The sequence below is a fragment of the Aricia agestis genome, chromosome 4, assembly GCF_905147365.1.
Source record: "Aricia agestis chromosome 4, ilAriAges1.1, whole genome shotgun sequence".
Taxonomy (NCBI): domain Eukaryota; kingdom Metazoa; phylum Arthropoda; class Insecta; order Lepidoptera; family Lycaenidae; genus Aricia; species Aricia agestis.
The window spans coordinates 7290715-7544560 of NC_056409.1; the positions used below are offsets into that span (position 1 = coordinate 7290715).

The 253846-nt window shown below is 36.8% G+C and overlaps 10 protein-coding genes, 3 long non-coding RNA genes and 1 other non-coding gene across 23 annotated transcripts; 6 read left to right on the plus strand and 8 right to left on the minus strand.

Annotated features, from left to right (window-relative positions):
* Nucleotides 1-309: 309 nt before the first annotated feature.
* Nucleotides 310-7883, minus strand: LOC121726389 (LARGE xylosyl- and glucuronyltransferase 2-like). Its single transcript, XM_042113734.1, has 13 exons — nucleotides 7863-7883; nucleotides 7368-7683; nucleotides 6871-7069; nucleotides 6452-6666; nucleotides 5928-6254; nucleotides 5648-5800; nucleotides 5026-5203; nucleotides 4463-4593; nucleotides 3767-3922; nucleotides 3047-3223; nucleotides 2237-2329; nucleotides 1535-1665; nucleotides 310-1062 (listed from the first exon to the last, which is right to left on the minus strand). Exons 2-13 carry the CDS (start codon nucleotides 7584-7586, stop codon nucleotides 978-980), a joined length of 2064 nt encoding a protein of 687 aa, XP_041969668.1. The 5' UTR covers nucleotides 7587-7683; nucleotides 7863-7883; the 3' UTR covers nucleotides 310-977.
* A 4126-nt stretch (nucleotides 7884-12009) lies between these two features.
* Nucleotides 12010-31787, minus strand: LOC121725830 (protein mesh). 3 transcript variants are annotated; one of them, XM_042112943.1, is made up of 22 exons: nucleotides 31346-31787; nucleotides 25933-26171; nucleotides 23893-24099; nucleotides 23376-23534; nucleotides 22213-22350; nucleotides 21663-21831; nucleotides 20698-20955; nucleotides 19857-20196; nucleotides 19382-19663; nucleotides 19039-19171; nucleotides 18845-18939; nucleotides 18575-18693; nucleotides 18006-18157; nucleotides 17608-17716; nucleotides 17277-17413; nucleotides 16654-16783; nucleotides 16086-16348; nucleotides 15034-15138; nucleotides 14730-14838; nucleotides 13742-14626; nucleotides 12829-12985; nucleotides 12010-12364 (listed from the first exon to the last, which is right to left on the minus strand). In XM_042112943.1, exons 1-22 carry the CDS (start codon nucleotides 31671-31673, stop codon nucleotides 12133-12135), a joined length of 4746 nt encoding a protein of 1581 aa, XP_041968877.1. In that variant the 5' UTR covers nucleotides 31674-31787; the 3' UTR covers nucleotides 12010-12132. The 3 variants fall into 3 exon arrangements, with proteins under 3 accessions (XP_041968877.1, XP_041968876.1, XP_041968875.1); XM_042112942.1 differs by lacking the exon at nucleotides 13742-14626 and having other exon boundaries at nucleotides 12011-12364; XM_042112941.1 differs by lacking the exons at nucleotides 12010-12364; nucleotides 12829-12985 and having other exon boundaries at nucleotides 13416-14626.
* An 11736-nt stretch (nucleotides 31788-43523) lies between these two features.
* LOC121725832 lies at nucleotides 43524-44641 on the minus strand. Its single transcript, XR_006035446.1, has 3 exons — nucleotides 44419-44641; nucleotides 43992-44060; nucleotides 43524-43614 (listed from the first exon to the last, which is right to left on the minus strand). It is a non-coding gene; the product is annotated as an uncharacterized LOC121725832 (long non-coding RNA).
* A 323-nt stretch (nucleotides 44642-44964) lies between these two features.
* LOC121725831 lies at nucleotides 44965-47125 on the plus strand. The gene is made up of 3 exons (XR_006035445.1): nucleotides 44965-45343; nucleotides 46557-46631; nucleotides 47011-47125. It is a non-coding gene; the product is annotated as an uncharacterized LOC121725831 (long non-coding RNA).
* A 3797-nt stretch (nucleotides 47126-50922) lies between these two features.
* LOC121726703 lies at nucleotides 50923-139052 on the minus strand. 4 transcript variants are annotated; one of them, XR_006035567.1, is made up of 18 exons: nucleotides 138700-139052; nucleotides 96112-96247; nucleotides 94867-95044; nucleotides 92334-92720; nucleotides 91856-91977; nucleotides 80413-80682; nucleotides 79383-79699; nucleotides 76868-78433; nucleotides 76502-76709; nucleotides 76086-76226; nucleotides 73342-73498; nucleotides 72768-72909; nucleotides 72439-72558; nucleotides 71692-71887; nucleotides 70877-71011; nucleotides 70024-70212; nucleotides 66976-68854; nucleotides 50923-50934 (listed from the first exon to the last, which is right to left on the minus strand). XR_006035567.1 is itself a non-coding variant. In XM_042114193.1 (17 exons), the coding sequence occupies exons 1-17, from the start codon at nucleotides 138887-138889 to the stop codon at nucleotides 68737-68739; spliced, it is 4572 nt and encodes a 1523-aa protein (XP_041970127.1). In that variant the 5' UTR covers nucleotides 138890-139052; the 3' UTR covers nucleotides 66807-68736. The 4 variants fall into 4 exon arrangements, 1 of the variants encoding a protein (XP_041970127.1); XR_006035569.1 differs by lacking the exon at nucleotides 76086-76226; XR_006035568.1 differs by lacking the exon at nucleotides 76086-76226 and having other exon boundaries at nucleotides 73342-73501.
* On the plus strand, nucleotides 61564-65535 carry LOC121726704. The gene is made up of 3 exons (XR_006035570.1): nucleotides 61564-61680; nucleotides 63913-63996; nucleotides 65147-65535. It is a non-coding gene; the product is annotated as an uncharacterized LOC121726704 (long non-coding RNA).
* An 839-nt stretch (nucleotides 139053-139891) lies between the features above and the next one.
* LOC121726466 (RIB43A-like with coiled-coils protein 1) lies at nucleotides 139892-153826 on the plus strand. The gene is made up of 9 exons (XM_042113856.1): nucleotides 139892-140055; nucleotides 141981-142121; nucleotides 142869-143023; nucleotides 143569-143704; nucleotides 149056-149144; nucleotides 149554-149709; nucleotides 153073-153160; nucleotides 153323-153429; nucleotides 153683-153826. Exons 1-9 carry the CDS (start codon nucleotides 139933-139935, stop codon nucleotides 153822-153824), a joined length of 1137 nt encoding a protein of 378 aa, XP_041969790.1. The 5' UTR covers nucleotides 139892-139932; the 3' UTR covers nucleotides 153825-153826.
* A 2376-nt stretch (nucleotides 153827-156202) lies between these two features.
* Nucleotides 156203-175982, minus strand: LOC121726465 (histone deacetylase 11). Its single transcript, XM_042113855.1, has 9 exons — nucleotides 175851-175982; nucleotides 174803-174856; nucleotides 174603-174726; nucleotides 174409-174519; nucleotides 174175-174266; nucleotides 159976-160180; nucleotides 159235-159401; nucleotides 158168-158276; nucleotides 156203-156715 (listed from the first exon to the last, which is right to left on the minus strand). The coding sequence occupies exons 2-9, from the start codon at nucleotides 174808-174810 to the stop codon at nucleotides 156533-156535; spliced, it is 999 nt and encodes a 332-aa protein (XP_041969789.1). The 5' UTR covers nucleotides 174811-174856; nucleotides 175851-175982; the 3' UTR covers nucleotides 156203-156532.
* Nucleotides 175983-181306: 5324 nt separating this feature from the next.
* Nucleotides 181307-195449, plus strand: LOC121726303 (paramyosin-like). The gene is made up of 10 exons (XM_042113598.1): nucleotides 181307-181527; nucleotides 181727-181903; nucleotides 182673-182780; nucleotides 184038-184367; nucleotides 184557-184819; nucleotides 185093-185216; nucleotides 188025-188173; nucleotides 188438-188536; nucleotides 189081-189155; nucleotides 195295-195449. The coding sequence occupies exons 1-10, from the start codon at nucleotides 181468-181470 to the stop codon at nucleotides 195425-195427; spliced, it is 1518 nt and encodes a 505-aa protein (XP_041969532.1). The 5' UTR covers nucleotides 181307-181467; the 3' UTR covers nucleotides 195428-195449.
* A 318-nt stretch (nucleotides 195450-195767) lies between these two features.
* On the minus strand, nucleotides 195768-197125 carry LOC121726305 (vacuolar-sorting protein SNF8). Its single transcript, XM_042113600.1, has 4 exons — nucleotides 196695-197125; nucleotides 196411-196612; nucleotides 196174-196320; nucleotides 195768-195997 (listed from the first exon to the last, which is right to left on the minus strand). The coding sequence occupies exons 1-4, from the start codon at nucleotides 196960-196962 to the stop codon at nucleotides 195856-195858; spliced, it is 759 nt and encodes a 252-aa protein (XP_041969534.1). The 5' UTR covers nucleotides 196963-197125; the 3' UTR covers nucleotides 195768-195855.
* Nucleotides 197126-197177: 52 nt separating this feature from the next.
* On the plus strand, nucleotides 197178-207318 carry LOC121726304. Its single transcript, XM_042113599.1, has 2 exons — nucleotides 197178-198042; nucleotides 206683-207318. The coding sequence occupies exons 1-2, from the start codon at nucleotides 197689-197691 to the stop codon at nucleotides 207121-207123; spliced, it is 795 nt and encodes a 264-aa protein (XP_041969533.1). The 5' UTR covers nucleotides 197178-197688; the 3' UTR covers nucleotides 207124-207318.
* A 9983-nt stretch (nucleotides 207319-217301) lies between these two features.
* Trnar-ucu lies at nucleotides 217302-217374 on the minus strand. Its single transcript has one exon. It is a non-coding gene; the product is annotated as a tRNA-Arg (tRNA).
* Nucleotides 217375-221820: 4446 nt separating this feature from the next.
* On the plus strand, nucleotides 221821-231626 carry LOC121725924 (early endosome antigen 1-like). 4 transcript variants are annotated; one of them, XM_042113108.1, is made up of 14 exons: nucleotides 221821-221838; nucleotides 223235-223329; nucleotides 223416-223566; nucleotides 223690-223812; nucleotides 223932-224059; nucleotides 224171-224263; nucleotides 225933-226055; nucleotides 226595-226756; nucleotides 227250-227681; nucleotides 227774-227899; nucleotides 228070-228161; nucleotides 228746-228832; nucleotides 229682-229875; nucleotides 229979-231626. In XM_042113108.1, the coding sequence occupies exons 1-14, from the start codon at nucleotides 221826-221828 to the stop codon at nucleotides 231325-231327; spliced, it is 3168 nt and encodes a 1055-aa protein (XP_041969042.1). In that variant the 5' UTR covers nucleotides 221821-221825; the 3' UTR covers nucleotides 231328-231626. The 4 variants fall into 4 exon arrangements, with proteins under 4 accessions (XP_041969042.1, XP_041969039.1, XP_041969040.1 ...); XM_042113105.1 differs by lacking the exon at nucleotides 221821-221838 and adding an exon at nucleotides 222315-222509; XM_042113106.1 differs by lacking the exons at nucleotides 221821-221838; nucleotides 228746-228832 and adding an exon at nucleotides 222315-222509.
* Nucleotides 231627-232460: 834 nt separating this feature from the next.
* LOC121725925 (ankyrin repeat and LEM domain-containing protein 2 homolog) lies at nucleotides 232461-248623 on the minus strand. 2 transcript variants are annotated; one of them, XM_042113110.1, is made up of 14 exons: nucleotides 248449-248623; nucleotides 248119-248368; nucleotides 246178-246330; nucleotides 245799-245959; nucleotides 243972-244112; nucleotides 242181-242354; nucleotides 240700-240846; nucleotides 238576-238742; nucleotides 236723-237738; nucleotides 236071-236189; nucleotides 234941-235065; nucleotides 233464-233595; nucleotides 233036-233258; nucleotides 232461-232615 (listed from the first exon to the last, which is right to left on the minus strand). In XM_042113110.1, exons 2-14 carry the CDS (start codon nucleotides 248354-248356, stop codon nucleotides 232523-232525), a joined length of 2889 nt encoding a protein of 962 aa, XP_041969044.1. In that variant the 5' UTR covers nucleotides 248357-248368; nucleotides 248449-248623; the 3' UTR covers nucleotides 232461-232522. The 2 variants fall into 2 exon arrangements, with proteins under 2 accessions (XP_041969044.1, XP_041969045.1); XM_042113111.1 differs by having other exon boundaries at nucleotides 248119-248391.
* Between the last annotated feature and the right edge of the window lie 5223 nt (nucleotides 248624-253846).

The following is a 253846-nucleotide window of genomic DNA, read 5'->3' on the forward strand; positions in this document are numbered from 1 at the left end:
AGAACAACAACTCATGAAACTCTATAGGGAACATGCACAACGAAGGTGCTGCGAACTGGTGTTCCCAAAGTACAAAAATTGATTATTAAATTAAAAAGTGGCAACATCGTAGTGTCATCCCTTTCAAATCAATCTAAGAAAAAAAGGAATGACACTACGATGTTGCCACTTTTTAATTTCGTCACTTTCTTGACGCACTATACTTCAAATGTATAACCTATAGTTTATGCACGTTCCCTAAAGTAGGCAAGGTATCTTACTTTAATATGTACGTATTTATTTTCCTTGTACTTTCATGATTTTTTTTTAACTCAATCAGGAACCCTAGACTCTAGAGAGATGTCGAGAATTCTTTTTAGATTAGGGGAATCACATTACAGTTAAAATTAATCTTGCAACTTTACAACTGACCAACTTATGATCCAAAGGGGCACCAAAAGCGCGGGACACCATGATATTTTTAGCGATTATTTTAAAATTGGAAACAAGTTACAACTAGCGTACTAATTTTAATGGTACCAGATAACAACAACAACGTCAATTTAAATATTATGATACGTTATTCTTACACCGAAAACAAAGTCTTTAGAGTGCGAGATCAAATTTCTTAAATTTTGACTTAACCTAAAATTATCATAGTTAAATGGGGCCAATTTTTTGAGAACCAAGTAGGCCGTGGAAATTTAAAACGTAGCTTTTTAAGTTATTTTTCCAGTTACTCCATTGACATAAAAATTACCACCACGAATTATTTTTTATAAAAAAAAATCGAAAAGGTACCATGTTAAAAAAATTCAAGTATTTTTTTTTCTTATAAAATGTTAGGTGCCTGTACAATATTTACTTAAAAACAACACTTCTCGTTTAGGTATAAATATCGTCATGCAACAACAATATTTGATATACCAGACAAAGAATACGTTTGGATACAACAGTCAATGCAATGTTTTATCACAAAATATATGAATCATACATAACTACGTCTTTGGGTGGTCGTCCATAGTCACGTTGTATTTCTTCTTCAAGTCGTCGATGAATTCTTGTTTCAATAACGCCAAGCAACTGCAAAAAATATTGAATGGTATATCATAATATCTAGACACATTAACTAATTTATTGATTTGATAAAGGGAAATATTAATGATGAAAAATTCGAAAATAAAATTTATTTCGATACACGTCATGCAATTCGCAAATCGCAGCTTTGGTGTTGATGATGGACCTAAAGTTTATAATATTGCGTCCTACCATCTACCACGGAGAGGCTCTTAGAGCCGGTACACATATTGCGCGCGCTTAAAACGCCGAATGTGTACCGGGCCTTAGCCTAATTTTTGCAATGATCAGATGCAGTGTCATTATCCGATAAGTCAAAGATGACGATGACCAAGAAAAAATATAATTAAAGGAAGATGTCGAAAAAGTCGAAGAAGATGAAGAAAAAGGTGAAGAAGAAGATGAATAAAAAGGTGAAGATGAACATGAAGAAGAAGATGGCGAAGAGGAAGATATTTATGATGGTAGCGGTACTCACATGCGGTATCTGGGGTCGGCGCGGAAGGCGGTGATGTCGCGCGAGGGCGCGTGCGGCGTATGCAGCACGAACGCGCCCGGCAGCACCGCCAGCCGCCAGCCCTGCGCGCGCAGCTCCACGCTGTGAGACACCTGAGACAGAGGTATACGGACGGTGATAAGTGCGAGCGAGACAGCGTGAGCGAGAGTGTCTCTGAGTCGACAAAACGAACTTTATTATCACAAGTATTATATTATAGGGCATATGCGCAACGAAAGTGCTACTAACTGGCGTCGGTGCCTTCTGTTGGGGCCGGGACACAAAAACACGATAGGACGTCGTGTCGTGTTTTTGTGCCCCGGTCCTTAAGGCCCCTTTGCGTTATACCATAATAAGTGATAAACATGAATGCAAAGCTATGTTTGTATGGAACATCGACGTCGATCGTGTTTAATCATAGACAAATATGCCACTGTAAATGTTCGTAATCGTTTGCATCGCTCTATCATGGGCCATTGGCCAACGTGGAAAAGCCATAAGTTTTTTGACGATTGACATCATAATTAACTATTACGTCCTGCTATCTATAGAAAGCAGGTGAACCGCAGCCTAATTTATATAATCGAATCTAAATATAATTCAACTCTTTATCTCAATTAAATACAAAAGTGCAGTTTACAATTGCATTCTCAAGTTATGACCAAGTAGAAAACAAAGACCAACCTTATTCCAGCCAAATCCGGAAAATCTCTCGTCGTATTTGGGCACGGAGCGGTGCACTACCAAATACGGCTCATAATCCGACTGCCATTCGACCTGAAACATCAAAAATTGCAATGACCATGCTTGCACGAGATCTAAGGGAAAGAAAGGAAGTCTGATATAATTTGTTTGCCAAGTTTGTAAACGCCCGAGGCGTTGGAGAAAGCATCTATCACGAGTTGTAGTTTCGTGCTGTCTTTAAGGACGGTAAAAAAAGAAAGGGAAATGCTTGGTACAGAATATAGTATATAGGCGGCCTATAATTATAGGCCGCGCAATATTTTTTGATCGCTCTACTAAGGAGAGGGAAGGCTTGTAACATGTCTTTGAGTCGGGCGTAACTGATAATGAACTGTTACTTAGTGCCTATCCAGATGAAGCGTTTTACGCGTGAAGTCCATACGCGCGTTTCAATTTCTATTGTAGCCAGATACCGCGTTTTACGCGCGTTTTTACGCTACCACGCTCTACTATCACGCTCCAATCAAATACGTCCATTCGCAACGGACGCGCGCGTAGTTCTGGGCGCTGCAATGGCACCCAAGTATCTCGACTCGCGTCGCTCGCGCGTTTTACGGGCGAGTCGAGAGTCCCGCTCATTGCAAGCGTTTTACGCGCGAGTAAGAAAACGCGCGTAGGCATCTGGACGCGATATATGTTATAGCTCTAGTATCTCGGGTACGCGCGTAAAACGCCTCATCTGGACAGGCTCTTAGACAAGTTAGAATTACATGTCATACTATATCATGGTAAAAGTGATAAGTAAGTTACCTCATACGGCGCAGTGGCAGTAGCCCATCTCGTGTAATTAGTGGGGCGGTGTCCGCGCGGCCACTCCCGCGCACGGAACGGCGCGACGTCGCTCTTCAGTCGCGCGACTAACTCCGCTTTAATGCGTGGCGGCTGTGCGCGGTACCGTTGCGTCTCAAACGCCGCTACCACTAGGCACTGAAAAAAAACCGCTAAGTAGAAATTCGAGCAAAAGAACCAAGTTAGATCGAAGCCACGTTGTGAGGCTACATTATAGAATATAGTGTGTTGCTTCGTCAGAATGGAATAATGCACGTAAAAGACGGTGAGAGCGCAGCGTATTATTCATCCTTCAATCTCTTATTTAACTTAAATAAATAAATATTATCTTGTTGGACGTTCCGCCAAAGTAATGCTTACAAAGGCAAAGGGCACCTATGTGGCGTATGATGCATAAAATCATAACATAATACGTGCGTAAAACTTCGTTTTTCGTATCTGTGTAAATAGTGTAGACCGAGAACATAATAATACCACAATATACTATCAGAGAAGTTGATTCCTATGCAAATCGGGGACCCGCGTAGTTTGGTCGCGTTATGTCAAACACAGCTGACAGATCACAATTAACATTGAATTGACATATTCGACCAAATAACGTTGGTCTGTCAATCGCATAGGAATCAACTTCCTCGATGGTACATTATATGTAATTTAATTATTAATAGTCCTAGAGCTCACCTTCTTCTGCGGATAAGGGTTAATAAGTTTGATAGCGGTCCGCAGATGCTCATAAAGGCCAACCATGGGCACAAAGTCAGCGTCCATCAGGAACACGTACGGCGTGTTCACATTCTCCAGCGCCACGTTACGGAGGTAGTTCACTGGGTAGTGCACCTGTAAAAAAAGTTGACATCTTCTTCTAACATGTAAAATTCTCGTGTCACAATGTTTGTGCGCGAACTAACTCCTCCAAAACGGCGCTCAACTGTTTTTAATAGAATTTTGTACGTACCATCGAGGAAATTGATTCCTAGGCAGTTGATAGAGCAACGTCATTTGGTCGGATCATGTCATTTCAATGTTAATAATTGTAAAACCTGTTGGCTAAATTTGACGTAACGCGACCAAACTACGTAGATCCCACATCTGCCTAGGAATCAACTTCTCTGATAGTACATTCGTTAGGCCTGACAATAGGTTTTTAGATACTTTTTATATTGATACTAGAAATAATTTATATGGCAAAACAACGTTTGCCGGGTCAGCTAGTAATAATATATATTTTTTAATTTTGACATGTTTTGTTTTGTCCTTGTCTCTCGAGCAACTTTTCTATCGTGTCAGATAAGGAGACGTTAAAAAATTTGCTTGACAAAAAGGCAAAACATTACATCAAAATAAGTGACTGGGATTACCAATTGTCAACAAACTTACCGCATCGTGTTTAAATACTAAATGATATCCAACATTCTTTCTGGCGCTAAGAGTTGTAGACCAATCTTGTATAAAACTTTCCAATTTCGTTACTTCACAGTCTGACAGATATATAGCAGCACTCAATGGACCTAAAATACGTAATAACTAATCAGTCTATAGCAAAATACAATCGTTCTCACTAACAAGACAATGCTATACTAAGCTTTGGACACTACTAACTAGTACTACTAACTAGCAAATATAATATGCTATGCAATATACAAATATGCCTTTAAAACCCTTATGAAACATGCGTCTTTGCTTTCTTAAGGCTTTCATAGCACTGACCTTACTCTAATATCTACGAATAATAAAAACTAAGGAATCGTAACTCCCATACTATTACTGTTTTAAATTTGGTTCCTTTTGATCTGTCATGTAACTAGTACCGCTCAAGGTCACCTAAATGTATTGAAATATGTACCTAAGGTACACTTTTTTGACAAGTATTATGTAGCATGTTTTTTGACGGAGTTACTTTTCCTTAGCTTTTATTATTCATAGTTTAATATCAAACTTACCATCCCAATATTTGACTAAGCGTTCTAGAAACTGCATTCTATCCATAGAGAGCTGTAGGACTAGAGTCACATCAAAGCTGTCGATATTAACGTAGTTATAGTCCATATAGTACAAGTGTGTGCGCAGTTTAACGCGTTGAGCCGCTCTAAAGCTTATGCAGAGGTCTGAATAATTCATCTGGAAATAAATTTTTTTTTTTATTTTTTGCCATTCGCTACAGGTTTAAAAGGGTTAAATGGGATCTGTCTTTGATTCATACTTGGCAGTTGGCAAAGTTGTGAGGTAAACAGAATATACAGTTTAGACATATTTTTTTGTAAGACATAGGTTACACATTCAAGCTTGCATCAGTTCAGTCCATCACTGATCTGACAGATCCAGACTGACGGACAAATGATTGTGTAACCGTTTGATTGATGGACGGATTATTTTTTTATTATGTACTTTCCGGTCATCACACTGGCGTCAGTCTCAGACTGATGGACTGAACTGATGCCAGATTGACTGTGTAACCATGCTCTAAGAGTTATCTTCTCTATAGTTCCTCGATATGTTTTGGTACTTATGAGTACCAAAACATTACGAGGAATGGTTTTTGTGAGAAAATCACTTTAAACTAACCTTGTAGGTAACAATTTCAGTCTTGGAACACCTATGAAGTTTCTCTCTCAAGAGGTTTCCATCAAAATTAACATAAGACAGGTGTATGTTTTTAAAAAAGTCAGCATCCCTGATTCTTATGTTGTATTTATTTGGCGAGTTCCAATGCACTATCTAAAAAAAAAGTTTATCTAAGTTCGATTATTGTGTTATGGACACATAATTTCACACACAGAAGAAGAGACTGGAGTGTGGAGACCTAAATACATATTATACTTAAAAGAATTATTTATGTTTTTACCTTAACATTTTTAACATCTTCTCCATAACAATTTTTGGCTAAGGTTAATGTAGACATCTGAACATTATATTGGCAGCTCATGTTATAAACAATTTGTGGATTATTTTTAATAATGGCGTTGATGACGTCTTGGTCAGCTAGGGAAGTCTGTTTAAGAGTTCTCAAGTTGTCCTCAACAGTTTCATACCATAATGTTCTCCAGTCAACTTTGCTTCGCATTTTATTCAGATCTAGTAACATAACACCCGTGTTATAGCCTCGACCCAACGCTGGCCATCGGCCTGTCGAGTAGTACCAGTTACTCATGTTCTCCACTAAACCTAAATACTGAAATAGAGTTTGGTTTAAAGTTAATTGTTTATTAGAACTCAAATCAAAGTTTCAATAAATATTTATAAATAGATGTACAATACAATAATATAATACAATACAAAAACACTTTATTGCACACCAAAAAATACAAAATAAAAACAATTTTACATAAAACAACAATGTATAAATTTTGTATAATTATCTTTGTTTACCTGTTCACTAGACATATTTCTAAACAAATGCCACAGCTCGGCAATATCACAGAGGAATGTCAAATCTGAGTCTAAAACTATGACTTGACTTAAAGATGGGGGCAAGATTTTCGGAAACAATAGCTTAACAAGTCCATAGACACCAGAATAGTGGCTATTTGGTATCCAACGCACTTCCGACAGGCTTCTTTGTGCATCATAACAAGTATATTTAACTGAAAAAGAAAATTAAATGATTGATTATTTAAACAAAACTGTTGTTATTTTTTAAGGAATACCCTTGTATCTTATTTAATTATTTTATGTTACTTTACAAAAAATTATGTGCACAATGCAATGCACATAATAGGACAAAAGGATGTGAGAAAAATATTCATATAGAAGTAGACGTAAGAAATAAGAAAATGAAATAATCTTACCATCAGGCAAATCCCATGTATCAAACAGCTTATTTATAGTGTGTTGCGATGGGGCATCCACTATGAAGTGAAAGTGTATGGGGTTTTGTCTGTGATGCAATATAGACTTTAACATGGGGGTTATTAGTCTCATACATTTGCCCATACACACCAGTGACACATGTACAGTCTCACACAAGGTGCCTACAGAATCAGGGATCTGCAAATTGAGTGTTTTATATGAAATTGTGTTTTAATGATTAATTCTTCGATCGTGGATTCTTGGAAATCTATTGTTATTCTATTGTGTCTCGCTCACCGGTGAGCTTATGGGGCTTGACGGGTTAGTTGTATTTTGATACAACTAACAAAGAAAATTGAAATGGTTGAGATAATATATTTTATGTTTTATGATGGTGTCTAAAAATTAAACTAAAATTGTATGGCTTTGGTAAAACTCCCCAATATTTAAAAAAAAACTTTTTCTATAATTGATTGTTGTCTAAGAGGAACCTTACCTCTGGTATTTGATAGCCATTTTCAGTAGCTGGAGCCTCATGATGCAAATTGATTGAGAGCTGTTTTTTAAACACTAGATTCTCAGTTTCCAATACATTTATTCTTGATATTAGCCACCAATAATATACAACAGAGACTGCCACCCATATACCCAGGGGTACCCCTAGCCAGGGTCGAAAAAATAGGCAGTTAAAGACATTTTTGAGTGATATATTCATTGTTAATTCTTCATATCAACATTACATTGCATCTCTTCTGTAGAGGCTTTATTCTTATACTTAAGTTGAGTCTTATGTGTCGTTCATCTCAAGGTTCCTGTTATATCAAAAATATACATGAGAATATTAAATATTATGAAGAAATTATAAAAAGAAATAAATATGAAAGCAAGTTTATGATTATGCTATTATTTAATAATTATTAACTAAAACAATTTTATACTCTGCAATTTCGCGATAAATACTATTATAAATTACACATAGTTATTTACTTACTCTTTAAAGGGACATTTTATTCAATAATTTAAATTGTAATTAATTAAAAATCTTTCATGATCTTTCACAATTATTTTGACAGCTGTTTGTTTTTGCATCCCCTTCTTTTTATATCATTTTTTTCACCTGTCTATAAATGGCAAAGACTTTGAATGCAATGTGTAAAGAGGCCCATTCACGGTAGGACTGCATGGCAGTCCTGCCGTCCTACCGTGAATGGGCCCTTTAAAACTACACGAGCAAGCAGGGTTGCCAGATTGTGGGTTTTTTTTGCAATTCTGGGGAAAATTTTGACTCTAGGCGAAAATTTGGGGAAACAGTATCTTTGGGGAAATGTTTCGGGAAAATAAATACACTATGGGGATTTTTTGGGGTTAGCACTTCTAAAAATCATAACAAACAAATGAAACCAACGTGCTTTTCATTCGATTACCATCCTGGCAAATTTATTGTTTGTTTGTTTTGGTTTGTTTGGTCGAGTGCGTAAAAGGCCTGACAGACGTACGAACTTAAATTACGCGGGCTTTAAGTTCTCGAACTTACTCGGCTCGCGTCGGTGACACACGAAAATCGCTCACACTGGATTACCATGCCCCCAGGCTCGCGGCTCGCGGCTCTTTGTTGACACACAGGCGATTAAGGCTGGTATAAATAGTCAGTACTCAAAATGCATCTCGGTCTCAAGACACGGTTCAGGCTCTGTGATTGGTTTGCTGTCAAAATTTGGACCAAGTCACAGAGCCGAACCGAGTCTTGGGACCATATTATCTATATACCAGCCTAACTCCTAAGATCGTCGAGCCATAGTCCGCGTACTTACACGCACGTCTGTCACCCCCTTAAAAAAATTGTCTCTTTCGTCGAGCGAGCAACCATGTGTTGTGTATCTGTTTAACTGTCGAGTGATTGAAACTATTAAATTGAATAAAAGTAGTTTAAATTTTATATTCGTTTTTTTCTGTAACAAAGCGATTGGGGATTTTTTTTTTGAAAACGTATCATTTTGGGGAAATATAAATATCAGTTTGGGGGAAAACGTAAAATTACATCTGGCAACCCTACGAGCACGAGCTCTTGACTATGCAATAAAAAACTTGTAAATAAGTTATAATAACATTTATTAGAAAAATATGAATTTGAATACGTGTACAGCGTATTTTATTTTAAAGTAAGTACCAGATTTTAATATTATAGGGGTCGTTGTTTGCATTATATTTGGCAACTTTTTTAGAATCTCTAAGGGCTAAGCTGCCCCTCTTTGCCCCCCCTTGGCGACGCCTTTGGCTAGGATTCTACATAGGAGACTAATTAGAAGCTTCTTATTCCACTTGTCCTAACTTAGTGACTAAATCAGTTGTTATTTTGGTCAGACATCTTCTTGGCTCCAGCGGGGCTAAAATGGTCGCTTTGAAGAATCACATTATGAATCATGTTATGATTCATTCTTTTAAAATCGCAAAATGCAACTCTGCTTGCAATTCATATCGTCATAATTCGTACTAATTTGACATTTGTCAGTTTGACAGTTTTGACAATTCATTTGCTGAATTGATTGAGAGGAATTGCTAAATGTGACCATTTTAGCCCCGCTGTTCTATCAAAGCAACAAAAAATTGGTCTTTCTCATAGGCTTAGCTGTTGGCTCAATGAAAATAAAAATAAATATAAGGCGAAAAAGATGGTTGAAATAATTTTTGCTCCACGTAAAATTATAAATTATGACCTTTCTGCGGGGCTAAAATGGTCGGTTTGAAGAATCATGATATGAATCATAATATTATGATTCTTTTTTCTAAAATCGCAAAATGCAACTCTGCTTGCAATTCATTTCTGTATTTTTGTACTGATTTGACATTTGTCAGTTAGACAGTTTTGACAATCCATTTGCTGAATTGATTGAGAGGAATTGCTAAATGTGACCATTTTAGCCCCGCAGAACTACTTGGAACCAGCAGACTTAAGAAATTACCTACGAATGGATTCCAGATCTTATAACATAATATAAATTGACTTTAATACAGATTTAGTAGTTCCCACTACAGATAAAAGGTTGAAACCATGTTGAAACCATCTGGCAACACTGATTTAGTCAGCTAGAACTTAGAAGCCACATTTTTTCCGATTTAGGATCCTAGCTAGGATCCTAGCTTTCTAAATGTTATTCCACTTGACTAAATTTTTTAGGATCTTATCTAGGACTTCCTAAATAGGACAAGTGGAATAAGCGCTTTATGGAAAGTCAATTACTTTTTACAATTTTTTGCCATCAGATTCTGGTAGACCTATTTAATACAGACAATAATTACAAACATAATATTATTATGTCCAAGGACGAATATAATAAGTAATAAATATTAATTAGTTTTTATTATTCGTAGATATTAATGCATTATATCTAAGTTAATCTATATTATTAAATTGTTCCTACGTTTCAATTAACACATGCTAGATGGCGCTTTATTATACCGCCCTTTTCGACAAAATAAAATAAAATAAATCAGGCTAGCTAGGTACTAATTTAATTCTGCTACAGTTATTTTTAAAATAATAAATGAGTTTAATAATACGTGAGAGAAGCGTACATTTTCCTGGGATGAAAAGAGGTATAAAAGACTGATACCTGTTTTCACCAACGGTCTCCTAACGCTAAGTGTTCCCTAGCGATCTTTGCGGGTCAAATATCTCAAACAAACACATTAAAAAAAAAGTAATGTTTTGCAAAAGTTCTTACGCCCTAAGGGGGGTATTACATTATCATTTATATTGGATCATTTCTATGATCATTTGATCATATCTGCATATTACATTATCATATTTCATTGATCCTATTTTACGTCATATTTGGTTTCAATAGCCAATGGAGAGCGCTAACGCTGACAGGTATTGACGTCAGGGTTACTAGATCTCAGAGAATTCGATTTGTCAAAAGACATCGTCATTTTTAATATGGCTTGTTTTTTGTTATTTCAGCAAGATTATCCAAGTATATAATTAGAAAAATAATTACATTACATTATTTGAAACATTAACGAACAAGAAACTAAAATCTCTTTTTTATATTAAATAACTGGCAGCACCTATTTCTATGACCGTCTCAGCAAATGTCAAAAATCTATGATCAAGGAAGAAATGAATCATATGTCTTTAATACATTATCCAATATCATTGACTCAATGATCTCGGATCCAATATATTATATGATAATCTAATATCCCCCTAAAGACGAACGTGACACACAAAAATTCGTGAAATCTTGAAGGATATGTACCCTTAATGGCCGCTAGGGGACCACTTAGCGTTAGGAGGCGGTTGGTGAAAACAGGCATGACACGCATATTTTTGACAAACGTTTATTATTTTTACCTTAATTTGTTGCTTATCAGCTGTTATTAACTTATCACTTATCAGTAAGTATCTCTATGTATAGACCCCTAAAGGTACTTACTTCTAAACAACATACTCATTTCCTACTGAAGATCACTGAGGACATAAAGGATAAGGCTAAACGGAACTTGTCGGGAAGTGCCGTTCGTCTGTAAGAAACCCTAAGCTATATGTAAATGATTTAAAAGTATGACTACTAACGAGGTACCGGTTCATATCGTAAAACTTCGCTAAAGCTAGGTAGGTAGGTAATCGGAGAACTTAACTAGCTAACTAATTAAGTATTAAGTAATGAGACAGCGAAAATAAAAGGCATGTTTTCTATTATTTTATTATATTTCCAGTACATTTTTTAATTTAACTTTCGTAAGATGTTAATTGTCATGTATCTTTAAATACAAAAATAGCAGAAAACTAATTATAATATTATTAAAAAATATAAATTATCAATTATGTGTAAAATGCTTATCTGGTGGGATAAATTATTCAGAAAATATACAAAATATAATTTAATTTTTGTGAAAGGACCTGGCCTCTATAAATTTTCTAATTTAAATCAGTACAGCAGCCTATTAAAACTCTTGTTTTTCATTCCTGTTTTCATCCTGTATGTAAGCAAAGAATTCTATTTAGGTAAACTTCAATAGAAGTCTTTGTATGTAAGTATAACAATTTTCAAATATCGGTTAAAGTTATAAAATATTACTTAATATTATTATTCATTATCAACGCGAACTTTATTATTTTCAAACAAAAAATATCTAAAAATTTTTAATTACAAAAATACATCCCTTTAAATTAATATTGTACCAATGCAGCCACTTACATTTACACGCTAACCTACAATATTATATTATGCTACTAATCTAGAAATAAGTAGACATGTTTAATTAATTTCTGTTTCTCCCGACCACGGTCTGGCTTGGTCCTCCCCCTGTGCGTTGGGGTAGGGCTGGTATGGGTAGTTGTTGTCGTCGTTGTTACTCTCAGGTTCTATGTCGACGACTTTGACAGGTTCCGTGGGCTCCGGACTGTCCTCCGTCACGTCTTTCTTGTAGGGAATGGACTCGTCATCTGAATTAATCTTCAACGATTCATCTGGATCTATCGGTCGGCTCCTGAAAGCAAAAGTTTAAGAGGCGTCAGTGTTTCTGTATCTATTTGATCTTTCGTACTAGTAGGCAAGCCTTGGTTTGACTAGAAAACAGGTTGTTACAGAATCCATTATTAACCTTGGTTAATAATGGATTCTGTAACAACTGACCATAGTCAGTTGTTACCGGCCGGATTAAATTTTTTATCAGTATAGGCTACTCTAATTTTGCCGCCCCTATTTACGAACTCTGCCGCTATCCTAGGACGCCATAGAACGTTGCCGCTCATAGGCCATGGCCATACTGCCTATACATAAATCGATAGCCGGACTATGGACGATATTGTAGAGATTCAAGAGGAATGTCAATGAACAAAAATATATATTCGCGTTAGATACTATATAGCCCTAACTAATAATGTGATCCACAAATCAGGCTCTTAGTCTTGCTACTGTATTGGTTAACCGTTAAGTTCCATTTTAACTCACTTGATAGTCAAGAAGTCGTTCTCCTCTTTCTCCTCCTCCTTCTTCCTTTTCAGGATTCGCCAGCCGATGCAGATGAGCACGATGACGATGGGCATCATCACGGCACTTATTATGCCCCATGTCGCGCCGAGAGTACGACTCGAGTACTCTTGCTTCCCTGTAATTTGTATTAATTTTTAAATGTGAATGAACCTCTGAAATTGGTAACTATTTTCAAAATGTATAAAAACTTGTAAAACGCTCCTTAATATTTAATTAAGATACCTAGGTGATTTATCGTAACAAGATTATTTGATGAAAAATCGTGTCACCAAAATTAACGATAAGATTGTAATCTAGCGCTTATCATTCTAGAGCAAATAAGATATTACTAACCTGTTTGGCCATGGTATGACCCATATTCGTGTGTACACAGGGAGATAAGAAAGCAAGTAATAACAGAATTGAAACATCACATTTACGAGAAAATTTCTATTCCGCGGATCGCGCTAGCTCTATTTCTTGCTTTCCTATTTCCAAACCAGAAACGAGTCAGGGGAAGTTATTCTACCATTACGGAACAGAAATTTCCTCTCTTTGTGAATCCATTGAACATATTAATACTTTATTTTTCATAATTTAAGTACATAAACTTCTCTTAGTATAAACTATATAAACAAAACAACAACGGGAAACGTCTAATAAATACAAATACACTAACATGTGCAAAAATCTTTTACTGTGCTACACACGAACACGACAGCCCCAGTCTCCTTAAATTGTCATATTTCGGGCAGTGGGAATTCTTACTCTAATTATGATCAGTGGGATAAGTTAACACTATAGAATAATACAGGCTACACCATCGTAGATTTACTACTGAAGGTCGGCATCTCTGTAGCGGGCGGATCTATGAGAGTTTCTACAGATTTGCCTCTCTGAGGAGGGAGAGTGAATGTTTTTATCTCCGTCGGCGGAGCACTCTTCGGCGGCTCCGGAAGGCCGGTCGTGTAGGCACTCCTCGGCCCGAGGTCGGACGTGGGGCTTGTGGGAGGCGAATATATCTCGGAGTACGTGGGGGAATACTGGGACGGTATCGGGCTGTACTGGCCTCCGGAGTACCTTTGGGAGTAGGGATCCTCGGATCCGTCTTTGGTGGAATAGCCGGAGTCGCTGGGCATCGCGTGTCGCCCGGTTTGTCGCGGTCGCCCCATGTACTTGATATCGTTCGTGGGGCGGGTGAGAGTCGAGTCGCGGTTGGACTCGGTGTCCGAGGGAGACGTGAGGGATAGGAGGTCCTCCTCGGAGAGGTCCCACGGCTTCTCTGGAAACTCTACATCGGGGGCGTTAGGGAGGGGTTCGTTAGTACGGTAGGTTTTGTCGTAGGCCCGTTTTTTCTTCGCCTTGTCGGATTTACTCGAGTCACTTTTGTTGGAATCGGTGTAGCCTATTCCGGAGCTTTCGCCGTCTAGCGGCTCGGTGGGGAGAGGTGGGGCTGCGCGTGTTACGGTGGGTTTGATGGGGGTTTCCTCCGTGGGGGTGTCGGGTAGCTTGGGCTTAACGTCCGAGTCCTGACTACGTATCGTGGACGATTTAATAGTGTCCGTTATGTTTCCCATCGATGTGGATCTTAGATTTAACCGCGACGCTGACTTGGACCGGGGCAGGTCTTGGAAGCGGAACACCTCCTTGCCCTCCGACTTAGGTTTGTGCCAGCACCAGAACCATAGCAGGCAAATGAGGAGACCTAATGGTAGAATAACCGCCAATATGACGCCCCAAGTTAAGAATAGGGCTCGTTGCGAATACTCCTGGTTACCTGTTTACGAAAAGGGTTCGTTTTAATTTTGGCTCTACATTCAAGACAAATTATCTTGAGTTAAATTTTTTTGGGTGTAGATAGACTAAGACGGGTGACTCACGTAAACATTCGGTGTATCCGTAGTCGGGCAAGTTCCACCTGCCGTTGTCCTCACACACTCGTCGCTTGTCTCCAATCAGGATGAAATCTTGATTACACTCAAAGTTAACCTACACGATATAAAAACAACTTCAATAATTATATAGTTCCGTCGTACTATTTTAGAAACCATCATGAATGATTGATGTTCCTTAAGTTATCGTTGGGAAGTAAAACGGATATATCACTACATAATGATATTGTATGTTACTTTTAAATTAGCTTCTATAAATCACTACCGGCACAATACAAAACATAGCACTTACCCTGGTTCCAGGAGTGAAGAAGAAGTTACTCTTTCGTCCAAATCGCGGAGTCTCCAAAATGCCACAACTGATGATACGACGCGCGTTTTGCTCTTTGATATTCGTCTAAACAATGAAATAAATTTTTAATAAGTAATATATATTATTACTCACTACACGTATACTATGGTTATGTGACTAATTTAGTCGAAAATAATTCGCGATGACCACAAAAGTACGTTTTCCCATGCAGTTTGTTGGCGTACTGCAGTATGAACGGTTTTAACTTTGAAGCCTTGAATGATTCACTATATATAATTATGTTAACAATGGACATCATAACATACTTGAAATGTCCTTTGAGACACGCGAGATATAAAATATTATATTCTTAAGTAAATAAACCAATTATCATTGCAGACGTAAAAAAATTGCAAAGCGGTCAAGCGTTTTAGTTATTGGTATTACTTATGTCGATGAAAATCAAAGGAACAGAAAAATATTTACATTACATAATTTATATAATAAAAACGAGGTAGATAAGAGCAAACCAATGAACTTTGGAAAAACTAATTAGGCGGTACGAAGTTGACAAAGTTTACTTACCTACCAATTTATTACTTTTTCAAGACACATATTACAGTGCAAATCACATTACATACTACCTAGCAAGAATATAAATTCTATGGGCTCAATGAATCATGCGCATAGCGAGAACTTAATGAAGTCTTTTATAAATTAACATACAATAACGTCATTTCCCACGTTTAAATACCTCTATGTCATCAGATTTCCACTTTAAAACAACATTTAATACAGCATCATATTTAATTTGAAGGTTGTGACCTACTCCTTTCTTTAATATATTGTAGTAAATCACACCATGCCATTAATGTAATAACTACACTATTAGGTAGAGTAAATTTTAGTAGAGCGCCTAAATCCGTAGACGCAAAAGATTTAAAGAAATTAATATAAATGTACAGCTGTTTCACTTAATATCCATTGCAAATAACGGGTCCTAGGCGATAAAACTTTACCTATATTATTATAGAGAGCTAAAAAATACTTACAATAGACGCCAGATAATTCTTGGTGAACTCCGCCATATCTCGGTTTAGGGTCATTCCATAATCGTATCGGCACTGGTACGAGTCCTGACAGATCTCTATCGCTCTCGCCACGTCCTGGGATCGGTTCGCTGGTAAGAAGTCAGCCGGTTCTCGTATGAAGTTCGGCACGAATTGGTTGTCGTTGTAGTAGGCTGCTGTTCGACCGTATTCTCTTACGAAGAGCGCGACCCCTATGTCCTTTTGCTCCCGATCCGTGAGTTGCCCTGAAAATGGTGGTTTAGTGTAAGCATTTTCGACGATGTTAAGATGTTGCTCGCAACTTCGTCACGCCTTAATTTATTCATAGCTATAATATAATATTTTTCTAGGAAAAAGGCTATTCTATGTCAATACACAGTAGTACAGGCTTAATCGAAAAGAAGTAGATAGACATAGTAGACACAATTAAATCTCGTCTGCACTTAAGTCCTAAAACCTATATTTAACCATTTTATAGTCTTTATTTTGTTACAGTCATGTTAAAAGATACAAATTTATTTGGAGAAAACCGAATAGCTCTGTTACTTACAATGTTGTGCAAAATCTCTATGTGTAGATTGGAAGTTGTTGAGGTCGACCGGTACCACGATGCCGTCGGGTCGAGTGAAGTCGTCGTTTATGTCCAGGGACCAGTTGCCGAATAACCCTCGAGTTTGGTTCTAAAAGGTTAGACGTAAAATGTAGAGCAAGAGTAAAATACATAATTCATAGGAAGTTTAGTAAATAACAAGAGAATCTAGAATCTAGAATATCTAGAGAGGGATCTATATTTTTGGGAGTTTTTAGCCCGAGTAAGAAAAATCATCAATCTTCAATCTAGGGAGTCCTAAAAATTAGAAAACGTTTCCCAATATTGCCCAATTAGAATGTCACACGTGTGACTTTAGGGGAGGGAGCCAGGCGATGGGGCCTGGCTCCCTGATTGTTTATCTCCAAACCAACTAGAAACAGACTACATTATAGCCACGATTAAACTTAATACCTTTTTTTTTCGAAAGGGTCTAAGCTACTGGTCTGGTTAAGACCATTTAACCAGACCAGTAGCTTAGACCCTTTCGAAAAAAAAACGTTTTGGGCACCGATGTAATAAAATTTTTTGGTACAATGTTAGGTGCGTCTACCACGTTATTAAAACGATATGCTCATGCTCACCATATAGTTCCATGGTAAATAAACTCTAGCAGTCATGAATCCTTTGTTTTCCACCACCTCGACTCCAGCTCCGGATGAGAACATGATCACTATCTCTGACTGGTTCAGGATATACATAGGCTGGTAGACTGTCACACCTACAACAAATATATAAGCGTTTAGTCCACCTATTACTACTTATTATATAAAATAGTACAACACGGAGGAATATAAATTGGCACCTGTAAAAACAGATTTTTAGAACGTGGTGCCTAGTTAACTTATAGTGACTGATATAATAATTATTATGACTTGATAATAATATGTAGCTCTGTCAATTCAATCCACGTACCTGGGAAGTATTGGACCCTCAGAGCCGATCTGTCAAAGTATACCCTCTTGTTGTCAGCGAATACGTCGAGATGGTACCTCCATTGTGCATGTTGAGGTCTCAGGCGGACCTAGTCGAAAAATAAATGAAATTATGGATACGAGATGAAACATTTTTCTTCAGTAACAATTTACTGTGCATGAAAGCTTAACCACGGCTTCTATAGAAGCTCCCATAAAAATAATAATTCCAATGGGAGCTTCAAATAATATTGTGGCCTGGGCCATGGCCTCTCATGGTTATCTCATTGCAAAGTCAAAGCGCTATTTCACGCCAGTTTTCTTAAAGACCCCCAGACCGGATCAAATCCAGATTTGATCCGGTTGAGTCTCCCGATTATAAATGTTCCGTGGATTTACCTCGATAGCAACGGAGTTGTTGGATGCGGCAACGATGGAGGTGAGGTGAGTGGCGTTGACGCGGCCGTAGATGTTGTTGGGCACCTGCTCGAACCGACCCTGAACGTCCAGCTTCAGCTGCGGGTGGTCCACGCGAACCAGCACGTACTCACCTGGAACATTGAGTAGTTAAATCAGCATATACTTTTGGAATATTTTGTACTTAAATCAGCAAATACCTTATGGTATAAGGGACAATGGAGGCCCCATTGTCCCTCATGCCGAATTGCATTTGCATGCACATTGGGCCATGATGGAAATTCTACACATTCGGCTATGTTGAACATTGTATCTCTCCGCAAAGATTGTAATGACAATCATAGTAATAAACTTCATTCGAAATAGCCTGATATTGTCCATCGTGAATGTCGCCACGGCGTGGAGGTTATAGTAGGGAAAGATTTAAAAGATGAAACATACAAACAAACCAACTGCGAATTCTAATCACCAAGTGATTGGAAGTCATAGGTGTTTTTATAAACTTTCTAAAACACACTATTTGAAATACCAAACTTAAAATGCATTCTTACCTTTGCCGTTAAACGTGTATTGGAGATCATCGAAGGTAATGATGTGAGGATCACCGAAAATGCCCGCAACGCCAGGGGACTGATACGCCACACAATCTTGGGACGGACGGCGTTCGAATCTGTAAAATGGTGCAACATTATAGTTTATGGCTTAGGATTCAGACCTGTCGGAAAATAATATAAGTATTATCTCTATTTTAGTGTTTTTGCAGGGTAGAAATAAGTAATAACTCTTCTACTATGTACATTACTTTATTCGTATTTATTTACCTGAAAGTTTCACAGCCAACCGCTTGCTCCTCTTGCCACATGCAGCACTGATAGAAGGGAATCATATCGTGGAACCAATGAGACAATGATGGCACCTGAAAAAAGAATTTGCATTATTTTGAAGTAAAAAAATATAAATCAGAGACAAAATAGCAGAACTTTTAAAAGGACTTATAATGTGTTGAAATATCTACCTTATTAGCCTCGTTATAAGGTGTGAATCCGAAGTCGTGTGATCGGTGTGGTCTTGAACCCCACATCTGATCGTAGGACAGCATCAGGAAGCCGTTCTTATCGTAGCAACACTGCTGGCCTGAACCCTCCGCACTGAAATTAGTGAATGGCTCAATGTGATTGTCATTTTCATTCAGCTAGGCCCAATGCCCAATGTACGATTCTATAATAATACCTAATATAGAACGCTTAACTAATCCCTAATTCTCGAGTACTCTTCAAAGTTCTTAGTTCAGTACTTAAAAAAAATCCTTTACTAGATAGAAATTACAAGGGACTTTTTAATAGTATAACTTAACATACCTTGGTCCTCCGCTCTTCACGCAATGGATGCCGCCCCAGTGGTATCTGCACGTGGGATTGATGTCTTTATCACAGTCCAGGTCGGGCATGAACCTGCCCTTGTCCAACAACGCGTGTTCCAGAGTACAAGGGCACACGGGGACTTGCGCTGCGAAATTCTTGAGGAAACGGTCGGTACGGAGCCAGTTGTTGCACATGGAGTTCGGCCATCTCTGCCCGTGTAGTCTCTCCCATTGTGGGGCGAAGTACCAGGCGAGGGGAATCGGTCGACTCCATAGCACTCTGAAAATGTTGGTATAATCAGGTATGGTTTTAAGCCTTTGGGGACTTTCGCTTTGTTATTTTTGTGAGAATTAGGGGACAAACGGGCAATTAATAGTATCTAGGGTTGCCAACGAAAGACAGTAGGTAATTATATCTAATATCTTTTTCCTTACACCGAAGGAGAATTTGCGTCGTTGGTAAAAATACTTACGGTGATATAGGTACACCGTTATGCACAACGGGCGTCGTCAAGTTGATCTGAAGGAATCCAAACTGCATGTCAACGTGCATGAAGTTTTCCCTGTTCCTGAAGTTCTGGGGGTTGATGATGTACTCCCCAGTGTTCGCAACCCCCACTTCGATGACGTCTATGTACTCCAGCTGCGGACGGATGGTGACTTCCTTGTAGCCCCACAGGCTGATCTGCAGCTGGACGTTGAGGTTGCTGGTCAGGTTAAACCTGTCCCAGGTGATCTTCACTTCGGGTGGATATCTCTCATGGATTGCGTTGTCGGAGAAGAATATCTTTTCGGTAGCCATTGCAGGTGTTTCTGTAAATATAAGATTACTATTTTGAAGTTCGTGAGGATGGTTCTTAGGATATATTTTACGAAGTATTGACTATGTTTATTTAGTATTGTAGACAATAATTACAAGTATTTGATAAATTCAGCTTTTTTGGAAGTTGTCTCGTATAGCAAGCCTTCCGGGGGCCAGCTGTATCAACTTTTTTGGGTAGTTTTGTTACTTTCACATAAATACTTTCAACCGGTTAGGTTAGGTTTTCCTAAGAGTTCCCTAACATGGTGGAAGTCCGGTCCCTTGTGAGGTAGACCGGCCGGTCGTGGAGGGAGTCCTGTGTTACAGAGATCCAGGACATCCCTCCGTATACGGCTGAAGGCAACCTCAGGTGGTTTTAGTGAGTAAGAGTCCCACATACCCCCGGGGTGCTTCAGCTAACTGAGGCACATACCCAACCCGGGGCACCCATGATGGGTTTCCCCTGTGCATCAAAAAAAAAAAAAAGAAAAAGGTTAGGTTAGGTTACTTACCTACAAAGAACTTGCCCTTCCACTTGTAAGGTTCGTTGTTGATGGCGATCTCGAACCGCGCGTAACCGTTGTGCCAGAACCGCGGTTGGACGCACACCGCGCGGTTGACGTCAATCACGGCGCCCACTACGGACTCCGTGTCGAACCGGCAGGTGATCCGGTCGTCCGGCTTAAAGCACGGGCCGGTTATGTTGACGACCGTCCCGCCGAGCATGTTGCCGCTCTCCGGCGCGAACATTAGAGGAAGGTTAGCTCCATCTGTGATGCGTTAAGTTTCAATATAGTAAAGCAGCTACAATAAAAAGTATGACACGAAAAAACTACGTTTGTAAAAAAACCGTGTCTATAATAATATAAGTTTTGTGCCTCGTCTATCTTTTTGACTACAACTTATTTACTTTATTCGTAAATCTATAAAACACTTTAGTCAATAACCTTAAATAAATTAATTAAAAAAAACTTGTGCTGTAACATTTTATTAACTTTTGTAGTCCTTATTTTACTGAACAAAAATTCGTAGACCTCGTAGCATTTCGTAGCCGCGTAGCATTTTCGTAGCAAGTTTGAAACTTTCAGAATATATACTTTTACATTTTTGGTATATTTTTAGGTTTCTATGTTCATAGCTCTTTATTCTAGTAATATTAGATCAATTCAATAGTCTCAGAAGTATCCAAGTAAAAATAACTTATTAAGTTAATAAAATATCTAAACGTAACAAAATCCATACTAATATAATAAATGATTAAATGTATCGGTCTGTTTGTTACCTCTTCATGTTTAAACCGCTGATCCGATTTTGCTGAAATTTTGTATAGAGATAATTAAAGTCCCGGGAATAGCATAGGATATTTTTTATCCCGGAAAAATGTACGGTTCCCGCGCGATAAACTAAGTTCTGCTCAACGGCGTTGCGGGTATCTAGTATGTCATATAATTACATAAAATTTCTCAGGCAATCTTACCGATATCCTTGTTGCAGGTGCCCATGAGTATTTTCTCGTCGATCCTGAATATGTGTCGTCCGGGGAAGCCGTTGGCCCAGCCCCGGCCGGTGAGGTCGCGCAACACCGAGGCCTGCGAGTACGGCTTGTACTCGTAGCTCTGTGTGCCGTTACCCGCGTTGAAGCCGATCTGTTGAACACACATTGACTATTTAGGACATTTCTTGAGTTGTTTCGGAGCTCGATTAAAAAAAAAATATCTGGAAAATTTACAGATTTTATCTCAGAATCACAAAAGCATTTAAAAGTTTACCTAGTGAGCAGGCATGGCTATTTATTGTAGGTATATCTAATGTTTAGGAACAATCAAAAGATAAAAATGCTTACGCAAATTACTAATTGCCTAGCCCGTATCTGTGCTTTTTTTGCAGATTCATCGACCAACCTCATTAAAATTGGATTATTAGTTAAATTCCACTACGATGAAACATATATATTACATTTAATACTATCAAAAGCATCGTTGTAGTCATCTAAAAAGGTATTCATTTAGTCAGTATTGGGTACTTACATAAGCGGGTACCCCGCCCTCGCCTGTAGTAGTATCACCGCCCGCTTCGGTGTGCGAGCTCCAATTGATCTCTAAGTAGTTGAAGATGGCGTACGTGAACACCTCGTCCGTCGCCAACACCATTTGGAACGTGTTCGTCTGTAATAATTAAAGTAATTATTATTGTCTTCTGCGCTGGAGATGTAGAGCTACTCGAAGAGGTATGGCAAACTAGATGACGCCCGCAACTCCGTTGCGCCAATATTTGTAGTGCATTTTTTCGCGATAAAAACTATCCTATGTCCTTTCCCGGGACTCAAAGTATCCCTGTGCCAAATTTCAGCGGCGTGAAGCAGCGCTTGCGCTGTGTTTCGCCGAGTGAGTGAGTTTACCGGAGGCCCAATCCCCTACCCCATTCCCTTTCCTACCCTCCCCTATTCCCTTCCCTTCCCTACCTTCCCCTACCCTATTCCCTCTTAAAAGGCCGGCAACGCACTTGCGCGACGGAAGTTGCTTTCCATCAGGTGACCCGTTTGCTCGTTTGCCCCCTTATTTCATTTAAAAAAAAAAAACTCAATTTATTGTTTGAGATCTCAGAGTAAACTATATTTAAACTGATAAAAATTAAAAACCTATTTCAATACAATTTCAATACAATTTTCAGGCTTCAAGACTCAAGCTTACAATTAACATCAAACCTTTCTTTTCTTCGCCGTAATCGGCAGACTACTATGGTAGTCGTCTAGACAGCAAGAACTGTGAATCTTATATCTTATACTAGGTTTGAAATTTGTGCCTTTTTTGTTCATTGTTATAGCGCAGTCACGCACGTGAGGCATGCCAGCGACGCATGCGCTCTGACCGTATCCAAAAATTTCGCTTTGTTCTTTTTTTTGGAATTTCTTATGACCAAAATAATAAGCCGCACATATTCCACCCAGTAAAATGTTCTCGTCGCACATGTTACAATAATCTGACAGACACTGCGGCTGAACAAAAATGACAATGTTGGCGTTGCGGTCGTTGACGCATTCAATTATTGAATGCACCAGAACGAAAGTTCAATGAGAGAAGATGACGAAAATTGAAGATGAAAGTGCATAGTGTGGACATAGCTAATGTCCCAGATGACGAAAGTTGATGATGAAAGTGCATAGTGTGGACATGGCTAATAGGGCACTTACCATATAGAGCGAGTTGTCGATACCGCCGGCGAAGGACATGTTTTTCCACGTGACGGTGATGGCGTGCTTGGGGAAGAAGCTCTCGGAGCCGATCACGCCCTCCCTGATGTCCCACGTGATGCGCTCGCGCATCTCCACGCCCAGTTGGTCCGTGCGAGTCTGTGAAGTTAGTTACAGTTTGAAAACAATAACACATAGTTTAAAAAGAAATACGCTTTTTTATTTTAACAAAATATTATTGCATTGTCATTAACTCTTAATACGTATGCAAAGTTTCAAATTTATTAAACTACTGAAAATAGGTAAAAATCATGCTCAAAGGTTCCGCTACATACATAAAAGCCCAAGCTAATCAAAGCGTGCTAAAAATTGGTTTAAAAAGAAAATTTGCTGATCTCCTTTCCTTTTTCAACCCGTTTAGGCAGTAATGTACACGTAAATATGCACAATGTAATGAAACTGAAATTCAGTTGTAATCCCTATATTGCTATACTGTGATATAGTAGTCCAGTCGCACCTGCAAGTCTCTATCCATTCTGAAGTACACTCCCGGCCGGCGTTGATCCGGATCCTCCGGCCTCACTCGACCGATCCGGCACTTGCTGAAGAATATGCCGATGAAGGAGGGATCGTTGACACTGGGCCAGTCCCGCACGGGGAACGACAGGGGGTACGTGTAGTGGTCCGGCGGGTCGCTAAAGTATAAGTAGCCGTTCATGGATAGCTGGAAAATATAGAAAATAGGTTTCTAGTTAAGTAGGAATCCATAATTATTATTATTGTTGTACTTTCTGCATCATAAATTAGAGGAGCTCTGAGAAAGGACGTAGGCTCTTGCGCAACATGTGCCAACTTTTACGGGAAAATGGTAACTTTTTCAACAGAAATTGTAGCAAATGTATCCTTCTATTCCCAGTCGGAAAAGTAATTAATTTCGATAAAAGATAGTCAAAATTGTTGAAAGACAATTTTCCTGCTACGAGTGCTACGGCGCTGCTACGAAAATACTTAGTTTAACTTTTTTCTGAAATAAGAAGTTCTAGGCATTTACTTTACTTTTCTAGAGTTTCTTTAGAACACATAATATTATAAAAGATTACAAGTAACATCATGATCTATTATATAATAGTAACTAGCGACCCGCCCCGGCTTCGCACGGTTATAAAATAAATTATGGCCTAGGTCACTGAAAAAATGCTTAAAATCGATTCAGTAGTTTGATTTTAAATAATTTATATTCATTACTACCCGTGGCCCGCATTGGTCGGTACTGCTGCAAAAGCTACTTACGTCCCGCAATTTTTAAATCTGTAATATCTTCGAAAATATTCATTTAAAATTAAAATCGTAATAATTATGCTGTAAAGGGCCATAATCAATAATGTATTTAAAGTATTTAATTGAATAAGCATTATTGCCGTATTGGTTAAAATCGCTTCGAAAATTAGCCATTATTTGAAGTTAAAAGTAAATGACAAAAAATATGTTATTGTGGGATATATCCATAAGAGATATACTTATACGTGGGAGAGCCATGCTTCGGCACGAATGGGCCGGCTCGACCAGAGAAATACCACATTCTCACAGAAAACCGGCGTGAAACAGCGCTTACGCTGTGTTTCGCCGAGTGAGTTTACCGGAGGCCTAATCCCCTACCCTATTCCCTTCCCTACCCTCCCCTATTCCCTTCCCTTCCCTTCCCATCCCTGCCCTACCCTATTACCCTATTCCCTCTTTAAAGGCCGGTAACGCACGTGCAGCTCTTCTGATGCTGCGAGTGTCCATGGGCGATGGAAGTTGCTTTCCATCAGGTGACCCGTTTGCTCGTTTGGCCCCTTATTTCATAAAAAAATAATACCATCGCGGAGTTTTCTGTAGACCTTTTTAAATGTGTACAATGCGCATCCCTGCATTGGTACTTGTACTATTATCTATTCTGTGGCATTGGTAGCGCCCACTTCGAAACGGGCGTAAATCGCAATATTTTAATTTCGCCATAACTTCTAAACCAAACGTCCAATTTTAATCATTCAAAAAGCAAATATAATCTACATAAACTGTACTTAGTGATGAAATTATTTATTTTGATAAGGATTATAAGCATGAGTAAAATAAATGCGTTTAAATGTAGTACAAAAAAAAATCAAGATTTTTTGAGTTTGAGTTTTTTATCTTTTATAGATTAGGCAGCGTATGCAAAATAAGTAAATTTTCTGGTTGTTTCCGAAAAACTGAAATATCTTACGGAACCCTATATTCTCCCAAATAAAAAAAAGCCTATGTTACTCGTAAATAATGTAGCTTTCGAATGGTGAAAGAATTTTTAAAATTGGTCCTGTAGTTTTTGAGCCCATTCATTACAATTAAACAAACAAACAAACAAACAAAGTTTACCTCTTTATAATATTAGTATAGAAGTATAGATTAACAACACTGAATACGAAGATTCAGACGATGCATACACAATTACACACATCTAAGTATGTGATTCACATGATTTGTATGTTATCTTATTACGATCTCTAAAATATATTTTTTATACTTAAATCACACTCACCCTTGTATAATTGAACCTGAATCCAAAGAAGGGCAGTTGGAAGTTGAAGTTCTTGTGTATCTGCGGCGTGGAGGTGTGGATGTTGAACTGGTAGTCCCCGTTGTTGTCGTCTCCCCCCTGGTCGTAGAACCAATAGAGGAAGTTCCCCCGGATCTGCTGAAGGCGCTGCTGCGTGATGATGTACGGCTGACCATTGTTCTGGTACGTGGTTGATGGCAGAACCCGCCCGTCTATGTGAGCTGGAATTTGAAGGTGTGATTTAATTTGTGTGTGTAGATGACCTTTGGGTTTTTTGTTTTGATGATGGTTACTCTTTTAAAGCTTCTTCTTCTAACTCTTTATAAGCAGGTACTACTAGTATAGTATTTTTAAAAGTAGTTAGGAGAAGAAGGGCTAGGCTGGAATATACCTTTGTGTAAGCTACATTTTTATTCGGAAATAGTATGGTTTGATTCGTAAGCTACGTGCTGCTTTATTTTTTATTATTGAAAAATTTAAAAGCTACGGGAAACCTGAATGTTAGAATTTGAGGGGACCAAAAGTACAGTCTGACGCTTAGAACAGTATAACATTGAAGTGTTTCTAGAAGTATAGTAGATAACAAATTACTTGTATCCTAGAAAACTCTTAGCAAAACTTTTTGCGTGACGAATTGATACAATAGTGGTCTAAATCATAAAAGACAGTAGCAAAACTTCTTATTAATTATAATGAAAATATTTGTATGAAATCGTGATCTATCTCATATTTTAGACCAAACGCAGGGTGCAATTAAATCTTCCTGCCAATTTTTTTCCAGGGCTTAGGTTTCATTAGTAGAGTCCATTTAACCAAAAAAAATTGGGTGTTATTTTTTTTTCAATGACATATTTTATCCCATTTAAAATCCTTGCAGAACAGTCACTCGCGGCGCGGGGGAATGAGAGGGGGTGACGCGGGATGAGGCGCGCGCGCGGGGGCACGTCATGCGCGGCCGACGCATCGTGTCCATTAATTATTGTAATGTCTTTTAGGATAACTTGCGGAAGGTTTTATACGTGGGAGAGCCATGCTTCGGCACGAATGGGCCGGCTCGACCGGATAAATACCACGTTCTTACAGAAAACCGGCGTGAAACAGCGCTTGCGCTGTGTTTCGCCGAGTGAGTTTTTTTTTTTTTTTTTTATTATTATTATAAAATTGGGACCGTCTATAGACTGTTCGTCCATATCCTTTTTTTGTTATTTTATTATTTAGATTTTTCGCACCAAGGATAATTGAAATAATATTATGAATTTTAATTAATTGTGGTCCATCACGCCATGGACATTTTTTTTTTTTATGGGTATATTTAATAGAATAGAGTATAATATGTTATACATATAATAAATAAATATATACATTTATTGTTTTATACATTGCATAATAATAATATTAATTTTTTGAACGGTGAGGTCCCAGTCGGTGTGGCGGCCAGTAGATCCGACATTTTCCGATTTCCTTAGATTTTATGCTGCTCCACCCTTTGCCTTTAGATGTTGTGACATTGGCTTGGTGGAGAGGGGTCACTCAAGCTGGGTGGAGTTTCTAGGTTGTTAAAAAGATATCGTCCTGTGTCGAATCTACCCGCCATGTGGCTTAGGACTTTATCGTTCCTGTCTTTTATAGCCATTTTTATATTATAATCTTTTATGTGTTCGGTTGACACCTCCGTGGCTCTTTTTATGAAGCTTGCCACAGCGTCTCCATCAGTGTCAGTGTAATAGACACAGGTGTTAGTGTGCCGGGATATAGCTACAACTGCATGAGGAACGCTGTCATGGATTGCCAGCTTTCGGGACTTGGTCTGTATGATGATCACCGAAGGACTCGTTAATCCCTGAGCTTCATGGATTGTGAGGACGCGAGAGTCCGTTCCCGATCCATAGCCTGTATTAGTGAGGGCTGCTTTCTCCTCTTGTGTGTGGACAAGATACAGGGTATTTAGATCGGTTTTAGGTATTCTCGCTCCTGTATACTTCATTAGCTTTAGGGACCGCACAATTTCCTTCGATGAATAGATGTTATTATAGACCATGTTTAAGGCGTATGCCACATCCATAGGTTCCATCGCCGAGTGAGTTAGTTAACCGGAGGCCCAATCCCCTAACCCCTACCCTATTCCCTTCCCTACCCTCAACTATTCCCTTCCCTTCCCTTCCCTACCCTCCCCTATTACCCTATTCCCTCTTAAAAGGTCGGCAACGCACTTGCAGCTCTTCTGATGCTGCGAGTGTCCATGGGCGATGGAAGTTGCTCATCAGTAGTCCATCAGGTGACCCGTTTGCTCGTTTGCCCCCTTATTTCATAAAAAAAAGGTATTTCTCAAGATTTTAGTACTGAGTGACTATAAAAGAAAAAATACGTGTATTATATATTTTTAACATGGATCAATATATTAAAATTTGGCAGGAAGGTTTAATTGCACCCTGTATATTAACATACACGGTTGTTTAGCTACAGTTCGGAATAATTGTAAATTGTTATATTTAGCATAAGGTACGATGGGATTGACATCGTCAATAAAAATTAAAAAAAATACACGGTTGTAATAAGTTATTTGTTTTATATTAAATCCATATTTCGTAGAACAAAGGGGCACTTGGCTGACATCACCAGAGCTTATCCACCTGATAGATACGCTATCAGTTATTAGAACTGTCGATATTTGTATTTGTTGGATATCGTACGCTTGTTTTACCGATATTAAATGCATTGATTAGTATAAAATGATATTACTTAACAGTCTCACTCTTCACAAGTATAGGAAATTGCAACAGTTTACTTCTCACATCCTATAAGGCTGTCAGAAATGGCATGATAATAATTATGTAATATCAGAATAGGCCAAATAACACTGTGCAAATGTGCGTGGAGGCCAAAGGGAAGATCTTCCGACTGAGCGAGGTGTTATGCTCGGTCAAGCAGGAGCCCACGTGATATATTTCAGCTGTCGTATATATACCGACGTGCTCAGAAAACTTCGATAGCGTGATGCAGGAATGTTAGGCGAATTGTGGGTACCGCCACAACACTATACAATCATGGTTTTAAATGTCGAAACGTACTCTTATTCAAAAAATTGTAGTAAATACATTTTTATATAAGACATTTTATGAGCTAAGCATAGGGATCAGTAGGTATTAGTAGGTATAACTAACAAAACATTGAAATAATTGTGTTATATCTATGTAATAGTTAAGGATATGAATTTTAAAAGTGGTTTCTTCCTATTCACGCAGACATTCAAGCCAACATTATATTATGCAGAACTAAATCTAGCTAAAGGTACATGACTAATGACTAACATAAAATTATTACATTTAAACAGTTACGCTGGGCCACTCCTTACCTTATACTACGACCAAGATAAATACGTCACTTGCATCAAACTAATTACATTAGGTACTTCAAGGCAACTTAAACGAGGTGGGTTATACTTATATCACTATGATTCCAATTATAAAAGATAAGGGCCTCGTACTTTATCAGGTTCGATAAACAAAATGTACCTCTGCCTACCTTGTGTTGAAATTTACAGCAGTTAAAATAAGAATGATTTCATCAAGTTTGTTGTAGGATAATTTTTTGGGTCACCCTCGCATATTTCACTAAGCGCCGAGATAACACTGTACCGAATCTTATAACAGTGAGCAAGCTCTAATAAGGTTTTTGAGTATGTATGTTTTGTAACAAATTACAAATCAATTTTTTCGAAAGATTGTGGACACTGCGATTTGTTATAAATAGGTAATGAAATGGACAAATTAGTTAAGTTGGTTGTTTATTAGGTACGTTATTGATTGTACTGCAGCCTGTACTTGGTGGAAATTCATATTTTCCTTTAATACAACTTTGTTAGAAATTCATAGCTGATATTAATTAGTAATGGAATTGTGCTAAAACTAGCATTAAGTAAAAAAACTTAGTCGATGTTTTTTTTCTAAAACGTGTTTCTTAAAAGGCTTATACTTATTTATTATTTGTGTAATAATAAATATTCATATTAAATGTTATGTATGTATAGCAAATATTTTGATAGTAGTAATAATGTCAATAGCAATTGTGTTATCATTGTGTAATGTGTGTGCAGTGATTCACCTGGTTCATCTCTGACTCATATTATAACATAACCTGTCCGTTTTCCGCTAAAGTTTACGATGATCCCAAGAAGTAATAAGAAAAGTGTCTAAATTCTAAGATAACCCCTACGTGAAGTAAGAAGTTCAATTTATGTTAAGTTATAAATAATCGGCCAAGTGTCGGACTCGCGCGCGAACTGTCCTGTACCATTGTAGAGCAAAATCAGGCCAAAAATTGTGTTTTTTGTATGGGAGCCCCCTTTATTTTTTATTTTATTTTAATATTATGATTAAATATTAAAGTACACATATAACTAAGGACTTTGAGAAAAAATCAAGTACCTACCTGTTGTCATTATCGATATAGAGCAAAAAGCTCGTTTTTACCCTTTGGGTACGGAACCCTAAAAATGAGGTCAACACTGTGTTTAACACATATCACAAATGCTAAAAGTAGAGCTATGCATTGCTTCGTGTTTGTCTGTCAATATGTAAGATTATAAAAGTAAGAGTGGATCTTCTAAACATAATCTACTAAAGATTTAAATAGCGTTAGTTAACGGTTATTGGTGTATTATAATATTATGATTTTAATGACATCGGAAGGTGAAGTGTACAAAAGCACGTGCTAGCTTATTAAATTGCAACTTCCTTTAAAACGTTTGACCCTCAAAACACTCGTTTAGGAAGGGCAAAATGTATCAAACTAAATTTAAAAACTATAACTTTAATTTGCAGAGTCTACTTTGCAAAAACACTACAGTGGAAGATTGTACCCAAATATATGAAATGGAAAATCATTACTACTTATATTTTAACTTGGTCGTAGTCGGATAAAAAGAAATCATCACCTCTGAACTGTGCAGTGGCAGATATGAAAGTGGAACGTGACATGACATTTGTGTATCTGTTATCGGAAGCAAAGTGTTAAAATAACGTTAATGGCTTCTGTGACTTTCAAAACTGAATTAGTACATTCATTTTTTTAATGATGACTGATGGGTATTTACCAGCTTCAAAGGATTTTAAACACATAAACTCTAATACAACCATCGATACCTAATGATATTGAAAGAACCAAAAAACCTACCATTAGCTTAGTAGGATACTAAATCAAAATCGGTTCATCAGATATATATACAACAAACATGCAATTTCATAGAGAAGTTACACAAGTATACATCCTTTTTTGGCAACGGGTAAAATGCTGGTTAACGCAGATTCTCTATGTAGATTTTCCACAACATTCATCGCATTATTTTCTAGTTTGAACCTGAAGTTGAGATTTAAAAACAGAAGAAATAGTATCTTACCATATTCAGTATTAGTAACGGATGTGGTGCTTATGAGCACCTGGCGCTCATTCTGGACGTCCCCCGCGTTGAAATCCACCGCCTCCAGGTTGGTCGGCGTATCACCCGATAACGCATCATCTAGAACCTGGTACTTCCCACTCTTCACAACCAACGTCTCCGTCTCTGGGACTACCTCTACAGGAGCATTATCGATCTCGTCCTCTCTGACGTCATCCGGCTTCGGCGTCTCACTGATTATACTCTCAACGTCCTCCACTACATACTCCTGTCCTATAACACTACCTACGACTAATAATAGTAACACTAGTTTAACTTTGACACCCATCTCTTGTGACGTTGATCACATTATTTTCAGTCCTCTGATCCCGTTATCGCACTGATAATTTCTGCGGCGTGAGGTGCTCCAGTATTGTAGTCAGAGACTGAGCCGCGAGTACATTGTGTGCTCAATAACAGGTCGTTATCTACAGTAAATATGATAAGATAGCAAATAGGAGCGAGGTGTGCCAAATTCTTTGTCCACGTCGCCCTGCGCCCTGTACGTTACTAATTAATTTTGGCCACGATTAATAAACGGTGAATAGCTTACAATGGGTATATAATTCCTCTGATGGTAATTAATATGCTATAAGTTCAATAAAACTATAGGTTGCTTTAAGTCACACGCAGTTTTGGACATCCCGGCAAAACCGGAAGGGGGGTTTGGCGTATAATGTATATATGCACAATAGTCAATAAGTATATACTATATAGGTACGTATGAAGGATGACTCGATGGTGATATATACCAATAACGACCTGTCTGGTCAATGATCTACGAATGGCCGTACTATGCGCGTATCGGCAACGCTCTCCCCGCCCGCCCAAACAGACCTAAAATGAATCACTGCCCTCCACCTTTTATTTTTGCGTGGCATCTCCTTAAAATTTTTCGGATAACAGTAAAGGGTAACTGAAAAAAAAATTCGCTTGGTTCGTCTTGGCGTGGGCATTACCGTGCCTCAGATTTGTGCCTTAGATATAACATGACGGCGAATTTGTACCTTTGCCAACCTATCTTTTAGTTAGTTATTTAAAATAATAAAGGGCTAAAATGCTAGGTTCAGAACTTACTACAGCGGTGTTATCATTCTCATATCTTTGATAACAATTGTTTCATGATAATCGTGTCCGATTCCAGCATATTTCAATGATAGCAGCAGTCATTTTATTAGTTTTCCGAAAATAGACTATATTGTCAAGATGATAATGACGGAAATTGTTTGCTCTTGGGAAATTCGTAGTAATTTTTCTTCAATGACTAATAATGTTTATAGTTGTAGTGACAATATCCGGTAGACTACTTTAACATTAATCACGTTTCTGAGAAAATTTCATAGCATGAATACCTAAGACTAGTAGTAGCTGGTATGTACTATCAGAGAAGTTGATTCCTAGCCAGAAGAAAATGCCCGAGTTAACCCGGGTTTGAATACACAGTCTGTGAAGCCTGACCGGCCTTTGACCACGATCTTTTTCGCACGTTCTTGCGCCAATACCGTTTTGTGGTCAATCCCCAGATCTTTAGCTACATCGTAACTACTAGTGCCAATCTTGCTCCACTTTTTCAAAAATGGCATCAGTTTTGTCCGTAACAGGGCGACCAGAGCGACGTGCATCTTTGATATCAAAATTTCCAGATTAAAAATGCTTAAACCAAATTTGCGCTACTCTCACAGATGCTGCATTGATAAACATCACATTTTTTTGCGTCTTGTGTTGCATTTTTACTTTTTTTTGAGATAAAATTTTAAAATGTATCGAATTTCTTCATTAGAATCACTCATTTTAACAATAAGAAAAACAAATGAAAATCTTACATTTACCTAATTTGAATTTGGAATTGTAATATTAAGGGAGATCGCAAGGAGATCGCAGACGGCACACTTTTTGTGTGATCGAGTCTGCGGCGGTACACAGTACAGTCGGCATGGCGATGGCGCGGCAATGCAGACTGTATGTTCGCCGCACACTCGATCACACAAAAAGTGTGCCGTCTGCGATCTCCCTAAAACTTCTTAATGATACCAAATTTTTTTTTACCAAATTTGATACCAAAGAAATTAAAACGTGGCAACATCGTAGTGTCATCCCTTTCAAATCAATCTAAGAAAAAAGGGATGACACTACGATATTGCCACTTTTTAATTTCTTCACCTTAGATGAATGATTGGTCTCGAGCGTGCGCGCGCGCGATACCAATCATTTATCTAAGTTCTTCACTTTCTTGACGGACTATACAATTATTGGTATAGCCCAAGAGATTTTATGACAAGTTCATACATATTATATTAATGCGAAAAGACTTTCTCCCCAACCTTTTATTTTTAAATGTTACTTTAATTAAGTCAATGGATATCAATAATAATATAAATAATATAATAATATCTATGGACGCTTCACACCACGTCAGTCTGGCCCCGTGCTAAGTACCTAAAGGACTTGTGTTACGGGTACCAAACAACGGAAATATATTTAATACTTTTATACTATACATATATTTAAGATTTTTATTATATCATACACATATTTAATATACATCCAGACCCGGGAACATTGAATACTTTTTGTTCCGTCGGCGGGATTCGAACCCGCGACCCCCGGCTTGAGCTACCGACGCGCTCACCACTGAGCCACAGAGGTCGTCAATGGCGAATACATGAATGCAAAAAATATATATATTAGAGTTACCAACCGGCTTCCTAAAATGGTTTCTTTGGTAGATATTTATTTGTTGCTTAAATATTTTGCACATCTATACTATTTAATATTATAATTCTGCAGAGTTTATTTGTTTGTTTGTTTGAACGCACTAATCTCAGGAACTACTGGTCCGATTTAAAAAATTCTTTCATTGTTGGATAGCCCATTGATCGAGGAAGGCTATAGGCTATATTTTATCACGCTAAAACAAATAGGAGCGAAGAAATATAGGAAAATGTGGAAAAAACGGGGGAAATTATATGAAAGGGCTTATTTGAACGCGCTAATCTCAGGAACTACTGGTCCAATTTGAAAAATTCTTTCAGAGTTAGATAGCCCATTAATTGAGGAAGGTTATGGGCTATATTTTATTAAGCTAAGACTAATACTAGCGAATATTTTGAGGAAAATGTGGAAAAAACGGGGGAAATAATATGAAAGGGCTTATTTGAACGCGCTAATCTCAGAAACTACTAGTCCGATTTGAAAAACTCTTTCAGTGTTAGATAGCCTATTTATCGAAAAAGGCTTTAGACTATATTTTATCTCGCTAAGACTAATAGGAGCTAAGAAATAGAGGAAAATGTGGAAAAAACGTGGGAAATTATATGAAAGGGCTTATTTGAACGCGCTAATCTCAGGAACTACTGGTCCGATTTGAAAAAAATTTTCAGTGTTAGATAGCCCATTTATCAAGGAAGGCTATAGGCCATATTTTATTACGCTAAGACTAATAAGAGCAAAGAAATAGAGGGAAAATGTGGAAAAAACGGAGTGAAATTATTTGAAATTGCTTATTATCTTAATAACTACTGGAGCAATTTTTATGTTATTTGGCAAACATGAAGAATAGACCACGTGAAGGGACAAAGGCTATTTTTTGCGGAAAAATGTACGGTTGCGTGAAATTCCTAAACTACGCAAGCAAAGCCGCGCGGAACATCTATATACAGGGTGTAACAAAAATAAGTGAGAATACTTTAGGGTATAAATATTTACGAAAAATTTTTTGCACTTTTGTATGGGCAAGGGCCCGAGCGTCACGAGTTTCCCCATACAAAAGTGAAAATTTTTTTTGGTCTTTCAGCGCTGCTACTTTCACAGTAAACTCTCTATAATGAAGACATACACACCCTAAAGTATTATAACTTATTTTTGTTACACCTTGTATAATAAAATCGTAGGAAAGTCAATTCTGTACATTGAATATTTTTGTACAATAAATAATACTTCCGATGTGATCTACTATGCTAACGCGGACGAAGTCGCCGGCAACAGCTAGTAATTAAAATAAAGTTTTATAAGTTTAGGTATTTCTGAGTCGAAAGGAGCCATCTGCCATGCATATTATATAAGGCTGTGTTTAACAAAAAAAGTGAGTATACTTTAGGGTGTGTAATCTGTGTATGTGTACCTTATAATATAGAGTTCACTATGAAAGTAGCACTACTGAAAGTATAACTTTTTACTTCAATGTTGCTATGAAAAATCATGAATATATTATACCTACATGCCCATACAAAAAATACAAAAAAATGTTACATTTACAGTTAACTAGTTAGAAAGACATACGAGTACATACCCTAAAGTACTTACTTGTTTTGTTATATCCTGTATATTTCGTCATCAGTACATTTCCTTGTACTTTATTTCAAGTAACTATTATGCAATTTGTACCATTTCAGATGACGCCGCGTTAAAGTAAAAAACCGTGTTGGATATGTTTAAAGTGAATGCTTAAACCAATCTATCAGCGTTGCCAGATTTGATTTGTGCCAAGTCGGGACTTTGGAACTTTTTGAGTGAAAAAGCGGGATTCTTCAGTCAAAAGCGGGACAAAGTAAAAAAGGTATAATCAAAAGTTTTTTAAATCTTTATCTTTTTCTTTGTATTAAAATAACGTTTACGTGACAATAGATTGCTTAAGTACCCAAAGAAAATCCACCCCTCTACCTCCCACACTTCTTCATTACGCAGTACGCACCTTTCTTTCTCAGCACGCTGCACGTACGTTCGGACTTTCCCCGAAAAGCGGGACTGAGCCTGCGGGACATTTAATTTTGATGAAAAAATCGGGACGTCCCTCCAAAATCGGGACGTCTGGCAACGCTGCAATCTATGTACAAATTTTGGAAGCTCAAATCAATCTCCTTTCTTGGAAATATAGGAATCCCTTGTTTTTACACTGGTCTTTTTGATTGATTATTCTGTGTTATAAAAGTTGACCAATCGTGTTATGCTATGGGTAATTCAAAGACAAAGACATGATGAATACTGACAATGAACTTTAATTTCTTAGCTTTAGTCATTGCTATAGAAAAATCGATATCGCTACAGCCAAATTATCAAGGCGTCGCCTTATAAAGGAGATATTGGTTATTGAATTGTATTTGTCGCTATTTTAATTATTAATTACGTAAATTGAATTATTCATTACTTAAATGTACTAATAGATGCAGTTTTATGCTATTAATGTATAGGTAGTAAACCTTGATTAAAAGTTTTAATTTGTAGTAACATTAGGTAATGAATTTCAGTTTTTACCAAGGAATGATTTTATTTTATTTTATTTTATTTATTTCTTTATTTAATTCAGGCATCTTGGCCCATATTATAAATACCTTATAGATTAACATACATACAATTATACTAAAAACTAACACTAACACTAAAACACTAAACACGTATTACCTGCGACGTGGGGCGCGACGTGTTCGGAAGTCGTCCTCGGAACCTCCTGTAGACGACTCCAATCGGCCAGAACTCCTCCTTCATACTCGTAAGTAATAAAACAGCAATGCTGCTGTTTTATAATACGAATAATAAGATGCGATTGAGCACAATAAATGCCTACAAGGTTAAACATCATTAAATATGTTAGGATTGATTGCGGATAGTATTTTATTAGGCGCTACCTAAATCACTCCTATAAGTTTTAGAATACTATTATATTTAAGTCTCTCTGTCTGTTACCTCTTCACGTCCAAACCGCTAAACTGATTTAGCTGAAATTTGGTATAAAGATACTTTGAGTCCCGAGGAAGGATATAGGATACTTTTGGTCCCGAAAAAATGTACGAGTCCCGCACGATAAATGAATTTTGGCTCTACGGAGTTGCGGACGTCACCTAGTAAAATATTTGCTAAGAATATTATGATTAAATAGTTGTTTTTTTAGACTTAAATCATGTTATTGTAAATTATACTGTATATATACTGTCAATGCCTGTATACGTGTCAGCTTTGGAGCAACTGCTCTAAATCTGTAAGGAGTAGCATCAGGGTGCAGTATAATAACGCATACCGCAATCTTATGAGACTGCCTAGATACTGCAGTGCTTCGGGCATGTTTGCCGACGCCAGAGTTCCCGATTACTTCGCCGTTGTTAGGGCACGAGTTGCGGAATTCTGGGCCCGCGTGCGATGTTCTAGGAACGTAATTCTCGGTGTGTGTGCCGGGTGTCCGGAGAACTCGCTTCCAGCCTACTGGTTATCGGTACATCGCGGCAGAAACCAGAAATGATTTTTAGAATTATTTTTAAACGATATTTTTGTAGCATTTTATTTTATTTGTATTATTATTTAAAATTCACAATGTTTATGTACTATTTAATTTTAACTTTTAATTTAATTTTATATATTTTATATGGGTGTATTGCCTGCAATAAATGATTATTATTATTATTATAGATACCACCGCAATATATAAATTATATTAAGTTGGGCAAAAAGTTTCTTCGCATTTTATATAAAAATTCAAAAGGTTTTTTTTAATAAAGTTTATTTACAATTGTCTAAAGTATAGATTATAGGTGCTATTTTGTTCGATAAATTTTTGCCATCTTGTTGGTAGGGACATGATACCATTGTAATAAAATTTTTGGGGCTTGTTATAAAAAAACTGCGACATGTGGTTTTGGCAGTCCTCTTAATGTGATGTCTACCTGACACTGCCCAAGGAATTCTGCAGCGATTGAAACAGGTGGAAATCTGAAGGTGCAAGGTCAGGACTATACGGTGGACGCATCAACACCTCCCAGCCAAACTCCCGTAATTTTTACTGAGTGGCTAAAGATGTGTGAGGTCTAGCGTTATCATGGTAAAAAACCACACCCCTTCTGCTGATTAATTCCGGCCGCTTTCTCTCAACTTCTTGCTTTAATCTCATCAGTTGTTCGCAGTACAGTTCGGAATCGATGGTCCTGCCTGGCGGTAACAGCTCATAATGAATAATGCCCTTACAATCCCACCACACTTGCGAGTTGAGAGTTGCGACTTGCGAGTTAACCCGGGTCTCGCCACAGTCTGTGAAGCCTGACCGGCCTTTGACCACGATCTTTTTCGCACGTTCTTGTCGTACGTTATCCACTTCTCATCACCAGTTATCAGCTTCTTCAAAAATGGTTCGGTTTCATTACGTCGTAATAAATAATCACAAATCACACGGTTCATTAGGTTTCTTTCAGTGAGCTCATGAGGCACCCAAATATCGAGTTTTTTGTGTACCCAGCTTTTTTCAAATGCGCCAAAACAGTTTTGTGGTCAGCTACATCGTAACTACTAACATGCCGATCTTGCTCCACTTTTTCAAAAATGGCATCAGTTTTATCTGTAACAGGGCGACCATAGCGACGTGCATATTTGATATAAAAATTTCCGGATTGAAAACGCCTAAACCTTTGCGCTACCTATTCTCACTGATACTGCATATTTAGGTCTATAAACATCACAAATTGTTTTCTCGGCTTGTGTTGCATTTTTACCTTTTTTGTAATAACATTTTAAAATGTATCGAATTTCTTCATTAGAAGCACTATCTACTGAAAAATAAAAAAGGGAAAACTAAAATATGTCACTGGAATGCAATTCAGTGCATAACACGTTAAGTAGGATATTTATACGTGAGAGACATGCTTCGGCACGAATGGGCCGGCTCGACCGGAGAAATACCACGTTCTCATAGAAAACCGGCGTGAAACAGCGCTTGCGCTATGTTTCGCCGAGTGTGTGAGTTTACCGGAGACCCAATTCCCTTCCCTATCCTCCCCTATTCCCTTCCCTTCCCATCCCTACCCTCCCCTATTACCCTATTCCCTCTTAAAAGGCCTTCAACGCACCTGCAGCTCTTCTGATGCTGCGAGTGTCCATGGGCGACGCACGGAAGTTGTTTTCCATCAGGTGACCCGTTTGCTCGTTTGCCCCCTTATTTCATTAAATAAATAAAAAATAAGTAAAGAGTCATGATATTATCATAAGTAAGTAACTTAGTAAGTAAGGTAACTTTGTTTGTGGTATACCCAATTATAGTGCCACTAGTTGAGTATACCAATTACCAATTAGTAGTGGATGGGATAAATGATTTTTATTCATTTAATTTAAGGATATATTATCACTATACGCTCTTAGCTCTTAAATTCATATAGAAACAAAAGAGGAAAACTCTGTGGCGCTATACTAAGTAATTATTATGTATAAGGTAGAGTTCAACATCAAGGAGAAAAACTCTAGGCATATGGCATACCCTTTAACTTAAATATTTACCAAATAATTATTTAAAAAGTCTGCATATCTTTTATCATCTAATAGTTTATTTATTAATATCTAATAGTGACATGACAGACATATAGACAGCGAATGAGCGAACCTTTTATAGTAATTATAACTGCGTAAATATCTTTATGGATATTAGAATTAAAGCATAGCTGTTGTTTTTATACTATACAACTTCAGCTTGTAATGTTCCTATGTTTACTGAAACTCAGACGTCGAAAACATTCTTATCAATGTAGCCAATTGAACAATTAGGTACTTGAGTAACTGGCCGAGTGCAAAACTGAAGAATCAATTGGTCAGCGGAGTGCAAAGTCTTTTGTGATGTTAATAAGGATTTTATGATGTTAATAAGGATTGAAAACAAATTTATGTTTTTACGCCTTGAGACTTAAATGAAGACTAACCCAAAATTTCAATTTTATAATTCATTTCTATATATCTTACCTCGATAGAAAAAAATCACAAAGATGCATCTAATCTAATTTTCACGAATTTTTCATTTATTGCCATAGCAGTGCATTGAACTAAGTTTATATATTTTAACACATTGTATAAAATTCTATCATTGAGAAACTGACCTAGCGGATTTTTAAAATGTTGTAATATTTATCGAGTTATATATATAGTATACTCTTTCACCTGGCATATGAAAGACGGGCGTGAGTGTGAAGAGAGAAGGACGATGTTTGATTTTTGGGTAGTCGCCCTCTTAACTTGAATTACAACAAGATGTTGATGAAACTCAACAACCGTTCTAAAATTCGTTTATTGTAAATCGTACATAATACGTGGGAATGGAATCTATCCCATGTCCTTTCTTAGGACTCAAGTATAATAATTATACTGTTCGATTTTCCAGACAAAAAAGTGGACAAATTTATGTATTTATAATAGACTACTATGGACACCAGAATATGATACCTTGCCTGATGAAACCTATTCAAAGAAGATTTTATCCTGAAAGAACAGTACCTGTTAAGATATTATTGCAGTTAATTAAAAGTGGCTACATACAATTTTAGTAATCATACTGTATGCATAACATTTCAATAGAACCTACTTTGTATTGTAAACCTGGATTCAATTTTAAACGTAGGTACATACTTAGTTACATATTTCGTAATAGAAGCCAAAAAACTCGACAACACAAAACAAACACACAGACACAAGACAAATTATGCGAAGAAGCAACAATTATTCTATTTAAGGTGTTGACAATTAAAATAGATACGCCAAAAGAAATTATTTGTCGTCGAGATCGGCGAATTCAACAATTTTACAATAGCAAAAACTTCAAGAATACATCATAGATGCAGTCTACGACTGAACATCATGGGAAAAAGCATGGGAAAAAGTTGTTTATGCATCTGCATTGCAATTCTATTTCTGAACGACTAGTCTTGATAAAATTATCGTAAACAATACGCAGTAGGTATATAAGGTACGTCGCAGAAATCCGCACTCAGAATCACTCAGAATCGTGCGAACGATTGTGTTGTCGATAAGTTTTCCATTATTTTCTTTTGTTTGATCCAAAATGCCTTGCGGAGGTTGTGGTGATGGTATGTACCTTACTGTTTATTGTATTGTAACAAATACTTTATAAAAAGTCGTTACAAATTAAAAACTGTGACATAAAACGTACCTAAGCTGCAGTTGGTACTACTAATATACATTCTGTGGCTGCAGTGAATAAAGTTAAATCCTTTATAAATCTCAATATAAATTGAATAGTTACTAGGCACAATAATTAATCTAAGAAATTAATTTTCCATTTCTACTATGTATTTTGTTTGTAGAGAATGTACAATTTTTGTTCTCGTTGTAAATATACTATTCAGGTGCAAATAAATAAAAAAAGTATCTTATAAGTAAGTACATAATTCAAAATGTCTACGATTTTGCAGATTGTCGCACCATTGTTTTAACTCATAAAATAAACCTTTATAAAAATACAAAGCATTAGTGCATTTATCACCTAGACTATTCTGGAATTTAGATTCTAGAATCTAGATTAAGCAATACATCGCCTAACTACGGATATCCTTCAATTATTTTATACCATCTTTGTTTAATGCAGCTAACAATAGCAAGTATTCGGTCAGTTTCGTTACCGCTTTAATAATAATGTACCTAATTGATGTATTACTAATTGTGTTAGGCTACATTGAAGGTTAATGCTAGTAGTTAATTTAATTTAATCGGTTATATAAAATATCAGTTATTTGTCTGTTATTTCACCTTAGGAATATTTTATTTCAGCTTTAAATATAGAATTTGTTCAGCTAGTCTAAAATGAACATAGTAACATTTTATGTAGAATATCAGCTAAGTATGGAATTTACGTGTATATGAGCCTATGATCAATATCGATTATTCATAATACCGATAGCTTTAGATGCAACACCTGGTGATAACCCTGCTTATCCATCATTATTCATGGCCCAACGCACGTGGAGAAGTGCCTTTAGACATACTTAACTTTATGACTAAGAAATAGAATTCCGTAGACTTGTTTTAAACGACATTTAATTTATTCTTTGATAGGTTCATTTAGATTTTAGACATGCAGGAGCGTATGGCCAGTCAAGTTCGAGCTCAATTGTATAAGCCGATTCATTCTCGACTTTGTTTCAGCCTGCAAATGCTCTTCATCCCAGTGCGGACAGAGCTGCAAGTGCGACTCCTCCTGCTCCTGCACCTGCAAACGTACCACCAGCGATGCCACCACCACCACCAAAAAGTAGACACGAACACTTGCACCAGTAATCATGCTATCTCCCTAAATCTTTGATTTATGAGGGAGAACGCATGATAGTTTGGTGAATGATTAGCAATAAAGCTGGCGCATTTGGCCTTAATTTGTCAATGATTTTATATCCATAATCATTTGCACTTAATGGGCAAAAGTCATCATAAAATATTGAAATCCGTTTTATTATCAATTATAATATTTATATTAATTATATGGTTTTAATCGATTAAATAGTATACCTAAATATGTAATTTCAAATATTCTTATTGCCTATGATGTAATGAAAAATTAAAAATCTATAACAGAATTTGAAGTTTTAATTTTAAATGGGAAATAATAAAACGAGCGAATAAAAAATTACTTTGCGACTGATGATGAACATAGGTACTGTTTAAAGCCCGTCACAGACTTAGCTATAATATATATTAATATATTTATAGCTCGGCATATTAATATATATTTTCTATATATAGCAAATAATAATAATAGTACACAAGTAGGTATTGCATTGAGGCAACGGCGTACAGCCTCAATGCCAAAGCACTTGCTAGATTTTGTTAATAAAGTAAAAAAAGGGGAAGAAGGAGTTTGCCGCGGAATTTTTAAATTCAAATAAAAATAGAAAAGAAGATTGAAAGAGAATTTTCCGAGCTCCGCGCGCTAACTTGTTTTCGCATATTATTTAATTTCATTAGTTTAATATTTACAATTTTGTTTCATTGTCATAATTTAGTGTTTTAATGTGTTTCTTTCAATATATTTTAATTAACTTTTACGCGAGTGTGTTTAAATTTGTCCTGCCACCCGTGTACAGACACAAGCACTGAATTAATTTACAATATATACTAATTTCGCGTGACCACACACTCAGCTATAATATATATTTCTGTGGCATGTGGATTTAGTATTAAAAATATGTCTACCTATAAATATATTAATATATATTATAGATTAAGACTGTGACGGGCTTTGAGCGTACACATGTACCATGAGCGGTATGAATTTGAGTAAGCGAAAAATAAACGAAACTATTGATTTATAATAAAATCCAGAACGAGCTTACAAAAAGTGGATTTCAACAATAAAATATTAATAACAATAATAATTATTAGATAACGTTAAATAATCCATGTTATCATGATAAATATTTAAATTAATCCCTTAAGCTATCAATTTTGTTGCTGACCAGATCTTGAATATTACTTGATGCACGTTCCTGAAAAACATAAAGAGCTTTTTACTCTTACAACTAATAGATAATAATTTATCCTACAATCAATTTTTACATTAATCTGCTTCACTTTTGATAGAAAAATTAATAAATAGAGATTTTTATTCTTTAAATCTACGGAATTTTGTGAATTTCCTAATGGTAATACTTTATAATTGTAAAGATGAAAAGGAAAAGTAAATAGAATGAACATAAGAATAATACTTTGTTATTTTTGCCGCTGGCCATAACATAAGTTTTTACTATTAAGTAAGCATGGGACTAGGCGACTTTATGTACGCTACCTAGTTTATAATATTGAATATTATTGTGTACTTAATAAAGAATTTAAATTTTGAAAGAATTTGAATCCTAAAACTTACCATCGAGTCTAACATCTTGGCATTCACACCCTGGTATACACGACTCATGGCAGCCTACATGCTTTACATCTGTAAGTTAAGGTCGCAATAAGTAAATTAACACAAACTGTCACGATCAAGGGAATTAATTTTATTGGTTCACCGATTATTTTAATAGCTAGAACCTACGTAGATACTTATACAAGTAAAAGAAGGGTTCTATTCTACGGAACTCACAACTCAAAAGCATATTTTGATAACGTAAAAGGTAAAATATAACTATAAAAAAATTGTAAAAGGGCAAAGTCACAGTAACCAAATCACATTGAAGATAGCGAATCACTGAGTGACCCACGCCAAATAAAAATAATAGAGAAAAATAAATAGATAAATGCCATTAAATGCTTAGTAATAACTAATAGTATATCTCCTTCCTAAATGCACTTACCATTAACTTTACTGTTCATCATTTTAATATATATTTCTATAAAAACGTCTTCTTAATTGAAATCAGACACTGCAACTGATGCAAAGGGAACTAAAAGTTTCAGCTAAAAAAACGAGTCATGACAAAAACTTGACATTGTGGCTTAATCAGCTGTAACGAATTCGGTGCATCAAGGATTGTAAGTACCACGACAGTACGTATTGTAAAGGCAAGACCGCACTGCCGTTTGTAAAACGTCAGTGGGACGTTTTAAAAACGTTGATTATTATATGTAGTATATTTTAGCGCGGAGATAAAATTAAAAGCACAATTAAAACTGCGCCATCTTGTAACATTCTTTTTAAATTTAGTGGTTGGATAGTTAAAAAATATTGGTTCGATGGGAACAAAACGTGTTTTCGGAAACGTTTAGTCGAAAAGATTCGAAATTATTCGATCATAAATAAAGTTAAGAAAACTGTACAGACCTTTATATTTATTAAATGGAAAAGTGTGTCTTTCTGTCTGTTGTTACCTCTTCGCGCCCAAACCGCTGAACCGATTTTGTTGTTTGGTACGAAGATACTTGAGTCCCGGGAAAAGAGAAAGCCAGAAAGGATACTTTTGTTCCAAAAAATCTACGATTTCTGGCGCAACAGAATTGCAGACGTCACCTAGTTATAGGTATAAATTGCATTTTACTTATCATAGATTTAAAAAACCCTATAAGACTTCCGATACAAAGTTCCAAATCCGCATCAAGATTCAATATAAAGGAACTGTAGCGTAGTTTACCAAAGACTAACTTTTTTCTACAACCTTGCAAATGCTATTGTTAAGTTAAAGGTATATAAACAGACGATTCCAATCGGAAGACACAGTTTTGGTGTAGACGCAAGCATCAACTCACTATTCAATATGCCTTCGCCTTGTGAACCATGCAAAGGTAAGTTTGTCCTTACTACTTATGTCTAGAACCTTATGGCAACATTTATGTAGTTTCGTTTGTTGTTTGACTTACTGGCTACGAATATTATACTACTTGTAGTCTTTTAATTTACGCCAAAGTAATGTTTCTCACTTTGGTTCGACATTTTATTAAAATACTATTATTCCAACGGCCTGGGTCGAATAAAATACGAAACTGCACTTGTTGTCTTGTGTGATGTTGCCTTAAAATAGTCAAATCGGGATAAAGTACTTTTTAGTTTTTTTATAATATCTAACATATAAAATTCTCGTGTCACGGTGTGCGTAATTGAACTCCTCTGAAACGGCCTGGCTCTACCGATTTTCGTGAATCTTAGTGAGCATATCGGCTAGGGTTGAGAATCGGACAACATCTTCATACTTTTTATATTGATAAGTGCATTTGTTGAATAAATAATACCTAATTATTACAACTCGAGACTGACGGCGACCATTGTTTGTGCAACGGGATAGCGATGGACGTTGCCATGGTGGCATACCTACTTATTTAGTCACTTGAATAAAATAATATAGCCGAAATACTTTAGGTTTATGGCAAAACAACATTTGCCGGGACAGCTAGTTATAACATCATTGATATCTATTGATTTGATAGATATTTTTCAACAGAATGTAACTTTATTTTTATTTTACGTTACATCTACCTACTACAGGGGTCACCAATTAGTTTCGCCCCGGGTCCATTTTCAGGAATGAAGCTGACCTTCGCGGTCCGCACATTTTATAAAAAATATTTATTAAACAAAAGTAAGTACGGAAATTACAAAGATCTGATGTTTGAAGTGAAACTGGTGCAAGCTATTGATATTAAATCCTGAAGATGTTTATTAGTAAGTCGAGACCGAAATTTATTTTTAACGAAGTTCATCTTCGAAAATGCTCGGTCCGCACACAATGGGTCGGTGCAACGGTCCGGATGCGGACCGCGGTCCGCCATTTGGTGACCCCTGATCTACTAGAACTATTTCTTTATCTTATCATTTAAACCTAGATATCGTTAATATGCATGATTGAAGTATGGTAAATACTCTTTATATGCGCTTATTTAAATACTGATTGTATTATTTTATAATTCTTGATAAGAGCGAATAACATTTAAATACTGTAAAATATGATAATATATTTAAAAACGTATGCTATTTCAATGTGTTTTATTTAACTTTTTCCAGAATCCTGCAAAGATGGAGCCGACTGTAAAAATGACTGTAGCTGCGACGACGACTGCACCGACTGCCCCACCACTGGTACAATAATTTGTTGATTTCATGAAACAGACTGCGGATGTTTGCTCTACATCAAGGGTGGCCAAGCTTTTCGACACTTGGGCCAAAATTCGGAAGTAGAATTTTACGTCGGGCCACACTACCAAATCTTATTTATACAGTGTATACTCGTAGTGCGCGCCAGATAAGTCTGCGCACAGTCAAAATCGGATACAAACTTTTCCTATTAGAGCCCTTGCTCTACATCAAGCTGACAGCGTCGCAGTCCGTAGACTCGAATTTATACAAATTACCACATTTGTTAAAATCTTGCTAAATTATAACACTTTAATTAAAATCATTAAAAACCTTACCTTCTTACGTGGTATTGCAAATTGATAAATATTTAAAATGTTTACAGGAAAATGCGGCTGAAGTGGACATCGAATGATGAAAAGTCATCATCATGCAGAGACACACCTACTGTTCATGATTAACTAGGAAATTTTAAAATCAATAAATGTTTGTTGCTATTATTCAGTATTTCTTATTTTTTCTACCCTTTTTCATAGACTCAAGTTAAAATAAAATTGATTTAATAATACTTACTGTTGCGACGAATATTAACTAGCAAGCCGAGTTTTGTGAGGGCTTGCGTCGTTTTTTCTGCGTGGTTAGTAACCAAACCTTGATTGACCGATCATAACACATCTAACTACATAATATAAATAAAAATTACTATGTTAAAGCACTAATCAATAGGCGTGATAGTTTTTCCGTAAAGTGTACCACAAAAATGCTCAGGTTGTGGGATATACTAGGGCCCGCTTCGCTCGCCCTGATTACAATTGTAATTAAATGGTGATTTTGATATAAGCCCGATACGTTGATCTGTCAAACTCTTAATTTAATTACATTTTAGTAAATGACCAGATGACGCCCGCAACTCATTTAACGCGAAGGAACCGTACATTTTTCCGGCATAAAAAGTATCCTATGTCCTTTTCCGGGACTTAAAGTATCTCCATGCCAAATTTCAGCAAAATCATATTCGAGTATCCAATTGAACTTGATGCCTTTTTAAAAAAAAGAGATACCAGGTTTACAAGACCTGTTAACGCACTACAAAGATATAATAATAGGGATGGGACAGTAAAACAAATGCATCATATAATATCGTCAATTTTTTTTAACTAGATAACGCACGCAACTCTATTGTGCCAAAATTAGTTTATCGCGCGGGAACTGAACATTTTTCCAGGATGAAAAGTATCTTATGGGCGATTCCATTATCGCGGGTGCAACATTTTGACGCACTTAAAGCGTCCTACTGACAAAATAAAACACATTTATTAATAAATTATCTTTTGAAGGGATACATTTTAACTAGTTCAATCATAAATTGTAAATGAAAACTAAAATTAAATCTAAGAAAAGCCACAAAACATGTTTGAAGTGCTATCGCGGGTGCAACCAAATTGGTCCTCTATTAAGAACTCGGGCGAGTTCATTTGAGAATACTGCTAATTGTGGAACTTTTAGTAATTTATTAACCCATATTTCAAAAGTGTATAAGACAAAGAAATGATTTAACTAGATACAATTAATTTAAGTAATTAGTACTAGGAATTATTAACAATTTTCCCGATCGCGGGTGCAACAATAGAATATCGCGGGTGCAACGAGTCTAAAGAAATTAAATTTATTCATATGTCTGCGACTAATTTCTACATTTTCGATATGCAATACATAATATTATTAGTAAATTGTAATAATACTATTCAAAATTTCATTATTTTTTAATTATCAGTCATTTATCGATCTGCGAAAAGATATCATCTAAATCACTAAAAACAATTAAATAATGTAACTTAAGCAAACCTTTTTCGATGTATTGTTATAAAACCGAACTAAAGCACACCTTTAATCCAAAATTAATATTTATAATTTAAAAGAATATGGGCGAATTATAAGTAAAAATATTTTTTTCAAAGAAAAATAATAAATATTTATGATTTTTCCTGTCATTTGTAGCATTTCTTCTAAAATATTTAAAAATAAAAGAATATAAATCATCATTTTGAAACATCTGTTAAGTAATACATGAAATATTTCGAAAAATATAAAACACGATGTGACTCCATTAAATTTTTTATAAATCTTGTAATTACATGTAAAGTAATAATAACAAATATAATCTAACGTTATTGTTTACCATAATAATATGAAATAAGACGAAAATCACTAGAATAGTCAAAAAATAATATGTTGCATTTCCAATTGTACTGCTTCGATCGCGGGCGCAACCACTTTAAAGGTTCTGTTTTTTTATTAAAAATAATAAAATAGTTTGTTACAATGCTTATTTCTAATTTCTCCCACATTTCTCCTTACTTTCACAAAGTTTTAAATTATTAACAACATATTTTAGCGAGAAAACTAAACTTTTGTACCTTTTTTATCGCGGGTGCAACCACGGCAATTTTCCTTTAATAATGTTTGAAAACTATTTCAAAATTGTTGTTTTTTTTGCAACGAAATAGAAACTTATATTATAACAGTCAATATTATGTAATGAAATTCAACTTCGAGCTAGTGATTTAGATTAAAAATGATCATGTGTGGCATAAGCAGTTTTTCTCGCGCCGTTAGATGATGTCACTTCAAAATGCTCTAAATCATTCAAATTACAATTTTTACTCATAAAAGTTCTTTTGCTAGTAAATATACATCTTTTTATTTATAATTCAATAAAAAAATGTAACAAATGCTATACTTTAAAAATTCGTGTTGAGGGTCGTCTCTAGCGGAATCGCCCTTATGTCCTTTCCCGGGAGCCAGAGTATCTCCATATCAAATTGCAGCAAAATCGGTTCAGCAGTTTGGGCGTGAAGTGGTAACAGATGGACAGACAGACACACTTTCGCATTTATAATATTATAGTATATAGTATGGATAATGATAAGAAAAAACTGATTCAATGCTGTGCTGATGCTTTTCTCGAGCTGCATTCTTCTTTTCGATTTTTTTGGCTTAATAACATGTCTCACGGTAAATATTTCAAATACTTTGTCACTACTCGAAACAATATTATTTGACGCCATTTCACAACACCTAAATATTTACCACGCTATTAAAACATAAATATCACAACTGAAAACACTTGCGCACAATCGACAACAAACAAATTATTCGACAGCACTAGCCGCGGCGCACACGGCTCTCGCCCGCTCGGTGCAGCTACCACGCCTACAAATCAAGGCCTGGTATTGGCACTGAGGTTATTCAATTTTAATTCAGTGCGAACTATGTTTAAAAAACCTGGTGCATTTTTAATCGTTAAACGTCATAAGTTTAAAAATGGGGCATATAAAACTTTCTCTCTTGTACACGTAATACTTCTCCAGTTACAGCGCCCGCACCGAGCGAAAAGACACGAATTTAGGGCGCGCACAGACAGAAAACAATCAACCAGGCATGTGCCTTGCTTGGCAGCGAACGTGTTAAAGATTGGTTACAACCTCCTCTACGACAACTGAAAACAACGACAGTCGACAAAGTCACAGACTGATTTGCCAGAAGGAAATTTTTCAAGTTTGTGTATAATAATTATTATGTCATTCGGTGTTTCTCTGACACGCTCTATATAGATCCTAAATGGTGTGTTGCGTTTGAGCTCCAGTATATTATCGTTTATCATGTTTGACATTCACGTATATGAATACAGTAGGTAATTAAAGTCTCCTCCGATCGAGCATTCTTGTTGTTGAAGCAATGCTCTGGCACATTTTTTTTTCATTATGCTTTAGCCACGATGCATGGGTTTTTGTCGTTGATTTAGAACTTGAATAAGGCTTCGGCCAAACCTACGCGTCAGTAACGCGGGATGCGGGACGGGAGCGTCTGCAATGCAAGTGTGCAGCGCGACTACGGTGAGAAACCGTAGATTATTCCCGCTCTGTCGACGCGCACGACCCGCGTTGCAGACGCTCCCGCTTCGCAGTCACTTTCGTCGCGTAGTTTTGGGCTTTGGCCGAAGCTTAAAAAACTACTTTTATTATGAATTACATAAGAAGATTAGTTTAGATTATAATAATACTATGCTCTACAATCTACATATTCACTGTAGAGCAGCTTTGTAGTTCTTCGACGGTAAAACCCTTCAATGTTAATAAAAACTCACTCCTACATCTTCATAAAAATTCTATTTTTTAGAAGTAGCATACTTAAAAGTTTTTTTTTATGAAATAAGGGGGCAAACGAGCAAACGGGTCACCTGATGGAAAGCAACTTCGTCGCCCATGGACACTGGCAGCATCAGAAGAGCTGCAGGTGAGTTGCCGGCCTTTTAAAAGGGAATAGGGTAATAGCCTACCCTCCGTAGGGATGGGAAGGGAAGGGAAATGGGGGAGGATATGGAATGGAATGGAGGAAGGGAATAGGGTAGGGGATTGGGCCTCCGGTAAACTCACTCACTCGGAAAAACACAGCGCAAGGGCTGTTTCACGCCGGTTTTCTGAGAGAACGTAAAAATTTAATCACTAAACGTTGAGATGAAGATATTGCTCACGGTACGTACTACGTCGTGCGCGCAATAAAAAATCTCGCGGCCACTGTAACCGTACTGCGTAGATAATAATAATAATTGAGAACCCATATTTGTCTGCCCCATGTTACATAATGGCGGCTCTCGACATAGGCGAACGCGTTGGCCAACGCGTCTGCAGACGCGTTGGCCCAATGTGTAGAACGGGCGTTCGCGCGTTGGCCGTAGGTATTTAGACGTTGGCCAACGCGCGAACGCCCGTTCTACACATTGGGCCAACGCGTCTGCAGACGCGTTGGCCAACGCGTTCGCCTATGTCGAGAGCCGCCATAACTACACTAATGTAGCGTATGAGAGCGTTTGAGATCAGTCAATTATTATACAATCCCCGCGTTCCATTTAATGTTAAAAACAATGAAAACGCTCTAAATGCTATTTTGAGATTTTTTATTATCGTTTTTATCATCAAATGGAACGCGGGGCAAATGTAACAACTTACTTCTATATAATGATTTATATGACAACTTTATTTTTATCATGGGTTCATTTAAAGGTTTTGTATAAACAAAATTTAAAGTAACTTTTAAACTTTAACCAATTTTATTTTGATGTTAATATTTGGATGGAACTTTGATTTAGATGAAACAAAAGAACAGGACGATAGTGATAAGAAATACAACGGAGAATGAGACAGGGAAACAGATTTTGAGAGAGTTCTCCACGCGGCTGCGGCGCCGGCTGGGCTGATGGTCTCTGTCCATCTTACTTCTTAGCAGCAGCCACCTGAAAGAGACATGATGTGCTATTAACTGGTGGTTAAGATGACTATTCTAAGTTCCAAGGTTTCAAAAAATAAGGATAGGGCATGACGTTTTTTGAAAGAAAAATCTTCATACCGTAAAAAGTTACGTACGTACTATATCAATGTCAAAAGCAAAATGACCCCAACAAATTAAGAAGTAAAGCCGTTTCTTTTAAAAATTTTGTGTAGTTATATTATAGTATCAGTAGATCGCTGCAGGCAAGAGGTTGCCGGGGTAGCATAGGCAAAGTGATTTTCGAAGTCTGGTTTTACTTTTTATTACAATAAAAAAAAAACATAAAAGTAATCAATAATTTAGGTACCTTTAGATGAGCAGTCGTTGCAACCCTTGTCCTTGCAAGAACAGTTGTCTTTGCAATCACCGCCTTTGCAGGATTCTGAAAAGGTTTCAAAATAAAAAAAATTAGCACATACTTATTTATATATTTATATTTCACAAGTAACAAAAATTCTACTCTTATGATAGTGTCACGAAACGTGATACAGTCAAACTTCATAAAAATCTGTATTGGTATATCCTTGCCTCAAGGTTTTATCTTATTATCTTATAAAAAATATTACTATACCTTTGCAGGGTTCACAGGGGGAAGGCATGTTGAATGTTGATGTAGATTGATTGCAGGTGTTGTACACTGTGTTGTCTTTGATCTAGAATTGTCTTTTATATTGTGAGTGCGGCGAGGAAAAAATGTAGAGCAAGGCTGAAAAACTTCAAGTCTTTTGTATCCGGTGAAAAAACTTACCACAATCAACGACAAACTGACCAAGCATAGAGAGTTAGAGACAGGAGAACTTTATAAATTCCTTTTGCCACAGCTTATTTTTTAAAACATTTTTGAGGGAAAAATAAAAGTGGTAGACGTACATATTTTAATGCAGACAGCAAGAAATAACTCTTTCTTCTATATTTCAAATAATTTGTTTAAATAATGTAGCATTTTGTTTTAAATTTCATTAATATTATGATTATTTCATTCGTTAATTAAGACCAAGCATATCACAATTTTAAATAAGGCTCCTTACAGATGAACGGCACTTGTCGACGGAACTCGTCGACGGTTGCCGTCGACAGGTGCGGTGCCGTTCGTCTGTAATCGTACCGTCGCCTAACATAATATAAGGCTTGTGTATGTAACATAGGCCTTATATTATGTTAGTACAAGATTAATATGTAGAGTATATAAGTTAAGTGCAACTATGGAACAGCTTAAAAAATATATAGGTTCCGGAAAATCCCAATTTTCCGCTCGATTTGGTGTAAACAGATGTTTTCGTGGAAAACCTCGCTTCATTTCCTGGCTTTTTCCTCCTCGGCCTTTGGCTTTGTGTCGAAAGATATTTATATTCTTAATTTAATTTGGTGCTATCATTAATTAGTTAACCATGGATGCCACAGCTCATTACAACTCCCCGGAAAATGGTAAATCATTTTATTATAATATGTATTATAGATTTTTAGAAAAACAAAATGTAGCCAACTAGCAATTGCTACTTTATATTATAGTTTCAATCCTTTCTACTAATATTGTTTTACTATTTACTCTTAGGGTCAATTCAGACCACAACGCGACGAGGCGAGGCGAGGCGCGGCGCGGCATTAATTTGTATGGATTTGACAGATTTCAATTGCGCGAGGCGTCTTGCAAATCTGTCAAATCCATATAAATTAAGAAATGCATCTACGCGTCGCATCGCGGTCTGAATCAAGTCTTAAAATGCTGAACTGATTTTGAAAAAAAATAATTAGGTACTGTGAATTCCGGAGAAGGACCTAGGATAGTTTTTATTCCCGAATGAGATCATAGTTGTACCAAAACTATAATATTATATTCACTTTAAATTAAGACTTCATTTTGCACTTTTAGCTATGACCTGTTTGTTTTATTTGCAGACAAGAAGTTCGATGAAATCCAGTGCCTGCCAGACTGTGAATGTATGAAACACTGTCCCCCAGATTGCTCTTGTAAAGTGCGACAGATACATTTCGCCCTCATTTTCAACGCGATCGGTATAGTGTTTGCAGTGATTGCCATGTACATGATAGTTAGTACGGACTCCAAAATGTATCTAGTGTTCTGGGTAGCTTACTCTATACTTCGTCGGTTGATGATGAAATCCAAAAAAGTGAAATATGTATAGAAAATCCTTTGCACTGTAAAACTAGACTGATCACTGTATTATAAACTTAAATTATTTTATTTAACACAGATCTATTTATTGTTTAGAGTTAAAACTTCACAATGCACTATTATAATAAAGCCTTAAATAACGTTTTGATTTTGTTACCCTTAATAATACTTACTCTATCCCAGAATGTAGGTGAATTCTCACATGCTCATTGACTTTGAGTGATTCGAATTCTTGAGTCTAGATAATTCAAGAATTCTTGAACTAACCATCATAGTGCTTCTTTGATGGTTAGTTCAATTCACAGACTAGCCTTTATTCATATCATAACCTAAATAAGTAGTATTATAGTGATGTATTTTAATATATGTATATTATGTGACGACCTCTGTGGCTCAGTGGTGAGCGCGTTGGTAGCTCAAGCCGGGGGTCGCGGGTTCGAATCCCGCCGACGGAACAAAAAGTTTTCAATGTTCCCGGGTCTGGATGTGTATTAAATATGTGTATGATATAATAAAAATCTTAAATATATGTATAGTATAAAAGTATTAAATATATTTCCGTTGTCTGGTACCTGTAACACAAGTCCTTTAGGTACTTAGCACGGGGCCAGACTGACGTGGTGTGAAGCGTCCATAGATATTATTATTATTATTATATTTTTATATATAAATACATATTAAATACATCATTATATTGAAACTAGATGTTCCATGCGGCTTCGCCCGCGTAATTTGGGAATGTCACGGAAATCGTACATTTTGTAGTATAAAAAGAACTCCTCAAAATTTATAGGGAAACATGTGGTGACATCGGTTTCGTGAGAAGTATTCTAAGCATATGCTACCAATAAGTAAGATTTTGCACCGATGTGTACCTGGTATACCGTGGTTCGGAAGGTGCTGAGAGAACTCTTGATTCCTTATAGATACAAGTTAGGGAGTTTCGGCGTTGTTTTAAGAACGGAAAGCATATGCTACTATGCAAATTACATTCATTATCATCATCACTATCATATTATACCATGCAACGTCCCATGGTTATGACTTATGAGCCTATTATGACCCTGTTATTGGTACCTTTCACATCTTCTTTCTTCTTCTTTTCACATCTTCTCGAGTCTCGATCTTTTAGATCGATTAAAAAGATCTATAAGTACCTACCCAATATTATAAACCTGAAGAGTAAGTATGTTTGCTTGAACGCGTTAATTTCAGGAACCACAGGTCCGATTTAAAAACTTATTTCAGTGTTAGATAGCTCATTTATCGAGTAAGGCTATATATTATCACGCTAAGACTAATACGACCGAAGAAACTCAGGAAAATGTGGGAAAAACGGGGATATATATATATATATATATATATATATATATATTTATATTTCTCAATAAATGGTATATCTAACACTGAAATAATTTTTCAAATAGGACCATACTTCCTGAGATTAGCGCATTCAAATAAGCCCTTTCAAATAATTTTTCCCATTTTTTCCACATTTTTCCCTTTTTGTTCGCTCCTATTAGTCTTAGCGTATTATCTAATAAAATATTGCCTATAGCCTTCCTCCATAAATGGGCTATCTAATACTGAAAGAATTTTTCAAATCGGACCAGTAGTTTCTGAGATTACCGCGTTCAAACAAACTAACAAACTCTTCCGCTTTATATCAATATATATTAATAGACGTTCCGCGCGGCTTCGCCCGCGAATTAGATATTTCACAGACAAATTAGTCCACAAAAAACAGCCTATGATCCTTTACTTCTTGTCTGACCCAAATAACAGAAAAATTGCTCTAGTAGTTCGTGAGATAAGCCCTTTCAAATAATTTGCCCCGTTTATTCTACATTTTCCTCTATTTCTTCGCCCCTATTAGTCTAAGCGTAATAAAATATAGCCTATAGCCTTTCTCGATTAATGGGCTATCTAATACTGAAAGATAGCGAACGAGCTAATCTCAGGAACTACTGTTCCTGAGATTAGCGCGTTCAAATAAGTCCTTTCAAATAATTTTCCCTGTTTTTTTTCACATTTTCCTCTGTTTCTTCGCTCCTATTAGTCTTAGCGTGATAAAATATAGCCTATAGCCTTCCTCGATAAACATGGACTATCTAACACTGAAAGAATTTTTCAAATCGGACCAGTACTGAGATTAGCGCGTTCAAACAAACAAACAAACAAACTATTCCGCTTTATAATATTATAGTATAGACTAGCTGACCCGGTAAACGATGTTTTGCCATATAAATATTTTTTTTAATAATGTGAACAACCCTTATTACTACGGATATGAAAAATAAATGTTGGCCGATTCTCAGACCTACTCAATATGCTCACAAAATTTTATGAGAATCGGTCAAGCCGTTTCGTAGGAGCACGCGAACGAACATTGTGACACGAGAATTTTATATATAAGATATAGTATAGATTTTTTTTACTTTTTCAATTATTTATTTCTACTTTGGCGACGCGTTACTTCGCCACACATCAACGCTAACACAAAATATCGCATTCGATATTTACAGCTTAGGCTCTCGGGCTACTGCGGCACGGTCCACGGGTTCCGTTCCGCTCTGTAACGCGCTAGGGTCAACAGTTCCTTAACTGGGCTCAGACATCACTCGGATAAGATATAATTTAATCTAAGTTTAACTTAGGTATTAAATTTTTTCGCGAATTTTCTTTTTGATAAAAATTAAAAACATTATAATATAAGAAATAGGATAAATCCTCTTGAGATATTAGAAGTTACAATATTATAACTTCTAATATATCAAGAGGATTTATCCTTTTTCTTATTCATAAGACGTGCAAATTTTAAGGAGTAAAAAAATTTAAGGATATTTCCAACTCCTCTAAGGAGATTAAAAGAAATTCAAAGGATCGCGATAAAAATTCTATGTTTTTGAACAAAACGCTGTAGACGTAGAGTAGGTACTCTCGGTTGAGATGGCCGGTTTCATTGAAACCAGGCTAGTTACGTAAGAGTAATTTTATAGTGTCCAAATGTGTGCGCAGTACACAAGAGCACTCTCTACTACTCTAGTCTCTATTCCTTTACTCTCATAACCCAGTCGGACGGAATACCACACGACTGGCAAGAGATCAAACGCAAGACCGACTTTTTACATGCCCATCTGACGCATAGATGATCTTACTTGTTAGACAATCAGGTGATCGGCTTGCATTGTCCTTACCAAACCAAAAGTGGACCACCACGTGTTTTAGAGCGTATAGCCGTCCGTAGCGTAAAGCCTCCGTAGGCGTAAATAATATGGTATTATTACGAACTAGTACTTCTACTTCTATTTCTCTCTCGTATCTAACTTCTAAGCTTGACGTTGGGCGGCGTTGACATCACCCCCAGGATTTGTCGTGGTTTAATACCACTACATTAACAGGATAACATTGCTTACAGGAGTTTCAGTGGTAAGAACATCTAGCCAATTATGGTTAAAAAGTACTAAGTTAGTAGAATATATTATGCTTCATTCAAAACGCATCAATTCACCGCTGTCACAAGTTGATCTCAAGATTACATCACGAAAATACCAAACGGGTACATCGAACTCTCGGCGTGATGACTAGCACTGCAAAAACCACCATAATATCTATAATAGGTTTTTGAGTAACACTGGTGGATGCGGCAAGATTTACATTCTAGATGTTTGAAAATATCTAGATTTTTATTGGTTGGTTGAGGAAACTAATGGTAGTTAGAAGAATTAAGAGGTATCTTCCAAACACTTACTTACCTAGCAAACTAACATTTATAGAATAACAAATAATTAATATTATGAACTATTGGTTATTCTTTTGTAGTAAAATAAAATATCTTGTGTGATATTTAAACAGTTAGGCCGCCTATATGCCCAGTAACAACATAATACTTAAAAAGTTTATAACATTACAGAACTGTGATTATTATAATGTAGCCGCCAGCCGCTCCTTGCATGTTCTTTACAGACGTAGTTAGACAAATACAATTTACCTGTCATAGTGAATAGTTAATAACATGCATTTTGCTAGTCCAAGATATTTGAGATTAAAACAGTTTGTTGTAGCTAATCTAAAACTGTTACAAAAGGCTTTAGCCTTTGACTTTAGAAGTTTCACGAAAAGCCATCGTTATTTAGAGTAGGTACCTACTCTAGGTTAGCACCCTACAACTAGGTACTATAGGTAGTGCTAGTAGTAACTGATGTTATAGTAGTTTTAGTGGTAGTAAATTTTTTCGTGACACTTTTGAGTGACAGCATCTGACAGTGATTATACTAATTGGGAGATCTAATTACCAACAGCTAGTTAACAGACTTTCTCCTCTTGTTTTCTGTATTGGTATCTCATAAGTAGCAACAGCGACTGCGAAGTTGGTAGAAACTATGCATATGACCAGTAGCTACTTAAAACAAGTAGACCGGAGACTATGGTTAACTTTTAACTCCCTTTTAAGGGATGGAACTGTATGTTTAAATAATTTTACAAATTTCGTTAGATACGAGTATTAATTATACTGTACTCGGCGAAACATGGCGGTAGCACGAAAAAGTGTACTGACAATGAAGTGTCAGATGTTCCTAGTCCATTGTCAATCGCGGTTTATATAGAAAATGACAAGTTTTTTGACAGGAAGTCAATGACCGCTACAGCCATATTTCGCCGAGTACAGTATAGTGGTACCTATTGTATTTTAAGGTAATGTAGGTAGATGAAATCAATATATCGGAAGAGATCAAGTTCTGCGGCTTCAGTAACACAACATTTGACAATCGACACTCGTATTGACTTTCTATCAGCTGTATGATGTTGAAATTGCTTGTGTAGCTAACTGATGTAGAGTTCTGGACATGGCGGTCTGCCAATTGCAATTTATTGTGGGCTGCACTTCTCTGGGTTTAGTACCATTTCTAGTTCTTTTACTAAATACTTCTGGGCAATTAAAAGAATCTAAATATGTATATAACTTAAAGGTGACTGACTGACTGACTGACATAGTGCAGGACTGCAGGTCTATCAACGCACAGCCCAAACCACTGGACGGATCGGGCTGAAATTTGGCATGCAGGTGATGCAGGTACAGATGTTTCGACACTTTTAAACCGATCGTGCTGAGACTTTGATATCTAATTATTAATTAATAATAATACAGCCGCAAGCAAAAGCTAGTCTTTTATAATATATCGTCTATAAAAATCAGTAGATATTAGACAATTTTGAAAAATACTAATAAAACACTATTTTTCGTGCACTTTTTCCACTATATTCAGAAATAATTATAAATTTTAACAAATTACACGACCGGTTTCTAAATAAATCATCTTCAGGTGTTCGGTGTTCATTTATTTCGAAACCGGTCGTGTAATTTGTTAAAATTTAAAATTATTTCTGAATATAGTGGAAAAAGTGCACGAAAAATTGTATTTTATTAGTATTCAATATGAATTTCCACCAAGAACCAACAGTACAATCAATTACATATAATTTTGAAAAAGATTATTTGGAGTTCAATGATTAATAAAACTCAAATAAATAATTTGCAGTTTCCTTACGATAGGATTTAGCAAGATCGTTTTTCTCGCCCAAAATTACTATCATACTCATGAAAATACAGATATACTTAGGTTTTAACTCAGAAAAAAATTGCTGGTTCCGTTTTCATGATTACAGAATCCGTTACTTGTTTTGTTTTGTACGGAAAATCCTAGATATTTCACAGAGTTTTCTTATTTTCGCACCTTATTGTTCGTCTGTAAGTCGTGATTCGTGTGGCGGTCAACGACATATAAATTACATTTTGCGGTTTGAATGACCACAAAAAATGTGGGATGCGAAACGACGGGAAAATAATTACACCTTTGCTTACCTGAAGCAACGGAGGCATTATAAAGGCTCTACAACCACACGATCAAACCAAGCAAGTATCAAAATGACTGCATTCTAAGAACTATGGAACTCCAAAAACTTGTATATGTACGAGTATGTATATGTATTGCAGATGTTTTATTTTATTATTATTATTAAAGTATTTATTTTTAATAACTTCATTACCTCTATAAGCAAAGAGCTCAAGTCCAAAAAGGTTTCTAAATTAGCTTTTTGAAAGTGAATCCAGTGATCCAGTGAATGTTCTATATACTTACCTATCACACTAATATTACATAATAATAATATATAGGCAAAAGTTTGTGACTTTGTATGTTTGTTACTTCTTCACGTCTAAGTGGCTGGAGCGATTTAAATAAAATTTGGTGTAGAGTTAGCTGATAGACTGCATTAATACATAAGCTACTTTTCACAGTAGGAAAATTTCACAAATTATTTTACCTAATAAATCGCGGGTAACACCGCGGGGTACAGCTAGTTGAATATAAAACCTAGTATATAGATTATTATAGATAGTACAGCTCTAATAGATCTTGCCTCTTGGAAGCAGACCAATTAAAATTGAACCAATGAAATCAAACATTCTTCGGACTTAACAGTACATCAATTAATATTCAGAATAGTTTTAAATCCAAATCCTTTCCCAAGCAACATTCAATCTAAACTGACTCTAATCTGTATCTGTTGTCAATTGGGAATTGTAATTGGGAATGGCAGCGAGCGGAACCGGTCCGTCGTGTTTTTGTTTAGGGCCGATCATTTTATTGAGCCAGTGACCATGCTATAGTGACTATGCCGGTGTAAGTTATTTACCTATCTTATTACGAGGAGCTCGCGAGTCGCGGGTTATATTGGGTTCATTCTGTAAACACTATTTACAAAGAGCAACAAATATTTTACTAGATGATGGATATTATAATGATGTGAGAACTTACACGTAAATGTAGATTGTACAGCTTAATAGCTGATAAGTTGTAAACTGGTAACCTTCTCCTTTCGAGAAAGTCGGTTTAAAACGTCCATGGCACTAAAGGTTACATACATGAAGGTAGATAAGCTTCAGCTAGTTACAGCCACACATACTTAGTTCAGTAGTAGAGCCTCTTTTCACCAATCCTTCTTCTTTAGAATTAAATCAAAATCTCTGGATATAGATAGTGAAAGTTCATTATCACACGAAACGTGTACGATTGATTTTTATATACCTAAGTTAAAACCTACATACTTACTTAAAATTCAAAGATATTTTAACTATTCAAATCTTTTAGGCTATTGTTCAGCTTCTATCGCGGGCTTTGAGCGCGGCGACCAAATCAAGAAATTCCGTAACGAAAATCCTAACACCCCGATGCGGCGTTGCCATACTTGGGCACGGTGTTTGTGCGCATGCGACTAGACGTATGCGAATTATAATTACATATGTTGTTAAAAAATTCTCGGCAGTCCCCTAGTGTCACACGTATTTTTGTATAAAATGTACAGACCGAATCCCCGAATTCACATCTTAATCACAATTAAATTCTAGAACATTAAATCCATCACCGGCTCTTGGACTACGCGAGTAAGAGCTTTGATCGTCTGATTCCCCCACGTACCAGCTCAGTTATTGACCCGCTCTATAGATATCCGCGGCAGTGCGCGCGCACTGTCTCCCACTAGACGCAGAATAGACCGGCAGCAAGATGCCGGCACCTTGCGACTCTTGTAAAAGTAAGTATTTTTTATTAATTAATTAATTTAATTATTATTTAATTGTATATTTAATTATAAATTAGATGAATAAACACGTGGATATGAAATATGTTTGGGCTTTTCCAGAAAATTGCGCATATCACAACTTTTTTCTAAGTAAGAGAAGTTTAATATGTTAGATAACAATCATAATTTAATAAGTGAGTAAACTATTAAAGTTTTTACAACTTAAAGCGTTTTTAACTGTGGCAAGTTATTAAAACAAGATTAGGAAAATGCCTTCACGAATTGCGAACCTATGACGCATTTAGTTTGGTACCTATGGCTTTATTTACTAGATACAAAGGTGATCAATGGTTTCATACGATAACTTTAATGTTAATTCTGCTATAATTTAAGATAAGTAACAGCTGGCAAATGTTACGATTATGGAAACTTACTGATACAGTAGCGGATATGTGCGATCTTTCGAGAAAATACTAGAGAAAATCGAAGGTAGAGTTCTGATAAATATAGGCATATTATGATTAATGATTATTTGGAAAGGTAATTAGGGTATATTTTTACTTCTTAGATGCGTACCTACGCATCTAAGAAGTAAAAGTGAATATATATACCTATATAGGGGAAGGTGAGGTAAAATCATCCCCTTAAGGGAAAAATCTTAAGTATGGCTATAGTTAAAGGAAAAATCGCAATATTTGTATGGCTGGATGTAGTGAGTTTATCAAACTTCGTGATAGCATACTTATTTTTTATCATATGTACGTACTTTTTTGTACTAGAGGTTTTTGTAAAAGTTTAACTAAAGGATCATTTTATACACCCCTATGTATAAAATGATCCCTTGAGTTGGGATAAAATAATCCCAGAGATAATATTTATTATTGATAACCAATTTAAGCATATAAGTAAGAAACACGCATCTTTTAGTTTATTAGCAAGTTTTTTAGGCTTCGGTAGCCGAAGGATAAAAAGGGGAGCCAATTTAGTCTCAAGGCAAAACACGAAAGTAGTGACTTCTGAAATCGATATCTTTGATAATATATTTGTTCTTTAATAATAAGATTAAAATAAAATAACAATTTCATCAAAAGAAAAATATTCGCCAATTTCTACTTTATATCCAGGGATCGTTTTATACACACAAATAGGGATCATTTCACCCCATATACCAAATTCCAAGAAATCGATCAAAACACAACCATCACATACCACGTGGGGTGATCTAAAACTGTTTAAATATTAGGTAACTGCTATTAATACCCTATAACAAAATAACATTTAAATAAACACGAATTCGTAAAAAGTTATGAAAGTCCAAAAACAATCTTAATTTAGATCAGAGCGACACTTTTAAAAAAAAATTAAATAAAATTTCGCCAAGCGCTCTGATCGCCATGATACTGGTAAGTGGCAACTGGCAGGGTTATGGGCAACCCGTTTCACGTGCATTTGGAAAGATGCCTCTGGTTTAATCTGATTTAAGGGGAGGGATCATTTGACCCGTAGGGATCGTTTTACCTCACATTCCCCTATATTCACTATTTACTTAGCTAAATAAATGGTGGTTAAACTAATGTTTCATTACTAAATAAGAAATAGATATACCTAGTAAGTATAATATAATGTAGATAGTATGGACATTATTGCGAAAATGTATCATTGAACATTTTTAAGAAAAGCAGTGAACATTGAGTTTAAATTCAAAATCAGATCAACATAAGAATCTTTTTTAGGATTTAGTAGTCCACACACACATAGACACAGTGTGGACGCCGAGGCCGTAACTGTTTTTGACTACTTTCCTAATTTTCTCTAATTTTTAAATAAAAAATAAATAAAAATAAAAAATTGTTTTATTTCCGAATAGATTTGTAACAAATACTTTCAGAACGTTGATGCTAATGGTGCCTACCACCGGTTCGGGAACTATCCCGGCGAGAAGAACCGGCGTAAGAAACTGGCACGGGGTCCCACTTTTTACCAAAAAAGTGAGAAAAAAATTAATCTTTTTAAAATAAAATTTACAATTGTAACTTAAGATGCATTTGTTTCATATTCATATTCGTATCCTTTATTTCCAAGAAATTGATACAATGATGTTCTTAGGTCTATGGGTTTTACAAAATCTCAACGAGGTGTGGAAATGTTAAGAGTTTATGCCCCTCCAGGTGACATAATCTAAAAATAATTTAAATATTACATAATTCTTTCTTTTTTGTGAGGCTGAAATGTGTATTTTTACAGGCACTTGCGGTGGTGGCAAGGCGGCGTGCGGCACCAACTGCACGTGCGGGCCCAGCTGCGCCTGCGGAGATGGGAAGCCTTCGGGTATGTACATTGTACAACCTCATTCCTCTGGTATTATCTCAGACAACAACGTCATGTACTATTGAAGAAATTGATCCATAGGCAGATGAAATACAATTGATGAAATATAATTTGTGCAGGTTAGCCCTAAGCTATGTCCACAAAGCACACTCCACCACACTAGGTATGTGCTTTCGTCTTCAATTTTCGACTCGATCCCACAAAAAGTCTGTTCTCACTCGTCTGCGATCTCCCTACTAAGGATCAATTCAGACCGCAACGCGACGCGTAGGCAGATGCATTTCTAAATTTGTATGGATTTGACAGATTTGCATAGACGTGAGACGTCTCACGCAAATGAAATCTGTCAAATCCATACAAATTTAGAAATGCATCTACGCGTCGCGTTGCGGTCTGAATTGATCCTAACACTGAATAATCCGACCAAATGACGTTGGTCCGCCATGTGACTATAAATCAACGTTTCTGATAGTAAGTACAAGCTCATTCCTCTGTTATTATCTCAGTACACTACATCCTCATGCGCATTAGGGTTAGTTCAAAGACTAGACTTTATCAGTGGCCCGCGTGGTATTAAACCATTTTGAAATTCACGCCCACCGGCAAAATAGTGCAACCGGCAAAAATGCGTGACAGTCATGAAAATTTGTCCACTTTTAAATCGTAAATTTGGAAAACGATATTTTTAAGCCCTATATTTCTCTATGCCCTAAACATTTTGGTTGCAAACATGCTTGTGGCCCGTATAAAAAAAAGGTTGAGTACCACTGCTTGCAATTCATCGCGTTCCTGCACCACCTCGTCCCTTTGCAAAGAGAACGATATTTAGATTTAGAGTTGTGGATCTCTATCAACGTTATGCCTTGTGAACGACGCGGACGACGAAAAGGCTGTTTTGGTGCGTGTTTAACTGTTTAGGCTGGTTTTATAGTTAAGCGTTTCGGCAGCGCCGTTGGAGCGCCGCGCGTTCGAAGATGTATGGGGGTAGTAGTAGCGTTTTAAAGTCGCGCGCTTGAGCAGCGCCGTTCGTCCATACGTTTGTTACAGCTTTGAACGCGCGCGCTCCAACGGCGCTGCCGAAACGCTTAACTATAAAACCAGCCTTACACTTTACATCCAAAGTTGAAAGTAATGTATTGTTTTGTTACAGGTGACAAGCCCTGCTGCCAGGGAAAGTAAAATGGCCTTCTATATTCTACTATAAACTACTTATTTAAATACTATTATATAGCTATAGATATTATAAAAGCTTAGAAAATAATATTGGAAACTATGATTTGTATCTAGGTAATATTGTGTTGTCATGAAATAGATGGGTAAGATGTAAGCATTGGATTTAAGATGTATTTAAATTATTTATTATAAGTAGAATAGCTTTTGCTTGTAAGTAATATTATCACATTCAGTGTTTCTTTTGTAACATGAGAGGATAACAAGTACACATAATACTCATTAGTTTAAGCAAAGTTAGCACGCACACATGCGTAAGTGCTGTGAGTGTATGATTATAGATGATAAATAAATTATTGTTATGCAGAATATTGGTGTTTCATTCATCTCAAGCTAGCGACCATCTCAAGGATGTAGAGTAAAGATAAAGTAGAAGCCTTTTAGGCCTATTCTTTAATTGCAATATTCTAGATACAATCAATAAATCCATAATACTAATCTTATAAATTCGAAAGTGTGTCTGTCTATCTGTCTTCCTGTTACGCTCTTTCTCCCGAACCGCTAAACCGATTTTGCTATTTGGTATGGGGATTCTTTGAGATCCGGGAAAGGACATTCTTACGGCCGTTCCCAATATTTGATCTATCTCTGGTTTTGCCCTGTACATATATAAATATATAACAGCTCACAATTGACATAAAATATATGTCTCTAACATAGACTTAATATATACTTATAGGTTTATGGTCTCTAACATAGACTTAATATTAATGTCTGATGTGAGCTATTCTATCTCTAGTAGGGCAAAACCAGAGACAGATCAAATATTGGGAACGGCCGTTATAGGATAATTTAACCTTTTATTATCCCGGAAAAATGTACGGTTCCCGCGCGATAAACGAATTTTGGCGCAAAGGAGTTGCGGGCGTCATCTAGTAAGTATGATATAAAATTTTCATACAGCTTAGAGGAAATTTTTAAACATACAAAATATTTTCAATCGACAATGATCTGGATATGGTCAGAAAAACAAGATTATCGTCAAAAGAGTTTTTATTTATACGACATTGTATACATTTACAGTTTTATGGAAGCAATAAAAGGGACTCGACTTACGCTAAATATATCAGGAATTCTCACCAAGCATCTATACAAAAATATTTGCCACATAACACTCCATAATTATATAGTCACATTTGTACGTCGTTACCTACAAGCTAGTAAGAGTTAACGCACTATCGACTAGTCGCTGACGACTTTTACTGACTATACTTTTACCCTGTTACTAATAAAAATAGTTACCCGCTATACAATGTTTTGTCCTTATCTATGACGTTGGAAAAGACGCTTGCTAGAGTAGGATAAAGCATTTTATAGATACGCTGCAAAATTTATACCATTGAGTAAGATTGGGTGTATCTATTACTATTAGTATGGGTATTTGATAAGCAGGTATAGACTACAGACCACTGACCTCTATAATACACTGGACTGTGAACTAATTACATAGAAAATTACAACCGCCATTTGCAAAATAGTAGTTCCAAGTACACTCACTACTGCTTTCACATAGCAATCAGCGCCAATATGGCGACTTTCAAATAGGAACATTGATAGCGATCGCCTGTCCAGTGTATTATAGAGGTCAGTGCTACAGACAGTTTTTATGTAGTTTTTCTATGAAAATTACAGAAAAACTGTAGCCGAATGACACTGAGACCGTGGTTATTCAACCCGGTCAAAATATCTTGTGACTCGATTTGAAGAAGTCTTACCGATGCTTCATGGAATTGCATACCGGACGAGTACAAGTCGACAGTGCGTACCTCGAATACATAATAGATCCAACAGATCATAAAACAAGCGAGATGTATCATTAACTCATCTTTTGTATGACGTGATCATGATTGTATGACGAAAGTTTATTTCACTAGCGCTTCTGATTGTTTAACGTATGAACCAATTAATGACGCTCTTGATAAAGTCTTGTCAAAAATCACAGAAATTCGTCAAAAATTATGGGTTCCCTTTAACTGCTCATCGAGCTGAAAAGATATAAAAATAATCACAATATTTTGTAATATACAATCACTTTTATTTTCATTCTTATGTCTTCTGCCCGATACCGAACCGGGCAGTTTTCACTTTATAGCAAATGTTCACTACCAAAATGACGTCTCACACGAACAATATAATATATCCACCTTGTTTTACATTCTATTCTCTACATAATATATCTTGATTTCATAATAAACATCGATAATAAAGATCCGTAATTGATCACATAGTAGAATAAAATATGCGGCATCAATTGGTATCGCAAAAATTATCATACTAAAGTCTTATTTCACAAGGAGACCTTAGTTTTTACCTTTTTACTTTGCAAAATACAAAGCGATGCCACATAATACATTAGTACGTTTATGTAATATAAATAGTTCAACACTCATATTTCATATCCATAAATAGTATTTAATATCGACTTTGTTATATTTTTGGTAGTAATTTGAATATACTTTTATTTGTATTAAAACGTTTATACTTAGATCAAGATCTACAAAATTATAACGTTAAGGTTTGTTCACATTGATTCGGCGATGATAACCAACGTGAATGAAGCCTTTACGATTTTAGATTTCATACAATGTTTATAATAATTAATAACCATACAAAGTAAAACTTATAACTCAACTGCAAAATATGTAGAGATCATACAACAAAAACATAATAATAATAAAGATTCCTAATATAATACAAAAAAACTTATTGTATAAATTGAATTCATACAAATTGTATGTTGTAGTTATTAAAATTAGCTTTGATTTTATTTCACTCTACAGTTGTTATTAGTAAAACAATAAAATATCTTAGCAAAAATTCATATCAAGCTAGCATAGCTCCGAGTGGATGCCTATAAAATATATTTCATAGAATAGCAACCCTAAAATTTCTCATGACTATACTTTGATGTCTTAAAACTAAATGTGTCTTGACATAGACACTAGTACTACTAATAGCGCGTTTGCCGTAATCATATGTACTCTAAGTTCACTACAGTCTAAAGTACATAAAATTCAGATTTTATCAAAATATATAAGAAAAATTTTAACAAATCTTAAAAGACTACTCGTCTTCGATTTAGATTAATTTATAAACATTGATAGATCTCTGCTCAATAAATATATAACAGCATTGAACACCGACATGCACGCCACAAGCACAAAACGCTAACAAACACACTCCCACTTCCAAACAAAATATACCGTACAACGGTAAAATACAAAATGGCAACCCTTAACTACTATAAAAGAGTAAATATTAATAAATAACGCTACCGAACACACTGAAGTGTCTAATAATTCATAAATCAGACGCTGCAATCTGTCGTTTAACCTTAACAAATATTAATTCGAATTTCAAAACATAACCTCAAATTAATTCGTACAGCAACGTTTGACGTTGATTTTTTTTGTTAAACAACTTAAACAATAACAAAAATCACTTGATCACATCATATCACTGAGTAACCATAAATAAACGAGTAAAATCCTTTTGGCGGGAGATTATAGTCTATGGCACGGGCTCCTCCTCCGTCCCCTCCTCCGAGTCGTACACTGGGGCGCCATTTTTCATCTGTATCACCGACTTCTTTCTATGGCGACTTTCCTTTAAACCTTTCTCGATGTTCCTAAAAGCAAAAGGTAAACTTAGTTTAAGAATATAGAGGTAGTTTACATACTCTTTGGTCAAGCCCAGCTTCCAGATGGCAACATATTATATTATACCGCGACATCTGCAGTGACGGATTAAGGCTACTGCCCTAAGCAGGCCTGTCCCACTCGCGTCTTTAGGTATCAAACTGTTAAGTACCCCTTTAAAGGGGCAGATCACAAGGGACTCACAAGCGAGCGGTGACGCGCGCGCAAGATTTTTTCGTCGCATATTACGTACTGATTTAACCGCTGTGACAGAATCATTATTAATCTGATAAATATGAACAATTGAAAAAAGTCAAAGAAATATTTCAATAAAGTAATTTAAGAATTTAAAATACAAAAAAAGATAAAAAATACACAAACATAGCAAATAAACCAATTTGTTACAAACAAACCGCATAAATAAACACAAGTTACTATGTTTAAACACATAAGTTGTAAAAAATTCCTGACCAGCTCGTGCACTATAATCGAATATAAAACTATTATAAAATATACGTTGGGTTACTAAAATTTGATTATTACTATAAAAAAGTTTGCTTTTACTAGCTATAGTAATTAAAAGTCGATTATTTTATTTTCTAAAAGGTGACAATCTTGATTTCGTCAGAAAGGGTACCTCTTACGCGATAGAAAGGGAGCGCACATGTAGGCAAATATAATTGTAGGCACCTAGCACTGCGCGGTCGGAATTTGAACTTTATAGTATCGCAGCAAGGGTTGTTATTTTTTTAAACGGGTTTCACGAGTTGGACTTCTGTTGGTACTACTAATATATATTCTGTGCCCTACGCAATCCATGCCTGTGTCCTTCCTATCCGTATGTAAACTAGAATCGGTCTTTAAACTTTTACCACCTAAAAAGGTTACAGGTTTTTGGAGACGTCAGACGTGATGCCCTAAGTACGAATGTTTTTATGTCCTTCTTCTGGGGCACTCTCAGTCGGTCAGACGTGATTTAGTGAGACTTGATGCTCGGACGGATGTTTTTTGTCTTTCTTCTGGTGCCCCTTGAGACGTGATGCCCTAGGCAATTGCTTTATTTGATTAAGGATTAATCCGTCACTGGACATCTGCCTGTAAAGACGTTCTGCCTGGAAAGACGTTTCTTCCAAGTATTTCACATACTTTTGAATATTACCTGGAACCGATGAGCGGGTGTAGAGCATTCTTCAGGCTGGTGAATATGTAGGGATGTGTTCGCTCCTGGCTCGTGAGCAGTTCGCGAGCGGCGACGAGCGGTTCGCCGAGCGGCTCGGAGAGTTGCTCGTGTAGCGACTCCTTGCTGCCGCACGGCTGCGATATCGACCGGTCCAGGGGCATGGATTTGCTGAATAAGGAAATTAGTAATTATATCTAATATAAAATAGTATATATAATAAGAAAATTAGGTAATGTGTAAGGTCGAGCGATCACTTGAGACAGCGTGTCAAAACTATTGCAATACAAAATATTTGTTTGTATGTACGCATGTGATGGACATATTCAGACATGTGTCCTTATATGGGTGATTATCATAGATGATAGAAGATCCAAAAAAATTAACACAATGCAGCGTCGATAGATGTAGTTGTTCGATGTAAAGAAACGAAATATTCTGTAGATCAGAAGCGACTTGTTATTTCGCCACTTCATACGACAAAGAATTATGTAACTATGATAAATGTTCTTTATAAGTACTGCAGTTAGTATCTAAATTCTAAACGCTGCTTTTCGCGCCAAATCGAGATCTTTGCACCGAATTAGTTTTTGTGCCGGAGGTAGGACGTTATATAGGACAACTTTAAATGAAACCCAAATGAAAATTCCATAAAATGAACATATTACATTAAAAAAATTGGTTGGCTGTAAAGTCGGTTTACGGACGGTCGTTTGACGTGACAACTACGAACTGAGATCATGCCTCTCTCTCATCATCTTTTTCGTGCATGCAGCCCGTAGTATGGAGTTATTAGACGTTGTCACGTCAAAAAAACATTAGATTTAATACTCACTCCTCATCCGAAGATGGCGGCGAGTCAGGCGTGTGTGTTTCGGCGAAGTGCGGCAGACCGCGCGACCACGCGAACGACCGCAGCGCGCGAGACCGCACGTAGATGAACGGCCGGATTATACGGATGTTGTGCTCCCTGGAAACAAGTCAAACGGTTATTACAAATATTAAACTACTAGCTTTTGCCCGCAGCTTCGCCCGCGTGGAATTCTGAGAACGGCATAATTTTATGAAGAAAAAAACAGAACTTTTTATACATAAAATATAGCCTATATCACTCAGGATACCAGCTTTCTATCAGTGTTAAAGTTTTTACAATCGGTAGTTTCAGAGATTACCTCTTACAAACAAAAAACCAAACTTTACCTCTTTAATAAATTAGTTTAGATAATGATGTGCCGCATCTGTGGCGCAGATTATAACCATTAATAACTCAATCTTAACTACCATTGAAAGAGCCACGGAAACTATTAAAAACATCCGGGACTTTACCGATAGTCGCCTGTAGTGTAGTCTGTATTTAGTTTATGTTTAGCGAATTAGTAATTTGTCGCCAACAAACTGCTGCGCAGTTTGGCAAATTTTAATGTTTATTGTAAAATAACATTTTACTCTGAAAAAATAATAATTATAAAAATAAATTTGCTCCAGCATTGAGTAAAATATATCGTATTATTTTTTATGAGGAAGCAAACAGAGAGTATAAAATAAAATTGTCGACAAAGATAGATGTTACTTAGCGTATTAAATTTAATAAAAAAAAAACAAGTTCGACCGCAAACTAAATTTCAATAATGTTAACCAAATTAGATTTACCTGACACGATAATGCGCTTTGGTAGACGCTAGCGCGCCGCCGTACAACGCAGCCGCTATGAAGGCCTGCGCGGCGTTGTCGAGACACTGCGCGAGCGCCGCGACGCCGTAGCCGTGCGCCGCCGCCGCGCCGTACACGCGCCGCCGCACGCCGTGACACGCCCACCGCCGCACCTCCGATATGTGCGCGCCGGAATCTGGAATATATACGATGTTGTTTATTGGAATATTTTATACTCTGCAAATTTTTTGCACCACTGTTAGTTAAAGTTAATAATGACAGAGATGAAATAAATCTTAAAAATATAATTATTTTTCTAATCAATGATTGAATGTTAGTAACTTTACTCTATGATTATAAGATTAGTGATTACATAGAAGGGTTTTTTTTTAATGGGGCATGGCCAATTTCGTATTTATGTGTATATAACTATGTGTTACAGGTGTTATGGTAGTATTTTGAGCACATCGTACATTTGAGAAAGAAACAATATCGGGATTTCACACTCTACTTTTTAAAATCTTTACAAATATCCAATGTTGTTATTGTAAGGAGCATGTTCTTTATATGATAGAAATAAAATAAAATATCTTTTTATTCAAAATGGGTATCATGATACACTTTTTGAAAGTCGAACGAAAAAACTACGATGCCTACCACCGGTTCGGGAACTACCCCGCCGAGAAGAACCGGCGTAAGAAACTCGCACGGGGCCATCTTTTACTAAAAAAAGAGTTTGTCACTCACGTTGCATTTCGTTGTGGTTCATTTTGTCCTGGTATATGAATTTGACGCCGAGCGTTCTGCAGTACGCCATCAGATGTAGCGGGTCGACGCTCGAGTCCGGTTCTTGTACGAATAGTGCACCTGCAAAAAAAATTGCAGGAATGTAATGAATTATCTTTAAGGCTTCATAAGAATTAGTTTTGCTATTTCCGCTAAAGACAACGATATAACTGTACGGTTCTTGCAGACACTAGACTTCAGAGAGTATCCCATACAGTACGATATTTTAATTCTTCATTTATATTATGAATTTATAAACTACGTAGTTTATCGTTGCTATTAGCACTTACCTATGCTAAAATGTATGCCTTTAGCCCTGGCGTAGAACTGGTACTGATGCATGGTATGGAGCAGCGCTATGGAGTCCCTACTGCCGGACAGACAGACCAGCACTTTGTCATTGGGCTTGATCATGTGGTGCTCTTGTATTGCCTGGAAATTGTAGAAAATTAATATGATGAAAATCTGTTTAAGAAACAAATGAAAAGGAATATTATGATAGCTAGTGTCAGCTCGATATCATAAAAAAATCATAGTTACTAAAGAACGGCCACGGAACAAGGTGAAACGATGAAATGTACTACATGTCTCTTTCCCTCGCGCACTAATCATGAGCTTCAAATACACTAAGCAAGTACACAAACGATAAGTAATAAACGTTTATGAATGTTTATAGAGTTTCTTTATATTTTTGTAACATTAATTATAAGTCAATTTTAGAATTGTTTGTATCTGTGTTCATATGAGTATGAGTAATAATTTGTGTACAGTTCAATTAATTATATTATACGTCTATTTGTATTTGTAATGTTATCAATATGTGCATAATAAAGTATATTTGTTTGTTTGTTTGTATAATATTACCTCAACAGTGGCTTTCCAGACGTTTTTAGGCGGGCAGTGCCATTTGCCCTCGTCGTCGAATGTGAAGTCTGTTAGCGATGCGTCGCTACACGCGCTGCTGTCGTCCTGTTCCGCTTCCTCCCAGCACTCCGACTTGAACAGCCGGCATTCTGACTCACTGTTAAAAGTATACCATAATGAGCTTTATGATAATGAGGATAAAGTACGAAAAAAATACCTGTGGTGCTGTGGAAGTAAATGGTGTGTTGTAGACTAGGGTGTAAGTTTAAATACAATTGTGTAAACGACAGCAAAAATAGTGTACATCCGTAACTAAGTCATGACTATGTGAATTGTGAGGGTTTTAAAAAGTGCTAAGTACAAAAAAGGAATTATACAAGTAAATAGTGAACTTGGGTATTTAAAGTTGAGATAATATGTTTGTGCAAGTGACATCAACGTATTCGTGACTTTAGCTATGGCCTATGACGGAGTTTAAAAAAGTGCTATAAATAAAATATGTATTATTGAGTATCTAAAAACTAAGACTAATCATATCGTGCACACCAAAGATAAACATGTAAACCGGTTCTAGGAGAGTAATGAACAAAGTCTAATAGTTTTTTGCAAACAAAAAGTAATGAAGAGTAATTATTAATTTTGACATTAAATAATGAGGCTATTATTTAAGATGAAAAGCGTCCAGCGAACGAAAAATATATACAAAAAAAAACCTAAGACATCTCTAATGCCCGATCTGGGGAACGGCAGTGCCCCCTCCAAGTCGAGCAAAAAAGCGGCACGGCTGTACTATCCTTTTCTCGAACCAATTCAGGCTCTTTTTGACCCCCTATAACTTCATTGTGGATAAACCAACAAGCCTGAATTTTCAGTTGCTAAGCAAGCATTGTATAAACACGGTATATTTAAAATTTTATTCAATTTGCACCAGTAGTTTAACTGTAACTTGTTAAACTTTCTTAATTTTGTCACTGACTGACTGACTGACTGACTGACCGATCACCAAAAGTCTAAGGCACTTTTAGCAGACATAGAACCTTCAAATTTAGAATATAATTAGTGTTTAGTGTCTAAATCAAGGAAAAATTCAAATATTTCAAAATTTCTGTCCAGTTTTCTAGATACACTAACTTCGTAAATAACTTTGTAATCCCATATAAATGTATAGGATTACAAAGTTACATTAATTGCAATTCATGAATCATTGTACCGGTACCATCGATATTTCCGTACGTATATTCGAAGGAGTAATAGTTGTAGATAGGTATCTATATATATAAAGCACTAGCTTTTGCCCTCGGCTTCGCTCGCGTGGAATTAAAAAATCGCGTAAAATACGAATATTCTTGTAAACCTCCTTTGGAAACCTGACGTTTTTCCAAGACCAACTAAGTCTTCGTCAAAAATCAAGTCGATTGATTGCTTCGCTAGGCCGTGAAGGAAGGACAATCAAACAAACAAACACACTTTCGCATTTATAATAATATTAGTATGGATATTTTTTTTTGCGCAGGGGAAACACATCATGGGTGCCCCGGGTTGGGGGTGTGCCTCAGTTAGATGAAGCACCCCGGGAGTATGTGAGACTCTTACTAAAACCACCTGCGGTTCGCCTTCAGCCGTATAAAGAAGGGATGTCCCGAATCTAACAAACACAGGACTCCCTCCACGACCGGCCGGTCTACCTTAGAAAGGACCGGACTTCCACCAAAGTTAGGGAACGCTTCGGCAAACTGAAGCGTTCCCCTCGGCGCCGGGACTGGCTAAGCCGGGGAGGTTTCCATCCTCTCCCGGAGCCCCGTTAGACGAGAGTTAGGAGGTTCGCATAGCGTCGCCTCCGTACTTCCGTCCTACGCCGGCGGAGCGGCAGAGAAGGACAATCAAACAAACAAACACACTTTCGCATTTAGAATAATATTAGTATGGATATTGGATAGTCATGAAAGGCAAGTAGTATAGTAATACTGTATACATAATGATTATATTATTATTAATTGTAAGTTTTATTTGTTTCTTATATAAATCGTTATTGATATTTATAGAAGTATAAGGTACCAAAAAGGAGAAAAGTAGGACTCTACAAAAAGAAGTGAGATCCCATCAAAAACATCCTGTAAAAAAACCAAGTCTCGCAACTCAGTTTTTATACCGTAAAAAATTATGAGATCCATGCAATACCAAGTCGGTTAATTTATTCAGTCCCTACCTTGGGGACCTTCTGTCTTAATTTATTACGTAAGTTATTATCATATCAATATTAAAAATCTTTTACGTTTTAAATAAATAGATCGACTTGGACATCGCATGAAAACACAATGTATCTTACAATTTAAATACAATTATTATATTATTAGATTGTTTAGTCTATTGCGCTCCATGCGATGTCCAATTGATCTATTTATTTAAAACGTAAAAGATTTTTAATATTGATATGATAATAACTTACGTAATAACTTGAGACAGAAGGTCCCCAAGGTAGGGACTGAATAAATTAACCGACTTGGTATTGCATGGATCTCATACATTTTTACGGTATAAAAACTGAGTTGCGAGACTTGGTTTTTTTACAGGATGTTTTTGATGGGATAATAATTATTCCTAGCATATTGAGTGGCCAGCATCAAAAGCGTAACCACTCAACAGCACTATCGAATTAATGATAATCTTCGGTGAAAACAAGCCAGGCATATAATAAAATAAAAGTTTTTGCAAAATGAGCACAAAAAAAGCCAATCGGAATTTACCTCCTATCGTATAGGGACTCGTCATTAGATACTCTGTGCTCAGTGCCGTAGCCGCTTGAGCGCGAACTGCGGTCGCTACAACTAGACGACGCGTTCGACGATCTACTTGACCGCTTCGAGTCCATCGCGCTTGGCGCGCTTCTGCAAAACCGGAGAATGTTCTAATTTCGAATTCAAATGGTTCCGAATGAAATGTTTGCATTGGATCAGCGCTGTTTAGGCGGGATTATTATGCGATGGATTTTAGGTTCGTAAATATTTTAAGGCTATAATGTCGTAGGCTATAGCTATATTATTTTTATTAGCCATAGATCATAACTGATAACTAAAACTACCTGTATGAAGACAAGTTTGTAAACAAGGTAAATGAGCATTAAAACTAGTAATAGTTTGTTACTCGTACAAATTATATTTACCGGCTCTGTCCGTCGTCGTCTTGAATTTGGAAGACCACTCTTCCAGACTCCGTCTCGGTGTATTTTATGACTTGCTTGGTGGGATTGTTGCACACCGGCACGCCCTCAATAATGTCGGGGACCTCGTTCTTGTCGTGGCACGACCGCAATCTCCCCTGAAGCTTTCTCAGTTTATTGTTCGTCGGGTCTGAGGAAGTTCGCCACTTCGCTAGAATAGATGAACGAATGGAACATAAGCAAACTATATGAGCAAACGGATAAAAAACCAAGAAAAGAAAAAGTACGCGCTAGTACACGAGGGTTGAAAACTAAAAATGAAAAATGTCGTAATGGTCATGATGAAACTAACGAGGAAGGGCAACTCACCGAAATCGCTAAAGGAATCTGTCTCGGTGAAAGTCATGTTTATTCCGCTGTCCTGCGAGCTGACGGAGGGGTTTTGGCACCAGGACTTTTTGATGCAGCAATGTCTGCAGATGGCGTCGGCGCAGCTCACTTCCTCGTCCGACAGCTTGTTCGAGCTGGACGACTTGGGGAGGTTGGGGGAATTTTGAGAGGTGGTGACCACCTGGATTATGGTGTCCGGGGTTGAGGTCTCGCTGGAGTTGAAGGAGATGCTGCTCGGCCCGGAAGCCTCGTGCGAAGGTGTGCACTGGGCCGACTTGGGCGACTGCGCGGGTGACCGCTTGCAGCGGTCGTCCTCCGAAATATGGGTCGTGAATAAGGGACTAGTGGGAGACTTTTTCAGCTGCTGAGCGGCGTGCTTGGGAAGATCCAGCCCCAGCTCGGGGCCCGATCCGATCCTCCTTCTGACGGGCTGCGGCGGGGAGCTCCGTCTCGAGCCCGACGCGTTCGGATCGGGCGAGATCATCTCGTCGACCTGGTTCACCATCTCGCGAATCTCGTGCTTCATTTCCGTGGCCATCTCCCTGGACATGCCCATCAGGTACTCGGCCACGTCGATGACGGACACGGAGTTCCTGTCGCTCTGACTTGACGTCGAATTGAGACTGACATTGGTCTGATCGACGGCATCGGAGTTGTCGAGGATGTCGTCGACCCTGGAAATGACTTCCCGGATTTCCGACTTAATTTCCGTTGCGATTTCTTTGGTCATCTCCTTGACGTAGGCCTGGAGGTCCTCGGAGGTGTGGGAGGTTATGGATACGGTGGGTGAGGTGCGGCCCGTCTGACTACAGTCCGAGATCGATGTGCTACTTTGTGCGCTGTATGGGTACTTTTTGATGGGTGAAATGACTTCGTCGTCTAGGGATTGGAGGTCGGTTTGGCTACCGCAGTGACAGAACGTGCTCTTCTTATCTATATGATGACTCGGACTAGCCTCTTTCACGCCCAGGTTTAGTTTGGTCTGTGTACTTAACGGAACTTGGGGAATATCGGATCCTAAGCTATAGCATCTAGATCTCATCATGAGCATGGGTCTAGCGTGTTGGGGAACTATGCGGAGCGGCGACACGGACTCCCCAACTGCGAACTGTACGGGATTCGCGGTCTCGGGTGACAGATCTTCCTTGTTGACCTCCTTCAGACTCGACTCTCTGGAGTAGAATTTCTGTTTCTGCTTAAATCTATATATTTGACAGTCGTCGATTGCGGAGAGGCTGAAGTGTCTCGCGGAGGAGCCTAATATAGGGGAAGATATGTTAGAAGATCTCGAAATCTGCAGGCTTTTCCTGGCTCCCGTGTAACCGGACGGGTCGAAGGGAACTATGTGTTTCACATTCGCCGATTTTCCTAGCAGCAGGTCGTGAGCTTCTTTCGGCAACATGAACCAGCGCAGGTAATCTATCTTCGGGTTGAAACCGACTTCGGGTTCGATAATACATTTCATGGCTAATTTTCGCGCTCGGTTGAACAAATTTCTTGCGGTTTGTAAACACTCCGTGTATGTTTGCGGGAAAATTCCTGGTCCTGAAAACAAGGATATATTTAGGAAATGCTTTCACAGAGAAATTATAAACAGAAAACAAAATATGATCAGCGAAATCCATACTAATATTATAAATGCGAAAGTATCTCTGTCTGTCTGTCTCGCTTTCACGCCAAAACTACTGAACCGATTGCAATGAAATTTTGTATACAGATAGTCTAAAGCCTGAGAAAGGACATATGCTACTTTTTTTACTGGAAAAAAGGGTTGTAAGGGGGTGAAAATGCGTAAATTTGTTCAAATTAAGTTAGTTCCAACAATTCATAATAGATCCGTGCGTCTTCTACATCGCGCTGACCCTTACTCAAAAGTCTTTCTATAAGACGTGGTATCATCTTACATTTAAGTTTCGATTTTTTTCAATTGTTATATCTATTCTACGGTATTAAATAACTCAGTACTTTATCTGTGCAGTGACGTAACCTTAAACCTATCAATGATAAATAGTTTATGGGTAAAGTTGTGTAATTTGAGGGCTAAATAAGCTTTAAAATTTGGCATAAAATATAAAGTTTAATATAAAAAAATGCGAGTAGCAGGAGATCGGTCATCTTGGCGTTCATTGAGAGAGGCCTATGTCCAGCAGTGGACGACTATAGGCTGATATGATGATAAAAAAATGAAATACTTATTGTGTGCACACTGGACAGCTGTATTGATTTAAGGGGTACCAGGGATTTTTATAAAAGCATTTGACACCAATTTTGTTGACATCGCGCGCTATAAACTGAAGTCCACGCGGACGAAGTCGCGGGCAACAGCTAGTTAGTTCATAAAGGCAAATGGCGGACTTATAATATTTCTGATTTATGCTAAACAGATTAAATTAATATTGTCTTAACTTGGCACGACCAAAATATAACAAAGGTCTGCCATCTGCTTATAAATCAATTTTTCCGATAGCACATGAAGTTACAAGATAAAACTTACCAGAAATCCGCCTTTCGTTTGCACACATCTTGCCGTCATTGAATCGTAAGGAGTACAAAGACTTTCTGTCTCGCAGCACGGAGCTCGAGTGATGCCTCCATTGTCCCGTCTCGGAGTTGACGACGTACTGCGGCAATATTTTCCAGCCCTCCGTGGCCACCATTTTCAATGCCTCCAACACAAAGGCCAATTCACATTCCGACATGAAGAACGGCAGAGATATTCTACAGAAGCCGGGCCGCAAGTGCTCGTTGTGTATCGGGACTTCGGGCGACTTTATCACGCTCAGTTTGCGAACCCGAGCTATTTCCTTCTGCCTGCAAGGAGTAATTTACGATTATTGCGCTTCCTTTTCATAAACAAGTTCGATCGATTGAATGCAGTAGGAAGCAGTGAATTTAAACAATGTTTATTTTAACTTTGTACAGAGATTTCTTGCCAAAAGTTTGGACCGAAGGCTTAAATTATGCGTAACTGAATTATTTGAAATATTGGAGCATTAATATTTGGCAAGGGGCGCAACAAAAATGCCGGCCGATGAGCAATTGAATCTCCTGACGGGAATAAATGGCTCGTTCATTACAGCCGGTTTCGCTGAAGGCCGAAAATCACATTACAGAGATGAATTTCTTCATTATTATAAACTCTCATTTATAATGTGTCCTAAATTGTCGGCTTGCCATTGGGATTAATGCCACGCCAGCGATGTAATCGTCTTTGTGAGTGGTTCCTGTTGTGACACTTTTCTGAAGATTTACAAATAAGAAACTGGGAAACCGAGCTTTGTTTATAATTTTAGTATCCTGTAATCATTCACTATTAGGATACCACAAATGGCACGGTTACAGAGAGATAAACCCAAGCTGGATTGCTCTTTCTTCCCTAAAACCCTACATACGGCATACTACATATATTATTATAAAAATACTTGCAGTTTCCGAGATTCATATATTTTTCAAGACTGTCACGCTAAAAGTATAAGATAAAATTAGACACGAAATATTAACTAAAATGTAAATATAAAACTTACGCTTCAACATCCAGCAGTTTCTCATATTCCTCTCGAAGCTTATCATCAATACCCAGGATATCCGACCCATAGTTCTGGTACCCGCTAAGTCCGCCTCTCGCCTGGATGCCGAACACGTCGTTGAGGATCGCACACACGAAGTTGTGATGGAGGAAGGTGCCCCGAGGATGCTTCACCATGAGGGAGAAGATGGGCAGACGCCGCATCGTCCGAGACTCGGTGCCCAGGAGTATCAGCTCCGGTATATTCTTGATGTGCGACAGAACTTGTCTGTAACAAAAGGTTATTTCTTTCAGTAAATGCAATTTTTTCTTACATTGTCGACCATCGGTGATTAATGTACGTTATAATCAAGAACTTGGTGAACTGTAAGAAATAATTAAAAACCGATCAAGCGGCTTCTTCACGTCGGTCAATATGGACAAATATAGTCGAGAGAGAGTGAGAGTGTGCATATTCGTCTTAAATTGCCCATGACCTACGTCGACTTGCATACTGTACGCAGCTGCGCAATCATGGTGGCAATCAAGGTTACCCATCATGGCCCAACGTGACGTTAAGACAAACATTTGAACGTTGTTTGACAAACCAAATATTCGTTTTTCCTAGCAATGCAACTAAGTCAGAGTAGACAGAATGATAGAGTATGTCGACTTAGAACTGATGTTGAAATTTTTAAATTTGACGTATTATGACGAAAATCGTCGCAAGCATAGACATAATATATACTGTCGTAAAGACCACCTGACAACTCGAAAATGCGTGACCATTTTTGATCTGTCAATGTGTGCGTGTGCTAGTGATGTATATTTTACTATCGATAGTATAGTATTTTGCTATCGATAGTTTAGTCCGTTCGAGTTATTTTACCTGAGTTTCTATAAGAAATAAATAATATGCAACTTTGATAGATTTGTATTTCAAATTAGGTATCATAAATTTTAATTGGCAAAAAAAGGTGACGATTGAAAAGTAGATACACATTTTCTTTTGGAATGATTTTTCAATCGTCGGATATGTTATGACATGAGGTTCTTATAGGGGTAAATAATTTACACTTAACACATTATAAAGTTACTTATTTATTACTCAGGTAAAATCTATCTGGTAAATCAGTCCTTACATTGAAAGTAAACAACACACATAGTATATTATATTTTATTCTTAAATTAAATACATATTATAAAATATCATAATATTTTATTACAATTATTTTGAACCGACTTCCAAACAGGAGGAGTCTAGACGTTCGCCTGTGGATATATTTTTATGTATGTTCAACGATTACTCCGCCGTTTATGAACCGATTTTCAAATTTTTTCTTTTGCTGTACATTGTATTGTTCCGAGTAGGTATCATGTTCACAAAAGTGGTAGTCTGGTGATGGAAACAATGAGAAATCGAAGTTACTCCTTGATATTCAAATGGGAACATATGGTCCCAGAAAACGTTCAAAATCTTTCGATTAATAAATTTAAAAAAGTAGTCAAAGAACGTTTTGTGCCAAAGCCAAAATGATTTCATAATTGATGGCACATCTTGGGAGTAGAATGCTGAATGACTGCTTGCAAGGCTACTTCTACATGACTTACAATTATTATGTATCTATCTATGTTTACATTGTATAATTTTTAGTTACAGCATTGTACATTTTGTTTTAAAAGATTATTTTTTTTCTCACTTTTTTGGTAAAAAGTGGGCGTGCGAGTTTCTTACGCCGGTTCTTCTCGTCGGCTTAGTTACCGAACCGGTGGTAGGCACCATGTATTCTGAAAATATATTTTATTTTAGATTTGTTCAGAAATAAAGCAATTTTGATTTTGATTTTTTAAAACACCAACTGTAAGTATAGAAAACGTTAAGGACAGCTAAAATGAGTAAAATTATTATTTTTAAACAAAAAATTAAAACCGACTTCCTAGGCAATGACAATAGTAATATTATACTTAAATGAACTAAAAAGTATTAAATAATTCTTATTCTGTACTCAGTATTAATTCTGTTCTCAATGTTCATTATTTTGCAATCGGTACTAGCTAACCTAATCGCCAGTTCTCTGACAGAATAGGTATAACAGCAACTTATATACTTAGGACTGGTACTGACTTCAAAATTATGAAGATTGAGTACAGAATAAGGATTATTTAATACTTTTTAGTTCATATAAGTATAATCTTAAATGAACTAAAAAGCATTAATTGCTTATAATTGCTTATTTTTAATAATTGCTTCAGTAACAAGTGCAACAGTATGTCAAACTTACTGGCACAAATAAAGTTGGGATAGCTCCTTTAACCAAAATAGTATTTATTCTAATTTTTCTTTAAAAATTTTCAATGAAATGTTTGCCTACATATTGTTGAATTTTTCTTGGGATTCCAACCAACACGCCCAATTAATTTCAGCCATTTTCCTCTTATTTATCTTGAGGGAATCTGTAAAACAAATGATTATGATATATAAATATAAACCTTCCTCTAGTTTTAGAGTCACTCTATATTATAGTAGTTATATTATATTAGCTATATTATACTATACTATATTATATTAGTTAAAATAAGATAATATGTCCTTTTTAGTCTGGCCGCACATTTTCCGAATTTCTGATCACAAAAATTAGTATGATGGGTCTACAACAAAATGTATGAACAGAGTGCGTTCCGCCGGGCGTCCGAATTTTTCTGATCAGAAATTTCGGATAATGTGCGGCCGGGCTTAAGGTGATAAAATATATAAAGGTAAATGATTTTTATTTTAGATTTATGTTATTGTAAAATATCGATAAGCATATCGATAAATTTGATTCAAGCACTAGCGTATATGTAAGAAATTTTGATGAAAAATTTTTCTTCAAAATTTGTGTAATATAGGAACAATAGTACCTTTAGTTACGCAAAATATGAAAGTAAAAGGGAGGATTCACAATATTTTATTTGAAATAGAGAACTAAAGACCAGAATATAGCAAAAATAAACACGTCGTAGCAATTAGGACATGAAGATTAATTACGGGTGAAATTTATATTTTTCAGGATTATTCCTATGATTTACACTGCAATCACTCACAGCACAAGTTATTATTGTTATATATAATAGTATTTGTTGAAAATAACATACGATTTAAATAATAAATTGCAAATACCGAAAGGGCATAAAAACGATTGACGACTTTTGACGACCTGTCAAATAAAAGTTGTTACAATTTTCATTAGACTGCCTCTCTCTTTTCATCTTGTTATAATTCCATAAAGGATTTTCTTCTCTCTCGCACTCTTTGTTGGTCTTTAGCATTATATTATGTCTATGGTCGCAAGGGTTGTTAACTTGTTACCTACGAATTTAAAAATATGTCGGAATCCAATTTTGAAATCTTTATTTTAAATATTTAAAAATAAATTATATCAGCCAGCGCAAGGCACATCCGTTCATAATCCTAGTGAAACCCGTCGAATTTGACAGATATTGAAACTTGTCCGTTTCTTTGCAGTCGAACTACTGGTCGTTATGTCTATTGTGACTAAGTTATTTCAAAGTCAAAACGAAAGCAAAACCTCCTAATTAAAATTCAATGTAAGCAGCCGCGACGACGCGGCGCGGCGCTAAGACGGAGACGATTTATGTGTTTTTAACCAGCGAATATTCAAGGAAGTGCTAAACATTTGACACCAACTCAAATATATTCAAGGCCTTGCGAATCAACATATTTACACTGAAATCGGCTTACGTTATCTTTATCGTTTTATTTTTTGCAAAACCGTTTTCGTGACATCAACATCATCATCATATTTTATATTATGTTTTTAATATTCAATTAATATACACCGCTATAATATGTAACACGTCTTTTGTTTCAGCTCTATCAATTTTGGCAAGCCTACAATTGACGCAAATGTATCACCATAAAAACGACCAGCGTTCATAAAACCATCATCAAAAGAACATCTCTATCTAAATAATCAATTAGGACCATTAGAGATACATTTCAATAATAAGATAGACTTCCGCAGAGCAACGATTTAGTTTATTCTATAACCATTAGAAGTAGCGTCTAAAAACCATTAGAAGTTGCGTTTATAAAACATTAGAAGTGGATACGTATTCGGTTCGGTGGGCCGTATTAATCGCCACGAGTGTGAAGATTTGTTCGGCCCAAGGCCACCGAGTTGGGTCCGTGCCAAATGTTCGTGTTCTAATTGTCACGGTAAAAGCCTAAACCCTCGAATATGAAGCCTGGAAGAAATTCTAGAGTATTCGGCAAAGTTTGAGAAAATAAATGTTATTTTAACGTAGGAGGAACAACGGAGACTCAGAAAATAAGTTAAGTAATTAGTAAAGCAAAAAAGATTTATATTTTTTCACTTTAAATCTAAAGCAAATTTAAGAAAGCTAAGATAGATCCTATGGAATTCTTTACGGCTTTCGATAGACGAAGTTTCACATAGAGCAGACAAATTGATATGTAGACAGTAGGCTGTGTAGCATTTAAAATGCAGGCCGTAATGTAAAAACTCTAACAATAAGAATAAATCTGTCTAGGCGCCACCGTGATACATGTAGAGTACGGTCGAAGACGGTTAAGGCTGACACTTTCGACTTTATTCCCTTGCAATAAGGTGGCACATCGATTTTGTCTTTGTACCAGTGCGATCCACTTCGTCTGAGATTGCCAACACGCCGGCTCGCCGTGCCACAGTAAACAAACTCGCTAACGCCAATCAAACAAAACGGCACGAGTAAAATCTTATGTTTATTCACAAGAATGAACGCGCAACTTTACATTCATAAATAAATATCGTAATTCATATTGCACACACAATGCATTATGTAGAATATTCTCAATAGTAGCGTCGAGTTACGTAAGTTCATTCGTCTAGGTATCACATATTATATACACACCTACTGCATGTGCTGCTATTCTAAAAATCTCTCCTAAACTCTACCTAATACCTATTACACAGGCTAAGGCTTTCCTCTTAAGTAGTGCCTTGTAAGCCTTTGCCACTGATTGCCTTAACTTTATTTTGCGATACATAGAGCTACGTATAATAAATTGTTATTTGTAGACCTAGAGGTACATTGATGTAAATTGTAAAGAGTAGAGCCCATCAAGTTTCATCGGTATAAGCAACAGATAATTTTATCTTTGAATATTATACGTCCCTAATTTTTTTATTTTATTTAAAGCCTGGCTGATAAATCTATCAGTTAAACGCCACCGACAAAAGTAGAGAAGAAAGATTTTTTTATCTTCAGCAGGGCCCGATCTAGCTTTTTAGCCCCTCCGGGCTGAAATCTTATTTGCCGCCCTTCACATACAGAAATCCATACAAGCTATGAGCTAGTTTTCTTGGGGGATAATGGGGGCAATATTTAAGACAAAATACTTAAATCCAACCTAAAGTAGGTAGGAAGGTAAAATTCTCAAACTTAGGTGGTGGTAGAAGCCGCTCTTCATTTTTTGCCGCTCTGGGCAAATGCCCGGCTCCCCCCCCCCCTTTAGATCGGGCCCAGATCTTCAGCAACTATTTTAGCTCTTCAAATAGCCTACGTAGTATGTGGGTCTAGCTAAATTGATTGCTTTTGCTTACATAATATTATAAGAGATGACACACAAACACACTATCCTAATCCGTATTTACTTTACGTCGGAAAACATCGTTTCGCCGCGGAAAATAACTTTAAAACCGTATTATCTAATTTATGTAACAAATATTGGCAAGAATTCATAAAAGTGTACTAAATTTTCGAATAAAAAAATAAGAAACGACAAATTTTAATTTATTATTTATGAGATGTATAATGTGAAAATATAAAAACATTTTAATGTATGAAAACGACGTCAGCATTCTATGATGTAAAGCATGTAATATGTGATTTAAAAGTGTGTTCAGAGTTTATTTACCCTACTTAAATAGGACATGGCTTATTTCAGTGGCTTTCATGTTTTGCGGTTCTTTTTTCGCGAATTCTTTGTTTTATAGTTTCACATAAATCTTTTAATTTAAATCTCTATTGTTTTAGGAATGCTGCGTTTTCTTTGTTGAGCATTTCAAAGAACTTGAGTATTTTTGGAGAACGCTAGAACCATTATCTGCTTTGTCCTTGATTCGTTAATTGCTTTCTAGCGTTTGGTTGTTTAAAATGCGTTAAGTTTTAATTAGGTAGCGCTAACTAGCCGATAGATCAGCTATATAGGTCAGTGGAATTAGGCGCTCGGTAAAACAGTGCGTCGCGTACTAACTGAGCACTGGCGCCAGGGAAATTGCTCTCAGCAAAACAACCACAAAACGAAGTGAATATTCGCATAACTTATGTGAATTTAGGCCGTCCTTACTATTATTACTTTGAAAAAGTTATCGAGTTTGTTAGATTGAAGTCCGTTTCAACTGTTGCCCGAAAGTATCTCCATATAAAATTCCTTCAAAGTCGATTTAGCCTTCAGCGACTAAGGTTAAAGATAACATACAAAACAAAAACACTTTAGCATTCAAAATAGTTACACGTATACTACGTTTATTCTCAATATTTATGGGTTTATTTCTGCGAATTTTCTACAGCTCCAGTCTACAAATTTTCCATGTCAACTTGTTATTGGCATATCGGGGAAACATAGCTCGTAATAGGAAAGCCGATAATTGGCGCCTAGCAAGGTTTCAGCAATTTCAGTCGTCCGGGCTCCGGGGAGCTGTGACGTCACGTCGGAAAACAGGAAATAGGAAGCAAAACGCGTAAATTAAAACTTCCTCGTCTTCATTAAGAGCCTTCATTTCCCTGAGCCGTTTACGATGCTGGCCTTTTCTTTGCGTCTTAAGTGTTTCGTGTTTCGTCTTTTCTTGCGTGTTCAAAAATCTAACAAGTTTTCAAGAATTACGATTAGAACCCGACTGCTTCTCGGCATCCATAGTCATTAATAATTGGTTAAGATCTGATTTTATGAAAGGCTTGGATATACTCTAAGTAGGTACCATGAAAGGACATAGAATAGTTATCATCCCGAAAAGACTGCCACGCAATAACCGAATCTCGGCGCAACATATTGAGAACAACATCTATTTTTAAGCATAGCACCGGAGCCTGCTGAATCAATGATGATGGTATTGCACATGGTTTTTATTACTAGAATAAACACATGACAACATTAGCATGTCGGTTTGCAGATGATATCCCGAGATATTTACCCACGTCACCGATCAGCCGCTCCGGCCGTGATGGCGCCTTCCGCGATAAACACACACCTATTTATACGCGAACTGCAATATTCGATGCAAATAGAATCAGGTTCAAGGATTCCGAGATTGTGACTCATATGATTATGAAATTGTTTCAGCCTAAACGATTAAACGATCGAATCGAGACTAGCAGGATGCTTAGCATGACCTACATAGAAAGGTTTAGACTGGCCATAGACGGACCGCAATTGTAGTTGAGACCGACTGCTCTAGATCGGTCGCGTTGTTTGCACCAACAGCCAACTGATCAAGAACTGCTCGAGCGGTCCGTGTATTGCGGATATGAATTTAGTATGAAAACAGTGCAGATCGCCGTGCGGCAACCGCAACTGCAAGATGCGGACCGTATGGCTGGCCTTATTCTTACGGTAAAGTAGACAAAGTGATGGAATAACGAAGGTAATATGTCAGTTTGTCCGCAAAAACCGTCAGCATTTCTATTCTTTCTCATTTCTACTGTGGCCATGCTGAGCCTGCAGGAGTTGCTTAATCTCCCACAGATCCCTTCTATCTTGATTGTAATCAATAGAATATGCACTACAAACTGGTACTTTAAGATCTATTAAAATTAGAATAGAAATAAGATTAGAACTAGAAATTCAAAGTTAGTTTAGAGCTTAGGACCAACACTAGGATTGTCAAATGTACCTACTTTTCTAATAATATGTACCTACCTAAGTAAGTAGAACGAAGCATGTTTTAAACACACACTTACTAGATACCACAATTAACCTATCAATTCCCAAGCGGCACCCGGCTGTCGCATACCAATTGAAAATCTATTGTGTCTGCGATACCCAAAATGGAGGTGCTACAAACCTCACTTGGCCTAGTGGTGTTGAGATAATAGAGGCCGTAGCATCTCCATCGTGGGTATCGGAGACACAATAGATTTTCAATTGTTATGCGGCAGCCGGCTGCCGCTTGGGGATTGATGGGTCCCTAAACCTACTCTTCTCGGTTTTGTCACGAAACTCTTTAAACTAAAAACTTTGTAGGTAACAAATTACCTTCCTAAAATATGCTTAGTCCATGTTTACTCTAAGTTTAGACCGAGTTTATTTTATATCGGCAAACATAGGCGTGTTTAACTGTTAGACTTTGGATTATCATGTATCATGTTAGTGTTATATTTTTGTACAATTCATAGCTTTGAGTAAGACTATAAGTTATTTAAGTGAGAACTTATATTCCTGCCTGCTTATTTGTTGCGCCAATAGGTAACAGACAGACATGTAATTTGTTATATTAGAATAGCTATCTAGCACATATGCTTTAGGCATTAACCCATAGGTAGGTAGTATAGGCAATTAGTGTTCAGAAATTAACATTACAAATATTACAATGTAACAAGAAGGAAAAGGTCGTAAGAAACGGAGCACTAAAATTGCGTCCAAATTCCACTCGAACACTAGATTTTATTTGGAAAGCAAATCAGTGACCTTTCCTATTCGGAGATAATACAATGAAAAGAATATTATGTGGGTGCAAATAGATGTATGAGATAAATTTTAAGTACGAGATTTATTGGAATAACGCCTTCTTGAAAGTCTAAAAATCAGTTGAGGTACCCACGCTTAAAAATTAATTACAACTAGGTTATTTTACATCTTGATAAAACCTCTACATTCTGCTATCTTAGCATGGCCAGATTATCAGCTTCTATTCCTTCGCATTTTAAGTTAAATCACGATAAACCTGTTGGTAAATTTCTTACAATGTATCATCGAGGAAATTGATTCCTAGGCAGATGACAGATCACAGACCTACGTCATTAGGTCGGCGTATGTCAATTCAATGTTAGCTGTGATCGGTCGAATGGGATTGACCTGGTTTGACATAACACGACCAAATTATTTCGGTCCGCCTTCTGCCTAGGAATCAACTTCCTGATGTTTTTGGTAGGCCAAGGCAAAAGTTAATATACATCTTACGGCCGCACTCACAGACATTTAATGATGATTAAGCTTCAATTAACTAAATAGTTTAACAGATAATATATGGGGCTTATGTCAAAACCTTAATTTAATCACGGTTAAGTAATTATTATATTCGTTTCTGTGGGCCTACTTCGAAACCGTTTTGAGATTCAAACAATCGGATGAGAATGCCGCGTCCTGCTCTAACAACGTTATTTCTCGTTTGTTAGAGTAGGACGCGGCATTCTCATCCGATTGTTTGAATCTCAAAACGGTTTCGTAGTAGGCCCACAGAAACGAATATAATAATTACTTAACCGTGATTATAAATTGGAGTCTCAAAACGGTTTCGAGGTACGGCAACTGAGTGCGGCAGTTAGGGCAAGCGCTCACTTATTTGACGACGAACGGTGGGTTTTAACTTTTAATTGACTGTTGTTGCACAAAACAAACGAGGACGCGTACACACAAACAATTAATATTTTTTATTGCTTTCTGTCACATTAAGTCTATCGTGTCTAAAGTGATCGCTCGCCCATAGCGTCCTACCACAACAAATACATAACACTTATCCGTGTTTATGACAGGGTTTCTCAATCCGTCTGACCCTCGTAGGGAGATATATCTCGACCTCCGCGTGGGAGCATTGTATTGCAATCAGAAGTCGAGGTCACTATGTAACAACATGTAACTTAGGACGATAGTTTTCGATTTTGTGTTACGTAAGCTTATGTTGTTTCCCTAATAGAAAACTCACAGGCTCGAAACCACACGTGTTTTACAAGAGCCAATCTTTAGAATTCACCGTTAGTAACATTTCATTCTAAAGCTGTCAGTAGCGCAGGATAAATTTAAAAAGCCCAGTCATAATAAAGGTTAAATGAGAGTGGCAACATTATAACTATGTTTGTGAAACTACATGTGTGTCAACGTCACATTTAACATACTTTTACCTAGGTCAGAGATCAGAGTACGCCTCATTCTGTTTTAAAACTAATTTACTGCACAGATTCTCAAGCGCCGCAGACTTTTTCTGATAAGAACTGTAGGTCTCCGCGTTATTACGAAAGAGTTTCATTCTCCTAAAAGTTTAAGTAGCCCCAGCATCTACGATTCTACTATAATTAAGAATGGTTTACAATTTGAAGCGCCAACACGCGACGAATAGTTGACACGTAGGCGCACAGAAGTGTCTTGAATAAAATTTATATCACGTAAGGCCAGATATCTTGGCAGCGGACAAATTGTCATCAATGGATATTTTGGCACCACTCGAGTACTGAAACGCTCTATTGACAGATATTTATTATCGTTTATATGTTTATTGTAAGTTGAGTGGCAGTGCCGGACGTAGAATATATCAAGTGGCCATACTCCCGTTTGTGTGTAAGTGCCTTGAATCTACTACTTAGTATTAGGTATTTAATTCGATCTATCTTTGATTTACATGTTAAGACGTCATGGTCTTTCCTGCTTGGGGTTCTTATATTATGTTTGAAAACTTGAGTTTGTTGAAAATCATGTAACTCCTATTAAGTCATTATAGAAGGCCACACTCAGAGACATTAATGATTACTTAACTTTGATTTAATGAAGATTCTGACATAAGCTTTATATATATTCTCTATTAAACTAGTGAGGCAATATTGTTTTTCTCTTAAAATTGAAACAACAGCACCAAATAACCTGCTGAGAAAGCTTCCAAAGCTATTAGGTCCATTGGCATCGTAAAACCACAAAACCAGCCAAATGGGCCAGGCAATAGATATTTTTATATGTTTAAAATAATAAATTCCCGCTCCTAACCGTTCGCAGTCCAAATAGTCTTCCATTAAATATTGTTTCAATTTAGTTTAAGTACTAGTTGAGAAATATTTATTGCTATCAATATTGGAACACCGATTTGTGCCGCGAAGAAATGAATTTTCAGAAAAATTGCTTTTCCAATTTAAGCGCTATGTGTTTAGTGGTTTAAGCAATTCAATGTAGAATTTTCTCTTTATTTGTGAGCTTTTTGTATTATCCGCAGAAAATAATAAATAAGTACTTGTGATTCAATCATTTCGATACGTCAATAACTTTTCAAGCACGTTCAGGTGTTTCGCGCTGTGACGTCACTTTTCCGCGCTGTCATGCAAAATTTTATATCTCAGCTATAATTCTCAGTACCAGAAATCATATCGAAAGGCCGCTTTTTGTGCTCATTACTTTTAGGTCCTATGTTCATTGTGTCTCGTTTTTTTCGGTGCAAAAGTATCTGCATTGCTCCATTCATTTTCCATTATGAAGTCCTCACCTGGTGATATGGTCCTGGCGGTCAGCGATGTTCTGCAGGCCCACCGCGTCTCGCAGCTGGACCACCAGCGCCGCTCGCACCGCCTCCGTGCAGCGCTGCTTCTCGATACGCTCAGCGAGCAGCTGGAGATAGACCGATATTTTAGAAATTGAAGCAGCCCTTTAAGTGTCAATCAGCTTTAACATGATAAACATACATTCTTAAAAAACAGATCCAAATTGGTTCACCCCGAGCGACGATGCGATGCCTCGAACGAGAGTCATGCAGAGTCTCTGATGTTCAACCCACCCAAAGAAACCTTTTTTTGGGTGGGTGGAAATAAGAAATAAGCAACCTTTCTACGGATACTACAAATTCTAGTTGTTTGTTGTAGGCTACAATATTTTGAATCTATTCTCTGTCAAGATTAGTCTTGAATGCAGAATTTTTATAGACCTATCTTTATTTCAGTAGCACCCTATTAGTAGGCAATACTGACCTCAACATCGTCCGCGTACAAAGGAGAATTCTTGAAGATATCCCGCTTGAACACAACCACCTCGGGTCCTTGGACTCCGCCGATGAACTTCTCGCAGTTGAAGAACACCGCATCTTTCCTCACCATGCCCTCTTCCACCCCCAGAAACGTCGGATTCATGTCCACGGGAGCAGTAGGAGCTACTAAGCTGTAGTCCCAGAAGGACCACGCGCCATATTGGTGCAGGAGTAGCGTGGTGGCTACGTCATCGGCCAGTACCCCGGTCAGTTTGGACACTGCCGGAAAATATCCGATCATTCTCTTCCCCGTACCGGTATTCTCTTGTAGCTTCTGTTCGAGGTTGTTCAGGTCGATGAACCCTTCCTTCGACTCGGGGATTTTGATTATCTGCAATGAAAAAACATATTTATATTCATCTATAATCATATCGGACATTGTAAGTTGTGAGCTTAGATGTTATCGTAAGTTGTGGTGCAAAAATGTTCTACCTACTGTATTTTAAATTTAGAAAGACAGGTTTTCTGTTTTCCTAACTTTTTGAAACATGGTAGAAACCTACGTCATATTCTTATACCAATTACTGATAAATCAATAGAACGAAATAGACAAACTAATTGTTAAACAACTATAGTCGTCAATATCGATTCTGCGAAGGCAATCGATTGTGCATTTTGTATTCGCGTCAAAATTCGACAGGTGAACGACATTGCAATCAGATAAGATGCTAATTTGAACTCGACATTGTGCGATTCGTATGAGGTGTGTGATCAGATATCGCGAATGGCAATGAGTTGGCCACATATAACTAACTGTTCTGTGCTTTTTATAGATGGTTTTTTATCTAACCACAATCCAATATGTCAATTGATTTCAGAGAATCATCTATAGGCACAATTCTATACTTTGTGGGTATTTATAATATGCATGGGTCTGTCCTTACATTGCGTCTGATCAATGATCATCAACCTACATCAACGAAAAAATTGTCGTACTCCCACAACGTCGTAATTTCTAAACGATATTTAGGCATTGTTATTTTTCTGGCACCACAGCCACAATAAAATATGGCTTGGCCTAGTTGAGACGATCGCGGTAGGCGGTGAACAACTCCCAAAAACGGTTTGTTGTAACTTACGTCACATAACAATCGTATTATATTTTGTGAGAAAATATTAGAATTTATTTGGGAATATTATTATTTATCGTAAGACGCATGGGCGTACCCATGGCGGGGGGGTTCAGCTGGCTCATTACTAGCAGTACATACTGTATGTACTTATAATATTTTTGTCTACAAAAACTGCATACCTACTCTAAACTTATTTAATAGCACAGTAAGCCTATTAGATCTTACGTATTCTATAGACTACTAGCTGTCCCGGCAAATGTTGTTTTGCCTGTTTTCCCAGTTTTCCTGCTTTTCTCTTGAAGTTTTTTCTGAATTTTTTTTCTATAAACCTCACGGAGCCCGAGACCTTTCCAACGAATGCAAAATTGTGGAAATCGGTTCGTGCGTTCCGGAGTTATAGCGTCAGGAAGGAAAACCCGACTTATTTTTATCATACGACTAACGACTCTTGTGCACTAACGAAATCATAGGCTACACACTACACAGCTCATTGTTACAGCTCATTTCTATGCTGATAGGCATGTTCAAATTTAGTGTAAGCCCCATGCCATGCTATGTCATGTTCTAAAATCTAGTCAAGACTCAAGCCCTATATCTGTTTCACGCGTTTTAGTCATGTTTTTGTTCTCGACCAAGTGTGACTAAGTGTAGTTGCCAGGCCACGTACGTTTCGCATACTAGATAAAACTAGAGGAATTTGCCGGTAGTATCGACAGTCGACACTGCAACCTCTATTTTACGTAATGTTTATATACTTTATAGTTTATAGCTAGTCGCACAATACGTGACTGTGCACTACTGATAAGCCCCTTGAGAAATTGCGTTTTAAATATTAGTTTATTACATATTTATGCAATTTTTATTACATTAACGCCTATACAGTATAATATAGTATCACTGATTAATAATAAGGGGAAACGCTTTATATTATAAAGATTTAAGGGTTTCTGCTATAATTTTATGTCGATACTAGATAGACATGACAGCGAATACTGAAATATCAATCTTACTACAATAAATACAAACTCTGTTCCGTGTTCCATTTAGCTACAAAGCGGAAAAAGATAGACAGGATGCCTACTAATGATACACAATTGAACGTAAAACTTAAAGATGGTTTCGTGGTATTAACAATCCAAGCAATGGTTAACTAATTGCTGCTCTATTCTGCTCTTTGCTGCTTAATGGGTATGCCAGAGAGCTCTCCTTACCATAGAACTACTAACCTTGCTAAGTAACCCTCTGCATATTCTATCAGTTCAGTATCACGGCGCGATCAGTTCCCAACGCCGTGCGTGTGGTATTTACAAACCAAGAAAGGGTTGAACTAATTGGTGCTGTATCAAAAGCTCTATGGTGTCTAATGTCTATGCTACTGAACTTCTTAAAGGACAAGGAACCAACCTCAGCATCTATCTCTTTCCACGGCGCTATCTGCCTCTCTGTCTCACGAGAGGAGACGAACAGCGCCACCCTCTGCGGCCGCAGCGCCCGCAGCAGCTTCGTGAGGTTAGCGCCGAAGACAAGGCAGTCGTCCTCACTGGCGCCAACCGATTGCCTTAATATCTCCTTTGACTCCGATCTGTTTCAATAAAAGAAATATAGAGATTCAATAATATGGAAACTATAGTTCATAAGTCACAAGTCGACTTTTAGTTCAGAAGTAGTTTGATTTATAAATTGGAAGTAACAAAGCTTAAGAGAGTCATCAGTTTAACTAAAAAAAACTTCGAAATATCCTCTTTGCAACAGGTTTTTTTTTATATTTCCAAAACATAGTCATCAAAATCGGTTCATACCCTTCTTTTATGAAGTCAGTTAAAAATAAAAAGTTCTTTATTCCTAAAATACAGCATGTTACATAATAATTGGACATTTTGGACAATTGCGTTACACGCACAATTAAGAAGTTCTTTAAAACCTTCTGAGACGTTTATAATACCGTTTTATGCCGTTGACAGTTTAATCAGGGTTCTGGGGACCAGCCAACTACATGATTATAAGCAGCTTTCCGCATTGAAATATGACTAGGGACTGACAAGAACGACGTTGCGCAAAACCTTTGAAATACTTGCATTTCACACACAAACATTTCGAACAAAACTGACCTGCCTTAATATGTTGAAGTTTACCACAATCACTATGTGGTAGATTCATTTACCAATTCCCTCAAGGCATTTGTAATGTTGATGTTAATGGACTGTTGGTACCTACTCATGCAATTTTTTGCCACTAAAGACCATCTCTACAAAAACATTATCTATCTAACATTAGGTAAAATTTGATAAAGAAACTTGAATAATATGATCAAAACAACATTAGGTAAAATTTGATAAAGAAACTTGAATAATATGATCAAAACAAAATAGTAGGAAGTAGGTATGACTGAAACTCAAAGTTTTAATCATACCTACGTCCTACTACATATTTTGTTTTGATCATATGTATAGTGTATACTCAAGTTAGACTTTGACATCAAACTGCCACACAACTGATAAATAATTATTGGGTAAAAAATAATGTATATCAGCCGTGCAGTTTAGCAAGGTCAATGACCCACGCTCAGCTTCTTAACCAACTTTAAAAAAAGGAGTTTATATGTTTGACTGTATTTATTTTTCATCTTATACCATATATATAACAACATACCTGTATATCTCGCTCTGTCCATTGGTGATGGAGAGCGCCTTGCACCGCGTGGCGTGGATCGGCAGCACCATCCGCGCCATGTACTCCTCCAGCCATAACAACGCGCGCCCCGATCCATTGTAGTCGCAGTACACCACTGGGGACAAGAGATGATTTTTAGCATGAGTTTTAACGTGGGAGAGCCATGCTTCGGCACGAATGGGCCGGCTCGACCGGAAAAACGACCACGTTCTCACAGAAAACCGGCGTGAAACAGCGCTTGCGCTGTGTTTCGCCGAGTGAGTGAGTTCACCGGAGGCCCAATTCCCTTCCCACCCTCCCCTATTTCCGTCTCTTCCCTTCCCTACCCTCCCCTATAACCCTATTCCCTTTTAAAAGGCCGGCAACGCACCTGCAGCTCTTCTGATGCTGCGAGTGTCTATGGGCGACGGAAGTTGCTTTCCATCAGGTGACCCGTTTGCTCGTTTGCCCCCTTATTTCATTTAAAAAAAAATGAGTGTAGTTACGTCTTTATGTCGATACGCTTGATGCAAGAGCATTAATTTCAAGGGCAAAGCGAGTCTTAAAGGGACTCCCTATCAGATCTTTTAAACGGGACTACATGACCACATACTAGGTAAATTTGGAGGCCCTATAGTACCGTTATTGATACACCTGATACAATGCAGCTCTTCGTTATGCTATAGCCATTAGCCATGCCACATAGTAATTGACATACACAACTCGAAACTATCTTTACATTGTGCATAATTGGCAGGAACATATTTTGATGATGATGATGATATAAGATGAAAAATGTTAAAAATTAATAATTATGCATAAATTTATCTAATTGCGTATTATAAATAACGTACAGCAAGCAATAATACAGTAGGTATGTAGATAAAATTTGCAACAGGTGGAAAACAAGTAACAACAAAATAATGAGTTCCTTTAAATATAAACAAAAATAAAATATTTTCGACTAAACAAATCTAAAACAGCAAAACATGTAATACAATTATAATGATATTATTTATAGTCTGTTATTTGTGCTCTACAGTTCAATGACCTTTAGGACCAATGTCAGACAGGTTGGGCGTGTTTCAACAAAAAGTGGTCAAGCGTAAGAGATAATTATGCACGGGAGTTCTCTACATTTACATGTCATTTGTTTGCGTGTACTTATCAGATAATAGCAGTACATAGAGATCTTTATCAAGGCTACACAGATAGTCGATGACACGGACATAATGACATAATTAAAATCATAAATCTCTTAATAGGTAACATTAATTTTGTTTACAAACCGGAGTGGCTACTGTATTATGATTCATGTAGTTTACAAGTAGGGTTGCCATCCGTCCGGATTTTCCCGGATTTGTCCTAGTTTGAAGGGCGTCCGGGGTGCGTCCGGCCGGTTTTTTTGAAAAGCGTCCGGGTGAAATTCAGACAGCAACAATAAACGAAAGATAAAAACTCGCTAAGCATACACACGGTTTTTTGCACGGACTTGAGTTAGTCAGATTTTTACAAATTCTTGTTGGAAAAGCAAAAATTGGCAAGACGTTATCGTAAATACTGTTTTAGGTGTCCGGGGAAATAACCACATTTCAGCCAAATGTCCGGGAATTTTGTCGTGCCTGACCGGCGAAGGGAATTTGGGTTATGGCAACCCTGTTTACAAGTCATACAATGTTATTCCTTGGACTTTTGACATTGGATGTGTTTGTTGATGCGCCAATGTTTTTCTTTGTGCGTTGTCGTGGGCTCAATTGCGTTGGGAAATAAATAGGAAAATATTCTAATGTAGCCCTTGAAAATCTGATTTATATTGACGACTTACGTCACTATAATATTATGTATTACTACGTTTCGAATAATATAAACGTAAACAAAAAAAATAACGCGGTTATATTGGTAGTATTATAACCAATACTGAACTGTGTCATTTAGATAAAAAATTGGAACGAAATGAAGTTAATGGTTTTTAAGCGTGTACACGGAACCCTAGTCGTCCATCTATTATGCAACGATGATATCGATCATATCGGCTGTTGTTTGTGGTGGCACTGTACTATGACAACGTGGCCACAACGTGCTAGAGAAAATATTATGTGGAGTGTGGACTAAAAAAAACATTATTATTTTTAACAAAAATTTAAGACCGACTTCCAGGGTAAAGACATTAAAAATTTATGATGAACAAAAAGTATTAAATAATTTAATAATTCTTACTCTTTGAAGTGCCTTAGGGCATAATTCTCCTAAACCTCAACTATTTCTGTACACAATCTTCATTATTTTGAAGACGGTACCAGCTAATAATACTGAGTTCTATGACAAAATATTTTTTATATTTAAAACTGGTACCGACTTCAAAATAATGAACATATTGTGTACAGAAATAGTTGAGGTTTAGGAAATTATGCCTAAGGCACTTCAAAGAGTAAGAATTATTAAATTATTTAATACTTTTTGTTCATTACAAATTATTAATGTTTTTAACCTGGAAGTCGGTCTTAATTTTTTGTTAAAAATAATAATTTCACTCTTTTTAGTCATTTATAAGGTTTCCTGTACAGACTAATGTGTTATGCTTAGTGACTTTGGATCCAGGATACACTTTCATGATGTGAAAACTCATTGTCTGAGATCACTACCACTTCAGAATTGCTTAAGCAACTCCAAGCATATACCACTGTATAATACGCTTGGCTTTAATCAAGCAATGATAAAATTAATATTCATACGCCTGTCTTCAAAGGCTCTAAAATTCTGTTCAGTGACTTTCTTTTTATCATTAAGTACACTAATGAAAACTCATCAGCTCAACATAATATAATATTATGCTCAAATATAACTATAATTGTCCGTATTTTTAAGGAGATTAGCATACCTCAAAGATCTCATGATCAAATTGCTATCTTGGTAACCTAAACACCAAGGTCGAATCATTTACATTGAATTAACATTATATTTTTTTAAATCGTTCGACAAATTCGGGTTTCGATCTTAAAGACGATTAAAAGTACCAATAATAGGGTTATAATTAGATAATTCATGGTCTGGAGACTGGTGGTAGTGATGATGATGATGATGATGAATGTAACTTACATAGTAGCATATGCTTTCAGTTCTTAAACCAACCCCAAAAGCCGCAAACTTGTATTTATAAGGAATCCGGAGTTCTCTTAGCACCTTCGGAACCATGGTATATTATCTAATTGCAAAATCTTGCTTTTTAGTAGCATTTGCTTAGGATACTTCTCATATAATCGAAATCACTATATTATGTTTCCATATAAATTTTGATGAGTTCCCTCGATTACTCATGGATGTATGGTGGAATAGTGGTGATGATGATGATGATTAATTAAATTTGCATAGTAGTATATGCTTTCAGTTCTTAAGACAACGCCGAAACCCCCAAATATGTATCTATAAGGAGTAAGGAGTTTTGTTCACCACCTTCGAACCATGGTGTATCCTGATGCAAAATCTTACTTTTTGGTAACAATGAGTAATGAGAAGAACAACCTGAAATACTTCATATGAAACCAAAAAAACCATATGTTTCCATTTGAATTTTGAGGAGTTCCCTCGATTACTCATGGATCCCATCATCAGGTCACCACTTTTGTGAAAATGGGACCAAATTGGAGTGAAACCTAATATAACAAAACAAAAATTTTGAAAATTGGTTCACAAACGGCGGAGTAATCGTTGAACATACATAAAAAAAATATATTATCCACAGCCGAACGTATAACCTCCTCGTTTTTGGAAGTCGGTTAAAAAGAACATAGCTAGAGGTGCAGAGTACGGAACTTATTATATTATGTGTGGTCTGTGCTAGAAGTAAAAATAATCACTTATAATACCACAAGAGCTTCAAAATTATCGGATATTTCCCGATAGGTTCGTTGCAAACAAATGAAGGAAAAATCACCTTTTAACCTGAAAAACTTGACGACTTTATTTGTTTGCAGGGAACCTTGAGGGAAATGCCAGATAATTTTGAAGCTCGTGTGGTATTCGGGGGATTATTTTTCCGTCCCAAATGTCGGCCAATATAATTGCACCATGAGACACAATTGAATTCAACCTGTCAGTTTGACGTGTTTGTCTTTTATATATAGCAACTACCAGAGAAAATTTTCAAAAAATTATCAGTATAATACCATATAGGTTGTACCACGTGACGTCGAATGGTGCAATTCTATTGGTCGATATTTGGGTCGGAAAAATAATCATCAGAAATACTTCGTAGCTAGCTTTTAAGGAGTCATAAGTTTTTAGGAGTTATAAAAATAAAATGAAGTTAAAAATTACAACAAACAATTTAAAATAGTATACAGTATGTTTTAAACATAATAAACTCTTATTATCTCTACAATTTTTCGTCAGACGGATTGTTTAAATATTTTTTGCGGATTGTTCAATAAAATTCATTATCGCATGAACTTGCGGATCACATACTCAAAACAAACACGATTTGAATCGTAATTAGATTTGAAAATTATTATCCTAGTCATAGTACATAAATTAGGTATATGTTTTTTTAGGTGGCGGCCTATGTTTCAAAAAGTAGGTAATGTTAAAAAAGTTAAAAATCGACATCTTTATAATATTATCACAGACATAGATCAAGATAGATACAGCATGTCCCTCCATTTGTATGAAAACGAGCGTGCCACTTTTTTTCCTACTTACTGTGACGTACCGATGATAAGAAACGTGTCCATTATCTAGGCCAACGTTTCTATTCCAATTTCTACAGCTCAATACGGCACAATTAGGCATTTAGACACATTTAAAATTCCGATTGACGTCCGATTCCGATAGCAGACTAAAGAACAAACTATCGAAAGACGAGCATTGCTCGTCGTTTGGGAACGCGATATGGCACGCGAAGTACATACACATGCGATGATCTTGATCTATATCTGTGAATATTATAAAGAAAGTGTGTCTGTCTGTATGTTACCTCTTCACGCCCATACCACCGACCCGATGTTGAAGTTTGGTATGTAGGTACCTACTTGTCCCAGAAAATAACATAGGATTTAAAGTTAGCCGCGACTAATTTTATTCAAATTAGTCGCTACATTTTAGTAATATAATATTTTTATTTTATCGCAAGTGTTATCATTTAATTTATCAATATTGCTTGCAAACGTTATCATACTATATCGTGTGGCATTATCATAATTTGGATGTATTCATCACATTTTAAGCCTGATCCCAAAATAAACAGATAAACGGTGTTTACCTCAGTCAAATACTCGTTATCGGATGTTTTTGCCAATATCGTACTGGCATTGCACGGAACACGGTCACAAATGGATTTCCACAGCGATAACATTCCATACAACATTTAGCTTAAGTACGTATATTTACCTACATTTTTGTATGATCTAACAATACTAGTAAGTTAAGGAAGAAAGAAAAACAGGGAAGAACATACTTAGGTAACGGAAAAAAAAAGTTTATTTGCTCGTAGTATCTTTTTTTCTTAGCCAGTTATACAGCCCGCTGCTTCGGTCGTCATTAAATTTCATAAATACATATAGTATATCAGAAAAGTGAAGAAATTAAAAAGTGGCAACATCGTAGTGTCATCCCGTTCAAATAATATGTTTTGTTTTGTTATTGTAGTGTTTTTTAAATATATTTTTTATCTACGACATAATACATAGTTACAAAAGTAATTTGGGAGGTTAAGTACTTAGTAAGAAAATCTTTGTCTAAAATCTTTGCTAAAACAATGCACTATGACGCAGATATCGCTAAAATTGATCACGGAAAGTTTCTAAGGCTCTCGTGATAATTTGATAAGATAGTGCACGTATATCAATTACTTAATCTCATTTATTTACGTAACATTATCTGGGTCAGTTGATAATTTGCTTTTGTTCCACAACAATGATTAATCAATTAATTAATAAAAACAAGTGTATAAGTAATTATTATCGTCACTTTATCCTTTTTTTAATTGGGTTGTGTTTGTTTTGTTGAAATGTGGGGCTCCCCGAGTGCTGCGGTATGGAGGAGCACCCAAGGTTACCCATTAAAACCTTCAAAGGTGTCCCCTCTCGCGTGTCGCTGGACCCGTCTAAGTCGAAAACTGCAGCGGCCCTGTCAGCACATGTGCTCTACCAGCAGCGCTATGATCTCATGGCGGTGCTTGGGCGGGACCTCTCACTCTCGAGCATGGTTCGCTGCATGCTCGAGAGTGATGAGGCCTGGCAGGCGGCGGTCTCTTTCTGTGAATCCGTCCTTTTGCAGAAAGTGGCAGCGGAGCGGAATAGAGAGGATAACCCATCCTCCGTTCCGCTCCGCCGGCGTAGGACGGGAGCGCGGAGGCGTCGCTTTGCGAACCTCCAAACTTCCGTCTAATAGGGGCTCCGGGCAAGGATGGGAACCTGCCCGGCTTAGCTAGTCCCGGCGGCGCCGAGAGGAACGCTTCAGTTTGCCGTAGCATTCCCTAACTTGGTGGAAGTCCGGTCCCTTATGAGTTATGACTTATGAGGTAGACCGGCCGGTCATGGAGGGATTTCTGTACTCCTGTGTTAGACAGATCCAGGACTTCCCTCCGTATACGGCTGAAGGCAAAGCGCAGGTGGTTTTAGTGGTTAAGCGCGGCGCTTGCCGGGAGTCCCACATACCCCCGGGGTGGGAAACTTTACATCTGCTTTTGTACACTTGAACATAAGCGAGAAGAAAAAACACAATGCAAAAATATTTTACAAACTTCGAGATATTAAACAAAGATTTACCCCCATACAATGTCCCTATCTGTCAAGTCACTTTTCTATCATATCACACAAGGACAAAACTGTAACTATAACGTCTGTTATACTTATCGATCTTTTCAAATAATAAAGGGGCTCGTGTCAATCGAATGTTACATTATTTTTATTGGACGTTAATATTATAATCCTACGTGTACTGCACACAAAGCAAAACAGTCGTCATGTGACCTTGCCTTTGCAGGAACTTTTGATTTGATCCTTTGACCTTAAGACCTCAGAGAGCAGAATCATAAATTGTGCCAACCTTGAGACATTAAGGTTGAATGGGTCATTTAATATAATTATTTTGACTGCAATAAGTGAGACATTTTCACAATACACGACCACGGAAGTGCAAAGGCCTTGCATATTAATTGAACCTAAATATGATGCACTTGTAGGTAGATAAAGTGATAGATAAAGTATCCTGCTTCATATCAATTAGGAGAATAAAAAGATTACTATAGTCCTACCAAATATACCTGTCCTACCGGTGTCTTATAATTTGCCTAACATATCTATCATAATAATTTTAATGGCTTTTAATTTTTTAGGTTTTAATGACTATTATTATGAATCAAACTAAATATTATTATTTTTTTAAGAAAGAAGGGGGCAAACGAGCAAACGGGTCACCTGATGGAAAGCAACTTCCGTCGCCCATGGACACTCGCAGCATCAGAAGAGCTGCAGGTGCGTTGCCGGCCTTTTAAGAGGGAATAGGGTAATAGGGGAGGGTAGGGATGGGAAGGCAAAGGAATAGGGGAGGATAGGAAAGGGAATCGGGCCTCCGGTAAACTCACTCACTCAGCGAAACACAGCGCAAGCGCTGTTTCACGCCGGTTTTCTGTGAGAACGTGGTATTTCTCCGGTCGAGCCGGCCCATTCGTGCCGAAGCATGGCTCTCCCGCGTATATTACATTCTGGAAGTAAGTATAAATCGAAGGTAGTCCGTTAAATAACAGTAAACAGAATATAATTTTGCAGTTGTAGTAACTTAGTAAGCTCTACATCGCATTGTTGCGAATTATTGGCATTTCCGGTAAAATGGCAGAATGCTGAGGAATGTGTTTACAAATTAATTTACGTTTTTTGTTTATTAAATTAACATTTAAGGTCAAGAAACTGAACCACTAAAACAATTATAATAATCTTCTATTTCAAAATTATACTGTTTTAATATTATCCGTTCCGTATTTTTAATTTTATTTTTTAAGCGTGATTTCTAGTTTTAAGAATAGGAAATATTCCCAGATATACATAATATCATAATATTATATTTTTTCAAATTGTCATGCACTTTACCTAGGCTGAAGGCCCGCGATCACATACGAGTATAGAGCCTCGGTAAACGCATTTAACGCACGTGCAACTTTTCCCCTTGGTTTAAAAAGACTAATATAACATTCCATGGACCTGTTCCAGTTTCCACAAATCACAATGTGTAATTTAATTCTATTTTGACGAATACGATCCGCGCCTATAGCATAATTGACCAATAAGAACACGGCTTGTTACTAATTAAGAGCGCATATGACCCTAACTTGACTACATACTTTAACCTAGATCTCAAAATCTGTAAGGTCTAGAAAACTGATTTTTTGACACAAGTAACTTCAGTTCATGAAGATTAAATGCTCAAGACGAAAACACGATTACTCAAAAAATACTCGATAGTTTCTTTTTTACAAAAAACCTTGTTTAAGACACATTTTTGCTTGGATCTTCGAAGTTTGCTGTCTTTTCTTTAATATTTTTTAATATCTAAAAAGGTATTGATAAAACCTAAATTTGCTCAAAACACTTTTTTCATAATCATTATAGTTAGCCTTTTATTCAAGTAAAACTAACTCGGCGATGATTTCGCGCCGTCCTTTTTCACCTGGCATATGAAAGACAGCAAAGTGAGTATGAAGAGAGAAGGACGATGATGGATTTTCAGAGTCAAGTGAGCTCTTAATACGAGTTGTAATTTGTAAGACAATTACTGTGAATCCGCAGAAAACTATACATATTTTGGAACTAGCAACAGCTGCAACCCGATGATAATTGACTAAAGCATACATCGCGAATATTTACATAACTCTACATAATGTAAATAAGTATAATGTGAAGTTATGCGCAGTTGCTGATATCAGAGTTATGCGAGTTTCAATGAAATCAATTGTTTTGTTTGCTCAGCTGTTTGATAAAATATATTCGCAATATATCAAGGTTTCGGATATTAAAAAAAAAACCTACACCTAATCCTATGATGAATAAGCTGTCGTTTTTTTTTTAAATCTTCCTTTAGCATTATTGCTCGTGTGGTGGTGGTGTTTGCAGGTTCTTGCATGCATGATGCGAGTGTACGCATAGGCAGTGTGGGAGAGGAGGGAGGTGCTGTACGCATGCCCATGCGTACACTCACTCATTTACTTACAGGTGAGGTTTATTTCGCGGAATATTGCCAAAAATAATAACATACAAAATTTTAAACGTTCAAATATACCAATGCTCCAGGTTCCATAGTCCATGTCTACCAATACAAAGTGTGTGGCAAAAATATAATTGGGTCATAGCCAAATCCAAATACGTGATGTTATTCAAATGATACTCGGGAGTCGGGTGACACAGTGATCCTTCGGAAAGTTTTACATTATCTACAAACTCTACATTTATTAATCACACATAGATCATAATAATATTATTTACTTATTATTAAAAAATTACAGTTCCAGACCGATAAAAGCAATATTATCAATTATTATCTGTAACAATTCATACTAATATTATATATGCGAAAGTGTGTCTGTCTGTCTGTCTGTCTGTTACCTCTTCACGCTTAAACCGCTGATCCGATTTTGCTGAAATTGTGGCATGGAGAGTCTTGGGAAAGGACATAGGATAGTTTTTATCCCGGAAAAATGTACGGTTCTGTCGCGATAAACTAATTTTGGTGCAACGTAACGTTGCGGCCGTCCTCTAGTTTACAATAACTCTACTTTACATTTTCCCTTACTCTACATCCCATGACGAGAAAGCGAATGCAAACTCTCTAACTCAAAATTCACAAAATATACTTAAACATTATTTATACAGCAACGAATATTAGTGTAAAATATTTTAAGATTATCAAGATAAGCACCACGGAAAACTTGCCTTCATAAAGATAAGTAGCAACAAAAACGCTCACGTGAATCTGCATGTGCCTATCACGTCTAGCAAAAATACGAGTTTGCCCGACATGTGTGTGAATTGTAGCTATAAAATATTGTCAAAACTCGCGAACTCAACGTGAATAAATAATTGTGTCACACCACAAGGTCAATCCTTCGATAAATTACTATGTTTGTTTATTATATTTCAAAACAATCATTTTAATGAATAAAGAAACAAAAGCTTTTAACACAACAGAGTTTGAGCCAAACATAACAGCATAAAAGTCGCGCGTCTATTGTGCTACCTCCGAAGATTTTTATCAAATTTTGAAACGTTGTATTATGGCAACAATGTTCTATTTGATACATTTCCGTAGTCCGTACGAGTAGGTACGGATGTGCCGAGGTATAGTTAAAGAAAGGGGCGGCCAAAAAATAAACACACTGTGTCAAATAATTTAATTTCCTATATCAGTTAAAAACAATATTATGGTCTATCTAAACTCTTCGTTTTAAGACATTCGGTTTCACATATTAAGCATATTATATATAACCGTCTTCTCTTAACGTGCTACATGCTGCATGCACAAGTTTATAAGTTATGACACAGTATTGTCATAAAACTTGCTCTTAAGAGGATACCACAGCGGCTAGAGAAATGAAAAAAAAGTACGTGTAATATCTATAGCTGTCTCCCTTACCTCAAGCCTATACCGCAGAACGCGATAGAGACAACTGCAGAAAATCCAGAAAATCAACGATTCGTTGTCCCCTGATTCCTTCTCCAAAACTTAACCGATTTAAGTACTTTTTTCATTAAAGATTAAAAAAAGGCTTGAGCTGTGTTCCTATGTTTTGCTTTTTTTGTATAATCTATCCAAATCTGTTTTCTGGACGTTTGAACACAGTGGAAAATCTGGCCATTTTTTTGGGTTTTTGAACGTTCATATCTTATTTAATAATTAAATTATGAAAAAAAGGAAAACATAGGGACATTGTATCAGTGGCCGTAGATATTCAGGAAAAAAATTATAACTCTACTAGCATTATCCAGGGAGGAAACAGGGGACAACGTTTGTATGGAAAAAATGGCGGTGTGGAATCCTCTTAAAATGTATTTTGTATTTCGCGAAGACAATTTAGCAAAGGCGGCACCGGCCTGGCGGGTTGGTCGACCTTGGAATCCGAAATTATGGCGAACACGTGCGCCTAGCGACTGCCGGCTTCCAACAACGATGATTCCATACATTTTTGAGTTCAAGAATATAAGATAATATGCTTAGATCCATACAGACAGAATGTTGGTCATAATTACGTTAATCTTTGAGAAGGAGTTCAGACGTTAGCTAATATATCAGAACTGATAGATTACGCGTGGCCCAAAATTAGCAAAAAATACTCCTGCATGCTGACAGTAAGCACAGTTAGCCCGGGCGCGCACTAGCGGCCAGGCCGCGGTGGCCATCGAGATAGATATTATAGTATGAAACCGCCATAGTCCACGCGCACCTGGCCGCAACGCGACCAGCGGCCATACCATACTTTCGATGGCCGCCGCGACCTGGCCGCTGCGGCCTTTCCGCTAGTGCGCGCCCGGGGTTAGCACAGTAGAAATGGGAAAGAATAGAAACGCTGACAGTTTTTACGGACAAACTCACAGATTTCTTTTGTTAATGCAATATTTTGTCAATTTTTTAAGAATAAACCTTTTAGATGGTGGCCATGCTAACCCTGCTGATGATTCATTGCAAACTTATCCCGGATTTTAAAGAAGAAGAGCGAGGATATAGCTTGAATACAAGGAGATAACACGCCTGAGAATAATTATTATGAAAGTAGCGAAGGATGTCAGGTCCCGATGGACGCCGTTGAAATTCCCTTTTCGGTTTTTAGAGAACTTTCTTTGAAAACTCGTCTGTAGAATGTGCTTTCTTTGAAGTCTAAGCTTATGCTTAATCGCTATCTAAAGCTGGATGAAGACTACGTATAAAGCTTGCTTTATACGTAGTCTTCATCCAGCTTTAGATAAGTCTTGACTTACAAGAAGCATACACTTATGTTAGAGAAAAATGTATATTTATGTAGGCAATAATCATTTAGAAGTAATTATGCTATTTTAATATTGAGTAATGACGTAAAGTAAGAAGTAATTCGGCATAACAACTGAAAACAACTGCCATAAAATTTTAATTTACATTATAACTCATGTGTAACAAGCAAAACAACTATAGTTAACATTAATTACAATATGTTATTAATAACTTTAGTATTAATAAGCAATATTATTTCCTAATTATTCAACGTTCGGGCTGTATATTATACTATATATTATGTGAAAAGTATATTCTTATGAATATCTTTTATGATAAACTAGCTGTCCCGGTGAACTTCGTGTCACTTTAAAACCTTCCCTGGACTTCTACGAATATTTTAAGACTAAAATCAGCCCAATCTGTTCAGCCGTTTTCAAGTTTTAACACATTTGAAAACCCATTTTTATATATAAGAAGATAAATGAGAATATGATAAGATCTCTATATTTAATAGATCCCTATTTCAACTAAAACGATCCATCTATTGCAGAGAATATTAATAAAGAGATATAATTCGTAGCTAGAGCCTTAGAACTAACCGGTTATATTTAGCTACAATATACTGCCCATAAAATATACATAAAATATATGTTTGTGCCAAAATAAAACGCGGAAAAGAAAAAACGATATCGCCTTACAGACGATAAGATAAAATGTATGTACAATAACAAATATTGTATTTTATATTATATACCTACTATGTGGCCATATTATTATATACGAAATGACACGATATGGGACAAAGTTGAACAAACACAAACAGTTTAGTAAACAGAAGTTAAATAGAGTTAAAGTAAACGCCGCGTTGGCCGCTGTGGCCGCAGCGTTCGAAAATATTTTTGTTGATTTCTTCATTCTAATTTTACCGGTTCATTTCGTTGATGTTCCTAAACTTAATTCTCTTAGATTTACTATTTCAACTCTTTAGTAGTCTTATACGTGCTTTACTTTAACTAAATTAAAATCTGTCTTATTAACTCTACATTTTGACTGGTAAAAGTAAAGAAAAATCGGCCAAGTGTGAATCGGACTCGCGCACGAAGGGTTCCGTACCGTTATAGAGCAAAATTAGGCCCAGTGTTTTTTGTATGTACGATATAAAAAACAGATGGGAGATCCCCTTAAATTATTATTTTATTTAAATATTATTATTAAATATTAAAGTACACATAAAACTAAGGATTGTGTGAAAAATTCAAGTACCTACCTGTGGCTGTTATTGATATAGAGCAAAAAAGGCCAAAAAATTCACGTTTGTTGTATCGCAGCCCCCCTTAAATATTAATTTAATTTTGTTTTCAACTCTCTACCTATTACCATTCTTGAGTTACAGCCTGGAGACATACAGACAGACAGACGGACAGACAACGAAGTCTTAGTAATGGGGTCCCGTTTTTACCCTTTAAGTACGGAACCCTAAAAAGCAAAATAAAGAGATAATTATATCAGACACCAGGCGAAGTGCAAACATAAGCCGTGGCTAAATTAACATAGCAATTAGAATAATAATGAGACCAATAAAATGATCAGAATGACAATAGAATGAATAAACAAGTGTTATAATCACCAGCGTTACCCGGTAGCGAAATAACAAAAACAAGCCATAGTAACACATGAAAACAACTCAATAAATTCTAATCAATTTGGTAATAGCAATAACCGTTACGCAATACCGGCCTCGACCTACAAACTACGAGCTAAACCGGCTTATCGGTTACTCGAAGTCGTAAGTCGTAACTATAATATAAGGGAAATTAAGTACTTTCAGTTAGCTAGTATCGTTAAGTTTGTTCATATTTAGGGCCTGTTTCACCACTTCTTAATAAAGTGCCGGATAGGCTATCCACAACTTTTTTAACAGATTCTCCATACTCTATCTGTCAAGTTAAGTGGTGGATAGCCTATCCGGCACTTATCAGGAAGTAGTGAAACAAGCCCTTAGTATCGTAGTTTGGTAGGTACAGGTAGATGACGCCCACACCGCCCGCCTTTGCGCCAAAATTCGTTTATCCGTACATTTTTTAGGGATAAAAATATCCTTAGATGTCCTTTCCCGGGACTCTAAGGGCCTGTTTCACCACTTTCTGATAAAGTGCCTAATAGTTAAGTTAATTAATCTGCCATTTTGTTTAATCTTTTCCTTCACATCTAGCACGGTCACTAAAGAAACCCTTTTCTTTCTGATGAATAGATAAAGTTACAGATTGTCAAGAGAAATGTGTGAGTGACAGTGTCACTAACACATTTCTACGGTGTACATGCAGCCTTCAGTTGTATTTATTCAATATTATATCGAGATTCCGTCATTTTCTCAATTCTCCCATTTATCACGATTAGCGTCGCATCACGCAAATAAAATAAAATATTTTAAACAACGCCTATAAAACCAAAAAAAACCTATAAGTGGCCAAACTCAAAATAGTTTTCCTTATGCAGTGTTTAACCGATAAAATGGTATATTTTTTTTGTGTGTGTTATGGTATGTATGGTATATTTTCGGTTGTATGTGATTCGGGCAAGATTTGCGACAGCTAATTCTAAATTTAGAGGATTATGCCAAAACGAGTATTGTAGCAAATGTCACGTTCGGAAACCAGTATCTTAACAATACTTTACTGTTATTGTGTATAAATTTATTAGAGATGTTTTAGCTTTTATATTATGTAGACTTTGGACCTAACATTGATATTTATCAATGAGCGCCATTTCACAACAATCTCAAACTATAATAATTATTAGTGTATTCCGAATTTTTTTCAGTCAACATATATTGTACTCGGCGAAACATGGCGGTAGCGGTCATTACTCCCTGTCAAAAACTTGACATTTTCTATACAAAGCTACGATTGACAACATCTGACACTTCATTGTCAATAGCGGTTTATATATGTCGTAGGATGATTTGATAAATCGGATTATCGCGAAAATTCTAGGGACTTCGCGAAAACACGGATAATTAGACAATGGTGATTACATTTTTCAACCTTATTGACAAAAGGTCGTGTTTTCGCGAAAACGCGAGTCGCCTTAGTAAGATTGCGAAAAGAATCGTTATTTATTATCGAAAAAAATCACTGATTGGTCGGTTTAAGCACCCCACAACAACATTTTTCTGATTGGTTGAAATCTTGACGTTTTAAATGTCAATTCATTGTCACGCGTTGTTTTTTTTTTGTGGTCGTTTTTGTAAGCGAGCTAGCAGTTTTTGATATTTTTAATGTGTTTAAAATTGCAGTTGGACTTGAAAGATAGTGAGAAAAGTTATCTAAAAGTGTGTCTGTAAATACAAAATGACTGATACAAGACGTGAATTTAGTGGTGAAAGTTCAACAGATCCAGAAACTAATTCTGAGGTTATGGTTGAGATAAGAAAAAGGTTAAATAAAAAGTAAAGTTCCTATGAAAAGGCATTGTCATTTCTTACCCTTTATAATTCCATGGTGTAATACCTCAAAGATACATATAGAAAAAGATAGTAACCAATCAGAATAAGAGTTCATCAACGTTAAGAATGTGCAATGATACTAAGGCAACTCGCGTTTTCGCAAAAAACCTAACATTTAAAAAAAATTGAATAATATAAACATCATTATCTAATTATCCGTGTTTTTGCGAAATCCCTAGAATTTTCGCGATAGTTCGATTTATCAAGTCATACTACGACATATATATAGAATATGACAAGTTTTTGACAGGGAGTCAATAATCGCTACCGCCATGTTACGCCGAGTACAGTATACCTAATTACTTTATTAACGAACACAATTACAAGTTTTATACCCTATAAATTGTATATTCTCTAGATGAATTTAAATAATAACACATAAGTATTGTACGAGGGCTGCTATTTATGTATCCGGAATTAAAAAAAGAAACAAACATATATCATTTAATATGGTTTTATTGCTTTTCAAAATATTCGCCGCGATGATCGACACACTTTTGCATACGCTGGAACCAATTTTCATAGCACTTTTTCCATTCTGATTGAGGTATCTCCAAAACGTGCATTTTGAACGCATCAACAGCCTCTTCGCGGCTCGAAAAACGTTGACTACGTAATTTGTTATTCGCGTATGGAAATAAAAAGATATCGTTAGGTGCCAAATCAGGGCTGTACGGCGGATGACCAGTCAATTCGATCTTTTGACCCTCCAAAAACTGAGTTGTTTCAGCTGAGGTGTGACAGCTAGCATTGTCGTGATGTAATATGATTCTGCGTTGTCGGTTGTCCTTTCTTATTTCTTCAAAGACTTCTGGTAAACAAATGGTCGTATACCATTCAGAATTAACCGTTTTACGATTCTCTAATGGCACTGTAGCCACATGGCCATTAATTCCAAAAGAACAGGCGACCATTTGCTTCAAAGTACTTTTTGCACGAGTAACTTTTGTTGGTTTCGGCTCATCTTGGAACACCCACACCGTTGACTGTTGTTTAGTTTCGGGGTCATATGCATAGATCCAAGATTCATCACCTGTGTAGATATTATAAACGGCTTTTGACGTACCACGGTTGTATTTTTTTATCATTTTTTTGCACTAATCGACACGAGCCCGTTTTTGATCGATTGTCAAGTTGTGCGGAATCCAACGCGAACATATTTTTTGTACAGCCAAATGTTCGTGTAATATCTTATGTATGCTCGTCATACTTATGCCTAAGGACGCCTCTATCTCGCGATATGTAACATGACGATCACGCATTATTAGTTCCCGCACAGCATCTATATTTTGTGGGACAACAGCTGTTTTTGGGCGACCTTCTTTATTTTCATCCGTGAGCATAGACCGCCCACGATTAAACTCACTGTACCAGTGATAAACAGTGGTTTTTGATGGTGCTTCATCTCCAAAAGTTGCGGTGAGTTGAATAAAGCACTGTTGTTGATTTAGCCCACGCCGAAAATCGTAGTAAATCATTGCACGAAAATGTTCACGCGTTAAATCCATGGCAAATGAAGACACGCAATTTTCAAAATGACGCCACAATGGAAAAATAATTGACAGTCACATGAAACAAAATGTATTCTTCAACCAAAGAGTTCTATTTTCAAATGTTGTAATTACTTTTTAAATATTGTTCTTGTAAGTGGCCAGTTCCGGATACATAAATAGCAGCCCTCGTATTAATTTTCTACCTAACGCACTTGTTCTGCAGATAGCAACTTGGTTTCATACATAAATAGCTAAATAAATTCGGTTACTTTATTATAATAATTTATAACCTGTTTATCTGACCGGTTCGTGTATAGGAAAAGGTTTACAAAACCACTTTAAAAGTGGTTGGGCACTTCCTTGGGGGGTTTCGTATAATTTTACAGGTTAAATAGTTTTTTGTACAATAAAAGATCTGTATTTGTACCTTATGTCTGTACTTTATAGTTTATAATATTGATAACAAGCGTCAGCTGTTATCGGATAACCTATTAGGAAACGGTTTCAACAGGCCGATTGAAATTTCCACCGCAGTTGCATATTAATTATTACTCATACGAATTTTCCTTGTCTATTAAAATTCAATGTATTTACACACCTAGTTGAACAGCCAATATGTTGATAGTTAATACGTTATTACTAATACACAATTGAAATTTAATTTAGTATACAAAACAGTAAACATTTGTTTAATTTTTAATCACCACAAAAGTAACAGTACAGGAAAAAATTGCATAATATCACTCCAAATTTGTTTTATATTCTGTAACATTAGTTGACCATGCTATTTATAGATCCATAAAGTATTTTCCATTAAAAAAACCACCAAATTCCGCCGCGTACTTTTAAAGACCTAAGCATACAGACAGAGAGCGCGAAGCGTCTTTGTTTTATATGTAGTAACGATATTACTTATAACGATGACACACTTCATCCTTGTCCCTGAGATCCCCGATCCCGGTTCTATCGATCCATTGAGAGTTTGGGAGTAAGCCACGTACGCCCAGGGTCACGTTTGTTTGGCTTCTATCTCTCTCTCGCAAACGACTCCGTCTCACCCAACCTTGAACCCGCTCAAACCCTCCACCGAAGGCTAAACGGAAGCGAACGCCGGGTCCGAATTTACTGCGCAAAAACGTAACAGGGGTAGGTACTACGTAGTGCGTAACGGGACTCTCCCAAGTGGCCAAGTGACACGCTTCTCGTTAATAGTATATGAACACGTAACGAACGTTGAATATTTAGTAGCAAGGGGTCGTAATGAAAACAACCCAAACTGGTGACATAAGCAAGGCGCTTGTTTATACCAAAACTTTCCGAAATCAAACTTTGAATTCTAATCAATCGTCGAATTAATAACAATACAACAAAGGAATCAAAAGATAATCAACAATCATTTTCTTGGAAAACCTCCAACTGCACACCAACAACGCAACGCGAAATATGCGATAACTTCAGTTTGTTTACATTTCGTTCCGTGAAATTATTACGGCAGACTTCGTAACACTTTTTATCACGGTAATATTATTTATCATATTATTATTTTTCATTATGCCATATGTGCGGTTCATGCGATCATATTTAATTAGGGATTATTGTTATAATGATGTGTAATGCCGTGAGTCGTGACTCATGTTTAATCAGCCTCATTAAAAGCATGCCTAGTTGAAACAGTGAAAAAACATATTAAAAATAATTTTCTGTAATAAAGTTAAATGAATATAATATTTTCTTCCAAGTTAGCAAGTTTCTTCATTACAACTAGATTACAACTTATATCCAGTTCGTGTATGACAAGCGACAATCTTGTTCGCCGGTCTGAGGTTTCCTACCTGAATTTTAAGCACGCATTGCGCAAAATTTTCCTTTTGCTACGCATTCAGTGCGACTGTTTTCAGTTGATATTTTTATGGAATACATCAGAATACTGAATTGAATGGAATGCACTAGATCAGCGGTCGGCAAAACGCGGCCCGTGGGCCGCATGCGGCCGCAAACGTGTTACTTGCGGCCCGTGAATGAGTTATGAATAAGTTATATGATGTATCGCAAATAGTGTTTCTAATATTGACAGTAGTAATTGCCTCTTAAGAACGTAGATGTTTGTGTCATTTTATAACAAACACTAAACTCATTTCCCTTTATTATGTGTAGGTATACTGAGTTTCTAGGGTTAATACGAGTATGAGGCCTACGGCCTGCTTTTAGTTTGTTTTGACACCTTGTGGCCCTTGCCTGCCAAAAGGTTGCCGACCGCTGCACTAAATATTGCATATTGGTAGTCGTTTAAGCGACTGTTCATGAAGTTTCTGATTCTTGATTCAGAGGAGCTACACGCGCAGTAACTAGTAACCTAAATATATCCGATTCTAACGTGGGAGAGCCATGCTTCTGCACGAATGGGCCGGCTCGACCGGAGAAATACCACGTTCTCACAGAAAACCGGCGTGAAACAGCGCTTGCGCTGTGTTTCGCCGAGTGAGTGAGTTTACCGGAGGCCCAATCCCCTAACCTATTCCCTTCCCTACCCTCCCTTATTCCCTTCCCTTCTCATCCCTACCCTCCCCTATGACCCTTTTCCCTCTTAAAAGGCCGGCAACGCACCTGCAGCTCTTCTGATGCTGCGAGTGTCCATGGGCGACGGAAGTTGCTTTACATCAGGTGACCCGTTTGCTCTTTTGCCCCCTTATTTCATAAAAAAAAAAATTCTTCGTTGGATATCAATGATATCAACAGAAAAGCGCAGGGTTGGCTGAATTTAATTATTTCTAAGCCTTTAACAGCTTCCTTCGAGCAAGCTCATTTTTGTGTACCAAATGATTGCCCTTTCGGATTTCAAAGATAAAACCACAATAAGTGATAGCATAATATTATAGATCGAATGTAACCCGAGCCTGCAAACATGCCCAATACAAACAATCATTTGCGACAATAGATTTGGCGGGTGTCCATTTGGCGCCACGTTTCAGTGATTTTCCCTTTCACAGTGTCTTTATAACGTTGTTGATTATTAAATAACCATTAAACAATTATAAATAGTCTTTACAATCACACGTAGACGTGTGCATGTAGGCTTGGGCCCACCTCTTACCAATTGAAATTATTTCAAACTAAATCAACATTCAACACCCATAAGGAATACCTTAAACTTACTTTCAGGCTTCCTATTCTATAAAAATATGCAATTTTCCTTATGTTATAAGGAAAATTACAACAGTTATAATTCTAAAACGCTACCGCTCATTCTAATGACTGATTTCTAGATAATACAATATAGCACTTGTTCATTCATTTCAATAGACGCTCTTATAGGACTTCAGCGGAATCTTATCTCTATAAAGCTTCATTAGCTCAATTCATACAGGCTATACAAATAGTTAGATACCTACATAACTTTACTCTAACTATAACTACTAAGGCTAACTAAGGCTTTATTCTAACTAGAGATCACCCAATGGTCGAAATTCAACCTTTTTAATTATCTTCTTCTTTTGGCTCCTTGTTTAAAGTATTGATTATTTCAGATTTAATAAAAAAACAGTCCATTTTTAATTTGACAATAGACTTATACCATAAACAAAAGAGTATAATTCATAATATGTATAAGCTTGTCATTCAAAAAGATGGTAGTGTGCACATTGTAGTGTGTGTAATGTCTTATTTGTTAAAAAAATGTATAAGAAAAGCCTAATTTCAAAACAATATTAGCTCGATGCACTCCTTCACCATATATGTATAAACTATAACTGTGCAAAGTTTAATTCACCTACCTTTCCCCATTTTTCGTCAAAAGGGATCCAAAGTTTCGCTCGCTTATTAATTAATAATGCTGTTCTTATAACCTATTTCTAGATGCTGCATTATAATATCTAGAGTCTAGTGTATATTATGTATACCTACTCATAATTTATTTTCATACTCCAATTAGACCTTATGACTTCCAATATACAAAAACCATATTATGATTAATATACGCATATAATAAATGTTACGAATAACGATCCTAGTAACAATGGCCTCGTTTAAGTACACTATGCTCAATTGTGCCAAAACAACAGTAGTAGAACAAAAACTTCCTTTTGTTACATAAACAATTATGAAAACCGACACTTCTCCAGCAATATTATGTTGTAAGTTGTAACACATAATATTAAAATACCTACAGATGATTCGTACGGAATATGCGCCGTACATTTTCTTGCTAGCACTACACTAGCACTGCAAAACTTACAAACGCGTACTATATTTCACACACAAACATGATTATTGATAATATTATTTTGATAAAACATGTTTTTATTACCAACGCTCAGGTACTAAAGCACAGAAATTATTATTATAATACTATTATAACAATAATTATAACCCTGAACAAACACAGAAATTACTGTTTTGTAAAGTTCAAACAATTTTAATTAGGAAAAATACAGAATGCTTTATGGTCATCAAAAACGTCTAAAATGCTGCATTTGCATAATTTTTTAATGTTATTACTTCATACAAAAATTAAACAAAGGAAAACCACTGAGATATTCAAAGAAGCCGCAGCTACTGAAACATGTTTAATTCTCGACGTTTGTGGTAGTATTTACGTAGTACGTAAGTAGAATTTGTAGAGTCTACATGGATTATTATATCAATAACTAGCTGTTCCGGCAAACGTTGTTTTGCCATAGCTATAAAGTATTTTGCCTATATTATTTTATTGAAGTGACTAAATAAATATGTCACCTTGGCAACGTCCATCGTCCATCGCTATCCCGTCGCACAAACAATTTTCGCCGTCAGTCTAGAGTTGTAATAATTTGCTATTATTTATTCAACAAATGCACTTATCAATATAAAAAGTAGATGTTGTCCGATTCTCAACCCTAGCCGATATGCTCGCTACTACTTAGTACTTAGTTCTGTTGTCGAAATTCCTCGGGTTGTTTCCTCTTCGTTCGAAAAGCGGCTAGTCACTAGTGGCTACTGTTTGTAAACACAGGCGTCGAGTTTCAAAGATCTACATTCCATTCTTTACTACGCGTTATTGTAGGTATCGCATGACACCAAACAAAAAGGGTCCCAAGACATTCCTTGCGCGTTCCATGGGGATCCCGTTACACCTTTACTGTGCTCTACTGCATCTATCAGTATTGCACCTGCTGCATGTGATTTCATTAGAGGAAAGCTTTGTGCGTCCGCTTTGCGTGGGGAGGGAAGTTTTGATCATATTGCAGCGGACCAAACATCGCATAGTCCTGAACATCGCATAGTCCTGAATCGAGCTATCAATCAATCAGTCGAAAGATCTTTATCTTTCTTTGCGGCCTCCACGCATGTTCCCGCAATATGTAAGGGTTTTCATGGTGGGGTACCTCTATCAATCCTGGTGACAGAGATGTGGTACAATGGTGGAAAAATGAGAGTGGTAAAAAAAATCAAGGTAGTCTTAATTTCAACTGAGCTACGAAAGTTCGTAGCACGTGCTACGAAACTAAAGTAAGTAATTTAGTAACAACTAGATGACGCCCGCAACTCCGTATCCTGGATAAAAAGTATCCTATGTCCTTTCCCGGGACTTAAAGTATCTCCATGCCAAATTTCAGCAAAATCGTTTCAGCGGTTTGGGTGTAAACACTTTCACATGGACCCATCTTATTCAAAGCATTGGCCCTATAATACAATATTCTCGGAACCGCATAATAATTAATAAGTGTTAATCGTATTGTTTTGGACTACAAAGAAAGGAGGGCACATACCGCACGTGAGACAGAGGAAAAAAACAAACGTTAACATGCTATTTCACAAACTAGGTCGCTCAAAACGTAAGGATCGTTATTGCAATATACGCCATGTTACAATTTTCAGATAATAACGAATACCTAGAATAATTTAGCCGAGTTGTTAAAAATTTTTAATGTATGAACGTATATTTAAATGTAAACATTACTGTAGTCGCTAATGACCTTAGCTGTTATTAAAAAGCGACTTAAAAAAAATTGCCGAGCAGTCGAGTGATTAATTTAATTGGATTGAAACCATGAATTTCAAGGATCACAAAACTGTTGATTTAATATTTTGACTGTTTACAGCCAATCAAATGCTCTGTTGAATAAATAAACAAACAATTACAGAGTATACCGTGCAATAATGTAAGATAGAAATTTGAATATCAATCACATAACAAAGTAACATACAATTGGATCCCTGGGGCGTACACTTTTAACAAGATCTTGACATTGCGTTAGCAACAGTTGCTAATTTAAATGCTAAATTTGTGTAACCTTGCACGAATGACGAGCCTCGCATACTTATTTTCTCGTCTGCGATAATTTTACCTCATTTATCCCAAATTCAACCTTCAAGTTAAATTAAGGATATCTACAGGTCAACTAGATTTCAAATAATTAAAATAAAATAACTTAAAATAGAAAGTTAAAATTCCCATTGCCATTTGCAAATACTGAGCTCCTAGAACATAATTTCTGCACCTCGATTCTGATAGTTAATTCCTACATCAAAACAGCTTCTATCTAGTCTAGATACTATGAAACACTTAAGTACTAAATATGGTCTCTTAATTGCTTAATAGCCAGGTAAACTATAAAGGATTAAAGATCTATAAAAATATAATTTATGTTCCTAGATTATAAAAGTACCTACGAGTACCATTATAGGAGCTGCGCAAATGCAATGCAAAGTGTTCATAATACATAATATTTACAGTTCCATAATGCACAATGAATAATGCACTGACCGTTATGGAGTAACGTTTATGGGACGAGAAGTGTACATTTTAATTAGCGTTATGCAACTTACATAACAATTACACTAGATAGGTAATGTGTATAAAACTAACATCAGCTCCATAGTTTGTAGCGTTTTATTGTGCTCCAGTCTCTAGAGAATGAAGCTCTAAACTAAACATATAAAATTAGTATGTACAGTGTGTAACAAAAATAAGTGATAATACTTTAGGGTGTGTACGTGTTCCTTGTAGAGAGTTCACTGTGAAAGTAGCAGCGCTGAAAGACGATTTTTTTTCACTTTTGTATGGGCAAGGGCCCGAGCGTCACGACTCACGAGTTTCCCCATACAAAAGTGAAAAAAAGTTTGGTCTTCCAGAGCTGCTACTTTCACAGTGAACTCTCTACAAGGAACACGTACACACCCTAAAGTATTATCACTTATTTTTGTTACACCTGTATAATTCTGTCCCTACCTCTCCACGTTAAATGTTAAGGATATGATATTTTGACATTGAGTCCCGGGAAAGTACATAAAATTTCAGTCTAACAAAGCTGCTGGCAACATCTACTCAAGCCCCAAGCGGTCGCATGCGACCGCGATAACAATAGAATAACAATAGATTTCCAAGAATCCGCGATCGATTTACGATAAAAAGAAGGAAAAATAAATAGCATAGTAAACAAAAGCAACTGGTCTATTTTTTATTTACGAATGAAGAACTCTAAGTTCGTCAAAAAGTCTTCTAAAATTCTCAACGTAGAGACGCCTTACAAAGTTACAAACTCGCCCTCAAAATGAAAACAATAATTACCCAGAGAATATACATAATCCTGAAACTGCGTAGTTGAAAATTGTAAGTAGCTATCATGTAAATCGTTTTATTTAAACCGAACATAATTTGCAAGTCAAATGAAAATTATGTAAAATTACAAATTGATACAGCATTTCCTATTCTACTAGTAACTAATACCTATACGTTTCGTAACATCCGTCATACAATTATTACGTTTCGCCTTTGTTCAATTATTTAGGAAAACCCTCACCACACTAGGTGTGGCTCTACCTAGCTCTCTATCATAAATCTAACGGCTACATTTAAAGAGATATAATTATTGCTTTAATATAACGACAATTTTGACATAACTGTTCATTAAAATTTAAAATAAAAGCTAAGCAATCTAAAAATTTCATGAATCTCTATGCGACCGACCGACATTCAATTTGCGGTTTTACTATAACAAATTAAAGGAAAAACACTGAAGAGTTTTCTTTCATACTATGCATTTAAAAACATTTCTTTTTCTATCTGTCTGTCTGTGACTTTTTCACGTATAAACCACTGAGCCGATGTTGGGTACAGAGTTACTCTGAGACCCAAAGGACAGTTTTTTTCCCAAAAATAGGTACTTACACTTGATTTAAGCGCAATGAAGTAGCAACAACATTTACTCCCAATAAAATGTTGATCATACATTTTGTTCACAACGACACGTATAATTGATTCTGAATAGCATCGTACAAGAGTATATGTCTATAACTCTATTTATGTATGTGAATATTTCATTTTTTTTCATAAGTATATTATTATATGTTTACGCTAGATAGTGCTTGTTAAGCACTATCTAGCGTGGAACGTTCTAGGCGCTTTTCATGCAGCATGCATTATCATAGTGAGTCACAATACATAGTCAACAGAGACAGTCGGCTTTGTAACTGTAGACTAGACTAGACATAATCCTATTATTTTATTAGCGCGATGAATGGTCTAGTTCAGTTGGTATACCTGGTATAAAGTACTTAGGAATAACACCTTTGGCCTATCAAGACAAGAGTTCAAATAGTCTATAATTTCTTTATTTCATTTTTTTGCAAAATGTAAAGGCTTCCTTTTAAATAATCTTAAAGGTATCAGAACGTGAAGGACATTCTCAATAAGTTGTAATTCGTGAAACTCTACCAATGAAATTTGGAAACTTTATTAATTTTACAAGCGGTGATATTTGTTTTCTCTTTATATTTTTAGCAGGACTTTATCCGCTGCCATTATAGTTACACATAACTTCTGACCTTTAGGAAATTTCGACAAATTTTCTTGCTACATTAAAGAAACATATAAAAGTATGTTTCCTTAGTTAAATTAAAACTTAAAATCAATTTACTTCAGACCTTACAAGTAGGAGGCTCTGACGTAAAAGTTTGAAGTACCAAGTGCTTCTATCGAACTACAAGTAATTCGGGCGCAAAATGATGTCACTAACTTCACTTCAAACACTTGAGAAAAACTTTGTATGGCTGCGAATTGTTGACCGCAAAGTTCTGGAACCAATCGCCCCAATTTTGTACACACAAAACCATTACAGACTTGAAAGTCGTCCAAATAATTGATTCTTCTTCACCCTAAAACTTCAAAATAGATTTTGATTTTCGCACGGTTAGTATCACTAAGTATAGTATTTTAGGCTTTCGTCGATTTTAAAGCAATTTTTTGTTCCAAAAAGTCGACATAATAATTTATTCTTTTTCATGCTAAAAGTGCGAAATAGATTATAGTTTTGACACGGTAGGAGAACTAGTAATTTGGGCTCGTGTCTAACTTTTAGGTCTAATTTTACTCCAAAAAGAACGTAAAGTTCTCCAAAATAGTTTTTTTTGCACAGAGTCGCGGGCAAAATTTTTAACATAGAACCAATATTGTTAACTATGACAACAAAATGTAAAACAATGGCCAGTATGTTTCCTTATCGCTATGACATTGGTTTAACAATGCGCTTGAACATTGCATCATCTAGCAGGTAGACAGATGTAATGCAATTACTGTCATGCTACCTGGAAGGTCACTGAACCCGCCTACCAACCTATTTAGTAGAAGGATAATAATTCATAATTATTGTAATAATGTTTACATAATATTTTCGTTATAACAATTTATACTATCAAAATTACTGATTAAGTAGTTTTAACCACCATAATTATTTTGAATTGGATATCACTATTGTTATTTTCCTGCATTAGTTAATCGCTAGAATCAAAGTTTAAAAGTTAAAAAAAAAAACTGAAAAGTGCTAAAAATCTAACTATCAACTAGTATCACCCTTACAGACAATTCTTTATATTCTATATTTTGTACATACAGTATTCATTTAACAATTAACAACGTTCCTGTCAATATTCTGATATGACGTGTGCAACATGTTGGATTTAGGTCAGATTATTTACTGTAAGTATACAGTGTGTAACAAAAATAAGTGATAATACTTTAGGATGTGTACGTGTTCCTTGTAGAGTTCACCATTAAAGTAGCAGCGCTGAAAGACAAAAAAAAACACTTTTGTATGGGCAAAGGCCCGAGCGTCACGAGTTTCCCCATACAAAAGTGAAAAAAATTTTTGGTCTTTCAGCGCTGCTACTCTCACAGTGAACTCTCTACAAGGAACATGTACACACCCTAAAGTATTATCACTTATTTTTGTTACACCCTGTATATGCTAGTAGCGCCCTCTGCTCCGATCATTGTGTAATAATATTATTATTCCCTATTGATATTTCATGAGGAGATATTATGTACATAATTAGCTGTTGTAGTAATGGAATTAATTATGTACTTTAATAAGAAACAGACGCGCTGTTAATGTTGTATTACAGTAGAATCAGGGTACTATGTAGAGAATAGACGTTCAACGTTGACAAGATAGGTCCACTTCAGGGCTGATCACAAAGTGATTATATAATTCCTGTTCCCTTCCGCGTGTCACGACAATCGGTTCCAGTGATCTCGCCGACGTACGCTTGCATTTATCGATCACATATCCTACTTCTAATTAATATCTTGTTCGTAATCGTTCGTTACATATTTATAACGTTAATGGATTTATTTGCTCAACAAGTGGTATAGTTCGTAGAGTTAATGTCGGCTCAGACCCCAAAGTGACGCGTACTTGCCGTGAGGGTGAGATGCATTTTTAAATTTTGTGCGTGAGACGTCATGCAAGTTACCTACATTAAAATCTGCCATGGACCAAGAGTCTGCGACGGCCAGACTTCGGCCAGACGGCCTCAGTTTAGAAAAGCTGAAAGTTTACCTGTTTTGACCTTTACAGAGATAAGAACGACCAGCAACTATGGAGTTTCGGTCGCGATTACTTTAGAAGGTATCCAGTTCTGAAGGTCTACCTGACCTTTGAGAAAGAGTAAAGCTCAATTTCATAGCTTATATTCTTCGCGGTATGATGTGGAGGAATCTCGACATTCCAGTGCCGGACATTTTTGACAGTTGCTTCATACTGCTAGACACCCTCAAAGCCTTATACTTTAAGAAAGTTTAAGGGTGTCTGGCAGTCAGAAGTGGCAGAAATAATATTTTTATTACTTGCTCTTAAGCCCGGCCGCACATTGTCCGAATTCTGTACTGAGCCGAGTGAGCTCGAACTCGCCGGAAGGATATTTCGGATAGTGTGCGGGGTGGATGGCGGTCCGGCGAAATTCAACTGTTTCTGATCAGAATTCGGACAATGTGTTAACCGCTTAGGTAAGCATTAACTATTTAGTAATGAATAAGTTACTTACAAGAACTATTTTTAATTTATCTTACAGAAAACATTTCTCTCCGTTCCTTTATAGGGCGTCATTTCTTGATTCCAAGAAAAATACTTCTAGATTAAATGTTGATAAAACGGCTGGAGCATTCTCAGAAGCGAAGAATTAAGCTATATCTCAAGCTAACGGGACTGCTATAGAATAACTTATTGATCCTCTATTGTATTATGTATAGCTCTAAAACACGGCAGTCCTAGGAATCTTTACGACGCATATATAAAAGTTTTTTAAAAGCATTAGGTACATTCAATTAAATGTGTATTTATAAGTCGTATATTTTCTCTGCGCACTTCTAATTTGTCACAATGAAAATGATTAAAATAATTCGCAAAATTTGAGAAGATGTACTTAAGAGGATACACCAGGGGCTAGAGAAATGAAAAAAAAGTACGTCTAATATCTATAGTTGTCTCCCTTACCTCAAGCCTATGCCGCAGAACGCGATAGAGACAACTGCAGAAAATCAACGATTCGTTGTCCCCTGATTCCTTCTCCAAAACTTAACCGATTTAAGTACATTTTTCATTAAAGATTAAAGAAAGGCTTGAGCTGTGTTCCTGTTTTATTTTTTTTTGTATAATCCAGCCTAAATCTGTTTTCTGGATGTTTGAACACAACGGAAAATCTGGCCATTTTTTTTGGGTTTTTGAACGTTCATATCTTATTTAATAATTAAATTATGAAAAAAAAAAGAAAACATAGGGATATTGTATTAGTGGCCGTAGATATTCAGGAAAAAAATTATAACTCTACTAGCATTATCCAGGGAGGAAACAGGGGACAACGTTTGTATGGAAAAAAGGGCGGTGTGGACTCCTCTTAATCGTATTAAAAATTAAAATACAATGTGAGATGTGACCCATATTCCGAGATAAATCCTTATAAATTACCAAAGTTTAATTTCAGCTGGTTAGTTTAAATTTTGATTAAGTAAGTGTATATGAAATATTATATCTTTCTTTATGTTTTGCACGGGAATTTTCAGCAACGCGAACACTATAATATTTTTTTCAAGAGATTTTCTAGAGTTTTTCATTACAATACGGAAAATTCGGGGTACATTTTCAGTAACACGTGGCCTCTCACCTCTGCTAGCATTTTTTATTAGACGGCCTAGACTATTTTAGCGAACGTATCAGTTGCCGCGGAAAACTCACTGCTCTTACGCACGTACGTCGCATAACGCATTGTTGAAGGCCAGAAACTTGTTTTCGGTTAGTCTAAATCCGTCTCAGTTAAATTTTTTGACTCCAAGTATATTATAATTATTGAATAGTCCTGATTTAACTAACGGTCGATAAAATTTATCAGTTTTTTGTACTTTGAAAGCTACAGTAATGTTTTCCTATTATTTTAAGCTTATTGCAAGCCAGTTTACGTAGTAATAAGCTTCATACTTCTAAAACTAAACTTTTAGCAGTGCATTATTAGCTTTATCCTATTTTACGGAGCTAGGTCCGCATCCGTGTGCAGATGTAGGACTAGTCACTAGGGCATGTGAAGTCTAAAATGTGTGCCATAACTCCTACATCTATAACTCGCTTTTATAGCTTAATTTATTTTGATGTGGCATTGTATTTCATTTTGCTGCGTCTCATTTCCAATTTAATAAGTATTTTATTTCCAGTCTCTTCACGTCGAATTCTTAATCGATCAACAATGCAACGCTAGAAGATAAAACCCTGTCAAAATCCCGGACATAAGTTGTGACATTTATTTTAGTAGCAACTCAGCCACCCTTATAGAACTAATCGGTATCTACATATTAATACGTGAGCCAAAAACTTTGTATCCCGTTTGACGAAAAATGGGGAAACGTAGGCGAATGAAATTTTGCACAGTTATAGTTTATATGGTGAAGGAGTGCATCGAGATAATATTATTTTTAAATTATGCTTTTATCATACATTTTTTTAACAAATAAAACATTACACACACTACAACACACACACTTGGAAAAATTACAGATTTTGGAGTGACAAGCCTATACATACGAATTATACTCTTATTTATGGTTGAAGTCTGTTGACAACAAGGTGACAAATTGAAAATGGATTATAGTTTTTTTTTTGTTGAATCTTAGATACTATTAGACAATGCTTACACGGTCAGTCTAAGATCAGCTGAGTCCCAGAGACAAGAGTTGAAAAAAATATTAAAAAGTCAATATTTTTTTACAAAATATAGGTAGTAGTCCTAATGTAGTTGAATCTAAGGTCGAATTTCGACCATTGGGCGATCTCTAGTATAATAGTATAGTGTGTACTATATTTCAATAGGGAATAAGCATTTTTTTATGACTTTAATTAGTCCTTTACATCTTTATAAATGAGAATAAAACATAAATAGGCTTCAAAATATTCCAATTATTCTTTAAATTGAAATTTAAAACATTGATTAAATTGGTACCGTTCAAACGCCGACATTTAGCGCGCCATGTTGATGACGTCAGATGTTATGTCCCGTGTTTGTTTACTTTAGTGATTCAGTTACTTCGTACTTATTTTCGGGTTTATTTGCTATTGAGATCATGGAATAGGCTAAAAAACCTTCTTACAAGTATTGTGTGATAGTGAAGTGCAAAAGCATTACTAGAAATACACCTGACAAAGTATTTTTTGTATTCCAATCGATGTAAAAATACGAGAACCATGGCGTAAGATGATGAAAAGCCATAATGTATCTCCTTAATCGTGTTTATTACTATTGTGATGATCATTTCAACGAAAGTATGCTACGTATATAGCATACTTATGTTACTGCTATACCTACATCTTCATGCGATTTAGTCAAAAGTAAATTAATTTCGCAATAGAAGATCTGAAACAAACAAGTAGCTACTTACGAAGGTACTCAACGTAAATTGTTCATAATAATTGGAATATCTAATATATAAAAATATAAAAATTCTCGTGTCACTGATTGTGCGGGAACTCCTCCAAAATGGCTGAGCCGATTTTGTTAAAATTTTGTATACTTAATTATACATTTGTTAGATCTGAGAATAGGTTTTTATTCACTTTTTGAATTTATACTAGAAATAATTTATATGGCAAAACAACTTTGCCAGGTCAGCTAGTCTAATTAAATAAAATCGTATAATCAAGATTTGATGCAAAATATTCTAACATCATAAATGCATTTATTTTCGGTAGATAGTCCGATTGTGATTTGATAAAACCTAGTATACTCATTTATAAAACCTAATATACTCATATAGATTCACTATAAATATAGATTCACTAGAAATCACCAGTTTTAAACTATTTTTCTAACAAATACTATAACCACAGTATGAATATCGACGCCGATATGTAACATCTGACGTCACATTTCGTTTCGACCAATGGTGGCGCGTTTAGTAAGTTTGTATTTCCTCCATTAATTTTCATTTTTTAAACAACATTTTATGGGTTTAGATGATAACTAATTAAAAAAATACCTTTTGCTTATAATGTGAGGATGATAAAGATTACAGAAAAATATGAGATGGAATTATTTTTTTTGCATATTCCCTATTGTATTTCAACTGTTCAGTGAATAAAGAGTAAGAGACGACACAGAAGAGTAACTATTATTTAGCTGGCACGGTATCTTTTTACCTTGCGCCGGTCGCGAAGCAGTTCTTATATGACAGTTCATTGTGAACGACTGCTGGCGTCCTTGTCAATACACCACACGTTCTAAACGTTAAGTATTAAACGAATTGAAAATACCTAGTACCTAGACCAGAGATTCCCAAAGTGGTCCAGGGGTCTACGTGAGACTAGACGGGGGTCTACGTTGGCCCTGACAAAAATGGGGTTCCACAATTGTAGGGGGGAAAGGAGTTTGAGAACCTCTGACCTAGACTAAACACTACATATAATACGTGAAGATATTATTATAAGAGTTTAAACTTAAAAGGTCTTTCCCCAAAGTTACCTAACAAAACTAACTAGTATCTACATAATTTTTTAAGAAACTTTTGAGTAAGTTATGACTTATTTATTACGTGGTTAGAGTTATGACTTATTTATTTTATTTTTTACGTAGGAGAGCCATGCTTCGGCACGAATGGGCCGGCTCGACCGGATAAATACCACGTTCTCACAGAAAACCGGCGTGAAACAGGGCTTGCGCTGTGTTTCGCCGAGTGAGTGAGTTTACCGGAGGCCCAATCCCCTAACCCCTGCCCTATTCCCTTCCCTACCCTCAACTATTCCCTTCCCTTCCCTTCGCCCTACCCCTACCCTATTCCCTCTTAAAAGGCCGGCAACGCACTTGCAGCTCTTCTGATGCTGCGAGTGTTCATGGGCGACGGAAGTTGCTTTCCATCAGGTGACCCATTTGCTCGTTTGCCCCCTTATTTCATTAAAAAAAAAAAAAACATGACTTATGACATGTACTAAAGCTCTATGCTACTCTATACTAAAAAGATAAAAGAATAGCGTAAGCGTAATAATTCACGCAGTAAAATAATTTAAATATTGTTAATGAATAGTCCAATATAATATTATAATGATACAAGATGTAAGGTCATTTACAGGTCAAGTAGTGCTAAAACTCTTAAATTCACCGTGAAATTCTGAATGAGACGCATATGAATGAAATTAATGAGAATTAGTTTTGAATAAGAGTAATTATTATTGAATGTATAATTTAGATTTTAGACCATGAAATTTGAAATGCGACATATGTGCGTAATTAATGAGAATTAGTTTCGTATAGCATTAATCATAGTTTTGGCGGGTTGAACAAACTTTAGGCGTCATACAGTCTGCCGGGTTGTCATGGCATGTCACTCATCATTTTTTGCCCGCCAAAAAAAGGTGCGTGTAATTAGAGCCGTGTCGCTTTGACGAGCCGCTCCCATTTCAATTTCTAATTCTAACCAATTGTTAGGCCAATGCCCCATGCCAGGACATTCGGGAAGGGCAACGCACGTCCAGAATTTACGAAATAGTCATTGATCCCAGCGACTTCATTATTTATAGAGCCAGGAAGCGTGACGCTGGCCCTAGTTGTTGCTACTAAAAAGGTGTATACTGGGCATTACTGGGTAACTCAGGGTAGAGCAACATTACTACACTTTTTGTTAAACCGAAATAATTTCGTTAGAGATATTATGGTAATTGATAATTGTACATAGACTGTTTAATTTAAATCAAAGATTTGCTACAGCGACAATTCATAACACAAAACAGCATGCGGCCAACATGTGGTTCTATAATTTTGACAAATCCATTACAATTAATCTCTTGCCCTTGAAAGTTAAAACGCTGCTCTATGTTTTAATAACAAATAACTAAAATTAATTCAGCAACACTGAAAAGGCGTTACTAGCTGAAAGTAAACAACTATATTTCAATTTAAAACATTATGATTTATCTACAATTTATACACCGGCTGTTACACAATACATAATTTTAGTATTCATCCAACGTCGTAGTTGTGTACTACAACAACAATCATCAAATCATTAATTTATATGCACATGCACACCTCCATAAAATTTAAAATTTATCTATTTGTTTACTAGCGTTATTCTTATGCTATTAAGAATTATTCACGATAGCAAAACTATTTCAGCATATTTTGTCACCGAGTACAGAACTGCTTCAGTTTGACGACCTCTGTGGCTCAGTGGTGAGCGCGTCGGTAGCTCAAGCCGGAGGTCGCGGGTTCGAATCCCGCCGACGGAACAAAAACTTTTCAATGTTCCCGGGTCTGGATGTGTATTAAATATGTGTATGATATAATAAAAATCTTAAATATATGTAAAGTATAAAAGTATTAAATATATTTCCGTTGTCTGGTACCTGTAACACAAGTCCTTTAGGTACTTAGCACGGGGCCAGACTGACGTGGTGTGAAGCGTCCATAGATATTATTATTATTATTATTAGTTCTCTATTCGTTTTCTACTCTCAAGTATCAACTTTTAACCTTAACGTAACCTTCACATGGTATTTAGGTCAACCGGTGGTTAGCCTAGATTTTTTAGAAAACGTCACACTCACTGCATAGAAATTCAGGCAGGTGTGGTTAAATAACACATTTATATAAAATATATTACCTAATTATTTAACAATTCCTTTTTTCGTCTTTCTAGGTTAATAATGTAAAATCAAGATTCTGGACTAAACATACTGCATAATAATCAATGGTGCGACAGACATGATCAGCTGTGGAAGGTCAGCAGTTCACGCTATATCGGCCATGGCTCGTGACTGATAACCACAAGGCTAATTAGATAACTATAACAGATAGAGATACGATAACATTAAATCTAGTCGTTATTACGGCCGTGATAATGATGAATCTGTTTATTGTCAAAACTGTTTTATCCCTTGTTATCCAAGTATGAAATGGTCTCCAGTCAAACCGAGATTAAAAAAATATGGGTAAAAACTCAATTTTCCGAAAAGCCTGGGCATTTTCCCATCTATGTAGATAAAATGGACGGGCGTTTACCTATCTATAGCCATGACGTGAACCCAAAACTTTGCTCTGTTATAAAACATTACAGATAATGTTTAATCTCGAATCCATCGGTTTATCAAAGCCATAAAGCCAAAGGTCCGCTTACGAAAACATCGCACAGGCGATAACTGCACTAATTGAATGAAATATCAGAGACGTTGTTTTGACAAGTTTTATGCCCATGTACAGTGTACACAGTAACGTTTGTTTTACTCTGTCAACGTAGAATTAGCATACATTTAATGTGGCTTTCCACGTTGGCCCATGTTGGACCAATATAATCTGACAGATCATCATCACTTTGGGATAGGTCGAATAACTGAAGACGTGACCCAATACACATATAAACTTAACGTGGGGAGGCCGCATATTACAATGTGCCGTCAAACATTATTTTGAATAGTATTATTTAACTGAAGTTCAACATGCCACGTTTTGTCGCTTAGCAACGAAACTCCAATATAGTGCGAATTATTGATACTAGAGATCGCCCAATGGTCGAAATTCGACCTTTTCAACGACATTAGGATTTAGGACTACTACCTAACATATTTGACTCAGATGATCTCAGACTGGCCGTGTACAAGCATTGTCTAATAGTATCGAAAATTCAATAAAATAACTATTATCCATTTTAATGTCAACTTGTTGTCAACAGACTTCAACCATAAATAAAAGAGTATAATTCGTATGTATAGGCTTGTCACTCCAAATCTGTCATCTTTTCTAGTGTGTGTGTTGTAGTGTGTGTAATGTTTTATTTGTTAAAGAAATGTATGAAAAAAGCATAATTTCAAAATAATATTAGCCCGATGCACTCCTTCACCATATAAAATATAACTTTGCAAAATTTCATTCTCCTACGTTTCCCCATTTTTCTTCAAAAGCGATACAAAGTTTTTCACTCGCGTATTAATATATAGATGGATGGGTCACGTGCACAAGTTGTTGAAACGTTGGTGAGGTTGGCCAATCAATGTGTCGCAAATGACCGACCGCTGACCAGTCCGCGACAGTAAAACTTCATTCACCGTGATATAGCTAGTAGACCGAGATTCCAGATAAAAAAATAATATCATACCTAAATTGGCTACTAAAATAATAAAATGATAGAGCGACTTGTAAGCTGTGCATTCCAGCGTAGCACTCACAGTAACGAAACCTCTGCTCTTAGTTGGCGAGGAGTTGGATATCCTATTGATTACCAGGTGATGCTGCAGCACCAGGTCAACTTTCCATTATTATGTATATACGTATATTGTATATTCACAAATATCACGAACTAGAATGAAATATAAAACCCATCAAACGACTACAAGTTGCTAACGGCCTTTCATGAACCAGATAAACCCTGATTGTCCAGGACTGAGCAGGCTGATGATGATGAATTATAGCTAAGAACACTCTCGATCATGTCAGCTTTCAAACAAAAAAAATTAGATCAAAATCGGTCCACCCGTTTGGATGCTACGATGCCACGGACAGATACACACACAGACAAACAGACAGACAGACACGTCAAACTTATAACACCCCTCTTTTTTGTCGGGGGTTAAAAAGTATTTTGGCCGACCATTTGCATTGCCACTACTCTATGTAGAGTCAATTCCGGTATTGCTCATTCCTTCTCTATGTCCACGAGCTTAGCCGAGAGCTCGGCTAGGCAATCAGGACGCGGCTAACATACTATAATTACATCAATTACGAACTAGCAGAAAATTGCTGTTAGCAGTGGTTACTATTAAGAGCGCTTTGAATGCAAACAATTAATACCCGGTAATAAAATATTATTATACTCGATGACTACTAAGTATGAATAAACTACATATTTAAATAGAAGATTACATGGTATTACATAGGTATTACAGAATAGTAAATAATATGGTAATTGTTAGATGTCATCTAGTTTGATTGACTCTATGTTTTATTAAGACTATGTTAAAATTATCATGTTAATAATGATTAACTTAGTAAAGTTAAGTTATAGTTAAAAGCTGCTGAAACTTAGAGTATTTACTTTCATGTTAGTTTACAACTTTAGAATTATTATTTTTTCATTTCTGAATATTGAAAACTCTACTATAGTTTTCAACGTTTAGTATAATAATATTATAATATGTATGTAGATACTAGATATCAATCGTACAAAACAAGTTTCTGATGTCATGTCGCCTTAATGTCTGCCACAGTTATTATGTAATAAATCTTCCACTTAGCAAACAACGATATCAAGGAGCAAAAACAAATAAAATACCTACCTATTGTTCGAAAGGTCTGCCTTCCAAGTTCTAATCACATGTAATTCAAAACCGGTTGGTTATGTAATGATTCGCGAGAATAAAATAAGTTTTGAGATAATGCAAGAATCTAAGTTCTGTCAATGGCGGCTGTATGAAATTTTCAGCATTGTATCTTTAAATGTTTTGTGTATTGTATACTTTGTATAGTAAGAAGGTATGCTCTAGTTTTTGAGATTGCATGACTCGTTGTTAAGCGACACGGCGTGCTAGTGATGTCTCTTGCCCTTTCTTATATTGACTGGTTAACGTCAATATAATATGAACTAACTAATCAACATCGTCGCTTTTCAAAAGATCAACTCTAGTCAAAAATCTCAGAAACGGGACATTAAAATTTTAAGATTTAGGTTACAAGCTTAAAAGATTTAGGTAATAAACTACACTAAGGGCTTGTTTCACCACTTTCTGGTAAAGTGCCTAATAGGCTATTCACAACTTTTTTGAAAGATTCTCCATACTTGATCTGTCAAGTTAATTGGTGGATATCCTTATCAGGAAGTGGTGAAACAGGCCCTAAAGCTCTTAGTTTTAGATTATCACTCGTTAAGTGCGTGTGGTTCGTCAATGGTTGCTTGTTCGTAACTTCGTACTACACTTTACTGTGACTGTATAGTCGTACACTCACGGAGTATGCAAGGTCACAGCGGCTCGATAGCACGGAATACTGATATCTCGTTATCTGCACATTTTCCTGTAGCCGATTGAACTCAGCAGTCAGCAGTGCCGACAAGACTAATTCTTTGCATTTGGTATGATATTAAGATAGAGAATATCTTACACATTTCATGCTTTAAACCTGTTATCACGCTCCAAGTTACAGGTGTTTCAGGTGCTACTTATAAGACGTGTCATATTATATATAATAAATCCTTAGGACATACTCAGGTGTCCTTAAGAATGCACCTGACCCTAACTTAACAAACCTAGATCTCAAAATCTATAAGGTCTAGAAAACTGATTGTTACACAAGTAACTTCAGTTCATGAAGACTAATGCTCCAGTTGAAAACACGATTACTGAAAAAATGCACGATAGTTTCTTTTTTTTACAAAAAAATTTGTTTTAGAAACATTTTTGCTTGGATCTTCGAAGTTTGCTGTCTTTTCTTTAATATTTTATAATAAGTATCTAAAAAGGCATTCATAAAACCCAAAATTTGCTCAAAATACTTTATGAATCATAATCATTATAGTTCGTCTCTTATTCAAGTAAAACCACAGAATATATATTGGTTGGTAAAACTAACTTGGCGATGATTCCGCGTCGTCCTTTTTCACCTGACATATGAAAAACGGGCGTGAGTGTGAAGAGAGAAGGACATGTTTGATTTTTTGGGTCAATAGCCCTCTTAATGACTGCCAGAGGATAATTAGCGTTTAAGTAGCTAAAACAGGAGAAGGTAGTCACCTGATAATACCTATTATAAGGATATAAGAAAAGTGAAAACGTTAAAAATCTACAATTAATGGTAACACCATATTCTGGACTTAAACTACATAATGCGGGTAGCATTTTCTGTTTACATTTTCTAACAACATTATGTTGACTTAGCTACAGCTGTTTACTTCAACAATAGCGAAATGTAAGGATATTCTCGTGTTTCATAACAAACCGCAAGTAACACGCGCCACGCGGTAGCTACGGAAGCTGGCGCCGGATAGACGATGGAACGGCCAATAAATATCAAGTGTTATACCAGCAATACCACCAGAGCTGAGCGGAGCTGTGTTGCGGGGAATGTGTTTTTGAGAACCAATAGCATCGCCGCACTGAGCGATGTCATGGCAAAGTCATGTCAATGAAGCGATGCTATTGGTTAATCAAAGCACATTCCTGGCAACACAGCTCCGCTCAGCTCTGGTGGATCGACAGCCTAAATGTAAATAAATGTAATAGGGATCTGTAAATAAGTTTAATATGGACTGTAGAGCAGGGGTCACCAAATGGCGGACGGTCGGCGGTCCGGATGCGGACCGCCGCCGACCCATTGCGTGCGGACCGAGTATTTTCAAAGATGAACTTCGTTAAAAATAAATTTTGGTCTCGACTTACTGATAAACATCTCCAGGATTATTGTATCTTGCACCAATTTCAATTCAAACATCAGAGGGATAATTAGCTACAAAATAGGAACTTCTCATTAATATTTATCTAAATAAATACCATTGTAATTTCCGTAATTGCCTAATTACCTTTGTTAAAAAATATGTATTAATATTTTTTTTATAAAACCGCGAAAGGTGGACCGCGGATTTCATTTCATAAAATGGACCCCGAGCGAAACTAATGCTGTAGACTGTAGAGGGACAAATTCATCTTAGATAATAACAATATTGACGTCGACTGTACATTGCTAAAGACAGCTTGGCAAACATGATTATCCATCATGAGCCCACGTAGACGGGCCGTAGTCCGTAATGGATTTTTCCAGCCTTGACACTGGGGTAAAACCCATGTAATTTAATATGAACTCAGGTAGCCTCGTTCAAGGAGAAAGTGCTGACAAAAACGAGCATTTAATGCGTCCAGGTTTTTGCTCCAGCCGTCCCGACAGCTCAGTGTCGAAACCTGTTTTTTTGGCAGGGTGAACGCCTTTCTCTCGGGTTTTTTCCTCGAAATATCATAAGGAAAAAACGAGTAACGACAGATATTGAAGATTAGCACATAAAATATTATGGAAATTGGAAGCACTCGAGCAAATGATAAAAATCTATCCAAGGGAAATTAGGGTCCCCGCATATATACAATTTTAAGTTGGCCGACTATCGTACAAACCACAGAAATAGATCAAGATAGAAGCGCCATGTCGCTACAATTTGTATGAACACGAGCGACATGGCGCTTCTATCTTGATCTATTTCTGTGGTTTGTACGATAGTCGGCCAACTTAAAATTGTAAGTCTGCGGGGACCCTTAATCTGCCAGATTTCCCAAGCAGCCTCGGAGTCCGGAGAGCCACCTTTTCGGACTTACTTTCATGATTATTATTATTCTTTAATCTTTGCTGCTCGAAAACTGTCTTCATTGATTGCTGAGAGTAGAACCTAAAAGCTGAAGACTCTTCAGCTTCGTCTTCGTCGATCAGCGACAATAGGTCATAGACGAAGTCTTCGACCTTAATTCTCCTATAGAGATCAAAACCGTTATTAATAAAAATAACTTTATTTGATTTATCCTTATGTTAACCTTCAAAAGTACCTTACAATCAGCGTTGCTACCTGCGAAACCGAGATGTAAAGCCAGGTTGCTAATTGCACCACCTGTCAATCTCATCCGGCCAGCCCAGATGATTGACGCTTCACGGCAAAACCTTCTCAAATGCTACGGTCAAAAGTCCAAGAACCCAAGGAGCCGTTCGAAGTTAATTTTAAGCTTAATAATATTGAACATTCGAAGCCTCCGAATCGGAGGTATTGCCCTTAAAATTAAGCAAACCAAGAGGTTTATTTCTAGCAAAGAAATAGGCCTACATCCCACTGATTTTTTTTTTCTTATATTAAATAGTGTCCTAAATAGAAGATTTTATTTTTACCGCAGTAGTGAACTAGTGACGAGTCGCGACTCGCGGCACATATCGACTGACCGAATCCACAAATTAGCATAATTTAGCGCGTTATCAGCTATACGACATACGAGTTCTGCTTTCTATCACGTTACGCGGCTGCGAGGCGCGAATATGTTCCAAGGTCGGCCGCTAGATATTTTTAAGTCTGCCAAATTAGTTTGTTTTTATCAAAACGCGAATCGCTCGCGCGCGGAATATTTTAACCCCACGTGTTTTTAACCCCCGACAAAAAAGAGGGGTGTTGTAAGTTTGACGTGTCTGCCTGTCGGTCTGTCTGTCTGTCTGTCTGTCTGTCTGTGGCATCGTAGCATCCAAACGGGTGGACCGATTTTGATCTAGTTTTTTTTTGTTTGAAAGCTGACTTAATTGAGAGTGTTCTTAGCTATAGTTCATCATCATCAGCCTGCTCCGTGCTGAAAAATCGCGGTTCATCTGGTTCGTGAAGGGCCGATTAGCAACTTGCAGTCGTTTGGTGGGCTTTATTGCATTCTAGTTCATAAATGTCACGCATTTATGAATATTTACATATTAATGGAAAGTTGACCTGGTGCTGCAGCATCACCTGGTAATCAATAGGATACCCAGCTCCTCACCAACTAAGAGCAATGGTTTCGTGTTTAGGCTCATTTTAATTGCGACAACTAGTAAGACGTAGATAACCAATAAATTTTTGCATGCTGCTGCTGCAGCATCACCTGGATTCTACAGGAGCCGAGCTTCATATGAACCCAAAGTGGAGGTTTCATGTTTGGACTCATATTGACGGCCTCATCCAAAAAGACATTCCTAGATGGTATTCATTGGGATATAATATTATGATCCTGTTCTATCAACAGAACAGAATTATTCTGCACTATAACCAACACAAGTTTAAAAAGCATAAAATAAAATTAAAATAAGAAATTTGAAAGAAACCTAGCCAAACAACTTTAAAAAGTAATGAAATAATATATTTTACTGACTTTAAGTTTAAATAATTCCTAAGTGTAAAGTGATATTTTAGTCCATAATTGTTGTCAAGGTGTGTCGGGGGACCGCTAATGTAGATATTTGATTTCACATAACATTATAGTTTAAAGGTCAGTTTTCAGCGAACCAAATCAAGACAATCAGTGACATGGCGATACAAAATGCAAAAGACACTGTTGGCGGTCCCCCGACACACCGTGATAACAATTATGGACTAAAATACTAAGTACCAAGCTTGGAATATTGACAGATGAACAACAAGATCAAGTACGAGAGCTGCTAACCTAAACATCAACAATTTCCAGAACGCCCCCTTTCCCAGTAAGATCTCATAAATGTAATGCTTTTAATATTTTTTTTCCGACCAAATAATTACTCAGAAAATGCAGTTACAGGGTGATCCAGTTGAACCACAGTAGTAGTTTTGGTTAGATATTGTTTCAGTTTTCAGTAGTGGTGGAATGTTGAGCATCACATTTAAAAACTAAAATCATTAATTTGATTTTCTGACAATAATATTATTGTCTAATGGCCACCTTAATAGAAGAATATTATTAACTATAATAAAAGACAAAATATAAAGAATAATAAGGTCTGTTAAAAATAAAAGTTAATGCTTAATTGTATCTGCAAAACAGATGGCTATATTCACTGCTTTTTTATGTAATGCTGCAACAACATGTCTGTTGTCCACACTCAAAAACTTGACCTTGGTGGTAATTCAAGCTGGTAATGCCAGTGGAAGTGGATGTCATCGGTCACAATTAGAAATTGTAACATCACAAAAAATGGAAAAACGCTACGGTAGCAGATTTATAAATAAAATATTAATTTCAGTAACAAAGGTAGGTATTAGCACAAATACTGTGTACTTTAAAAAGTAAAAGTTCTTGCTGACTATTCAGAGTAAAATGTTGGACCATATTAAAAGTCTTAAAAGTAAAGGGTATTATGTACGGTAGTTGATCTATTATAGAGTAGAATTTTGTGAATAAAACATAACAAAATACGCACCCTTTCGGCGACCGAACGGTCCACAGAATGAGTTTCCTTTTCCAATAACATTGTCATCGATATATTTGATCAGTTTCGAAGCATCTTCGGTCTTGTGCCCGCAGGACAAGTTCCATCTGGAGGGCAAATCTTCTTGCATGGATTCAGATTTTCCTTTCGTACCCCTCGATTTTTTCAAAACACTTGTCATATTATTACGTTCACAACACACATGTGATTCTACTTCACACTATTGTCACGAAACACTTTACTGTAAAGTATAATCACTGCTCGTATAGGTATGTAAATAATTTACGCTCGGAACAAAAGCGATACGGTCTAACACGTCCACACTCAGAGACGTCACCGGTCGAATAAGATTTGACAGGTGTGAGGTGACAAGTGACAACTGTGAACTGACAGGTCTTTCGTTGACATTTGGCATTTAGGTAATGTTGCCAATATAAGAGTACCTATTTGCCAGAATCTAGGCTAACCTAAGAGCGTTTATACTTTTTATGCGTTTAACAGGAAACACCTATAAGCCTTTTCAACATACGTTTAATAAAAATGACCTTTATCGAGAATCGCGATAAAGGTGATTTTCCGTATACGGACTCCTTTGCTTTTTCTTTTAAAACAAAAATATATTAAAATTTCTGACATGTCACAGTTCCACAAATAGTCAAATAAACTATACAGGGTCACTGACCTCTATAATACAATGGACATTTGGAGTCCATTTAACCAAAAAATAGGGTGTTATTTTTTTTACTACTACAATACGTGATACGGGGGCCGGTTTCTATAGCAACGTTATATCAATTTCATATGATTTGTTTTTCATACTTAAATATTTTTTAACCTTTTAATTAAACAATGCGTTTAACAGGAAACACCTATAAGCCTTTTCAACATACGTTTAAAAAAATCACCTTTATCGCGATAAAGGTGATTTTCCGTATACGGACTCCTATGCTTTTAAAACAAAAATATATCAAAATTTCTGACATGTCACAATTCCACAAATAGTCAAATAAACTATACAGGGTCACTGACCTCTATAATACAATGGACATATTTTGGAGTCCATTTAACCAAAAAATAGGGTGTTATTTTTTTTACTACTACAATACGTGATACGGGGGCCGGTTTCTATAGCAACGTTATATCAATTTCATTTGATTTGTTTTTCATACTTAAATATTTTTTAAACTTTTAAACAAAAAACATCTTCTCTTTTAAATTAAAAACATGTTGAAACTACAAATCGCGACTGAGCAAGATAGAAAAGAAGCCCAAAATAGGGAGAGACGCAGGCAGTGCGAGTTAGAACGGAGATCGCGCATTTTCAATGCGAGGAACAGGAAAATTGGTGTAAGACGAATTTATCTTTAATTACGTTGACCCATCATGGACCAGTGTATTAAGCGATTTCATTCGTGTAGACCAGTGATTCCCAAAGTGGTTCAGGTGGACCCCCAGGGGTCCACGCGAAACTAGACGTGGTCTACGTTGGCCCTGTCAAAAAATGGGGTCAACAATTTTATTGTAGGCGGGTCCATGTAAATTAATTTGGTAAGCAGTGAAGAACTTTTGTGCAAGCTTGATTTCGCTTATTAGAAAGCATAAGCCAGGGATGGCGAACTCTGCCTTATCAACGTGTCACTGACGCGGACGCTTATTTGTATGATCAGTAGCGTGCTCAAAATTTTATGTCGTATGCTTGGTTCGCCATCCCTGGCATAGGCGGATAATTTGTTGAAAAGCACAGCTGTTACTTAAAATATTAGCATGTTTCATGGTATTGTTGGGGGAGGGGGGACTTCCTTCTATATACTGGGCCCAATTTCGCCAACGTCTGTTGGTGTTAACAGCTTGTTAGAATGTCATGTCTTCTCTTTCATTCATAATAATATGAAAAACGAAAGAGTTAATGTGTTACAAATTCGAGAATTAACTTTTAACAGTCATTGGCGAAATTGGGCCTTACTCACTTAGACCATGCACATCAGCCTCTCCTCCACCGCTGCTGGAGCAACTCAGATGGCCGCCAAAGTTGCGCGCCACCTGATCCTTAAATGACGCATTTCACGGGTATTGCTATGAGCTACCGTATCTATATCCTATTTGCTGTCCAATTTACCTAGATACCCGTAGGAACAACTTACTCCGGTAACTTCCAGACCCGGCTTCCATAAGTCCTCCCTGATAACAAGACTTACACTTAGCCTCTACTTACTTATAGGTACCTACTTTGTATACAGGGGCACAGATGTATTAGTAGTACCAAACAGGGGTTAAAGTGGTGAACACTTCCCGATAAATGCCGGATATGCTATGTCCACCATTTAGATAACTTGACAGATAGAGTATGGAGAATCTGTCTAAAAAGTTGTGGATAGCCGCCTACGGCACTTTATCAGGAAGTGAGACAGGGCCCTTAATATGACCTGATCACCGGATGCTGATGCCGCATTCGTCACTACTCGTCGTGGCGCGCAAGCGAGGACGTTTAGCCCGTCAGCATTATCGGACGGGTCAACGAACACCGCCGCTGCCGCCCCCGCTCCCCTCCCGGTTGCGCCGACCCCGAGTCCTCAGGCGACTCAGAAAAATTTTGCGACTGTTGCTGGTCGCCCCGCACCTCCCCCGCGGGCGAAAACTAATGGGGCGAATGAGAGCCGCAAGGCTCCGAAGAGTCGCGAGACTGAGAGCCGCAAGGCTACGAAGAGCCGCAAGGTGGAGTCTTCTCGGCTTGGCAAGGACGAAGGCAGGAGGTGCGATGAGGAGGGCTTCATACTGGTGGAGAGGAGGAAGAAGCCCGCCGCCCGCAACCATCGCGGCACCGCACCATATGTACCTGAGCTGCGTCTGCGGAGCGAGGTCCCCGCGACGCCCCTGTACATATCCCGCCTGCACTGGTCCATGGAGGTCCAGGACGTCGTGGACTTCATCCAGAAGAAGACACTGCGCCTGAGGGTCGAGCGTCTGCAGTCTCGCCACAAGGTTAACTTTAGCTCCTTTGTGGTGAGAGTACCGACGAATCTTCTGTCGACTTTCGAGGCGCCGGAGTTCTGGCCGATGGATGTAGTCTATCGGAGGTTCCGGGGGAGACTCCGGAACGAAGCGAGTCACGTCGCCGGCAAAATGTGACAGTGTTAGTTTTTAAGTATATATAAAATATGTATGTTAGTTTTAAGGTATTTATTATATAATTATTTGTATGTTAGATTTAAGGTATTTGTTATATGGGCCTCTGATGCCTGAATAAATGATTTGATTTGATTTGAATATTATAGGTCGATGTGCCGTTTCTCGAGCGTCAGATAGAAGAGAAGCGAGCAGAGCAAGATGAACAGAAACGAAGGAACCTCGCCTTTGCCCAGCAGATGATAAAGGACAGCAACTTGGCCGTTGAGCTGGAAGCCAGAGAGAGGGAGGTATAAAAAAACAACTATAATTGTTCTCTAATTAATAATTTCAATTTAATAGTAGGCACCTACTACCAAAGCTTTCCATAGATTACCATTCGCCTTTGTCTTCTTCAAACGGTGGAAGGCTCTCCTATTAAGTCCTAAGATTTGTTTACATCTATTATGATAGTGTCCTTAGCACGGTAAATCCCATTGTACATATACGTGGGAGAGCCATGCTTCGGAACGAATGGGCCGGCTCGACCGGAGAAATATCACGAATACTCACAGAAAACCGGCGTGAAACAGCGCTTGCGCTGTGTTTCGCCGAGTGAGTGAGTTTACCGGAGGCCCAATCCCCTACCCTATTCCCTTCCCTACCCTCCCCTATTCCCTTCCCATCCCTACCCTCCCCTATTACCCTATTCCCTCTTAAAAGGTCGGCAACGCACCTGCAGCTCTTCTGATGCTGCGAGTGTCCATGGGCGACGGAAGTTGCTTTCCATCAGGGGACCCGTTTGCTCGTTTGCCCCCTAATTTCATAAAAAAAAAAAAACTGCTAATAAATTACAAATTACAATAGCTACCAACAACGAGTCACTGTCTAATCGCGATCTACCAATAAGCACCCCGTCACTCTTTGCTCTACCAAAAGTTTTGTACGGCCTATACTTACTTCTAAAATCTGGGGCCTATACCATAATACCATAGAGTGGCCGTGCAAAACTTTTAACCCTTTTTAGTAAAGGGTGTACCTCTATCATCATTACCCAGGAGCGCCGCCGCCTGGAGCTGGAGATAGACGAGTACAGGCGGCAGTACCAGCGGCGCGAGGACCGGCGGGAGTTCGACCTGTACGACCCACACGCGCTGAAGCAGCTGCAGCCGCGAGCCACTGACGAGGCCGTTGGACTGGCCAGCGCCCAGAAGTATGTTAAGAAGATTAAGGGCCTGTTTCACCACTTCCTGATAAGGCTATCCACCAATTAACTTGACAGATCAAGTATGGAGAATCTGTCAAAAAAGTTGTGAATAGCCTATTAGGCACTTTATCAGAAAGTGGTGAAACATGCCCTAAAGCTTTTCACCTGAAACGCCGTTGCAAAACGTATAGCTAAGTAGGTGGCTCGGAGCAGCATATAAAAGATCACAGAGCCAAGCCACAACACTTGCAGCTTCGCATCGTAAAAATCAATGTTGTTCCGCAACGTTTGTTTTTGCGATACGACGCGGTGGCATGATGTTGTTTGGCCCACACAGCTGATCCGGTGCGCTGCGTCTTCAGAGCAGAAAAATACATTGATCGCCGCTACGCAGATCTCTACATGTGCTTCAATACAATAAAAGAGACGGTGACAGCGCAATGCGACATTTACCCTGACACTTCATCACATAGTTTCGTCAAAACACCGCGTCAGACCCATCATGTAGCATAGTATCCGAATATTACTAAAGTAAATTTAGTCTCTTAAAGGTTTGAAGGGGAGGACTTGCAGTACGAGGAGCGTAGGAAGATCATGGCGGCGCAGCGGAATGCGTGGCTGGAGCAGCAGGTCCAGGAGAGAAAGGCCGCGGAAGATGAGAGGAGGAAGGCTGAAGACGCTTACATGGTAAAAAATCTAAAACTGAAATTCAGGTTATTCCACAAGAAGCGTCTTTTGCGCAATTGGTAGTAGTACCAATCGCGCAAAATACGCCTGTAGAGGCACTATAACTACATTGGAAATATCTATATATTAGTACGTGAGCCAAAAACTTTGTATCCCTTTTGACGAAAAACGGGGAAACGTAGGTGAATGAAATTTTGCACAGTTATAGTTTACATGGTGAAGGAGTGCATCGAGCTAATATTATTTTGAAATTATGCTTTTATCATACATTTTTTTAACGAATAAAACATTACACACACTACAACACACACACTAGGAAAAATGACAGATTTTTAGTGACAAGCCTATACATACGAATTATACTCTTTTATTTATGGTTGAAGTCCGTTGACAACAAATGGATTATAGTTTTTTTATTGAATCTTAGCTACTATTAGACAATGCTTACACGGCCAGTCTGAGATCAGCTGAGTCCCAGAGATAAGAGTTGAAAAAAATATGATTTAAAGTCAATATTATTTTTTTACAAAATATAGGTAGTAGTCCTAATGTCGTTGAAACTAAGGTCAAATTTCGACCATTGGGCGATCTCTAGTCATAATAAATGTGTCAGTGTAGGCACCAGGCAGCGTAAGCAAACTGCTTATTTGCAGTTTATGTTCATACCTTGTATAGAGCCGTAAAGAATGCCCGTAGCCACCTGCTATTTTACATAAGAAACACGTGTTGAATTGTTAATGACTTACCTATAGTAACAGCTAACAACTAGCTAGAGTTTTTAAGTGGTAGACGCAAATAAATTACACAATTAATATTTGCTAGAAAGTCATTTCGACGATGAAGTCCCAATACATACAGTATTGGCAATTGGCAATAAGTCCTTAACTTTTTGAGAAATTATGGTTTTCATGTAGATTGTAGAATGTACAGTAAAATAATAAAAATTAAAAATTAAAATCGTAAAATGCAATGTTGCATGTAACGAGTATGAATGAAGGAAGGAACAATTATTATATCAGAGAACTAGACGTTCCGCGCGGCTTCGCCCGCCTAAATTAGATATTTCACAGACAAATTAGTCCACAAAAAATAGCCTATGATCCTTCACGTGGTCTACTTCTTAACTGTGTGAAATAACAGAAAAATTGTTCCAGTAGGTAGTTCGTGAGATCGGTCCACAATTGACGCAGTGGCTCGTCTGCGTGACGTGGTCGAGGAGGAGACGTCCCGGGGTGGAGTTGTGTTGGCAGTGTCCTTAGACATCTCTAATGCATTTAACTCCATGCCCTGGAGCGTCATCGAAGCCGGATTAGAGTACCACGGGGTGCCACGTCATTTACGCCGGACCATCAAAAATTACCTCTCCGAAAGGTCGGTTCAATACCCGACGCAAGACGGATGGGAGGAGCTGGAAGTCGATTGCGGTGTTCCACAGGGATCAGCCTTGGGTCCGACCCTGTGGGACATCGGATACGATTGGGTACTCCGTGTTGTACTCATACTTGGAGCCGAGTTGGTTTGTTACGCAGACGATACTTGTGTGGTTGTTCGCGCACGAACGCATAGAGAGGCGGTAATTCGGGCGACGGCTGCTGTCGCACAGACAGTTCACCGAATTAGAGCGTTGGGCCTCACAGTTGCATTGAACAAAACCGAGGCCGTTATGTTCTATGGGCCCAAGAATGCGCCACCACTGGGTTTGGAGATTGTCGTGGGCGGAACGAGGATTGCCATATCGCCGTCGATGACGTACCTGGGCCTTGTATTGGACGGGCGTTGGACTTTCGGGGAGCACTTCCGTCGGCTCTCCGAAAAGGTCACGAGATCTGCGGGGGCCTTGGCGACTCTACTCCCGAATCTCGGGGGTCCGAGCCTGGGCTGTCGGCGCTTGTACATGGGTGTTATCCGCTCAATGTCCATGTACGGAGCGCCAATATGGGCTGAAAACTTGTCACCTAAAAATGCGCTAAGTCTTGGGAGGCTTCAGCGCGTAATGGCTACAAGAGCAGTTCGCGGATACCGGACGATCTCAAGGGATGCGGCCTGCCTACTTGCTGGAAGCGTCCCTTGGGACTTACAAGCGAGAGCCCTCTCCGACGTTTACTGGCGTTGCGCAGAGGTCCGCGCCGGGGGTGGCAACCCCCTACCGGACGCTGTACGTCGGTGGAGGGAAGTGGCGAAGGAAAGGACATTGATCCTGTGGGAGGAGCGGCTTCAAGAGCCGCAGGTGAGCGTTGCCCTAATAACGGCCATACGCCCGCTCCTGAAAGAGTGGATCACCCGGACATACGGCGCACTCTCCTTCCGACTGACACAGGTGCTGACCGGGCACGGCTGTTTTGGTCGGTACCTGTGTGAGATAGTAAGGAGAGAGAATGACACTAGGTGTCATCATTGTGGCGACGAAAGGGACACGGCCGAACACACTGTGATGGTCTGTCCCTCATGGACAGGACAGCGTGCGGCCCTCGTGGCCGCAATTGGACAGGACCTCTCGCTACCAGCTATCATTCGAGCAATGCTGAGTAGCGAGACCGCGTGGACGGCAGTTGACACCTTCGCCCAGGAGGTTATAGCTGCCAAGGAGGAGGCCGAACGCAGCAGGGAAAGGGAGGCGATCGACCCCTCGAGACGGCTAAGGCGGAGACGTGCGCGACGCCAGCACAATGATCCACCCTAGCCGGGGTACTCGTGGTGGCGGCGTGGGGACGCCGTCATCAAATTCGAGTCCCAGAGTGGGTCACGATGCACAAAACGCTCCGTGCATCGTGACACCAGAGCCCAAGCAAGCCCCAAGTGGGGCCTCTGTCGGCCTGCGGGGCGAGAAGCGCCCCCAAATGAGTGTGGTCTGACAAAGGTCGGACGGCCACTGACGGAGTTGCGGTGGGTGTGTCGTGCCCGTGGCTTCGTCTTGGGTGGCGAGAGGAGCGTCGCAGAGTTTTAGTGGGTAGGGTCGCGGCACATACCATCTTCGCCGCGTCGAGCCCCACATATCCGCAGCGGGAGTCCCCATCCCCTGCGTCGAATGCGTTAATGCATTTCTCTGCGTGAAAAAAAAAAAAAAAAAAAAGGTAGTTCGTGAGATAAGCTCTTTCAAATAAACTTCCTTCGTTTTTTCCACATTTTCCTCTATTTCTTCGCTCCTATTTGTTTTAGCGTGATTAAATATAGCCTATATAGCCTTCCTCGATATAAATGGGCTATCTAACAATGAAATAATTTTTCAAATCAGACCAGTATTCAAATATATTCAAATAAGCCCTTTCAAATAATTTCCCCCGTTTTTTCCACTCTTCTACTTTATAATACACTAGCTATTTGACCGAGTTTTGCTCGGTATTCGATAAAACCAGAATAAAATGTCATTTTCTAAAAATTATTTGTCGCCCCCGAAACCCCCTATATACTAAATTTCATGAAAATCGTTGGAGCCGATTCCGAGATTCCAATTATAGTATAGGTCTATATAAATACAAGAATTGCTCGTTTAAAGATATAACTAGCTATTAGACCGAGCTTTGCTCGGTATTCGATAAAACACGAATTAAATGACATTTTCTAAGATGATTCCTAGCTAGATCGATTTATCGCCCCCGAAACTCCCTATATACTAAATTTCATGAAAATCGTTGTAGCCGATTCCGAGATTCCAATTATTATATAATATATATTTATATACAAGATTTGCTCGTTTAAAGATATAAGATAAGATATTAGTATAGATATTTTAAAAAATATAAGTATTCTGAATAAAAAAAATATATTTTTTTTAATACAATATTGTATAATCATTATAATAGGCTCTACATCGTCGATATACCTACAATCTACATATCTGTACCTCAGAGGTATACAACATTAACTGCCAAAACAAAAATTTTACAGGACAGGCAAAAATGCGCGGAGCGAAACTTTGAATGCAATTTTGACATAGTAGCTTTAAAGATATTGCAACAAACTGAACATTATGTTTTATTATTATTTGTTGAAATTATATTGTAATACACAATATTATATTAAAGTTAATTCTTGTCTGATTTTGTGGACTTGAGGTTATTTACCTTGCAACATAAATGAACTAAGGTGTTTTAAGAAAGCATTAAGATATTATCATACTTCTGTTTACCTCTAAATAAACCTTGTGGATGTTATTGGAATTCGGCATTTAGAAACATTAATAATAATAATAGCTCCCACACTGGTTTCGGTAATGGTGGCCGGTTTCATTGAAACCAGGCCAGCTGCGCAGGAGTAATTTTATAGTGCCCAAGTATGTGCGCAGTACACAAGAGCACTCTCTATTCCTTTACTCTCATAACCCAGTGGGACGGAAGACCGACACGACTGGCGAGAGATCAGGCGCAGGACCGACTTTTTACATGCCCATCCGACGCATGGATCATCTTACTTGTCAGACAATCAGGTAATCAGCCTGCATTGTCCTAACCAAACTTGGAAATAACATGTTTCCAACGCGGGAATCGAACCCACGACCTCCGAGTCAAGAGCCGCGCTCTATACCACTAGACCACGGAGGCGTTAGAAACATTAGTACCTGGATGACCGAGCTTTGCTCGGTATAGCAAACACTCATTGACTTCGCGTCACTTAAAAAACAAAGTAATAAGTAGGCGCGCTCAAAACAAAGTAATAAGGGTGATTGTTTTTGTTTCACCACTTCCTGACAAGTGCCGCATAGGCTATCCACCACTTGACTTAACAGATTTTGGAGAATCTGTCAAATAAGTTTTGGATAGCCTATCCGGCACTTTATCAGGAAGCGGCGAAACAGGCCCTGAACACGGTAAATAGGTATCCCGTTTTTAAATCTTAGTGTTAGCTTAATAGAAACCTGATAATATGATAGTATGTAAACGAGAATCGTTGTAATAATATTTTGTTAGGTAATTACTATGAGTTAAAACTACAACAAGAATCATGTGAACTAAACTACTAACAATTTTTGGCATTGTAAAAAGTATCTTAACACCAAGAAATAAAGATCAATAGCATAAGACGTTTAAAGGAGATACTATTGTTTACCTCTCGTTGTGTCCAATGAAAGTTTAATGAATATTATTATGTACGCGCAAAGCGTAGAGGTAAATAATCTTATGGTCATTTGAGGTCCTTTACCAGTTAGATTTTAGTGGATTTAATGTTATATACGATTGGATATTTCTTTTTCTACATGTAATAGGATTTAATGTCGTATACCATTAAGTAGAACCGGTTCTTGCGATTTTAATGGTGCAAAAAACTTATTTTCAAAAAAAGTGGAGTTACTATTGTATACCTCTGAGGTACAGATATATGTTGCTCTATTTATCTCAATTACTTTTTTTATTTAGATGGCCATAAAAGCCAGAGACGCTCGCGTAGGCGAGCTGGACAGACTCGAGCGGGAGTGTCGGTACAGGCTGGGTCAGGCCAATCTCAGGTACAACTTAAAAATATATAAATAGCAGGAAATTGTAAAAGACAAGAAAAGTAGAGAAGAATTTACGCCTCTAGTCCACCGACGCGACGCTGCGAACTGCGAAATATCTGCGAAACCAATACGAAACAGGGCCCTACCACGAAACGGTTTTGAGACTCAAACAATCGTACGAGATCGTATGTTGCGTCCTACTCTAACAAAGGTGAAGTGACGTTGTTAGACGGGACGGGGCATTCTCGTCCGATTGTTTGAGTCTCAAAACGGTTTCGTAGTAGGCCTACAGGAATAGAACGAGATGCAATATAACGCATTGTCGTGTGGCGGATGAGACAGCGAATCGGTTCGCCGCTGCTTCGCAGTTCGCAGCGTCGGTGCACTAGAGGCGTTATGGTATAAAAAAAAATCTCAGGTACAACGAGGCGCTGACATCAGAGAGGAGGCAGTTGGAGCAGATGATGAGGGAGCAAGAGGAGGCTGACAACACCGCCGAGATGTACAACCATCTCACGTCTGATATGCTGACGGAGAATCCGGACGTGGCGAAAAGCGCTCTTGGGAATAACAGGCAAGGGACAGTCCGCAGTGTCGGTTACATTTTTTATGAGAGTAGGCCACCTTATTTCCGCGGCCCCATTAACGTAATCTGAGTGCTTACTGCTTAGTCAAGTTGAATTCGCTAGTTTCGATATTACGAAGTTAGATGTCAAAAATGTATGGGATTTGATTTAACGCATCGCTAAGTGTCAAATGTCATGGCGCTTGCGATGCGTTTAAATGTCAAATCCCATACATTTTTGACATCTAACTTCGTTATCGAAACTAGCGCATTCAACTTGACTATGCACTCTGTATGGCCTCAATGAACGCTATCACCCCTAGGCAGTGGCCTAAAACGGCCTATTTATAAATCCGGGACTGGCAAGGGGACATCCATTTAGGGACGCCGTACGTTATAGGTAGAGCAAGAGGTTAGGATTTTAGGAATACCAAACGTGGCTATGTGAAAATAAAAAATAAAATACTTATCTAAAACTAGATGACGCCCGCAACTCCGTTGCGCCAAAATTAGTTAATCGCGCGGGAACCGCACATTTTTCCGATATAAAAAGTATCCAATGTTCTTTCCCGGGACTCAAGGTATCTCCATGCCAAATGTCAGCAAAATCGGTTCAGCGGTTTGGGCGTGAAGAGGTAACAGACAGACAGACAGACAGACAGACAGACACGCTTTCGCATTTATAATATTTGTTAGAGAATAGTAAAAGTCTTGAATTATACATTGAGCGATATTTATTCGAGCAGAGTTTTACCTTACATGTCTCAAAGTTAATTACAGAATGAATCTATCAATGCAATATGGCTGGCTTTTATACCATTTTACCCAAAAGAATAGAACTTCCGTTGACAATTGAAATATAGCAAAATCATAAAGAAATACATTAAAATTAAGAATGGCTAAGAATAAGTTAAGTACATAATTCTAAATATTAATTAATGTACTTCTCATATTTTAGATAATATGAGAAGGGGAATTTATAACGGAAATAAATAATCCTCCCGCCCATTTATAACTAACTAATTGTCAAAATCAAGTACCTTATTAATATTTAAAATATAATAATCACTTATTAAAATTATATATAGTGACTAACATAATATACTGATTTAAATAAATAAATATAATATCATGTAGCTTGTCCATTGACATCCGCTAACAATTAGTATGGATACATATAGAGCTATTTGAAGATGGTTATGTCAGTTTCACATTTGCTAATTGCTAGTATAAATAGTTAATGGAATCAGGCGTTACTTTGCGGAAATCCATAGTTTAAATTTAGGTTGTTATTATTTTTAGCAATATTCCGCGAAAACAACTTGCACCTTTAAGTAAATGAGTGAGTGTACGCATAGGCATGCGTACAGCACCTTCCTCCTCCCGCACTGCCTATGCGTACACTCGCATGCAATAACTTGCAAACACCACCACCACACAAGCACAACGTCCGTTAAGTGCCGTCACCTCGCGTACATCATCTCACACCTGGCCCTGGTTGCGGGCCTGGGTGGGGAAACATGCCCAGGGGCTAGGCCCCTCTTCATGTGGAGATCCATTGGGAAAATTTGTTGCGCATCCGATATAGGCGAGATGCGCAGAGAGAGAAAGCCGATCTCGGCCGGGACAGGTAGGGTCCCGGCGGCGCACGAGGGTCCCCGCCCTGGAGCGGAGATGACGTGTATGAGACCACTCCCACGCGTCTTTCCACTACGCTGTGGGCCAGACCGAGCTGGGAAAATAAAAAAGGGAAAGAATAACTTCCCGGAGCCCTGGCATGGGATGCCGAGGGAGGAAAGGACACCGAGGGGTCGGCGGTAATGGCAATAGGGCTGCCACTCGCCAGGCCCCTGGTGTCACGGTGAAAAAGGGGGCCGCGTTGGGGGTTTAAGGCCCAGCGCGGAGGCGGTGGGCGGCTGATACCACGCTGGGGCCGCGTACGTAAGGCGGGACCGGACGTACGTTTTGTAGAGCGCCAGTCGCATGTTGAGGGGCACCGTGGGGGCGGCAAACAGGGGGCGGAGCTGGGGGGCAGCTGCCCTAGCGCCGGCTGCGGCCTGTTTGCATTGCTCGCCCATGGTGAGGCGGCGGTCTATAGTGACCCCGAGATACTTGGCGGTGTTACGCCATGGGATCTCGCCGTCGCCGATCTTCAGGGGTGGCAAGGTGGGCCTCCTCATGGACACGGCGAGCGCCTGGGACTTGGCAGCGTTAACTGACAGTCTCCATTTGCTCAGCCAGTCAGGGAGGAGGTCCAGCGTCCTCTGGAGCTTGACGGCGGCATGAGAGAGCGACATGGATGTCGCGAGGTAAGCGGTGTCGGCTCGGTACCTCAGGTTTCCGTCCGGGTGCAGCATAGGTCTTGTCGGGGCTGTGGTGTGGGTCAGGGCGCGACAGAGGCGGTGCAGGGAGTGCCAGTCATCACCGGCGTCCATAATGCGCCGGGACCAATCGGCGGCATTGTGCTCCCGCAGCGCACTCTTCACCTGCTCGGTGAGACGATTGAGTTCGGTCTTCATCCGGGGGCAGCGGGTTTCTTGCCAGCGCCTGCGCAGCCGCTTCTTATCTTGGATAAGAGCGGCAATGTGGCGCGGCAACGCGTAGCGCCTCTGACTGTGGCCGGTGGCCGGCTGAGAGGCCACTTCCAAGGCGGCAGTGATGGAGGCGGTGACCTGCTGCGTCAGGTTCTCCACGTCTTCCGCAGAGGCCACCGGAAAATTGGGGGTGGAGTTGTGTAGGTGCTGGGCTAGGCCATTCCTATAAAGTTTTACATAAATGCGATAAAGGCTTTCGGCTGAGCGTGTTGGAACAATTAGAGATCATAAAAGAAAAGAAAAATAACAGATTTGCATTGTTGAATGACCAAACTTGTTTGACCACGTCACCGCTTATTAATATGTTCGGGGACCGTACTAGTGAGAGTAGTGGGGGTAGTGGGCATAGTAGCGGGGCTCGATAGTGTATAAAAGGCGGTGTTTTGGCCGGTGGCGGCACTTAACGGACGTTGTTCGTAGAGTCCACATCCTGAGGATGCTCCGGTGTTGGGGCGAACCGCGCGTCGAGGTTTTCAACCTGCATGGCGGTGAGGGGCCTTGCACGGATTTGCCAACATTATTGCTTGTGCGGTGGTGGTGTTTGCAAGTTCTTGCATGCGAGTGTACGCATAGGCAGTGTGGGAGGAGGGAGGTGCTGTACGCATGCCTATGCGTACACTCACTCATTTACTTAAAGGTGGAAGTTGCTTTCGCGGAATATTGCTAAAAATAATAACAAACTAAATTTAATTTCTAGTATAAGTCAGAATACACCTAAAAATGTTAGGCTAATTGGGGGTACCGCCACATAACTAAGTTACTTCTATAAACGTTTCAGAATGATTGGATATTTGTACAAGGGAATGAACCAAGAGGAACAGAAAAGGTTTTACGCAGCACAAAAAGAACAAATGGTGGCTGCCAAGGTAATCGATTGGTAGAAGCATATTTTTCTACTTTGTCACAAACGTTCCTATAAATTGAATAAACTTTGTAACTGAAATCTACTTTTAACCGACTTCCAAAAAGGAGGAGGTTTCTCAATTCGACCGTTCTGGTATAATATAATATTATCTTATTTTTTTAAGATGAAACGCGAAGACGAACAGAGGATGGAGGCAGAGTGGCAGGCCCTAGGCAAAGCTGTGCAGAATGAGGTGGCGCGCCAGGATATAGAAGAGCGAAGAAAAAGAAGGTAAGCCAAATAATAATTAGCCAATGCCATAAAACAGTGGTTGGGACTTTAATTTTCAAGGACCGTTTGGCAGCTCTGGATTTATGTATAGGGCATAGGCAGTATAGACCATGATCTAAGGGTGGCAGCGTCCTATGGCGTCCTAGGGGGGCGGCCGCAAAATTAAAGTGGCCTATACTCGTAAAAAAATATAAATCCGGGCTCCGGCCCTGCCGTTTGGGAGTTAGTTTTTCAATAAATATTTATCTTTTAGGCAACTGGCAAAGCAGCTTATGGAAGAAAATCAGCTTCTAGCCCTCCAACAGAAGGAGAAGGAGAAATACTACAAAGAAGTGTTCGTTAACAACATACCAACAGAAGAATATTACTCGCAGTTTAATACGACAACTAGATAAATATTCTTAGCTAATTGCTTTATATCAGCTTTGAAATGTTCCCTTTTAGGTCTCTTTGGCGCGGGAGTGAGCGAGGGAACCAAAATTCTAAGCGTTACTTATTTCCTTAGCATAGAGCTAAAGACTTGTTTGTAGAACTGAGTTTAATTTATAGCCCTTATTGCTATTATTATAGCAATAAAGGCTTTTAATTTTTTTGTCATAGCTATTCGTTTTGGCTAGCTTCCTGTTACAAAATGGTTTATTTGCTTTTTGAACATAAAATTAATAGGTAAATTAATATAGATTATAGATGCTTCTTAAATCTAGGAAAATATCCTTATAAGGATGAATAAAAGTAGATTCTTCTAAAATAAGTGTTTTATTTCATTTTGTCACAGTATAGTAGTATGAGTGAATTATGACTTAATTATAAATATATTTTTTATGACTTTTATTACAATTACAACTAAATTTAAATTATATCCCAATTCAAGTAATATAACAAGTAAATAGACAAGTTTTTAACATATAATAAGCACGTGTGACGGCCCTTTTAATCTACTAATATAAAGATCAGTATCAGGTATATCTACTTATGTCAGGTACAAAATATAGCATGACTAGATTTTTGTATCTTTTGGGATAGATATTATTTACTATACTACTATAGGTAATATAATTAGGTAAGTGTTACTTGCAAGTCGCACCAGTTTCGAGGATCGAAAGAAACATTGTTGATGTCTCTTTCGATCCTCGCATTTATTAAGAGAAAGCATGATGTTTTGACATACGATTAGTAATGCGGGCTCCACATTTGCGGCGCGAATACTTGCCCTATATTCAATTTCATTGAACAAATGCATATTTCTATATATAAGTACTTGGCTTAGGAAACCGTATTTCACCCTTATCATCAAACAAAAGCTTATGATTAATAAATAAAGTCGATTTGAAAATATGATTTTATGAAAATAGGATTTGTACTGACGAAAACGCTTTTGCGGTACTTCCGATATGGATGTGACGTCATCAGACTCGTAATTTAATATATTTTATTTATCGCGCTCGTTATTTGTAAGTTTATTTGTACATAAATAATAAGAATAAGCCTAGAAAGATTTGTAAAATATATTTTCATGAATATTCTAAAAAAATCAGTTTTATATATTATCTCCATTTATTGTAGACGGGAAATGAAATGGCCAAAACTTTTCTCCAAAAGTTTTCAACATTACAAATTATTTCTAATTTCTTATTTAATTCTTTTATAATTTTTGGGCACTTTTAGACACATTTTACATTAAGCACATAAAATTTTTTTCAATAAAAAGAGTCTAAAATACAAAACGTATGACGTCACACTATGGCGGACAGTATTTTCGGCGCCATTTATAAGGCATATTTTTCAATCAACATTTTTATGGGTTTCTACTGAGTAAAATATTAAAATATTAGTTTTTTTTTTTGTGAAAATGAATGATTAAGAAGCGATTAGCATAAAGAAAAAAATTAGGTCAAGTAGCCTATTGCGGCCGCGATTCACGGATGCAACGCGCCGTAAACACGACGCGAACAAATACGGCCCTCTACACTCGCAATCTTCGCATTTACGTTCGCGCATTTGAGTAAAATGGACGTTGAAGTCACTGTTGCTACTGCTCTGACATTGTGTGCGACAGCGAATAAAAGCGAGTGTGGATGACGTTAGCGTTCGTACTTCGCGAGCCCTTTGTCGCGGGCCAAAAAACCGACACCGGACGAAGAAAGCCGCGAAGCGCTAACGCGAAGCCACGAAGCGCGAACGCGAAGCCACGAAGCGCGAAAGCAAAGCCACGAAGCGCGAACGCGAAGCCGCGAAACCGTCCACACTCGCGGTTCGCGGGCTTTCGCGTCGCGAGTGTGGAGCCCGCTTATTAAGAGGAGTCCACACCGCCCTTTTTTCCATACAAACGTTGTCCCCTGTTTCCTCCCTGGATAATGCTAGTAGAGTTATAATTTTTTTCCTGAATATCTACGGCCACTAATACAATGTCCCTATGTTTTCTTTTTTTTCATAATTGAATTATTAAATAAGATATGAACGTTCAAAAACCCAAAAAAATGGCCAGATTTTCCGCTGTGTTCAAACGTCCAGAAAACAGATTTGGCTAGATTATACAAAAAAAGCAAAACATAGGAACACAGCTCAAGCCTTTTTTTAATCTTTAATGAAAAAAATACTTAAATCGGTTAAGTTTTGGAGAAGGAATCAGGGGACAACGAATCGTTGATTTTCTGGATTTTCTGCAGTTGTCTCTATCGCGTTCTACGGTATAGGCTTGAGGTAAGGGAGACAGCTATAGATATTACACGTACTTTTTTTTCATTTCTCTAGCCCCTGGTGTATCCTCTTAACTAATAAGTAATAACTCGAATCAGCGCGGCGGAAGTGTAAGCCTTGTTCAATATTTTACACCACCTATTGGTTTGGCACAGTTATCTTAATAATCTGTAGCTTATATGAAATAGTTTTATGGGAAAATATTTATTTATCTTCTTTGGCACCTAAGTTAGAATTTTCTGTTGTATTAGGCCAAGATTTAATAATAATAATGAATTTATCAATTCATAATACTAACAATTTAAGTACTTACCTATCACAGATAAAAAAGCCGAGAAAGCTAAATGTTATACTATTAATCAATACTGAAAACTCCATATCTAGATGCTATCGTCTAGAAAAAAAGTTATTTGCTTTGAATAATTGGAGTTGGAGGTCCACTTATAAGGCCCTGAGCGCTGAGATTCATGATGGAGTCAGCTATGATGCGAGCGGTTTTCTTCAGATACCCTCCGCTAGTCAACATCACTATGGGAATGTTGAGCTCCTTGCAAACATAGAACACAAACTGATCGCGGTGTACTATGCCCTGTAAGTATATAAAGCAGAATTAATTCATATAATTTTTATTTCTTTCGTACCTACTTCTATGTTTAATATTAATGCCTCCGTGGTCTAGTGGTTTAAAGAGCGTGGCTCTCGACTCGGAGGTCGTGGGTTCAATTCCCGCGTTGGAAACTTGTTATTTTCAAGTTTGGTTAGGACAATGCAGGCTGATCACCTGATTGTCTGACAAGTAAGATGATCTATGCGTCGGATGGGCATGTAAAAGAGTCGGTCCTGCGCCTGATCTCTCGCCAGTCGTGTCGGTCTTCCGCAGTGCCGTAAACAGCCTTTTTTATGAAAGGGGGCAAACGAGCAAACGGGTCACCTGATGGAAAGCAACTTCCGTCGCCCATGGACACTCGCAGCATCAGAAGAGCTGCAGGTGCGTTGCCGGCCTTTTAAGAGGGAACAGGGTAAGGAAGGGATGGGAAGGGAATAGGGGAGGGTAGAGAAGGAACAGGGTAGGGGATTGGGCCTCCGGTAAACTCACTCACTCGGCGAAACACAGCGCAAGCGCTGTTCACGCCGGTTTTCTGTGAGAACGTGGTATTTCTCCAGTCGAGCCGGCCCATTCGTGCCGAAGCATGGCTCTCCCACGTCTATACGTTTTTAGATATTATTAATAAGTACCCAGAGTAATGTATAGGCCTATTTTATTTTTGGAATCGAGCACTAGGGACGCAGCGGAAACTTATCGGGAGCTAACCGAAAAAATAATAGTCCTGATTCTGCCTGGTCAGGCCATTCTTGCGCCCCCCCCAGAGTCTACGCCCTGTGCCTGGGCACCGGTGGCACCGCCCTATTTACGGCGCTGGTCTTCCGTCCCACTGGGTTATGAGAGAAAATTTGGGCACTATAAAATTACTCCTGCGTAACTGGCCTGGTTTCAATGAAACTGGCCACCGTCACCGAAATCGGTGTGGGGAGTATTATTGTTATGTTTAATCTTCCATTATAATTACATTGACGAATGCGGGTCTAAAAGGGACTCTAGACGATCATGCAGCATGCTGCATAACATGCGTTACGTGCTGTCATGTACGCATGATCGTTTATTGTATTGATTGATGTGAATGACATGCAAACTACGTGCTGTACAGCGATTGACGATTTGCTTAATTTTTTGTCCTGCAATACATGTAACATGCATGACATGCGCGCATGATCGTTTCGCGATCAAAATGCTGAAATGTCTCTGAGTACGGCGGTATGAACCCTAAAGTTGAGCACTAAGCGACACTACGCGACGCGACACTTCACGTTCTATACGACTGACGTTTTGTGAAACGTTGCGTCGCTGTGCCGCGCAGTGCGGCTTATGTCAAATGATATAAGAATATTTGGCTGAGACGTGTCGTGTCGCGTCGCTGCAGCGTAGTATTAGTGTGGTCTCGCCTTCATAATAGTATATTAGTTTAACGGAAAAAGAACTTACAACATCAGTGACACTTAAATGTCCAAGGGGATCCGACTCCAGAATGTCTGTGCCAGCATTGTACACCAAAATGTCGGGGGTAAAGTCTTTCAGAGCTGCTTTTAGATTCCTGGAAGAAAATAAAAGTTTCCATCTTAAGTAGTCAGTAGAATAAAATTGCACATTTTCTTGCTTAAATCTATACTAATCTATACTAATATTATAAATGCGAAAGTTTCTCTGTCTGTCTGTCTGTCTCGCTTTCACGCCAAAACTACCGAACCGATTGTAATGAAATTTTGTATACAGATAGTTTAAAGCCTGAGAAAGGACATAGGCTACTTTTTTACTGGAAAAAAGGGTTGTAAGGGGGTGAAAATACGAAAATTTGTTCAAATTAAGTTAGTTCCAAAAATTCATACTAGATGGCGCCGTGCGTCTCTTACATCGCGCTAACGCTTGCCCAACATCTTTCTATAAGAGGTGATATCATCATACGTTTGATTTTCGATTATTTCGATTAATATTTCTTTTTTACGTTATTTAATAAGTCAGTAGTGTCAGTACTTTATATTTTATACAGTGACGTAACCTTAAACCTATCAATGATAAATAGTTTATGGGTAAAGTTGTGCAATTGGGGGGCTGAATAAGCTTTAAAATTTGGCATAAAATATAAAGTTTAATTTTAAAAAAATGAAATATTATGTGCACACTGCACAGCTGTTTTGATTTAAGGGGTACCAGGGTTTTTTTTATAAAAGCTTTTGACACCAATTTTGTTGACATCGCGCGCTATAAACTGAAGTCCACGCGGACGAAGTCGCGGGCAACAGCTAGTATAAAATATCTGGGACTTTTAATTATTTCTAGAAATAAAGGCTAAAGCGCACTAAAGTGGTACTACTAATATTATATATTCTGTGCTTCAGTGTGTTTCATTGTATGGTAGGTATGGAAATACAGTGCACTACGCGTCAACGAATTACGAAATTGCACAAACCTGAACTTTACTACTATGCGTGACGTGTTACTCCTCAGCTCTGCTACGAAGTGCGGTCTTACCAAAACAAATAGAAAATGCTTACTTTTTCATTTTGATCAAGTACTCTGTATCCTCAACTAGGTAGCCAAGCTCGACCTTCCTCCGTATCGCTTGTTTGGCGTGACTGTCTCGCGGGTAGATGTGTTTATTGTACATGTCCATTATGTACACCTCGGGCACTCCAATGAAATCCCTTTCATAACCATTGCCCTAAAAATAAGGTAATTTGCAATTTGGCACATAGTTAACAAGTTTATATGACAATACCAAGAGTAAGCCTGAATCGCATTATCTATGTTTCTAAAATCGATGCAACATTTTTTTTTTCTTTTTATTAAATAAAGGGGGCAAACGAGCAAACGGGTCACCTGATGGAAAGCAACTTCCGTCGCCCATGGACACTCGCAGCATCAGGAGAGCTGCAGGTGCGTTGCCGACCTTTCAAGAGGGAATAGGGTAATAGGGGAGGGTAGGGAAGGGATAGGGGATTGGGCCTCCGGTAAACTCACTCACTCGGCGAAACACAGCACAAGCGCTGTTTCATGCCGGTTTTCTGTGAGAACGTGGTATTTCTCCGGTCGAGCCGACCCATTCGTGCCGAAGCATGGCTCTCCCACGTATGGAACATAATGAAGCACATTTAAAATGTCTTTCTATCAAAAGATCTTCTTTCAGGACTTGCTTGTTACTACAGTATTCCCATAACATATGTAGATACTATATTAGCTATAGACTGTAAATTTAAGTACTTATATTGAAAACGAGAACTACATCCTTAGTATACCTGATGGGCGTCCAAATCAACAATCATAACATTTTGTACACTTTTGTATGCCATCAAATATTTGATGAGCATTGTGATATCAGCGTATGGACAGAACCCACCACCCTTATCCCCGCTACAGTGGTGGAAACCTCCACCAACATTGATCGCCCAGCCTCTTTCCAAAGCCAGCTTACCAGCCAACACGGAGCCACCAGTTTGAAGCCTGAAACGAAAAATAAGACTTCATAAATTAAATTAGTACTTGTATCTATATTATATAGCTTATAATGTAGGTACTAACTACTAGCTTTATCAGCGTAACTTTACCTGCGTCAATATTAACATGATCTCTACAATTATATATTTAATCTTTATGGACTGAAATTCAGTAGTTTTTGCATGAAAGAGCAACAAAGATACACAATTATTCAAAAAGTAATGCATATAGGTATTAGTATGAAGTAGGATGGTGGGCTTATGTTTTTACATAAACCCACAATCCTTAACAGAGACTCACTAAGCCATAACAGAGAATCATATTCGCTTAGAAGGCTATTTAAAATACTGCTTATATTATGTCTTGTTATGCTCTAAATATTTGATTGCAATCTAATATATAAAATTCTCATTGTGTTTGTGAGCGAACTCTTCCAAAACGGCTAAAACCATTTTTAATCTTGTATGTATAATGTATATTTGTTAGCAGGGCTCGGAACCGGTTTGAAAATACCGGTTTATTTCGGTTAAAAACCGGTAAATATATCGTTCTTTTATTTACCGGTTAAACAAGCGAACGGTTTTTACGTAACCCAAATGGCAAAAGTTACCGGTTACTAACACACAAACGATTTTGAAAACCCAAATTAACTGGTTAATTCTTCGATCGCGCTTCTTGGAAATCTATTTTTATCACTTATCGCGGCCCGCTTGTGCCGCTTGGGAGTTGATAAGATAATTTCGCAATTATTTTCACTTATCTTTTATAAATTTTAGAATGTTTTATTATTTTTTTTTTTAATTTAAAAAGAAATGTTACATTTGACATACAGAGATCTAAGGGCCGGGAGTCGGGACACAAAAACACGATACGACTGCGTATCGTGTTTTTGTGTCCCGGCCCTGAGGTCCAAAGCTAAAACACGGGCGGATAGGGGCGCGGGTGCGGGCGCACGCGTCGAATGACCGCCGTGGTCCACGAATCCGCGAGCGGGCACCCGTCGCGTGCGCCCACCTCATTTAGCGCTGCTAGTATAATTTTTATCTCAAGCGTGTACAGTTGTGTCGAGTAGATTACCATGGATTAGTTACTAATTTACTGCGAAAAGCGTACGCCCGCGCCATGTGCCCGCCGTACACCGTAATTTAACGGCCGTAATAAGCCTCCGCGCGGCATTTTTAGGTAGCGCGCGCGGCTTCAAAACCGAGCACGTCACACTGATTATTTTTAAGGTATTAAATATTAATTTAAAAAGCTTATGGTGTATTCCGAACACTTCAAAGAATTCGCTCCCGTTGGAAATTTAACTTAAAGTTAATTTTTCAACAAATTGGACAAATGTTAACTAACGAAATTTTCTCGAACTTCCGTCCTCATTGTACATTAAAAAAATGTTTAAATAATTTTTGTAAAAGGGCGATTCCATTATCGCGGGTGCAACAGTTTGACACACTTATAGCTTCCTACAGGCAAAATGAAGCATATTAATTAATAAAATATCCCTTGAAGGGATACACTTTAACTAGTTTAACAATGATTTATAAATGAAAACCTCATCAAGTGTATGAATGGCCACAAAACAGGTTTGAAGTGCTGTCGCGGGTGCAACCAATTTGACCCTCCATTAAGAACTGTGATGAGTTCATATGTGAATAATGTTTAGTGCGAAACTTTTACAAAATAACTTGCCTATATTTCAAAATAGCATAAAACAGAAACTATGTAACTAGATAAAAGTAATTATAGTAATAAGTACTAGAAATTATTAACATTTCTACGATCGCGGGCGCAACATCAAAATTCTCAAATATGTTAAAGATGAATTATATCGTAATTCTCTAACAAATTTGAAAATTTTCGACATGGAATATATAATAATACTAGTAAGTTTGTAATAAAACTGCACAAAATTGCAGTTTTTTTTTTAATTTTCAGTTGTTTATTGGCCTTACAAAATTAATCGTCTAAATCACTCAAAACGATTGAATAATGTAATTCATACAAAAGATTTCTACGTATTGCTGTATAACTATACTACAACTAAACATTGATTTGAAATATACGCTATTTTAATTTCAAAATATGGGAAAAAACATCGTGTCCCTTAGATGATATTGTTTAAAAACGCTCTAAATTATTCGAATTCCATTTTTTACCGATAAAAGTTGTTTTTTTTAGTAAATACACATCTTCTTACGTATATTGCAATTAAAAAATGTAATAATTTTTATCTCAAGCGTGTACAGTTGTGTCGAGTAGATTACCATGGATTAGTTACTAATTTACTGCGAAAAGCGTACGCCCGCGCCATGTGCCCGCCGTACACCGTAATTTAACGGCCGTAATAAGCCTCCGCGCGGCATTTTTAGGTAGCGCGCGCGGCTTCAAAACCGAGCACGTCACACTGATTATTTTTTAAGGTATTAAATATTAATTTGAAAAGCTTATGGTGTATTCCGAACACTTCAAAGAATTCGCTCCCGTTGGAAATTTATTATATTATATTATATATTATATATAATTTATTCATACAAAAGATTTCTACGTATTGCTGTATAACTATACTACAACTAAACATTGATTTGAAATATACGCTATTTTAATTTCAAAATATGGGAAAAAACATCGCGTCCCTTAGATGATATTGTTTAAAAACGCTCTAAATTATTCGAATTCCATTTTTTACCGATAAAAGTTGTTTTTTTTAGTAAATACACATCTTCTTACGTATATTGCAATTAAAAAATTTAACTAATGCTCATTTTAAAAATTCTCGTTGAGGGCCGTCTGTAGCGGAATGGCCCAAAAATGTTTCAGTTCGTGGAGCCCTTTTTATAAGTACACATACAGATCACGCCATAAAAGTTGAAAAAAAAATCAATACTTTGTTTAAATAATAATTTTATAACTTTTTATACAAAAAAATAGAAATCCAAGTAATATTGTCAAAAAAAATTGTTTCATTTATCATCACATAATTGTTTTATATTATAGTTCAAGTGCGTTTTATGATGATATGCGTGATATTGTACTTATACAGATATGTTACGTCCATACTACTTTCCGGCTTAAATCTCTTCCGAATAATTTTCAAATTCAAAATTGCAGACATTGACAAATTTGACAGATGAGTGAAACAAAAGACCATTTACGTAAAAAAGACAGTTCTATTTTTAAACGTCGAATTGTATCGCTGTCTCTTTTTTCGTCTGAGCTATGACGAAAATTCGATTCTTTCCAGATTGTTCAAAAAAATAATTGAAAATGTAAATAATCGAGGTATTTATTGCAATCAAGACATTGCAATTTATTTAGGTAAGACAAGACGCGGCACATTCGTGACTGCGCTCGATGCAGACTAAACAACAGACGGCCCAATGGGGCCGTATTTGAAGCTTCACAACGCGCGCGGTAGTAACATATCTGGTTTGAGTAGGTATTTCATCATTGCGTGACACTTTATAATTGACAATATTAGGGAAGTTACCTAACAAAAATTAATCGACAGTTTAAAAATATCGAATCACTTGGTAAAGGATATTGCAATCGAAATTATCGATTTCGTACTGACATTTCAGTGGTGCCGGCGATTTAAGATGGCTGCCCTTTTTTATCGATTGGATTTCGATTCAACAGAGTCAATCTCTATTGACATAAGTTCCGTTTCATGCATATGACATTTTTCAAATGTTTTCGTAACAATCATTTTATACTTACTCCTATTTCACAGTTAAAATTTATAATTTTTATTAATAAGTTAGCATTTAGCATCTTTTCATTTTTATTCATTTACAATTATAGGAAACATTTGTTTTTGTAGATGGAATATAATTTATTACATTTTGATTTTTTTTGTTTTCTTGTAAAAAAAACCCGTAGCAAGGAACATGAAAACTGTCACCCATATCATCTTAGAACGCACAAACTATAATGAAATACATGTATTAACTAAAAAAAATTTTTCCGCCATTTTTGTTTACAAAAAAATTATGAACAAATGGAATATTTCGATGCTTTTAAAAATTTCTTTTTCTTAACTTTATGCTCTAGAAAATATTAGGATTTTTAGAATTAACTTTTTTTCTTAATAACAATATTTAATTGTATATAATCGTTTTTTAAAAGCATCGAAATAGTCCATTTGTTTATACATTTTTGGTGGATTTTTTAAAATAAATAAGTACATGTGCCTTTCACTGATGTAAAAACAATTATGTGATGATAAATGAAACCAATTTTTTTTTACAATATTACTTGGATTTATAGTTTTTTGTTCAAGTTAAAAAATGGGAACAAATATAATGACCACCAAAAAATGCACTGGTACCCTGAACTTGTTTACCAAAAAAAGATAATTAACACCAAAAAAATAAAGTCTAAAATTGCAATACTACCAGCTATTTTAGTCATGACAACACTTCTAATTGTAATCGAACACCAAATATAGTAAATGATCACCAAATAAAGTGAATGTTCACCAAATATAGTAAATGATCACCAAATATTGTAAATGATCACAAAGTATAGTAAATGATCACTAAATATAGTAAATGATCACCAAATATAGTAAATGATTTTCAAAAACCGGTTTTCCGGTTTTTTGGTATTTTTGCGGTATTTCTTTATTCATTAAAAAAAGCGCTAAATCCTATACAATTTAATCGAATATACAAAAAAAATATTAAAATCAACTTGTTTACTAAAGTTTAACAGTTACACAGTGTTCTGTTCCATACACTAAACAAATAACTAAAAAAAATGTTCCTTAAGTATACTTAAAATAACCAACAATTTAAACATTAAAAAAGCGACTATCATTTACATAATATAAGTTTCTAGTGATGGAATCCAGACAGACCCGGAGAAGCTGGAAGCAGTTCAAAATTGGCCAACCCCTAAGAACAAAACCGAAGTGCGGGCATTTCGCGGCCTATACAGGCGTTTTGTTAAGGGATTCTCAGTTATAGCCAATCCATTATACCGGCTGACATAAGATAAATAACAATTTAGTTAGGATGAGACTTCTGAAGGTTTTTTTTAGAAACTCAAGAAACATCTGTGTGAAACACTAATCCTGGGGTATCTACAAACTGAAGGTCAGTTTATAGTCGACACGGATGCAAGCCACACGGCCATCGGAGGGGTGTTATCTCAGAAACAGGGTGAAAGAGAAGTTGTTATTGCATATTTCAGCAAATCTTTATCTAAGCCATAGAGAAACTACTGTGTGACAAGAAGGGACTTCTTGGCTGTCGTAAAGACGCTATAACACTTCAACAAATATTTCATCGGCAGACAGTTTTTACAGCAAACTGATCACTCAGCCTTGAAGTGGCTACTGAAATTCAAGAATCCAGAAGGTCAAGTAGCTCGATGGATTGAACAGCTCCAGGAGTTTGACTTCAAGACGGAACACCGCAGCGGAAAGACGAATGCCGACGCACTTTCCGAAGGCCGTGTTCGGAAGACTGCAAATATTGTGTTAACACAATATTTGCAGTATTCCTGCTTAAGCAGGAATCTAACGAAGCAACAATAAAGTTAACGAGAACAAGTCCTTTGGGTCTCTGGGAGAATAATGCTATGAGGGAGGCTCAAGAAAGAGATGACGACCTTCGGCACATCATCACATGGAAGAAACAGGGTGACGTAAAACCAACCTGCCAGCCTAGCATACGCCAACGAGATATCTCGTGGATATCTCACTCTTGAGCGTAGTGATATTGTCGATATTGATATATATCTCTTTTTCGCTAACATGCGTACGTCGAGACTCGAGAGATAAATTTCTCGTTAGTATATAGTTCGTTAGTATATAGACAAAAATAGCACATATAAAAAATAAAAATAAATTATCTCTAATTTTGACGACAGACATAAAAATGTATGTCATGTTAGGGTCAATAGAGACGAAGTGATAAACCAGTTAACATCGAGAAAACGTGTAGAGTGAGATATCTCGTTGGCGTATGCTAGCACGGCTGGAGTGAGGTTGCACCCACTGGCGCTGTCACTAAGGCGTACTGGGCGCAATGGGACAGTCTGATACTTCAAAACGAAATACTCTACCGGAAATGGAAGAAGACTAACGGCATAGCGTTCCATCTTCAGATAGTTGTCCTAAGAACGAGAGTACCAGATGTTATTCATGAAATACACATCATAAGAGTCAGCACTCAGCAGGTCTTTCTCTCCAAATCCTTCAAACCTGCTAGGGTTCGAAGGATTTGGAGAGAAAGACATTATTATAATAATAATAAGTGACAAAGAAATATGCCAACACAATACTCACACACACACACAGCAAAACTATTATTTTACTAGTAGTTGATTTTGAGTGTACTGGTATACTTTCAATTGTTTCATAAATCATTATATTGTGTTGCAAACACGTGTGCGTATACAAAAAAAACCATTTAAGCTAAAATACCGAAAAACCGGTATTTTTCTGTTTAGCACCGGTATTTAAAATTTTTCTAAATGGTGCGGTATTACCGGTTTTCTGGTAATACCGATTACCGGTATCCATGCCCTAGATACAGCCTAGGCCCTAGAGAAAGACAGATGGACGGATAGACGGACAAACATCGTAGTCTCAGTAATAGAGTCCCGTTTTTTGGGTTCCGTATCCAAAGGGTACAAAGTACGGGACTCTTTTACTAAGACTTCGATGTCTGTCTGTCCGTCTGTCTTCTTCTCTTTAATAGGATATTTGCTAAATAAAAATATATTTGATTATAATTTTACATTTTTGCATAAATAGGATAGCGAGATAATAAATCTTTGGTGACCATTTTACATTAAAACGCTAGTATAATGTTGGTGATCATTTACTAATTTTGGTTTTAAGATGTTAAATCTTTGGTTATCATTTTACATTAAAATGGTGGTCTGTATTTTGGTGATCGTTTACTATTTTTGTCTGTGAAATGTTACTATTTCTGGTGATCAGTTAATTATAAGCCTTAAAAAAATATTATAAACAAAGTATTTTTTTTTTTTTACTTTTATGGCGTGATCTTGTTAAGTATGTTTGTATAATATACTAGATGTCCCGCGCGGCTTCGCCCGCGATAGTTAGGAATTTTACAGAAACCGTACATTTTCCCATAAAAATAGCTATACTCCCTATTTTTATGGCAATATTTCACGTAAATATTGACATAAACATTGCTCCAGTAGTTCGTGAGATAAACCCTTTTTAATATTTCCCCCGTTTTTCCCACATTTTCTTGAGTTTCTTCGGTCGTATTAGGTTAGCGTTATAATATAGCCTTATTTTTTTTTTATGAAATAAGGGGGCAAACGAGCAAACGGGTCACCTGATGGAAAGCAACTTCCGTCGCCCATGGACACTCGCAGCATCAGAAGAGCTGCAGGTGCGTTGCCGGCCTTCTAAGGGGTAATAGGGGAGGGTAGGGAAGGGAATAGGGGAGGGTACGGAAGGAAATAGGGGAGGGTAGTGAAAGGAAAAGGGTAGGGGATATGGCCTCCGGTAAACTCACTTACTCGGCGAAACACAGCGGAAGCGCTGTTTCACGCCGGTTTTCTGTGAGGACGTGGTATCTCTCCGGTCGAACCGGCCCATTCGTGCCGAAGCATGGCTCTCCCACGTCAAAAAGTCCCTTATTCGATAAATGAGCAATCTAACACTGAAATAAGTTTTTAAATCGGACCTGTAGTTCCTGAGGTTAGCGCGTTCAAGCAAACATAGTTTTCAGGTTTATAATATTAAAGTATAGATTTTTTTTAATTATCGCTTGACTATGAAAAGTACCAATAACAGGGTCATAATAGGCTCATAATCATGGGACGATGCATGGTATATGGTAGTGATGATGATGATGATGAATGTAATTTGCATAGTAGCATATGCTTTCCGTTCTTAAAACAACGCCGAAACTCCCAAACTTGTATCTTTAAAGAATCAGGAGTTTTCTCAGCACATTCCGAACCACAGTATACCAGGTATACCTCGGTTCAAAATCCTACTTTTTTATAGCATATGCTTAGAATACTTCTCACGAAACCGAAGTCACCACATGTTTTCCTATAAATTTTGAGGAGCTCCCTCGATTACTTATGGATCCTTTACAAGATCACCACTTTTGTGAATATAATACCAAATTGAGATGATACCCTATATACCAAAAGAAAAAATTTGAAAATTAGTTAACAAACGGTGGAGTAATCGTTGAACATAATAAAACGAATATAACACCACACCATTTTAAAAGTCGGTTAAAATTGTAGCCTATGTGTTATTATTATATATTAATAATAATAATAAGCCCGCAGGGCAGCTTGTGGCGAGCTGTTGGGGAGTAGCGACCCCACGAACCCGAGTGCTCCCAGGGAAGCCCCTGTTCTCCATCTCCGGCTTGCCTTCACCGGCCGGCCGGAGTGAACACTGACGGAGAATCAGGCCCTACCTCAGCCTTGCCTTAACCGGCCGGTCAGAGTGGAGTCGCAAGAGCTTCGGCTCGGAGGAAGGATGTGAAGCGTAAGTGGCGAGTGGGCGACGTGATGGGACCCTCTGAGGGTGCAAATAATCGGCGTTTAAAGTCCAGCGACACCTCTCCTGCCCCAAGCCGCTCTGTCAATGTTGCCGCCTCGGTGCACCGTGCGGACATTTTGAGGGGCCCATTCAAAGAGTTGGCGAGTCACGTCTGCCAACTTTATGATACATGTTTCCACGTTGTATCGGCAGACGCCATAGTCCTTCCATAGTCCCAGTTACCCAGGTCACGAGCACCTCACCCCCATAGCCCGGTATCATTTCTAATATCCATTGCCTGTAATAGACCTACACTGGCCGCTGGCTCTCTATGGTCGTACTCCCATAGTGCGGACAGGGAGAGTCGCGGCCAGTGTCACATAACATTTAGATTAAAACTGTGTAACGGGCCTCTACGTGTTGGCTTCGGCCCCACGCATGCCTTCCAAAGGTCCGGGATTTAATTGCCCGTGAGCAAGGAATACCTTACACAAATAATAAAAATAATAATAATAATAAGGGGGTGAATCCAGTCCCTCCTAGTTGGTGTCCCCGGGCAACACTTGGGTGCGCCACCCCACTCTCTTCGGGGTGAGGTACTCACGTGGCTGATCATCGGTTCTTTCTTTCTCGTCACTATCTTTTCGTCACTTTTTTATTAATCACTCCTTGTATTTGCATTTTTTTGTTTTTTTGGTTTAATTTTCACCCTCCTTTTTTTCTTCTCTACCTATATTTCCTTTTTAGTTAACTCTTCCTATTTTTGTTTTAATATAATAATATAATGAAAAATGCGACTACGTAATAGAAATATGTTACCCCAGGCGGGTACCGGCGCGAAAAGCAATGGAGAATCCCGCCCCGGGCCTTCGGGCCCGGGCTGTCCCTCGTATTCTGGGGGGAGCACCGTATCGCATCCTACTGCCCAGTCTAGTACTGCTGCAGAGAATACTAATTTTCAAACAATAAGCAACACATATTCATATCCTTCATCTCCTACCTCATCCGTCAGCTTGTTTCCATCGCTTCACCCTTCACCACAGTCATTCATGCTCAATAACTCATTTTCATCACGATCCACTACATTATCACCATTGTCAGAGGATGTTACACAGGAAGCAATTGCTACTAATCCTGTGTCCGTCTACGAGAAATAATTCTGAATACATTAATCCAAATACCGTAGATCATAATACTCTTTCTTACACAGCCTCATATCACAAACACTCCAGTAAGAAGTGTTTTGCAGGAAATGCTTCCTCCAACCACTCTCGCCGGAAAAAGTAGACAACGGATGAAATGGACTGATCAAATAAACAGAGAACTTTTCCGTTGCTACTACATTGTAACATCATGCGAAGCCAACCTCACAGCATTCAGACCATCACTCCATTAAAAAATTCACAGAGTCTTACCCTGAACTAAGGCACATATCTGAGCAACGATTTGCAGATCAAATCAGAGTTATACATCGCAATAACAGAATACCAAGTCATGAAAGAGCCAAGATAAAAAATACAGTAGCGCATTCGTTCGATTGTTCCAACGACCAGAACAATACAATGTGTGTGCATAGACACACAGCTTAGCCCCTGCGATATTCTGACAATCTCACATAATGCAACGGACGACCCAACTCTACAGCATTCTACAATTCAACCCACAAATAATAATCAACCCATAATTCTATCAAACTCTTCTATAACTGTAGAAAATGCAATAATACCACAGACAGACATACTCACAACTGACGCCGATCAAACGCAGAATAACAAAATTAGTCAAGTATTTACAGAAATGTTACTTAATTACGCCGACACAGATCCAACACTCAGACCGGCAATACCAAAAATCCAGACGGTAAATTTACTTAACAAGTTAATAGGAGAACATCTAGATGCGAAAGAAACACCAGATATAGCGGAAATCCACAGTGACATTTATTGCGCTGCAATAACAACTAAAACTCTACACACTAAACTTTTTTTTTTTATGAAAGAAGGGGGCAAACGAGCAAACGGGTCACCTGATGGAAAGCAACTTCCGTCGCCCATGGACACTCGCAGCATCAGAAGAGCTGCAGGTGCGTTGCCGGCCTTTTAAAACTAAATAACCCCCCTGAAAAAGATATAGCAAATAAAACAAGAGACCCGAAAATTCCAAAATGGCAACTACGAATTGAAAACAGAGTCAAGAAACTACGAAAAGAAATTGGACAGCTTACACGGTACCTTAAACGAAATCTTAGCCACACAAAACAACGAAAATTAAACCCTAACAATCTCACTGACGATCAAATAGTAGAATTTTTAGATACTCTGAAACAAAAACTGCAAGCACAATCAAAAAGACTCCGCCGACTTAAAATCAGTAACTCTAGAAGAACGGATAATTTACTTTTCACTAACAACCAAAAGCTCTTTTACCAAAATTTAAACACCAAAAACATTAAAATCACACAACCGCCTAGTACAGATTAAGGACTATTGGGAAAACCTATGGTCTAAACCAGCCCATCACAACCTACACGCTTCATGGCTTGATACCGAAATAAGTGAATGTCACAATATTAACCCAATGCCTGAAATCATAATAGATGGTAATGATGTCACATACGCCATAAAGAAGACTCTGAACTGGAAAGCACCAGGACCAGATAAAATTCAAAATTATTGGATAAAATATTTTACTTCAACACATCACTACATCGCAAAAGCATTCAATTCAGCCCTTCAGGATCCCAAATTAGTACCGCTATTTATGATGCAAGGAATAACATATCTAAAGCCTAAAGATAAAAATGATACAAAAAATCCGACTAAATACCGTCCAATTACCTGCCTTCCAACTCTTTACAAACTACTTACGTCAATAATCACACAAAAACTAAATACGCACATTACTGATAATAAAATAATCCCTGAAGAACAGCTCAATGGGCTGTAAAGAACAACTTATCATCGACGCCCAAATACAACTAAAAAAGATCATAAGAACCTTTATTACGCATACATAGATTACCAAAAAGCCTTTGATAGTGTCCCGCATTCTTGGTTGATACATGTCCTACAAATATATAAGATTAATAATACTTTAATTCACTTTCTACAGTACATAATGCATAAATGGTCTACTAAACTCAATCTAAGAACAGTCAATACCACCGTCAGTACCTCACCAATTAAAATTAAACGTGGCATTTTCCAAGGCGACTCACTAAGCCCCTTATAGTTTTTCTTAGCTTTAAACCCTCTATCTAAAACTCTGAATAGGTCAAACTTAGGATACATTATAGATAAAGCCAATAAAATCAAAATCACTCACCTTTACATGGACGACATAAAACTGTTCGCACCTGACATGCAACAACTGGAACACCTATTAAAATTAACGGAAAAATTTAGCGCTGATATTTACATGACATTTGGAACTGATAAATGTAAAATTAATTGCATTCTTATGGGCAAACATACACATATAGAACCACTCAACTTAGAACTACAAGAAGGAACAATAGACAGCATGCAAGCTAAAGACACATATAAGTAACTAGGTTATATACAAAATACAGCTATAGATCATAAAGAAATAAAAAATACTTTAAAAAATAAATACAGAGACTTAATAAAATTTTGAAAACTCAATTGTCAGGCCGAAAAAAAATTAAAGCTGTAAATACCTATGCGATCCCTATATTAACATATTCATTTGGAATTATCAGGTGGTCTGACACTGATTTGGAAGCTCTCAACACCGCAACCCGAACCGCTTGTTACAAACACAATATTCACCACATCCATTCAACAGTTGAAAGATTTACAATAAAGAGGAAGCAGGAAGGGCGTGGCTTTATAGACATAAAAAATTTACATTACACACAAATAGATAACCTCCGAAAATATTTCAAGACAAAAGCTACCACAAGCCCACTCCATAAAGCCATTGTAAGTCTACCTCATTCTGGAACACCGCTACAGTTTAATAATGACCAATTTGACCCTAAAAATAAAATAATTAAAATTGACAACAAAATAGAAAAATGGAAGAGCAAGGCTCTACATGGTAAGTTTCCGTACCAGTTAAGCCAGGACCATATCAAGCCGCGTCATTCTGTTGGTTAACTAAGGGCAACATTTATAGTGAAACAGAAGGGTTTTTAATAGCTATACAGGACCAAATAATCAAAACTCGCAATTACTCCAAATTTATCCTCAAAGAATTCGTAGAAACTGATAAGTGTAGATTATGCCACCAAACGACTGAGACAATAGACCATATTACTGAAGGATGCAGTGCACTAGCAAATAAAGAATATACTCACCGTCACGATAACGTAGCCAAACATATACATCAACTAATAGCAATCAAGTTTAACCTTATAGATACACATACACCGTACTACAAATACAAACCATCTAACGTTCTAGAAAATGACTCCGTAAAACTCTACTGGGATCGCGATATCGTCACAGACCGCACCATTCTAAGCAATAGACCAGACATAACCCTCACAATTAAATCTGAAAAAACCACTTACCTTATAGACGTCGCCGTTCCAAACACCAACAACCTGAAACAGAAACACACAGAAAAAATCCAAAAATACATACCGCTCGCAGATGAGATCAAACAAATGTGGCATCAAAACACAGTAAAAATAATCCCGATTGTCATCTCCTCAACCGGTGTTATTCCAAAAACGCTTGCCGCTGCACTTAAATCCCTTGACCTTCACAAAAACACATATATACAGTTACAAAAGTCAATCGTTATAGATACCTGCTCTATAGTCCCCCGCTTCCTTAATTCATCTTCATCCTTCCCTTCAACTCATATCAATTAATCTTTTTTCACACTACATGAACAGGATACTTGGCAATCGACCGTACCTGCTTCATTCTACCGGTTAAAGCCGAGACAAATCTATTTTAAATAATAATAATAATCTTTATTTAAAAACTTTTAGCATCTGTTACAATGTGTAGTTATAATATGACCTAGGAGTACAATATGAACTTACGAAGACAATAAATAACAGACTTTACACGTATTGTAGAACTTTGGCGCCTGCACTAGGCTGAGCCTGTCCTGCAGATCAGCATATATTGTATATATATATGGTGATCTGCAGAGAAAACCTTTAACCGAAATCGATTTCGGTTTGGGGTCAATGACCGAAACCGGTTTTGTTCTGCAACCGGTTTCCGAGCCCTGTTTGTTAGGCCTGAGAATAGGTCTTTACCTACTTATTATATTGCTAAGTGCATTTGTTGAATAAATAATATTAAAAAAAAAATTCAACTCGAGGCTGACGGCGGCCATTATAGTTTGTGCAACAGGACAGCAATACTTATTTTGTCACTTCAATAAAATATATTCTTTACAAATAAAGAACTACATTACAAATACAAATAATTTATATGGCAAAACAATGTTTGCTGGGTCAGCTAGTTGTACTTGTATGCTAATATAAATATTAGGAAGGTAGGTACAGTTTACCTACCTCATAGGTTTCAGATATGCCCTCTGTACAAGAATATTTGGAATGCACACTAGTATAGGAACCTCTGCTATCACGGCTACTCTGGCACTCCACTGAAAAGTGTGTAAACTAATTCTTAATCTCAATAAGTTTTAAATATGACAAATTAATATGAAAATTGTAAAATGTATAAACATAATATATTTAAAAGTAAAATATGTAAATACTTACTTAATTATAAGAAAGGAAACTTACTTTCAAGGATTTGAGATACCTCTTGGTGTGAACTGTCTTGAGATCAAAATCTTTTGCCTCCACAGGTTTTACAATACTGTCTTTGGTTATGAAATTAGCGTCCAATAAAAACTGAAACACAAAAATTAATAATACCTACTTAGGTACATTCATTTAAGCAACATTTTATTAATGTGTGAATTTATAATACTTACCTGAATAATGTTGTGCCATTTTTGTGCATCAAAAACATGAAATTTTTCAAAACCACCAAATGATACATTATACTTTTCATGATATACAATTGGCCATTGATCATCCCTGATGTCGAAGTACAAGCTAAAAGATGTACTTAAATAATCAAAAGCCTATACTTTACTGCCAAGAAATAACTATGAATGCCAAATAAATTTACCTGGTCATTCTAGTTTTATTAAAATGGTTGCTGTTACATTTGTATATTTACACACTACAAAGGAAAGTATATTATTATTTATTACATAGGATGGATTAATTACAGTGAACACATAAAAAGTCATGCAGACATTTTTTACTATGATATCTTATATCTTTAAACGAGCAATTCTTGTATATAAATATATATATATATAACTAGCGGCCCGTACCGGCTTCGCATGGGTGGTCATTGATTTTTAAATAATTTATTTTGATAAGAATTAATGCCATGAGTAAAATAAAGGTATTTAAATGTAGTCCAAAAACATTTCAAGATTTTTTAATAAAAAAATGGTTATTGTGCCTCACTCAGCATAGATAGGTAAGTATAGTGTGTCGTGGACTTTTTTGTAGATATTTAAAAGATCTACAATTACTTAGAACATTTTATGGTTCTATATTTTATAGTTTAGGCAGCGTACGCGAAAAAAGTAACATTTCTGGTAGATTTTTTACACCTTGCGTCCGAAAAACCTAAATATCTTACGGAACCCTATTTTTTCCAAAATAAAATTTAGCCTATGTTCAGCAGAATTAATGTAGGATTCCAATGGTAAAAGAATATTTCAAATCGGTCCAGTAGTTTCGGAGCCTATTCAAGGCAAACAAACAATCAAATCTTTCCTCTTTATAATAGTAGTGTAGATAGGAATCTCGGAATCGGCTCCAATGATTTTCATGAAATTTAGTACATAGGGGGTTTCGGGGGCGATAAATTGATCTAGCTAGGAATCATTTTTAGAAAATGTCATTTAATTCCTGTTTTATCGAATACCGAGCAAAGCTCGGTCAAATAGCCAATTATTATTTTACTGTGGACTGTGTAAGCGTGATAATTGCTGAGCGCAATGGGTATAAAATATAAATTATCAATAGTTTTAATATTATTATGTGATTATAAATATTTACATAAATTAAGTACTTAATGAATATCTTCTGAGTAAAAAGGAAGATTTCAATATGTAATTCACATTGTTCTTAGTTTGAAATTAAATAGCACCAGGTACCTATTTTATATATATAAGTAATCAATTCTCGCACAAAGCCAGTTTAGTGTCCTAAATTTATAATTGCTGTAAATAATAACAATAAAATCGCGGCAACAAAAATTTTATGCAAACCAATTTTATGTGGTTTGTTTTGTTATTCCATTTTCCAATTTTCTGCGAAATTTTGACACTGACAGTATGCTGACATACAGTGCACATGACAGCAAAAGTCAGAACAACCTATTGGACCATAGATTAAGTTCAATTAACATAATATTATTGTCCATATATGATAGAAATGTAAACACTAAAATACTATCTAAAATATACAGATATATTATATATACAAACTTTAAATATAAAACTATAAAAAGAAAAACTTGCCCAAGTCGTCCCCATCTGGCAGAGTGCCCAGCAAGCTGACAGCATTGCCACGTTGGATGGCAATTGCTATCCGCTGTGCCAGGTAGCTCCCAGCTCTGGGGTCTCGGGTGGCTTCAACAAGCTTCTTAGATATTCCTCTAAAAAGCTTATGTGCCCCGGACTCCATGCGCCTAGAGTTTCCACCCCAAACGGTTCAAATATAAGATCTCCGCTGAGGTTCTCATATTTGCGCCGCTTGAGGTTCTCTGCTTGGTTTGCGGCTGCGCCCGCACAACTCGAGGTGCTCTGAATATGGGACGAGGCGAGTGTGTCGACACAAGTAGCGTCCCACACAAGGGCCCGACCCACATTCCTGGGCACCAGGGTTATTCCTTCGGGTCTCTTGCCATCGTCGCGCGCCAAACCGGAGGGCTCCAGTATCGCTGGCACGCCGGCAGTGACAAGAGCCCGACGAATGAGGTCATTTAGGTTGTGATGCCGTGAAAAGCGTCCGGCACTTCGCGAGCAGCACAACCCGTGGTGACCATAGCTGTCAACGCGCGCGCCGCAAACACACTGATGGGGGACGACATGGGGGACACCAAGACGCAGGGCAGTGGCAAGACGGAATGTATTACGGTCCAGCAATGTTCCTGTGTTTTTAGATGGCAGTGCCTGCAGCCAAGCTCCCGACTCCCACCTCTCCACGGCCAAAAGTCGAGCCCGTTCTACGGCGCTGGTAGACGTGTTAAACAGTTTATTACGCACCAGTTCGCAGATGGGCTCGTCCCAGAGCCTTTGGGAGTGTTCTTGGGAACCTCGCTGCCGGCACTAGCAATGTCCCAGGCATCCTTGGCCTCGTCCGCAAAGGGAATGACGAATGGGCAAGATGAGGGCTCTAAGATTTTGGCTATTACTGCGCGATTTGCGTGGACCGAGGACAAGAACGCCGGTAAAGCTGTGTCCGATGTTTTTCGTATTCCCAGGCCACCGAACCTTACTGGTAGTGTAGCTTGGGTCCAGGAACGTTCATCAAATTTTATGTTTAAAATTGTGGAAAGCGTATGCTTTAGGGTGTCATCTAAGCTATGGAGAAGTTTTGGGAACTTCCAGAGCTGACAACACCGCAAAGCATACGTAAATTTTGGAACGAATAAACAATATCGAATCAGAGTAAATGCCATGTGACTGTTAATTTGGAGAAGACGATCTAAACTTTCACTAAAATTCCGTGTTTTTTCATTTATATAGTCCGGAAAAGAATCGGCTAGAACAGGTGAACCCAAGAGAAGAAGTGCACTCTTCTCAATCACTGATAATTCTGGGGCGACGGCCTTGAAACTGTATATTATCTCATCTCTATCCCCACAATCATCAGGGACAAAAAGTTCACACTTCCCCAGGTTCAAATCTAGGCTGATCTAGGCCTATAATTTTGAATTCGCGAATCAGAGTCTGAAAATCCGAAAATCTCCACTTTGGAGATCATTGAAATGATAGGCAGATATTTCTATAAATGAAACTACCAGATCTTCAAAGCTCACTGAAATATAATATTTAAAAAATGCGTGTTCACAAAATCAACATCTAGCTTGTCGCTAGCCATTAAGTTGTAAGAACTGATTGTTAGTTCCTTAGTTACAGGTCCATAAATGAAATACAGAGTCCAGAAATACTTTTTCGTTTATTCACCACATCTTAGCCATTGTCACAATTATTCACAAGTTATTTCACAATAATTAAGTTCAATACAATTTACTATCGCCAGAATACCGCAAGAACATCAAAACGTAAAGAAAACTCAAAACATCAAAACTAACGTCAACATTTGAAACCCGAGCTTTCGCGCACCTTTATTTTGTACCATGAAGTTCCTACATAAGGAGGATGCATGCACGATAGTTGCAGCCACAAAGTATTATAGACTTATAGTATAGATGTAGTCTTAGCCCGTCATCGCGTGGCCATTTTGTGCTTATTTTCATACAAGTAGTGTGCGTTTATTTTCTTGAATATTTCTATTTGTCGATTATTCCGAAGCACTTTATGATACAGGAAAGAAAGTCAATTAGTTCATGATATCGATTTAATATAGTTCAAGTGATGAGAATCCGTAAACACACGTAAAAAGCTATGCAATTTTTAAAGCCAAATTATTAATTGATGTGACATTTATAGCCCTAATGCCTTATATAGCACGAATAAGGGAATAACAAACTTATAAATTATCTTTTTAGCTTACAAAAATACCGATTGAAAAGCCCAAAAAACGTTGTTTAAAACTTACGTATTTAATGTTAAATCCACGTGTTTGAGGCATTCTTTGGCCATTCTTATGGTTTATTATTTAGCGGAACTACAAAACTCAACAATATCTAGCAATAAATGTTCACTAAAAACCTTTATTAACACTTTTATTACATGAAATATGCCGACCGACTCCTTTGTTATGTCCTAGTAAGTAGGACATAACATTACACGCTTTTGACGCTTACCATGCAGAAACTATAGAGGGCGTCGTAATTCGACAGCAGCGACACGATGCGAGTAAAAGAAGTAACTTGTGACTTCGGCTTGGCATTCTCTTTGACCCCGGCTAGTTTATAAATATTTTTTTTATGTTTTAGACTATAAAATGATTTAAAGTAAAAGACTAGATGACGCCCGCAACTCCGTTGCGTCAAAAATTATTTATCGCGCGAGAACCGTACATTTTCCCGGGAGGAAAATTATCCTATATCCTTTCCCGGGGCTCAAAGTAAATCCATACGAAATTTCAGCAAAATTGGTTCAGTGGTTTGGGCGTGAAGTACTAATAGACAGACACATTTTCGCATTTATAATATTGAGTATGGATGAGTTTCTAACCGTAAACAAAGAACGAAAGCGTGAATAAAAATGTATAAATCTTATCTAGTTATCTAAGAAAGTATCTGAAAAAGTAATTAGTAGCATCCATCAGCATAGAAAGTAAAAACTTGATAAATATTGCAATAAAATAATGAAGATGCAAAAATACTTATAATAATTACTGGAAATGCTTGTGGATTAATAAAATAAAACAAGTTCACTAAAATAAATGCTTTTATTTCATCAACCTTCTGCGATTCGCTCGATACCATCTTCACAACTTTTGTCTGTCACTATTTTTAACTAATTTCAGTCTGGACCTCATCAGTGCAAACACCATATTATAAGTATTCTTTAAATAGGTAACACACAAAGACTGCACTATTAATCTTTTTCCTACTTGAAGAATCATCCTTTTGAGAACCAACACTTTGACAAGATGGTTCAAGTTCAATACTATCCTCAGTGTTGAATTCCTGGCAGGACTTCTCCAAATTATCCTTACTTATTTGTTGGACTCAAGTAACACTGTGGTAACACCCAGTTGAATAAACCACCTTAGAGCAAAGGACTCGTTTCCAGCTCCCAATAAAATAAAAAAAACAACCTTAGACAAAATTAATCTTGTCTTTACTTTTATAAAAATTGTAAGTGAGCAGAGGTCACCAGTTTTTTTATTTTTTATTAATGTTTATTATAGTCACCTTTACTATTATTTAGAAAAGTATCGTTAATGTGGTTTTAGGGTTACGTATTACTATTACTACCTATTACTAACACTTCGATGTCTGTCCGTCTGAATGTCACCAGGCTGTATCTCAAGAACCACTATAGCTAGACTTTTTTCACAGATTGTGTATATCTGTTGCCGCTTTAACAACAAATACTAAAAATAAAATAAATATTTAAGGGGGGCTCCCAATTCCCATATAAGAAACGTGATATTTTTGGCCTTTTTTGCTCGTAATCAATAATGGTAACAATTAGGCCCTTGAAATTTTCAAAAAATCCTTAATTAAGTATATTTTTACTTTAATAATTAATAATAAAATTAAAATAAAGTAAATATTTAATGGGGCTCCCATAGCTCCCATACAAAAAACACAATTTTTTGTCTACTTTCACTCTATACCGGTACGGAACCCTTCGTGTGTCCGACTCGCACTTGGCCGATTATTTCATTCAGTGACGTCGACGCCTCGGGCGAACAACGTGCCGCGGCCGAGGCGGCTCGCTTGGTGTGGACCCGCCTAATAGTTCTCTTCCCCCGCATTTGGGGCGCTGATTCCGCTTCAAATAGGCACAAAAATAGCTGTCATTTCAAAGGTTATGTCCAGCGAACCTGTATAATGGAGGTCAGTGCTATATTTACACCAGTTATCCCCAACCCGCGGCCCGCCGGGGCTTTATGATTTATCTGTGGGCTGTGGGCCGCGTGATGTTAAACCGTTTTGAAATTCACGCCCACCAGCAAAATAATGTAAAATCGTCGTGGAAGTCGTGAATTTTTTTCCACTTTGAAATCGTTAATTTTGAAGGTCGTTTGTGCATCATTATAAATTGTTGTTTTATGTAAAAATGTTTTTATTTTGTATTTTTTGGTGTGCAATAAAGTGTTTTTGTATTGTATTGTACTGTATCGTTATTTTTAGCCTAAAGAAATTTTGTTGCAGCCCGCGACGGTTGGGTTTGGTTTAGAGCGTGGCTCTTGACTCGGAGGTCGTGGGTTTGATTCCCGTGTTGGAAACATGTTATTTCCAAGCAGGCGCTGATCACCTGATTGTCTGACAAGTAAGATGATCCATGCGTCGGATGGGCATGTAAAAAGTTGGTCCTTCGCCTGATCTCTCGCCAGTCATGTCGGTCGTCCGTCACTAGGTTATGAGAATTATAGGAATAGAGAGTGAAATTGTGTACTGCGCACACACTTGGGCACTATAAAATTACTCCTGCGTAACTGGCCTAGTTTCAATGAAGCCGGCCACCGTCACCGAAACCAGTGTGGGAGTTATTATTATTGTTTGTGGCCCGTATGAAAAAAAGGTAAGGGACCACTGATTTACACTATATAACATCTTGTTTTACTAATTACTAGTTGATTACTAGTTAATCCATAAGGTTAATATAAGTAGGTACCTAACTCTATGAGTTAATCCTAGCAACCGCAGTAGTTACTGCGGAAACCAAATACCAAAACATAGGATAGTTTTGGGATAGGATCGTACGCTAATATCGTGGTCGCTTGGATACCAGCAGAAAACGTAAACAATGTCATGAACGGGTGCTCACCTGCAATTTAAAGTTCATAGTTAGGTCCACGTAGGTCATTAATTTTATGATATAGCAGCTACCTTTTTGGGAGAAAAATAATGTAACGTGTTAAAATGTGTACTTACTTAATTTTTTTAATCATTTCTAAAGAATGGAAAATTCAGAAAACACATTCTTGCAGGCTCTCCAAGCAGAGGTTAATTTCTACAGGGTATGTTTTTGCTCAATCGACATTCAGTATTTTGAACCTTTTTAAAAACAAATCCTAATATTTCTCCCAAGTAGTCACTGTAGACCTATGTTATAACTCTATTGTTGTTCTCACGACTTTCTCTGAAATAATATTATAAGCTACTTATGGATATTATATAGTTAATCACTTGTTAATTCTTGCAAAATGTATATTTTAGGAGAACCAAGTCGTCGTAGAGCAAGAAATAAAGACACTAATAGATGACAATCAAAAGCTGTCGCAACAAGTCGGAGGTCTTTTGAAAGAGAACTTACAGTACGCGCAGCAGACTCCTTTAAATGATCTAAGCAACGAAGTTGAGGAGCTGAAGAAGCAGGTTTCACTCGTTGCTAAGGTTTCATACACTTTGCTTACTTGTTTTATTTTTTAGAATACGTTTGTTGGTTTGGCCAGATATTACGTCCGCGAAGTAGGCCAGCGTAAAATGAGTCTTGTGTCGAGTTACCAGTGCCAGTAGATACCAGGGGCGTAGCTACCGCCGTATCAGCCGTATCAATTATACGGGGCCCCGACCTACGAGGGCCCCCCAAGGTGCGTAAGCAAAAATTAATAATAACTTCCCAAATTTTTTAAATTTCAGAAAAGAGAAAAGTAAAAAAAAACGATTTCTTTTTCCCGAGTAAAGCGTGCGTTCAAATTTTAAGAACTTCGGTCAGACCTGTCACTATTGTCCATAGAGGCAGAAACTTTAGAAAAACTAAAGTTATCATCAGCTATGAATGATTTAATTACTTAATCAGTTTGCCGAAAAAGGGCAAGGAGAGTTAATATTTAATTTGAATTGTTTTTAAATAATGTGACAGATAGATAAGTAATTATTATGATGAATAAATATTTCTTTTAATTTTATGCAAAATATGTTTTTTTCTTTTTTGAGAAATCTTTAGGAAGGAAGGAAGGAAAATTTGTTTGGGGGCCCATAGGAAGGGCCTATGGGCCCCCAAACAAATTTTTATACGGGGCCCCGCCAAGGTACGCTACGCCCCTGGTAGATACTAAATACTGAAAGACGAAAGAGGACTGCAACTCCTTCTTTGATGTAGATAGATATGTAGCATCAAGTTGTTTCGTGATTCATTTTAATAAAATAATGTTGTTTTTAGGAAAGAGACTCTTTGCATGTATTGTGGCAAACAGCGCAGAAAACTGTAGATGCTTTGGAAACAGAATTAGAAATATACCAAAACTACAGCGGACGAAGAAATTACCAGGTAGGTTGTGTATAGTACAATAATTATTAGAGATGCGCCGAATATTCATTTGGTATTCGGTATTCGGCGTATTCGGCATCTTTTCCACTATTTGTATTCGGCCGAATTATTCGGCTCAGTTACCGAATATATTCGGTTTTTTTTCAAAATATTAAAAACTAGACCCGCCCCGGCTTCGCCCGTGGGACATACATAGCCTATGTCACTCAGGGTCCAGGGATAACATACTTACTTGTCTAATAGTAAAAGAATTTTTAAAATCAGCCCAGTAGGTTTTTGAGTTTATCCATTACAAACAAATCTCTTTATAGTATTGGTTGGAAGTATGATATTTTTCTTAGCTTTGTATATGAAATGGAGTAGAATTTAAAGACAGCTTCATATTAAAAATTAGGGATTGATGGGTTTTAAGCAGTATTCTGATTTTATTAAACGTTTTTAACATTGGTTTTAATATATTTCTGTTATTATTAATGGTAAAGCAAAATATAATAATTAATAATACTAGCTGTTGCCCACGACTACGTTCGCGTGGACTTAAGTTTACAGCGCGCGGTGGTTCCCGCTTCCGTGGGAATGCCGAGATAAAAATATGTAGCTTACATTATTGCAAAGCTTTTTACAAAATCCATCTATGTAATTATTAGATGGATTAGATTCTAATACTTATACAAAATTGGTGTCAAATTTCAAAGCTTTGTAAAACTATTGTTCTCAAAGTGGGCAGTACAAAAAATAAGTTTGGGAACCCCTAGACCTAGGCACAGTAAATACGTTCTAAATATATACTAATATAATAAAGCGGAAGAGTATGTTTGTTTGTCTGTTTGTTTGAAGTTTGAACGCGCTAATCTCAGGAACTACTTATTGGTCTGATTTGAAAAAATCTTTCAGTGTTAGATAGCCCATTTATTGAGGAAGACTATATTTTATTACACTAATACTAATAGGAGCGAAGAAATAGAGGAAATTGTGGAAAAAACTCCCGTTAAAGAATTTCTCCCGTTTTTTCCACGCTTTCCTCTATTTCTTTCCTATTAGTCTCAGCGTGATAAAATATAACCTTTAGCCTTCCTCGATAAATGGGCTATCTAACACTGAAAGAATTTTTAAAATCGAACCAGTAGTTCCTGAGATTAGCGCGTTCAAACAAACAAGCTTCCGCTTTATAATATTAGTATAGATATAGATTATATTATACTGTTATTATGGACGATAAATACCAATAAATACGTAAATATTTTAAAATAATTTCAGAGTAAAAACGAAAAAGGAAGAGATTTAGAACTAAAAGTGGAAACAGCTGCAGCAGATTATTTGGATTTGGAATCAAAATACAAAAATGTTTTATTTGAACGAAATTCGCTCAAAACTGCTTTGAAAGAAGACCAAAAATTTAGAATAGAATGCCAAGAACAAAATAAAAGATTACTAACCGAACTAGAAGCTGTGAAGAAAGACTTGGATGAGTGCAGAATAGAGTTATCTGCGGAAAAGAAAAGTTACGAAACAATCAAATCAGAACTCCAAGCATGTCAAAAAGAGTACAAAATTGTAATAAAAAGAGAAGCAGAAGCAAAACTTAAGGTAGGTACTGAAACAGTTAGCTGAAACAAAACTTCAAACTTTTACAAATCGACAACTGTTTCCAACTTGTAGATCATTTTCTTGTCAATTTATTATTTGTATGAAATAACAAAATAGGACGGAACAAAACATCACGGCACACTTACTCCTATCAACTACCCAGTAAATCCAGTAATGCCCATTATTTAGGTCGCAGAAGCACTACAACTATTTGACGTCGTGTCAAGTCAAAAGAATGATGCCCATCAAAAAATTGCTCAAATTACAAAAGATCTAGAGAACCTTCGGGCGACCTTAGCAAATATAAAACGAGAGACGGAGGACAAATATAGGTCAGAACTTGATGAAGTGAAAAACAATTATAACGAGAAAATGTCGGACATGCTGCAGCATATCCAAAATTTGGACGCGGAGTTAGTTGAAAAAGGGCTGCTGCTGAATAAGGCTCTGAGGTGAAGAAATTAAAATGAATAAGTATCTGTTACAATATTTCACTAATAACATTTGTCGAAAATTAAAAAACAAAAATAAGAATACCACTGTGTGACAGTTCCAAAGGGAGATTTCTTATGTAGTTGGACTTGAGACATCTCTCTTTGGAGCTGAAGGCGTGGTCAGAGAGGCTGAAGCCTCTATAGTCATTTCAGTAGTTGTAGGACAGCGTACATTACGTCATAAAAGTACAAGTATCAGAAACAAAAATCACAAAATTTTTATGTTTTTAGGGAAACCAAGATATTACAGACTGAAATTAAAAATGAGAGGGAGGAACGAAAGGAAAACCTTAAAGCAATAGATCCAAAATTAGCTTTAGCTGAACAAAGAGCTGAAACTTTATTTCAAGAATTGGTAAATATTTGCGTAAACTTTTAACTACTTTCAAAATCTATATACTTATATAAAACTCAAAGGTGACTGATTGACATGGTGATCTATCAACGCACAGCCCAAACCACTGGACGGATCAGGCTGAAATTTTGCATGCAGGTAAATTTTATGACGTAGGCAGGCTAAGAAAGGATTTTGATAAATTCCAACCCCAAGGGGTTAAAATAGGGGGTGAAAGTTTGTATATAATAATTAATAATACTTCTTAACGCGAGCAAAGCCGCGGGCAAAAGCTCATTGATAACAAATTATCTATACTATAATATTATAATTCTCCAGAGTTTGTTTGTTTGTTTGTTTGAACGCGCTAATCTCAGGAACTACTGGTCCGATTTGAAAAATTCTTTCAGTGTTAGATAGCCCATTTATCGAGGAAGGCTATAGGCTATATTTTACTAGCTGTTGCCCGCGACTTCGTCCGCGTGGACTTCAGTTTATAGCGCGCGATGTCAACAAAATTGGTGTCAAAAGCTTTTATAAAAAAACCCTGGTACCCCTTAAATCAATACAGCTGTGCAGTGTGCACACAATAAGTATTTCATTTTTTTATATTAAACTTTATATTTTATGCCAAATTTTAAAGCTTATTTAGCCCTCCAATTACACAACTTTACCCATAAACTATTTATCATTGATAGATTTAAGGTTACGTCACTGCACAGATAAAGTACTGAGTTATTTAAAACCGTAGAATAGATATAACAATCGAAAAAAATCGAAACTTAAAAAGATGATACCACGTCTTATAGAAAGACTTTTGAGCAAGCGTCAGCGCGATGTAGAAGACGCACGGCGCCATCTATTATGAATTGTTGGAACTAACTTAATTTGAACAAATTTACGCATTTTCACCCCCTTACAACCCTTTTTTCCAGTAAAAAAGCCTATGTCCTTTCTCAGGCTTTAGACTATCTGTATACAAAATTTCATTACAATCGGTTCGGAAGTTTTGGCGTTTGGCGTGAAAGCGAGACTGACAGACAGACAGACAGACAGAGATACTTTCGCATTTATAATATTAGTATAGATTATGTGCACACTGCATAGCTGTTTTTGGGTATTTTGATTAATTAAGGGCCGCGCTACACCGGAAGTATTTACCAGGGTTTTAAAAAGTTTTTAAATTTGACACAAATTTTGTTGACACCGCGCGCTATAAACTAAAGTCCACGCGGACGAAGTCGCGGGCAACAGCTAGTATTATACATAAAATATGTTTAAGATTTTTGAAATTTTATTTTAATACACATCCAAGACCCAGGAACATTGAAAACTTTTTGTTCCGCCTGCGGGACTCGAACCCAGGACCCCCGGGATGAGCGCTGGCCACGCGCAATGCGAATTCATTTTCATCGAAATTTTCATGGAAATAAGATATTTTCCCACATCAAAATGTAGCCTATGTCCTTTCTCAGACTCTAGAATAACTGTATACAAAATTTCATTGCAATCGGTTCAGTAGTTTTGGCGTGAAAGCAAGACAGACAGACAGACAGACAGAGATACTTTCGCATTTATAATATTAGTATGGATTACGCTAAGACTAATAGAAACGAAGAAATAGAGGAAAATGTGGAAAAAACGGGGGGAAATTATTTGAAAGGGCTTATTTGAACGCGCTAATCTCAGGAACTACTGGTCCGATTTGAACAATGTTTTCAGTGTTAGATAGCCCATTGATCGAGAAAGGTTATAGGCTATATTTTATCACGCTAAGACTAATAGGAGTGAAGAAATAGTGGAAAATGTGGAAAAAACGGAGGAGATTATATGAAAGGGCTTATTTGAACGCGCTAATCTCAGGAACTACTGGTCCGATTTAAAAAATCTTTCAGTGTTAGATAACCCATTTGTTGAGAAATGTTATAGGCTATATTTTATCACGCTAAGACTAATAAGAGCGAAGAAATAGCGGAAAGTGTGGAAAAAACGGGGGAAAATTATTTGAAAGGGCTTATTTGAACGCGCTAATCTCAGGAACTACTGGACGGTTTAAAAATTCTTTCAGTGTTAGATAGCCTATTTATCGAGGAAGGCCATAGGCTATATTTTATTATTCTACGACTAATAGGAGCGAAGAAATAGAGGAAAATGTGGAAAAACGGGGGAAATTATATGAAATTGCTTATTATCTTTAGATTCTTAAGAACTACTGGAGCAATTTTTATGTTATTTGGCAAACATGAAGAATAGACCACGTTAAGGGACATAGGATATTTTTTGCGGAAACATGTACGGTCGCGTAAAATTCCTAAATTACGCAAGCGAAGCCGCGCGGAACATCTACCTATATATTATAATAAAAAAATCGTAGGAAAGTCATTGCTGAACATTGAATATAAATAATACTTGGGACGTGATCTACTAACGTGGACGAAGTCGCGGGCAACAGCTAGTCTATACTAATATTATAAAGCGGAAGTGTTTGTTAGTTTGTTTGAACGCGCTAATCTCAGGAACTACTGGTCCGATTTGAAAAATTCTTTCAGTGTTAGATAGTCCATTTATCCAGGAAGGCTATATGATATATTTTATCACGCTAAGACTAATAGGAGCGAAGAAATAGAGGAAATGTGGAAAAAACGGGGGAAATTATTTGAAAGGGCTTATCTCACGAACTACTAGAGCAATTTTTCTGTTATTTGGGTCAGATAAGAAGTAAAGGATCATAGGCTGTTTTTTGTGGACTAATTTGTCTGTGAAATATCTAATTACGCGGGTGAAGCCGCGCGGAACGTCTAGTATATAATAAGGTTTACGATGCAACAGGTAGCTTCGGAGCGACGTAATATTCAACTGATATGTGAAAAACAAAGTATAGCATTGGATCTGCAAAAGACATTAGACAACTACACGAGGGAGTGTAAGCGTCGGGACTGGGAGGAAACTCTTCTGAAGACACAATGTCAGGATCTCAAGTGAGTAACGTGATGCAGAATAATGTGGAATAATTCCACAGATGAACCCAACCTTATTAGAATTACCAGTTACATCTGGAAATAAGGATTCATAGTCACAGTAACAATATATTCGCAAAGCACGTTATAGGAATTTTCTGCGTGACTTTCGTAAGAAACTCAAAGTCTAATAGTCTAAAGTTCTAATTTATTCATGCTTTACGACCAGACTTACCCTAAATCGATCAGTATGGGCAATTATTAATCTAATTATCCTATTTTTAGATTACAAGTAGATCATCTACAAAAATCATTGGACGAAACACACGACATGATTAATAAATTACAAGTAATGCTTTCATCAAAAACAGATTTAAGCGAGAAGTAAGTAAAATTATTGAAAATCATTTAAGTAAGTAATTATGTTTAATTTTTAAAATCATTTGCCAGAATATTGATAAATAAAGAAAGAATAGTTTATATCCAGCCCCAGATTACAATATTATCGATATCGATTGGAACAATGCGATGGCAAATAAATTAACTTTGAAAATCTCACCTCCATTCGAATTTCGAAGTAACAAGACTAACAAGTTAGTCAGTCTTGAGTTGAGTCTTGAGTCTTCAATCATGAACTCTTGAATTATGACTGTTGTTAGTTATTACCATGAATCTATAATATAACTCAATGGTTGTCACTTGTCACCTTATAACTTACGTAGTAACAAGTTAGTAACTAATTTCTGACCTGTGCGTAATGCTTAAACTATGGCTCGTAGTCTTGAATTTTGGCGAACCTTCAAATTCTTCTCGGATCTCGTCGATTTAAATTATTTTCACCATTTCTCTACGGTCAAAATCAAAGCATAAAAAGATAGGCAGTTTTCACTGACTTTCTGAGATTCACTTACCCAATTCGTATTTTCAGAATGGTTTTCACCAGAGAAGAGGAGGTGTCAGAACTAAATAAGCATTTAGAGCAGCAAATTGAGCTCAATAAAAGGTACAAATTGGCCCAAAGATTTCCTATCCGTCATTACTCATTAATCATTATACAGGGTGTAACAAAAATAAGTGATAATACTTTAGGGTGTGTACGTGTTACTTGTAGAGAGTTCACTGTGAAAGTAGCAGCGCTGAAAGACCAAAAATATTTTTCACTTTTGTGCGTTACGAGTTTACTCTCTCTTACTCTCGAGCGTTACGAGTTTCCCCATGAAACTCGTAACGCTCGAGCCCTTGCCCATACAAAAGTGAAAAAAAAAATTCGTTTTTCAGCGCTGCTACTTTCACAGTGAACTCTTTACCAGGAACACGTACATACCCTAAAGTATTATCACTTATTTTTGTTACACACTGTACATGTATACAAAACCACAAATATTTAATATTATAAAATAAAATTGTAGGTTTAATTGTGTAAAACAGGTAGATGATTAAGGGTTTGGTTGCACCAACTAACTTCTTATATACTTACCTACATATAAAATTCTCGTGTCACAATGTTAGTCACCGTTACCGTCACCGGCTTTACTGATTTTTACCAAATTTTATATGCATATTCTGTAGGTCTGAGAATCGGCTACTGGCTACTTTATATTGATAAGTGCATTTGTTGAATAATAGTAAATTATTACAACTCGAAACTGACGGCGACCATTGTTTGTGCGACGGGACAGCGATGGACGTTGCTTTTTGTGCGATGTACATTTTTAGTCACTTCAATAAAATAATGTCCAGGGCAAAATACTTTATATGGCAAAACAACATTTGCCGGGACAGCTAGTTAACTATAACTTTAACTACAATGCAAAATGTTAAATCTTTGATTAAAGTTAAAAATGGACGCCATATTTAACCATAACCATTACAGAGCTCGACAAGGTTTTTTAAACGCACATGTCATCATACAAAAACGCCATTTTTGACAGTTCTCCTCATTGACTTTTACGTTTCCTTATTTATTGGTTCTCCTTTACCAGCAGCGCCCCCGCCCACGTTCATTTATAACCTTGTTGGACCAGCTGTCATCTGTCAATTGCTCCGGTCAAAGTTAAGGTTAAAGTAAAATTTAGCCTTAACTATAACCATAACTTTAACCTTAACTTTAACTTTAACCACGCCTCCGGTGCAATCCAACCTAAATATTATATTTTGTTTATTAATATTTTAATCTAACTATGACCATTAACCGATTCCGTGCGGATGTCGCCGAAGAGGCACCATGGGTATGGGTATTCTGTATGGCGTGTGACGCCCGAGAGGAGATAAAATGTTTACCTTTTTTTATGAAATAAGGGGGCAAACGATCAAACGGGTCACCTGATGGAAAGCAACTTCCGTCGCCCATGGACACTCGCAGCATCAGAAGAGCTGCATGTGCGTTGCCGGCCTTTTAAGAGGGAATAGGGTAATAGGGGAGGGTAGGAAAGGGAATAGGGTAGGGGATTGGGCCTCCGGTAAACTCACTCAGTCGGCGAAACACAGAGCAAGCGCTGCTTCACGCCGGTTTTCTGTGAGATCGTGGTATTTATCCGGTCGAGCCGGCCCATTCGTGCCGAAGCATGGCTCTCCCACGTAAAGAAACTATGTTGAAATTACATTTTTCAGAGGTTTCCCCTCAATGAAAGTGGCTTTATTTGTCACGTATTTTACGTGTAGTGTTAGTTTTAGGATATTGCATAAAAACTTAAACTTACAATAATAGTAAATACTGGCTACACAAATCTAAACCCCCACTTATTTATAGCTATCGTAAATTTTTAACTTTGGATGCTCCTACTTTTCGCTCCCCTTCTTTTCCTTTATTTCAATCATCATACGAAGCTCTAACTCTGATGCCCGATGTTCGTTTTGATATCGATATCAAAAAGTCTGATAAATACTTTGCTAGTAATATATTTAAATACATTACTAATAACAATTGGCAGGGATGGCATCATTTATACACGGATGGATCAAAGTATTCTGCAGACAGTCATGTAGGAGTAGGGATCTACCACTTACAATATAATATTGTGCAAAAAGTTAAATTTCCTCCTGAATCCTCTGTTTTTACCGGGGAGTGTTATGGTCTTTTTAAGGCTATTTAGTACATTCTACTCGGTAGGCTTGAGAGGGCACTAATATTTTCAGATTCCCTAAGCGCTTTACAATCTTTAAATAAGTTTCCTTTTAAATTAAAAAATTGCTTTCCTATCATCATTCAGATACGAAATCTACACTACTATTATAAAGAGGAAAGATTTGATTGTTTGTTTGTCTTGAATAGGCTCCGAAACTACTGGGCCGATTTGAAAGATTCTTTTACCATTGGAATCCTACATTAATTTTGCTGAACATAGGCTAAATTTTATTTTGGAAAAAAATAGGGTTCTGTAAGATATTTGGGATTTTCGGACGCAAGGTGTAAAAAATCAACCAGAAATGTTATTTTTTTTCGCGTACGCTGCCTAAACTATAAAAGATAGAACCATAAAATGTTTTAAGTAATTGTAGATCTTTTAAATATCTACAAAAAAGTCCGCGACACACTATACCTATCTATGTTGAGTGAGGCACAATAACCATTTTTTTATTAAAAAATCTTGAAATGTTTTTGGACTACATTTAAATGCCTTTATTTTACTCATGGCATTAATTCTTATCAAAATAAATTATTTAAAAATCAATGTCCACCCGTGCGAAGCCGGGGCGGGCCGCTAGTCTTCTATATAAATGTAAATGCAAAGGTTACTCTGTAACATTTGTATGGATACCTAGCCATTGTGGTATTATAGGCAATGACGTAGCTGATAAATTGGCAAAAGATGCTATTTTAAGTGGAGATGTATTCCCCTTTCAAAATTACACTCACGATTTGGTTGCTCGTGCCAGGATTTCTCTCATGGACTCGTGGGATGAGTCATGGAGAATGAGCAGTCAAACAAAAGCAATCCATTACCAAAAAATTCAACCCGTGATCCCAACTAAGCCTTGGTTTTCCAGAATTCATCTTTCAAAAAATGTAACAACATCCATTATTCGAATGAGACTGGGTCATTTGTGCATTCCAACGCATCTTATGAGAATTGGCGTACGACGTGATAATTTATGCTAATGTGGTGAAATTGGTGATTTAAACCATATTATTTTATCCTGTCCCCTCCATGATCATTCCCATTTATATAACAGTTTATCATCTATACCTATCCCATTTCCTACTTCTGTAAATATATTGCTAAGTTATAATAATAAACATGTATATATTTGTTTAAGTAATTACTTATCTTTAAATAATATTAATATTTAATTTTTAAGTTGTATTTAAATATTATTACTCTTTTGTTTTTTAAATTTATGTTGTATTAAAAAAACTATATTAATTAACTTTTCCAAATTCCGTTCCTGTTATTCCTTCCGCTAGTTCCTTACCTTTTACTTGTCTGTGGCACAACATACGCAAAATTGTGTCGAGTTGCCAAGAAAAAAATAAATAAAAAAAACCGACTTTGTAATTTTAAATTTCTTTAGTTAAACAATTTCTATAATGTATTACGACATAAGAATAGTTCTAAGATCAAAGATGACGTTTATAGTAACATTTGATGATTCTGCTATTAGACAGACAAGCAATTCGGATTTATTGGACCATTTTTACGACTTTTCATAGAAAAATGTCAAACAAATGATTTTTTAGTACGAATGATTAAATGTGCACGTTAAGAGAAGTTTAAAAATGAATCGTAAATGATTCATTGTATGATTCAACTAAGCGACCATTTTAGCCCCGCAGGAGTCTTAAACATTTTCAATTGGTGATTAATATGGCCGACCGCCGACGAATCTACATACAATGTGTCCCGACACCGGTGTCCGATCCTATAATGTCATGATCTATGGCATATTTTATCGACAAATTGGCTCTCAAATTTTTTCAGAGAGAGAAAAAATTTGAGAGCCAATTTGTCGATAAAATATGCCACAGATCATGACATTAAAGGATCGAACACCGGTGTCGGGACACATTGTATATAAAACTCAAAGGTGACTGACTGATTGACATAGTGATCTATCAACGCACAGCCCAAACCACTGGACGGATCGGGCTGAAATTGCGCATGCAGGTAGATGTTATGACGTAGGCATCCGCTAAGAAAGGATTTTGATAAATTCCAACCCCAAGGGGTTCAAATAGGGGATGAAAGTTTGTATATAATAATACTTTAAAACGCGAGCGAAGCCGCGGGCAAAAGCTCGTTATTTTATAAATATATAACGCCAACACCAGCAAAATCTCACATTTATTCTTATAATTAACTAGCAGCCCACCCCTGCTTCACACCAATATGAAAGAAACATATTTAATTAAAAAACTACAACTTATACAATGTTTATTTTTTTATAAAATGCTATAAAAAGTAGATAAAATTTTTTGGCGTTATACATGACTAGCAAGTAGCATGTAATATCCCGTTCTACAATAAAACGAAAATAAATTGATCAATATAGCCAAATGTTTATGGGCGCTCCACATTCTCAAGAGAATCTCGCGAGATCGCAAGAAACATGCGAAAAACGTGAATGTGGAAGCGATTCGCGTATTCTTCTCAAGTTCTCGCGTTGTTCTCCGGCTGTTCTCCACTTTTTGTCGGTTTTTTGACGCGAGACAAAGGAGCGCGAGGACGTGAGAACAGTCGAGAACATGTATTGACTCCACACTCGCATGTTTCTCAGTAGCGCGCGAGCCGCGGACTTGAACGGTTGTATATTGTGTACCGCGTGGCGTCAATATGAGCGTAACTTGGACAAACGAACTTGATTTGAAATTTTTAGAATATTTCCAAGCGGAATTTAAATATTTCCATTAACTTTTTTCTCTTTAGTATACGCATAATTATAATATGCGAATGCACATAACAATAAACTTGTCGCAGCGGCTTCTGCGTCCATCGTCATCGAGCGCGAGAACTGTAGTGAGAACTATTTGAGAACTTTGTGAGAGTGTGTACCCAAAGAAGTTCTCGGTATAGTTCTCGCTGAGAATCTCCGGAGATTCTCGTATGAATGTCTCTTGAGAATGTGGAGCGCCCTTTACAAAACCTGATAAAAATAAGTCACTTACCTTCCATTTCTGTTTGTACACGTAAATAATCAATTCTAAATACTTACTTGAAACGAACTATTAATCCGTTTACGTTCGCTGTTGGGTCGCTACTAAAAGAAAAATAATAGGAAACAGACGAAACAACGATAAATTACAATTCATGGCGGGTGGGGCTCGAGAGGAGTCATCAAAGTTCCTGGGCAAATAAAGGGGGGGCAAATTACCCAGGTTCTGGGCCAGGGGGGGGGGGGCAAATTATACAGATTCTGGGCCAGGGGGGGGGCAAATCAGATTTTTTATAAGCTAGGCGCTTATAAAGAATAAAAAATTAATAATTTTTAGTTCATCAAATCAAATGGCAAAAATTCGTTTCATTATTTTTAATTTATAGATGAAAGTACTAGATAATATACTTAGTAGGGACGTCAACATGATCCAGGGGGGGGCGACCACCCCCCCCCCCCCCCCCCCCCCCCCCTCGGTACGCCCATGCAATGAAGTGATGGATGTTTCTGGTCTAAGGGCAATATCGTATTTTTAATACTCGGTTAGAACTGAGTTTGCAGTAAATAGCTTTGAAGTCACTAGAGGTCAATTTTTGTTTTTAAGTTAACAGAATACAGTGAAAGCTTTTAGTTTTTAGTCATCTCTCCTAGATTAGAAAGGTCAATAGCTATGACCACACTGTGCACTTTCATCTTCAATTTTCGTCATCAACTTTCATATTGGCGCATTCAGTAATTGAATGTGTCAAGGAAAGCAACGACAATGTTGTCATTTTTTAAGTTTTGGATACCTTCAGAGGGCATGCGTCGCGGGCATGCCTCACGTTCACTGTTGCCTGCGCTATAACGCATGCCCTTGACGAACAGAAAAAGGCACAGTGTGGACAAAGCTATTGACCGCTGGTCCATCCTTTTTCATTTTGACCAAAGTAAATTGTTTTAAGTATAGGTTTCAATTAGTGTCCAACTCCACAATTTTTTCATAATAAGCACCTTATTGTTGCTAGATACTTCTAAGTATTATTACTTATTTTATTTTTGTATTATTGCAGATGGAAAGAGTCTTATCTTGAAATGACTGTCAAATTGAAGCAAGAATTAGAATCAATCCTTATAGAAAATAGAGAGCTCCGACAGCAATTAAATTTACCAAGGAGTAAAGAAATTGGTTTAGCTAGTGTTTAAAAAGTGCAATATTTATTTGTTATATAAATAGTAAATAAATTCTTTTGTTACTTGTTACATTTTTTTTATTATTTACTGACTAATGACTTTAATTTTTTGATTTGGCATTAATTACTGATATCTTATATTAACCCATAAAGCAGGAATTGGCAACATATTTCTTTTAGCAGACCACAAACCATCGTAATGTGTAACTATCCAGACCCCACCAAAAAATTCTTGCCACCTCTCACTTAAATTTTTGCTCTAGTCTATTCTGTCTGTTTTGTAAAGTGAAAATGGGCAACTTTTAAAGTTAATGTACTGCTTATTAGTACTTCTATTCAATTCAAAGAATAAATTTTAACCAAATCAAATTTATTACTGTACAACTGTAAAAACATTTTAAGTTTAATTGTAAAGTTCATATATTTTTACTCTGCCATGTTTCATGATGCCGCAGCAGTAACACATTCAGCAAACATACTGGGGAACCAATAAAGCTTTTCATTAACATCCTGTGTATCCAGCCATGCCAAGCCTTCCTTTACCATGTGGTTAAGAGCATTTTCTGCTCTTGTTTCACTCCAACTAGAAACATTTTACTAACTATAAATACTAGCTTTTGTATTTGGAAAAATCTATGGCAGGTTGCTAAAATAAATTCTACCGATTCTATTCAAGAGAACCTTTTAATTCAAGAGAAATTTGGTAGAAATTCTACCAAAAGCAACTACACTAAAGGCAATAATCTATTCTAAGCTTACCCAAGATCTGCTGTTAAAACACTGACTGATAACCAGGCTGTGTTAAGAGAGCTCGCTTTTTGTAACAATAGTGTTTGATCCAAATTTAACTCTCCTGGAATAGATTGAACAAGCCATTTTCCTTTCCCCACTGGCAGTACAGTAAAACTAAAAATATTAATAACCAGTCTTAATGTTTACGCCACACATTTTAGCTATTCTTATTTTACACTTATAAAATGTTTATTTATGTTTTACCCGTTGCCAAAAATTTTTAATTTCTTAACAGCGGCAAGTAAATCTTCGTTTGTAATATCTTGATGTTTCTTTGCTTTGCCTCTTGCTGCAATAAGCCTAGTTCGTAGTTCATCCAGAGTTATAAGACCACCATTCTTGTAATTAGTAGCTAAGCATACTTCTACAATTTGAACTCCTAGTTCATAGTAAAAATCTCCAATTCCTTAAAATATTAAAACATGTTGACTCATTTTAAAAATAATTTTTACGGGTTATTTTAAATATTTTATTAATAATGTGCTCACCTAAAATTGACCAAAATCCTTTGCCAGAAGCCAAAGGATCAACTCCAATTGCAGCACACATTTCTTGAAACTGCCTCCTAAACTGGGCATTTTTCTTAATTTCACTTTTGTGTTTTGTTGCAAACTCCTCTAAATTTTCTCTAAATATCTCTAATTGTTTAGACATTTGTTGAAATTGGTTCTCTTGAATCTCTGAACCTTTTTCTTTATACTTTTCCAACTGTAGTCTTTGTTTTTGGATTGCACCAACACCAGCGTGGCGCCTCATTTTGCTTTAAATATAATATCACGGCTACTTTACACTTTTGCGTAATTTTTAATGAAAACAATCAATTTTCGTAGGTAGGTATCTGAAAACTCTTTGAAAACTCGAACGTGTCGACTTGGTGTCGACTGTCGAGTGTCGAATGTCGATACTCGTTAATCGATTGTCGAATTCACCACAGATTACTATTCAGTAGATTGATTCACTCGAAAATCGAAATGAAGTAGGACATATCATTCTCCTTCTTTCGTTTTTTTTTCATCTGTTTTCATCTATGGATTTTCTTTGGTTTTCGGATTGTGCAGGACGCATCACGCAGGTGATCATAGAGTAACTTATTTAAAGTGCAGGTGATTGTGATTAAGTACGAGAAAGTGTGGTTGATAGTTGATACTGGACAGCGACTGATTACTGCAAGTGATTAGACTTTGGCTGCGTAGTAACGTGATTAAATTTTAGAAGCGTGTTCTATTTTTAGCGAGTGCAAGTGCGAGTAGCTCAGTAGCCACGTCCCGCGCAACCTTCCTTCCCCCTGCGAGTGCGACCTCCATGAGTATAATTATAATATTATGTGTTCTGTGGACTGTGCAAGTTACCGCTGTGCTTACCCCTCGGCCCTCACCCCTCACTCGCAAGTCGCAGCGTGCCTGCCACTAAACAGGTCACTGGTCAGGCAGTGTTTGTTTAGTGTTTAGCTAGCGACGGACGCTCGTGTTATTTTCCAAAAAAATGGCAAAGTGGACCGAAGACATTACCTATAAATTTGTGCAGGAGTATTTAAAATATGAATGCCTTTATAATTGTAAATCCGCTGGCTATAAAAATAAGAGAGCCCGAGATGCGGCACTTTTATGTATAAGTGAAGCTATGAACATACCAGGGTTTGGAAGTAAAGAAGTTTATACTAAAATAAGAAACTTGAAGTCCACATATTCGCAAGAGGTAAAGAAAGTTAGATTGAGTACAAAATCGGGGGCTGGAAGGGATGCGATATATAATCCACGGATAAAATGGTTCAAATTATTTGACGATGCTTTAAAAGCTGTAAAAGTACAGTGCAGTGACTCAGGGGGTAATGTTATGGTAAGTACTAAGTTAAAATATACATATTTTATATTCTTAACTAGCTGATCCGGCAAATGTTGTTTTGCCATATTTATATCTTATATTATCTTTAAACGAGCAATTCTTGTATATATATGATATGTATTTCCGTAATGTCTGGTACCCGTAACACAAGTCTTTCAGGTACTTTAATAGCACGGGGCCAGACTGACGTGGTGTGAAGCGTCCATCCTACTAGTCCTACTATCTTACTATCCTACTTCCTACTAATATTATAAAGGCGAAAGTTCGTTTGGATGTATGGATGTGTGGATGTATGGATGTTTGTTACTCTTTCACGCAAAAACTACTGAACGGATTTTAATGAAACTTTACAATAATATAGCTTATACATCAGAATAACACATAGGCTACAATTTTAACCGACTTTCAAAATGGGGGAGGTGTTATGTTCGTTTTCTTATGTTCGACGATTACTCCGCCGTTTGTTAACCGATTTTCAAAATTTTTCTTTTGGTATAAGTATAGGGTATCATCCCAATTTGGTATTATATTTACAAAAGTGGTGATCTGATGAAGGATCCATAAGTAATCGAGGGAACTCCTCAAAATTTATGAGGAAACATGTGGTGACTTCGGTTTCGTGAGAAGTATTCTAAGCATATGCTACAAACAAGTAAGATTTTGCAAGGAGGTATACCTGGTATACCGTGGTTCGGAAGGTGCCGAGAGAACTCCTGATTCTTTATAGATACAAGTTTGGGAGTTTCGGCGTTGTTTTAAGAACGGAAAGCATATGCTTAGCATAGCATATGCTACATATGCTACTGTGCAAATTACATTTATCATCATCATCACTACTATATTATACCATGCATCGTCCTATGATTATGACTTATGAGCCTATAATGACCCTGTTATTGGTACTTTTCTTTTCTTTACAGATATAGAGTAGACCAAGTGAATGATGTAGGGACATAAGCTATTTTTAATGGGAAAACGTACGGTTTCTGTAAAATTTCTTATTTACGCGGGCGAAGCCGCGCGGGACATCTAGTAGATAATATATAATTATTATTATTAGAGAGTGCCTCCGCTGCCGGCGCCGTTTTCCGAAGTTTGCCGAAGTCACGCGATGATTGCCGAATATGCTGCCGGCGCCTATTCGCAAGCATCGCTTGTGACATCGCAAAATATGACAGGATAATGATCACAAAAACATCAGTCTTGACTCTTGAGCTAAAGGACTATGAAAAGTACAAATAATAAGGTCATAATGTGAGGATGCATATTTTAATGGGCTTATAATTAACTGATCACCAGAAATAGTAACATTTCACAGACAAAAATAGTTAACGATTACCAAAATACAGACCACCATTTTAATGAAAAATGATAACCAAAGATTTAACATCTTAAAGCCAAAAATAGTAAATGTTAGAGAATAGTAAAAGTCTTGAATTATACATTGAGCGATATTTATTCGAGCAGAGTTTTACCTTACATGTCTCAAAGTTAATTACAGAATGAATCAATTATTTTTTTAATAATAAGGCTTTTATACCATTTTACACAAAAGAAACGAACTTCCGTTGACAATTCAAATATAGCAAAATCATAAAGAAATACTTACATTAAAATTAAGAATGGCTAAGAATAAGTTAAGTAGGTACATAATTCTAAATATTAATTAATGTACTTCTCATATTTTAGATAATTTGAGAAGAGGAAGTTATAACGGAAGTAAATAATCCTCCCGCCCATTTATAACCATAAACCTATACTTAACTAACTAATTGTCAAAATCAAGTACCTTACTTATTAATATTTAAAATATAATAATCACTTATTAAAATTATATATAGTGACTAACATAATATACTGATTTAAATAAATAACTATAATATCATGTAGCTTGTCCATTGACATCCGCTAACACTCGGCCATCCTGCATTAGGAGTGTCCCACGACGTTCCCATGGTTTGCTCCCCTGTGCTGTACCAGTGCCAGAACTGCCAGTGGTCTGAAACAGCGGAAGACATCGAAACAGTATTTTGTAAAAAAGAAGTAAAATATAATACATTGATCTCAGAAAAATCTACTAGTATCACATCTCATCTCCAGCCAACACGTGGCATTTCTGAAGCCTAAAGGTAATTTATGCATTTTTATTTTTGTTGTATTGTTATCGGTAACATAATATTTTGTCACGCAGACAATTTTACTATTGTAGTAATTAAATTTAGTTCAATTTTAGAATATTTGTAAAGTCACACAGACTTAGTAGGTCACGTAGACACCGGTCACGTAGACACCGGACACGTAGACACCGGATACGTAGACACCGGTCACGTACACAGCGATCACGTAGCCATCGGTCACATAGACATCGGTCACATAGACATCGGTCACGTAGACGTCCATCACGTAGACGTCCGTCACGTAGACGTCCGTCACGTAGACGTCCGTCACGTAGACGTCCGTCACGTAGACGTCCGTCACGTAGACGTCCGTCACGTAGACGTCCGTCACGTAGACGTCAGTCACGTAGACGCCAGTCACGTAGACGCCAGTCACTAAACGCCAGTCACATAGACGCCAGTCACATAGACACCAGTCACTTAGACGCCAGTCACTTAGACGCCAGTCACTTAGACGCCAGTCACTTAGACGCCAGTCACATAGACACCAGTCACATAGACGCCAGTCACATAGACTTTATTTTAATTTAGAACTAAACTGATGCTTTGACTATGTTTTTAATATTTTTGTAACTGTTTGGTCACAGAGACTTGAATTATGTTAATATTTTTTTTCTTTTAGGTGCAGCTCCGTAACCAGTTTCTTATTAATATCAATTGTGAAGATTATAGAAGTAGAAAAGCTAAAGTGTGATTATTATAAAATAGTTATTAAATTTGTATATAAGTACCTATTCGATTTTGTAAAACCATTGCAAAATTAAAATTTAATATCAATAAAATTTGTTTTCTGTACACATGATACCTACATATTAAATTATTATCTCTAATCGTATTAGTTTTATTACAAAAATTATAAGTCAATCAATTAGATCATCCGTGTCTACTTCAGCATCGCTAGTTGAGCAGTATCAGAAGTCACTGATTTATAAGGCCTTAATACCTCACCCCTTACTACAGCTGAAAACTTCTTACTTTTCAATTTTTGGGTCACTTTGGCATTGGGGTCGTTAGTAGCTCCCCCTTTCCACAATACAAGATCACCGACTGAATATTTCCTACATTTCTTGTGAGTTTTGTCTATATTTCGTAACAGTCATATAATTTCTATCAATTCGGAGTGTTGCTGTCGCCCTTCATTCAGTTAATGCCTGTCGTTGCGAAGTATGGTCACTAGGACCACTGGATGGAATAGCTGGTAATTATTTAGAGTTATCATAGCTAAACATAAGTTTAAACGAAAGCTGAAAGGAAGGAAGTAGTAGAATTAGGTGTATTATTTATACCCCATACTATATCCATTAATTTGTCAACCGAAACAGTTTCATATTTAGACATTTGATCTGGGACTAGCTATAGCGTTAAGAAAGTGTTTTAGTTGCATGTCTTCTGCAAATTGGTTAAGGTATCGGATAGGAGATGCTTTGCCTCTATGTTATTATGCGGACTGGGTTTCTCTAAAGCCTAATATTATTGTGTTGTATTTATGATTTGATCACACAGCCATCCTATATAGATAATAATATTACTATGGATTTGATCACACAGCCATTCTATAGATAATATTATTTGTTGATCTTAGGATTTGATCACACAGCCATCCTTAATCTTATATAGATAATAATATTACTATGGATTTGATCACACAGCCACCCTATAGATAATATTATTATTGTGTTGATTTTAGGATTTGATCACACAGCCATCCTATAGATTCTATGTTGATTTAAGGATTTGATCACACAGCCATCCTATAGATAATAATATTATTGTGTTGATTTTAGAATTTGATCACACAGCCATCCTATAGATAATATTATTATTGTGTTGATTTTAGGATTTGATCACACAGCCATCCTTTATAGATAATAATATTACTATGGATTTGATCACACAGCCATCCTATAGATAATATTATTATTGTGTTGATTTAAGGATTTGATCACACAGCTGTCCTAGTCTTACAAATGATCCTAAGTGATCGGCATGAACGGTGTGCATAGGTACAGGTACTTTTCCTATAGGATGTAAATTTTCTCCTCCAGATTTTCCATAATTACCCTTACCGAAAGCACATTGAATGCAGGAATTGATGAATTTCCTTAGTATATCGGGTCATTTTAAGAAACCAAAACTGTCGTCGAACCCAGGGTGTCATTCACAACAATATCAAAATACGTTCTAATTCTATGGTCTTTCATGTCAGGGGGTCATACTTCTGCAATAAGCCATATTTTGCCAATTTTGGAACAACAAATCGTTCTCCATTTGAGTTTTTTCGGAACAGTATATCCTCTTTAACTACATAAAAATTATTAACTATATTATCAGGGTTGTTCGTATCCCTTTAACTGAGAAATAATATTTTGTAAATTAATATCTAAATGTTAGTAACCAATCAGTTTCCTTAATGACGTAAGTATACTGTTTCGTGACCGGGATTCCTACTAAGAGCGTCTACATGTCTCATTCTATTCCCTGGATGATACTTAATTTGCAGGTCATAATCTTGTATGCTAAGCCACCATAGAGCAATACAAGGAGCAAGATCTTTTGCTAATGGTTGTGCATAACGCTGCACAATCCGAAGATTCCACAACAGCTAATGTTTTTAACACGTTGCTGGACAGTACGGTCATAGCCGTGCAAAATGTACTTCGTTTTGATTGTGACATACCGGCTATAGCCGTACAAATTAACATCAGTCTCGTATTTTGAGTGAGTGTTGTCACATCTGACAAAATAGGAAAAAAATTAGAAACGTATACCTTTGAAAATGTTGGCTTTGACTGACGTAAAACTGAAAAGAATTGAGTGACCGTCTAATACCATTCATCAGTCCATCAGTCACCATCAGTCAAACATAATTCATGATTGACGGAATGAGGGATTTTCATTTATACTTTTTAATTTTAATTTTAAAAATCTTAACTAGATGGCGTAAGGATAAACACTTCTAGATTTTCTATTGGTTCCTCACCGATCTGAAATTATCTGCAGGTTGGCATCACTGACTACATATGGGTTGTGGTTCCAAAAAATATTGTGTCATTAAAAGATGTTGTCAAAACCAAAATGTATAATTCCTGTGACATTTGGTGTGAATATCGGTAAATAGGGCTATTTCTTCCGTGAGTTTTAGCTAAAACATCGTTATAATAACTTTATTATCCTATTCATTGGAATATTATTGCGTCTTTTTCAAATTGAAATGTATCAAGTTTTACATTCTTTTGCCCAGTTTTGTAGCAATTATTGATGGTATTCCCTGGTATTACCGATAGTTGTCTACCCATACGCCATCTAGTTACTGAAATGGAAACTGTTTGACAATCAAATTAAAAATATAGGAAAATCCCTCATTTAATCTCATAGAAATCATGTTCAATCATGCTTGTGTAAGTGTATACGTATAGTTCGACAAGGCTTTAATTGAATGTGTTAATGTCAGTCAATGTGCGCTGCTGGCAGAGTAGACAGAATTATATCTATTGTGCTGCTGGTAAAAGAGAACTGTCAAAAATGACGTTTTTGTATGATAGAAGCATAGACTTAATATATACTGTCGTAAAGACCACCTGACAACCCGAAAATGCGTGACCATTTTCGATCTGTCAATGTGTGCGTGTGCTAGTGATGTATATTTTACTATCGATAGTATAGTATTTTGCTATAGATAGTATAGTCCGTTCGAGTTATTTTACCTGAGTTTCTATAAGAAATAAATAATATGCAACTTTGACAGATTTGTATTTCAAATTAGGTATCATGAATTTTAATTGGCAAAAAAAGGTGACGATTGAAAAGTAGATACACATTTTCTTTTGGAATGATTTTTCAATCGTCGGATATGTTATGACATGAGGTTCTTATATGGGTAAATAATATACACATAACACATTATAAAGTTACTTATTTATTACTCAGGTAAAATCTATCTGGTAAATCAGTCCTTACATTGAAAGTAAACGTTGAAAGTAAACAACACACATAGTATATTATATTTTATTCTTCAATTAAATACATATCATAAAATATCATAATATTTTTTATTATAATTATTTTTAACCGACTTCCAAACAGGAGGAGTCTAGACGTTCGGCTGTGGATATATATTTTTTATGTATGTTCAACGATTACTCCGCCGTTTATGACCCGATTTTCAAATTTTTTCTTTTGTTGTACATTGTATTGTTCCGAGTAGGTATCATGTTCACAAAAATGGTGGTCTGGTGATGGAAACCATGAGAAATCGAGGTGACTCCTTGATATTCAAATGGGAACATATGATGGTCCCAGAAAACGTTCAAAATCTTTCGATTTATAAATTTAAAAAAGTAGTCAAAGAACCTTTTGTGCCAAAACCTATTATAAGGTCAATGATTTCATAAACGATGGCACATCTTGGGAATGCTGAATTACTGCTTGCAAGGCTACTTCTACATGACTTACAATTATTATGTATCTATCTATGTTTACATTGTATAATTTTTAGTTACAGCATTGTAAATTTTATTTTAAAAGATTTTTTTTTTCTCACTTTTTTTTGGTAAAAAGTGGGCCCCGTGCGAGTTTCTTACGCCGGTTCTTCTCGTCGGCTTAGTTCCCGAACCGGTGGTAGGCACCATGTATTCTGAAAATATATTTTATTTTAGATTTGTTCAGAAATAAAGCAATTTTGATTTTGATTTTTTAAAACACCAACTGTAGGTATAGAAAACCTTAAGGACAGCTAAAAAGAGTAAAATTATCATTTTTAAACAAAAAATTAAAACCGACTTCCAAGGTAATGACAATTCTTATTCTGTACTCAGTATTAATTCTGTTTCACAATCTTCATTATTTTGCAATCGGTATCAGCTAACCTAATCGCCAGTTCTCTGACAGAATAGGTATAACTGCAACTTATATACTTAGGACTGGTACCGACTTCAAAATTATGAAGATTGAGTACAGAATAAGGATTATTTAATACTTTTTAGTTCATTTAAGTATAATCTTAAATGAACTAAAAAGCAATAATTGCTTATAATTGCTTATTTTTAATAATTGCTTCAGTAACAAGTGCAACAGTATGTCAAACTTACTGGCACAAATAAAGTTGGGATAGCTCCTTTAACCAAAATAGTATTTATTCTACTTTTTCTTTAAACATTTTCAATGAAATGTTTGCTACATATTGTTGAATTTTTCTTGGGATTCCAACCAACACGCCCAATTAATTTCAGCCATTTTCCTCTTATTAGAGGATCTTGAGAGAATCTGTAAAACAAATGATTATGATATATAAATATAAACCTTCCTCTAGTTTTAGAGTCACTCTATATTATAGTAGTTATATTATATCAGCTATATTATAATATACTATTAGTTAAAATAAGATAATATGTCCTTTTTAGTCCGGCCGCACATTATCCGAATTTGTGATCACTAAAATTCGGACGCCCCGCCCCGCTCATACATTTTGACACGTCAGAAATTCTTTTAGTATGATGGGTCTACAACAAAATTTATGAACAGAGTGCGTTCCGCCGGGCGTCCGAATTTTTCTGATTAGAAATTTCGGATAATGTGCGACCGGGCTTAAGGTGATAAATATAAAGGGTAAATGATTTTTAATTTTAGTTTTATGTTATTGTAAAATATCGATAAGCATATCGATAAATTTGATTCAAGAACTAGCGTATATGTAAAAAATTTTGATGAAAAATGTTTCTTCAAAATTTGTGTAATATAAGAACAATAGTACCTTTAGTTACGCAAAATATGAAAGTAAAAGGGAGGATTCATAATATTTTATTTGAAATAGAGAACTAAAGACAGAATAGAGCAATGGTAGCAATTAGGACATGAAGATTATTTACCTGTGAAATGTATATTTTTCAGGATTATTCTTATGATTTACACTGCAAACAATTACAGCACAAGTCAAAATTTTTAAATATAATAATATTTATTAAAAATAACAAACAAATTGAACAATAAATTGGAAATACCGAAAGGGCATAAAAACGACTGACGACTTTTGACGACCTGTTAAATAAAAGTGGTTACAAAGACTGCCTCTCTCTTTTCCTCTTGTTATAATTCCATAAAGGATTTTCTTCTCTCTCGCACTCTTTGTTGGCATTATAGGTTTATGGATAGAAGCGTGTTTCTTTTCTCGCCACGTTCATAAACAGCCTTGTCAAACTCTACACATATTTTTACACACAGTTGCTCCAATGAGTTTCTAAAATACAACATAGAATATCATTGCAGTTGCTCTATTCCGCTAGGTATATTAACTTATGTAGAAAACACAGCAAAATTTGGCAGCCCGCTGTTAATAAACAGACGCTAATTTTTTGATAGCAATATTATTGAGCTGGTTTACTATAATATACTATTATACTTAAGTATCATATTGTTTTTCTACTTGTTTTGATTTTCAAAATCTCAATTTATTGCTTTACAGCAGCTGGATTCTTGTGAAATACTTGACGAAGATGAGTCTTACACATCCCAGCCCGATCCATTAGCTGAAAAAAATAAGCCCGACCCTGACGCTACACCTGAATTTGAAGATGAAGAAAGAAATTCCCCTATTCCTCGTAAAAGGACAGCACGGGAAACAATCAATACACGCATGCCAACAGAAACAGAAACAGAGTTTGATATATTCGGGAAAAGTGTAGCTGCTCATCTTAAAAGTTTGCCAATCCACAAAGCAATAGAAGGACAGATGTTTATCCAAAATTATCTTTGCAATTTACGTCTGGAAGAAATGGGCCACGGAACATCTAATTACACATATAGCCCGTCACCAAATTTTAAGTACAAGTCTTCACCATCACCGACTAACACACTGCCACCACGACACTCTCCTTACACAAAACCACAAGAAGAATCTCCTTAAACACAACCACCAGGAGACTCTACTTACACACAACCACCACGGTCCACGAGACTCTACTAACACATAACCACCAGGACTCTACTTACTCACAACCACCAGGAGACTTATACACAACCACTACGAGACTCTCCATACACACAACAACCACGAGACTCTACTTAAGCGGGGAATTGACTACTGGGCTGCCCGCTACAGGCCGCCCGTCACGGGCAGGTCTGTCGCATGCCTGCTCGTCAATTCCTAGGTACGGCACGGCAACGGCACAGACATGCCCGTTGGCCCGTGCCCGCATCCTGCCCGCGAGATCGCATTTTTCCCGCGAGCCCGTCGTCTTTCGCGCTTTGGAGAGCGACTGGAGTGCACTTAAAATATTATTTTGAAAAATATTATTGTAAGCAATAAAAACACTAAACTTAGGACACGGACGTAAAATATTTTTTTTATGTCCGTGACTTAGGAATGAAGGAACAAAAACAATTTTGACATTCGTTTATTTCCGTTTACCGGTCGTATCACTCGTATCCTTGTTTGTAGAAAGTTAAAAGCAAGCACCGATCTACGTAATGCCGCTAACACAGCGAACTTATTGAAAAATCCAAAGAAATCAATGCCAATGCTGATCTATCATTTATTACAAAGAAGATTGAGTCCATGAGTCCACGACCGAGCTGCAGCCCTCTATCTATCTATTCGACTGACTTGCCTGTTCTGTGTGTGTTCAATAGGGGCAAGCGGCAGACTTGTGCCAGACCGGGCGGCCCGCGGGCAGCCCGGTAGTGAATTCCCCGCTTTACACACAACTACCAGAAGATTCTCCTTATACAACAACCACAACATTTTTCTACACCAGATAAGGCATCTATTATACGCAAGCGACAGTCAATGGAGAATGTTACTAGGTATGCCAAATTGCTTGAAATTTTATCACAGTAAAGCCTGTATGTATACAAATACACTAGTTTTTGTTACAGTAAAAATACCTACTAGTTTTGATTTTATAGGCATTCAAAGTTTCGAAAAATATTGATTCCCGCTAACAGTCCCGCGACCGCTTGTGACGTCATATCAAAATTCCGCCGCGCGGGCCCCATACAATAAACGTGATTTTTTGCTCTATCTCAACAACGGCAACAGGTAGGCACTTTAAATTTTCATCGAGGTCTTAATTATATGTGTACTTTAATAATTAATAATAATATTATAATAATATAAAAAATTAAGGGGGGCTCCCATACAAAAATCACAATTTTTGGCCTATTTTGCTCTATAACGGTATGTGTATTCATGAGCGAGTCCGATTAGTAAAAAAGTACAAATAAATAATCGGCCAAGTGCGAATCGGACTGGCGCGCGAAGAGTTCCGTACCGCTACAGTGATTTTTGTGTTAAATTATGTACATTGCTCATATTTTTATTTTATACTTTACGGTTATTGTAGGAATCCGTCTACTTCAGTTTTTACCCAACTACGGCGAAGCAAAAAGGAAGGTTATGATTTTGGCCTGTATGTATGTATGGATGGATATGGATGTTCATCTGTTCCCTCGTAACTTTAAAACTACTTAACGCATTTGGACAAATGAGGTGTCGTTAGAAGCCTCTTGACTGTCCGCTGGTTATAGGCTACATGACATCACGTTAAATTGACTAGCACCATCTAGGGGACTGAAAGTAAAGAACAAAAAAAATATTTTTCCTGACAATGTCGTGTGGAGTATCAAAAGAAAGAGCTTTATTAGCAAATTTTCAAATATGGAAACATTATTATCAATTTCTCACGGGTTTACGAGCAATCACCTGATAATTGCAAGAATTCATAAATCATTTCAATACAATATCTATACAAATACATCCTACTTCCTACTAATATTATAAAGGCGAAAGGACATCATTCACGTTTCATACATTTTTGGACCAAAAAATGAAAGTGCCGGCCAAAAAGAAAAATTCGATATTCGGATAGAATACACAATCCCTAACATTTTTTACTATGACGTCCAATCGGTGCGCCCAATGGTTACGTGGTAATAAGATAAAAAATAAAATATTTTTTTATTTCATTCTTTGGTGATATATATTTATTTCATTCTATGGAACTTAGTGAAACCATTTTTATTTGTCTGCTGCGACGGTCACATAATAGAAGTTTCAGGTCCACACGCTGCTATTTCTTCAGATGCGCAGGTAATGCAGAATATTGCTGAAAATGAAAGTGATCATGGCGATGGATTATTCCAATGGTTTTATCGAAGCGGGGACGTATTTATTTTGGACCGTGGGTTCTGAGATGCAGTATCCCATTCTTGAAGAAAATGGTTACACGGTGAAAATTCCGGAGACAAAGCATCCAGGAGCATCGCAACTAACCACGGAACAAGCAAACAAGTCACGCCTTGTTACTATTTGCCGCTGGGTTGTGGAAGTAGTGAATGGCCGATTTAAACGAGATTTCCGCCTGCTGAGAAACGTGCATATTAATATAACATTGCACTATATGTTTGAATATTTTAGAATCGCAGCAGCATTAATAAATGCTTATGGATGTGTGGATGTGTGGATGTATGGATGTTTGTTACTCTTTCACGCAAAAAATACTTAACGGATTTTAATGAAACTTTACAATAATAGAGCTTATACATCAGAATAACACATAGGCTACAATTTTAATCGACTTTCAAAATGGGGGAGGTGTTATATTCGTTTTCTTATGTTCAACGATTACTCCGCCATTTGTTAACCGATTTTAAAAATGTTTCTTTTGGTATGTAGGGTATCATCCCGGTTTGGTATTACATTCACAAAAGTGGTGATCTGATGAAGGATCCATAAGTAATCGAGGGAACTCCTCAAAATTTATGAGGAAACATGTGGTGACTTCGGTTTCGTGAGAAGTATTCTAAGCATAATATGCTACAAACAAGTAAGATTTTGCAAGGAGGTATAACTGGTATACCGTGGTTCGGAAGGTGTTGAGAGAACTCCTGATTCTTTATAGATACAAGTTTGGGAGGAGCGGCGTTGTTTTAAGAACGCATATGCTACTATGCAAATTACATTCATCATCATGATCATCACTACCATAATATTATACCATGCATCATCCTATGATTATGAGCCTTTTCATAGTCTTTTAGATCGAGGCTCGAGTTTGTCAAGTGAAAATTTAAAAAATCTATAAGTACTTAATATTATAAACCTGAAGAGTATGTTTGCTTGAATGCGCTTATCTCAGGAACTACAGGTCGATTTAAAAACTTATTTCAGTGTTAGATATCTCATTTATCGAGTAAGGCTATAGGCTATATTATATTATCACGCTATGACTAATACGACCGAAGAAACTCAGGAAAATCTGGTAAAAACGGGGAAAATATTAGAAAGGGTTTATCTCACGAACTACTGGAGCAATTTTTATAGCAATATTTGGTACTTATATAGAGTAGACCACGTGAAAGGAGTATTTATAGCTATTTTTATTCGAAAATGTACGGTTTCTGTGAAATTCGTAATTTACGCGGGCAAAGCCGCGCGGGACATCTAGTATTATAATAAAATCGGGATCAGAGGGGGGGATGGGAATAGGAAGGGGAGGGTGTAGGAGAGGGGTCGGAGGTAAATGTTGCATATATCAAAATGGTGTGGGGGGCTTCGCCTCTGGCCTTTACCAAACCTCCCCACCTGGAAATATTGTCGCGTCGTCAGTGTTGAGTTTTGATAGGAACGAAGTTAAAAATTAAAGTCAAATTATTGTACCCTAAACTAAACATACACTTTTACAAACTTAGGTGTCAACCGAACACATAAAAGATTATAACATAAAAATGGCTATAAAAGACAGGAACGATAAAGTCCTAAGCCACATGGCGGGTAGATTCGACACAGAACGATATCTCTTTAACACCCTAGAAATTCCACCCAGCTTGAGTGACCCCTCTCCACCAAACCAATGTCACAACATCTAAAGGCAAAGGGTGGAGCAGCATAAAATCTAAGGAAATCGGAAAATGTCGGACCTACTGTCCGCCACACCGACTAGGACCTCACCGTTCAAAACATTAATATTATTATTATGTACTAAATAACAAAATAACAAAAAAAGGATATGGACGGCCACAATTTTATAATAAAAAAAAAAAACACACTTTTTGAGTATCATTAATTAATTACCATGTCCTCCACATGCTCGGCCCTCGGCCGGAGCTTGGGGGGGCTGCTACCCTAAACTAAACACACACTTTTTGACTATCATTTAATTACCCATATGAAGGGCTTGGGCTGCGCCCCCCCAAACCCCTCCTCCCTCGTGGAAGTGTTATCGCGTCGTTATTGTTGAGTTTTGATTCTCCTTTTAAGGAACAAAGTTATAAATTATTAAAAGTAAAATTATTGTACCCTAAACTAAACATACACTTTTTGACTATCATTTAATTGCCTACATGGAGGGCTTGGCTGGAACTTGGGGGGGCTGCGTCCCCCCTAACCCCCCCTCCCTCGTGGAAGTGTTATCGCGTCATTATTGTTGAGTTTTGATTCTCCTTTTGTAGGAAGAAAGTTATAAATTAAAAATGAAATAATTGTACCCTAAACTAAACATATTACACTTTTTGACTATTATATATACTCATTTAATTACGTATATGGAGGGCTTGGGCTTTGGCCGGAACTTGGAGGGGCGCAGCCCCCCCAAACCCCTCCTCCCTCGTGGAAGTGTTATTTTTTTTTATTAAATAAGGGGGCAAACGAGCAAACGGGTCACCTGATGGTAAGCAACTACCGTCGCCCATGGACACTCGCAACATCAGAAGAGCTGCAGGTGCGTTGCCGGCCTTTTAATTGGGTATATGCTCTTTTCTTGAAGGTTTGCAGGTCGTATCGGTCCGGAAATACTGCTGGTGACAGTTCATTCCAGAGTCTTACAGTGCGCGGCAGAAAGTTACGCGAAAAACGCACTGTGGAAGACTGCCACTCATCAAGGTGATGAGGATGGTATGTTTTTCGCATGGGGCGATAGCGAAAAGTTGCAGGTGGAGGATGATTCCGAACAATTCCTCAGAGCACTCCCCGCGATACAACCGATAGAGGATGCAGAGTGAAGCAACATTTTGGCGTAATTCCAGGGGGTCCAAGCTGTTTGAAACACTATGGCAGTCAACAATTCGAGCAGCCCTTCGTTGGATCGATCCAGAGTGAGCAGTTGGTATTTTGGCGCCCCTGCCCAGAGGTGAGAACAATATTCCATATGAGGCCGAACCTGCGCCTTGTAGAGTTGTAGGCGTTGGTCCGGACTGAAGTACTGTCTCGCTCTGTTAAGAACGCCAAGCTTCTTCGAGGCTACTTTGGCCTTACCCTCAAGGTGATATCGGAACTGGACTTCGCTCGATATGTTGACGCCAAGTATCTCTATGCTAGGGGAGATGGTTAAAGATGTGCCCTCGAAACGAGGATAAACGACCATTGGTGACTTTTTAGTGGTGAACGCGCAGACTTGTGTCTTGGCGGGGTTGAATTGGACTAAGTTACGTCTACCCCATTCAGAGACCTTCTCCAATGAATTCTCCACCTTAGACACAAGTTCGTTTCGACTCTCAGTGACATTTTGCCGAGAAATATTAGGGGAGCCGGTATATACAGCATCACCCGTACTATTATCCGCATAGCAATGAATGCCTTTGGTTTGTAACATGTCATTAATATGCAGTATGAATAGAGTAGGCGATAGCACACAGCCCTGAGGGACACCAGCATTAACAGACTGAGTTTCCGAGCATTCGCCGTCAACTACGACCTTTATGCTTCTGTCTGCTAAGAAACTAGTGACCCACTTACATAATTTCTCGGGCAGCCCGTATGATGGAAGCTTTGATAGCAGCGCTTTATGCCAAACCCGATCGAAGGCCTTCGCAATGTCCAAACTAACAGCCAATGCCTCTCTTTTCGACTCAATTGCCTGAGCCCAACGATGAGTCAGGTATGCCAAGAGATCACCAGCCGAGCGACCCTTACGAAACCCGTATTGTTTATCGCTTAGCAATCCCTGGCCGTCCAAGTATCGAAGAAGCTGGCTATTGATAATGGATTCCATTATCTTCGAGAAGAGAGAGGTTATAGCGATTGGTCTGTAGTTGGAAGGATTTGAGCGATCACCTTTTTTGGGATCCATTCAATCAATCCATTTTGTCACGTAAACGCTATTCTAACGCAAATAAAAAGATAAAAATATAAAAAAATGATTTTATACTTTTTTTCACATTGTCCCGCTTTAGACTGAAGAATCCCGCTTTTTTTCTCAAAAAGTTTCAAAGTCCCGACTTGGCACAAAAAAAATCTGGCAACGCTGATACTAATTGATAGAAACCGTTTTATTCTTAGAAACTCAAATAAACTCGGTCACTTTTTTACAAGGGCTTAGTAATACCTACTTCATACCTTAGATATCGACGGTGGAAAGGCAAAAGTTACCAAGCGACACTAGGGGTCAAAATGAGTTATTTAAATATTCGGAATCAGCGAATTTTTCTCTATCGATTGGTCTTAGTCCCATGTCTCTAGGAGCACTTTTGATGTCGCTTAGGAACTCCGTGGAAACGGGTATTTTTCTTATTTTCGGCGACCAAGCGACAACTTTTTGACACCTTTTTAAAAAGTAGGCACTTGGTAATATCTACATGTTTTTTTTTTACTTGGTAATTTTTGGCTTTACACGTTTTTAATTCAAACTGCAGTTAGTAATTTGTGCCTTTCCACTGATGGTATAAATTAGGTACTTGGTACGTTTTACCTATAATACATTTATTTATTTTTGGTATTTCGGACTTTTTTACAAACCCTTAAGATATTTTTTCTGTCGTTAAGTATTTTTTAACAAACCGTAATTATATCAAAAATTCGATATTATAGTAAATTTTACTCGCCGAAACTAAGATAATATGTGGCGCTTGGTAACCTTTTACCTGCCGTTTTATCTATAAATTTTGTAACTTGGATACCAATTGCTGAAATAATTATTTAATTTTAAATGTGGTTAGCCCAAACAAACACTTGACGCGTTGTCGCTTGTCGCCGCTGTAAATCATACCTAATATGGTGGATAGTAACGGTTTTTTCGATCAGTCGTAGTTCCACTGTCGCTTAGGCAACCAGCGTGCGCGCTCTCGCGCATTTCCTTACTACTGTTTTGTACGGTACGACACTTGGTATCTATTAAAATTATTATTTTCAAGCTAATTTGATTTTTTGAGTTTTCTGTTTTGAATATAAGAACTTACCGATGTGGTAAGTTCTTATATCTATACTAGTCTATACTAATATTATAAATGCGAAAGTATCTCTGTCTGTCTGTCTCGCTTTCACGCCAAAACTACTGAACCGATTGCAATGAAATTTTGTACACAGTTATTCTAGAGTCTGAGAAAGGACATAGGCTACATTTTGATGTGGGAAAATATCTTATTTCCATCAAAATATCGATGAAAATTAATTCGCATTGCGCGTGGCCAGCGCTCATCCCGGGGGTCCTGGGTTCGAGTCCCGCAGGCGGAACAAAAAGTTTTCAATGTTCCTGGGTCTTGGATGTGTATTAAAATAATATTTCAAAAATCTTAAATATATTTTATGTATAATATTATAAAAAATCCAGAAATATATCGATGCAATGAACATTTTAGTTCTAATACGATTCAACAGATGGCGTTTTATTTTTTACTTCATTGTAACATAGAACTAATTATACTTATTAGTTATTATGTTTTTGTTTATAGTTTTAATACGTTAGAATATTATGTTTAATAATATTATCACTTGGTATAATAATAATCAATCTATCTTATCTTATAGAACTCCTACTGCATTTCTAAGGAGTTCGAGTGTACCGTGTTGGCCTATATTTCATCCAGAAAATATATCAATGCAATCAACATTTCAATTCTAATATATGAAAACAGATGGCGCTTTATTTTTACTTCATTATTGTAACTCTATACTAATATTATAAATGCGAAAGTATCTCTGTCGGTCTGTCAGTCTCGCTTTCACGCCAAACGCCAAAACTACCGAACCGATTGTAATGAAATTTTGTATACAGATAGTCTAAAGCCTGAGAAAGGACATAGGCTACTTTTTTACTGGAAAAAAGGGTTTTTGTTGACATCGCGCGCTATAAACTGAAGTCCACGCGGACGAAGTCGCGGGCAACAGCTAGTTAACAATATTTCTTATTGTATAGGTAACTATACTAGTATACAGTGTGTAACAAAAATAAGTGATAATACTTTAGGGTGTGTACGTGTTCCTTGTAGAGAGTTCACTGTTAAAGTAGCAGCTCTGAAAGACGAAATTTTTTTTTCACTTTTGTATGGGCAATGGCTCGAGCGTCACGAGTTTCCCCATACAAAAGTGAAAAAATTTTTTTGGTATTTCGGCGCTGCTACTTTCACAGTGAACTCTCTACAAGGAACACGTACACACCCTAAAGTATTATCACTTATTTTTGTTACACCCTGTATAATATATGATATATCTACAGTGTGTAACAAAAATAAGTGATAATACTTTAGGGTGTGTACGTGTTCTTTATAGAGAGTTCACTGTGAAAGTAGCAGCTCTGAAAGACGAACATTTTTTTTTCACTTTTGTTTTGGCAAGAGCCCCAGCGTCACGAGTTTCCCCATACAAAAGTGAAAAAAAATTTTGGTCTTTCAGCGCTGCTACTTTCACAGTAATATCTCTGCAAGGAACACGTACACACCCTAAAGTATTATCACTTGTTTTTATTACATCCTGTATATACATATAATATTTATTGTATATGAGTATTTATTTTTTTTATTTATTTTATTGAACTTTGTTATCTTTCAACAACTGATTAATTTTTATCTTTAGAGAAGAATTCTTCCAGGGAGTAAAAATTGCAAATTCAGCTTCCAAAAGTGTTCCCGTTTCAGACAGCACAACGTTTAATACTTCTTTGAGTACTTATTCCAATTGCAAACGCACTTCACGATGTTCGTCCATATCACTGAGCTAATACAACCATAATATACTGTAATACTCGCTAGTCGACGGCTACTGCCTACTACTAAACAGAGCCACTTAACAAGAATTGGACACTAACTACTAGTAACTGCACTCCACCTGCCATGCCACCTGCACTCGCACTAATTAAAGTGAATACAGCCTTTACGGTTTTACCTATAGCGAGATGCCGGATGCGTATAGATAGGACTAGCTGTAGACGCATCACCCTGATGCAAAGTGACTGAAGCGGTCTATGTACCGGTATGGGGGTGATACTGATATGAGTAAAGGTAAGTAAGACGCAGAGAATCATACAGAACGAAACCAGAAATAAGATTTATTCTCAACGCTAAGCCCATTATAAATTAATAGTTCAATTGTCATACTAAGGATACGTAATAACTAATAAGTAATAATAACCTATCCAGTATCCTGTGATTAGTCTATCGTTACTTGTTATTTTGAGCTCTGCCTATTCTAATATAGGTACTTAATTCAGCCTTTGGTTTTAACTTCCAAGTTCCAAGTCCTAACTCCTAACTACGAGTAAGTTTCGTAAGTTTATATGTAACTCCAAATAAGTTAGCTGAGGTTCCCGTTAGTACCTCTGCCCTGATGTTCGAAAGGATCTAAAGCCAGCTTTATCACATAGATAAGCCTTATTTATTATTAATAAATATTAAATAATAATAAAATTACTTTACAAGCTAACGTAAGTCTAACTTAACTTTTGAGCATTCTCTATTTCAGATATTGACTAAGCCGGCCAAGACTAACCTATATCATAGCTTTATTTTGCAATTTAGCCCACCCCTTCGTGCTCCAAACTCCAACTCAAAAATCATCATATGTTAGTTTACTGTAATTTGTAAATAAGATAAAATATAAATATTATCATCTCCCCGTGGAGAAAGCCAGTCGAATGCGATTGAGCTGACCGCAGGCTGACCAGGCTTGCACGAGAAAAAAAACTCTTTCAGAGCTGCTACTTTCACAGTGAAGTGCGAACTATCAACTAGGTACATTACTACATACGTACTTACATATTATAATGGTACGCATAATGTTACTCTGTTTAAGCGTGGTTCTATATAGCCATTCAAAATCGATAATAATAAAATGTACATTTAAATATTTTTATACTAAAAAAAACTAAATCAATGTACCATCCCTGGTGGGGATCGAACCCACGACCTTTGGATTAGAAGTCCAACGCGCTATCCTCTGCGCCACAGGGACTGTTGAGAGGACACACAAAATTATTAATCACTCTAATCACTATAACTACATTGTATAATTTGATAGAAAAAAATCATATTACATCAAAAATATATTATATTTGACGTAAAAGGCGTTGTGTTCGCGCAGTGCTTTACACTGCGCGAACACAACGCCTATGATTTATCGACCCTTATATGAACTTAAGGATTTGTACCTTATTGTAAAGGCGATAAGGTTGAAAGTCAAAAGGTAAAACCATTTAGTTTCGTAGGTTATACAATGGTTTCTTGGCACTATAATATATACCAGCCTGTCTAGCAAGATATCTCACTCTCGAGATAATTAAAAACTACTCGTCTCATAATGTCAAAATCTCGACAAAACTCTACTTATAAAAATGTGTTATTTCGATGATAGATCTACACGAGAAAAAATGTTTGTCATGCTAGGAACAATAGAGATGAAGAGACAAACCATCAAACATCGAGAAAACATGTAGAGTGAGATATCTCGTTGGCGTATGCTAGGCAGTAGGCAGGCAGGGGTCACCAATTAGTTTCGTTCGGGGTCCCTTTTAAGACACGAAATGACCTTCGTGGTCCACACATTTTATATACAAAAAAAAATAAAAAAAGGTGATTAGTGATTACTGAAATTACTTGAGGTATTTATTTAAGTAAAAAGTAGGTATCTTTAGTTTGTGCGTTTTAATGATGATATCATAAAGGAAAATAATACACGTGGATGATATGCATGCGTGACACATTATAATTGACAATAGTTATAGAGAAGTTACCTAACAAAAATTAAAATATCGAATCACTTCGTAAAGGAATTGCAATCGAAATTATCGATTTCGTAGTTCGTACTGACACTGGTGCGGCGGCCGGCGATTTAAGATCACCGCTCTTTTTTATCGATTCGATTTCGATTCAACAGAGTCAATCTCTATTGACATAAGTTCCGTTTTATGCATCTGACATTTTTCAAATGTTTTCGTAACAATAATTTTTCACAGTTAATATTTATAATTTTATATTAATAAGTTAGCATTTAGCAACTTTTCGAGAAAACATTTGTTTTTGTAGATGGAATATAATTTAAAATTTATTACATTTTGATTTTTTTTGTTTTCTTGTAAAAAAAAAACCCGTAGCAAGGAATATGAAAACTGTCACCCATATCATCTTAAAACGCACAAACTATAATTATCAATTTTCACTTGATAATTTTCCTTCAGAGAGATAATAATTAGATACCTATCAAAATAGTCATTTTTGTAGCTAATTATCTCTCTGAAGTTTGGAGTGAAATATTTTAGATTGATTGATGACATTAAATCGTGGAGATGTTTCCCGAGATCATCTTCGAACATGCTTGGTGCGCACACAATGGGTCGGCGGCGGCGCGGCGATCGGGATGCGGACCGCGGTCCGCCATTTAGTGACCCCTGATATATAGTAAATATTATACTAACTCTCGACTTGTATTTTGAACTTACCACTTAACTAATTACCCAGGCTCCTACTTAATAGTGAGAAAAAATTAAAAAATATTATATAAATATAGTTTAAACGTAGGTATAATATAAATTACGCCATTACATTATTGATTACAATTTACATTAATATTTTAAGCCGACTCACTAGTTTTATATTATGCTTCACCAATGCTTCACGATCATTGAGGTATAGTGCGTCAAGAATGTCTAGGAGGCGAAACTTTTTTTTAAGCAATAGCAACACTCTTTTGACATTTGTCCCTTTGTTGTATGAATTACTCTATGACATAAAATTTACAAAACAAAGATTTTCAATTTGCTTAAATTTAGTTTTACAATGTGAAAACTACATGTTACTGTGATTATTATGAATAATTAAAGTGAAAGACGTGTCATAAGTGCTGAAAATTTGAAGATTTTCATTGAAGGAAAATAGTAAAATGCGAAAATATTACTGAAATTCTCGCGTCCACATTTCCGATTCTGATCGCTCAATCACCATAGTAGCAGGTAATTAAGCGTTTGTTTTATAAATATTGTTAGTTAATTTTATTGTTTATTGCAATTTTAAGTAGCCTGAGTAAGTATTATGTAGTTTAATAAAGCAATAATTTTACATAAACCCTATGTTTACGTAAACAATGAACTGTCAAAGAAATCTATCATATAACGCGCCTAACAATGATTGATACTTTGACTTAGGTGCTTTGTGTAATTCTAATTATACATCTTAGATGTATATAAAATTCTCGCGTCACAGTATATGTGCTTAACTCCTTTAATACTTTGATGCATTGTAATATATTACAATTTTTACGTTTTATGTTTACAGGTATAGGAAAAGGGGTTTAACGAAATAACCGAAATGACTGGGAGAATTTATGCTAACATTTTGAAAAAAAAAACACTGAAAATAAATACAAGAAGTGGGAATTACCCTTTATTAGGATATTGAAGAGCTGCTTATTGAAGATGAAAGTGCCTCTTCACTGTGACACCACTGCTGTAACTACATGGACCTAGAAAGTGGAGAAGATTCTGTTTCCGGCTGCATTGTAGAATATTTGGACGATCATATTTTATTAAAATAACAAAACCGTGTTATTAATTAATTTATTTTTTGTATTTTCTTAAATAAGTAGTTCCTTAATAAAAAAGGAGTGAGCTTTCACTGGCAGTCATCAAAGTAGCTCTGCAGCTCTCAGGAAGAGGGTACATAAATAACAGGTGCTACAAATTCATAATATGTCTCACTAGTGATTGGATGTCCCGTGAACTTCGTGTCACTTATAAACCTTCCCTGGACTTCCAGGAATATTTTAAGACTAAAATTAGCCACATCGGTTCAACCGTTTAATCGAGTTATTGCATTTTTATATAGTCCATCAAGAAAGTGAAGAAATTAAAAGTGGAAACATCGTAATGTCACCCTTTTTTCTTAGATTGGTTTGAAAGGGATGACACTACGATGTTGCCACTTTTTAATTTCTTCACTTTCTTGACAGAGACAGACTATGCCATATACAAAGATTATAATACTTTACATAGATTAGATTGTTTCTTGTAATGTCGTAAATAAACACACTATAAATACATCATAGTTATTTCAAATTTTCTTAACTACATAATATAAATAAATCATAATAATATTTACGTGTTTTTTACACTGTACTTAATATAAAGTACCTATCAAAATCTTTTATAGTGACTGGATACCATAGACATAATATATACTGTTGTAGCAAGGGTGTAAACTTCTTGCATTATAGGTTTATGCTGGATACAGTGTGGCCATAAGAGGCCACACCGGAAACAAGTGGCGACTCTATTAATGTCGTGACTTTTTTGACGGGCTGTACTATAGGCTTGAGAGAGCCTTATATCGGTGTATAAGCGTCAAAAGCGTGTAATGTTATGTCCTACTTGCTAGGACATTACAAAGGAGTCGGTCTGCATATTTCATGTAATAAAAGTGTTAATAAAGGTTTTTAGTGAACATTTAATGCTAGATATTGTTGAGTTTTGTGGTTCCGCTGTGTGCATTACAGGGTATTGAAAAATTTCCATTTCGCAGTAAACCCTATCACCATATTATTTTTGATATCAGATATAAACTTTATAAATGCATTGAGAAAGGATATACAGTGTCATTTTCTTGGGTTCCTAGCCACTCAGGAATTTTAGGCAATGAAAAAGCAGATGAAATAGCTAAGGATGCAGTACAGAGTGGCGACATGTATCCATTTCAAATTTATCCCAGTGACCTTTTGAGTGTACCGGCAATTGATTTATATAGAGAATAGAATAAATATTGGGAATTAACTGGACGACATAAGGGTAACCGGATGTACAATCTGCAACCCCTAGTACCAAAAAAGTCTTGGTTTAATAGAATCAATAGTTCAAAACGAGTGATTTCATCTATAATCAGAATGCGATTAGGACACGCGTGTATTCCTAGCCATCTAAATAGAATTGGCGTATTCAATAATGATATGTGTGATTGTGGGGAGGACACGGGAACTTTAGATCACATATTTTTCTCGTGTCCTTTGCTTGATCATACATCGTTTTTATCCTCTTTACACTCCCTTCATGTTCCTCTTCCTACTAGTATGATGTGTATATTATGTGACCCTATTAAATATTTAAGTATTTTATCTGAATTAATATTAAGTAATAATTTAAGTTTATAAAATATGTAATCACTGATGTTTCGTATCTTATTATTTTTATTATAATTAAAAGTATATTTTATTTGTATACCAAAATTTTCCTGATCCTATCCAAAATTTCGTCCCTGCTATCCCTACCTTTACCGCGTCATAAGTTTCCCAACCTTTAACACTCGACACTGGCAATAGTTTTATGCTAGTCGCCATATAAAAAAAAAAAAGAAGAAGAAGAGTTTTTAGAAGAATGTGAAAGAGTGATGTTGTGTTTTTATATTATTTTATCTGGGTTTTTAATGTGTAATATTGGTAGGATATTAACCATTAAATATTCGTTATCGTGCACAAGTATAGGAAAGTGATGTAATAACCAGAAACGTGCTCTTTTGTGTTCCCTCCAAAACTCCATCAAAAGTTTCAGTAAAGCGTCCTACCACTTTACTGAATCGACCATAGACATAATAGCATTATATTATGTCTATGGAATCGACCGACTTGACTTCTTGACTGTATTGACTGTATACTTAGACTTTGACTAGACTTTAGACCTGACTGACCTGACGATAATATAGAAAAAATTGTATATAGAATATTGTTTTCCCGCCATAATATTATACTCGACACTGGCCATGGTTATTGCCGAAGTGCCTCTACAAATATATACTAGTAATCTGTGGAAGTGCCATTATATATATAAAAAAAAGAAGAAGAAGAAGAACTTTTATGGTCATAATAATTTATTTGATGTCAAGTTGCCAAAATAGAAGGAAAAAAAAGCAATAATTTGTGTACATAAACTAGTAAAATCGTGATTATGGAAAGCGATAACACTGATGAAAACTTAAAACTAAAAGCTTGCGGTAGTGCCGAGGAATTTCAAGCATTTATAACTAATTTATTTGAAAAGAATGGTGTTTTAAATGATCTAAGAGCTTATTTACGTGGACATGTATTTACATTCCTACAAAGTGTGCAAAGCGGTAACTTTGATCATAATATTAATTATTATTATTACCTTACCTATTTTATAGGCTTACTATTTAGTTTATGTAGACAAGAGCAGTTATATAGTAGTAAGCATAAACTACCAAGAGCTCCTAATCGGCAAGGCTATCAAGGCTAAAGTAGCGCATTATTTGCTTTTCTAGACTTATTTTGAATTGCTTTAAAGGTGACACCGCATTAAAGTAAAAAACCGTGTTGGATATGTTTTAGATTGCTTGTTTTGCAACAAGCAATGGAACAGCAAAAATGGAAAGGGCATAACGACAAAAACCATAAATACATTTCATTTAAGCTATGGGCAAAAGTGTATGCTTGAACCAATTTATGTACAAATTTTGGAAGCTTAAATCGCTCTCCTCTGTTGGCAAAAATATAGGAATCCCTTTTTTTACAGAGGTCTTTTTGATTGATTATTCTGCGTTTTAAAAGTTGACCAATGGTGTTATGCTATGGGTAATTCAAAAACAAAGACATGATGACAGTGAATACTGACAATGAACTTTAATTTTTTAGCTTTAGTCAGTGCTGAGAAAAATCGATATTGCTATAGCCAAATTATCTAGGTGTCGCCTTAAATTGTTGTGTTTTTAGATGCCTAACCTTGGGAGTTCTGATGTAACTTAACACTGATTAATATATTAGATCATGTAAAGTTTTTATTGTTGAACAAGTTTATATTATAATTGCAATTACTTTTCAGGGGATATACCAGAAACCAAAAAACATTTTACACAAAGATTGCAATTTAAATTTCAAGCAATAAATGCTGTAATAGCAGAATATCTCATGAAACAAGTATGTGTGCATTTTGAAGCTAATATTTAATTTATAATGATACCTATTTATAATATCTTTCTAAGCATTAATTTGCTTATTTTCAGAAATTTGGCTACAGTCTGTCTGTCTTTATCTCAGAAATACCTTTAGCTAATATGGCATTTGACTTTGCCAAGAATTTGTATAAAAATTCTATGAATGATGATAATCTACAGTTTTCCACTGATGACATTTTTCAAATCCTCAATTATTTAGGTAAGTATCTTACATAATACGTAAAGGCATTTTCTCCCTTAATTATTTGTTCCTATGTCTTTTGGCTTATGTTCTTGTCTGTCTACTCCTTAATCTCAAGATCTAACTTTTAAAACTTTTCAGGAGTGCATAGTGACCAGGTGCAGATGTTAAAAATATTGGAGGATTACCAAAACCATGATGAGCCTCTTTTGATGAGCATTCTCAAGAACCTAACAAGCAATCTAGTTTACAATGTAGATGAAGGTATGAAGCTTTTATGTATCAAAAAGTTTATAAAACACATACCTATAAATATATATTTTCTTTATAATTTATTGTCAATTTTAAAAGCACTCATGTTTTATTTATTTTTTTAAATGCAGATAGTCTCAATATTGACTCACTTAACAAGAAAAATAAGTGCAAACATTATTTATGTTGTGAGCTCTGTCAGAACTATTTATTTCATATAAAAGAAAAGTATAAAAAGAGAAAAAAACATATGGTTGAGGTAATTACTTTATATTAAGTAGTATTATAATATCATAGTCTGTAATCTGTATAAACATAAACAGTGTAATTGTTTTTTGAGTTTAGGTTATTTATTATGTACCTTTTCAAGTTTCAGAAAGGACTAAAATTACCTTGTAATAATTCTGACGAAAAAGCTATGGACTCTAAAATAAAAATGATTGAGGAAAGGCTTATAGAAGAGGTTTACATTCACTTTCAACTTTATTATTTACTAGTGGCCCGCCCCGGACATTGATTTTTAAATGATTTTTTTCAATCTTTATTTCTAAGGGGGGTATTTCATTATCATTTATATTGGATCATTTCTATGATCATATATAGGATCCAATATATATGATCATTTGATCATATCTGCATATTACATTATCATATTTCATTGATCCTATTTTACGTCATATTTGGTTTCAATAGCCAATGGAGAGCTCTAACGCTGACAGGTATTGACGTCAGGGTTACTAGATCTCAGAGAATTCGATTTGTCAAAAGACATCGTCATTTTTATATGGCTTGTTTTTTGTTATTTCAGCAAGATTATCCAAGTATATAATTAGAAAAATAATTACATTACATTATTTGAAACATATTAATGAACAAGAAATTAAAAACTCTTTTTTATATTAAATAACTGGCAGCACCTATTTCTATGACCGTATTGGATCCAATCTCTCAGCAAATGTCAAAAATCTATGATCAAGGAAGAAATGAATCATATGTCTATATTACATTATCCAATATCATTGACTCAATGATCTCGGATCCAATATGTATGATAATCTAATATCCCCCTTAGTCAATCTTTATGTTTAGCAGAACATAAAAATGGTTTACACTATTTAGCCTGTAACTACTATATTATAATTATGATACACATTTTTATTGTATTTTCATTAATTATACTTCTATTGGCATCGTGGGTATCGCAGACACAATAGATCTTCAATAATTGTTATGCTGGCAGCCGGCTGCCACTATTGGAGATTTATAGTTATAGAAATTAATTATAATAGCAATCAAAAATAATAGTCATTTAAAACGTAATGAATTAATGAAGCACTATAATATTATCCCATCAATGAAGCGCACCCGGCTGTCGCATAACTATTATATTATAAATCTATTGTGTCTGCGATTCCCATGATCGAGGTAATAATAATTAATATTTACGTGGACTCTCCGGGCGAGCACACCCGCGCGGCGCGCCTTGACGACGCCCAATTCGCAACGTGCAGCAGAAATCGCAATATTTTAATTTCGCCATAACATTAAAAGCAAACGTCCAATTTTAATCATTCAAAGACCAAATATTATCTACATTAACTGTACTTAGTAATGAAATAATTTATTTTGATAAGAATTAATGCCATGAGTAAAATAAAGGCATTTAAATGTAGTCCAAAAACATTCAAGATTTTTTAATAAAAAAATGGTTATTGTGCCTCACTCAACATAGATGCGTATAGTATGTCGCGGACTTTTTTGTAGATATTTAAAAGATCTACAATTACTTAGAACATTATTTATTTATTTATTATTATTATTATTATCTTTTATAGTTTAGGCAGCGTACGCGAAAAAAGTAACATTTCTGGTTGATTTTTTACACCTTGCGTCCGAAAATCCCAAATATCTTACGGAACCCTATTTTTTTCCAAAATAAAATGTTGCCTATGTTCAGCAGAATTAATGTAGGATTCCAATGGTAAAAGAATCTTTCAAATCGGTCCAGTCGTTTCGGAGCCTATTCAAGACAAACAAACAATCAAATCTTTCCTCTTTATAATAGTGTAGATTACTTTTGTGGTTTACTATTGCTTCAAAACTATAAGGTAACAAAATTCTATGTTTTTCAGATGTTTGAACAACTGAAAAATGTCTACGAAGGGGAAATAGAAATATTGAGAGAGGGAGATGAGAAGAAAGTAAAACGTTCGATCGTAAATCACGCGTCACTGATGCAGAAACATCGACTTGAGGTAGGCAAAGATGACAAAGGAGTTAAAGTAACAGAATTATTATAAGTGTACAATGTACATATACCCCAATGCTACTTTTTAACACAACTTCGAATCTTGTTTGATCTAACGAAACTAAAACAGAAACAAACTGGATCAAACAAGAAACTACAGTATACCGTTTTCGGCATCTGGAACTGCCCCGGGGCAGGGCAGGCAGGGCAGGCCGTATGGATATTGGATACGGAAATAAACGAACCGATGATCCACAAAGCACGTAGACATAATTAATTTAGACTTCGGCTATTTTCGTATCCGTTCGGCCCGCCCTGCCTGCCCTGCCCGGGGCAGTTCTAGATGCCGAAAACGCTATAAGCTTTGTTAATGTTGCGTTCAAGTAAAATAATTAGGATGCCAGGCTGTCATGAAACATTGTACTCACTCGAAATGATCTATTTTCAGTCTCATTTGAAATTTAACCTCTCATTGACCTTTGTATTCAACAAGGCATTAATTGAGCACCCTTTACGATGCGATCCATAAATTTTATCTGTTAACAGCTAGAGAAAGAGATGGAAAGTCGAAGGATAGTAATGGAAGCGGAGTTCCGAGAGAGGAAAGAGTTTGTTGAAGGACTGGCCGCCACGCTTAAAGACGCACATGAGAAATTGAAAGACGCCCGACACAAGATGAAGAAAGACGCTGCCGCCTTGACTAACAAGGTGCCAAGGATATAAGAATCAAATTAAGAAAATAGAATTTCTCTAAATGCCTTATTCGGTATCTGAATGTAAATGAGTTATTCGTGGTATAATATCACTGCCATGTTTGCTAAGAACCTTAAGGGTGGGTTGTACCAACTTACTTTAACTATAACTACAATGCAAAATGTCAAATCTTTGGTTAAAGTAAAAAAATGGACGCCATATTACCGTGGGCTCGACAAGTCTTTAAATGGACGTGGCGAAAAAAGGAACTTTCAGTCATCATACAAAAACGCTATTTTTGACAGATCTCCTTTACCAGCAGCGCCCCGCCGCCCACGTTCATTTAAAGCCTTGTCGGACCAGCTGTCATCTGTCAAATTCTGTGGTCAAAGTTAAGGTTAAAGTTAAAGTTAGCCATAACTTTAACTTTAACCACGCCTCTGGTGGAACCCACCCTAAATATGTAGTAAGTGGTTTATTATAATTATTTTTAAAATTAATTTATCAGGAGAACAGCCTAAAATCTCAGCTTCAAAAAGCAGAAGAAACACTCAAAATTAAAGGAGAAGAAATGCAGAAACAAATATCGCATGAACTAAAGCTTTTAGATGAACAGCAACAAAATTTAAATAAAGAAAGAAATGCAATAGACAATGAAAGACAGGAACTAGAAAAACTTAAGAAACTCAACGAAACTAATTTGAAATTACTTACGACTTTAAACATGAATGAGAGAGCTAATTTAGTTCAACAATATAATTATTTGAAGAATGAATTAGATGCATTGAAAAAGTACATTGCATTGTCTAGTGAAAATAAAGCAAATCAGGATACGCTCTTTAAAATAAACAATGAAACAACTAATGATAATGATACCAGAGTAAAGGTAAACCATGTTGTCAATGATTTGAAGAAACTGAAAAATGTTAACTTTAGTCAGGTAGGTTGAGAAACGAATTGTAGAGTTTTATTTAGAAAAACTTAAAAATAGATCCTAAAAGATACTATGATATGCTATGATTTATTTTTCAGACTGTTTCAATGTATCACAAATGGTCCCAGGATGTGACTAGCTACAGTAGATGTGATGGAACCTGCTCAGACACGCTAAAGCGATTGAGAGAAGAACACGAAAAACTCCAGGAGTTCTCTAAACAGGTATGGAAACCCGCATGTAGATTCTGCCCTGAAATAAATTTTGTCTGAGCTGACTCTCTACATTAAATGGCAATGATATTAGTTGTTTATGTTTGAATACAATGCCTGAATATCCTATCTGGACTCTGCTAAGCATGTGGCATAAATATTACCTTTATATTTTTTTACAGCAAAGTTCACACATCGAACTGTTGTCGCTCAGCCTGCGTCAGATAAATCAGACGGCGAGCAACGCATCCACGAACTCTGTGCCGCTACAAACGTAAGGCTCTATACGCAACTGTAACTACCTTATTATAATAAGGTAGTTACAGTTGCGAAGCATGTTGAAATACTGAGACATCCTTCATCGCTATTTGCCACTTCACTCGCGCACGAATGCTTTTATCTCTGTAGGAACTAATTAGATAGTTATAATTTATATTCGTTGCATACAAGACTAGTAATTTAGCCATTAGCCAAAAATCGATGCACGAATATAAAGAGTAGTAGTCCGGGTTCCCTAGAACAATTTTTTTTATTAATATCAAGCTAATTTTCCGTAATCAACAAAACTTGGTCGACTTAACCAAGTTTTGTTGATTACGGAACCCTAACGAGCGGATTTTTTGCATATTGATAGGTAAATAGGTTAATAGTTATATAAATTAATAGTAGCATTGTCCTACAAATAGAACGATCCATATTTTAGGACCATCAAATCTGAATATTAAATCCTTTCTCTCTGTTGGCCACCATATTCGAGAAATTTCGCATAAAAAATGATTCTAGGGAACCTGTACTATAGCTATTATTCTAACACTATATATTTAACATATATATTTAACACTATAACTTTTACTTTAGGCCGGCAATTAATATAGAAAGCCAAGATCGAACGTTAAAAAACAGCAGTCCAAAAACATTAAGGGAAACTAGAGATCTATTGAAAAAGTAAGCATGACCTATCATAAATTACATAGGGGGATATTAGATTATCATATACAGGGTGTAACAAAAATAAGTGATAATACTTTAGGGTGTGTACGTGTTCCTGGTAGAGAGTTCACTGGAAAAATAGCAGCGCTGAAAGACCAAAATTTTTTTTCACTTTTGTATGGGCAAGGGCCCGAGCGTCACGAGTTTCTCCATACAAAAGTGAAAAAAAATATTGGTCTTTCAGCGCTGCTACTTTCACAGTGAACTCTCTACAAGGAACACGTACACACCCTAAAGTATTATCACTTATTTTTGTTACATCCTGTATATTGGATCCGAGATCATTGAGTCAAAATATTGGATAATGTAATATAAACATATGATTCATTTCTTCCTTGATCATAGATTTTTGACATTTGCTGAGAGATTGGATCCAATACGGTCATAGAAATAGGTGTTGCCAGTTATTTAATATAAAAAAGAGTTTTTAATTTCTTGTTTGTTAATATGTTTCAAATAATGTAATGTAATTATTTTTGGATAATCTTGCTGAAATAACAAAAAACAAGCCATATTAAAAATGACGATGTCTTTTGACAAATCGAATTCTCTGAGATCTAGTAACCCTGACGTCAATACCTGTCAGCGTTAGCGCTCTCCATTGGCTATTGAAACCACATATGACGTAAAATAGGATCAATGAAATATGATAATGTAATATGCAGATATGATCAAATGATCATATATATTGGATCCTATATATGATCATAGAAATGATCATGTATAAAAATATAGAAATTATCATAAATGATAATGTAATCTATAATCGTTATAATTTAACAATCTTTGATTTTACATTTGCAGAAACCACAAAGAATTGATAGCGAAAAAAGATACAAGTTCAAATAAAACGATCAGAGAAGCGAAATTACGTTTAAAGAAACTTGAAATCGAGGCAGAAGCGGTCGAGAAGTCTTATTTGAAATTTAGACAAAAAAGAGCTCAAGAAAATCGACTGCTTTTTAATCAAGAAAATTATGTACTTACATCTAAAATGGGTAAGGATAAAATTAATTTCAGTTATCAAAATGTATTATTTAATCTTTGGTTTTTTGTGTTTTGTTTTATTAAAACAATATTAATATGTTATTTTGTATTTAGATACCAAAGAGATCAAACATGTCCAAAAAGAAAACCAAAGATGTCTTGAAGAAAACAAGATTGATTGTAATCATTCATATGAAAAAATACATCAACAAACTAATTTGGATTTTGATAAATACTTACGTAAATACCACGATGACGACAAAATTACAGCATTAAACATCAGATTAAATAAAGTTGATGAACTTAAGTACAAAAGAAACACTATGGAAGATAAAGAGCGAAAAGGAGAATGGCATAGCTTGAACTATTTGGAGACACCACTAATGGAATTCAGAAAATTGTACCAGTCTAGTACTAACATAAGAAGAAATGCACGTAAAAAACAAAATAAAATAGACTTATATTGTGTTCAAAAAGTAGAACTAGATTTTCCTAACAGGAATACGTCGAAACATACCAAGAGTAAAGAAGCAGAAAATACGCTTGATAAATGTCTTGTTGTTGAACCAAATGCGTCATCTCAAACTGAGATTGAAGTTTCTGGTGAAGAAACTACTGAATTGAAAGTACTAAACACTACAAAAGTATCAGAATACGACGGAAACAGCTCAGCAGTTATAGAAAACGCTCTTAAAAGTTTTAGTGATAACGTTTTTGATAAGTCTAAAGAAGATTCAATTATCATAAGTACGAAAAAATCTTCAAGTAATAATGTTCGAATGAAAAATGATACGAAAGAGCCTATTGTAAATGAAAAGATAGTTGAAATAACTAGGGCCGTTGAAGAAATAATCAGTGAAAAATCTAATAAAATTTTAAATGAGCCTGATTTTATAAATGACTTAGTTAAAGTGCCTCAAAATGAAAGTACCAGAGATAATGTGGATTTAAATGGAATTTTAAAAGAAAGTAGTACAAATATTAAAAATGAAGATTCCGTAGCATCTGACACTTCGAAAGATCCGAGTGGTCTTAAAACAAAGACTAGCGATAATATTTCAGCAAAATCATCAAAAAATGTTCAAAAGCACGATGCAAATGCTGAAACTGAAAATATTGATCACACAAATCCCGTAACTGAAGTTGATAACCCAATAAATATACCCCCTTTACAAGAGACAGATATTGATATAAATGAAAATCGATGCAATTCAATTTCTGTAAAAGATAACATAAACACAAATAAAACAGAAGAAAGCAAATCTGATACTCCGAAAGAAACTCGAGACATGAATAATTCAGTGGAACTAAATGAAGAAAAGTCAAAGGAAATAGAAAAGCACTCAGGTGAATATGAAGAAGACTTTTCCATTCCCGATATTGATAATAGTTTATTAGAAAACAAAACAAATTCTCCTATATCCATACTAAAATCATCTGAAGGAGAGAACTTTTGGGATTAAATGAGCAAAACCAAAATTCACAACTTGTCATAATTTATTTTCACGCGAATTATAATATATAAAACATACTATTTATATACATCAATTTGTTATCAATATAAAAGTACAAACTTGAACATAATACGCTAGTGTAACTTCCCATTCAACGACACAAAACAAAATAATATTTAATATTATGTGAACAGTAAATGCTTATTCGGAAACTTTATTGTCAACTTCTGAACAAAGAGATTGATCAGAGGAAAAACGAAACGAAACACTTGACTAAGGGCCTGTTTCACCACTTCCTGATAAGTGCCGAATAGGCTATCCACCCTTAACTTGACAGATGAAGTATGGAGAATCTATCAAAAAAGTTGTGAATGGCCTATTCGGCACTTCATATCAGAAAATGGTAAAACAGGCCCTAATACTATTTGACAAACAATAATAATAGTAATGAGATTTATTTAGAAATGTCTAATACTTATTCAGATATAATGGATCGATAAAATTTAATTAAATCGATAATATTTTCATGTGATATGCAAAATAAAGCATCCTAGATGTAAGGCCTGGTTAATAAACGTTAATCTAAAACTTAAAAATAAAATAATAGACAATATTTTTTCGAAATAAGGCAGTAATAACATGAAAATGATAAGTGAAAATATTAATTGTATCTCAGATATACACTGAAACAAAAGATGAGAACAGTCGTGTAAATTAACTATTAAGTTAAGATAAGTTTATAGCAATTATTATAACTACAAAGTTTTATGTAAAGCATTGTGCAAACAAATTATAAATTCTAAAGCTAAAATAGACACCCAGTATCAAAATAATGTTATATTTTGTGAGAATTTTTTCTTTGCGTTATTTTTTGAAATATGTGAAAAAATATTATGTTTGAGATTGAAGACAAATCTTTTAAAATAGATGTAAACATTTAGCTGCTGCATTCCTGTAATAATGTTAATAAGTATTAAAAATAAAATTACTTTTTTACTATAATTGTGTATGATTTTCTAATATCAACTACAGCTGTTGTTATGTCATTTGAAATAATGATGAGAGAATTTACAAGAAGCACGTTAGATTTACATATTATTATGTTAACAATTATCATTATTATGCCAATATTAAAATCACAGTTTGACTAACTCATATATTATGTTTATAAAAATATGCCTTTATCTCGCCTCGGAGATCAATGTTAGAATCCAAAACTGACATTGTGTTCTACGTGTTTGGTCGCTAGTGCTGACTTTGGCGAGTTGGGTCCTGTAATACGTAGCCAGTTCGACACCTGTAAAAAAGAATCTATTTTAATCCTACTGATACTAAAAATAATAATGTTAAGTTATGAATCCTTTACGCAAGTTTTAGGTACGAAGGGGAAGAAGAATTTTCCTTGTTCAATATTATATTATAATATGACACAGCTGCAAGCTTCATTCCCGATATCAGCGGGCAGCGGGATGTGACGGGCGTCGGCGCGTTCCAATGTATAGAATAATTATATGGGCAGGCCTCGGCGCGGCGTACTAGACGGCTTATCCATTTAAATCTATACGTTGGAACGCGCCACCGCCACTGGGACCCACTGCCCGCTGATTTCGAGACTGAAGCCTAAAGGAGACACGGTGCATCGGCGCAAAGACGCGATGCCGTGGCATACTGCAGCAAATCAGTACAACCTCACATAAACTTTACACACAAATCGAACCTGTAAGGGCAGATCTCTTGAATTATCTTCTCTCGCCTCCCTGGTAGGTGTACTACATCTAATGGCCCGCAGTCGCAGGCGGCCGCGCGGGCTGTGCGGGCTCATGCTGACACTCGGGCTATGTGGACTGAGCAGGTTGCTGACGGGACTTTGGCAGACGCTGTCGTCCGCACCCCATCTTACACTGCACCGGCTATCCTCCGTGTTCTTAGCTGGTTGCCAGCTGAAATAGCAAATAGATATAAATATAATATTATGTTCGTTTTTAAACAATTTTAATGAAATTTGGCGTATTTTTAACACATCTACACAATGTATAAATAAAAATTACTATGTTATAGCTCAAATCAATAGGCGTGATAGTTTTTCCGTAAAGTTTATTACAAAATGTAAACATTTTGGGATATAGCCCTAGGCTAGTTTCTCACCTTTCTCTCTCTTCGTCCGTGTACAGAGCCACGGTGTGCTTCCAGCGAAAAACGTTTGGATACGCCTCCGATGTCAGAGATACATCTTTAACTGCTTCATACACAAGTCGATCTATTTTGGTCGGCTCTTCACTAAAATTGTTAAAATTATTTTGTTAATTATAACTTTATGATTCTTCCATAGAAGTATACAAAATAAGAAGCAACTTGCAAAAGTTTAAATATTTTTATGAATGAGTATTATGTATAATAGCACTCATTCATTATAAATTTGACAGGTAATAATAGTTCCTTAAGCGGGCTCCACACTCGCAGCGCGAATTGCGGCCGCGATTCACGGGTGCTATGCGCCTTGAACACGACGCGAACTAATACGGCCCTCTACACTCGCAATCTTCGCATTTACGTTCGCACATTTGAGTAAAATGGACATTGAAATCACTGTTGCTGCTGCTCTGATATTGTGTGCAGCAGCGAATAAAAGCGAGTGTGGATGATGTTCGCGTTCGCGCTTCGTGAGCCCTTTGTCGCGGGCCAAAAAACCGACACCGGACGGGGAAAGCCGCGAAGCGCGAACGCGAAGCCGCGAAAGCCTCCACAATCGCGGTTCGCAGCCTTCGCGGGCTTTCGCGCCGCGAGTGTGGACCCCGCTTTATAAAACGTCTAATCAGCCTGTACTCGTCCACAGCTAGTCACCTCTCTCAGGGTCAATTCAGACCGCAACGCGACGCGTAGATATGAATTTCTAAATTTATATGGATTTGACAGATTTAATTACGTGAGACGTCTTGTAAGTCTGTCAAATCCATATTTTAGAAATGCATCTACGCGTCGCGTTGCGGTCTGAATTGACCCTGAGGGCCGGGACACATAAACACGATACGACGTCGTGTCATACCACGATGCGACGTCGCGTCGTGGGAATCTACGACGAGCATCGTAAAAACCTACGTCGCCACATCGTAACGTACCACGATACACGGCACGACGCCGTCGATACAATGCAGGGTGAATTATCGCAGTTAATTTCTTTGAATTTAAAATAACACGCTTCGTGAGTTTCTACGACGCGATACACGGCACGACGTCGTATCGTGTTTATGTGTCCCGGCCCTAAGACGCCCGACCCTCTGCTACTCGCATCCAACATGTTTATATAAAACTAGCTGTCCCGGCGAACGTTGTTTTGCCGTATAAAGTATTTCGATTTATTGGAGTGACTAAATAAGTATGTCACCATGACAACGTCCATCGCTATCCCGTCAGACAAACAATGGTCGCCGTCAGTCTCGAGTTGTAATAATTTACTATAATTATTTATTCAACAAAATATGCACTTATCAATATAAAAAGTAGATGTTGTCCGATTCTCAACCCTAGCCGATATGCTCGCTAAGATTCACGAAAATCGGTCGAGCCGTTTCAGAGGAGTTCAACCACGCACCCCGTGACACCAGATTTCATATATTAGATTTACCCGTAAATGAAAGGTTCTGCTAGGGCCTGGTCGCTGGCGTCAGACATCCGGTCGTCCGGCGCGTCGTGCTCGTCCGCCGTCACGTACGACCCCTCCGACTCCGACCCGGACTCGTCATCCGATATCTGAAACGATATCATAAATAACAACAACAAGTAATAACTTTCTTGTATTGTTGTTACTAACGCCGATTATTACTTACCTTCACTTGAAAAAAGAACTTTTATAAAGTTTAACTCAATAATAAAATATAGTGTTAATCCCGTTTATAGGATTTTGTAAATAATGAAGGCATAAATAATTGCAATTAGTAAGAACAAGAAACAAAGCGAAACTCTAATGCTGGCACTTCACATGGCTATTTGTATTTGCGTATTTGATGTATTCGCCAAACAAGCACCATGTGTAAGCCAAACTCTAATGTTGTCACTTTACATGGCTATTTGTATTTGCGTATTTGATGTATTCGCCAAACAATCACCACGTGTAGACGGTATGTTTGACAAAGTATTGGCCTTATTTGCCTATTTGACAAATATGACCAATACCAAATACACGTATCCGTACCTTTGTGTACGGATACGTGTATTGACGTACATCAAAAGAGTCAAATATGCAAGTACACAAATAAACCGGTGCCGTCAACTAGACAATAGACGGTGTATTTATAAATTTCAGGTGATTTTTAACAAATTTTCAGTCATTTTCAGTGTTGTATCGTGAGCGAAAAACAGCGGAAAACGAAAATATGAGCTGGGACAATAAAAAGTGTTGAAATTCCTGAGTTAAAATTTCTGAATCGAATGTTTGTAAGTTTGCTATTTGACGGCCAGGTGGGGAAGGTCGTATTTGCCTTTATTTGCTTGTTTGCATATTCGTCAATAATGTTGCCAAATACAACAAATAGCCAATAGCAAATACAAATAGCCATGTGAAGTGCCAGCATAACGTCACGAGAGACTGTAGTGACAAATCTTTTTGTGGAAAAGAGATAGCCAATATTTTTGTTTGTTAATAATTTTAAAAGGGATTAACTTTATTGACTATTACTACTTTGTTACCAAGTAACATTCATCTTATAATTTCAAATAATAATTTAGCTTATAAATATTAAAGCATTATTTATTTACCTCAGCTTCAACAACTTGGCACTTGGTGACGTCTACAGTAAACGCAGTAGCTCCGTCCCCTCCCGGCGAGTTCACACTAAAGCAACTTTCTGCTACTTTATTCTGCAATCTGCCATCACCTACAATACAAATAAAAACTTTATATAATCATAATTCACACTCACTCATATCATAGTTAATATTAAAATTAAACAAAATGTTTACTGTCTCATAATACAAATAGCATAGCATATGTTTCGTGTTTGTTTGTTATATTGTCACACATGTGTGATGTGACATAAGCTGCTGATCCAATTTGGATGGAATTTGCTATTAATTCCATCTAAATTGGATCAGGGATTCCATCCAAAAGGATCCAAATTGGAATTTGGAATTTGCTAACATACAATGAATAACATACTGCCGCACTTAGAGTGGAACATTAATTAGTTAAATGTAATTAATTCAAAATTTTGACATAAGCCATTTATCAACATTTTGACATTATTTGTCAAACTCTTCATTAAATTGAAGGTTAATCATAATTAAATGTCTCTGAGTACGGCGGCTGCTTGTTATTATTGCGAAATTAACAATTTTTATACAGTTAACAAATTGCAGTGTCAAAGTTGCGTTGCAACATCTAGATTCTAGTACAATAATAAAGCATTACCTATATCCTCATTGTATGACAGCCGTCGAATAAAACTCTCACTCTGCGGACTGCTTGACAAGCGGCTCTTGCGGAAAGAAGCGTTCTTCTTGCTGTTTCTATCGAACGCGTCCACTTTCCAGTCGCACCGACACTTCGACGTCTTATTCCATATTTCAGCGCAATCAGTTTCGGAGATCGCCGGGCCTTTGGTTGACTCAGACTCCGTAATCTCCTCAGAAATAAAACTAGCGAGACAACGGACGTGCGAGTCTATCACGTGGGTCAATCTTATTCTGTTGTTCCGACACGAGAACGGTTTCCTCTCGTCGTCCGAGCTGAAAATATCGTCGTTGGGGCAACGGAGCTTCAGCAGGAATCCGACTAAATTGTCTATATCGTCCATCTCTTGAGTCCGCTGTTTTAACGTATAAACTACGAGCTGGGCTAGCCTCGAATGTATTAAAGCGAAGTCTATCGCTTGGAACCTCTCGTCGTTCATATAGGTATAGATGGTGTGCTGCAAATTCTTACACTCAGACTTCAAAGAGTCACCGACTACCTCAGGTTCAGCGGTTAGGGAGAATATTAGAGCGTTCGCTATTCTTTTCGCGAAAACTTGACACGTGCGATCTATGCACAGGATTTGGCTGACCGTGTGGTTGATAGGAGGAGTGGTGTCACCGTTAGTTCGTTGCGGCCGAGGTATCGGTTTGGCCGGCTCCATTTTTCTGACTCTCGTGTGTCTGTCAGTTATTCTACACGTCTTTAAGGCTACACACAGCTCCGACATAGGACTCAAAGCCTCGTTTCCCTGCTCCTGAGTGACGTTAAGACTTATGCCCGACATGGACAACTCCTCCGGAGAATGCGATTGGTTCACGCTGTCGTTGTACACAAACGAACACGCGTTTTCGTATTTCGTCTTGAGATAGTTCTCCAATAGAGTCAGTCCTTCTGTGCTCCGCAAATCAGTAAAAGTATCCAGAAAAGGCCAGTATTCTTTCCAACCTATTTTCATCTGTTCGGCTAAGTTTCTGAAAAGCAAAACCGAAAAATATATTAAACGTATTATATTTTTTTTTACAGATATACCTATATAATGCTGAGCTGGTTTAAGTTATACCTACTGAATTCTGTACATGTTTACATTGATACAAGGCGGAATACAGTGCTGGAAACCAGTTAGCTGAGTGACACGCCATAAAACATCACTGCGCTGCAGCGTAGGGCCAACCCACACGTACCACAACCACACCACATCGCAACGACAAAATGTCGTCGAGCAGTGGTTACGTGTGAATGGTGTCGCTGCAGCTTTTTGTAGTTGCGTATTGGTACCGACAAAATGCCGACGTGGTTGCGTTGTCGCAAGTGATTGCAATGTAGTTACGTACGAAAGTCAATAAAACGGAGGAGGAGAATCATTGCATCGACGCAACGTTGTGGTTGCGATGTGGTCGGTATCACACAAGTGGTGGACAACGACTGCAAAATATGGTACGTACGATTTCCAGTTCATTTACAATACGAAATATACGTCCGACCACGTGGTGCGGTTATGGTTGTCGTGTGGTTGTGGTACGTGTGGGTCGGCCCGTAATGTCGCCTAGTGCGATCTCGCCTTTAATATTTTGAGGTAACTTCACTACGATTTTTGGTAAATGTATAGGTATACCAGAATCTGATGGCAGATTTTCAAAAATATCCTTGATTATTTGATAAATTTTTATATTTGCATGTTTCACACTGCAAACACAGAATAAGCCGCTATTCAATTTAATTTCCCACTTTTTGCCATCAGATTCTGGTAGACCTATTATATATCTGATTTTTTAAAAGATTATCTTGAGGTAAGTAAGCAACAAAATTACCGTCCCACAGTCTCCAATCCCTTAGTCATCTCTCTCAGTCGGAATGGTCGTGCGGCGCGCGGCGGCGTACGCCACCGCCGACGGAACGTGCACGCGTCGCCCGCGCGCATTGGCCCGGCGAACGCGCGGATCTCTACACGGGGCGACAGCGGGTCCGTGTTTAACTCCTGTGGGATAACAGCTCGTTGTTATTAAACTTATATCGTACAAAGGTATCCATTATATCATGTGTACAAATCATAATGGCTACCAATAACGTGTCAACGACTTTTTGTCGAGCTTTTCTACTTTTTTTTCTACTACTTTAGTCCGTGCATGGTTTATAGTCAGGGAGCCCTAGAACATTTTTTTGTTATTACTATCAAGCTAATTTTTTGTGAGTAGCTTCATGGGAAAACTCTTCAAAGTGGTAACTAACAGAGATAGAAAGGATTTCATACTTTGATTTGATGGTCCTAAAATATGGACTGTTCTATTTGTTGGACAATGTTAAATTGACATTTTTATCTGCGAAAAATCTTGAAAGTGGTTTCAAGATTTTTCGCGAATAAAAATGTTGTTTGTCTTATCAAAATAAAGCTACTCACAAAAAATTTTCTTGATAGTAATAAAAAAAAATGTTCTAGGGCTCCCTGACTGTCATCTAAAACGTACGAACATTAAATTAAAATATCTGTGAATGGCAAGTAATGCACTGCATTTCTGCCTTACTCCTTGCACGCCACTCTAGAATACAGTATAGAAATTAAATATAAGTATGCAAAAAGTTATTGATCTTGATTTTGATACTGAAAAAACCATTCATCATGTCTTGTTTCATTCCAGCAACAATAGTTAATTTCGAAACAAAATTAACGACAATCGTAAAAACAAAAATATCAATTACGTCAAATAACTTGTATTTTTCATTCTATTTAGTAGTACAATTCGTGCCACAAATCTACCTTTATTGGGATTTTACTGAGTGCTTTTACATAAAAAACTAATCAACTAATACACTAATTAGTATGAACTAGTAAATTAGGCAAACGCACGCAACGCGCATTGTTGCCATACCTATTGCTTTCAATGCTTAATTATTTTATTCAGTTTGAAACTTTCTACTTTCAATGAATTTAAGAGGTGTTAACTTTTACATAGAGAAATATGTTTCTGTGATCTGTCTCTTTAACTGAAGAATAAAGTTATTCGATGGTTTAACCGTCGAATAAGTCACAGTCAATTTTTCAAATGTCATTTATTCCATAGATAACTATCTGACCGAATTTTTGAAGTCTGGCAACTCGCACTTTACACAGTTGAAACAAATATATTGAATACTCTATTGTTAGAGCAAGACAGACTGAGTCTCATTGTTTTTAGGTTATTTGTCTGTTTCGTTCGGACGCCTGTGCACATTTATTGCTTAACTATATTGCTCAATGCTCATCTGTCAAACGGTGTCGCTTAGTAGAGGTGGTGGTAGGCCCCCAGTTCTGACGTACCTCCTAAAAGTAAGTGTCCACAGGTCGGTATGGTACACCACCACTGTTCCACTCATCCACTTTATGGGCAGCATACGGATTACCGACTAGCCTAGTAAATTAATGCTCAAAATGGGGGTGTGGATGGAAAAGTCAAAAGAAGAAATTTTGATTTAGGAACTTTGTTTGGGTTAATTTGAAGATAAACATACTAACTAGTCGGTAATCCGTACGCTGCCGATAGTGGACGTACTTTAAAAAAATTATACGTTTAATGCGAGACGTCCGTTGCGTACGATACCGACCTGTGGACGTTTACCTTTACGCGGTACGTCACAATTACTGCAAGCGTGATAAACTGACGACGGCTGCCGTCGACTGCCACCGTCACGTGCCGTCGCCTGCCGTTGACTGCCGCCGACGCGTGCCGCCGACATGTGCCGTTCGTCTGTAAGCGCTCTCAGCGGATGCCTACGTCATAATATCTACCTGCATGCCAAATTGCAGCCAGTGACAGCCACACAACAGACAGCCATGGGCTGTGCGTTGATAGAGCACTATGTCAGTCAGTCACCTTTGAGTTTTATATATTTAGATATACATAGTTATAATGGTCATCAGAACAGAAGCGACTTTTAAGATATATTTAAAAAAGACTTACAGGTGGATCTGCAGGTGTAAACGGCTGTCCGATTGTTGGAGGAGAGCTGGCATCCTCGCTGTGCAGAACTGGCACGTAAAACCGCTCTTCTAATAGTGCACAGATTCTCTCCGCAGCCTCCTTATTGTTGGCACGAGTGCAGACCACCTATGGATGGTAATGAAAATTAGCAAATTTGAAAAATTGCACAAATTTTTAACATTGTATCTACTTCTACAAACATGCCGAGCGAAAATATTTTGTTACTGTATATTTAAAAGGACTTTTACATAATATGACTGATCAGTGATGATGGGATTAGGTTAAAATAGCAAATTAAGTATTATGTAGTATTTAGTATTTTATAGATTAAGTACTATGTAGTATTTGAAAAAAATCTTTTAGTGTTAGATAGCCCATAATTATGTCGAGGAAGGTTATAGGCTATATTTTATCACGCTAATACTAATAGGAGCGAAGAAATAGAGGAAAGTGTGAAAAAAAAGGGGGAAATTATTTGAAAGGGCTTATTTGTCAATCTCAGGAACTACTGGTCCGATTAGAAAAATTCTTTCAGTGTTAGAATAGCCCATTTGTTGAGGAAGGCTCAGTTCATTGTCATCATTGTCAGCCCCTGATAAAGCCTCTTTATCAGGGGCTGACAATAAACAAACTAAGGACAAAGGCCATGACAAATGACATTAAACAGCTTTTAATAGTGGATGGTGAGCACTTTGAATATGTTAATTCATACGTCAATCGTCATATACCTAGGCCAACTGATCTCTTTCTCTGACCAATCAGATCAAGAAATTGAACGAATAACAAACTCCTGGAACAGATACTGGTCGCTGAAAGAGATATTCAAAAGCAAACACTACACCATGGCAGCAAAACGGAAAGTATTCAACATCTGCATCCTTCCAATACTAACTTAGGGGTGCCAAACTTGGGCCCTCACCCAAAAACAACAACAAAAGATTGTCACATGCCAGAGGAGCATGGAAAGGAGCATGCTTGGATACTCAATAAGAGACAAAAAGAGAGCTATAGACATAAGAGAAATAACTAAACTAGAGGATGCTATAAGATAGAGCAAAAAACTAAAATGGTGTTGGGCAGGGCATATACTCAGAGACAATTCGGAAAAATGGACAGAATTAACGACATTATGGGTACCTCGAAACAATACAAAAAGAAAACGAGGTAGACCAAGGAAAAGATGGTCTGATGACTTCAGATGAGTTGCAGGCCACCTCTGGCTAAGACTAACCCAGGAGAGGGAGAAGTGGAAACATCTAGGGGAGACCTATGTGTCATCAGGACACGCTGATACCTAAAACATACAAAAGTGCAGTGAAAATAAGCACAAGAATGTCATAACTACCTATTGTATCAGCAAATGGGTTAATAAATAAATAAATAAATCTCAAAACATAATTTCATCTAGAATTGTTGAGAGTAACAGACTCGCATTTTTAATATTAGTATAGGTCACTTACATCTTTAGGCGTATTCCCATCTCTGTTCTGTGCATTACGATTGCATTGAGAGAACGAAGTCAAGACGTCGACTGCCTGTTCCGCTCCGAACTTCGCAGCGAAATGTAGGGGAGTTTCGTTGGCGACTTTATCTGGAGTGTTCAGATAACGGTCTACTAATATTCCAGCAAACTCCTAAATACACAAACAAATTTTAATAAAAATACAAATTTTTATTCACAGAATGTAGTAAGTATTACAATCAAGTTACAAAAGTTATCTACAATACAGTAAAATAAGTAAACTACAAACAAAAATTGCCAAATATACGAAAATTATTCTATAAAAGAATTATACAACATTTTTTTTCACTTGTAAAAGAGAGATTTTTTAAGTATATATTTAATATCTTATAAGTATTTTAAAAAATCATCAAGTGCGAGTCTGACTCGCGCACGAAGGGTTCCGTACCGTTATAGTGCAAAATTAGGGCAAAATTTGTGTTTCTTGTATGGGAGCCCGTCTTTATTTTTTATTTAATACTAGCTGTTGCCCGCGACTTCGTCCGCGTCAACATACTACATAGTATAATAACAAAGATGGATAGCCTGCTAACAAATATGAAAAAAGTAAAATATATCCTCCTTCTTTTTGGCATTCGGTTAAAAAGTAGCCTAAGTTACTCCTTACTGCATCAGCTATCTGCCAAAAAAAAGTCCCGTCAAATCGCTCCAGCCATTTCAGAGATTAGCCGGAACAAACAGACAGACATACAGACAGACAAAAATTGTAAAAAATGTTGTTTTGGTGTCTATCTATACTTATAAAATTACATGTCCTGAAAGTTTTAATGAAAGTCCGTCATTTCTTGAGTTAGAAACATGAAACTTTATTTTTGGGTTACTGATTAAAAATGAATGGATACGTATTTAAGCGTTTTTTGAAATTCTACCCCCCAGGGGGGGAAATTGGGGTTGAAATTTTGAATGAAACTCCGTTATTTCTTGAGTTAGAAACATGAAATTTTATGTTTGGGTTACTGATTAAAAATGATTGGATACGTGTTTAAGCGTTTCTGAAAATTCTACCCCCAAGGGGGTGAAATAGGGGTTGAAAGTTTAAATGAAAGTCCGTCATTTCTTAAGTTAGAAACATGAAAGTTTATTTTTGGACTGCTGATTAAAAATGAATGGATACGTATTTAAGTGTTTCTGGTAATTATACCCCCAAGGGGGTGAAATTGGGGTAGAAAGTTTCAATAAAAGTCCGTCATTTCTTGAGTTAGAAAACATGAAAGTTTATTGACGTTTGCGTTTGACGTTTGCTTAAATAGGGTCCGTTTTTACCCTTTGTATAAGGAACCACAAAAACAAAAAGGAGAAAACTATCCATCTTTGTTATTTTACTATTTTAACGCGGATTTAGTCGCGGACAACAGCTAGTACCGTATATACATTCATATGCATGTAGTAAAAAACGGTTCTTTCAATATTACAAACAGACACTCCAATTTCATTTATATGTATAGATTAATATAGATTAATATTATTATAATTAAAAATCAACCAACGTGTTGTTATTATTGATATATGTAGAGAAAAAAGGCCAAAAAATCACGTTTATTGTAAACCCTTAAATATTAATTTTATTTTGCTTTTACTATTTGTTATTTGTGAAAATTGCAACTATCTAGCTATTACCGTTCTTGAGTTACAGCCTGAAGACAATCAGACGGACAGACAACAAAGTCTTAGTAATAGGGTCCTGTTTTTACTCTTTGGGTACGGAACCCTCAAAACTTAAAGTACTTACTTTGCAAGCCTCAGAATCAGTATCAGCACCATACAGTAACTGAACAAAACTTGGGTCCCCTACTGTTGTCAATATTAAGTTACACATCTCTGCATTCATGGCTCGAGCCGCCACATGTAAGGCATTGAATCGAGCACCTTCCTGTAAATAAGCATAATAATACCTCATATGACAAGATGTAGCCCTGGTATTGCACCGAAATTCGTTTAGTGCACAGAAACTGTCCTTTTTTGGATTAAAACTGTCCTACGTTTTTTCACAAAAAAAATAATTGCTTCAGTTGTTTAGTGTAATAATAATAACTCCTACACCTGTTTTAGTGACGGTGGCCGGTTTAATTGAAACCAGGCCAGTTATGCAGGAGTAATTTTATAGTGCCCAAGTGTGTGTGCAGTACACAAGATCACTCTCTATTCCCTCACTCTTATAACCCAGTGGAAGACCAACACGACTGGCAAGAGATCAGGCGCAGGACCAACTTTTTACATGCCCCTCTGACGCGGACGCAAGGATCATCTTACTTGTCAGACAATCAGGTGATCAGCCTGCATTGTCCTAACCAAACTTGGAAATAACATGTTTCCAAAGCAGGAATCGAACTCACAACCTCCGGAGTCAAGAGCCACGCTCAACAACACAAGTTTAGGTTTATATCATACTAGCTGTTCCGGCAAACGTTGTTTGGCCATATAAAGTATTTCGCCCATATTATTATTGCAGTGACTAAATAATTATGTCACCATGGCAACGTCCATCCGGATCTAATGTAAAACATTCCAAAATCAACAACTCCTTATAAATAAGAAATTAATTGAAAAAACATTTTCCAGTAGACCAAACTGTAAATCTAAACCATTCTCGAATCTCCACGAACACACACAAAAAATTTCATCAAAATTGGTCCAGTCGTTTAGGAGGAGTTCAGTCACATACACACGCACACAAGAAATATATATATTAAGATTTGTTTGTATTGTTTTAAGAGTTGAAAGACAAGACTAATTTTACATCTAGATCAAGTACAGCCTTACAGGTAAATCTTACAGACATTAGCTACTTTGGGACTGCTTTACTATTTTTTTTTAATGAAATAAGGGGGCAAACGAGCAAACGGGTCACCTGATGGAAAGCAACTTCCGTCGCCCATGGACACTCGCAGCATCAGAAGAGCTGCAGGTGCGTTGCCGGCCTTTTAAGAGGGAATAGGGTAATAGGGGAGGGTAGGGATGGGAAGGGGAGGGATTAGGGGAGGGTACGGAAGGGAATAGGGGAGGGTAGGGAAAGAAATAGGGTAGGGGATTGGGCCTCCGGTAAACTCACTCACTCGGCGAAACACAGCGCAAGCGCTGTTTCACGCCGGTTTTCTGTGAGAACGTGTTATTTCTCCGGTCGAGCCGGCCCATTCGTGCCGAAGCATGGCTCTCCCACGTATAAAAACCTACTAAGGCTTGTCTTGGGCTGGGAGGGTTTCATAAATTCAGAATGCATAACAGGGGTTCACAACCCTCCCGGATTGCCTGGGAGTCTCCGGTTATAATGCTTAACCTCCCGTCCTCCCGGAGAGAAATAATTTTTCCGGTTTTTCAAAAACTAATAATGATTTAAGCTATTCCATAGCTTTTATCGCTGGCTTTCATAAATAAATCTAAAACAACTTCTAACAATCTAGTACATGGATATGTACTTGATGTAGTTGGTCCTTTCGAAAGTTGGCAACCCTATACATAACATATTTTATATGTAGAATAGTTTTGCTTTGTTTAAAAATGTATTTTCTTTTTTATAAAAAAATCCAGAGTCAAAATTCAAATTACTATTTTTAAATACCTGTAAAATGGTGGGACTATTGCCACTGCTGATCAGATACCTTGGGTTGTCCCAAATTCGGTCCCGAACTAAGGCAAGGCAGCCCTTCTCAATTGCCTTTCTGAGTGCTACCATGTCCTGTGGTGATGGAGCTTTAAATGGATATGGCTTTTCTCCTAAACCTGAAAAAATACAAATATCTTTACCAAATTGGATAAAAAAGTTTTGTCATCTCTGTATAAACAGTTTTAATAAAACAACTGCTAAGAGTATTGTTATTCCTTCTTATGACTTATGTCTTAAAACTGCATAATTTACAAACAGTTAAGAAAAGTACATTGATGGTTTACAATTAAAATTAGTAAAATTATAATATTTAAGGAAAATAAAGAAAGTTTACCATTTCCACAACCATCCCATGTTTCAGTTTCAGCGCCTCTTAAAGCAAAGGACACAGCTTCTTGGTGATTTTTAAATGCTTTAAATCTAGCTAATTTGTATCTCCGCACCAACTCTAGAGCTTGTGATTTATTTTCATACACATGTAATGCTTCTAAAACAATGAGAAAATTGTTTTTATTCATCTACCTATGTTCAATTTAAATAACATTATAAATTTTTAACCTTTAACTATGGACATCTAAAAGTTGTAACATACTTATGGACATGGGGTCTGACAGACCACTTGTATTTTCATCTGTTTTTCAGGTAATTTAATGACTTTTATGTATTATTTTTGCTTAAATTCCTTAACACACAATTGATTTAGGGAATGTATGGGATAAATATCCAAAATTTTAAATTATATTGTAAAATGAAGCATTATAAGCAAACAAGTCACTTTTAAGACCTTCATTCGCCTGTGACGAAAAAATATCATTTTTATATAGATAAAATCTATATCTATCTATACTTATAATAAAATCGTAGAGGTAAAATTTTTGTACATTGAAAATAAACTTGAAAAAATGAGTCAGGGGCATTTTAGAAGTTTTTTTTTTTTTTATGAAATAAGAGGGCAAATGAGCGAACGGGTCACCTGATGGAAAGCAACTTCCGTCGCCCATGGACACTCGCAGCATCAGAAGAGCTGCAGGTGAGTTGCCGGCCTTTTTAAAGGGAATAGTGTAATAGGGGAGGGTAGGGATGGGAAGGGAATAGGGGAAGGTAGGGAAAGAAATAGGGTAGGGGATTGGGCCTCCGGTAAACTCACTCACTCGGCTAAACACAGCGCAAGCTGTGCTGTTTCAAGCCAGTTTTCTGTGAGAATGTGGTATTTCTCCGGTCGAGCCGGCCCATTCCCGCCGAAGCATGGCTCTCCCACGTCTAACGAGTAATAGCATTTTAACTGTTTGTACAGGCTAATCTCTGAATCCGCTGGACCGATTTCAATGAAATTTGGCATGGTAATACCTTACATCCCTGGTCAACATCTTAGATACTTTTTTTAACCGACTTCCAAAAAAGGGGCAGTTAATGTTTACTTTGCTGTTTGGAGTCTGATTTTCAAAATTCTTTTTTAGGGTTCCGTACCCAAAGGGTAAAAACGGGACCCTATTACTAAGACTTCAATGTCTGTCCGTCCGTCTGTCTGTCTCCAGGCTGTAACTCAAGAACGGTAATAGCTAGAGAGATAAAATTTTCACAGATAATGTATTTCTGTGGCCGCTACAACAACAAATACTAAAAACAAAATAAATTAAATATTTAAGGGGGACTCCCATACAACAAACGTGATTTTTTGCTTGATCTTAAGCGTGATTAAAATTGGAATTTAAACTTCTGAACATATAACAAAAATTTTGACATAGGTCGAACATGGACAAAATTATTGGTAGCCATTTCACATGGTAAAGGCCATGACAAACGTAATTATAGCTTAAATGTAACTAAACGTATTGTGGTTAGTATTTATTTTAGTTATCTAGACAGATCCAATTAATTTTTGCTGTAAAAAATTTTCCTAAATATTAGCTCTCCCAAATTTGTTCCTTAGGACATTTTCAGTGCAATATTCCAATTGTTTGATCGATTCCAAGTTTTTTATGTATTACAATGAAGAATTTCACTAAAAAACATAGGCAGAAGTTATTTCAAGACATTTTATTTAGACATTGATTGCACACTACATAATTCTTTGTATGGGAAGCATGGACATGGGGTCTCACAGACCGCGCGATGCTAGTATCATTATCATCAACATACATTTATAGATAAATATTATACAATAATAAACAAAGGTACTCAAGAGGCTATTGCACCTTAATCTGACCCAAATCGATAAGAAAAATATAGATAAATTAGTAGTTTGTAAGTACGCAAAACTAAAAATAAATTGTACCTTCATCCGGCCCCTTCTTGATTTCACATGGTATGTAAACTCCATAATATGTCGTAGGTGGTTCCGTCGATGGAGGACTATCGGGTGAGTTTGGTTTTTTACCGAGAGAATCTAAACGCAATAATCTACTAAACAAACTTATCGCCCCATTCTTTTTATCGCTAGGAGATAAACTAATTTCATCTTTGATGCCACCGACGTCTTTATTACAGTCAGGAATAATCACGGCCTTCGACATTTCGTTTTGAAACTGAAAATAATAAACAAAAAACACTGTTTTGATTGTGACGCAAACTATACTAACGTATCTTTTCAAAACTTGCTTTTTACCTTTATTCAGTATGTCATAAACTCATTTTCAAAGGCTCAAACTTGCGAGCAACATTTCGTTAAACACTTTATGAGAATAAATGCACATGGGTTTTATTTTATTGCAAATTCGTATTTGAAATTAAAATGCAATTCGAGTCTTGAAAATAATCGTAAGTACGATGCGATGACGCGGTTGACGTGATTGACATTTGGCCATCTTTTCTGACATTTAATTTTTTTATTGTTTGAAAATAAATAATTTGCAAAAGTCAAAGTGCTTGGACAGTACAGTCATGTTTCAAATAATGTAATGTAATAATTGGATAATCTTCATAGACTTAATATATACTGTCGTAATCATAGTCGTAATCATAAACCTATAATGCTAATATTATGTCTATGGTCATAATCTTGCTGAAATAACAAAAAACAAGCCATATTAAAAATGACGATGTCTTTTGACAAATCGAATCCTCTGAGATCTAGTATTTCTAGTAACCCTGACGTCAATACCTGTCAGCGTTAGCGCTCTCCATTGGCTATTGAAACCACATATGACGTAAAATAGGTTAAAGGATCAATGAAATATGATAATGTAATACCTACGCAGATATGATCAAATGATCATATATATTGCATCCTATATATGATCATAGAAATGATCATAATTATATAAATGATAATGTAGGTAATACCCCCCTAGGACGTCCTAGCTAGGATAAGACGTGGAATAAGCGCTTTAGGAGTTAGGTCATAATATTAATATAATATTATTAATTTATTATAGTTTCTCAATAAAACACAATACCTATTTAATAAGGTTGCTTTAAAAATTACCTGTTTTTCTTTAAAATCAGGCGTTTTATTACTTTAAAACCAGGCAGTTTTTAAATATTGTGTTTTTATGCTTTGTCCAATGACTGGTACTGTCCAATTACTACTCATTTACCCTATTTTAGGATGTATATAAGGTCAAATTCCGTACTAAAAGTACTAAATCTGTAAAAAATTTGACACCCAGACACTTATTATTAATTATAATGATTTTTATAATATATTTTTAAAGAATTATTTTATATTTAATTATTACTTATTGAAAAAAATATGTAATTTGACTACCGCAAAATAATGGCGGCCTAGAGCTCGGCAAAACACAACTTTAAATGAATGACGAAAAAGGAACTAACGCAGCCATCCTTCGATCACTAATATACAAGATACACAGTCCGCGGCAAAAAACGACCTCACTAAAAGAGCACCAAACGCAACATTCTGGTGGACTTTCGATTTAGTAGTGCTCGAACGCTCCGCTGTGAAACATGTCCCAGTGCTCGTTTAACAATTATAAAAATCATGCGTTTAAAACGCAGAAAAAGGATGGAATTTCATATTTCCGGTAAGTATTAATTTTATCCTAATCTATTTCATACAATTGTATTATAAATATTGGTATTTCGTTAAGAAATCAACAAAAAACAGTTTTAAAATTAAGTTCTCAATTGCTAATACTCATACTAAAGGTACTTATCGTAGTTTATCATGCCCACTTGAAATGTTCGGGTTATACACTGTGTTTCTGTTCGATTTGGTGGAGTCGCTATTAATTATTATTTATTTTATTGAGGAATATTTTTTTTTAGGTTTCCTCGAGATCCAGTTAGATGAGGAGATTAGATATCAGTTATAGCACGGCAAAGATGCGAACAATTTTTCAAGCCGACTTTAGCGAGCGTTGTATGTGCTAAGCATTTATATTCAATGTATACACGTATATTTTAGTTAAAGTCACTATAAAATTAAACATATTAGAACAACATAATATTACAAGTAAAAATAATTACTCCACACTTTATACATTAAACTTTGGAAAAATTAAAAAATGGACTATTAAAATTATTTATTATATAAGTATATATATAAGTAATAGTCCATTTATTACTCGGCGACAGATTTTCGAGAGTTTTTGTATGGGACTGTGTATCTTGTATATTAGTGATCGAAGCAGCCATCATACAAAAACGACATTTTTGACAGCTCTTCTTTACCAGCAGCGCCCCGCTCACGTTCGTTTTTAGCTTTGTCGCACCCATAGTATATTATAAGTTTATGGTCGCACCCTTCGAGGGAAAGTTTTCATCAATTTCAATCCATACTAATTATATAATTATTAATTATAATATTATAAATGCGAGAGTATCTCTGTCTGTCTGTCTGTCTGTCTCGCTTTCACGCCAAAACTACTGAACCGATTGCAATGAAATTTTGTACACAGTTATTCTAGAGTCTGAGAAAGGACATAGGCTACATTTTGATGTGGGAAAATATCATATTTCCATGAAAATATCGATGAAAATGAATTCGCATTGCGCGTGGCCAGCGCTCATCCCGGGGGTCCTGGGTTCGAGTCCCGCAGGCGGAACAAAAAGTTTTCAATGTTCCTGGGTCTTGGATGTGTATTAAAATAAAATTTCAAAAATCTTAAACATATTTTATGTATAATATTATAAAAAATCCATAAATATATCGATGCAATGAATATTTTAGTTCTAATACGATTCAACAGATGGCGTTTTATTTTTTACTTCATTGTAACATAGAACTAATCATACTTATTAGTTATTATGTTTGTTTATAGTTTTTAATACGTTAGAATATTATGTTTAATAATATTATCACTTGGTATAATAATAATCAATCTATCTTATCTTTTAGAACTCCTTCTGCATTTCTAATATACGTGACAAGTTGACAACCGAAGGCGCTCTAAAATAAAGGAGTTCAAGTGTACCGGCGTGTTGGCCTATATTCCATCCAGAAAATATATCAATGCAATCAACTTTTCAATTCTAATATATGAAAACAGATGGCGTTTTATTTTTTACTTAAATATATTTTATGTATAATATTATAAAAAATCCAGAAATATATCGATGCAATGAACATTTTAGTTCTAATACGATTCAACAGATGGCATTTTACTTTTTACTTCATTGTAACATAGAACTAATCATACTTATTAGTTACTAGGTGTTGCCCGCGACTTCGTCCGCGTGGACTTCAGTTTATAAAGCGCGATGTCAACAAAATTGGTGTCAAAAGCTTTTATAAAAAAAACCCTGGTACCCCTTAAATCAATACAGCTGTGCAGTGTGCACACAATAAGTACTTAATTTTTTATATTTAACTTTATATTTTATGCCAAATTTTAAAGCTTATTTAGCCCCCCAATTACACAGCTTTACCCATAAACTATTTATTATTGATAGGTTTAAGGTTACGTCACTGCACAGATAAAGTACTGAGTTATTTAATACCGTAGAATAGATATAACAAGCGAAAAATATCGAAACTTAAATTTAAGATGATACCACCTCTTATAGAAAGACTTTTGAGCAAGCGTCAGCGCGATGTAGAAGACGCACGGCGCCATCTATTATGAATTTTTGGAACCAACTTAATTTGAACAAATTTACGCATTTTCACCCCCTGACAACCCTTTTTTCCAGTAAAACTACTTGCCTATGTCCTTTCTCAGGCTTTAGACTATCTGTATACAAAATTTCATTAGAATCGGTTCGGTAGTTTTGGCGTTTGGCGTGAAAGCGAGACTGACAGACAGACAGAGATACTTTCACATCACTGCACAGCTGTTTTTGGGTATTTTGATTAATTAAGGGCCGCGCTACACCGGAATGGCAGCGGCGAGGCGAGCACTTTCAGCGCTGCCAATCCGGTGTAGCGCGGCCCTAAGAGGGGTACCACTTACCAGGGTTTTAAAAAGTTTTTAAATTTGACACAAATTTTGTTGACACCGCGCGCTATAAACTAAAGTCCACGCGGACGAAGTCGCGGGCAACAGCTAGTTTTAAATATTTCCTCAGGCTTAAAATCGCAAATCGTAAATCGTACAAAGAAATTGATAAGCAGTTTTTAGCTGTTTATCTTTGATACAAAGTTCCCAATTCTGACGAATTCTCAAAAATTGTAACACTTCCGGCAAACATTACGTATGATAAATGGAAATTTTAGTATTTCACATAACTTGTCGGTAAGGTATTGATTTTTTGGCATCGATCTATGCAGGAGGCTTACTTCTACTATATATTTCGAATTTAGGTCAGAATCTTTGAATTTATAAATGTTATTTAAACATCCTTAAAAATAAAACAAATTAGAACCAGGAGTCAGGACTCACTGGACTCGGCCTTATCTTGGACCTTGGTATCGCAATTCGCAGCCCGCAACCAAAACACCAAAATAGGTAGGGTTAAAAAAATAACGTTCTTTCAAATCTGCGATTTAAAGCGAAATAAAAAACCGGCCAAGTGCGAATTGGACTCACCCATGAAGTGTTCCGCAGCAGCAATTAGGTTTATTTTTATGAAATTAAGAGGTTTTTGATTTATTTTCATATTTCAGTTCATTTAATGAAAGTTAAATTAAGGTTTACCATTTAAATGACGTATAAAAAAAACTACTTAGACCTATCATGCCCCTACTTTAGAAGTTAGAGGGGGGGGGGGGGGCACACACATTGTACCACTTTGAAAGAGCATCTCTTCTCATACATTATTCAGGTTAGAAAAAAATTATATTAGAAACCTCATTAATATGATTTTTGAAGACCCATCTATAGATAAGTAGGCACCCCACACGCATAGGTTAGATGATTTTTTTTTTGTTTCAGTTATAGGTATAGGTGTTAGGACCCTAAAATTTTTAATAATTTTTCCATTTTTGTATCAAAATCTTAAAGCGGTTTACTGACTAAGGGAGATCGCAGACGACAGACTTTTTGTGCGATCGAGTCTGCGGCGCCCATAGGTACAGTCGGCATGGCGCGGCCATGCCGACTGTATGGCCGCCGCCGCGCCGTTTCAATAGTATAAGTTCATAGTAATCATTTTTTTCTAATCTGCTGCGGCACCCTTCATAGGCGAGTCCAACTCGCACTTGGCCGGTTTTTTTACAGCAGATTTTCACCAAATATCCTTAATCATTGGATAAATTTTTATATTTGCATGTTTAACACACAGAATCAGCCGCCATAAGAAAAAAAAGGATCAAAATGTTTTACTTATTCCAATTACCCCGGAGCCGGGCTAGAGTCAATTTATTTTCTCACTTTTTGCCATCAGATTCTGGTAGACCTATACATACCTACACAACAAGATAAGATATAATATGTTACATAAGTTATGAATACAGAGGAATATAATTCGCGTGAGATCAGACTTGGATGGAACCATGTCAAACTAAATAAAAAATAACAGTTTGCTTATGAATTATGATTTAAGTATGAATTAGTAGGCAGTAGCGTTAGTAAAAATATTCTGAACATTAATTTATACTTAAGTTTAGTAATAGGTACAATCGATCGATCCTGTACATTAAAGATATTACTGTGTTTTTGGTA

What these genes read in the sequence shown, in the direction of transcription:
- LOC121726466 (XM_042113856.1), top strand. Translation starts at nt 139,933, where the DNA reads ATGTTGAAACTACAAATCGCGACTGAGCAAGATAGAAAAGAAGCCCAA. An exon ending in CTGGGTCAGGCCAATCTCAG is followed by an intron (nt 149,145 to 149,553) that starts GTACAACTTAAA and finishes AAAAAATCTCAG; the next exon opens with GTACAACGAGGCGCTGACAT. An exon ending in AACAAATGGTGGCTGCCAAG is followed by an intron (nt 153,161 to 153,322) that starts GTAATCGATTGG and finishes TATTTTTTTAAG; the next exon opens with ATGAAACGCGAAGACGAACA.
- LOC121726304 (XM_042113599.1), top strand. Translation starts at nt 197,689, where the DNA reads ATGGCAAAGTGGACCGAAGACATTACCTATAAATTTGTGCAGGAGTAT. An exon ending in ACTCAGGGGGTAATGTTATG is followed by an intron (nt 198,043 to 206,682) that starts GTAAGTACTAAG and finishes ATTGCTTTACAG; the next exon opens with CAGCTGGATTCTTGTGAAAT.
- LOC121726303 (XM_042113598.1), top strand. Translation starts at nt 181,468, where the DNA reads ATGGAAAATTCAGAAAACACATTCTTGCAGGCTCTCCAAGCAGAGGTT. An exon ending in CAGAGGTTAATTTCTACAGG is followed by an intron (nt 181,528 to 181,726) that starts GTATGTTTTTGC and finishes TGTATATTTTAG; the next exon opens with GAGAACCAAGTCGTCGTAGA. An exon ending in CAAATTGAGCTCAATAAAAG is followed by an intron (nt 189,156 to 195,294) that starts GTACAAATTGGC and finishes GTATTATTGCAG; the next exon opens with ATGGAAAGAGTCTTATCTTG.
- LOC121725830 (XM_042112943.1), bottom strand. Translation starts at nt 31,673, where the DNA reads ATGGGTGTCAAAGTTAAACTAGTGTTACTATTATTAGTCGTAGGTAGT. An exon ending in AACGGTGTACCTATATCACC is followed by an intron (nt 19,664 to 19,856) that starts GTAAGTATTTTT and finishes CAACATTTTCAG; the next exon opens with AGTGCTATGGAGTCGACCGA. An exon ending in CTTATAACGAGGCTAATAAG is followed by an intron (nt 18,940 to 19,038) that starts GTAGATATTTCA and finishes TTCTTTTTTCAG; the next exon opens with GTGCCATCATTGTCTCATTG.
- LOC121725924 (XM_042113105.1), top strand. Translation starts at nt 222,344, where the DNA reads ATGGAAAGCGATAACACTGATGAAAACTTAAAACTAAAAGCTTGCGGT. An exon ending in CAGAATATCTCATGAAACAA is followed by an intron (nt 223,330 to 223,415) that starts GTATGTGTGCAT and finishes GCTTATTTTCAG; the next exon opens with AAATTTGGCTACAGTCTGTC. An exon ending in AAAATGTTAACTTTAGTCAG is followed by an intron (nt 227,682 to 227,773) that starts GTAGGTTGAGAA and finishes TTTATTTTTCAG; the next exon opens with ACTGTTTCAATGTATCACAA.
- LOC121725925 (XM_042113110.1), bottom strand. Translation starts at nt 248,356, where the DNA reads ATGTCGAAGGCCGTGATTATTCCTGACTGTAATAAAGACGTCGGTGGC. An exon ending in ATGGGATGGTTGTGGAAATG is followed by an intron (nt 245,960 to 246,177) that starts GTAAACTTTCTT and finishes GTATTTTTTCAG; the next exon opens with GTTTAGGAGAAAAGCCATAT. An exon ending in GTCATACAATGAGGATATAG is followed by an intron (nt 236,190 to 236,722) that starts GTAATGCTTTAT and finishes TTTGTATTGTAG; the next exon opens with GTGATGGCAGATTGCAGAAT.
- LOC121726703 (XM_042114193.1), bottom strand. Translation starts at nt 138,889, where the DNA reads ATGACAAGTGTTTTGAAAAAATCGAGGGGTACGAAAGGAAAATCTGAA. An exon ending in TCTGGAAAGCCACTGTTGAG is followed by an intron (nt 72,910 to 73,341) that starts GTAATATTATAC and finishes TACAATTTCCAG; the next exon opens with GCAATACAAGAGCACCACAT. An exon ending in AAAGCGCATTATCGTGTCAG is followed by an intron (nt 71,012 to 71,691) that starts GTAAATCTAATT and finishes ACTTGTTTCCAG; the next exon opens with GGAGCACAACATCCGTATAA.
- LOC121726465 (XM_042113855.1), bottom strand. An exon ending in GGTATCTCAAATCCTTGAAA is followed by an intron (nt 174,267 to 174,408) that starts GTAAGTTTCCTT and finishes CACACTTTTCAG; the next exon opens with TGGAGTGCCAGAGTAGCCGT. An exon ending in GCATATCTGAAACCTATGAG is followed by an intron (nt 160,181 to 174,174) that starts GTAGGTAAACTG and finishes TTTTCGTTTCAG; the next exon opens with GCTTCAAACTGGTGGCTCCG.
- LOC121726305 (XM_042113600.1), bottom strand. Translation starts at nt 196,962, where the DNA reads ATGAGGCGCCACGCTGGTGTTGGTGCAATCCAAAAACAAAGACTACAG. An exon ending in TTAAAAATTTTTGGCAACGG is followed by an intron (nt 196,321 to 196,410) that starts GTAAAACATAAA and finishes TAATATTTTTAG; the next exon opens with TTTTACTGTACTGCCAGTGG. An exon ending in GTTTTAACAGCAGATCTTGG is followed by an intron (nt 195,998 to 196,173) that starts GTAAGCTTAGAA and finishes AAATGTTTCTAG; the next exon opens with TTGGAGTGAAACAAGAGCAG.
- LOC121726389 (XM_042113734.1), bottom strand. Translation starts at nt 7,586, where the DNA reads ATGAATATATCACTCAAAAATGTCTTTAACTGCCTATTTTTTCGACCC. An exon ending in CTGAAATTGTTACCTACAAG is followed by an intron (nt 5,204 to 5,647) that starts GTTAGTTTAAAG and finishes ATTTATTTCCAG; the next exon opens with ATGAATTATTCAGACCTCTG. An exon ending in GCCGACCCCAGATACCGCAT is followed by an intron (nt 1,063 to 1,534) that starts GTGAGTACCGCT and finishes TATTTTTTGCAG; the next exon opens with TTGCTTGGCGTTATTGAAAC.